The sequence below is a fragment of the Grus americana genome, chromosome 3 (assembly GCF_028858705.1).
Source record: "Grus americana isolate bGruAme1 chromosome 3, bGruAme1.mat, whole genome shotgun sequence".
Lineage (NCBI taxonomy): Eukaryota > Metazoa > Chordata > Aves > Gruiformes > Gruidae > Grus > Grus americana.
This window is the reverse complement of record NC_072854.1, coordinates 61,783,958-62,027,750: the sequence shown is the minus strand read 5'-3', so window position 1 is coordinate 62,027,750 and position 243,793 is coordinate 61,783,958. Positions and strand designations below refer to the sequence as shown.

General features: G+C 41.1%; 3 protein-coding genes across 8 annotated transcripts; all 3 read left to right on the top strand.

Annotated features, from left to right (window-relative positions):
* The first annotated feature begins 212 nt into the window (after positions 1-212).
* Positions 213-5,432, top strand: LOC129204104 (trace amine-associated receptor 5-like). Its single transcript, XM_054819421.1, has 2 exons — positions 213-296; positions 4,311-5,432. Exons 1-2 carry the CDS (start codon positions 213-215, stop codon positions 5,430-5,432), a joined length of 1,206 nt encoding a protein of 401 aa, XP_054675396.1.
* A 6,624-nt stretch (positions 5,433-12,056) lies between these two features.
* Positions 12,057-48,144, top strand: STX7 (syntaxin 7). Of its 5 annotated transcripts, none has more exons than XM_054820002.1 (10): positions 12,057-12,178; positions 19,380-19,533; positions 35,232-35,301; positions 37,177-37,267; positions 38,888-39,025; positions 39,757-39,809; positions 41,596-41,686; positions 42,949-43,021; positions 43,979-44,061; positions 46,716-48,144. In XM_054820002.1, exons 2-10 carry the CDS (start codon positions 19,452-19,454, stop codon positions 46,806-46,808), a joined length of 774 nt encoding a protein of 257 aa, XP_054675977.1. In that variant the 5' UTR covers positions 12,057-12,178; positions 19,380-19,451; the 3' UTR covers positions 46,809-48,144. The 5 variants fall into 5 exon arrangements, with proteins under 5 accessions (XP_054675977.1, XP_054675974.1, XP_054675975.1 ...); XM_054819999.1 differs by having other exon boundaries at positions 12,074-12,193; XM_054820000.1 differs by lacking the exon at positions 12,057-12,178 and adding an exon at positions 12,556-12,701.
* A 22,024-nt stretch (positions 48,145-70,168) lies between these two features.
* On the top strand, positions 70,169-122,585 carry MOXD1 (monooxygenase DBH like 1). 2 transcript variants are annotated; one of them, XM_054821196.1, is made up of 12 exons: positions 70,171-70,912; positions 82,742-82,888; positions 84,324-84,491; positions 84,610-84,693; positions 102,377-102,556; positions 104,819-104,921; positions 107,978-108,144; positions 109,568-109,759; positions 112,548-112,607; positions 115,017-115,159; positions 118,582-118,750; positions 122,092-122,585. In XM_054821196.1, exons 1-12 carry the CDS (start codon positions 70,637-70,639, stop codon positions 122,254-122,256), a joined length of 1,854 nt encoding a protein of 617 aa, XP_054677171.1. In that variant the 5' UTR covers positions 70,171-70,636; the 3' UTR covers positions 122,257-122,585. The 2 variants fall into 2 exon arrangements, with proteins under 2 accessions (XP_054677172.1, XP_054677171.1); XM_054821197.1 differs by lacking the exon at positions 102,377-102,556 and having other exon boundaries at positions 70,169-70,912.
* The last annotated feature ends 121,208 nt before the right edge of the window (positions 122,586-243,793 follow it).

Below are 243,793 nucleotides of genomic sequence, written 5' to 3'. Positions count from 1 at the left end.
GAATCGGGAGCTCTGGGGAAGGTCTGTAACAGTTGTACCTGCAGCCCTCTTTTGCAGTCTTGGGATTACATTTAACACCTGTTATTAATGAATTCTTCTGCAGAGAACTCTTGAACCAGAGTATGTCACGTTCAACTTTCTTCTGTGTGTAATTTGACTTTTTCTGTCATATCTTCTGCACTTCCTCTGCCGCGTCACTTAATATTGAGTTCATGAAAAACAGCACCTTAGGGTCACATTCAGAAAAACGTTTGGACAGAAAAAATGATGACAGCGAAAGTTTTGAAGATGATGAAGTATTGGAATTTTTCACTTGATGATGATATTTTTAATTTCAAATTTAACATAAATGGAAAAGAAAGAGTGACAATAAAAGGATAACAAGATTAATAACCTGAAAGAAAAACATTTTATTTTGGGTTAAGACAATCCTAGACTAAAAGAAATATATGAGTATTTAATTTCAAAGAAAGCAGATACAATATTTCATTTCATTAATTCACTTTGCTTCTTAACTTCCTGAACTAAAATACCCATTTTTTGCTCATTCTCTAATCCAAAATCTCCTTGGTTTTAATTCTTTAGTTCACTAATTTGGACAAAGATGCTACAGATGGGGACTATGCCAGTGAGTTCTTCTCTCTCCCCCCTCACTTCCACTTTTAACATGGTTTAAGCTGCCACAGTTAACTTACAAAGGTACTGCTTCTAAAACTGCTCATAGAGGTGTGTCCTATATAAGCATTTGAATGGGCAGAACACAGATAAGTGTAACCAAGAGCAGGAAAACGTGAAAGCAAAAGTTACATAAAACCAGGATGCAGCAGGTAGAACAATTTCATGTGAGTGCCATGGACAAAAATTTTCCATCATTACAAAACTGAAGGACAAATGCTGCTATTTGTGTAAGAAAAATGAAGAAAAAATACATACCGCACCCGGTGGAGACCCCAGTCTGCACGGAGGTGGGGTGCCCTATGCCGCGTGAGTATTTACTCTACAAACATTTCTGTCACTCTGCAGTAATGATAAAATACCATATGGGATACGCTGTCTTCTTCAGAGATGATCACTGCTCACTACTACGAGGGAGAGCAAAAGGCTGCGTTATAGGCTGTACAGCTGTAGTACACGTGACGGAAGATTTGGGTTTTAGGTTCGCTAGCTCAATGTAGGTCACCTTAGTAAGCCCACGGCCTTCTTCTACTGTTATATTCTATTTAGGGATCCCACAATGACTCTTTTGGAAGCTGTGAGGAAAAATTTCATGGCAAAGGGGCATTGATGATGACCCTCTTAGAAAGTCCATAATCCTTTGAAACTGTTTTGTTCTATTTTAAGGAACTCAGACTCCAAGGTTACTTAGAGGAATTTAGATCTTAGAGGTATGCGCAGCAGTTTCAGTAGAAAAACGGTATTGGCTATGCATGTCTTCACTGCAGGGGATCAAATCATAGCAGATATTACGCTTTTCCTTCTATATTTTTTGAGTTTTCCTGCTGTATACTAGGTCGCATAGTACATTCAACAAAAATTCAGTTGGAGATTATATCCAGGAATTTTGGCTGAAGAAGGAAGGGTAAAGACAAGGAATATCTTGAGAATTGGCATTTTTCATATTATGATAGCATTCTTACTTTTGAAGTTGATACACTTTAAAAAGCTCTTCTTGTTCCAAAGTATAAAGATCTACATTGTCACTATTTGAGCCTTCTCTTAATCGTGAACCGGTCTCTCTTCCCATGACCAGATGAGGAAAGGGGAAAAAATGCAAAGCGATTCCAACAAGTAATGTGTACAGGAAGGGCGAGCTGAGATTGTTTGGTTACATGTTGTTCCCTTGAGGGGTGGTGATAATCACTTCAGAAGCATCATGATAGCTAGCTAGTTAGACACAGTAAGTATTTTGACAAGGACATGATTTTACTTGGAATTTGAATGACACAGTACTTGGATGACAATGATACTTTATTGCATATAAAGTATAGGAAGAATGAAAACAAATGAAAATGTCAGAGCACTGAGGACAAAATCCCTGTTAATATCAAGAGATATCCAAAAGCCTCTGACAATCTTAATATAAATGATCACTTATTAATATGTGGCAATAGGAAAAGAAGAAACAAATCTCTTCTAAGTTTTACAGTACGTCTCCAGCTAAGCATGTTTCAGAGAACTATGCCCAATTTATACCTTGTTGCACCGGGATTTTTAATAGTGTGAAAATTTCACCTTAAATTGTTGTTGAAGCAAAACTGAAAAAATAAAACTATCTTGCTTTTGTAGGAGTTTTTAAACCCATATAGTAATAGCTGCTACTTGTGTCCTGACATAAAACAGAATGGTATGGAAACTGAGGCTGACTTTAGCTCTTTCTCATATTAAAAATTCAGTCTAAAAAATTGCCTCAGCCTTATTCTAACAGTCTCTCTGCTGGGTGTCAGCAGCCTCTGGCACACGGTGCCTCAAAAACATCACGAGGGAGGGGAGGGGAGCTGGGCAGCAGGCAACTTCTTAACCGAAAAAACTGAAAGTAGGGAAGACAAAGGACAGCAGTCATATTGGAGAGCTTGTAAAAAACTAATGGCAGTGCAGGGGAGAAGAAGACAAGCTCTCAGAGATGTACCATCAGGTCCCTTAAGGAGCTGGTATGAGCTTGCCCCGATGGAGCAGGAGACAGGAGTGGAGGATCTGAGCACCGGGAAAATGTTCACTGAGAACTGAGAAGCTTGTTTTAAAAACGTGTATCACCTTCCTGAGTGCTATTTGTCTCTGTAATGTCCATGTTAAAACACACTGTTCCACTGCATCAAAGAAATATCACAAAGTAAGTCATCCAGGAATGAAGGCTGCTGTACCCACCTCTTCTGCCAGCTTATACCGTGGGCTAGAAATGGGGACTGCTATGGGGGAAGCAAGGAAAATCCAGAGGTACCTGATGTAACTCCTTCTGGAGTGAAAGATTTGTTTTTGGGAAGACTGAGGCTCAGGAGCAGGCAAAGAAGGCCTCCATGGGATGGAGGCCCATCCTGATGTCCTAGGATGAGCTGGCATTAGCTGCATCTTCTTGCAGGAACACCCGAAGAAAGAAAATTCACAGTAAACTCTGATATAAATCTTCAGAGATTCAACAGCAGCTGAGCACGTGTGCATTTTAACTTCTTCTTAGAAAATGGCAATTTTTGCCAAATACACAACAATGCCTCTGTGCCCCTAAGGTATATTAGTCACCTATAGGGACTTTCTCTCCATCTGGTTTATAACACATCTCACACTTTCCACTCAGGCAGTAGACATGTACTTAGGAAAGGACTTCAGTGCACTGTGGTACAGCTTCCATTCTATGAAAAGAGATATTTTACTGTAAGTATTCCTAATTTAAAAGTTTATGGAAATGCAATTAAGAGAGATTTGCTATTATGTTTTCTTGCTGCTGGGAAGGATAGGAAAGGTGGGAATAATTTCCATCTATTATACCAGTCATTTCAAGAACAAAAATACATATAGAAAAATGTCACATATGTAACTGTAGTTGTCTTACTGTTAAAAATCATACCATTCAGCTATCGGATTTAAAAAGACTACTGGAATGATCCATTATAATCCATTAATATTGTATATTACTTACAGTTCAAATTAAAAATTAAATAACTTAAAACTTAAATAGCAATTTCATAAGTAAAAAGCAGGGGCAATCTTTAGGGCACATTACAATATTTCTGTTTGCCTTGCTGAATATTTATGTCATCAACACCACGGATATCCACATACATCCCCATAGCCAGAACACTATACAATGAGCAATTTGCCCTGAGGGGTTTTCCTTTGCAATCATGTACTGCTTGTTTTAGAATAATCACTTCACAGCTTCGACTTAATAAAAAGAATAATAACTAAATTGGAACTTCATTTCCAGGGAAATTCAGAAGAACCAGTGTGCCATTATACTAGAGTCAGCTTTCAAATCCCTTAAGGAGCTTTGGCTTGCAATGCCTGTTACTCAGCACTGGTTCTCCTTCTAAGCAGACCTTCTCTTTATTGACTGCTTGCCCACACACCTTTGGATTCGCTGCATTTCCTGCACTACTTGTGGTATTGGCTGAAAGAAAACCAAAATACAGTATAAAAAATGATGCCAAAAGAATGGAACAGACTGATCTCAAGCTGCTTTACTTCAACAGAGATATAAAACCAATAAATCAGGCTCATTTTTGCGCTTGAAATATGGAAACTGTCCGATGGCTTTAATAAAACTATTTGATTAAAAGATGTCTCTCCTTCTAACCTGCTTTTTTGTTACTTTTTTCCAGGTTAGTCATTTGGCACCGCTGCTGGAAGGTGAATCCTTTTCCGGGCTTGTGGCAGAGCAGGGGGAGGCAGTGGGACCTGGGCAGGCTGGCATGAGCTCAGCCCCGGGCCCCGGTGCTGAGGAGGGGATGCTCGTCACCTTGTGCTACGAGGTGAATGGCTCCTGCTACAAGACCTTACACCCCTTTGGGGTCCAGCTGGCCAGTTATCTGGCCTGTGCCTTGGGCACGCTGATCACGGTGATGGGGAACCTGCTTGTTGTCATTGTCATTTCCCATTTCAAAGCCCTGCACACCCCCACCAACCTCCTGCTCCTCTCCCTCGCCCTTGCCGACCTACTCCTGGGGCTGACCGTGCTGCCCTTCAGCACCATCCGGTCTGTAGAGAGCTGCTGGTATTTTGGAGATGACTTCTGTAGGCTGCACACCTTTCTGGACACACTCTTTTGCTTGACCTCCATATTTCATCTGTGTTTCATTTCCATCGATCGGCATTGTGCCATCTGTGACCCTTTGCTCTACCCCACCAAGTTCACCATAAGAGTGGCCTGCATTTACATTGGGGTGGGGTGGGCAGTGCCTATGGCTTATACCAGTGTCTTCCTCTACATTAAAGCAATTGCAGAAGGAATGGGCCATTTTCTGCGAGACATGCCCTGTATTGGTAGCTGTCAGCTGCTGTTCAACAAGCTCTGGGGGTGGTTGAACTTCCCAGTATTCTTCTTCCCTTGCCTCGTAATGATAGTTCTGTATGTAAAAATATTTACTGTGGCTAACAAGCAAGCCAGGCTGATAAACAACATGAATAGGAGTCTCAGGTCTCAGCTACACGTAGGAGCATCTAAGAGGGAAAGGAAAGCAGCAAAGACTCTGGGGGTAGCTGTAGGAGTCTACCTCCTGTGCTGGTTGCCCTTCACTATTGACACCATGGTAGACAGTCTTCTGGATTTCATTACTCCCCCAGTTATGTTTGACATGCTAATTTGGTTCGCTTACTTCAATTCTGCGTGCAATCCCTTGATCTATGTACTCTCCTACCGCTGGTTCAGGAAAGCTGTGAAACTAGTCTTAACTCATGGGATCTTTCGTTCCAGGACAACTACAGTAGACTTGTACCAGGAATGACAAGAGCCTTCACATGCACTGTAGAAAATATTATAGGCTATATCGTAACATTTCTCATTAATATTCTTCACCACCCACTTAGCTAGTATTTCTCTTTTTTCTATTTTCTTTTAACAGCTGGCTTGGGCAGATCCCAGGTTTAAATAGAGGCGCCATTCTGTGACTCACCTCCTACAATATTTATCCCAGCACACAGGCTTTATTAACGTCTTGTATTTGTTACGTGATGCTGACAAGCATTTGAAAATGGCTGTAATCAGGTACAAAAGAGGACCCTGACCGTACTGTCCTGAAATAGTTGCTGCCTGTTTCTGAAGAGACTTTCTTCACAGACAATTGTCTTATTTTTACACAAAGCAAGTGGTGCTGATTTTCATAGAGTGTACGTCAGTTTTTAAATACAAAAAGACATAAGGATACAACTACAAGTAAGATCAAATGTCTGCCTAAGCTGGTGGCCAACAGCAGATGAGAGAGCAAGGTTATACCGATATTTTATACACTATTTTTCCAGCCCACAGGGACATGCCCCTGAGCCAAAGGCTACATATGGGAGATACAATCCTGAATTCCCCAGTGTCCACTGAAACCCGTTGAATCTTTGCCTGTTTGATCCATGTATGCAAGGAGGCTGCTCCATACCTTCGAACATCCTTTTTGCCTTGCTCCCTATTTTTTCTATTCCTACCGCCTGAAGGGAGTTAGAAGAAGGCCGAAGAGGGAGGACAGGAACTGCATTGGGTAATCCAACTCCAGATATCAACAGGTGTTACAATGTTTTATGTTTTGTTCTTTTAATTTCTTTTCCCTGACAGTCCTAAGATTCCGCATGCTCTTTTGTTTGCTTGTTTCCAAAGAAATGCATAGATGTGCTTACAGATATAACATATGCTTGCATACTTGGGCTGTGCAAAATAGGGCACCGTAGGTTCTCAGTTTTCTTCAGCGACGTATATGTGCTTTTGTGAGCCCAATTTTAAAACTGTAGATGCTGGTAAATTGAGATCTCTGTTCAGCAGCAAGCTGCATGGCAAAATTTTGTATTTTTCATAAGGGAGTTATTTTCTACCTCAATGTTATGAACATTTTCTCAGAAAAAAAAAATGCAGTAAGCAGTTGTAACTCTCCTATAAAAAAACCTAACAAGCAGCCAAATAACAACTCCAATAATTTTGTTGTCTTTTTCTGTTAATGGTATGTAAAACTATTATTAGGTTTGAAGGTTGTTCAAATTTTTAGTGCCTTCTAAAACAAGTCATTCCATCCTATAGTCAGCTGCATATTTTCTGAGTGACAAACTAAAAGAACAAACAGCTAAAGAAAGCATGTAACTAATAGTAAGAAACCAGAAGATACCTCATAGCCTACTGAAGAGAGTGGTCATTTTTTCACTAAATGCAGCAGGCAAATGAATTAAGCCCTACGTGTATAAGAATAAAAAAAGGAAATGCACAGCAGATATCAGTGCAATACAGTGATTATTGTAGCAGCTGCATATTTTAATGTATGCAATAAACGAAATGGTAAAACTCTTTTCCCAGTTTTTTATCTTATTGTTATGGCTTTTTTGCATGGCAAGAAGAGTTTCCTCCACTAGTGTAAATAAGCCACAGCTTTGGGATGTTGTAATCTGTTCTGACATCTGTTTATTTCAAACCCTTTTTGGTTTTGTCCATAATCTTAAGACCCCAGCCAGAAAAAAAATATAAGTATTCAAAATAATTAAAGCTAAAGCATATGTCTGGAGGAAAAAGAAGAGAAAGAGGGCCTATGTGTTATTTTCTGGGACATCTTGAATAGAGTGACCACAAAATGTTGGTGTTTTTAAACTGAGACATTTATAAAGCCTTACACCTAGAGTTGGATTGTCATTCAATCTCACTTCATTCTCGCAGTGTCCGATATCCCCTCAGTTTGCTATATTAATCTTCATTGTTTCTTAGGACAAAAGCCAAGGCTGCTTCTACTGTTCCTCTGTCTACTCATGCTGTAGCAGAAGGTAAAAACCTGACCCCTACTGCATACAGCTGTAGACTTTCTACAACAAGGGTACCAAACCCAGGGACCAGGCTACACAGTGAAAGGCAGAATTGGATTCTCAGACAAATACAGGTGCCAAATTACCATAGAAATATATAGGAAAGCTGTGGTACATCTTGAAAATCAAGACTGTGGGATGAGTTTCGAGATGAAGACTTTTAAATTTAATGTGTATGGGTAGGTGTTCATAATTATGGTAAATGTCTAAGCACTGATTATAGCTACAGCCAGAATGGCTCTTTAAGCTTAGGCTGTAGTCAGTGGATATTTAGGATATGAATCATTTGCCTAGTGCCATCTAAGGTGCCATAGGGAACCTGAGATGTCTACAGGGGGCTAGAATCCAGCACCAATGAAGCAGCAGCTGAGAGCCACGTGGGACACATCTGGGCATCTGAAATGGCACTAGATACCCATCTGTGGGGCACTGAGCTTAAGCAAGGCATATAATAGAAGTTTAGACATTTAGCTATATAAAAATCTGCAAGTCTCAAACTGAGTCCTGTCCTAGAGGCATCCTAACAACATCTTTCACTGACACCTTTTGCTATGAACTCACTGCAGCCAAAGCAATAAAGGGAACTTCCGCTGAGTTTCTACTTGTTTTTTTGAGATATTTTCTACCAGTCCTCAACAGAATACAGAGGGTATATGCCATGAATACATCCAGTTAGCCACTGCTTTTTTGAGTCCCACTGCATAATCTGTCTTTATAGTTTTCTTTTCTTCTATGGAAGTGGATGAGCCTTACTCCCTCGATGGGTTACCATTGTCTATGCTGCCATATTAGGACTATGCCATAACATTGGGTGATTGTTGCTAGATCTCCTTTTTGGATAAACAGCAGGCTGGAACGATGGAGAGATGGAAAAGCAGAACCCAGTGTACTGACGTGTACAGTGGTAGTGGCAGAGCAAACAAGTGAGAAGAAAAAGCTGCTAAAACCCTGGGAGTAGCAAGGATCACTCTCCTGATTTTTCTGATACCGCGTTTCACAACTATCATTAAATGATGTTTTCCTCATCTTTATAACTCCCCCTCTGCCCCCTGGCCTTTGACATCTGTTTGGTTTACCTAGCTAAATGCTGTCAGGATCCCCTTGCATGGTTTTTTTTTTTTCCTTCTCCATGGTTTCAAAAAACAATGAAGGTAATTATGAACTGAAAAACGAGGAGGAGGAGAAGGTGCTGTAAAATGATGAAGATCGATTGCTCAACAATGACCTCATTTTCCAAATGAAAATCTATTGGATTCTATCACAGCTAGTTGCTGACCCCAAAGTCCATAGATTTTCTAATTTTTAATATATTTCCTTCTGTAGATTTTTATTTCTTTATCTGAACAAAATACTGCCATTTAATTTTATGCCCTTTATAATTCTTTGTCATTTCAAAATGGTGTGGATGAAGTTAGAAAGATTATGTATTTGTAGGTACTACTTAATTAAAGACTGGGCTTTGAAATACTAATGTCAGCTTATTTCACTACTGAGGATGAAAGTATAATATGGTCTTTGAAAATTAAAAAGAAATGCAAAGAAAGATTTGAAAATAAGTTGCTAGTAAACTTTTTCTTTCTCTTTTTTTTTAGGAAACTATCAATATTGGGAAGAGAATTTTCCTCTGTTTATTTAAAACATATGCTACCACATTAACTACTGCTGCTGGAGAGCAAGTACCAGCCTAAATAACATGCAAATGGTCAATATAGGGGTTTTTTTTAAACAAATAAGTTTTACAGGCCATTCTGCAACATAATTACCCCATAAGCCTGTTCAGGCTGGAAACTGTCATTCATCATAATCTTGTCCAGCATCAAGTGTAATAGGAACCTAATCTCATTTCAGGTTCTGGAGTGGATATTTTAATTAAATTAGCAAATGGAGATGACGACGACAATAACAGGAACTGTTGCCAGTCGTGGAATGCATCAGTACCAAGCACCTTTGCCATCAGTACCAAACACTCGCAGCATTGCTCTTCCTAGCTAAAGTTAGAGGCACGCAAGTGAAATGCGATAGCAGAGAATAAAATTTGCCTATAAGGAAAATTACACACCACTTTTAGGCACTGCTCACGCCATGGAAAGAGGATGCTCATCAGGCGTACAAGGCCAGGGTTGGGCTGCTTCCCCTTCATTTCACAATGCATCGTGCAGCCCTGGGGAGCTGCACGGGAATAAGCGCCTCGTTCCTGGGTCACCGGCGGCACCGAAACTTGTGCCACCCACCCCTCTGGGCACGTGTGCCTGCCGATTCGATGCCAGTGCAGGGGCAGGAGGTGGGAGGCAGAAATAGAGTGTCAGGAAGGTGGGGCAGATTCGGATACCGGGCTAGGAGGAAGGCGTGCCCTTTCAAAATCACGCAACACTGGTTTTGGTTTAATTTCCAATTCTTTCAAACATCAGAAACCATACTGAGTATGGGTCCTCAAATAGCATGTGTTTGAAGTGATATCCCTTTTAGCTCAGTTTTACATACATCAACAGGAACATAATTGCCATGCACTCTGATCTTCAGTCAGTGAATATTCAGAGCATTCTGCATGGTATGTGTGCCTACGAGTCGCAGGGTCTCAGCATTTTCCCCTTTCTTTCCCCAGAGCCTTCCCCATTTCATGTAATCAACTGAAATCTAATCACACTCCAAAAGCAACAGGAAAGGTAGGTGAATCCATGATTCTGAACTCAATGCCCAGTAATGCTGGTGTGGGAGCTCTAGAAAGAAGCCAATTAATATAGTTTAGAGACAGAATTGTGTAAGAGCAGTCTGTTGCAGCATCGACGGCTTCTTTACAACTCCCATCCATGCACCATTGAAAACATTCTTATTTGCAAGCATAGGAAAGCCTGCAGAGAATGAAGGAACCCTCCTTTTTTATCTAGAAGGGTGAAACAGAGCATATTTTCCCAGTCAATAGCTTTTCTTCAGCACTTACAAATCTTTTAAGGACACACTGTGCTCTTAGCAGTATTTGATCAATAAATAGAACTTTCTGGCTGGTCTCTGAGATGTATTTTCATAATTAGTTTATATGATTATATTAAAGAGACTATTTAAATATTTTCATAGTATGGACAACATTTTAATGAAAAATTTGGTTTATAATCCAGCTTGTCCTCCCAGGCAGTAACATCTTCACTGCAGCCAGTTACTTTAACAAATAGTATCACAAACATCTTTAGTTATTGAACAATAAACAGTGGGTGCTGATGACAAGTAAGCTAACAGCAGTTAAGCATGAGCATTTTGTCCTAGCACCGCTAGGAAAGTATTTGGACACCTCTATTCCATAGCATGAGACTGAACATTGATCAGTGATGATCTGCATATTCCCTCCAAGCTACAGAAAGAAGTACCCAAGCAGTGATCTGCAGAGGAAGTGTTTTCAATGATAAAGGGTCACTTCTTTTAATTGGAAGCACATCCTTGAAATCAGATAGCAAAAGATGGATTGTTTTCCGGAGAAAAACTGACAGTGAGCTCAGCTGAGGCTCTGTAACACAAGAATGACCGGGCTTAATCAACGGAGTTTATATGACAAACACTTGGAGATAAAAATCAAGGTGAGACCTTAATTCAGAAGGGACGTGCATTATACTCTCATTAGCGCACCGTCTGATGAGGTCATCTTGGATCAGCTTCAGTATGTCAACAGCATAGGGGCAAGCACCTGCGCATGTAGCAGCACTAAAATCAGAATAGCCTAGTAAAACTAGAATGAAGAGGTATACAGCATTCCTGCAGCAAATAGGCATATCAGAATGCTTTTTCCTTAGTAACATCCTGCAGATGAAGCAGCCCAGCCCCAGGGCTCTGGGAAGCATCTGGCCCTGTAATTTTCCCTTTGAAGAACCAGGGAGGATGCAGAAGCACCCCAGCTGCTATGCAGGCAGCTCGAGGCTCACCTGCCGCTTCTTCTCGGGTAGCTGGCTCAGGAGGAGACCAGGTTCCCCCATGTCCCTGTTCCGTCCATCGCTCCCCAGTGCCACGGCTCCGGCTGCCCTGGCAGCCACGCATGGCCTCGCTCCTCCGACACACCCGGCCCAGCAAGGAGGCAGCCGGGTGAACACATCCCTCATTTTCCATTGATCCTGGCATTGCCTGCCCCCTCTCTCAGGTAAATACTGCAAATCTCTTCCTTTAAAGGCATCTTTAAATATATCTGTAATTTCCCACTCGGTTTCTTCTCAGTGTCCATTCCCATTTAGAGACTAAGAGACCAAAACTGAAGGCAGTACTTCAAAGCAGGCTATGAATGTACTAACATCGTATTTTTCACTGTAATATTATTTCCTTATTCATGTTTTCCCCTTAATTCCTACAGCATCTTTTCTTTAAATTACACTCCCCCTCCATTTTTTCCACCCGCGGAGGGCTGCGCCCCCGGAGCAGCCGAAGAGGGACCGGGGCAGCCCCGTTCCCCTTGGGAGCAGAGCGCCCGGGGCCTGTCGGCCGTGAGCTGCAGCCCACACTCCCGAGAACAGGAGGCCCTCAGGCCGCTCCCGGAACTCCAGGCGGCTCGGCCACCACTCCACCTGCTCCGCCCCCCGGGCGGGACACTGGCGCGGCCCCGCCTCCCCACGCCCCTGCCGTCACGGCGGCCCGGGCTGGGGCGGGGCCTGCCCGCCCCTCCCCGCCCCTCCCCGCCCCTCCCCGCCCTGCTGCCGCCGCCGCTGTCGGTGCCAGCCGCGCCCGGTGGGAGCAGGTTCGCTGGGGCCGGGTAGGAGCAGCGGGAGTTCTGGTGGGGTGCAGCGGGTGGTTGTGGTCCACTCGGAGGAAGGGGTGGTCCAGGGCGGTGTCCGGCCAGCCGGGAAGGCGCTGCCAGGCGGGGGGAGCCTGTCAGGGCAGTGGGAAGGGCCGCAGCGGGCCGCGGGCTCTCGCTGGGGTCGGGGCCGATCCCTCGGCGCGGCGTTGCCGCCTGGCCTGGGGCGAGCAGAGCGGCTGTGGGCGGGAGCGGGGTGACCGGGCCGTGGGGCGGGCGGGGCCGGGGCTGCCGGGGAGACGCGGTTTTGGAGTGCGGTTGGTTGTGTCACTACCACTCCCTTTCCCCCACACCCCTCCCCGTGACATCCCCCTGATATCATGGCTTTGGGCTTGACGCTGACCGCGATGCTCCAAGGAGAGACTCGGGGCCTACAGCTGGTGTTTTACAGCAGCTTACGTCGACTGTAGGTAGGATGGTCACCTTCGCCGTCGTGAAATGCTGTCTGTGCTATTCCAGATCCGAGGTGAGCAAAGCGTGTCAGCAGGAGCAAGGGAGATTATAAAAACTGCCTATGTAAATAGTGAGCCTGGGCCTGGCAAGTCAGGCCCCTGGCCCGATGTATCACTATGCTGGTGAACCACTCGCTGCTGGGCACTTCTTGAAACTGTAGAAGGAAGTGGAAGGTTTCACTCTGCTTTGCATGAAATGCAAGGCACTGCATCTTAATGGAAGCTCAGTGATAAAATCCCAGGATATTTACTGCCAGAAGCGATGTGCTTGTGTGTTGTGACCCCCTCTCTGCAAAGGCAGAGACAAGCCAGCACAGCGAGCAGAGCCCTCCTGACTGATCATCATCCAGGCGTGTGCTTTGGTGGCAGTGCAGCCCTTCTACTTGGAGGCTGGGGTTTTGTGCAAGTGGTGTTAATAGAAAAGAAGGACAAGAGGAGGGAAAAAAGTTAAAATATGTTAAAATTAGAAGAAAGTGATGTGAAATGGTGGCATTGTTATAAACTGTATTTGTGTTCCCTTCATGAAGATATCTCTTGTAGTCTTGTATCAGAATATTAAGTAGCGCTCCTTGGTGGCTTACATTGAATTGAAACTATTGAGGGTGGGGAGGGGAAGAGACCATGAGCTATATGTAGTCATTAGCATCCTGGTAGCTGCAGAGGAACCCAGCATCCACTGCAATCAGATTTTGTGCAAAGATAACTTTTCCCTTGGTGTATTTGATCTGAGCATTTGGTTCAAAGTGGACAAGCTGCCATTAGAGAGGTTTGAGTGAGAACATGTAGTGCACTAGATGTCCTGTGGTTCTGGTCCATCTTCATTTTCCCAGGAGACGTCGTTTGTCTACCAGCAGCACAAGAAACTTGGCATGTTGAAATGGTCATCTCGGGTCCATTTTCACCTGTCCCATTCCCTGCCCAATGGTTACAGTACTCAATGTTCATTTTCCTATTCCTGCTTCATCGTCAGGCTTCTAAATGCTTTGTGTACTCCTAGGAAACATAATTCCCTTACTTAAGGCGTTTCCCCGAGAATGAATATGTTCTTTTAGGCTTATGAAAGCTACGTGCTTCCTTCACCTAGTTCATTATAAATATTGGTGTGGATGAATTAGACAATGATAAGCATGTTCTTTTTTTAGCCATATATGCTGAGTGTTGGTGATGCATTAGGCCTAATAGTATCTCAGGCTTCTGTAATTTAGTTTTCCACACTGGCCTGTTCTAAATGCCACCACTTTAAATTACATCTTTGTTGGACAGAATGGTTTCTAGGGAAAATGACTAAAACACTGACCAGTGGCACAATCTAATAATATTTCTTTCTGGAAAACAAAATAATATAGTTCTTGCCGTTACAAGATGTAAGCTTGGTTTTGGTATGTTTCAGCATGACTAATGTGGCAAGGCTGAGGGAATTGGGCAGAGTGAAAATTACCTTTGACATCTTCTATGTTAGTGTTGCTGCATTAGAGCAAAGCAAGTTTTAAATGAACTTTGCCTGCTTTTCCCTACCCTATATGGATTTAAGTTTGTTCTACCTGAAACTAGATGATAAAAGTTAAAAAAGCAGGAAGGAATTAATTTTACTGCTATTTTGTTTGCATGTTTATTATGCTCCATAGTTGGTTTTGTGTTATGGAAGTCCCCAGCCTCCCTTTGTGGACCAGGATTCCAGCACATTAGGAGCTGTAAAAGCACAAAGAAGAAAATACGATCTCTGTCTCTAAGTATTTTAGCCTAAGTATAAGGCGAAAAAACAGATAAACTCAGAAAAAAACTTAACCTCCCTCATTCCCACTAGAGAAAATAGTGACAGATTTAATGCTCACGTGTATATTACTAGGTCAGTTGCTATGAGTCCATTAGAATCCCTCAGGTGCTGTAGCAGGGAGTACTTATCTTACAGTATATGGTCTGCTTCCTTTTCCTTTTCCTTTTCCTTTTCCTTTTCCTTTTCCTTTTCCTTTTCCTTTTCCTTTTCCTTTTCCTTTTCCTTTTCCTTTTCCTTTTCCTTTTCCTTTTCCTTTTCCTTTTCCTTTTCCTTTTCCTTTTCCTTTTCCTTAATTTTACCTGCTGAAAAGTTGCTGATAAAGTCAGCAGCAGATGCTGTCCAAAGATGGTAATGCGGTTTTGGTTGCCTTAGGCAGGTGCCAGTCACTCCGTAGATGCAACTTGTCTCATCTCAGTATTTGAGTGGTAAAACCTACTGAGGTAAAATAGATTGAGCAATGTTATATTGCAGAAATCTTACTAATCATGGCTGTTACTGTGATACAGTAGCTAACATTGTGACTGGCTGCAATTCTTTTTGCTGAAGTGTTTCAGCAGTTCGTCATTTTTGCCTGTGTTTTCACCCTGCTTGAAGGATTTGGCAGTAGTTTACAAAGGAAGTCACATTTAGGAGCTGTTTGGGAGAAGCTTTGTTTTTCTGTGACCTTTATATATATAAAAAAATAATCACATACAAGAAAGCCCCATGACTTGTCTCTGGATATTTAAAGGCATAAAATCCTAATTCATATCAGATTTAAATTTTCAAACATTTTTATGGAACACAGCATGTACATTTTGCTTTCTGAAAGTTAAAGATCCGTGTAAACATTTCTAGGTCCTGATGCTAAAACATTACTTAAACAGTAAAATTATTGCTTAAGCATTCTTATCCGAATGTATATGAGCTAGATTTATAGGAGATGGAAAACTCTTAGAATATCTAAATGAGAAAATACAAAATAGATTAGGTACTTATTAATTGCAGCCAACTGGAGTCTGCAAGATACTTAGGTGACTGCTGCTGAGATCTAACATGTGCTGCACTTGTCATGTCACATTGTTTTGTCCTGACAGAGCTTTCAGGAATGGCACTGGGGAGCTGCTTGGTTGCGGAGGTCCCACTTTCTTGTCTCTGCATTTGGCAGTGATCTGACTGGAAGTCGCCAAGGAAAAAAGTGGATTTTTTCCATGCCTGACAAACACCTTTCAAGAAAACATGATACTAAGGTTCATTTTTCACTTGGGTATGGACTGACAGTGTGATGCAGACACTGCACACAGTTAATGCAGACATTAGGAAAAATACATAGCAATCCTTTGAATTCTTTAAACTTCATGTATGTTCAGAGAGGTCTTGCTTCAGTGGGTGTTGATGAAGTGTTCTGATTCTTTATTTCATTTATACCGGTAGACTCAGTTCTTCAGACTTTCTTCAGTAGCTTGACAAGCCAAGTTGCCACTCGGTATACTCCCACTCAAAGACAGAGATGTTGAGCGGAAGATAAAAGGTACAATCAAAAGCTCACACCTGACCGAAACTTTTAGAGGAACTGAAGACTACCACAGATGCAGCTCGGTTCCAGTTTGAATGCGAAGCGTACTTCTCTCAACTGCAGCTGATTATTAACTTTCCCATCTTAAAAGTTATGCAGGCAGAAATACCAACATACGTCATGACAGAGTACTTAAATGCTGTGGAAATGAAAAAGGGGTTAATTTCTATGGAAATTCGGAGTCTCAATGAATGCTCCTATCACCTTGATATGGAAGGAAATGCTTGGTGCATGTGTCTGTTTTGTTTCCTGGTGGTTGAAACCCTGACCTTGTCAAAGCCATTAGCAAAACTCCCGTTGACTTCCCAAGGGCTCAGCTATCTGTGTTTTCAGAGGAGTTTGAGTAACTCAGCGCTAACAAGCGAAAGATGTGTGAGTGGAAGTAGCATGTTCATTTGGTTCAGATGCCTGTGTTGCTCTGAGAACTAGAATGAGGAAGAAGTTCACATTTTCTGTTTAAAAAAATAATAATAAACAGATACAAAATTTTCCTTCTCTTAGGGCTGTTCAATTTGCTTTTTCTTGACTTTTGGGGAGTTTGTGGTGAAGATTGGGAAGTAATGAGAGCTGATGGCTGACCCCTCACCTCTCTTTCTGTCTGTTCCCCAGACCAGTAGCTTATCCTGTTTCCAACCTGTGTTATTAACATGCTCAGAAATAACAGTGCTGGTGGGAGAATTTGTATGGACTAAAACAGCTGTCAATTTAAACTATATCCTGTGGACTTTGCAATCTATCATCTGAACATCCTCTCATTATGTGTTGTGTTTGGTTGCCCAATTATGTAGCTAGAAAGTTGCAAAGCTCAAAGTCTTTTGTATTGTACAATCTGTACATTTGTCAGTACAGTGTGGTGTAACTTATTTAAAGATACTTACAGTTAGCTGTAGAAATGTTCAAGGGAAAAAAAAAAAAGTCAGTCACTGCTTTGTCCAGACTTGGATGAAATATTCTGTGTATGTCTCTTGATTGTAATGCTGTTGCTGAGAACAGTGTTACAGGCAGCTGTCTGGTGAATATAAATATGAAGGGAGAACAAAGAATTGTGAAGGACTGTACAGTTAGTTCTGTAGCCTTTCTACACAAGGTAATTTGGTCTCTTGCTCTTTCTTCTCCCAAGCAGCTGCATTTTAGTGTTTAACTTTTAACATTAAATATAATATTTAACTAAAAAGTATTTTTAGCCAGTGCTAGCATTGTAGTTAGCATGCTACTAATGTATCTAGAAATAGTCATAACTTTTAAAAGAAACAAACAATGTTAACAGTTCTGAGAAATCTTCTGTGTCAGACTAACAACTTTTAGGTAGTTTCTTTGGATTTTATACTGACAATTGTATTTTCCAATAAATTGATAGAACTTCCTTACTTAGTACACCAAGGCATAGAGTCATTTATTCGCTATAAAGCTTGTATGGGTTTGGTCTTACAATACAAATTCAATGCAATATTGCCTAGAGTTTCCAAAAAGATCAAGGATTGGACCAAATAAGCGGGATATAGGCCGGCTGGCTGACTGACTTCAGACTTTAGTCTGTGACCCAAAATATCTTGAATCTGCATGTGGTACAGACAAAGACAGGAAACAATACTGCAGAGAGCTAGCATGACTCACGGACGGTTGTGCAGCAAGTATGTAGAAGAGTGCAAATACACTCCCTGTCTCCTCATCTGCAATCAGGTTGTTCATTACTAGGGCCTGAAGACTCCAAGCAGGATTTGGGACCCTGGTGCAACAGCCATTTCAAAATCATGCAGGGCTTGTCTTCACGGTGGCAGCAGCTTGTTCATCCAGCATAGGTAATGTAACCTGCAGGGCAGCAGGTATGAGCCTGACCTCTCTAGTTATATTCCTGGTGAAGTTCTGGTGGGATGTGTCTGACCACTAACATGTCTTGGCAGCTCCGCTAGAGATCATTTCGTATCATAGAGATATGAAAACAGTCATGTTTTAAAACAACCAGGGTGTTGCTGTGCTGTATTAATACAGGCATTTCCAAAGGTGAAAGAAAATATTTGGCAACAAGGAGGGTTAATTGTTTTTTGAAAAAAGTTCATAAGGACTTGAGTTTACAAACTGTACACAGCTGGTATCACACTTGACAAATCAGTTGGCCTTTTAATTTCCTTCTTTTCCATTTAAACATTGAAATGTGCTTTCTCTCTCTCCCTGAAACCGAGTTTTAGCAGTGTCCGTTAACCAGAAGCTCACAGGCCAGGAGAAGAGGACTTTGCTTGGGAGACACATGGTTTGGGTTGAACAGTGGAAGTGCGGGGAGCTGGTGAAGTTAAAATGTTGAAGCCATGAAGGTGATGTGCAGGAGAGTGGAAAGGATAAAGTTAAGACTAAGCGCAGCCTGGATGAAATTGTGGGATTGTGTTGGATGCATGTATGTTTGATTAGTCTGTGTTCTTATGGCTGAACAGATAAATTGACAGTTTTGATTTGCACCTGTAGCCTAAGCTATGTCTTGTTAATTTGGATTTAGAGTATCTTTGAGCTTGTGCTGTAATTTGGTCTATATAGGTGAAAAGCAGGCTGAGACATCTCTAGTATTGTATATGTGTCCTTTTAGGGCAAGTGTATTTGTGAGTATTTGTGTTGTCAGATTTTGACCTTTTTAGATAAGATATGGTAGTTCTGGGTGCAAAAAAACACCACTAAAAATGCATTTGTATACCCAAGTTGTTGAAAAATGAGTTCATATTGAGAAACACAGCAGTTGAAACAGGATAGTGGCAATATATGGAATTCATATGAAACTGGATTACAACTAAAACTGAAATTGATGCAAATGATTGGTGTTTAGAGGGAATGAGGTGCCTCCTTCATTCTGATATCTTATGTGATATCTGCTGTTTTTTTTTCCAGTGGCTTATATATGCTAGGTTGTATTGGTGGGATGGGTGATAACCATCTAATTGGTTTGGGACATAATTTATCAGAGGATTTGTCATTGACAGGTTAAACGTACAGCTTTTGTCTGGAATGGCAACAAGTGAAAATGCATACTTTTTCTTTGCTTGCAGTGAGGAAAATACATAAGAGTTTTGACAAAGGATGTAGTTTCTGTGATGTAGCTGCTGTTGAGTAATTGCAGATCTTAAGCTCTGTGGATTACTAAGGATCTTAACAGTAAGAGTTATTGTAGAAAATTCAAAAAGGATGTCATATACTTATTTAATACTTTTTTAAGAAAGCATTCCCTTAAATTCCATCTTTGAAGTACTGTTTTTGTAAAGGGTAAACATTAGTATATGGAGTTTTCTTTAATCTTTTCCTGCGTATTCTTCTTTAAGATGATGAAGACCTTTGTAAACCAATGACCAAGACATAACTCTGTTTTCTGGGGACGGGGTTTAGGTGTCTTTAATAGGTGAAGACTTTCTGACTAGCTTACATCGTGGATGATCTTGAAAGCAAATCTACTCAGCCATGTCGTATGGTGCGGGTTTTGGGGATCCCAATCAACTAGCCCAACGCATAACTTCTAACATCCAGAAGATCACACAATGCTGTAAGTTGCATTTATGCATGTTTTATATAAAACTAATAATGGTGGTGCCCCCCATTCAAGGTTAGTTTCTCACATTCGTTCATGGGAATTCACTCTTTGACTTTACCTGCTCATTTCACAGGTTTGTGGCACCTCACACAGCAGATCCAGTCCTTCGTATGTATGGTTAAGTGTGATCTGTCTTGGGGAAGTATAGTATCACTCTGTATTCACCAAATGAATAAATAATTAGTAAGATGGCTGCTGGTAATAAGCCAGTTTTCTTCTGGTCAGTTATGTGGCACCTTAAGATGGTGGGTTGAGATGTTTGCTGAGCAAGGATTGCATCAAATATTTGCTGGAGCTTGAATTGTTTAGCGGAGACAGAAGCCGTGGCCTTGCAGCTTGCCCTTGGAAGTACGTATTAGATATGTAAATAAGATTGTGCAAGTGTGCATAGATTTGTGCCACCTAATTATTTTAGCTGCCTCACTGGGGTGTTCAAGTTAGAGGTAAGTTAGGCTGCTGGCATTTTTAGTCCTTTTCCCTTTCCCTCCATCTGCCATTATGTTTTTAGTGTGTGTGTGTATAAAGCAAATACAACTTCATCTCACAAATTATGCAAAGTATACTGTCAATCAGAAGGGAGCTAGCCATGAACAGCATATAGCTAGGTTTTGGCATGCATGTTTTTATCCAGCATGTGCAGGATATAGTTTACATGCAGAAATGGGTATTTTATTATTAAAATTTCAAATGAATTCTGATTAGTTAAGTATGTTGTTTTTTATTAAAACTTTGATCTTTGTTTTGCAAAAGTTTTAGGAGTTGGTATTTGTAGCACAGATTAATGGCACAGATTGGGCTTTTGCCTATTTTTTTCAGCTACATTTTGTATTTTCTTCCAGAAAGAATTTCTTTAAATCTCAACAGACAGGAAGAAAAATTGCAATTTTGCTTCATTGAAAAGTTTCTGTACATCAGGGTTGTACTTCCTCAACCTAAAATTAACAAACTGGCTCTCTAAAAGCCGTTACGCTTTAGTTCCTAAAATTTGCTTAGTTAATTCACTCAGTCTCATGGCTTCTAACTTGGTCTTCCAGAGACACCTGCCAACCTGTGACAGACACCGAGGCTCCAAGATGTAAAAAAGAAGTCTCGGTTGTCAGGTGAAAATGTAAAGTGAAATCAGTGATTGAAACTGGAGTGTTGTGAACACAGTCGCTGAACATAATTAGCCATCTTGTGCTGGACTCAGCGAGTCCTTACTCTCATCCTGCCTCACCCATCTCCTCTCTTGCTACTGCTGTCTCTTCCCTCTCCCTGTGACAAACAAGGCATACTAAAAGCAAGCTGCCCAGGCTTAGACAGAAGGAGACACGCCACAGGGGTTACCTGCAATCCTGCTCTCTTCTCCTTTTTGAAATTTAGATGGCTAAAGTCTGAGCAATAGATAGGTGCCTCTGCCATTCCAAGACCCAAGTCCAAATCTCTTTTAGCCCTACTGTTGCACGGCTTCAAAACCAGGAGCTTTGCCTTCAAAAGCTCCAGCCAAGCACTTTTCTAGGACTGGTAGGTACTCAGCTGGATTCCATCCCTCTCTCTTCTGTAGATCTGACTGAACTGTAACCACTGAGTTATTCTTGCAATCCATTCTTCTTTGGCAGATTTTGTGAGGATCTGGATCCTATGGGCATGCTGAACATGTTTCCTGGATTGAGCTCTCTAAAGGCTTATGTACACTTTTCTAGCTATCTTGTTCCCAGCTTTCTGTTGGAAGGTGTGAGCCGCAGGAAGTTCCAGGTCAAATGGGGAGAAACCTGCAAGCTTAGGGACCTGTAGAGCTAGTCATCTGCTGAGCAGGTGTCTCTTAGACTGCAATTTATGATCTTGGTTAGGGAGGGAGGAAGGGGGAGAGAAACAGGAATCTTGACCCTAAATCCACGTTTTTCCTTCTAAGCAGTTGACTTGGTTTTGCACTTCCGTCCAGAAATACTTATTATTTGTGAGATGTGACAACACATTTGAAATCTTCTTGGTTAACCTGGACTTGTGTAGATGTTCTGGTTTTCAGAGTGAGATTAATAGACTGAGAGAGCTTTGTTTCAGATTACCAAACCATTTCAGGAGGTCCCTCAAAACTAGTTCACACTTCTGCTAACATACAAGCAAACTGTGAATACTACTACAGAGATATAGATGAGATACAGGTTAGTTGAAAGAAAACTGGCTCTTCCAGCTAGAAGCTGGCCCTTTAACTTGCAGGAGAAATACAGAACTTCCTGAATTAGACAACACTGTGCTGCCGAGATTTCATAATACACCACAGGTTTATAGGAAGTAGCGTTCGTCGGAACAACAATCCTTACTGTAACATTTCTTCAAGGTTGAATTATTACACATAACCCTTCCAAATAGCAAATTTGATCTGTTTCTTGATCAACTGTTTTTAATGCTATACATATACAAGATGAAATACATATATTAAATATGTCACATTTCATAATGCATCTACATGACGCTGCTGTTGTATTAATACTTGTGATCCTTACCTCCCTTCTTTCTCAGTTCGTGTAGCCTACTGTTACTGATTGACAAGTAAAGCTCATTTCTGTACTGGTTTGGCACACCAATAATTAAATCAGTTGCAAGACAGTATTCTTTTTCGTTTGGGTTGTTCTGTGGTAATGGAGAGGACCTACATTTGTATCAGGTAACAGCTGGGTTAGCTTAGCACCCTTTTCACTTTAAAGAACAGATTTTATTGATCTGTTGATCCAATAATTTGATTGATTGTTATGTTGAAGATGTGTTAAGAGTTGTAAATTGCTTCTGCCTTGCCTGAACCGCTGGTGAAGTACTACAGTAAATGCTACCTGTAGTGGACTGTTTGAGTTTCTTTGGAGGAGAGGGTGTTGGTGGCTCATTTTTAGGACCTTGAAGATGTAATTGAGCTAGCTAATGGGAAGCAGCATACACTGCTGTCTGCACTCTGAGCTCTCTTGGAAACCAAAGCCAGGAGGGCACCTATATGTGTTTGGGATCCCAAATACCAGAGCGTTCAGTGAAAAGAAGGTTGTTTCAGCTGTTCTTCAAACAAGGATCTGTGCTCTGATTTGCATTTCCAGCATTTCTGCAGAAATAAGTGATTATAACATCACTTAGCAACATCTAGGGAATGGAGTCTACTTTCCTTAGCCTGAAACTCATGTTTTATCAGCAACATCTCCAAGCTGAGATTTAGGGAACTAGTCTGCGGAAGGTTTCTCCGTGCCTTTTGTTAAAAATGTTCCACTGAGCAGCTGGAATTGCAAAACTTAAGGCTCTTGACATCCAATGTAGAGTGGCAGGCCTCGGGCAGGAGAGGGATAGTTAGACTCTCAGACCTACTCCTAGTGTTTTTAGAGACTCCATGTGATCTCTTTGAGCAGTGCTATAAAACCTGGGGAGCCTGAATCATATGTGCTTGAATGAGCTGCAGTGTTGTGTGCCGAACCTTGGTGAGGCAGCAATGCTTGCAAGCCATGTCTCGCTGGTTGGTTTCGAGTCTGTGTTAACAGCGATGAGAAACAGATCTGCAAACAGCTAGGGAAACTTCAGATTTAAATCACAAAAGCAGAGAAGTTTATAATGAGCTTTGGCACCTCTTAAGCTTAGGCAGCTGCTAAATTTCTGTGTTACTAGGGCACAACTTATGATTAAGGTTCGAAAGTCTATCTGTCTGGAATCTAGTCCCAAGTAACTGTAATTCTCATTCCAGGCCTATCTTATATCTGATCATAAAATCTAGATGACACATTGTGTTGAACTTTTGAAATATGAATTTAAAGGTGGTTGAAGTTTGTCCCTAACTTTCTAAATATGGAGAACAGAATATAAGGGATGATGCAGGGTGTAGAGCTCCAACCTGTCTGGGCTTTGCAGATGGAGAACTTATTACCAAGGTGTTTTAATCAGTGTTTACTGCAGGAGCAGTCACTTCAGAACTGGGTTTCATAGGTTATACTCTCACTTATATGGCAGCTTAGTGGCAGCTGCTATTAACTTGAGAGAAATCTCAACGCCTTCCTTCAATATTTCCTTGAAGTATTTTCCTGTTGGTCACTCATTCACAGTAACTGGATAGACAAGGAACGAGTGTGATACACAGAATCAAGATGAGCTAGCAAAAAATATTTCTTTGTGACAAAAGAAGTCCTGCCTGCTTACAAATCTGTATTTCTATCAAGCAGGTTAATTTCATAGAATCATGGAATGGTTTGGGTTGGAAGGAACCTTAAAGACCATCTAGTTCCAACCCTCCTGCCGTGGGTAGGGACATCCTCCACTAGACCACGTTGCCCAAAGCCCCATCCAACCTGGCCTTGAACACTTCCAGGGAGGGGGCATCCACAACTTCTCTGGGCAACCTGTTCCAGTGCCTCACCACTCTCACAGTGAAGAATTTCTTCCTCATATCTAATTTAAATGTCCCCTCCTTCAGCTTAAACCCATTGCCCCTTGTCCTATCACTACATACCCTTGTAAACAGTCCCTCTCCAGCTTTCCTGTAGGTCCCCTTCAGGTACTGGAAGGCTGCTATAAGGTCTCCCCAGAGCCTTCTCTTCTCCAGGCTGAACAACCCCAACTCTCTCAGCCTGTCCTCACAGGAGAGGTGCTCCAGCCCTCTGATCAGCTTCGTGGCCCTCCTCTGGATTCACTCCAACAGATCCATGTCCTTCTTATTTTGGGGCCCCAGAGCTGAACACATTACTCATACGCATTTATCATACTAGGGACATGCCTAGTAGGATGAGACCATTGAGTCCATATTTTGATTTTGGTTGGGTTTTTTTTCCTCCTCTTCTTGAAGAGCATGTAGCAAATTGTACAAGAGGAAATTGTTCTTTGAACAAATGGAAAGATGAAAGTAGCATAAGTAAAACAAACAAAAAGTGTAATTTAAAAGCTTTAAAATACGTTAATTTCAGACTTCTTACACCTGTGAAGATGAGGGGGAGCAGTTCTTTGAAATCTGACAGCTTCCTTATTTTAAAGAATTGATTCTCTGCGCGTAGCAAAAAGAGGGAAAACATTTTGTTTAAAAAATGTTCCCAAGAGGGAGCGAAATGGGAGTTGCATTCATCTACAGGGACAACTACAGTTGTAAGAGTAGGAAAAATATGGTTAGAGGAGTTAGGGGCCTCTTCTGCTTAGTTGGAAACATTTGACTCGTGTCTCTGACAGGAACTGTGCAAGAAGAAGTAACCAGACATGGTTTTTCCTCCCCCACGTACTTCTTCTCAAGTCTCACTCCCATGTGTGGGTCATTGAGGAAGCAGACTTGTATGCTTTTGTTTTGCTTTGCTCCTAATATTTTCTTTGTAGCTACCAAATATGTCACTCAGTGCAATCCCCGAAGAAAAGCAATAACGACACAGGCTAGATAGATAATTCTTATGTCTCCACTGGCATCTTAAGTTGGACTTTGGGAGCTGTTGGTTTAGAAGCATTTTAGAATGCTGTCATTTACTTGGGAACACAGAACAAAGCCTGACATTGATAAAGTACACACAGTCTTTGAGTTTGGGGGAATGTCTTGCTTGCCAACTGTAATCAGTTACAGAACCTATGCTCACTGAAGTGAGGCATTTATATTCCTTCCCTACCTCTCCCTTCCCAACTCCTCCAGTCTATAAAGGTCATGGCAGGATTTTGTGCAGTGGTAGTAGCAAAGTCAGTGAGAATGGCATAATCTACCCTTGCTCAGTATTGACAAGGTCGGTGATAAAGTATTTGACTTGTTCATGCACACTGAAAATGAGCCCAGCTGGAGAAACACACGCTCTGCATACAGCAAGATAATAAAAATAAAATTCAGTAGCCACAATCCACGTATGGCTAGAGGGGGTCTGCCTGGCTTTGAGAGATTCTTTCTCATAAGGACTCTTGCTTTCTGCTGACTTTCTTTTCTGTTCATTAAGATAGCCCAAACATCAATTCATATAGAGCACATTCGCAGAAGGTCAACTTGAACCAGCAGAGATCCATCTGTCATGTGATAGCTCTCCTGTGACAGCGAGTTTGTCCAATTTCTGTTGCATCCCAAGTTTTCTGTAAGCCAGTATTTTCACTGAATGTTGTTAAAATGGGAGTTGAGTTACAGCAATCATATGACTTTCCCTTTCACTTTATGTAACTGTAGAAAAGCATAAAGGTCAACGAAGCTGATCAGAGGGCTGGAGCACCTCTCCTATGAGGACAGGCTGAGAGAGTTGGGGTTGTTCAGCCTGGAGAAAAGGCGGCTCCGGGGAGATCTAATTGCGGCCTTCCAGTACCTGAAGGGGCCTACAGGAAAGCTGGAGAGGGACTGTTTGTCAGGGAGTGTAGTGACAGGACAAGGGGTAATGGGTTTAAGCTGAAGGAGGGGACATTTAAATTAGATATGAGGAAGAAATTCTTCACTGTGAGAGTGGTGAGGCACTGGAACAGGTTGCCCAGAGAGGTTGTGGCTGCCCCCTCCCTGGAAGTGTTCAAGGCCAGGTTGGATGGGGCTTTGGGCAACGTGGTCTAGTGGAGGGTGTCCCTGCCCATGGCAGGGGGGTTGGAACTAGATGATCTTTGAGGTCCCTTCCAACCCAAACCATTCTATGATTCTATAAACACACATCAAACCCTGAAGAGTATTAGAGTTCTGATATATGCCTTTTTTTTGTGGTTTAAACTTGGTAAGTAGCTAAAAAGTTCATCTAAAACAGGCTGAAACATTCATGAAAAAATACATCTGCCACTATATTTGTAACACCAACAGATCTGCATGATTATTCTTTGGCTATGGAAGGATACAGATGGGCAAGTGAAAAATAAATGAAATCACTGAGGTGTTGAAATCAGAGCCTGTGTGAAAACAGAATTCTGTTTTGTCTATATTTAAAGTGCGGTTTTGTGCAGGTGTGGTTTTAAAGCAAATAGGCTTAAAGTAGAGCTCGTTGAGACTTTTCATGATGATATTGTCAGAAATTTCCAATTAGCTGCAGTTAACCAGAATTTAACTTTGTGGGAACATGCTAGTTGGAACAAATCTCTTTTTTTATTATTGTTGCTGTTATCAGGAAGGTGTCTTGTATTTAGGATGAACGTTCAGTAAAACCTGGAAAAGGATGGTTATTTAGTGGGTTTAAGCATCCATTATGGTCCAACACATTCCATTTTGTGGAAGGCTGAGGAATCAAGCTTGAATCTGCTATATCCAAGTCATAACCTGAATATGGAGGATAATAGGAGGAGGACTTCAGATAGTTCGGGTCTTTCTAAATGCCTGTCTTTCTGCAATGAGGTGAAGTCATGAAGCCAACAGTTCTTTTAGAAATAAACTATTTCTGAAAACTTAAAGCCTGAATTATTTGCATGCTGTTCCTAAAGTCTTTCTTCTATGTAAAGCAGCATATATATTTAGGGTAGTATGCCTCACAGATTTGTTTATGAATTTGAAGAGTTTTGTTAATAGTTTTCTGTGTTTTCTCTTGTTTGTTAACAATATTTTGGTTCTATGGAAAATGGCATATGAAGCAGTGTCTTACGTGGATGACATTGCACAAGAGGGACAGGGATTTATTTGTGCTAGCAGCAGAACAGAGTGAGAAATGGGTTTTCCATGTACACCCCAGAGTGCTATTTGTGTCAGTATGTGCAGAAAAGGCAGAATTTTTCCTTGTCCTACACTGTTCTGCGTTACCTTAGTTATCTAGTGTGAGTGAGGTGGGGACAAAAGAGCTCTTTAAATTAAACCACCTTAGTTTGGAAGTGGTTTAAATAGCAGTTGTAAAGGCACCGTGCAATTCACAAATGTTGCAAGACATTTTTGTCTGCAACTGTTGCTTTTGCTGATGGAGCAAATATAAGTGGACTCACCTAGACAAGGTAACTTTTTCAAAACAGTCTGCATTTGCAGCAGAGAGGGGAAGGGATGTGACCAGGGTCCTCATGCTCCTTCCTATCTCTAGAGTTAAATTTCAGAGTCTTTCTAAGGTACTTAAAATACCTATTCCAGTTCAATTTGGTTGGATTTTCCTACTTATGGGCAGAAAAAGAGGAGAGTTGCATGGGAGTGTGATTATCTGGAGAGCCCTCAGACCAAATCTACTACAGAACTGCTGTGCTGGAGGCTGCACTCCCGTTACGGAATAAACCCAGGATGACTGCAAGTGACCCCCCGAGTGACAGCTACGTGCTTGTGTCGACCAGTCTGTGATATGTTGAATATCTTTGCTTCCATATTAGTTCCTGAGTTAGCTTCCTGTGCTAACAACCTGACCTCTTAAAAAAAACCCAAGTTTTCTTCATGTAGGTGACTTGGGTTCATGGTGTTTGTGCAGCTACTGTTTACTGCAGAATCGTGCATCATTTTCATAGCTTAATAAGCTACTGGTATTCTTTAGAGAGCTGTTCAAATTTTGGGGTTTCAGGGAGTTACCAGGGACATTTTAGGATATGAATATAAAGTGATTATAACTTGATTTAATGACTTCCCCTTGGCTGATCTGTAATAATTGATCACATGATCAGTTATTGTGCACTTAAACAAAGTGTATTTAGTGTGCTGTACACCCACAGTAGAAGAACAGGCACTACTTCAATCCAGCTTCACAGTGTCCTTGAAAGACCATTGTAAGCGGTAGTACACTAGCATGAAATAATGACAGCAGTACTGAAAAAACAGAAGGCAGATCCTGAACTCCAGACATTGTTGCTCATGTTTCTGGTCACTTGGGGGCATGATTCTATTTAGAAATGCTAGAAGCTCTAATAAAATCGAACAGGAAAGGGTACAAGACTTGATGTTTTCCCACTCTTCCATGCTTAAAAGTCTTTAGTCCTTAGAGCTCTGAAGACAATCTTCATTCCCATCCTCATTTTATTTTCTCCTTCCCATGCATACTTCAGTTACTGTTTCTCTGTGCCAATGTATTATCCTGTTTTAGAATAATCAGTGTTATATGTTGAGTTAAGATAGACTTAAAACCCAATTACTGACATTTTTAGATACTTGATTCCAATTAGGTGAGCTCTTGGACGTGGGAGTGCTTTTTACTAAACCGCAGTCTTTTGGCTGGTGTCTTGGATTTGATTCCTCTAGCAAACTGACCCTCTTGGTTAAAGTAGGGTTACCAAGGCGTACAACACTTTGACATTGTGATTTATTTAAAATTTTAGCGAGAGTGAACTACGCTGGTAGCTTTAAAAAGGTACTTATGCTTGTACAGAAAACTTCAATCTGCTGAATTTATTGCAAGTACATTAGGTTGCTATGTGTAACAGCTTTTATAAAAGATTGATCCAGGAATGTTTTCTGCAGTGTCTGTTCATCTTTAGTCAAGTACCCTCAGTCGACAGGCAGAAGGAAAACACATTAAATTCGATTTGAATAAATTGAGGAAGTCCGTTGTCCCTAGGCAGAAGCAGTTTGAACTGGGGTAATTTTTACAAATAATTCTTCTATTCCAATAACCTCCTCTGAAGTGACCCTGAAGTTTATTAAAGTCCGCACAACTTAATCTGTAACTGGATGTGCTGTTTGTTGACTCACTTGTTCAGCTGGAAACAAGTAGGAGATTCCTTCATAGTTACCCAACTAGTGGCAGCGCATGTGAGGTCTTTGACAAAGCATTTCTGAATGGTGACTCTACTGGTGATGTATACACTGCTTATTTGCAGTATGAAGCCATAGCTAAGCCTGAGCCTCATGTGGAGCAGACTTTCCTTTTGGTGCATACAAAGGAACGCTTTGCTGATTCTGTTTATTCTGCTTGGGCTCAGGAGCTAGGAAGATGACTGAAGATGAATGGCTTTAAATCCCCATTGTTAGTTTTAGTCCTGTGAACCTTAGGCAGTGACTAAAACCCTCTCTGTCCCTTTTTAAGTAAGAGACAGTGGCATGGAGGGGACGAACCTTCACCATTACAGTTAATATTTAGGAGCACCTGTAGCTGCTGGTTGGAACAGTGCTCTGCTCCTTTTTCCTCTGACAGGTTCCCAGCCTGGCTGTTCTGTAAGGCAGGTTTCATTGTACTTGCCCTGCCTGCTTGTCTGGTTCTTGTCCTCTGCAGTACAATGCCTCCGTGTTTGTTGCTCCTGCTGCTGCCAATGTTTTTTCCAAGCACACCCAATGGGTGCCACATTTCCTGTGGAAGCATTAGACTGTAGCTTTATGAAACTGGGCAATGCGGTGGGTCTCACTTGGACTGTGGCACTGAAGGAAACTGCAGTCTTGTGTGATCCACGTAAGAAGTGAGGTTCCAGGCTGCAAAGTGGTAATAACACTCGTTAAACACCTTTTTTCCCCCAATTTCATGCTTCTATGTTGTGGCCTCCTTTTCAGGACTCTCTGGGTTATGTGTTGATTCACCTCACTCTCCAGCTGTAAAGCTGCAACAAGCTTGGTCATGGCCACTTGAGGGTTTAAAGTTTGGTTTTCCAAATGTTATATAGACTGGAGGTTGAGATGGGAGGACAGCTGATTGTAGGTAGCCTAGGAAAGCTTCTCTCCTGTAGCTGGAGTTACTATTAAGTCTTCCAAAATAAGACCATTCTCAGTTTCCCTTGTCTCATGCTAGGGATGAGTGTGGTGCTTGGATGCTTCTCAGCCTTGCCAGAGAAGGTGGGTGACTTACAGTCTGCTCTTATTTCCTTCCTCTTAGTTCTTTGCCTTTCAAACATTAGGATTTTACTCAAGAGTTTAGGGGTCAAGGGTTTTTTTACCTTCTGCAACAATACTATGGTGTTACAGCCTGTACAGTGATTACTAATTCTCAGTTGGGGGTAACTTTGTTGCTCCTGTGTTCTTAGAGGCAAGAAGTTGTTTACATTTTGCTCTTCATTGTATTAATGTCTTTATTTATATCTCTATTTTAATTTGAAACTTCCTGTGTGATCTTAAACACTTTCATGTTCAAGGAGCAGAACCAGCGGTTATGTCAACATGGATTTACTTGTGGTAATGGAGCAGCTTTGCAGAGGTGGCTGAAAAACAAGGGAAGATGAGGATAGAGGAGATGAAACTTTCTTCTTTCCCAGCCAACTAAAAGCCAGCTGTTAAGCAAGGATAGTATAGTATGTGAAATACTATTTTTTTTCATAGATAAAAACATATCTATTGCAGATCTGGCAAGAACATGTTTCTCAAATACTCCTACCTGTTAAAAAAAATGTTAATATTTCCACTGTAAATCTCACTACTCCTGTAACTCATGTAGAGAAAAGGAGGCCTTTTGTATGAGACAGTATTAATATTTTTTTCCTGTGCTCTTTTTTTTGTTCTCTTTAACTAGAGGGAGAGCCTCCACTGACTAGAAATGGAACCACTGTTTGGCTTAGTAAAAGTAAACATGAGCTGACTCTTAAATAATTTTCTCTGTAGAAATTCAGGTTAGGTCTTAAGTGTTTCTCTGGCTCATCATTAACCGTGTCTGACCTGTTCCTGAGCATGTGACCAGTCTGAGAGTAGCTGAGTAGCTTTCATCAGCTAATAGTTATGTATTATGAAATCCAGATCAGGAATGCCACAAAGACAAGTGAAAAGTCTTCTTACTAATATGATATTGCTTCTTTGTCATACAAGATTCATTTTCAGGTGGAAACAGTGAGATTTTTTTTCTTCTGCATTTGAGACAGCGGTTGCTTGGAGAAAATGCATTTTTTGCTTGTGTGGTGTCATGCACCCTGCTTCCCACGCTGCGCAGTTCCCAAGGGGGACTTGCCTTGTGCAGTGGCTCATTGCCAGCCCATAGCTGGCAAGGTGCTGCTCCTGCAGGGTTGCCATATGAGCCTTGAAAGAGCTGTTGATCTCCATTATATGCAAACATCTACCCTGATCTTCAGTGTAGAAGTGGCTGCAGGAGTTAGCACGCCTGGATGGGGACTGTTGCCATATCCTGGTGACTTTGGTGAAGAATGCCTGTGTACACACAGTGTGTGCCATTTTGCAGCTTCAGAGCAAAGTTCAGCAGCTAGCTGTACGTACCCAAGGAACCTGAGCTAAAGTGTCAGACTTTGCACTATAATGGATTAAAATCATGCACAAGATCCAGTCAGGCTCTGTTACAGGATTGGTAATGCCCAGAAGGACGGGGCGACCTCTGGTAGTCATATTACTCCTGTCTTTCAGAGCTGCTTGGGAAGTTGGAAGAATCGGGAAGTGGAGAAAGTAAAACCGTAAAGGGTGAGGTAACCTAGGAACCTGTGAAAACTGTGCTCTGATCTTTGGTCCCTGGCCATTACCAGTATGTTTACAGAGCAGTGCTAGGACTTTGTGAGTTGGGCCTAAGCTCTCCGGGACACTTGAGCATTACTGATAGATTGAGAGGCACCAAAGCAGCTGCCAGATGCCTTGATGTGCCAGCCTGAAGTCCCTGCACAGAGGTAAAAGCTGATTAAGTGAAGGAGGCAGTACCATTATAAATATCACCATCAGCAGCAAAGCTGAGAACTTAAGGGCCTCTGTTTTATGAAAAGTAATCCCAGGTGTCCAGCAGTTTTGCTCTCCATTTTCAGTGCTAAGACCTTCTCCCTGCTTGTTTTCCAAATAGGGCAGAGAAAGGAGCCAGCAGAGATGTTTCTACAGTCTAACCTTCAGGAGGAGAGGCTAAGGCTACCCTGCTTTTCCCTTGAGGAAAGGAAGGGATAGTGACTTTTATCTAAGAAATTTCAAAGCCAATTTGTGCTTTGAATCAAATTCTGTAAGATCTCTGTGTGTACATGTGAGGGAACAAGACATTTCACCTCTGTGATCCAGGTGGTAATGTCCTAAAGCTTATTTTAAAGTTTGTTTTATCAGTAAAGCTGTACGAGTTCATGAGTCTAGACAAATGTGTGGTGTTTGGGTGGTTTTGTGATTATTTGTGTAATACCATATCAAATGTTTGAATTAGTAGTAACTACAGTAAGAAATCTATAAGAAAACCCCAAGACAACCCCAAAGAATTATAAGACTACGTAAGAAATATATTTTTTAGCCTGTATACACTCTAGCATGTTTATATTAACATGGACTACAAAGGATGGATTTCTTTAACTCATCAACATGCAGGTATGTACTGTAAATTAAGATTTTGGGAAGGCCAGCTTCTCTGCTTCCTGTGTTATACTGGTCCTACGAACTTGCTTTTGGCTTTTTCATGAAGTGAATTTTTCATTCTTCAGGAGTGCTGTTGGAGAATATTGGCCACAATTTACTTTTACTGCTCCACCTTTTTTCTGTTTGCTTACTTGAATTCAATGCAGCATACTTCATATGAACAAAAAATTGAAAAGAGAAATGCTGTGGGGTTTTTTCTGAATAATACCCTTATTGTGAAAGGTTAAGGTGGAAAATGCTAAATTACAGGAAGCCCAGACTAATTAGTGTCAGTTCAGTTCTTTGGTTTTTTAGTATATCTTATTTTTTTTCCCCTTGAGGTTTGAAAGCCTGTTAGCACTTTGCTATTTTGATGAATACTTACCGACTTCTTGGTAAAAGGTGTTTTAATTTTGTGCTGAATTCTTGAATCACAAGATCTGAACTGGAATGAACTTCCCTCTGCCTGGAATTGTATAGCTGACCAGCTACGCAGTGCTGCCTTTTAATTTCCTCTCAATTATCTACTTGTATTCAGTTTAGAAGTAGGAAAGATATCTAACTAACTGGGAATGCAAATATTTTAAGTAGAGGCTTTGTTCCAGAGCATTTTTCAAGTGAGACCCTTTATTTAAAACACTAACCTCGATTTTCTTTATTTGCAGTTAAATAATGCATCTCTAGGTGGCGGTAGGACACACCAATATTTTTTCTGTCTGCAGAACAGCTGTTAACAAGAGTGCTTGCAGTTTGTTTTGGGTTTGGTTTTTTATTTGTTCTCCCTGTAAAAGAACATACAGAATACCTGAGCACCTCGGCTCATGAATCAGATGGGAGAGTGCCTTGGAACAAATAAAGGATCGTTTGTGTTCAGTTTTATAGATGTTAAAACTTCACACTGTTGAAGAGAACACAGGCCAGTTACCTATTTGTTTGTTTGTTTTAAAACAATGCGTTACACTGAAGATAAAAAAAAGAGGCTTAATTGCCCCCAGTCAGTATTTACCGGTAGGTGTGACCAGCTCCAGCTGCCAAGGAGCAGCAGGGAGGGAGGACCCCCCATCCCATCCCATCCCATCCCATCCCATCCCGCAGGTAGGAGGCCCCCACTGGGCTCGACGGCAGGTGGCGACTGTAGAAAAAATTCTACAGTTTTCACTTATGTTTTGCTGCTTTTCAGCTCAATTAAAATAAAAGCTGTGTGAAACTCATCTTACAGTGCTGTTCCCCCTCAGTAATTTTTTAGTAGCTCATGCCCACTCAATTCCCCCAAGGACTTCTGCCTTGAGGTATTTCATTTTCACCTCATGCAAACCTTGGGGACTAACTTTCCCCTTTTTTTGATATCTTCATTACCTGGGTGTGCACAGAGAGAAATGGCTACAGCAGTCATTGACATGTTACGTAAAGCAGTGTAGAAAATCCAATATAATTTAATTTACTGGAGACTTGTTATGGAGCAAAGATTAGAATTAATATTATTACTAACAATGTTCTAAGGAATTCCAGTTTTATCTAACTGCTTAACGTAAGTCACAGGTAACTTTCTGCTTGTAACTGAAGTTGTGTCTGTTACAGATCTCTTCCATGGTAGAGGGAAAAATACTTTTTTTAATGGTTTTCTTCATTACTTAGAGATGTCTTTTACTGCAATTTTAACTGTATTTAGGGAAAAAAATAGCGTGCTAGTCAAGTGAGGATTCCATGTACTATCATACCGTCATGTTTTCTGCTGACTGTGTGATAGACCAATCTGTCTTGGGAGGGCCACAGAAACACAGAGAAAACAAGTCTACTCCTAGCTGAGATCAAGCAAAAATAAGTTACTTTTCTTATGTATTCTTTCATTTTAGAAGATGTGAGGGTGTTAAGCTGAGATAAAGCACGTTGAGGATATTAGTTTTGTAGTGTGATAAACTGCATATCCTTGAAGTGTCTGTCCATTTTTCTCCTTGCTTTTTCATGTGACAGCGAAATATATTATGCTGAAAATAAGGCTCAGATGATGTATCACTTTTTGTCATTCAAAACTAATATAGTTTATGAAATACACTTAAAAATTACTGGTGGTTTGCATGCCACATTTTAAAATGTAAAGATCTCAAAATTACAATTTAAACCTAGACACCTGATGACTTTTTTTTTTTTTGGTGTACTGTAAGCCCATGAATGCTTTGTTGTTGTCTCTTATCAATGTACTGGTTCTGCAATATTTGTGTATGATAATGTCATGGCAGTTGTTCATATGGCTTTCCAAAATGACATGCATAAAATATGATTAAGCTAGAAAAGAACTGTGCTGCTTATTTTAAAAATTAATATTAAAAGGCCTGATGTATACTTATTATAGTGAAACTATTAACTGATTTTTAAATTGCGCGTTTCTACCTAGACACTTTAATACCTTCTCATGCTTTATAAGAAACCTTGGACTTTGTCTTTGAGTTGGCAAAAACCATCACTAGTTGTTCTGGGACTTCTTAAGCAGAGTCTTTGTAGTGGGTTGAAAAAGTCTTGAGTATCAGTTTATGTCAACTTTTATGGCTTTAGAATTGTCAAGCAAAAATGCGTAAAGTTAAGTGGGAATTGTCTGTGCCCCATTAAAATTTCTCTTCATCTTCACAAACAGCTGCCGAAATACAAAGAATACTACATCAGCTTGGAACACCACAAGATACGCCTGAGTTGAGGCAACAGCTGTGAGTACTTCACATGAAAATGTTTCGTTTCATTTCACTGCATTGTAAACAGTCTCCTGGTAGATGATGAGGTGGTTTTTTGTTAGGCAGAGTGCTTGATCTCATCGAGAAAGGTGAGTATAGAGAAATGCTTGAAATTTAAATGCTGCGATGCCCTTTTTAAAATTAATCTTGGATAGTCTTTGCAAAGTAGAGCCAGCTGGTTTGCCTGTTTACATTGCCTGCAGCATCCGTACGTCTATAAAACCTATCCTGTATGCTAGCAAAGGGAAAGGGGCCGGAACAAAAAGCAATGTCACATTTTTAAAAACAAACACTCACACCCTTCTGCGCCAGTCAGCTCTTCACATCTATCTGTATAAGTTTCACAGGGTAATGAATATATTGGGTTTTGTGAGATTTGATACTGGGGCAGACAGAGGAATGTCATCTTAGCAATGAAAGCAACAGTAAGGGATGACATTATAGAATAAACATGTACCAGAAATACTAGAATAGCAGCAGTGAATAAGGCTCCAAGGCAGATGTGCTGTGGTTCAGTCACCTGAAGGTGGACTTCCATTAATATGCCACTAGCAGAGACAGTCAACTGCTCTCCACTTCTCTGCGCAGTCTAATGAACCAGTATGTTTTTTTCCGTTAAACTCCTTTACCACATTAATCTCGGCATCATAAATGCATGCAGGCAACGTGTTGCGCTAACCCTGTGGGTGAGAGAGTTGGCAGCCTTCAGTGTCGTTAATGCCACGCTGTGGCTGTTGAACAGGAGGGGGAGGAGGTGTGTGTTGGACCAAAGGCATCACATTCATTTCGTATTGCTTTATAATAGCCCGAGTTCAGGGCTCATAACGTTAGCCAGGTACAATGCACAGTGGGTGTCCTACTGAACACTGTGAATAGGTGAAGATCAACATACACAGTTTATGCAATAACCAGACAGGATCTAGGCATAAATTCACAACTAAACTGGGTAGAAACTGCTGTGAACTGATGTTCCACTCCCTTTCTGGAGGTAATATATATGGTAAGCTTCCTTGAGTTTTCATCTGTCTTTTTCACTTGTCTGAACATTTGGCCCTTCCTGTCGTGTTGGTATGTATCTGAAGAGTTATTTGATTATTTTAAATATTGATGTTGATTGTTTGCTAATAGCTTTCCAGATAAAACCTTTTTATATACACTGGGGAGAGGATACAAAAGTAGGCAAAGAGTTTTAGTTGCTCCAGGAAAAAAGTATGAAAATTGGTAAAGGAGTATGTGATAATATCAGAAGCAAAGAGACAAAAAACTAAAAATAGCAATGCTGTTGAAGAAGAGGCTTTTTTTTAAGCACTATTAAAGCTATTAGTAAATAATGATGTTTTCAGCTAACTTTGCAGCTATTGTATCATAGGAGAATATAGATCTCTTTGGATAAGTGTCCCCGTAACTATCAGGAATTGACCTTTCATGAACTGTGGTATTGGAATTATATTCAAGCCATAGTATGTTCTTCCACAGAGAAAAGACTTGGTCTTTTCTACAGTTATTCTGAACTCAGAAATGACCGGATGTTTCTAACTATTGATAGCCTCAAAAGGACTTTGAAAAGCATGTTTAGATATTCATAATAACTAGAAACCTATTGCTGTGCATTAGGAAAATAGAAGGGAAAAAAAGGTGAGTAATGAGATGCTGTCGCACTGAGGAACACACACACCTTCAGCATCTGTCCTGCCTGGAATCCATGGTGTCACGCCTTTACAATGAGGAACAGAATAAAGATGGCTTCGTGCACTTCAGAGAAGCATTTAGTACTGCTGCTTTTCTGAGAATCAGTGAAATTCAAACAAAGTAAGCCAATGGTCTCTACTAAAACTTTGCTTTTGGTTTCAGGCAACAGAAGCAGCAATACACCAACCAGCTCGCCAAAGAAACTGACAAATACATTAAAGAGTTTGGATCTTTGCCGGCAACAAGTGAACAGGTATAAAACCAAAGAGCATGTCTTGTTTGACTATCATGTTGGCTCATGTAGAGTACTTCAGTACTTGAGTGACTTCAGTTCTGCGTGCCTATTTTTGTACTCCTCACTAGGCTTTCAAAGCGCTGTTTAGTTAAGACATTTGCACAACAGGGACACTTACTACATGAGAATATTTTGTTGCAGTCCAGACTTGTTCCAAAGTTGTTTTTATGTATCAGGAATGAGGTAGTTTGACTGAAATGGTAGGAATCAAGACAGTGGGCTGTGCCTGTGATTTCAGGTAGCTGGGCACTTTGTAATCCGTTGCAGTGATGATACGTCTGACTCCACAGGCACTCTCACTGCTTCCAGGGTCAAGGAGTTGTGTGCCAAAACTGCTTGCAGGTCAGGTGGCCAGACCTGTTCATCCACTCCAAGTAATTTGATTATGCACAGTAGGTCTGTTCTACATCACTCAGATCAGCATATATGTTATGTCCTGTGCACAGGCTTTTTCCTTTCTTAAGAGGAGTGGGTACAGGACCTGTTACTAAAACAACCTGTGCAGTCTTTAAACTGCTTCTTTCCCAGGTTTGTGTAAAATCTCAGCAGGAGGTAACATGTGAAGTGCCTGTTGACATTAGCACACTCCTGTCTGCTATCCTATGGTTTCTTATCCTAGTGAAATCTGTCACTTAAATAAAGGAAGAGCAACAGGATCCCTGAAAATGTGGATTCAGGTTATTGTCACTCAAACAACTTGCCTGATCTGTGGTTGGTCACCAGGGAGCCTTTAGGAAAATGAATTGTCCGGAAACACTGAATTCAAATGGCAGGCCATGATCCACATGTGCTCATCCAGTCGAGTTGTAAACTTCTAATGGAGGTGTTAAAACTTGGTCTTGGCAGCAAGGTGTTTTACTGTTTAATTTTATGCCTTTTATCATGAGCATCCTCATCAAAGCTACCTCCCAATGAGGCATAAATAACAGATTGATGAATGGCAAATTATAGCCTCTCAGAAATTTGGAAGGAAAGGTTGATGTAATGTATACATTTAGGGAAATATGGTGGAGGCTTTCCTGAGTGCCCAGTATTCCTCTTCCCTCCCCTATATCGTAAAAAAAAAAAGCCAGAAAGGTTAGAACAGGTTTTTTGAACCAGTTCTTTAGCACTTAAGAAAGGATGTGAACCCACTTCTGGATGCAGCTCAATATGTATTTCCAGCATTTATATAAAATACATGTGAAGTGCCCTGTTCTTTCTTCTCTGTATCCTTCCCTCCCCATATAGTCAACTCTGCATATTTTAGCATTCACGGTATCAAAATACTTAAACATTAGGTTTTATAATCAACAGATAATAAGGATGGCAGAGGCTTTCTTGTCCCTGCCCATTTCTCATTTCCAGCTGTTAAATTAAAATAAATACGTTGGTTTCCTCCTTAAATTGTGCAGAGTTACGTGATCCCAGAGGGAAGGAAGATTTTTCCATGCAGTTGCAAATGGTTTTGTAGACAGCCTTCCCTTACACCTATTTAGAAAAAAAATGAGTATATGCCTTAGCATTGAGCAGCCTGAAAATGGCAGAGCCTTAAAAAGCCAGAGCTTATTTGACTTGGTAAAACTTTTTCTCCGATAGCGTCAAAGAAAAATACAGAAAGACCGTCTTGTGGGGGAGTTCACCACAGCACTAACAAATTTCCAAAGACTCCAAAGGCAAGCTGCAGAGAAAGAAAAAGACTTTGTAGCCAGAGTAAGAGCCAGCTCAAGGGTATCTGTAAGTATCGGAAAATGTGCCATTATGCCCGGTTCACAGTGGTGTTGGTGGTGTTCGATGTCAAACTTGCCTCTACAGTGTTATTTACAAAAGCTCATCTCTGACTCCAAATACTGCAGAATGCGTGCTATGTGATTATAAGTATATAATTATAACCTTTATTCACTTTTATGCATAGCTGAATTACACAGTTCATTTTATAGTAAAGGCTGAATTAAGTTGTAATAACACCCCGCAAGAACTGTTACTTCTTCCTTGCCTTTGTCACACAAAGGCATGAGCTGCCCCTAGGTTCATGCTGTAATCTTGCAAAAGCAATTTTTAGTAGATTTTGAAGTGCTTTTGCTGGACCTTTAGGTATCAACAAATTATTCCTACAGGGAAGAATCACTTGCCAGATTTCTATGCAGTATTAAAGTGGAAAAGTGCTGAGGAGCTTGAGATGTTGAGCTTTTCTTTGTCAGCATATCAATTTTGCCTTTTCACTCTGCCAAATATGCATTGCTGTACTTGTAAATTTTAGCAGGTAGTTACTGAGCCGAATGTTTTTGCTTGTGTTTCAGCTTTATGCATGCATAAAGCAAAATCAAAATGAGAACGTGTTAAATCATGTTTCAGTTTGAAGTTGACTTACTATAAACCTTGTAATATTGACTCATTATAGAAATGCTGACAGTGCTCCTTTCAGGGCCATAATGTTTTATTTATATTTTTAAACACTGATCATGTAGGGTGGTGCTCCTGAAGATAGCTACAAAGAAGGAACACTTGTCTCTTGGGACAGGTAGGTTGAATTTGTTAATAAGTCTTAATCTAGTTCAGAATAATAAATGTCCTGCAGAGAAGCCAGCTGCCAATTTTTTTTTGTTTTTTTCTGAGCAACTGCCTTTTTCTGGAGGGAGTTGGGATAGGTGGTTCAGTTAGGCTTTCTTCCATAAGGCAAGTTTAGAGAAGAGGCTTTTGTGGGATAGGTGGGAAGAAAAAGGAGCACTTTGCATCATGTCCCCCTTTTTTTCCCCATGCTTCAGCTTTAGTCATCTCCTTAAGCTGCCCTAAGTCTGTATTTGGGCTTTCCGAGACCCAGACTCAGGTAAGCAGAGTCCAGTCTGTGAACAGAGTAAAACTTAAGTTGTGATAAGGGTCCAGTGTTTACTGGGATCTCCCATTGCTTTCATACTCTCCAAGAACTGCTTCTCAGTCTTGGATTCTGTTTTGTTGGCTAGCTTGCTTTTGCCTCAGATGGATATAAGCTTTGCAGTTTATAATTCGGAAGAAACTTTGCCCTTCTATTCATACTTGGAATTTCCAATCAGCTAGCTCAATGCTATGTGCAACTTTGCTGCAGCAGCAGCTTCCTAGACCAGAGGTGTGACCTTTCCTGTTAGCTAGACAGCCACAGGCAAAAACCTGCATTTTATTAACTGATAATGTAAAGTATGTGCTATGTATTTGTGTTGGGTTTGTGTGGCAAGGTTTTGGTAGCGGGGGGGCTACAGGGGTGGCTTCTGTGAGAAGCTGCTAGAAGCTCCCCCTGTGTCTGATAGAGCCAATGCCAGCCGGCTCTAAGACGGGCCCGCCGCTGGCCAAGGCCAAGCCAATCAGCGCCTCTGTGATAACATATTTAAGAAGAAGAAAAACACTTAGAGAGAGAGAGCTTTTGCAGCCGGAGAGAGGAGTGAGAAGATGTAAGAAACTCTGCAGACACCAAGGTCAGTGCAGAAGGAAGGGGAGGAGGTGCTCCAGGCGCCGGAGCAGGGATCCCCCTGCAGCCCATGGTGAAGCAGGCTGTCCCCCTGCAGCCCATGGAGGAAGGATGAGGGGGTGTAGAGATTCCACCTGCAGCCCGTGGAGGACCCCACGCCAGAGCAGGTGGAGGCACCTGAAGGAGGCTGCGGCCCGTGGGAAGCCCACGCTGGAGCAAGTTCCAGGCCAGACGGGTGGACCCGTGAAGAGGGGAGCCCACGCCAGGGCAGGTTTGCTGGCAGGACTTGTGACCCCGTGGGGGACCCACGCTGGAGCAGTCTGCTCCTGAAGGTCTGCACCCCGTGAGAGGGACTCCATGCTGGAGCAGGGGAACGATGAGAGGAGTCCTCCCCCTGAGGATGAAGAGGCGGCAGAAACACCGTGTGATGAACTGACCGTAACCCCCATTCCCCATCCCCCTGTGCCGCTGAGGGGGGGAAGGTTGAAGCCGGGAGTGAAGTTGAGCCCGGGAAGATGGGAGGGGTGGGGGGAGGTGTTTTAAGAGTTGATTTTATTTTCTCATTCCTCTACTGTGTTTTGCTTAGTAATAAATTAGATGAATTCCCTCTCTAAGTTTGGTCTGTTTTGCTCGTGACGATAATTAGTGAGTGATCTCTCCCTGTCCTTATCTCGACCTACAAGCATTTCGTTATGCCTTTTCTCCCCTGTTTAGTGAATGAGGGGAGTGAGAGAGCGGCTCTGGTGGGCACCTGGCCTTCAGCCAGGGTCAACCCACCACAGTATTTAACTGTTGTTTTATTCTTCTGAGTTATTTCTCATCATGCCTGTTCAATTCTGGGTGGCTTTTTTTTTTGTTTGTTTGATAGTCAACCGCAAGCACAAGTGCAAGATGACGAAATTACAGAAGATGACCTCCGTCTTATTGAGGAGAGAGAATCTTCCATTAGGCAGCTTGAGGTAAGTACAAGTGGTTTTAAAGCCCAATGTGCCTTTAATTTTTCCAAAGAAAAACATTGTATAGTGGCATGAGAATTAATTGCAGACGTTAATCTTGAAGGGTTAGGGTTTGTTTGTGGGTCTGGTTTTTTCCTTCAAAACTACAAATATTGCCATGAGCTGTGAAATGTGCATTAGAAATCTTCTGTGTGAAAGCCATCTTCTGATACTGTGTTTAAGTTCAGTAGTTCAGTTATGGAATAAGAGAGTGCTCATGTGATTGCAAGAAAAAAATACATATCGTTTTTTTCCAACATAGTCATCATATTATATCACCTTTTTTAATAGTGACTATAAATGAAGCAAAATTATATCTTTCTTCCCACGTACTCCTAACATATTGTTCAACATCTTCATTTTGGAAGCATTCATTTTGAACACTTCTGAAAATACAGATATACTCTGTTTCCTTCAAATTTTTGTAATTAAGGGCTTGTCAAAAGTTAAAACATTTTAAAACAAGATGTAAACTACACAGATTGTCATGTGTGATGAAATACTGACATCAATAGACTTCTGTGAAGACAAAATTAATTTTTCCAGCCAGTCTGGAATCCATATCTCTGCCATCAACAAGAAAGATGCTGGAACTGGAGTTTGTCAGGAAGTCTTGCTGATGCATGTGGCAAAATCCATTCTATGTATAAATTTTTCAATAACCTCTCTCTTGCCACCCATATATTAACATGCAGTGAACTAAACACGTGTCAGTCATTAGTTAAGAAGAGACCATATACACAGTGGTAATCTGGCATCTATCACTTCATCATAACCAGACGGTAATAGGGTAATGTAATATAGGTGCAATAGCCTGGTCATATTATAGAGGTAATTTCTGTAAACTGTGCTGCTTATTAAATTTGGGTGTGTTTAATTTAATAGGTGTGCTAAAACTAATGCAAAATACTTTCTGTACATGCTTTTATTAATTTGGCTTAAACGGATAGCTTTTAAGCAAAGTTGGCATGAGCCTTTCCCTTCAGTTAAACTGATACAAATGTGTAGACAAAACCTCAGCAATGAGAGATCCTGTTTGTGATATGAAGTGTACTTTGTGCACAAACTCATCTTCAGTTAGTTTTATTATAACAAACTCTGTCTTGTAGTACCAAAAAAGCCTTCCAAATAAACGTATTAAGGTTTTTTTATCCTGTAATGTAAAGGATTATGTACAGAGGTGATAGAATGTTATGTCAATTAATGTGATGATTGTTTTCTTGCAGGCAGATATTATGGACATCAATGAAATTTTTAAAGATCTAGGAATGATGATTCATGAACAAGGTGATGTGATAGGTAAGTCCAATTTGAATATTCTGTGAACATTTTTTATTCCATGTCTCTGCAGATCAGCAATGTAGAACTTCCTTTTGCTGGAAAAATTCCTGTAATGAGAATATCAATGCTAAAGCAAATCATGTGCAACCTAATAATGGGTAGTTGGCTGAGGAGACTGGGAATATATTAAGAAAATGTGTTTAAAATGTAGTTTAAAATGTTATATAGTTTTAAGTGTGTACAAAATGTCTTTAAAAGTGGTTTTTTGAATTGTTTGTACATAAAATTGGAGTTCATGTGGGGAGTTTTACTGTATTGACCAGTGATATAAGTGTGCAGATTCAGCAAAGGTTCCTGCTTTACCCTCCATGCAAACAGATTTATTCTTTTAATGAAATGTGATTGGAAAATACATTTTCTGAGACTGCTGCTGAGCCATGCTGTCCAGCATACATTTGCAGGGCTTTTTCTAGCGCCTTAGCCCATAACATGTTCTTGTTTTTCCAGGAAGAAGAAAATAAATCTGTGTCAGTATGATAGAATATTCGACTGGTCATGCCTCTTGGGGTGTTTTGTGTGTCTGTTCCCTCTGATTTCATAGGCCTTAAGACTTTTTTAATCTGAGCAGAGAGTAGTCAGTAGCAAGTTGGAGAATAAGTAAAGGTTAAAAAAAAAAAATACTGAAACTTTCTACCCTGGTTGGTATCTAAGGTTCAGCCCTGCTTCTAAAGCAGGGAAACTGTTACTGGCATGAATTCAGGCACTCGTTGCCTGGGCGGTTCAGAAATTAACTCAGACTTAAATATAGGGTGGGTCAAATTTCCATAATGCAAGGTATAAAACTTTGGGTATTGATGAAAACACCAGCGGTTGGGGGGCAGCTATTACATATGCTCTCAAGTGTATTTCAGTATTCTAAACCTTTGGCTGGGTTATGACTAACCAAAATTTGAAATATTTCCTTTTAAAATAAAGACAGCATAGAAGCCAATGTGGAAAATGCAGATGTACATGTGCAGCAAGCAAACCAACAGCTGTCAAGAGCAGCAAACTACCAGGTAACGTCAATGCCAACTGCCAGTTGTGCATAACAGGCCTTACTCACTAGTCCTGACTTCTACTTTCTTACACAGTTCAGATTTTGCTTATGAGTTTCCTCAAGGCTTGGAGACTTATTTAAACGTTTATGTTAGACTGCAATGGTATTTCTAGACCACAATACAACAAAAGTCAGTAGCCTCTGAAAACTTTGCGTTTTCTGTAAAATTAGCCAGGCTGTTTCAGAGCACCTGGAGTTACACCTTTATTTAAAAAACAAAACAAAACACAAAAAAAAACCCCGAACAAAGAAACCCCTGCTTTTACAGCTCAAGAAGTAAAAAGTTCCTGTGTATGGAGAGCTAGCCTCTAAAGATCACTGGAGGAGTAGGGAAGATATACAGGGAAGTTTTCTGAAGATGCTGCCAGTTGGCACCAATTTTTGCTGTCTAAAATCTTCTTAAAGCTGTATATATCCAGCTTCTGTTAATTGCTACCCTGATGTTAAAAATATTTCAAACTCTCAATTTTTTTTAAGAGCCTTTTAAATACCTTTAAATGCCACTTCTTTATAACATTTTTGGAACTTATTAGAAATAATCCTATTAGTAATAAATCTTCCCTCTTAAGGCAGAGTCAGTCCTTAGACTTTTTTTTTTTTTTAATCCTCTTATGTGTGTTAGTAGTAGCCAGGACAGTAAATCAATGACAAAATGTCTGAAGGATTGCCTGCTGATTTCAGAAGTGGGAGAGGGAAAAGGGTGGATGCATCCTTGAACTGTATTCTAGGTGGCACGTTAAGTAGGGTTGATGGCTCCTATTTTGATACTGACAAAGTTCAGGAAAAAAAAAGTAGTAGCAGCCAAAATTTTCAATGGAAGGTGTTAGTTTTCTGGTTGAAATTTAAAATGAAAAACTTTGCACTTTATCTTGAGGAGGAAAGGATGAATGTGAATAGCCTTCCTTTGAGATCAGAAGAGACTTTTGACAAGCTTCTGTTGAGTGGGTCTTGCAGCAGAGACCAAACACTTGGCAGAGTTGGCCTGTGTTTGAGAGGATTGTGCAGTTTGCTTCAGATTTGAACTTTCCTTTGCTTGAGAACTCATCCTTGTTCCAAGACACTGAAAAATCATTTCCACTTTCAGCAGACTTATTTTAATTTTGGCAGCTGTTATATCTGTATGCCCTGACCCCCCCACATGCTGGCCGGACGAGGCTGCACATGGTTGGTACCCTCACAAGTCCTGTCTGTAGTTAGATGAGGTTTGCACCACTCATCTACCCTGTGGAGTGCATTCGCACAGCAGAGCTGTTTGGGCAAAGCCAGGCTCCTCTCCCTTCTTTCCCCCTTTACCACTGCTGCTTCAGCACTTGTAGAAATGATGGTCAAGAGTTATGAGGAAATAAGATCTCCGTGTCTTCAGTCCACTACCTTGCTTAAGTACTGTTACAGGGAAAATGTTTGACTTCAATGCAGTGTTGGCAAGAGGTGGTCTCCAGGGTGAAAACGGAAGAGACTGGGAGTATAAGGAGAGAATTGGCCACAGATTTTTAAAAGAAGGAAGGTACTCTAGCAAATGGATTGAGTTCTAGCAAGTAACATGATGAAATGAAGAAATCTTAGTCTGATGACGGGAGAAGTGCCAGTGAGATAGTAAAAACTAGAAGAGAATATTTAAGAAACCTGGTAGTCTGGGTGGTACTGTGCAGAGAACTGGCAGCTCCAGTGAAGAACTGACACAGATGTAGTTCTGCAGGGGAGAAAAAACAAAAACACCCAGGCAGAAGAACCTCTGCCAAATAGAGCAAAGCCTGGCTTTTCTTCTGGAGCTGTGGCCTAGAATCCCAAGATTTGAGTGTTATTATCCCTTGGCTATCAGCAAAAGCCTGTGAAACCCACTGGTAATTTCCTTTCCTGCTGTGAAGGAAACCTTCAGATTCCATATCCTTCAGATAAAGGATGACAGATGGCTGCTAGTCTTGGGTGTTCTGGTATCTCAAGTTACAGACCTGTATGGGAGATGTGAAAGTTCTGGACATGCTCATAAATTACACATGCTTTATTCTAGGGACATCTATAGAACTGGGTCTCTAGTCAGGTCTCTTTTTTTTTCTTTTTTTCTTTATTTTTTTTGTTTAAGAGCAAGTTGTACCTAAGAAACTTATCAAAACCAACTTTAAAATAACTCTGTGAATAGATGCAAAGTAAATCTTCCAGAAGTCTAAAATTGCAGTCCTTTGTCACCTTCTCTATATACATTAATACTCTTTAAATATTTTTTTCCAGCAGACCATTTCTGCCTCCTCTACTGTGCAGATTGATTGTCCATTTTCCTTTGTACATGTTCACTTGCTCTTTCACATTTTCTTTCCCCTAGTGTTCTACATTCATTACATTACTGTATTCTCTTTCATTAGTTTGTTATGTATGCCAGAAAATACCACTGAAATAATTCTGTTGAATAATACAACCATAAAAGTAAGTCATGGATAAATTAGCTCTTTTTTTTTTTTTTTTTTTTGCTTTGAACAACTTTATATAACTTGCTGTTAGCAAGGACACAATTACTTAGATTGCACAAGCAGTAGGACCATAAAAGCATTTGATTTGAGTAGTCTTCTGATGTGGTGGTGCAGTTTCCAATCAACTTGGGTTTTTTTCCTCTATTGGCAGCAAAAGTCCCGAAAGAAGATGTGCATCCTCGTTATTGTACTTGCTGTTGGTGTATTGCTTCTTGGAATCATCATATGGTTATCTGTAAAATAAGCCTCTGGAGAAAACGTTGCAATTGGTATTTAAATTATGAAAGGAAATTCCTAGTCCTGGTTTGCTTATTGTGAAGCTGAGTAAAATAATGGTTCTGTACTTCATCACACTTATTTTTTTATAAGACTTTTTGTTTTAACCTGGGAAGTAACATTCTCAGTACTACCGTAAGTATAACTGCCTGCCCTCTTGGATGTGACCACTGTCTTACCAGAAAAAAAACCAGTCAGCATCATAAACTGTTCCGTTAACTTAAACATAAAAACCTGTTAAGGTTTAGGGGGGGCTAATCAAAATCCTGATAATTTGTTTTGAAGGAGTGGATAATTATCTTTTGAGATATTGCTAAATGTTGCTGCCAGAACAAACTCCTGAATTGTTGCTTGTGGCAACAAATTCACATCTCAGAATTTATTTTTAAGTTAGAAATGTGTTTCTGTCTCTTTCCCTTCCATCCCACTCACCTGCCCATTTGATATGGGTGGTTCAGAAATAAAATGTAGGTTGCTGAAGTTGGTGTGATCTCTCTTTTATAACTGAAGCCTTTGAATTAAGCCTTCAGTTTGCCTGAAATCTTTTAGATGCTTCATATATCTCTGTATCTGGGGTTGAGTATGGTTATGCCTGGAAGCCTCCTGAAAAGGTGGGTAGGGTGGATGATGTAATGATGTGGATTTTTTGTTTCAGTTCTTGCATTAAGAAATATGGTGTTTTATGTGCACACGTTTGGTATCTCTGCATCCGAAGTGTGCATCAATGAGCTTAGCTAGATGAAATTAAGCTCTAGTCTGTGAGTTCTTAGATTTGCTGGGAAGAATAGAAATTCCCAACTTCTTAACTGCACTTGAATATCACTGTTCTGAAACTGCTGTGATTCGGTTTCCATGAACAGCTCCAAAGTTGTACGTGAGGTCTTTCTTACAGCTGAAGAAAAGCAGATTACAAGTTCAATTCCAAGTTCAACAGTGGTATTTGAAATTAAGTTGAAATCGGTTGAACTGATTCAAACTGTTTAAGATGTTTGATGCTTACAGCCTTTAAAATGACCTTTTTCCTTTTGTGCCATTTTGTACTAATGTATTAAAAATGTAACAACACTTTTTTGCCAATTAATCTATTTGCCTTTTTAATTGATCTTGATGAACTAATCTGAAAAGTGTACAGATGAAAAAGTCGATAATCTGTATTTTATAAAGTTCTTGTGGACTAGACTGATAGAGAATGCACTGTTTACATGGTGAGCTAAGAAATGTTATTTGGGAACAATCTAACTGTAAGCATACATGGACTTAAGAATTGTAACCGTGCAACCAAAATAAAGGTCTTTTAAAGAGTATGATTAGTAGTTACTTTTTTTTTTTTCAGAATCTGTCTTTACAAGTGCAGCTGTTGTCTTTGCCTTTATGTACGTGATTGAAACTTTTCTGAACAACTCCAGAGAACTTCAGCTCTGCTGGCTAATCAGCCCAGAGGGCCTGTGTTCCTGTGCTGCACTTCTCATCATTAATGAAAATGCTCCTGGATTTGGCATTCCCACCCGTGTGAGCCTAGTCCCAGGAGGAAAGGCTGCTTTGCTCTGCGTGACTGCTGACAGTGGGTGCTGAGGGTGGGCTGTTACTTGCTTTGCTTCAGCATAGCATGAAGATTTTAAGGGATGGGAATCCACGGTGCAGGTAAGGAGGCTTGTGTTGCCGTGTTTGGATTCTCAAAAGCAATGGAGGGAAAAGTCCTGTGAAACTGCGTGATTACGTTCTATGTAACGTGGAAAATATTTCTGAGATTGAAAGCGGAATTTAATTTTCATGTAAGTTGCAGTATTGACTCTCATGTTGCGATCCCAGCTACTGTGCTCCCGTGGCTGCCTTTGTGCTGTGAGTGAGGTGGGGACTCCGTTACCCTTACTTGTTAAATAACCATCGGACGTGCTTTCGGCCCTTACCAGCCATGGTAGGGCTGGCACTAGTAATGCCAATGCCTTTTTTTGTTTCCAGACTACACTAGTCTAAACTAGAGCAGCAGTCAGCATTTTGGCTGAGTTGCTTTCTCACCAGTGAACTGTCTAAAAATGACTTCGGAAGTTTCCTGATCTTAATGGTTAACAAACTCTTTACACTATTGCAAACAGGCACAGAGAAATGGCCTGATCCTACTTGCCCAGGAGATCATTTTCTTTATTGCAATACCTCATACCTACTTCTGTCAGTGACTGAGTGATTCCACTGATGTGCTGGGGAAGGAAAAGCAGCACTTCAGCAGCAGATCTTCAGGTCTGACTCCTGGCAGATCAGAAATTCGGTCTATGCGTAATACTTGTCACATTTCGTATACATTGCAATTTGTCTGCTTTTCTGCTAGGAGGGTTCTCTGCTAAAAGGCTTATCAAGTTTCATCTTGGGATGAAATCGTATATTTACTGATTGCCTTATGAAGGAATGACTACTTTCATTATTGAGGTTATCCAGCAGCGACTGTAAGGCAGAATAGCCAGTATATAAAGGTTCATCTACCAGGAGCTGGTGAGAATCAAGCTGGGGCAACAATTTCAAGTGACTTAGAAATTCTGTGAGTTGCACAGCATCGCATTTCCCAAACCTGTGCTGCTACTTGCTACCTCTGTTCTTGTTCTTGCATGTCTTTATTTCCCACATGCAGTCGGCTCTTTGTTTTTACTCGTGCACCTTATCTGTTGAACTGCTCCCAGGTGGTAGTGGTTCAGGCACTGTCAGGGAGGAGCGCTGCTGAGTGCCACGCTGCATGCGTTGCTTGCTTTCATCCGTGATCTCCTACTCATAAAAACTGCTTATGGGGTGGGGATCCCTCCCCAATGTCCTCTCAGATGCAAGATTTCTTCCTTTGTTGAATCCCGGGGAGGGGGGACACCGGAGCCCTTTACCTCTGGGAGAGAGAAGGGCCAGCTGTCAGAAGCCATGGGGATGTCTCTGCTGGGGGCTGGCTGGTTCCAGCGGGCTGGGCAGCTGCGGCTGCTGACCCAGCCGTGGGGCAGGGGGTGGTGGGGAAATCGGCACTGGAGTGTTTACACACCGACTCCTGTGTCTGTTGGAGAGAGCAGCCTGCAAGGCCCTAATTGCTCATTAAGAATCTTGGTGCTATTAATTTTCAAACTTGATTAGGCAGAAACAAAGTGTTGGGCTTTTTTCTATTTAGAGTGTCCATGTTGGGGGGCATAAATCCTCCTTTTTAAGCTGCTCTTAATGGAGCTCCTCTCCTGTATTTTCTCTCCTCTGCATACATGCACACTTTGCTGTATAAAATGCAATTTCCGAGTATTTAAAGAAAGAGTTGATATCTATTAAGAACCCAGTAAAACATCTGGATGTAACGTGTATGAGTGAATGTTTTTAGAACAAAGATTTTGGCTGTTCCAAATTATCCATCAATATCTGTCAGATTAGCAAGGCCAAAAAATGCAATCAAAGCACCCTTCATTTTACTGAAGGAACCTGGGAAGAATAGTTCCTTTGTAGTTATCTTTGCCACACACCAGGGGTGCTTTTCTGTTCTCTCTTGCTTTTTTAAAGAGCTGAAAATCACAGGGTCAGACAGATTTTTAAAGGCTTTTTTTTTTTTTATTTCCCTCCCTGCACCTCCCCCCTTGGAAATTGTTCTTGATAATAAGCAGGGTATACAATATTGCCAAACTAACTTCATACCTAAGAGCCTTCTTAAGTTACCCACACACACAGTGCGTTTAGTCGGCAGAATGCACACAGTGCATTAATGTCAGAGGTATGAGCTAGATTTTGGGCATCAAAAGTAGTTTGAAACCGTGAAAAAAATTTTAATCTTGGGAACAAGGGATCAAAAGGTGGGAGGAGGGAGGTAATGACATAATCTGTTAGGATAGTTTGAAAGATCAAATCCTCTTGTAGTTGATCACTGTTTTGGGATGTTTCAAGGACCATTTGTGCTGCTGGGTATCATATTTGAAGAGATGATTTGCTTTGCTTCTGTTCAGTTCTGGTTGAACCTATTTTATGCTTTCAGGAGCAGAAGGTCAGTGAGAGAGGAAAGAGCAGGGATCTCCTTGCTGCTCTACATCAACATTTGATGGCTTGCTGTTTCTTATGATACCTACCGTGCAAAGTGGTGCTTAAGTGCATAGCATGCAGCTTTCCTTTTCAGTTTGCAATTAAGTCCAAATCTCTCACCCAAAGCTGTTGTGGAGTGAGGAGTGATTATTCTCTGATGAGGTGCCCACCTGCAGAGCCATTCTAGATGCTACTGCAACATGCTGTTGAAAGAATAACTATCTGAAAGCAATCAGCTTTCAGACATCTTTGTTCTTTACGTGTGTCCGATGGTGCCTTTGAAGCTGCAGAAGCTTCTGTAGCTTAAAAATGCAGATAACAAGGCATTCATTTAATTCTTTGTGTGTCCTGAATGTATTCAATGATAAAGGAAGGAAGCCAAGTGTTTGCACAACAGCGAGGAACTCTACAAAACCCAGAAATAATCAGAAAAAGTAACAAAATGTTCATTTTCGAAAGGCATGCCGCATTCCCTCAAGTAGAACATCATGAGAGAACCAAACGATGTTGTAATTTGCTATTTATACAACTGATTCCCTGCTTTTCCCGTTGGCTATTTTGAATGTCTAGGCTTGAACACAGCTGCAGTGATTCTTTTTGCTCCTATTCCAAATACAAGAAAGGTACTCGGCTAAGGGAATGCATCACATTTGTTGATATTTGCAAGAATATTCTGAAGAAGAAAAACTGTAAGTGTCTGCTCATTAACAGCCATGCCTCAGTCCACAACACAGCACTTTTCTGCTACTGCTGATAAAATAGATTTTTCTGATTTATCAAAAAAAAACCCAAAACCTAGATTACAAGGCTTGTTTGTGTAGCAAAAAAGACAGGCCTGTAACAAAGGCCTACATATATGTGATAAGAAACTATTCATTGTTACTTTAGGTAGAAGGCTAACGATTCTTAGAATGAGCACCTGTTACACATCATGATAAAAAGGAGGAGCTACAAGACACCTCAAGGCCCTTACATACGTACTTTTCAGAAAGGGAGGACACTAATTGCCTCCAGCAGCATCCTTATCTTCCTGAGGCGTATAGCGAACAATTACCAACACCAAAGTATTGAGAAACTAGGGGAAAGGTAATTTGGGCCAGCGTCTCCATGACCACCCACCCATAAGCCCCCTACCCAAATTATACCACCTACTCCAAAGACAGAGGCGGAGAAAGGAACTGAGCATGCATTCTAGTTTGCATACTAGGCGAAGAAATATGAACCAACTATTGTAACGGGGAGTGCACCACTTTGTAATCTTTGTCACATTTGTGTATAAATATGACAGAGAACCAGCGTTAGGTGTGCCTGATTAGAGGAACTATCCTCCTGACACCCAGCGCTGCAATAAAAGGAAATGCCTGCTTCTTCATGCTAAATTGGTGTTAAGGAGTTTTCTTTTATTACCGAATTTCGGTGACATTTGCACAAGAAAATTAAACAGATTGCGGCTTTGTTTTTATTAATGTCACATGTTGTAAAATATGTCTTGCAAAAAGTGAGTAAAAAACCTAAAAATTAAAAATAAAGAAACTGGAGGTTGCTAACAGCATTGTTCATGCCTACCCCACCCCCGACCAAGTTTTTCAAGATTTATCATGATCCAAATTATGATCAAGTTTTTCCTTTATTTAAGCAGAAAATGTTTGGTCTTTGGCAGTGCAAAGTGAAGTCTGAAGTGGTAATAATGGTGGGAAGGAGCAGGTGAACTGCATAGTGCAGGCAGTATAAGTGACAATGTACCTTCCCACCTTTACTTGAAAGAGGAGAGGCTGCCGTAGCGATTGCTGCAACTGCCGCGCTTGCAGCTTAGGAGGCAGGACTCACTGCGTTCCCGACCAACAGCAAGTTCCTCAGCGACAGCTTCAGCTGCTCCCGAGCCTTGCCCACTGCATGGACCTTCACCTAAAGGAGGTAAGCAGGGGCAAGGAGAGGATCTTTCCTGCTCTAAGGGAGAACATCAGCCAGAAACTTGCGGGTAGATAAATATATTCCCTACCATCTGCGCCGTGTTTGCTCCCTCCCACCCACCCTTGCATACGTCTGGATGTGCTGTCTGCAGAGGGAACTGAACCCCCCCCCCAAAAAAAAAAAAAAAATTGGGTTTCCCAGAGCCCAGCACAAGGGAAGAATTAGACCTTCATATCTCATGCTCTTCAAGAACTTCTCTGCCGCAGAGCATCACTGAAATAATGAGAATCCTCATTGTCTGATATGCCATTCCCTGAGACAGCTCTTCTTCAACCAGATAAAGAATAAATATAATTTTGGAGACTAGCCACTGTGTTGTCAGGGAGAATTAGGCTGAAGAAGCTTGGGGGATTAGAAATGCTTATTAAAAAGTAGATTTAAACTGTCTTTCTAAGATGACAAAACAAGTCAAAGCTTTCTTATCCTATGTCAGCCTTGGTTTTGATGTCTTCAGCAAATCATTATTTAAAATAATGAATGAAGAAGGAATCTAGAGCATGTGTCACTGATCTGCATTGTTTCTGTTAGTTTATAAACAAGTCTGTAAATTCCCAAGCAGGGAATTGCAATCCTTGAAGCTCTGTGGGGAGAGGGGGTGTCTCTGCAGCAATGAGCCGCTACCATACTTCCACTGCGGACCCACAGTGGTGTCCCTGGAAGAGGGCAGTCTGGCACCCGAGCAGCCAGACAAAAGCACAGGGCATCATCAATTTTTAAGTCTTAAGGCAAAAGCAGGTTTTTCATTTAAAGGATGAAATACTCTTAAAATACCATCTGTTGGAAGAGAAAAAGATGTGTGCCTCTCTCTCCCTCCCTCTCATACCCAAGTTTCAGAGGTGGGGAAAAGTCTCTTCTGCAGCCTGGTCAGCCACCACATGCCAGGGCAGGATGTGGTGGTTATTTAAGCTCGTCTGGTTACAAAGAGGAGTAGAGTCAGGTGTTTGAACACCTGAAGAATCTGAAATTAGAGTGAGAAAATGCAGCTGGATTATTGGAGACACTTGGGTATCTCTTAATAGTTGCTTTGCAGATAGGTGTTGAACTGGCTCCTGTGAAACGCTGCGGTGCCTTGAGATGAGTGAAGAATTTCTGTGTTATGCCTTTTGTTGAAGTTTCTTTCACAATTTTGGTATCTGGATGAAGGGTAGAAATCACATTCTCCTAATCTGTTTTAAGGAGTATGGCTTTTGTTAAAAATATTTGGAGTCTAAAATACATTTTAAAATATACAATTTTGCTTTCAGTGCTGTATAAACCACGGGTAGTGGATTATATGCTATTTGGGTTTTATTCAGGAAAAATATCAGTATGATTCTGTAAGATGTGTAAGATATTTTCTTGGTTGCTCATTACGCTAAACTAAATGAGCAGCTACCTGGAAAGATGGGCTGTTTCAATAGGGTTTGCAGAACCTTTGTCTGGGGCAGAAGTGACTGGCGGTAAGGCCTGAGTCCCTCTCAGCTGCTGCTGGGTCGTTCTGCTTAACCACGCAGCATCCTCGTCCCTTTGAAACCGTCTCTGCGAAGCACCGCTTACGCTTTCTCCGTGCAGAAGCTTAACAGGAGAAGCCAACGCTGTTTCTCGCGAGGGGGGTTGTATCTGATTCAGAAGCAGAGCGTGGGAGGTGCACGCACCAGCACAGAGAAGGCAAGCAGTGCTACAATCTACCTCTCGGGCTTTGCCGCCCTTGGAGCAAACGGAGATCCCTCTCCAGGACTCGGACTCGCCTCCTTCAGCATCTTCCCTATGCTCCCCACGCCAGCTCACCCAGACAGGAGGCAATGTTTTTAAAAGCAACACTTTGCACAATTTATCCTGGTCTTGCCTTTCCTACTGGCAGCTTTTCCCCTGCTCCAGCCTCCGCCTGGCAGCCCATGCGGGCAGAACCAGCTCTGCTTTAAGGTTCTGCCTACCCCCTTGTGCCGACTTTCTTTCTGCAAATAAGGTCATTTAGGTTGGCTACATGATTGCTATGCAAGCCAGTAGTTCTAGGCTGGGAACAAACATTTTATTCACTCCATGTCAAAGGCATTCAGTGATGGAGCAATTTGACATCATCAGTTCAGCAACTTCCATGAACTTCTCAACCAGTTGTAGCCTTGATCTCAGTGTAGCTCTTCCCAGTGGAGAGGAAAATTCAGTTTGTTTCTTCTGGCAGACACTGGAGTGAGATTTTTTTTTTTTTTTAAATCCCTACAGTTCTAATTTTATGATGGAACTGCACTTGAAAACAGGCAAGTGCCCAGTGATCCAAGCGTTTCCTTGCAAGTCAACCCTCCTGTCATCTCGTCTGCGCGCACACCCCCTCCCCCTCAGATTTGTTTCTGAACATTGTCAGGACAGTGGAAGTTTGACCTCAAGTTTCTCTTTTCCTCCAGACATAGGATATCCATAAACTCTCTAGCTAAACTGCAACTCCTCTGGATTTTCAGTAGAAATTATTAAAAAAAAAAAAAAGTATGAGGTTTGTGAATCATCCTTTTGCAAACACAGCTCTGCATAAAAAGGCTAAAGGGATATTTTGTAAACCATGCACATAGACTAGAAGAGCTCTGAAAACCCAGAAATATTACATAAAGACCACAAGACTAAATGAAAGTAAGAAAAATATTTGAGGGGAGAGGATGAGGTAGGGGAGACAGAAAAGGATCTTTCTATAGCTTGTGCTATAGAGAAGGGCAGAAACAAACAGAACAACTGTAGGTCTGAGAAACTGGACATGACTGTGGAGGGTTGTACTGAATAACACTATGCAACATTGTCCTGGGCAATAAATGGTGCCTGACTGACACCCAGTACAGATGACTCAAATTTTGGAAATTGCTCTTCTATGAATAGCCTTCTAAAGCTGGCCTACTCTACAGCCAGAAAAACCATCTTTGCTGCTGTTGTTTGACAGCTTTGGGAGGGAAAAAACCAGGAGCTTTTCTGCATGTTATGTTTCATTTCTGTCCTGAGGATTCAGTAGTCCGGTGGAGTCATTTTTGTTATGAGTATAGGGAAGAGCTCAGATCCCTGAATTTTTCTTGACTTCCCAGTTATGTTCTTGTTTTCTGGGAGGGGTGAGTGCAGAGAAAAAAAAACAACATAAGGAGGACTTGAGCAGAGGAAGGCTTGTAAAAGGATTAAGAAGACCAACGTAATGCCATCAGTAATATCAAGAAATTGAGCTCAACAGGCATAATTCAGCTTAGCTACACATGAGTTGTTATAAGACAAAATATATACCAGTCTCAAAAACTTAGACACTGAGCAAGTCAGATATTTTATTAAATCATATTCAAAATTTCAGGAAGACAGAAATATATTTGCTTTGACAGCATCCTTAAGGTTGCACAGGGTCCAAGAGTGTTGGTATTTTAATTACTTTTGGTTCTTAATTACTTTTGTGCCTCCTCATCTCTGCTGTTCTATCGGGAAGGTGCTGGTGAATGAAATGAGCTATTCCCAATGCATGTTTGTTCATTTGTGCTTTTCACTGCGATTCCTCTGCACCAAAATTATATCTGCAATACTCCTTTGATTTTCTGTTGGGATGTTTCTAGCAAGAACCCTGAAGCTGTGCTGTCCGCTTGGATGCAGGAACTCTGATCCCCAAAGGAACACAAGGCCAAGACTGATCAAGACTGATTTTTTTTGAAAGGTGTGTTCAAAATACCATGGCAGGTACTGAAGATGTAGTAAAATCTTATGCTTATCTGACATGCTGCTCTTTGATGCCAAGGACACCTTGAATATTTTCATCTGGCAACTAAACCTTTTTTTTTTTTTTGGAGCCCCAAATTTGGGCTCGCCTTCAGTAGTCGTTCCTAAAGGGAGAAGGGAGGAGTTTCCTCAGCTTGGTCCTCAGTCTTTCCTGGGTAGGCTTTGCCACGCAGATACACAGAGGATCTTTTTATGAGGCCCTTAACAAAATCAACCCACAAGCATTTAAGGAAAGCAAAAAGTAGAACATTATCAAATGCTTTATCAGGAAACCCTTTGTCTGATCAAAAATTCCTGAGTGCTAAAGAACAAAACATATGGGGTTTGTAAATCGAAATGAGAAAGGACAATGCAAATTTAACATGGTTTAACCCAGCCTCCAACTCGACCTCTTTTTAGAAGCTGTTTGTTGTTTTGTTTTTTCTGCTTACCCAGGGTTGTAAAATTTTCCATGGATATGCATTACAGAATACTTCCCACTGTGCTGAGTAGTGCTTAATGACTGTTAGTCATTACAGTGCTAATAGTACTGATTTGCTTTTAAAGGGTGCCAAAATACCTTGAGTGTTTACTTTCTAAAGATGCTGTGGGCAAGGGGATGAAGTAGACTTAACAGGAAGGCACAAGACTGGGGCTAGTCTGGGCTGGTGCGTGGGTGTCATCTCAGACACCAAGAAGTAGGTGACAACTGCACCTCAGAACCATGCTGCTTCCGAGGTAGTGATGGGGAAATCATTTATTTAAAAAAAAAAGCAAACCCAACAAACCAAACCAACAAACCCCAACTGGATGCTTGAAACTCAGGCAGCAGCCCAGTGGTAGAGCCTGAAGCCTGAGATGCTGTGGCATTCCTACCTAGGCTGCCTTTTCCTTCAAAGAGGGTCAGAGCAATCTGGACAACCTGCACGCCAGTCACCCTATTAATAACATTTTTCCACCAGCTGTAAGAATGCAGTTTGGTGATACAGAGGAGAAAAAAGGTCCAGGATCTGCAGCCCAAGATCTGCAGATGCCGTCTGGAAAACCCTTGAGGGTGTTTTGAGATCATTAGTCCAGATGAAGATTTGCTAGAAGAATAAACAGGTGACTGTGGATGTCTCTTGAACTAGCAGAGAGGTACTTCACAGAGAAATCTCTGACAAGAGGCTGCGAGCACGTAAACTAGCAATTTGCAGGGAAGTTTAGGTTTGGACTGTAACCTCTTATCTTACCAGGGATAACAAGAGTATGGTGTTAAAATAACAGAGAAGCTCCTGAAAAATGCTGAGGAGTCAGACTCTGGTCTATACTTAGCAGTGTGAAATGATAGTACAGCACCAACAAACCAAAGTTCATTACTCGTAGACCATCTATTTAATGGAAAACTGAGAGTTTGGCTGTTGCAATGTCAGGCTTGTAGGAATAGAGAGAGATGAATGAAGCTAAACAAAAAAGACATTATGATTTAAAGTCCATGAAATGCCACTACTTACTGAAAATGACACATTGTGCAACTAGGTTGGAAAGAAGTGGTCGACAACAGCATTAGTATCACATGAGTCTTCTGAGGTCGTGACCACAGATGGTTTTGTGCTGTGACCACCGTCTCCAGCTTCCACCGAGAGTTTGGGGGAGAACACTGAATTCCTGCTTCCTCGAGGAGCTCTGCTTCAAAAGCAGAACTATACGGGCCCAGATACGTGAGCTCCAGAGTGTTATGCTGCCAGAACAATTCATTGTCTGCTGGCAATAGCAGTATTGGTATTTTAAAGCAGATCTGTAAAACACTAACAGGGCAAGGGGCCATCAGAAAGCAAACGCTGTTGGTAAGTATTGCTGAGAAGTGCTAGTAGTGCGTTGGCCAGGAAAGGAAGACGCAGCGTTGGGAATTTGTGTCTTTAAAGGGCTTAGCTTCAGAGATGGGAAGTCTGCGAAGCAGCGGTGGAAGTGCGAGGTCCCTGGGCAGAGCCACTGGGACTGGTGCCTGAAGAAGCAGAGCTTCTCTGTGCCCAGAGCAACTTCCCAACACTGCTGTCTCAGTGGCCTGTCTTAATTTATCTTACATCCCTTCCCAAAGGAGAAATGGAGATCCTCTCTAATGGAATTGCCCCTCCCAGCAGGGATTGTAACTCCCTGTAGTTTTCCCTGCTGAGCAATTTCTGTATCCAGTTGATCTCAGTAGGGAGGTTTTTCTCTTATTGGAAGAAGGAAAAGTGAAAAAAAAAAAACCCTTCTTTTCCTGCTCAGCTAGAGTAGTGTATGAAAACATCACTTGTCTTCAAACTGCAATATGATAAAGAAATCATGGACTGTGGAGGAACATTCTGTTTGCAAGGTGCTTCACAAGCCACATCATCACACAGCATCACTCAAGTCAGCTGCTTGAAATCTCTGCACCAGAGTGGGGCATTTAAGGCAAAAAACAATCCTTTGAAAAGATGCAGTTTGGGGATGCCTCTAACCTCCGTTGGGAGGGAGGATTGAGACGATTGTTTTGTACACACATATTCCCATATCGAGATTGCACAAAAGCCACTGCTCTTACATTTCCACTGTTAATAGTTTGCTTGTGCAATTGCTGCGGAAGTTTGTCTTGCCCGACCCCCAGTGCACCCCCGGAGCCGCTGGCTTTGCAAAAGGAGCACTCCTGTTGGTTTACAGCTCGTAGACTGGCCAGCTCTAACCCCCGAGCCTGCAGGAATGGAGCTCAGAGCTGTTTTCCTGTCTTTATGCTTTTTTCTCATAGAAACCTTTTCTCTTTGGGAGTGGGGAAAGGACAGCCCCTGCTTTGGCGCTTCTGTAGGAGAGTAAGAGTTGGGCGGGGGGGGGAGCTCACTGTCTTCTTGTGCAACCTCTTCCCTGCTTTCCTCCACCCCAACCATGACGTGACCACCCGACTTGGCCTGAAGTAAATCCAGGAATCAATCTTGATCCTCGTATTTAAAAGTAAATGTTTTTTCTAAAATAAAATAAATATTTAAGATTTTTTTTTTTTTAATTTGTCAGCTTCTCATATTAAAGAACTGCAGCTCCTGGAAGTTCAAAGCAAGCTCGGTAATGGGAAGAGGTAGTTTCTTTTTCCCGCAGCTCAGCAATGTTTTGTCAAAATGGGATTATCTGTGTATTTTGCTAATATCATGACTTGTGACTAATACAAAAGGAATTAAAGCCTCACTTAAAACAAAAGCCAGCAAATAGGCAGTTGCTTCTGCACGATCATTGTTCTCCCCTCCCACCCACGCAGCTTAGCATGCCTGGAGTCAGCTGAGGGATCATAAAGCAAACAAGGGCCCAAATTCGTATCACCAGCAGAAAGCGTTAAATACAGCTCCACCCAGGAGTCCCTGCAAATAGTCCGTGGCGATTGAGCTCAGCTGGTACAGTCACATGTAGAAAGGTTGCTTATATAAGTATGGGTTTCGGGCTTCAGTCTCGTGGGTATATTAACAAACCTGCCATCGCCAAAAATTGAAATAACATGCATTCATGCTTTGGATTGGCATTGTGTGCTCCAAGCAATGATTTGTTTAGTTTTGTTTGGAAGACTCCAGCTTTGGTGAAGCGAACCCTAATTTGAAAATGTTTGTGCCTATGACTGTTACGCAGCTGCAAATCTCTACAGTAGTGCTCATATGGGAACAGCTGGCAGCTGCTCTCTCCTGATGTTTCGAAGAAATGTCTGCGATCTGCTGTGGTCTGGACTTAAACTTTCTCAAAAAGTCTAGAAATCTCTCCATCGTACTTATTGTTTCTTCTGGAACACTTGCATAATGTCTTTGAAAAAACGTCAGTGATTCATAAAATAATACGTACTGATGACATTGTATCCTTAACATAGCTGTATTATAAAAGAGTAACAATACAAAGTTATAAATTATTCTATTAAAGTAACTCTTAAATGACCTACCTGAGCATGGGAGAATATTTTACCAGATATGACATTCTCATATGGTCATAAACCATCCGTGCGGAGCCCTCCCTACACAACCAGCTGCCAAGAAGGTAAATGGTGGTGTTGCAAAGAGATTGCAAGACTTCTTCATCATACAAATATGGGGCAAGGCTCTATAACAAACCTGAAAATAAAAGCAATTTCTTGCCAAAACTATGAGCTAGGCTAGTTTAAAAGCTTTAAAAGCAGGATTTTTGGTCCACTCATTTGGAAAGCCCTGGGTTAGGGAGTGGTTAGGGCAGTAAATGGAGGAGCAGCAGCAGCGCAGGGAAGGAAGGGAGAGATGGCAGAAAAGTGGTAATTCCCGACTAGGAGAGCGAGGGTGAGTATCTGGGGCTTGGCTGGGGCAGCAATCATTTTACCCAGCTCAGATGCAGTAAGAACAGGACATGTGCAGCAGCCCAAACACACTTCAGGTTTTATTACACCAATTAAAATCTCTTACAATGACAACTTGTCATTAAGCATCGGAATTTAGCTTTCCCATGAAGATTTCTTATTTAAAGTCCATGCCCTGCTATCCCCTGCCAATGTAAAGGCCAGAACGGCTACTGTGACTCTGATGCCTGATCACCACGGAGTATTGCCCAGAAATTTCTGCACCTGATTCACAGCTCTGGGTTGAGCTGGCGCATACCTGCATATAGGACCATGGGTCCTGCCTCAAAGCCTGCAGAGCCTGAGCACCCACCACACCTTCTGGGAAGCTGGTCAAGCATTTATGGTTACTGTTTAACTTTTCCATACAATTGTCCTTCTTGGTTTGAATTTGAACAGCTTTTGCTTTTGGTGATGCAGCTGGGCAATATCTTTATTTACAGATTATATTTTTAACTGTAATTTTATCTGTTGGTACTTACAAGGCATGATCGCTTACCTTTGGCTCAGAGCTAAGAAACGGAAGCAGGTTTTCGAGGCCGTCAGTGAGTCTTTCAGTCATTTTCTGTATGGTTTCAGTTTCCTAACTATCTTTCCAGTGTGTGGACCCTGTCCATAGGGGTCCTGGAGGCACAGCCAGCTCTCCTCTCTCTCATCGTTTCACACTGGGGGTTCCTGTTCAGTAGATGAATTAGCCAGATGCCTCGCTCTCTTTCAGCATCACTGCTTCCAGGGTACTTTTTCTGTCACATACCTGTGACTTTATTTTTTTCTATGCTTGATGTTATGGTCTTGTACTTTTGTGTTCCTTCTCCACATCTGCTTTGTTTCCCCTGAAGTTAGTGATCCATTGCTGACATCACTAATGTCAAGAGATGATGTCATTTGTTAATTTTAAGGATTTTAATTTCATTGCTTTTTGTCATATTCCTTTCATTTGTGTAGTAACAGTGCTTGTCATTACAGGTCCAAAACTTGACAAAAACATCTATGACCATGACAAGCAATTCAACAAATCCAGGAGAAAAATCCAGACATTTTAATGATGACCATGTTGAACAACATCTTTTGGAAATCTTACAGTAAACTTACCTTCAAATCAGCAGGCAAGAATCTCATCCCTCACCCTGTGTACACTTTATATGCACACACTTTACATATAAACTCCACGTTTCAACCAATTGCTTAAATACAAGCCATCTTGTGTGTGCATAAGCGTTTGGGGGGGTGTACCATATATATACAGGAGCAAAATGTATTGCGTCAGTTCTGAGTAAAAAATCTCAGCTCAGCAGAGCGCGTCAAAGTTTGAGAGAAGGTTGTTGTGGTTTTCTTCTACCAAGGACTGTTTTCCTTCTCAAAAGCAAGGTTATTTCTCCTGTTTGTGTTGGGAATTTATCACTGACTTCAATGGAAACAGGATGGGGTTCAATAGTTTGCTGTGTTGAAAAATTCTGTAAACTTTTGTGATGGTGTAATTAAAGCTAATCTTCAGAATTTGTTGGGAAAACAGATGCTACCATTGTCGTCCAAAGGATGCAGTACATTTGGCACCCTCTTTCTGTTACATTTTTTGTTTCTTCTGTATATTTATAGCTTTGACTGGCTATGGAGGCTGTTTGCACAGAGGGTAGGGCACGGGGATGTTCTCCGCTTCTGCAGAAGAACACATTCCCCCAAAGGTACCAAGTCCCACCTCCTGCTCTCCTGTTCTGCATTTGTTCTCTAATTTTCACATTATAAATAAGAGATGGAAATTAAACCCAGAGGTAAGTTATGCAATCCAAATCCATTTAATCCATCTGTCCAATTAGGAAAAAAGTAGAGACTGTTCATTTAGATACAGAAAAGGCTGCGCAGGACGGATGGTCTTCAGCTTCCTACAAAAGTCATACCGGTTGAAAACCTATATCCACCAGCTGGTTTCTGAACTATTCCAAGACAGTGAGGGGTAGGGACCAGGAAGCGCCTTCCTCCCCTCCAAGAGCAGCTCTGTTGGCTTCCACACAAATAAATAGCTGAGGCGCAGAACAGCAGTTAAGGGCTGAAATTGCCGCTTCAGAGATTGGCCACCTAACAGCTTTCTAATGACAAGAATGGTGATGGATCAGAGTCAGTGTGTCCAAAGGATAGAGAGAGGAGAGGAGAAAAAAAATCCACATTGATGGACATGCTGAAGGAGAGGTTGGACAGACACCTCCTGGGTCTGACAGGTAAAGCTGATCCTGCCTCGGAGCCAGGCCTTGGCTTAGACGGTCTCATGAAGTTAATCCTAACCTGGGAATTGCATTACTCTGATAAAGACTGTCATTTTGATTTTAGCCAGTCTGTCTTAAGGAAAAAATAAAGTAAAAATCCACAGGTCTGTTCTCAATCTGACAATTATTTGACAACCTGTTTTTTCTCTCTTTTTTTTTTTTTTTGGCCAAAGAGATGTTAATATTAAATCATTATTAACCTATTGGCATATACTCAGAAATACTCTCAGAAATTTAGTATTATGTGGAGATAGCAGCAGACAATATTTAATTAACCAGTAAAATCTATTATAATCTGTCTACGATCTTGGTATAACCAATAAAAAATTGAGTCAAATAACCTTGGCTTTCCAGATATTTACTCATGTTTGAAATTACAAAGACAGAGCAGAGAGATGTAGTTTAACTCCATTTCTTTCAGTGGTGTCATCGTGGTGAACCCAACATGTTCTTCCCGGGGCTGGCTGGCTTCCTGCACTCTGCCTCTACTCCAAATAAATAGAATTATCTGGTCGTATGAGAGGAAGAATATAGGAGGTGCTTTTTAGATGAAGAAAGCTTAGAAAAGAGAAACTATTTTATAGTGCTTAATCCAGCCAGATGTTTTGTGTAATCACCAAAATCTTTGAAATATTTCTCAAAAATATGGATGCAATTTTTAATGGGACTATGAGAAACCAATTTAGAGGTGTCAGAATTGCAGACATTTTGGAGTACCATAAACCACCCCAAAGCAGAAGTCTCAGACTCCTTGTTTGTTTTGAAAAAATAATATATGCAATTCTATATTTTGTTTTTTTTTTTTTTTTTAATTTTTCAGCTATAGTTGGTGCACATTTAAAGTTATAGAGAATTCCCTCAAAAATATATACTGTTTTCATACTCATTATATATAGTGATTTGCTCACTAATTCAGGCCTACACGTTACAACTGTTAACACCTGTACGTAAACTAAATGCGGCAGGTTTTATTGCCGTGTGGAATACCCGGGTTTAGCAGATGGTAAGGAGTTCAGGTAAAGAGGAGAAGCATTTTGCCTCCCGGTGCCACCCTACTGAGGATGCTCCTGGGTGTTGATAGGAGCCGGGGAGCAAAGGGCAAAGAGATGACGCCTCTCTATTGTTCCTTAATGAGCCAATTAATTACGAAGATTTAGCCTGATTAAGGGTAGTGACCTAACACGTAATTTACCCGTGCCTGGTGTGTTGTGGCATGGAGGCATTCCCGGCGGAGAGCAGCCCAGCGCTGCTGTCTGGTCTATTTGCAGACTAACAGGATATCCCGGAGACATACGAATTCGGTTTCAGCCTGTTTCTAATGTATCCTGTGCTCTGCGGCATACTTTAGGGTAGACGCCTGCTGGCTGTTCTCTTATGCAATTCAGCTTACGTGCAGGAAAGCCATGAATATTGAATATTGGTTATACATTGCTAATTAATGCAAAGGCTTTTATAAATGTTTTAGATACTACCTAGCCAATAGCAACACCATCTTGCTGACAGGGCAACAAGAAGTCTGTTCTCACCTGTGAAGATGAAATGAAGCACCTTTTATTTGCCCTTTTAATATGATTTATGTCCCACATCAGAATGACCTACATAAATCCAGATTTTCATATCGATGTGATCCAAGAGGTTTAGAGACGTAGCTTGCAAATCCAGCTGGAAGTTTATTACAGTGGGACAATACCTATGCAGAATAAACCCAGTATCACTGACTCTAGGGTACACAATCCTGTTGGCATTCAGTGGGGGGCGGGGGGGGGGGGCGAGAATGGGAAGGTTTGTGGGTTGAACTTGATGTTGTCTCTGAAATGCTGAGCCAGCAGGATGGGCTCGCAGGAACATTGCTACCAGCACAAGAGGAGCTGGAAAACTCTCCTGTCTTGATTCAAGGCCAAGATTGCTTCAAGAAGAGGAAGGTGGAAATGTTCCACCTGTGCCTCCGCCAGCGCCAAACATTTCTTTGGGCACATGCGATGATCTGGCTGGTCTTAAATGTTTATTCAAAGTATTTAACTTAGAGGGAAAAAAAACTTCAAGGTGGGAACCACTGTTGTGTCTTAACCTACTTGATTAAGGTGGGAGAAAAGAGCATTGTGCTTATTTTAATGATGTTTATTGAAGCTGTAGTTAGAACAGCAACATGGGCATGTAAATACCCCAGAAGCTGTGTATCTACCTTTCCTGTGCACTGCTGTGTTTTTCTGAAAAGATATCAAAGGCATTGACTAACTTTGAGAGGGGAAACATATGGCCCCATTGTGTCTTCCGAAAATGGAAGCCCTCTGAAAGTGAGACATCAGTCAAAGTGGGGATACAACTTCTCCAGCAGTTCAGTATATATTTTGTCCAGAATTTGCTTTATTACTTAATCTTTTAGTCTTTAAAAGTGGTTTTTTTCCTTGTCCTTTTTCCACCCCATTTCCCAAATACTTGAAAATTATTTTTACATTCTAAAGTGGAAAATGCCTACAATTTAATTGATCACTGTAAACAGAGTAACTGCATGAAGGCTTTTATCAGTCTCTTTTATTCTCTTTCTATGCATTTCATATACTTGTTTTGTAGTTTTCTTTTGCTGGGTGTTCAGGTTGGCATACTGAGGAGCTACAAACTCTTCTTAGGAAGTAATACACATTAATCACTGGAGCTGGAAGCAATGTTTAGCACCAGTGGGTACAGAGGTGGAGCATTTCTACCTTTCTGTTCTTGAAGCAGCTTAACCTTGGCTCAGGTCAGGATAGTTTTGGAGCTCTCCTGTGCTACCTACAACCTATGTTTTCAATGCTCTGTTAATCTCAAACTAGTATAAATAAAGACTAGTACGATTTCAGCTATTCTTATGATGAGTTTGGACTCATGTCAGTTGATGTTTTAAATGACTTGCACGAGGACAGAAAAATAAAATCAGTATTATAAAAAAATTATTTTCCTGATTCTGTGCTTGGGGCACTAGCAGAATGATTTAGCTTTCTTTTCCACACTGGCAGGCTGGTTTCCTGAGACGTTGCCAAATTTCCAAATACCTTGACTCAAGTTCATAAAAACTTCTTACTTCTCTTGGGAGAGAAAATTGGAGGGCAAGAGTTTTATTAGACCAGTTGGAAAAGCCGACAGGCTTTACAGCAAAGAGTCTCTCATTTCTCTCGGTTGTGGTTGTTGTCTTTTCCCTTCTTTTACGAGTACCTCTGCGAGAGGAGGCACTTAGCTGCCGTCAGTCGTGCAGTGTGATGCTGGGAGCTGACTCACAGCAAGTGCCACAAGGAGATACCTCAGCAATGGCATTTCTACACAGCCGTTATCTCCTCAGGTGTGGGGAAGAATTCATTCCCTTTCATTCAAATTTAACCCAATCTCAATTTTATTTATTTATTTTTTAAATCTTTCACTGAGTGTATCTGTTCTGGCACTGATGTTCCCTATAGTGGAATACCTTTTAACATATGTACCTTTCAGTGCAAGTACCATTTTAAAATGCTTTCTTATGTTTCATATGTATCTTTACTAACTTAATACAGATGTAATTACAATTCTACCTGCCTGTCCATCTATCTGTCACACAGGGCATACACACAGTTTACATGCTTTTTGTATAGGTTTAATAGCAGATTTGTTTTACAGTAATTGCTACGTTCTGTTCTTCACAGCATTACTCACAGGTACGTGGTGCCATCCTGGTATGTAATGCATTTCCATGCATTTCTTGCAGGAGCCAAGAAGGTCCTTATGCAGATGGTTTCAAATGTTTCTATACTAATTAGATGAGGGGTGTCTGGCGCAGGAGTGTTTTTAGGTAAGCGGTGTGTTCCAGGGAGACATTCATGTTGTTGCTCCGGATGAAATCCAGTGTCACTGTCGGTTCCAAGTGATTTTTAAGATTTTTCTTACACAGCTTAATTAGCTCGCTGGCTGAGGGCCAGCTTTCTTCTGCGTAGTCACAGGTTGTTGTTTCAGCTGTGACATGTTCTTTCTTTCCTTGCAGTCTTGGGGGTTGGTGGGTGGAGTGTCTCCTATAGCAAAGTGCACTGGTTTGTATCAAAAGATGTCTACGTTTTTAGGAAGTTTTTAATGCTTTATAGATGTTGTGCTTTTTTTTTTCTCTCAAATATTTGTGATATGAACAAGGTGCCATTTTTACATAGTATTTTAGTATATGAACCATGCTGTGTAATGGTATGAGGGAGCAATTGGCAAGATCATCTTCAGTAACAGTGTAAGAGATTTTTAAAAAGAAAACCACTTTCTGAACCTCTCTGTGCTTGGTTAGGTGACCACCCTCCTCTAGAACAGAAGCGGTGGGATTGAGTTCAGCCAGGAGAAGGTGGTAACCTGACGTCGCCCTGTGCTCCTGTCAGCAGCACTACTTCTAGGCCAAGGCTCAGATCTAGGCTCTATTTTCTTCATGTGAGTTTGGTCTCTTAATGATGCAAAAAATTTTCAGTGAAGTCACCAAAGTCTCTTAATGTGAGTTTTGGGAATTGTACTGCTCTGCCCACAAAGTGCCTCTTCTAACTCTACTAGGAAAGTTTTATTACATGAGTATTGTTCTTAGGATTATAAATAGCAGCAAGTTTAAAAAGGTTGGTTTTGTCACAGTGTTTGTAGATCAAGTGCACAGCTCTGCAAAACCATTGGGATGGTTTGTCCTAATGGAAAAATATCTGCTGGAGATCTGAAAGCAACAGGGCTGCTATTCCTGCACTCCTGCTAGTCTAAACGTGGCCAGTGTGATGGGGTGAGCAGGGATGCCGCATGCAGTTCCGTTGCTGGAAGACAGGTTACCAGCACCCCCAGGTTTTGGTAAAGGGTCACAAGGGCTTTGGGAATAAAGGCTGCAGAGCTGCTGAGCAGCAGCAGACTGACCCTCGAGCTGTGCGGAGAGATCATTCAGTCCCAGGGGGATTTCAAGAACTCAAGTATTGTTTCCATTCCAGCTCTCAGCCCCCGAAATGTCTTTTTTCTCCACAAAAGAAAATAAAGCCCAGGAGCAATCTGGGGTTAGCTCCAGATGCATGAAAAGGGACGCTCTGGCCGCAGGCTCTGCCAGCACAGGACACTTGCGTGGCGGGCTGGGCGGGCGCTCTCCACCCTCCAAGGCCCCTGCAGCTCACCAGAAACATCAGGCTGTTTCCCGTGAGTCTTACCACTTTTACCTGACCCACTATAACGAACTCCGGCTTGTCTTGTCTGAGATACACTGCAGTTTGTCCAACTCACTAGATGATCCTGCTGCCTCGGCTTTTGGCTGAATTACTGCAATGATCTCAGCTGACCCCAAGTTTGGGTTCATTGGAGCCTGTTTTTCAGTTTTCTGCCTGTGCCTGTTTGCTGTAAGAGGCGCAGGGAGTCGGACGGAGGTGCGGGAGGCGGAGGCCAGGCTTTCATACGGGGAGGTGCCCAGCTCTTACTGACAACAGCCCCTATGGTGCACACCTTCCTCCAGCTCTGCTTCCCTCGTGGCACTCGCGCCCAGGCTGGCTGGGGAACCCTATTTCTGCTTGCTGTGCTGTGCAGCATACTGCGTTGTGTGGGATATTCGGTCATCCTTCCCTATATAACAATACTCTGTCTTCTGTACAGGTTTCTAAAATGTTCTCAATACCATCCTTACCAAACTGAAACGCCATGAAGTACTTCAAAGTGAGTATTTTCTATTATTTTGTACGCTTACAGAACGCATACTACAGGAAGCACTAGTTGGACTTCAGTGCCCGCTGTTGTGGTTGAAAAGGCAGCAATTCTCCTAGCAGACGTGTAATTCAATCATTCTTTCCGAGAGTGAAGTTGCTGTAAGAGCTTGTCATGTCCACAACTGAAACTTTATCTCAGGGTTTCTGTTATATAAGAACATAATATACAATCTCATAAGAAAATTGAGAAAAAAGCTAATTTTAAGAAACACCCTTCATTCCTTCCTTGTCCCTGCCCCCAGAAAACATACTGTCCTAAGGATCCCTTCTTTAACACACAGTTTTACAATGGGTGCATCCCCCTGTTGAGTGCTGAGGTCACACCCGTGGCCTTGAGACGTATCGCGCATTTGCAATCTCTCCTTAAATTAATCCACATCCGCTTGTAGGTGTTAGTAATTCTTTAGAAGAGTATCCAAACACTCAGCATCTCACCATTTTCTATTTTGTCGGTCATCTGAGTTTATACCTTTGAAGTTACTGCTATAATTGGAAGAAAGGTCACACCAATTCTATTCCTTTAAAAATTATTTTCATTCACCAGCATCTATTGTTTTTCTCTCATTTCTCATGGTGTTTTAGTTAAAAGTAAATTTTGTTGCCTATCATTTTTAAAGCATTTTATTTTCTATAAATTGTTTTGTAGTTTGATGCATTCCTCACATCATAGTAGGTGGTGATATTCTGGAAGCCTCAGCGATATTTGTGAAATATTTTCATGCAAAAGCCTAAAAAGGAAGCATTACTAATTTCCCTTATGTGCTAGTTGGATTGGTTTTCATAGAAATAATGTTTAATTTCTGTTGAGTGCCAGGCTCTTTCTCTTTCGTTTAAACATTAACAAAATGCAATTCAAACAGCATAACTTCATCTTAAAACTGATTTCGTATTGCTTGGAGCTTTCAACGGCCAATACGACTTCTTGTGGGCCATGATCTTCTCCTTTTTGGCTGCTATGCTATTTTTTTCTTTCCATCCAGATTTGCAGGGGGCTGGGGCACATTCCTCCAAAAAACATCTTTCTGGTCTTTACTTTCCTACCGAAACGGCGGTGGAGTTGGCGGTGTGCGGAGGGGAAGTGGATGTGGCCTCTGTTAGGGGTGTACCGGGCACCGCATGGCCACGCTGGCCGAGTGGTGGTGGCACCGGGGACGGGTGCGGGGGTGTCAGTGGGCACGGGTGGGGTTTTGAGCTGTGCTTTTCGAGCCGTCTCGGTGCAAATCACCCTGGGGAGGTCTTCGTTTTCCACTTACGGAGCAAAAATAACTCTCCCGACGGGGGATCTCCCGCTTCGCCATCCGTCCGCGGCACAGCGCACTCTCGCTAAGTGAAGAAGCGGCTGAGAGCCGGGAAGCGCTCCTTTGCCTCCGGGCTTCCTCCCGCGGACTTCTTCCACTGGAGTTAAAGCTCCCGTGGGGCCGGGGGGGTCCCCAGCGAGCAGCGGGGGGAGCCCTGTCCGCCGCCTCCTCTCCGCTTCCCCCGTCAGGAGGAGGATTTTCGCTCGTTTACGCGCACTCCGAGCGCTTCCCCGGGAAGCCCCCGCGGGAGCCCGGCGGCCGCGGCGAGCGCACGGCAGGTGCTGCCGGCGCGGCGGGGGCTCGGCCCGGCCCCGACGGGCGGTGGAGGGGGAACCGGGGGCGGCCGCCAGCGCCGGGCCGGGGCGGGGAGCGAACAAAGCGGCTGCCGAGGACGCGCTGCCCCGACGGGGCCGGCCGGCACGGTGCCGCCCGCAGTGGGGGCGGGGTGACCGGGGCACCCGGCCCCCCTTCTCCGCGCACACACACGCACACGCGCGCCCGGGCACACGCAGAGACACAGGCGGCCGCCGGTGCGCGGCGGGAGGATGCGGCGGCTGCGCCCCTGGGCGCTGGTGCTGGGCGGGCTGCTGTGTGCCGCCGCCGCCGCCGCCGGGCCGCCGCCGCGGAGCTACCCGCACAGCGCGGTGCTGGACGGCGCGGCCGCCTACCGCCTGCGCTGGGGCCGCCGCGGCAGCGCCCTCGCCTTCCGCCTGGAGGTGCGCACCCGCGGCTACGTGGGCTTCGGGCTCTCGGCCAGCGGCGGCATGGCCTCGGCCGACATCGTGGTGGGGGGCGTGGAGAGGGGCCAGCCCTACCTGCAGGTAAGGCCCGGCTCTTTCCCCTCGCCCGCAAGCCGCCGGCGCCTGCTGGGGCAGAGCGCTCCCGGCACCCCGTTCCCGCCGCGCGTCCCGGGTCCCCTTTGTCCGCCCACCTTCCCCCTGCTATTTCTTTCTCGGGACGTCCCTCTTTCCCTGCCTCTCTTTCTTGTGCAGCCTCCTCGTCCCTCACCTCCGTACCTCTTTTTGGTTATCCCTATTGTTCTGCGTTCCTCTCCCCCGGAGGAGCTATTCCTTTTTGGTCCGCTCCCTGCCAGCTTTCCCTCTAAACTTCTGCACGGGTTTCGTCAAAGGTGTCGGGTTTCCTTCCTCTTCATCCAGAAAATGCAACGGCTCTTTTCTCTCTCCCTGGGCGCTCTCTCCCTGCCGGCCCCCTGAGCCCAGACCCGAGGAGAAGAGGGGAGGGATGGCAGAGTTTCCCAGCGATGCGCGGCATCTCTCCCCTCACCCTGCCCTAGCTCATCGGTGCAACCAACAAGTGACGGAGCTTGGTCGTCCTGGTTGCCACCTGAGCTTCCTCTTTGTAATCCCACTGACGGGAGGGCACGATCCCACTAGCTTCCCAGCCTGCTGATGTACTTGTCTGCTGGGGCGCAGCCGGTTCTGCTCCTGTCCTTGGTGTTCCTCCTGTCCTCAGCTGGAGGTGTTTTGACTCAGTTATTGAAAAGAACTTACAGGGTAACCACTGGGGCTCCTGGTACTTGTGCTTGATCTGGTAAAGCAACCTCAGAGGAGCCCAGCTGTATTGCCATAATTCTCTAGGCATGTTCCTCTAGTTGTCTAGACATTGCCAGAGCTACAGCTGGGAACAGAAGTGCAGGACATGGGCTCCACTGGTGCTTCCAGCGAAGCATCATCTTCAAGAGACACCAGTGGCTGGTGAGGTAGAAACCATGAGGGGGAAGGGACCCACACCTTCAGTCCCCTCTCAGCAGTCTGAGGTCCAGCCTGGGGGAGTTGCTCTGGGGCCAGGGGAACAGGGACAGCTTGTCCCACGGGTGAGTGAAAGGGGAATGGGGTCTGTCATGACAACTTGTCACCCCTGGTTGCCTGATTAATAACTTTTAGAGAGGCAATTCAAGAGCAGTGTAACACCCAGTTGTTAAGAGTACGGTCTAGGAGAAGTCATCTATCTTCTCTTCATCGTGTTAGAGCTAGTTGATCTTTGAAGCTGCTGCTTAAGTTTTGCGAGATTTTGCTGTAAGAATATGGATTTTTTACTAACATTTCATCAGAAGAAAACTAAATACTTAATATACTTCCCCTACTATTTGTCAAGATTTTATAAAATCAAACCTTTTCCAGAAAAAGGGAGTTTTTAGCATAAAATTTTCCTTTTTTTCCCTATTCACTTTGTGAAGTTTAGGGAAATATTTGTTTTATCTAATTTCAGACAGATAATTTTCAGAATATTTTTTTCTCCATATTTCAAAATGAGGATAATTTTTCCAAAAACCTCAGTCTAAATAAATTAATAATAATAATAATTGAAAACTCCTGGTTATCAAGCCACGAGCTCTTAGCTCACAGACTGTAAGGCTTGCTAAAGCCTTACATTTCAGAAGATACGCCATTAAAAGAAACACAGACTTTGTATTTGGTTCGTTCATAGATCCTGTGGGTAAAGCAAGCCTTTTAGAAAGGCATCCAAACCTATTGTAAAGACATCCAGTGATGGAGGATCCATCACTTCTCTTGCTGGTTTGTGGCAATGGCGAGTCTTTGCTATTCCTGATTTCCATTATTAGTTTGTCTGGGTTCAGATTCCAGCTATGTATTTTCTCTACTATATTAAAAAGTCGACTCCAACCCTCATCCTGCCTCCATAAAGTTATTTATATGCTGTAATCAAGTCACCTCTCAATTTTCTTTTGCATAACATAAATAAATCTAGCTCTTTAAGCATCCCACTGCAGGACATTTCCCCCAGCACTCAAAGTACTTTTGTAGCTCTTTTCAGCACCTCTCACAGGTTTTCAGCGTCCTTTAAAAACGGCTCCAAACAAATTCCATTCTTCTTCCAAAGATTTTATTCACTGACATCCCGTGACAAATACAACTGAGATAGATAGAAAAGGGAAGGACTGTAGCAAGCACCTCCTGTTACAGAGCACCTGATGTTTTTCCTGAAACACTAATTTAGCACATGAACATCTGCTACGCTAAGTGCCATGAGTTATTTTGTTGTACTTTGAGTAGGTAAGGCACAGAAGAAACACTTAAATCTTTTAAGTTTGCCTGCAACCTGAGGTTTTCTCCATCCCCATTTCTTCTTCAGTTCCAGGCAGCAAGGTTTCTTTTTCAACTGGACTGAGGTCTTTTTAAAAGTTGCTCGATTAAAATATTTCCATACTTGCACCAAAAAGGAAAGGCCAGAAACAAAGACGATGAAGAAACAAAATTTTTCCAAAGGCTTTTTCTGGCCAGTCAGCAGGGATTGCTATAAAATGAGTAACTTGTTCTAGAATGCTATTTCAATAATATCTAATTCTTCCCTTTACTGGACACACAAATACGGTTCATATTTTAAAAACACATTCTGTGTTAAGTGTATATCATCATAATTTACATTATTTACTACTAAAAAGGATTTTTTCACAGATAGTACCCTTGAAAGTATGTGGTTTTATGCCTAGCTGCACTCTATAAAATATGTACACCCTATAATGAAAGAACTTACTTTTCTTTTCGGTTTTAGAAATATGTTTTTATTCCATGATCATCAGTTGGAAAATGTGCATCGTGGTCTAAACTCTTAGAAGGGTCATTTTTTGGTTTCTTTGAAAGTTTTGAGATGCTTGTTAGTGGCCTGATTTTCAGGAGATGTTCTGAAACACCTTTATACCCTTTCAAGTGGGCACTGAAATTGCTAGTCTCTTGGGAGAATTTAGCCTCTTTCCTCCCCCTTAAATTCTCTCTCCTCCTTTAAAAATAGAAAGTGTTCTCGGAGGGAAGACTCCTCTTCTGGGAGCAAACGTGTAAATGTAGTTATAAAGGTAAAAGCAGAAAGGGGATACTCCATAGTCTGTGGAAGATTGGTGTATCGTGATAGAGGAAAACTTCCAGATAGTTTTCAGAGAAGAGAGAAAACATTTCCTCTGGATTTTATTCTTCATCCTCTTAGAGCAAGTAGATGCTGTTCCCACTGCCAGCAGGCAGGGCTTTCCCTGAAAAAATCTAGTGACTCAGTGTTCTATCTGAGATTGGGTTTTACTTTCTCAGTTTTTAGGTGTTTCCTGAACTTTGGTGTAATGAGTTACTTGGTTTGGCTTGCTTTTCTGTGTTTGAGCTTTATTGAAGCTAAAAGAGTGCCTGGCATAAGCAAAGGCTAAAATGATTTGAAAGTCTGAGGTTTAGTTCTCTTTAAATATATGAAGGTGAAAAGCATTACGATGTCATGAGACAAGAACAAACCTTCATGGTTCTGGTAGGTTTTTGGAGAGTGTTTGAATGGTCGGAGAATTATACATTTACTGTCCTAATGTTTCAGAAGTTTGGTATTTGAAATGGGAATGTAGACATATTTTGGGAGGATGTAGAGGACATAGCATGAATACATACATACAGGCATAGCTTTACTATATTGTCATGAGCGACACAGCTCTACCACGCAGAGGGAGAGCAAGAGAGATCAGTGATTCTCGCATGTTACCGAGAGCCCTGGGGTGACAGAGCAGCAGATTACGTGGGGTTTGGGTGAGCGTGTCTGAGAACAGGTAGAAGATACCAATGGAGGCTGGTGTTGGAAAGCTGGGAGCTGCCTTTGTCTCTGTAGGGAGGGGGTGGACTTGGAGGGAGAGTTCGTACTTAGCAAAATGTTACCTTGCAATATCGCCACGGTCACTTGTAGCGTGCGTTACTGTTCATAACAATTCTCGCAGCAGCCTTAGCTTCTGCATCTAGTTTTTTCCCCTCCTTTCCCTCTCTCTTTTTTTAAATGCATCTCTTTTGTGCTTATGAATTGACACAGCATGCATTTTCATGCTAGACCCATGCCTTTTCCTTGGTCTCCACCCCTGTCTGGAATTGTGCATCCCCACCCACGGCACGTAGCTGCTGAGAGCCCCATTTTGGGGAGAGTAATCCTCCTTGATGAATGCCTATTTTGTGCAAGTTATACAAGAGGGTTGCATTGTTAGAATCTTCTGTTGAACTTGTACAAAAATAGTCCCTACTCAGGGTGAATAGGGACTGTGTGTCACTAAAAAGTACTTTATTATTCATTACAGCCTTGCTTGTTAACTGTCACCCAAACTAAAGAATATCTGTTATCAAATGTATCCCATAGAGTTAGCTTAATTGCTCATAGGGAAGTACTTGGAAGAGATTTTAAAGGACAGAAAACAGTGAGCATTCTCTGTATTTAACGATATGCTGCTTTTAAGTGCACTCATGCCAACAGCAACAAAAGAAGTGTTTAGAAAACAACTTGAAAGGCACCAAGAGAGAGATGCAAAGTGAGTGCCACAGTGACATATCTCAGTCGGTGCTTTGTTGGAGGTATTTCATGCCTTTGGGCATTGGGGCAAAATCTCCAGATGACTAATGAGTCCCTCTTGGCTTGGATGTGGGGCATAAAGAGACACTCCAGTGTACATCTCCACTGGCTGGGAGCTTTGTAGTTCCCTTTCAGAGGTACAATAGTTAGGACAAGGAAGCAACAGTTGGTGAACAAAAGATGAGAAGAATTCTGTAGCTCGTGAATTTTGCAGGCTTTTGGGAGCTGTTCTGCAAAGTTTTTGCTTCTCTACAGTATTTTTTCTTGTCCTTTGGATTTTGGAAACACCAAGAAAATGAAATTTTCTTACAGCTCCCCAAAAATAGGTGCTGGGGGCAGGATGGAAATGTAGCCACTGCGAGTGATGCAAAGGCTTAAAATAACGGGGGAATGATTTCATTCTCAATACCAACGAGTATCTCAGAAGTAGGAGAGGGAAGAGGGGAGCTTTTCTAAGGCACATGCAGAGATTTTGGGAACAAGTATCATTAATAGTTGTGCCTGAAAATCCCTTAAGTGTTTTTAAAACTTCCTCATAGTTGAAGTAATTAAAGTAATTAAAACAAGAAAACGTGTACTGGTTAAATGTGGCTCCTGCGTCAGGAATGTTCCGTGTGATAAAGTACACTTGTGAGATTGAATCACACAGTATCTCCTACTTACGGGTTTTCTTTCCCGTAAAACACTTTGCTACATGTTTTGTCTAGTCTGTTTGCATTAGGACAGCCTTTAATCTAGCTTTATAGCTTCTGATATAACTGGAATATAACCTCTTAAATCAACATTTATTCTTGATGTAAAGACTCGGATAGGTCCTTGGGACTCTGCTGCAAAGTCAAATTATCCATGCCGATAAGCAGAGTTGCATTTCAACTTCTAACTGCTCATGCTTCTTACACCTTTGAGTGGTAAGTTAGAAGGCTCTCCACATTTCGGTGTTTTTCATTTGTGCGTGGAGAAAGCAATATTTTTATATCTCCCAGGAATGCCACAGAAACCAAGGGGTGTCACTGCTGGCTGTAGGCTACCGGGAAGCTGCCCCGGGCAGCATTTAACTAGATATAAGAAATACACTGAAATAAATTCAAATGACTTACAGTTTGAATGAGGAAAGACATGTCTCTAAGTAAATAGTTGTGTTTCATGTATAAAAAATACACACCCTTTTTTTGCAAAGAAAATATATGTACATGTACACACACAAACATGCATTATCTGTTCCTGTAAATACCCGAGTGGAACATGTATGTCTTTGTGTATATGTGTATGTCTGCATTTAAAATACAGACGCACCCACAGTTATTTGTTACAGATAAAAATTTCCGTCCTTGTCAAAGTTAGTAGTACACCTGAAGTAAATAATCCATATTTACTCCAGTGCAATTCAGCCAGATTCATTGGAATTGTACCAGGAATTGTGTGCAGCTTCTCAGAACCGCCCGCATGACCGAGATCCAGGCTTCCTAGCAAGGACAGAATCACTTCATGCTGATCTTCTGTGTAGGTAAAAAAAATAGATCAATCAGTAAATTAATTACAAACAGACTGCTCATTGGGCAGCAGCTGAATTTACCAATCCCGGTTACTTTAGGAACTTCTTGCAACTGCTTGATTGCTGTTGCTGTACCCTTCCTGTGGATATTTTTTCTTTCGGAGCCAATCCCAAGATCGGATCAGTCAACTGGAATGCTCTCAAGGTGTTCTTACACGGAGCAGTGATGCTTTCAGACTCCTGCTTCGTGTTAGTTTTCTGTGGGTGGGCTCTGCTTTTCCCTAACATAAGAGCATAGTAAGATCTTTGCTGAAATTTGTTTGAGGTTGCAAAAAAGTTTGGTTTGCTTATTTGTAAACTCATGCTCTGTTTGCTTCTTGCCAAATACAATGTAAAACCAGCTTATTTTTGGTGGTAACATCCAGTGTGTGCTGGAAGCATGAGCAGCAGGATTCCATCTAAATTAAATGCAACAATAAAAAAGAGAAATGTTAACCACAGTTATTTTTTTTGGAAACCCAGAAAGGCATAGCTTGGTGCTTATTTCAAACAAATGTTTTGGTCAGTTCTTTTGCATACTGTAGCAATTTATCCATCCTATTTATACTAAGATAGATCCTCTCCTGCGCCAACTTTCATCTTGGTTACAGCTTCCCAATTCCTTTTGCCAAACTTGTCTTCAGCGCCGGTCTTGGATGTCAGTTTGGTAGTTTGGGGATGTTCAAAACTCCATGGGTTGGCTACAGACCATAGGTGAGGACTAGTTGCAACACAGCTTGTTTTGCCCTCATTTCCCATTCCTGGCTTGTCCCTTTACTCGCTCCTAAGCGTTAAATCGCTGCTGAAGTGGCAGCGATCTCCTGCTTAGAGAAGGGCAGCACGTAGAAATCCCGGCGGCAGAGCTGCTCGCGAGCCGGGACCACGAGGCGATCGCCGGATGGGGCCACAGTTTGAGAGTTATTTTATGCTCCTTGAGGTTGAAAGGTGCTGTCTGTAATTTAGGATGGGAAATGGATATCATAAACAAAACAATATCTTGTACATTGTAAAGATGTGGGGAAGGAGTCCCATAAACACCTGTTCACGTCTGCGATGACAGCTGGTGGTGCTTTCGGGGTCAGGCTTTCCTCTGCAGCTGTGCTTGCATGCTCGAAGGGTAAAACAGCTTCTTTTCACATCCTTAAGAAATTGTTCTCCATGACTGTTGGGAGAGCAGCAATCAGGAACCATATATGCCACAAAGTTTTTTTTTTAAGAAAGAGAGAGGTGAATGGGATCTGAAAACCAGTATAACATGATCGGCTTCACATCTGGAAAAGAATGTAAACTAACTTGTACTGTCAGGAGGATTTTTCATTTTCCATATGTTGTTTCAACTTCTAGGTAAAGTGAGGAAGGAGATACCTAATTATTTGACTGATTGCACAACTTAGTCTAGAGCTTAAAATGCTAGTTTATACAATATTACCAAAGTTGTGCAGAAACTTTAAATGTTTTGAATAAGCAGATTTTGACATAAAAATAACATCTTTGTTATTATGTTATGATATCATTATGTGGCATGACCAATAACACTTCCAAAACTTTTAAACACTTACTATTTAAATAAGATGTTCTTACTAGAAAAATATAGTAATTTCACCCTTATTTTCTCTTTCTGTAACTGCTTACACTTCTGTAAAGTTGATGTGAAACTTGGCAACTTTATCTTCATTTAACATATGATATATACTTTTGTGTGTATAAGAAACCAAAGAATCTGCATGCAAGTGCCAAATCAGTACCTAAATCCATGTTTTCACGTTTCTGCTGTGAGTGTTTAAAAAATTCGGTTTTAAGGGCTTGATAATTATTGCAGATCTCTGCTGGGACTCCATGAAATTCAGGAGGACTTGTGTCAGTGTAATCTATCCTACAAAAGGCACAGGTTTTCTAGCTAACTGTATGGGATGGCAAACGCAAATCTGTGTAAAAGAGGTTGCCACATTAGAGCCTCATCCTACCTGGTATGGAGGGTAAGCTAGTCTTATATGAGGCTCGTCTCAGACCATCTGTGATAGATATCGAAGGACTGTAATTCTGCTGATGAAAATGTTCTCTATGGAATTAAATGAGTGAAACTTGTGGATCTAGATGAGTTCTGTGTTACGGTAGTCTGGCCCTGAGAGAGTTTTGAGCTGTATTTAGATATCCTGAGCTCAGCTGAAGCCCAGATGTCTAATGTCCCCTCTCTGGCCACTGGTGGATCCATCCTCTGTGTTGTCCTTTGGCCTTATAAGTCACTTTTCAAAGGCCTCCAGAGGTACCCAGCTTTCTCCTTTGACTAGACGCAAGGACTTAAAGGCAGTGTAGGCTGTCCAAATGTGATGGTTTTGATTGCATTTGTACCATAGGAGCAGGACTTTCATTTATTCTTATTTTTCTACTCTGAAAGGAAGCATAGGAGATGTATAAAGATAGAATCATAGAATAGAATCATAGAATCATTAAGATTGGGAAAGACCTCTAAGAACATCAAGTCCAATGTCAACCCGATGCCACCATGCCTACTAAACCATGTCCTGAAGTGCCACGTCTACCTGGTTTTTGAACACCTCCAGGGATGGTGACTCCACCACCTCTCTGGGCAGCCTGTTCCAATGCTTGACCACTCTTTTGGTGAAGAAATTTTTCCTAATATCCAATCTAAATACAGACATATATCTATAAAGATATATCAACAACTAACTTTTTCTTACTTTTCCAAGATGCTGCTGAAGAGGAAGTGGCATCACAGTTTGTCAGTGTGTCTTCATTTTTTATAACCTCCTTTTGTTCATTACATTGTGTACACTAACACATGTCTCAAAGGCTTTTGAGCTCTGATTAGTAAGTTGAGCAGAGTCTGCATAGTTTGACTTAAATCTTTGTGAGCACAAAGAGATCAGTATGATTTTTTGGCAATGTGGCCTTATTTTGTTTTCAAACTGGTAAACAAGCAATTTTCATGGGAGACATTTAGCAATCAAATTCTGAATTGTTCAGAAATTTTTTTGTTGTATTATTTGATTTTATTTTTGTGATGAACATCTGGATAATTTTCAACAAAGGAAATAAAAATAGTAATAGAGGCAGTTCATTAACTCCTAAATAGCCCCCGGCAAGTGTAGTCACACTTGATTCCTCTAGGGCAGCACCGCTGCACTCGGTGGAGGATTTGGGGAATAAATGGACATCTCTGTCTTCCTGGGCATTACATAAATTTGCTTCCCAGGTACTCTCAGCACCCTGATATTCAAGGACTGTTTCAAGGTGGCATGTATCAGGCAGAGCGAGTTAGAGACAAGGAATTCATTACTTCACAGAAATTTTCACATGGGAAAGATTAACGTTAGTTGGTCAGATTAGCATCTACCCACAAAATAATTTAAGGTGAGTCACGGAGCGAGGTGCTGTTCAGCGTCGATGGCAGGGGTAGGCAGCGAGCGCCCGGGCAGGCAGCGCTGCCAGCCCCCAGGGCGGCTCTCCCAACCCAGCCCCTCTCCCACAGGGTGCAGCGGGGCACCCTCCTGGGGCCGAGCTTTGGGACCACCCTCCCCAAAGCGTTTGCTGGCAGCCACAAAACGAGCCCCTTGCAGTGAGCCAGAGCTGGGACCTGTCTTTGACTGTCATCCAGGCGAGTGAAATAATTACACTGACAATCACGTTATCAAGGCACATCTGAGCTAATAATAATTACATGACTTCTTCAAGTTATTTTTGTATTCTCCCTGTAGGCTCATGGAAGCCAGGGCTGTATCACAAGAGGTTTTTTTGGTTACAGCTGTGTCCTCTAGACTTGTTAAGAGATGGTGAAGTTCACCGGCAAAATATTTGAGTGCACACAGCAAACCTTGCTTCACATTTCTGAGCTTTCCTTCACAGCGGTTTCAGGCAAAGACTTTCAACCTGTTCACATGAGGAAAAGCTATTCTTGAATTTATATTCCTCAATAAATCAATATGTGGGTGCTTTTTCTAATACGAGGGTGCCTTCCTCCAATTTAGTTTAACATTTCAGCAAAGATACCACACTTTGATAGAAGCTGATGTTTACAAGGTTACATTTCTCGTACAGACAAGCCCTTACTATTTTTAAGATGAAAGCAGAGATTCCATAGAGGAGTGTTTTCAGAGCAGGGATGGTATTGTGTATAGACATACATTACCTCTTTCCAAGCAGCGATGCAGGGTTAAAGCAGAACATTTTGATCCCATAAAGTACCCATCTTCAAGTACCATCCCAGAACAGGCTGATTATTTCCACCTGGAAAAGCAAATCCAAAATTTTTTCTCTGAACAAGCATAACTCATCAGTTCCCCTTCTTTCAGCACACACCTTCAGGTCTTAGGCCCCTCTTTTGCTCTTTTTGGTGACTATTTTTCCATGCGTGTTTTCTTTCACATATGTATTCATTCATTTGTAGTCGTGAAAAGTACTGACAGGAAAAGAAGGACTCTTCTCAGTACCTTTCAAAAATTTTGAGATTTAGATTTTTTCTGGAACTGAAAACATCCAAACTGTTTCAGTAGTTTTGGCAAGACAGAATTAAATCCGAGTATTTTCATACCGATAAAAGTGATCAGCTTTTTACCCTTTTCTACCTTAAAGATGCATCATCACTGGGATAATTTTATACAAAATAATATACCTTAATGAACTGTTTGGGCATGCAGTTATTCATACATCTGTAAACGGCAGACCAGCTTGTGAACTCTGACTGGTGTGCATGTGGGCTCTTGCACGCACACAGATTTCTAGGGTGGGATTAAGTTTAAGATTACAGCTCCCAAATGATCCTTTAGTGAATTAATAAGGTATCAGATACTTTTACCGGTATCAAAATACTTGGAGCTAACATTTTACAATTTTTCAGCTCGGTTACCTCCGCTTTAACAAAAGGGGAAAGCTAGAAGTCTCTCTAGAAGTGAATGGAGGTCCAAATAGCTACAGAAGTAAATGCCTTCCAGGAACAGCTGGCACTGCGTAACTCTGCAAGGATGCTGCGTGATTAATGGTGCCTGCCTGTAGCCTGTTTGGCATGAGAAATACATCTGTCAGTTAAAAGCACAGTCCCAAACCGGACAGAAACAGCCTAAAACTCGAAGGAGGGCAACCGGAGGAGGTGCCTATGAGGCGGTGGCCAGCCCTTTCCAGGTGGCCGGGGCGGGAGGAGAGGGAGGGCCGGGTCCCAGCTGCGCGGGGCCGCAGGAATTCGGGGTGAGGAGGTTAATGACTCGGCATCACTGCGGCCGCTCCTCCATTGTACCGTGCCTCTGCTGAACCCCAGACGGGGAGCGTCTTTCTTACAAACAGCTTCCCCCCCACCTCAACCCGACCCCAACCCAGCACCTTTTGTATGAGCGGAGCACTCTCCGTGCTTGTTAAGCCATAGGGTTTCTGGTTCTGGTCGATGGTCATTCAAGAGGTTCCCTTTCTGTGGGGAAGGAAGAGAAAGAAAAAGTTGTGTTGTTGTGAATATTAAGTGAAATTAGTTCTCTCTGTGATTTCCCTTGAAGTTCACGACACCCCAGTCATGATAAATTAGGCTTCTGGGCAGCATGTTGTTAAAGTTGCTCAAGACATTCTTTAAGCTGCTTATCAAGGAAACTTGCTTTCCTGAAGATTTTTAATTAAAAAAAAAAAAAAAGTTCAGTGCCACCACAAATTTATCATTTGATACAAAACTATGATACTTCAACGTTTTACATAAAGATGTGCTTTAAGAAGCTTCAGTATTGGACATGGAGTTTGATTTTTAATTTAATATTAGATTTTAATAATGGCCACCTTTTATTTTTGACAGGATTATTTTACAGATGAAAACAGAGTACTTAAAAAGGACCCTCAACAGGATTACCATCTGGAGTATGCGATGGAAAACAGCACACATACAATATTGGCTTTTAGCAGAGAACTGCACACTTGTGATACAAATGACAAAAGCATAACGGTAAGAGGCTCTGCCTGTATGTAGAGGGATAAAGGCATTAATACGGGCCAAATGCATATGTGGTTATGAAGCTGGTTATTAAAATTTCATCTTAGTAAAAGGACAGAATTAAAGAAATTCACTTTCCAAAGCAACTGTTTGGTTAACTTAACCATGTAAAATATTTGTGCTAGTTTTATTAAGATCTTACATTTTAATTTCAGCTTTCTTTGTCCTACTTTAATGGATTATGTTCTCTAATTTCTAATGCACCAAGTGAATACAGGATTGAAACAGGTTCCTCTGGGCCATCAAGTCCCATATCCCACAGTTACAGCTATTCAAGAGATGCCAACTTGAGAAACAGTTTTTAGCTCTTTAACTTGTAATTGATCTTAAAGATAGACTTTTTAAAAAGCTTGGAGCATATATATTTATGGTATATTTTTGGTTTTATTTCTTTATTCAAAATTAAGAAGTTGAAGACTTTTATGATAAAACTCTTTCCATGGTAAAATGCTTTTCATGGTAAATTCTCCTATTGCCCTAGGGACTGCTGTTCTTTTTCCTAAGCATAATGTTAAATTATATGAAGTTGATGACTTTTGTATTGGAAATGACAGACAGGTTAGAGAGATTTTCAAGGCTTTCTGTGCTTTGGCTTGTTTGCTACTCATTTTGGAATCATTGCTATACTATTTCAACACTATTACCTATGTTTTCACAATATACGCAGTAATAAGAACATGAGGAGCTGAAAGATGCAGGAAGCAAACCACAGCTGTATAAACCACCAGATTGCCAGGCAGTCAATGGATCTATGGTTTTCGCACCTGCTCCAAACTGTCTCAGTATAGTATAACATTCTGGGACACTTCAGGATTTATTAGACTCTTTTGTCTTAAGGGTGATTATTGCAATCCAAGAATAGTTTACAGAGAATTGATCTGCGCTGTGGCTGTAGATTGATTTTTAAGATGTAAATCTGTTCTGTAATTGAATGTCTATCTTCCCTAGCATGTAAGGACAGCAGTTCACAGAAGGTATTCAACTCTTTACAGAGTTGAGCCTGGGAACTGTTTGGGGAGGAAACCTTCTGATTGTTGGCCAAATGAGTGGCGTCTGTAGAAAAAATTGTTTGATGCGTTTAGTTGGTTACCTCTTTATGAATCTGTTCTGCTATTTGCAGATGTGATTTAAATTTGCAGCATTAATGAAGGAATCTGTCAGAGACAGATTAAACTTCTGCAGATATACAATGAACTCTATGTATATAAAACATTATTAATTTTAAAGGCAAAATTGAGTCAGTAGGTGACTGCTCCTCTGATGTACGTTGTCATTGTCCTGATACACCAACACCTACATCATACCGATCTTAGGAATTACGTGAACTATGCGAGGAAGGTCTTGTTCCTGTTCCTTATGGTTTTTTTGATTGTTTTCTTTATTTCAGGAAAGCACAGTGCGGGTAATATGGGCCTACCACCACAAAGACATGGGAGAAGCAGGTCAAAATTACCATGGGTCTAATCGTGGTACAAAGAGTCTACGTTTACTGAATCCTGAGAAAGAAGAAGTCTTGTCTGCCTCCTTGCCATACTTTGACTTGACAAACAAAGACGTAAGTCATGTGGGTTTATGTGGAGATGGGGATAAGGTGGCAGCTAAAGCTTTGGGCTTATGCGACTGGGTAATGTGACTTTTATAATATTGTGTTCTTGCCCTTTTTATTAAGACAGGTGCCTGTCCCAGACAAGGATACAACATATTGGTGCCAAATGTTTAAGATTCCCGTACAACATGAAAAGCATCACGTGACGAAGGTGAGTGATTCAGACTGAGCAAATTTAGAGGAGCTCAGATAACGATTGCTCTTCAAATCAATTCTTGCACTGTCAAAATTTGTTTCACTGCTTACTGGAGTGCAAACACGACCTCTTCTCTGTCTTCACAAACCTGGGCCGAGTGTACATGTATGTGCGCCCTGACAACCGGCACGCACAGTGACAGAGCCCCTTTCTTTCTCTCCTCCTACGGCCTCTCTCCCTCTTAAGGAAATGAAGTTGAAAATTATTTCTGTCCATAAACATTTTTGGCAAAGACTGAGTAAAATTGTCTAAAAGCATGTTCCATCAAGTTTCTGCTTTTATCTAAAAATGTCATGAATTTCTTTTAATGGAGAGTAATTTTCGATTAAAAAATAATTAAATAGTGAAGTTTGTTAAAATAAATGGCCAGGTTCTTAGTTCATTCCAATCACCTCTCTTGCGATGACCACAGTGAAGTTATGGCACGTTACATCATGCGAGCACAGGCTCCGTTATCTTCAGCTGTGTAAAAGCCAAATATTATGAAAAAAAGAGATGGATGTTGTAATTAAAATTAACGAAAATGTGTAAACATCTACACAAGGTTCAGCAGGATCCAAGGTGATTTCAAAACCCACATGCATAAACATGTTTTTCTATAATACATTTTCTAACTTTCTCTCAGTTTGGAACTGAAAGCTTAAGAGTGCTGGGAGAAAGATGGTTGTCACATTCCTTCCCGGAAGCAAAATGCTGAAGACCTCCTAAAAGAACAACTTGTTATTATTGTTCTAGACTGCTTAATAATCTTTCTTTGAACTCATTGATGCTTTTAAGTATACAATTCTATTCCATTTTTTGAATTATTGTCAGTCATATTTCTCCCAATGCATTCAGTAAGACTGAAATTTTAAATTAACTCAGAGAACTTAACATGTGATCTCCAGTGTATGTCTGAGAAATACAGGTAGTTATTACCCTTATTTTACCAGAATGAGTAATTGCAAAGTCCAAATTTCTGCCTTCAGGTACTTCATCTTTAATCACATTTGAAATTTGTGACAGCTGCTTTCACAGATCTGTACGAAAAGCAGATTTTGTTTGTAATACAGTATATATGCCAGGATTCCTAGCGCTCTGCTTTCAGGTGAGACAGCTTCACAATGGTAGTATCAGCATCATGCATTCCGTGTTAAGTTTGACGGAAGTTGTAGATATATGCTGTTCTGCTAAAAAGTTCTCTGGAACTATTTATTATTTATATTTTCTGAATTTATTTTTTTAATGTTTTGCCTGACTGCACATACGGTTAGTCATTTTTTTAAAAAAATGTGGTTGGTGGAAGCTAAAACATTGACTCATTTTTCAGAATAGTTTTATATTCTTTATTTTTATGATTATGTATAAAGAATACTATAATTTTAGAAATCACATTTTGAAATCAGCAATTTATTTGGTTTTTATAAAGTTAAAAACTAGAGGCGAATCCTCAGCAATTTTCCACTTTCAGAAAAGCAAACAGATTTCATCTTGCCACTTAAAAATGTTTAGAGAGAGAAAAATTACTGCAGAAAGAGAAGAATTATGTAGGAACATTTCCTTAGCATTTATTTTCAGGGGCACAGCTTATATTTTCCCATGTGTGACTTTCGTAGATGACACATAGAGGGTCATTGTGGAACTGTATCTATGCACTCTTGCAAAGTGATTCAACATTTCCTAAAGCCTACTGATACACAGAGGATGGGGCTTATGGCGACTCAGGAGGATATTAGCTACGCAAACAAAGATTGAATTTTTGCAAAGGGGAGGACAGATGAATTATTTGGCCTGATCAGACTGTTTGTGTTGGTTAAATACTAGATGTAAATACATCCACTAAATAGTAGATGTTGGTTCTGGTTTCCTTCTGTAGCACCAATTTCATACAAATCTGTACATCTCATTTTCACAGACAGAAAAAAAAGTTTAGAAAATGGTACAAATTAATCGCAGGTGTAATTCAGTCCACTTAAGTAGTGTACATTTGAGCTGACTTCGGCCATTTCTGTCCTGTGTGATTTTGTGGAGCACTGAAGTGCAGTTTGGCTCTCGTTGGACAATGCGTGCCACCAACACTGTGGAAGTGTGCACTTAGCTGTGCGTATGTGTAAATCTGCTGGTGGTCTGGAGTCTCACGTAGGTGCAACAGCCACCATAAGAATTTTTTTCATCTTGTTCAGCTGTTCTCTGTCATTCCTTTCTTCTTGAAAACTGCTCTGAGCATGTTGTAATAATGTATTTTTTGAAATAACGGTTTAATCTGGAAAGCACAATATTTTAAAGAAAGAAACTGAGAAAAAATTAGACCTATCATTAGAGTTAGAGGCCAAGACATTTAATCATCTCTGGTTAACGAATGCCAGATTCTGAATCCAGATTCCGAATTAAAAAGGAATTTTTACCTTCCATTGACTGTGCATTGTTTTAAAAAAGACTACCTCTGTGCTGTCAGGCAGAACACATTCAAAGCATTTCAGCACGTTTCAGTAGATTTCGTAAATACAATCCAGTGGTGCAACAGCTGGGTAAGTGATAACACTTGGTCTTAGGATGCATCTATAGTAGTGTTTTAGTTTGGATGAGAAGCACACTTTTGAAGCGAATCTTCAAGTTATTCTTGCTTACTTCAGCGTGGTCACTGCCATGGAGCAGTGGTGGAGCTCGTGAACTGAATCCCTTTGGCAAAACTCAACAGGAGGGTATGCACCAGGAGCACAGCAGAAGTGCCCCACGTGGAAATGGGGGTCATGGGACCAGACCAGCACTTGTACCATTTCTGATGCTGGGTAGCACAGCTGTCAGGACCACATCCTTTTCCTCTTGTGTGCTTTTTTTTTCTCATGGAAAAAAAATATGTCCCCCAAACTGAATGACTCTCTGGAAAATGAGAAGCTATTTTGCAGATGTCTTTGCTTTCTGGGTAGCTCAAGCATGGTCCTCCACCTGATTGCTCACATGACCAAGCTGTTGATTTGAAGTGAATCAAAGGGCTTGTTTGGATAATAATGGGTTTTTCTGTTAGCACAAGGTAAAGAAATAACTAGCATAAGAGATCTGAAATCAGCCGAAGGTAAATTATGTAAGATCTTATGTCTTTTCTTTCTCTTTACATAATATTCATGCTGCTTTCCAAGAACCTCAGGTAATGAGAAACAGCATATTTTTATGGACTGTTCTTGATCAAGCTGCACTACATGACATGTAAATTGTGCAAGAGATAAGATTGTAATCTTACGTTCATCTCATAGGTAGAATAAGGACATGGATAAGTAATTTCTCCTTATGCTGCACTTACCAGTGGAGAACAGAACTCCACTGTGATAACGAGGCACTTTTGGCCAGGGTTAGGACTTCTCTGTTTAATCTTCCTTTGTTTCATACCTCTTGCAGCTTCTTCCCTAGGGAAGAGATTGTTTCTTCCTACATGTCTCTACAATAACTTCTGTTACGAGATCTTCTCTGATGCCTCCGGGAACTCCTGGAGAAATAACTCTAATAAAATTATCTCTGCTAAGAAGTAAAACAAAGTAAGATGATTTCTCAATAGCTGGGCATAACAGTGATAAGAGTTATCCAGATTACAACCAATACCAGGCAGTGAGCTGCTTCTGTGAGTCTGATGGAGTACATTGCTCCTCAGCTTTCAAGCTGCCTACCTGGCTGAACAGTGGCTGCTTGAAAATTTGTTAAACTTCTACAGGTTTTTCCCTCCCATGTGTTTATTGTTAGCAGAACCAGCTACCAGGTTAATAGATCAATTTTGAAAATAACAACAGGTAGAACAGATGAAAGGGATTGCTTGGAGGTAATAGCAGGCAACCATCTTTCTTTAAGTCAGCTGTTTGCAGGATGGCTCCACAGTGGTCCTGGAGCGGTGGACCCTGGCTGCTCTTCATGTGGGAGAGCGCACATTGCAGCCCATCTGCAAACTCCTCCTGCAGCTACGTGTGCATTGGCCTGTTTTGCTGCTTTCAGCTTCAGGCTGTGGTATGTGCCTCAGGCTTACTATCTTACAGGGGTTTTTACTCTTCTCATGTACAGAAGCTAGCCAGGAGCTTTCTCAGAAGTAGCTTTCTTAGAAAAAAAGCATTCCACTTATTAGCCCAGATTTTCCAGAGATGGGTTTAAAGTTATTTGTTGCTAGGATTTTTGCAATTCTCTGTAAATATTGTTATTCCAACTGATCCTGAATGTCCCTCTTAATCACATCCCTAAAGAAAGTTCTCTGGTTTCACCGACTGCACCTGGGGAAGGACCTCCACTCCGACAGGACCTCTCGGAGGGAGGGATGGACCCGCTGGTAGAGCAGACACACAGGCATGCCCATGCCCCGGCCCCTGCACGAAAAGGTCTCTGTCTCCCTGCTGAAGCCACGCTGAGGGCAGCTCCCCGGGTGCGGAGAGCCCTTGCAGGCAGAGTCACTGCCGCGCCGGGGCTGGGAGCGGCGGCTGGCGGAGCGAGGGGTGCTTGCTGAGAGGAGCTCGCGCCGGAAAGGGGAATCCCTGCAGTACCCTCCCTCTTGTAAACGGCCTGTTTTAAAAGTGTTTTTTTTTTCTTATTGCACTTTTGGTTTAAAAAAAGTGTTATATCCAGTGGCAGCACACTGGAGCTTCTGAGATCCTTTAATTCTTGTACCGTCAAGATGTCTGATTTTCAGTGTGAGCGGATACGTGTGTGCTGACATGTGTCTCTCTACTTTGACAGTTTGTATGAATATTTTCTTGTGATTTTTTTTTTTTCTGCCTATTTGCTGAATTTATTCTTTGCTTACCATGAACTGGCTTCATGCATTTGTTTACTAGCGGCATGAAAGTCAAAATGTATTTCACATTCGTAAGAAATGCTTCCACGTATTTCAGTAAATACAGCTCTTGCTGTATTTTCAAAGCTTGTTTTTAGTGCTCTTTCTACTTTTGGTTCTACAGATACAGCATTTTCATTACTGTCTTTAGCTTAGCTTTCAATACTCCATGTCTTCTGTTTATTTCATTTCATTGTATTGCTTATTAATATAACTGCATCTGCTAAAGATTCATTACTTTGGCTTCCCATTAACCGCAGGTCTCCCATGTGCTCCACTGTTTTTTTCCGCCACAATTAAAAACCTTAAAATACAGTATTTCCTCTACTGTCTCTAGCTTTTCTGCGAATTCCTTATACCTGTGGTCTCCCACTACTCCTGAAAATTTGTTTAATGCCATGTGTAAACTTCTGAAAATTTACAGTGTTTGCGGGTGAAGGAATGGTAAGTATATTCTACATGCCAGATGTGCCATAATCAATTTGCATGAAGCTTTTTAGCTTCAGCGTATAACATGTCCATACTAGTTTCAACACGCTGTAAATTTTCCCTCTTTATTTTCTTAATTTCTTTGAAATATACTGTGTTTTCCTCAGGGAAAGTAGTTCCCGGGGCTTCAGTAGTAATAAACCCATAAACAAAACCATGTCAGACACGGAATTTCACTATTAAGAGCAGGAAAAAAAGTTTATGTAAAATAACAAATACAATTGGGTAGTAGGGTCATTTAGCTGTATCTACATGTCTTTTCTCTAAGAATTAGTCATTTTCCTATAGTTCCAAACTGTCTGGGTTTTTTTGAAACTAGTATAGTCAGAGAAATACTGGCAGAAAGGCCGCAATGCGGCTGTGTTCGAGAACATAAAATACTTCAGGTTCTGTAAGAGAACTTTTTTAATGGGACACCCAGTTTTAGAGGGCATTCGGCATCGGAAGGGAGGATAGTAGGTTGCATTTTGTAAGCTCTTAAACATTTGGATGCAGCATAAAGCACTCCTTTTGTGTGCATTATTTGAACCTGCTTATGAGAATGGAGTGAGCAGGTTTTAGTGCTGCTGAAATGGGGAAGAAGCCCCATGCTGGGGATTAATGTGGTCAAAATTCAGCATCTCTTAAGTACACCTCATGCATACTAAATTAAACTCCGGCAACATACTTAAGACAGTAAATTTTCAACCATGAAGATGGGCTTCCTGTCATCTAACTTGACTTATCTACAGGTCTGAGCCAGTGGCAAAGCCAGCTGTTTGTATCATCCCAGAGGATGTCTCTGAGCCACGTGAGCTCAAGCATCCTCAGTATGGTTCAGTCTCTCTCTCTCTCTTGACTGAAGAGAGAACCCAGATAACCAGCCTGTATTCGATCTGTAGCTCTCAGACAGATGAATCGGGGGACACGTGTCCCACCAAAACGGTCAAGGGACAGAAGAGATTGTGATAGGAGCAAAAATTACAAAAGAAAACTTTTTATTTTAAATTTGCCTTTAGGAAAAAGTGGATTTTTCTCAACCATAATGCTGTGTAATTTTTTGGCACTGAACTTTGGATGTGACTAGTGAAAACGGGCCAAGCATATCGCCAGAAAAAATATAATTATTTAGCATTAACTGAGAAGCGATACATTGGGCATATTTTTATATAAGCACCAAAGTTTTCCATTGTTGATCTCCTTAGGAAAGGGAGCTTCTTTTCAATTCAAGAAAGGCTATATTAGAGCACACCAGCAGCTGCTAGTTAATCTTCATGTTCAGTTTCAGAGCAATCTCTGATAAGGAACTAAAAACTCCAGAAAAAAACTTGTTGCCAAGGGTAACTCTGCTTTTTGACAGTGGAATGCTTTAGTGATACCAAAGACCCCAGTGTGAAAATACAAAGGGACTCCAGTTTAAGAGATTGATTGATTGAAAGCCAGAAGGGCAGCCTGTAGCCTTCAGTACTTAAATGAGGGCACTGATTTTTAACTTGAGTGATACCAGACAGTAACTGCTTGTTGTTCTCTGGCTTGAACTTTTACGTTTTGCTAAATGTGATAACTCTAGCAAATTGCATCATGCAGCCTGACGCAAACAAATGTTCTCTATTTTCCTGTATGTTCCCCTGCAAAGCAATTTCAGCCTCGGTAAATTAGATTGGCAACCAAACGAACGCTGCAGAGCTTGCAAGCTATCCGCCCTTTGATCTGGAGGACTGTCTCTTCAGTGCAAGCCTGAATTGGCCCATTAGGCTTTGCAGTGTTAAAGAATCATATAAGTGAAGTGGCTGGAAATGAAAAGTTTCCCAAGCAACTATCTTGGGAAGTAGCAGAAATACTCTCATACTCTCATATTCTGCTAAATTATTTCATATGTAAAATTATTTCATATATTACTTCATTCTGTGATCAAAGATGAAAGTACATGTGACCACAGATTTTAATGTCGCACCAAACTTTATGTTTCATAGTGGAACATAATCTTACTTTGCGGTAGTCTTATTTCATTTCTCTGGTATATATTTACAATAAGAATACTTAAACTATGCAGCTCTTGCTGCATTAGTTTTGCATACCAAGTATGGAATAACTAATCTACTTCATTCCTGTCATCAGCAAACTTGAACATGTAGTTAATTTAATCCAGTTTCTCTGATTTTTCTTTTTTTAATTAAAACAGCATCCATGCATTATGGCAATGTATTGACTATGCCAGCACGTGGTTGGAAAATATGTATTTTATGTGATTTTCTGATTAAATGAAGATCAGAATTTGTGTAAGTTCTAGGTACATACAAGTGTTAGACGAAAGGAGTCTTAACTTAAAATATGACCAACGATAAGCATGGAGAAGGGGAGAGCACAATTTTTGTGAAGTGCTCTGAGTTTCATTTCCCAATTCTGAGGTCTTTGTGGGCTGATCTTCAGGAGACGACTGCTATTGATTGACTCCTTTTTTGTGTTGTACCATGTCTTTGTTTCTTCTTCCTCATCCTTAGCTTTGTGTATGGCTTTAGAGTAAGTAAGTCTGTGATTAGGCAGTGCACTGAAAAAAATAATATCATGTCTAGGAATTGTCTGCAGTTACCCGATCCACATTTCTTATCATAGCAAGCAATAAAATATTTCAGAGTAGAAATGGGCCTTAAATGACTAATTACAAACCATCTTTTGTGCAAATACCAGAACAGCAGGTTCATAGGTAGTAAAATCTGACTTGATGGGACTTGCACAACATGAGGCGAGTGTCTGGATGGATCACAGAGCAGATCTACCTCGGTCCTGCTGACTTCTTGGCATTGCTTCTTAAGACCAACTTTCTAATTCAGACAAGTCAGTTAGTAGCATCTTAAGGAAATTTTCTGTAAGGCCACATTTAATTGCTCCAACGTAACTTATACAGAGAAGAAATTTCATTTCTGATCTGTTTAAAGTGTTTCTCTTCAGTACTGACCTCTCACTCTGCAACCCCAGCATTAGCTACTGGGGTTAGTTTTCAGAGGATAGTGTTATGGTACCCTTTCCATCTATGCTTCCACTTGGAATGCACAGTAGTCACAACTATGTCCAGAGCATTGAATCCCAGGGGTAAAATAGAGAGAAAGAACAGTGGGAAGAGAGACAGACACTAGTTGGACAATACCACTCCACCACGTCCACACATAATATGCATGACATCAAAATCCACACAGATGGCAACTGAAACGCAGGTAGATGGTGAATAGTTTCTCTTTATACCAAGACTGAAGCGAAGTTTTACCTGGTAAGAAATTAATTTACATCTTGGATCTAACTAAAATACAAAAACCAAACAAACGAACAAATGAACAAAAAACCCCACCAAACCCAACACCCCCTAACCCGAGAAAACATAAGTATCTAAGCAAATTATTATAAACTGCAAACTTCAGTCTCCTTTCTTTGTCCTCTCATTTCAGTGACCTTTCTGTTACTACCTCTTAAGTTGCTTGGACCGGAACTGTGCCTTTCTGTTTTATGAAGTGCCAATTACAGTTTTGGTTTCTAGAGAGTTAATATAGTATAATTTTAATAAAGTATTCTCAAGTGACTTCAAAAGAATCATGTAATCTGAAAATGGCCCTTGTTGTGTGACTACATGGGTGCCGTTGAGGGATGTTGGAGTCCTACACAAGGGTACTAGGATCTGGCTCAGGGTGAGAAAATGTGGAAATCATAGTATTAATGTAGGCATTACTTGACTGCACATATTTTGTAAGTCATCTCATGTTTGTATGTTAACCCTGTAAATATAAATTTTTATAGGGTTATGAGCAATAGTTTCCAAGATTTGTTCTGCTGACTCAGGAGGCTGTGTCATGTCAGAGTCATGAGCCTTGTGCTGATTTTATCCCATGCTTTCCCCTCAGCAAACTTCAGGTGCCAGAGCGTCCAGGTTGGTGTCTGCTGTAGAAGTATGCCTGTATCTGAATGCCTAAGGTCTTTCTCGTGTGTGTTCTCTTTTGGTAGTCCATCACAAAAGTCAGCATTTCCCTGTCAGAAAACACGTTTCCTAACAGAATACCCCAGTATGTATAAAACAAGAAACAGACACACTGTAGATTTTCACGTGCTCTGTCTTCAGGCAAAGCTGCGCATGCACTCCCAGGCAGGAGGGTAAAAAGTATAATGTTATTAAGCTACATGATTGAAGGGAATGTTTTGCAGTTGTACAATAGAATTAAAACCTCTTCCATTGCCATCTCAAAGAAATAGATAGACATCACTGTGCATGAATGGTGATTGCATGAAAATAAAAAAAGGAAGTACCTTGGTTGACTTTATTATTTTTACTGTTCAAATTATATGTTCTTGTTGAACATATATAGACTACCCATTTTGGCTTTAGATCTGAAACATATTTGGTTACATATTACTTTATTATTATATTGTTTTCACAAGAAAGTAATGATGTTGCTGATTAATTGCCGATTAATTCTGCTTGGTGTGTCTCAACTACGCTGGGAGTCTACGGCCGTACCGAATACCACAACCACTCCGCCGGTGTGTCTGCTGCTCAGGAGTGCAATGAGCGTATTGCCAGGAAGCGTAACAGAATGAAACAAGTTTTTTCTTGACCTGAGCTCTTTACCAGATTGCTCCTCGGGGTTATACTTTTTAACTGTTAGTAAATGCCTTATCGCAAATCTTCAGACATACCTCAGGCAGAAACAATGTTTTATGAATAGTTCTTTGAGGTATACTTCTTTTGGATTTAGTCTAAATTACTGCATGCCTTTAAAGTCTGAAACTCTTTATGAGTGGCAGAGTTCCAGGCAATTAATTAGGAATAAGAACTTAGAAATGGACTTGATGCCAGAAAGAACAAGAAGCCCTAAACCCATCTCCAGTTCTCATTCTAAAATGTTTGGTTTTATTGGTTATTGTTGTGTTTGATTCCTCTTTCCTAGTTAAAATATTTAAGTTGTTCTGCACACTGACCTATAGCAATTCTGGATGTACGGTGTAATCATTAGCAGTAGTATGTGGGGACAAAAGGATTTGTGTGAATTTAGAGGTACAGCCTCCTCTCCAAGCTAACAGCACAGCAACAGTAATTTACCTGAAAGTAGGTATTCTTTTCCAATAAAAATTCTGCAGCTTAAAATGGAGGTGTGTTAATTACTTCTTAATGTGGTATACTAATAAAACTTTAATAAGAGCCTTCAACAATGCAGTCACTGAGTAAACAACTCCTTTCTTCTTTACACTAAGAACAGGAAATATCTGTACTTTTGAATAAGGTTTTCCATTCATGTGGTAAGGACATTTTCTCCACGGTGATGTTAGAATTTTTGTTCTGCATTTTAAAGTATACAAGTTAAGCTATATTGTTGGCATGTGAGTTTAAATAAATAAATAGACAAGTCAGCACTGTTATTTCAACCTGGTATTATGTCCTGTATTTGAATGTCGCTTTGGGAAAAAACCCTCCACACATATTAAGGACGAATCATGCAAATTTAAATGCCTTAAGTTGTATGGAACCTCTATTTTTGGTCTGGAAAATTTCCATCCTCCAAGGAAACCTTACCTAATCACGTTATGCGGTTGGGGGTGGGGATCGTTGCTGTTGCCTGGACCTTTTTCTCATCTCCATCTCTTTTTGTATTAAAATATGAGAAGCAAGATATGTCACTAACTACACAGGTTATACTTTCGTCCAACTGAAAGATGTGAAAAATGTGTATGAAAATAATTTGGATGAACATTTTTGTGTTTGAAGGACAATTCAAGTTAAGCAGTAATGCTCCCTGTTGTACCTAGATGACTGTCGGTGAACCAGAAGCAGTGGCTTTGCTCAGCCTCCTGCAGTTCGCTCACCAAAATACATACCTTTCTAAATAGGCAGCACAGTATAAAATCAGAAGCACTTGGGACAGAGAGCAATTTAAAGGGCTTTGGTAGTAATGAAGACTGAATTTAGGATCTGGATTGTACAGTGGGAAAACCAGGAATGGGCACTTAGCCGTGTACGTGCCACGGATAGGGCTGATCTCAGGAGAGATTACGGCAGCCAGTCCATGCTCGGCTGCAGCCGGTTGAGCATTGGAGGTATCTCTTTCAGCCCCGACTATCCTGTGGCATTGATTTAATGCTTTCTGACAGACGGGGTGGGGGCGCTGGGAGGGTGGTCCCTGCCTGACCCCAGGATGCCTGAATTCCGGGCTGAAAGTCTGCAGCGGATTAGTGTCCCAGACGTGACTCTGGCCTCGGCAGGCTTTTCTCCTGACGTGAGATAGCTCTTAGGTTGTTAGGGTTAAAATCCTGGTCTGCCCTGGAGTCATGGACTTAAACATCTACCCCAGCTCAGAGGCATATTTCCAGCTCTTGGGTTTTTGCTCAGCACACCTCTGGGTTGTATGCAAGAAGAAATGTTAGGCAGAAAGCAACTAGCATTTTCCTTTCAAAACATTTATGTGAAAATAAAACCATATTATTACTGATTTTTTTTTTCTGGAATACATGGAGTTTTTTGCTGAAAAAGACCCAACTTTATTAAGCCAAATATTCTAAGTATTTGCTTTTCTGAAGAAAAATCTAAAACCTTAGAAGAGATGTTTTAAATAAATATTTGTTCATTCTGCAACTATACTTTTGAAAAGCAAAAGAAAAATCGGAAAAAATCTTGATGAATCCTAATAAGAAGACATCGTCTCTTTGAAGAACTTTTCTAGGTTAGACTTACCTTTTCTAGGTTAACTTAGGTTAGGTTACCCTGCTTTGAGCAGGAGGTTGTACTAGATGATCTCCAGAGGTCCCTTCCAACCTTAGCTATTCTGTGATTCTGTGAAATATTTCAATATGTGTACATGGTACACATTTGTGAAAGAAGTACAAAGATCAGAGTAATCAGTAAGAAGGTAAAATAGTTCTTCCCCAGGATGAGTATAGAAAACAGAGACCCTATAACTTGGTCTTCTGCTACAAAAATTCTCTCAAGTAAACTCAGACAGTTTTACAACCATCAATCACTTTTTGGTCTGAGTTGATCAGGGACATGGGAAACTCATATAAATAAAGTAACCAGCCACGGGCTAGAAGGTCTTTTAGATGCAGCAGTGCCAGGACAGAATCGTGTGTCAAATTTTTCCTATAATTTTGAGACTATAGAATAATGTTTTTTCCCTGTGTAACTGCTGACTACATAGGGAAGATATTGTGTAAGGCTATGGCCTTATTCAGAGTCATTTATATGGCAACACACCATCCCATAGCGTCTTTAAAATGTAAGATTAAGTTGAAGCTACCTTTTGAGCAGGAAAAAATAAAGTCATATTTTTCAGTGACATTTCAGTGGAAGCATCACTGCTACAAGATAAAAAACCTGTTGCCATTTTCATATATAAAAATAAATTCAACATGTTTTCTGAAGTTCAGTGGGCTATATTTTCTAACAGGGACACTATGGGGAGACTATGGATATAGTTTACTAACTTTCATCATTCGCACAAGCAAGCATGAAGAACAAACCACAGCTGTTAACATCAAAGAAAGCAAAACAAATAAAAAGGCAGAAAAACAGGAATAAGCTAGAAAGACTTCCAGGTTTCTGGAGATATTTTTCCCTTGTAGGGAATCTAACTTCTTGGACCACTTGAACTGTTTGCTTTTTCATCCTGTTTAATACATCGTACGTTAGTATCTTAACCCTGCTTATCAGCAGCTTGAGATGCAAGGCTCTATTACGTTACATTTTTGGCTTGGTTTTTTAAGAAACAAAGACATGTGGTGTGTTCCGTTTGTGCAGTGGGCAAAGGAATAATAGGAAATACAGAAGAGAGGAAGAAAAATTAAAGCTGAGCAACCCAGCATTGGCAGATACAAGCATTTTCTTTGTTCATGTGATGTCAGCCTGTTGACTAGAATAGGGCTTCTCTTAAATTAACTGGTGGAAAGCTCAGGTCTTATCTGTATTAACTAACTCAATAATAAATTGAAAATTTGTTTGTTATATTCTTTGAAATTCATTATTTTGAGAAGAGCTAAGAGATACAGTATAATGAAAGGAGCCTCCCAACCTGCCTTGAGTACAGGTCATGCTAATCCAACTGTAATCCATACTTTTAGTTGCAGAAGCCAGTGTCTTCACTTTACATTGGAATGTGGTGTATCTTAAATACTTCCATCTTTGGAAACCCTGATGTGATGTGGTGGTGGATTATAGTACTTCTATTATTTTTTTATCTCTGTTAGTGGGAATCCAGTAGGTTCATGTATGTCAGTGTGCCCAGTTAGAAAGATCTTTCACCCAAGCTTTCAAGAAAGGTAGAGGGGATACAAAATGTAAGTAAGTCATCATGCATAATTAACAGCAGCTTCTTTCTGTGGGTCTCATGAAAAGCAGGGGAGATGTTGTCTTGTTGCACACGCTTATTTTTTGCAGTCCAAAATGCTTTCGGCATTTTGATGTAGGGTGGATATAGAGCTTTTGTTATCTGAGCCTCTGGCAGTTCAGAAATGTCAAGCAGAAAATGCACTTTGCCTGCAGGGGAAGAAGTCACCAAGGTGCCCCGGTGGTGCAGTATCTCTGCAGGCTTATTCACAACATGGCAAAGAGATCAACCCTGACAGCTGGGTCTTCCTTGCATGTCAGCAACAGTGAAAGCACCACAGACGAGCCTCAAAGAATGAGATAAAATGGGGAAGATAGGAAGTTATATGCATATTCCCTTTCAGTTTCCTTTCAGCCTCTTTCTTGACTCCCTTGGCTAACAAGAGGTGAGTAGGGATTTGCAAGGAAAGAGGAAGGAACTATGTTTCAAAGTCACAGGTTTCCTCGTAATTATTGAAAGTGAAAGGCAGTTTGCCATTTTCACTGCAACTCATCTAAATTACTCAAGTTATCGGTGGCTGAAAGTGGCATTTGAGAGTCCCCTTACACTACAAGAACGGAGTCAACAAGGCTATGTAGAAATAAGAATCCAAATAAAAAAAGAATTGTTCACTTAAATCTGCAGAGTTTATTGACTACTATGTACTATGCCTACTTTTATCTCATTTTTTCTGTATTTCACTCCTTTGTCCTAATTTAGCACTGTAAATTGTTATCTTTTCATAAGTATTCTAAAAGTTGCACTATTTCCCAAGACAAATTACCAAGACAGTCATGGTGACTTTTCAGGCTTGGTCCACTATTATTGTGACTGGAGACCTGCAAAAGTAGATCTTAGCTTTCAGTTGTGTGATTTGGGGATTAAAGACTATCAAAGAACCAAAAACTTTATGCTTAAAAAATTCAAATAACTGGAAACGTTGCATGTGTGCGTTAAACAGTCCATGTTTTAAAACTGCATGCCTATAGTTAGGGATCAAGGCTGATAAAGAGCTCTTAAAGCGGGAATAACCTTGTAGGAGATGAGCCTTTTCAAATTGTGTTATCATTCATTAGGGCTGCAAGTACTCTGGAAACCAGGCCACCCTGATCTAGATATTTAATTGTAGATACCTGCTCTAGCAACCAATTTTACACCTGGGACTACTTATGTGCACATTTAAATGTAGTAATGATTTGCTGAATTTGGCCCCATATTTGAAGAACTCGATCATTGTTCATCATTGTTTGTAAGGTTGGCCAGAAGACAAGAATTTCGCTTATTTGGAAAAAAAATGAGGTTTGGGAATTTCTGTTCAGCTTGGAGCAAACTAAGCTGTACAGAGGCTGTTTGTCAAAGGTGAGGGAGGAAGAGGGAGGCAGCCTAAACAACTGACTGACTCTATAGGCTAAAATACCAAATGACTGAGTAACTAGGGCAGCACTCACCTGGGATGTAGAATGGCACGTTCAAATCCCTGCTCCAGATAATCACTATAATAGAGAATTAAATCATATTTGTTAATTTTCTTTTCTGCTGAAGTTATTTTAGTAAATAAGTACACTTCGCTATTCATTGGATCAGAGGAAGAGAACCCAACATGTCTGGGGGTCTGCTTTTCTTCCTTCTCTTGTTTGAGTCAGAAATGATGCTGTGATCCTTAGGGAGCTGGCCATTAAAATATTTCCATGCATTTCTGGGAAAAGAATAATTTGTGATTCATGAGATTTTCCTAGGATTTTTGTTAACAGATTTTTGACCACTCCTAATAGTTTCTTTTTTTTTTTTCCCCCTCTATTTGTTCAAAAGGGGAGAGAGAAAGGTGGCACCTCTTTAACTGAGTTGTAATAAAAATGTGTAAAAAGTGTAACTTTCCTGCTGGTTTTCATTATTTATTTGTGCATTTGAAGAATATAAATTCTCCTACAAGATGCATCGGAAAGATGCTTAAGGGTTAGAGGTTTTTTTCTTTTCTTCAGCAAAGCAAGCTGAACAAACCTACTTTTTGAAGTGCTATTATTGTTTAGGTAACCAATACTAAGAAAGCGATGACAGGATGTGAGTTTCTAATTTTGCGAATGTCCCATTGTTTTGAGGGGAAGTTGATTTTGAAGTAGTGACTGTAAGCACAGCAGGTCCTGGGATCTTGTAGCAGCAGGCAGAACTATCACATGTTGGGACAAAAATACTCTTTTTTTTCTTGGTAGATACAGGGATAATACTCCCATAACCATTTCCCTGACTAACCTATGCATTATGTAGAGCTTCTGAATTCTTGAGATATATACTGCTATTTAATGTATAAGCTGCCAAGATATGAGTGTGTTTTTGTTCTGCAGTATTTGGATACATATGCAGGTATATGACAGAACAAAGGGAAGAAGCAACATCAAGCTGAAATGGATTTCTGAATCTTTGTCAGTCTGATAAATTTGGGAATAAATTCTTATCTGATGGGAAAACTGACTCTTATCTCCTTCAAAAGTACCTTTTACTTCCATAGTACAGTAATTCATGATAATGGTAACGCTAACTGAAATAGGGATTACTCAGAACAGTACAGAAGATCTCTTGTGAAGTATTTCAGTCTTGCCATCAGAACAAAAAAAATTGGCATCCTTCCATTGACTTCTAGTTGCAGTGAAGTGGGTGGTTTGGGGTTGTGCACTTCTTGGACAGACATGCAGGTACTCGGCAGCAGCTGGACTCCCCAAGAGCCCAGCTTCAATGGTATTTTGCAGATTCACATCAATGAGGGTGGTCTTGATATGCACAGGCTCTGGTTGCTTCTTCCTGCCCTTCCCGCTCTGTAATTGGTTTACTGGTTTGAAGAAAGTGGAGAGAGATACCTTCCTGGTAACAATATTGTGCTGACAATATTTTAATAATGTAATAAACTGTACTTGCTTACCCTGTTCTGCTCGTTTGGGAGCTGGGGTTCATGTGCTTGCAAAACAAATGGATGCAAAGCTAGGATGTATATACATTTTTTGCCTGTTTAAAATACCTTCTCTTTCCTAATATTAAAAGGCAATACTGCATGGTACACTACATCGTAAGAGTTGTGTTGCCAAAGCTTTACTTTTCTTGTGAAAACATTAATGTTTATCTTATTCAACTTGAAGGTAGATATGATAGAACAGGATGCAATCTTTGGAAGCAAAAGCAAGGGAAAAACTCCTTTCATTTTAATATTGTTTTCTATATGCTGATATTTTGTGGAATATGATCCTTCTGAAAAGCAAAATAATGTTTTTCAGAAGCATTCATCTTTGCCCCAGGGATGTCATCTCTGACAGAGATGGTTTAACATCATCCATCCAAATAGAGAGTGAACACTGTTATATGGGAATGAAATAATTTCAGCCTACCCTGAAGTTCAGTGGTCAAATTATACTGGGGGCACCCAGGCACCCCTGAGAGCCTTCCAGCTCATCACTGCCATAAACAGGCTGGAGCACCCAACTTCATGTTAATAAAATCTTTACAACTAAGCAGATTGCAAAATAATTCTAATTTCTTGTAGATGTCAAAAAAATTTGACAGTCCATCTTGAGCTGCTGAGGAATGGGAGGTATACCTCCAGGCTCACGCTAGATGTACAGAATCTATGGGCAGCTCCAGTCTGAAATAGCACAAAAGAGGCAGAAGCAAGGATGAAAAGTTCTGAGTAGTTCAGATACCAAGCTGGTTTTAGCTGGTTTATATCCCTTTCATGCTGGACTGTGGCTAAACAAGATTGGGCAGGGAGAAAGACAAATGACAGTGCAAGACTGGAGTGGGAAAAGGGAGAACAAGACAGATGGCAACAGAGGTTTCATCAAGACACAGAATATTCTTCCTTTCCCCCATTGATGCACTTTGGCAATGGCGTTTTTAATGTTTGGGGTTGCAGAGTGCTGAAGTAACATATGAACCTAATACCAAGTCTCCTCTTTTAAAATAAATGCACCATATAATTTTTAGTTCAGTCTGCATACTTGGATTGAACTAGTCACATTTGAGATATACTTTCTTTCTTTCTTTTCCTTTTTCATTTTAACGTTGGCAGGTTGAGCCATTGATCCAGAAAGGCCACGAGAACCTGGTGCACCATATCCTGCTCTACCAGTGCAGCAGCAATTTGAATGACAGCGTGCTGGACTACGGGCATGAGTGCTACCACCCCAACATGCCAGACTCTTTTCTTACATGTGAGACGGTCATTTTTGCTTGGGCCATTGGAGGAGAGGTAGGATGAAAGTCTGTCTAGCATGGTTCATCAATGGGACTTTAGGAGGGTGTGTATCATAATGAAGCTTCTTCCTAGTATATTAGTGATTACTTAATATGTCTGTTTTTTTAAGGGTACACAATCACAATCACTAAATGCCTCACCAGTAAGTTCTTGACTTCTTCTTGGCCTCTTAAGTATGAGATGCAATGAAATCAATATCCTGAGTGACAAGCTGAAAGTAATGAAAATAGTATAGAGAGAGTTGATGCCTTAGGGCAAGAAAGATGACGTGGGAGCATGGAAGTCTGTAGCCATATCAGCTTGGCCCATCTGATATGGGAATACACTGCCTCCAGCAATGACCGATATCTCTTACCTGTGGAGAATGACAGAAAGAAAAGCAAGTCTCTGTAGGTGACTGCATAAAAGACATGGAGGCAACATTTTCCAAATGAAGTTAGACATGGATTTAATTCATTTTGTGCTTCACCAGGACCTGGTTATAGTGTTGCCCCATTCAGGCATATTGTTCTGAAGTTTCCTGCCCAGCCCAAAGAGACATCATTTCAGTGTAGGAGTGATCCTGTGTCAGTGCAGAGACAGCACAAGGACCACTTTGCTCATGGCAATGGGGCATATCTACAGAAAACAGTCTCTGATGCCATGTTGACCCCAGACTGTGTTTTCGGCTTATTTCATATGTTAATTTAGGCTGCGGTTAATGCTTTCAGCTGGTACAAGGCAGCATTACTGCCGAAAGAATCCCACCCTTTCTTTACCCCCTTGATTCACTGTGTGCCCACACAAATGATGGTGTGGCCGCAGAGAAGGACTGGGGTCGGGATAGTTTCTGGAGCCTTCGTTTGCCAGCCTGCAGTCCAAAACCGTCTTTGAGTGCTGCAGTGTGAGGAAGCCACACGAACACATCAAGAGAAGTTTAATCCACTATGAGCATTATCCCTGAGGTATGCTTTGTGCATCTTCGCCATCAGCTATGCTCTGACCTAGTATTTGTACTTTCAACTGTCTTAATCTAAGTGAAATAAAAAACTCACATAAATAAGTTATAATTTGACAAGCACTATGGAGGCTTTTGCAAGGATGATTCCGTTGTTAAAGATCTGTAGAGAAGAATCTGGCAGACCTGGGGTATATTCAGGTTTACTGGAGTACTCACTTCACTCACTTCAGTTTACCCTTATGTAGAATGGAGATGATAATATTTATTACTGTACACTATGATTAATTCATTAATGTCCATCAAACATAAGAAAGTTGGGATCTCAAATTGCACATTTCAGAAAGTTAGAATCTCAAATTGCATATTAAAATATTAGCTATAAACTATAAAATTATGCAGATTAATTCCTATAAAAGGGAATTTGGTAGGTGAGTTCACTTAGAAGATACTGGTATTTCAGGAGTGAGCTTTCGAGGTAAATCTTCTGGTTATCCCCACTTACCGAGCTCAGTTTATCATCACAAGTGGTTTGAGAACTTGTACAGCCCTCTTTGAGATAAAGTTAAACTGAATGTGCAGGGGTGAACCCAGCACCTCCCAGCAATAAATGGGGTTCAGTGCACGGGGTCTGAGCAGAGCTTGTCCAAAGGAGCATTGTTTGGGGACAGTGGGTCCCGCACAGGCTGTTGCACTGTACAGATCTATTTCTTTTGCACTACATGGTTTGCTAATATAAATGTAGCCATGAAGATCATCTTTATTGTAAAATCATTTTACTTAGAATGCAGTGATTTGTGCAGGAAAAACAATCTAATGATGTACAACTTCAGTATTCCCTGGAAATTACTGCTTTTAGATTCACTTTTTCATAAGGGTTTTATTGTCAGGGTTACATTGATGATGCAATGTTTATACATTTAAAATGGAATTTTCTGCTCAAACAATAAGTACAGGATAAATAATCGTAAGATCACAGGATAATGCAGGTTGGAAGGGACTCGGGAAGTCTCTAGTCCAGCCTGCAACTCAAAGCAGGGTCAGAGGTGAGGTTAGAACACTTTGCTCAGGGCTTTATCCTCTAGCAAGCATAGGATCTACTATTTTATATTGATGTAGTTATTTAGTGCATTGAGTATATAATAAATATATTATGTCGCAATGCCATGTTCAGAAAGTTTTAAAAGATGTTACCTATGTAAATTTTATCATTAATATGATTGTATCGTTGGGGGAAAAAATTATGTATTTCTAAAAAGAAATTAACTCTTAACCATGGCAAAAATACCTCAACTTTGTATGTGTGTGTTGACTTCCAGGGCTTCACCTACCCTCCTCACGTTGGCTTATCCATTGGCACAGCAGCTGACCCTCAGTTCGTTCTTATGGAAGTGCATTATGACAACCCATCATACACAGAAGGTTTGTACCCTCACACTCTTTAAAACATGCAAGATTGGAAAATGTACTAGACACAAGTGCTTCCCATTGTATTGCATGGCCAGCAGAGCAATTACAAAGCTGAGGTTTATTTTTCCCTGCTCATTAGTTCCTGGTTCCCAGTGTTTTTCTCACTGCACTCAAAAGTTTAACCTGAAGTCAGTGGGAGATTCAGGTATACAAAGAATTGTGGACCAGGTGAATCCATCTCCTTTTATCACTACATTTTTCATGTTCTCTCTCTCCTTTCCTTTTGCTGGAAAATCCAGTCAGACTGAGAGAGCAGCACAGCACCCAGACTGTGAGACAGTAACACAGGGAACGAGCCTTTTGTTAATTTTTTGGGGCATTTTTTAAAGCCATCTACCTGAACTGTGGGCAGTTTCTGAAGGTCAAGTATAGACTCAGGTTGCTAGACCGTTCATGGGTAAAAGCAGTTTATCTTAAAAGATAGGTTTTTCATTTATAATGGTCTTTTTTTAATCTTCTTTCTAAAATGCATTTATTTAGAAGAAGCGAAAGGAAGAAACCAAGGAGCCCCAGAAAATCTAGGGAACTTTGAAGCTGACTTTTGGAAAGATACTTTTTTCTTAAACAAAAGTTTATTGAGCCACCGTACCTGAGAATATTCTGATGATTGCTATGTATGAACTGAGTAAAATCCAGTGCAGCACAGTGTACTGGCCTTTCTTTAAACCCCCGTGTGTTTAAATAAAATCCTCTGTGTGGGTTATGGTGTTCTGTCTTACTGTTATTCCCCCTCTTTTGGTTGTTCTAGATGAACTATCTCAAACTTGTTTTGTTTAATGATGAGCTCTTCAGCATGCACGTTTCTGTGGGATACACTAAACTTCCTTTGCATCCTTGATGTTGCATACTTTTCCATCAAATATTACCTGAAAGCCTGAGAAGTCACGTGCAGAAAAACTGTTTTCAAATTGGTCATGTCCCCAGATTCACTATTTTATGATATTCTTGTTCAAGTGGCACATGTAAAAACTGGGAATCAATAATGTTTCATTTCCTTTTTAAGCAACAGCGACAATACTGCCTTGGTGGGACAGTCCCAGGTGAACACAGGGTCTCGCCAAAGACCTGGGAAAATTCAGACAGCATAGGGTGTCTGTAATCCAGGTCATGTTTCTCTCCTCCCTGACAAAATAGACGGTATAAGATCGTGCCAGGAGTGGGAGGGAGTAGACCTGGGTGCTCCCACTGCTTTGGGTGGGGGCACACGAGTCCTCCTGACACAGCACCCAACCTGCCACTGGGTCACCTTCATTTTCCCGTTTCGGGATCTGCATTTTCCCAGCTTGGGTCTCGCAGTTAAAGGCTGCATTGTCAGCCTCACCTTGTGACCTGGGCTAATGTTTTCTAAGTAAGTGACTCAGACTGGTAGTCAGCATTGGCTCCCAGTTAGACTCAAAAATGTTTGAACTGCTCCTAACTTGGCTGGTTTTGAATGTTTCTGTTTATGAAATCCTTAACATTCACTTTTAATCGGAAAGGTGGCCTCTTTTGAGATTGTTTATCAAAAACTCTTACATATCGTAAAAAATTCCGGCATTTCGATGTTAGCAACAAGCTTGAAGGGGAAATACCACAAAGGAAAAGTTCAAGTTGATGAAATTGGACAAATAGCTTCAGAAAGGGAATGACTATGGATTTCCAAACACATGAAAATTGGGATGTTGTGGGACGGTATATATCACCTGAAATGTCATGATTTGTATATTGCAGAATGTCTCACAGTTGATTACCACTCTTAATTGGCTATGCATAGTTCATATCCTTTGTTCCTTAATAATTATATACTATTCTCTCTTAGGTATTTTAGTGACTGGGTAACTTAGTCCCTGCTCTGCCTATCTTAAAATAGCCTGCTAATTTCATGTTGATATAAAATTTGGTTTCAGGCACTGCTATGTCTGTTATGTTTTTTTAGAAGATGAATATAGGTCATTAGAAAGTCTCTTACCTTCTCTGAGATACTTGGTAGGTTTTTTGCATTTTTAATTTTCAAACCCAAAATTTGAAAAGGGACAACAAAGAAGAAGGTAAGTGATGAGCTTACAGAATGTAGGGCTTGTGCAACACAAATTAATCTTTGTTTTTAGCTTATACCTTTCCTAATAAAAATGACTAATACAAGAGAAATAATTATGAGCATTTAGATGGTAGAGGCAACATACATTCTGAGTAGATGCACAAGCAAATGCCTATGGCTAAACGTTTGGATGAATGAAACAGGTTCATATAATTTTGACTCTTAAAAACCACAGCATTTTTACGTCAGACTTCGGTTCCTTAAACTACTTTTTGAAATCAAGAGTCACTGAGTGAGGGCAGCATTAAAACCCTATGTAGTTCTTTCATCTGCTTCACTCAAGGTGCTGGTATTATCTTCCAGTCTGGGATTTAGGAAGTCAATTTTCATATGTTTAGTTGATGCTCTCTTAATTGGGGAGATTGCAAAAGGGATGTATTTGGTCATCTGAGGTATGCTGTAACTTGACAAGCAATCAAAAAAAAAAGAAAATACATAATTAATGCTAGAGCTCAAGGTGAAGGAATAAATTCACAGGAACAGAGCTTGAAAATTTTAAAGAAAAAAACCCCACAACAACTTTAAGCTCTGCTTTAAATATTTAATTTGAAAATCATACATGCCACCTTTTGAGGTCTTATTATTTTTTGTATTGTTTGCTCTGCCTGTGATCTGCCTTGTTTTATCTGAGATCCATGTTAGGTAGCTTAGTGGAAGGGACACAGGGGCTATGGGCAGCACAGATTTTTCATTCACATCTGAGAACCACAGATATCGACATACCATGTTTAACAACCCTCCTGTGGGCTGCCCCTATTTATTACTTCCTGCATATGGTTTGACTCATTTCCAGGTTATTGAGGTTGATTCCTCGATTTTCATGTAAAAAAAAATCAGGACAAGCCTTGAAAACTGTGAAGTAATTAGATTTATTTATTTATTTTTTAAATACTGATTTACAGCCATGGCTGACTGAGTTCTTTTGTTGCAGGCTTGATAGATAACTCTGGTCTGAGGCTAATTTATACTCCAGTTATAAGGAAATACGATGCTGGGGTTATTGAAGCTGGTCTTTGGGTCAGCCTCTTCCACAATATCCCACCAGGCATGCCTGAATTTGTGTCAGAGGGTCACTGCACACTGGAATGTCTGGAAGAGGTATGTCTCTGCCTGAATCCATTGGTTTTCATTCTTAGAAATAGTTTTGGACAGCCTCTTTAACTTCTTGGGAAGATTGATAGCTACCAGTTAAAGACATGAGAGCAAAGGCATCTGCTACACGCTGCCCTCCAGAATGTTGAGGCTTTTTGATCTGGGTACTTGGGTTGTTGAGTATTCAGGTGGCTTTACTGATAGGAGTAATACTGGATGGCACAGTGCTTGTGATTATTTAATTGTGTGTTCAATATATAAGCATATATTGCTTTCCATGGCAAAGCTATAAATAGCTAGCCGACAAAAAATGTCGAGAGATACTAATTAAGATCTGTGCACGTGCAAAAGAATCCTAATAGTGAAGTGAAAGCCTGAAGGATATTGTTAGACCAACCACAGAAACTAAAGACCTGAAATGGTTTTGTTGTATGGCCCAAAGTACAAAATTATGCATTCATTAAATGCTGGGCATCATTAGGATAATCTAAATATCTCTACAGATAATGGAAACTTTGTCTAAAATCTGTGATTAATGTATCATGGGAAATTTTCATATACTTTGTCATTTATGGAGGAAGGTTGAATCAATGCTTGTTATGATGTGGTTTGGAGTGAAGGGCAAATTAGATATGGAATTCAGATTTGTTCTTGGTGGTGTTAAATGTAGCATATTGTCATAGCATTTTTCAGCCTAAAAACAGTTGAGTAATCTATTATTGTGAGGTTTCTGACCTTACAGCTGTACTTGAAAGGTATCGAGATAACTGGTTGTTTCTAGTTTGGGCTCTGAATAAGAAACAAAGTTTAACATAGTAAGAGTTCAGATCTGTAGATCTCAGCTAGAATGGGAGTGATGTCAGATTTGTGTCAATTTGGAAAAGTTAATTTTAAAATATTTTTGACCTGGAAAAAAGTTTCAGATGTAAATTTATAGTATTTCACTACCCTTGACTTGACGATGGGAAGTAGAGCAATTATAGTTGCAGCTTCTTAAAGTGCTTCTCTTGGCACAGTATTGATAATAATGTCATTCATAACTGCATAAAAATTCTTTTTCACAGTAAACATCCATATTCAGCAGTATTGGCCAATAGCAGTAAAATAATGTGCAGGTTTTAGTATAATAACCTTGAAAGTCTTAATCTATTGTGAATTATTGGCAGTCCAGTTGATTTTCATAAAAACTGTGTACATTAGGAATCAAAACATGTTTTCATTTAAAAAAAAAACATAGGAAAAGCCCAAGACTTTTTTGTATATAAAACCTTAATTTCACATACAGATTTGTTTTTGCTCCAGACTGCATTTTGCTGTAAACTGAGGGAATGTTAAAATGCATTTATTAATATATTTTCACGCTGTTTGTACATTGCATTACATTACGTTGCATCTGGGCACGCTAATGGTGTTGGTTTCCCCTGGCCAGGCGCTAGGTGCTGAGAGACCTTCTGGGATTCACGTGTTTGCAGTACTTCTTCATGCTCATCTTGCTGGCAGAGCTATCAGGATGCGCCACTTCCACAACGGCGAAGAGCAGAAGCTGCTTGCTTATGACGATGAGTTTGACTTCAACTTCCAGGAGTTTCAGTATCTGAAAGAAGAAAGAACCATCTTGCCAGTACGACAATCTTAATTCTTTCCCTGAAAGCGTTTAAGAGATTGTGTGCCTAGTATTTACTCACATTTAGGATTAATTTTGCTACAGAATTCCTGAATGTTTTGTTCATTTTTCCACTTACCACAGAGTGGCTGATGCATTAAAGTTGCAGTGTCTCAGGAGACACTACAGCACTGGCTTGGTCCATCAATTCAAGCTGTTCTTTGGGTGCGTTTGATGTCCACAACTACATGATTTGAACTTTGCTGTTACAAATGTTTGAACAAAGCAGATTATAAAATCACACGTGTGCCTGCTTGTGCCATCTCTGTGCATCCAGCCAGCTGAAGAAAGGAAATGCCACCACGTGGCTTTATGGAGCTGCGGGAGCCAAGTAGCACATCCTGAGTCTTTGCACACAGCAAGTATCCAGCCTTGCAAACATGTGCCTACAAATCAGCCAAGTCTTCTGTTTGTTTCACATTTTTATTTGCTGTTGGGAGTAAAGCTCTGTGCTCATGTTCCACATGAGGTTTCACCAAGTAAACAAAACCCTTCGGAAGAAGAAATCATGCAATTATATCTGCTGTTCTTGTGAGAATCATGTAATATATCTTTTAGAAAAATCCCACCTGCAATTATATTATAAAGCAGCAGCTATCCATAGGCATTGCATAAAAAGAGTCTATATTTTTTGGTTGAGTCACTCATTTAAAAAGTATTCACTCAACCCTTGTTAGTTCCAGCTGGCATCTATTTTTGAAGCTTTGGGCTGAGGACAGAAAGTTTAGTGCAGCAAAGGCTGGATGCTCCGTATCTGACCAGCAGAGCAGCTGGAGATGTGCCTGTTTGGGTGCATGTGAACAAGCCTGTTACCTGATGGAACTGGTCAGATGCAAAATATCAAACAACTGGATATTTTTTGTTTATGATTGAAGCCAGTAAGGGAAGAGAGCTAGGGAGACCTTTGGAATGACTGAACTTCAGGTATGGTTAGGAGCCCCATGGTTAAAACTTCCAGGCTTCTCTTCAAGTCCCTTCCTCTCTTACGTCTCTTCTCCCACACTGGGATACTTTGATATTTGTCCTTTAAAGGCAAGAAGCTAAAATGCTAACTTTCTAATTTAATTTCTGCAGCAAAACATGGATGTTCAGGTGCAGCATTTACTCTTTGAAGTCCAACTGCTTGTACTCCACAGGGACTTCAAAGACAAACTGGTGTTACCTCCTCCAGGAAAGAAGTGTTGAAGGGTTTAGGAAGAGGGCTGGCAGAAGATGACAGGTTTGCAGAGAAAGCCTGTCATATTTTTAGGACAATCCATGCAGATTATAGAGAAAGGCCTCTTAAAATTCAAGAACAAAAGGGAGTAGACAACAGAAAAACTAAAAGAGATATTTGATGGTATCAGCAACTTAAAAAAGACAGCTCGAATAGAAGCAGCACTTCTTTCTCAGAAGTGAGCCTTTTTCATGCCTGTTATTGTTTTCATTTTATGCAAAAATACCAGTGCAGCTTTCCATACATCATTCTGGTGTAATTCAGACCACAGTCTAATCAATTAATTATTAATATTAAAATTTTTCATAGAGGTTCTTGTTATTCTCTCCTTCTGCCAGCTCTTCCAAGGGTGTATCCCTCTTTCAGCTCGTGGAGGTTATGTGTTTTCTTCACGTACTAGCACTCTCTTCCGAATTTGGAAGCAAAACATCTAATCTCACAGAAGGAACACTTTTAGTGAATGTTATCCAGTCCGTAAGCCATGAGAGCCAGAGACCTCACTGGTGGGAACCAGCATATTCCTGCTGGGAGCAGTGCCAGTTCATGCTGCTTCAGAGATCTCTGTCTCCATTTGGCCAACACGAGGCTGTTGCACCTTCTTCCAGCAGCCTGGAGTGCAGTCAGTGCTAGAATTGATCTGGCAACAAGACAGCCTGCAGGAAGGGAGAAATCCTCAACCTTTGGAGGGTGATCTGATTTTTTTCAGGGAAGATTAATACAGTGGGTGATAAGGGAAGATGCAGATACAAAAAAACCCCCAAACCCCAAAAACCAAAAACCCAAAGCAAATAAACCTCTGGCATCCTTGTGATACAAAGTTGCCCAAAAATACCAGATTTTTGACATCTGGCTATGTTCTTCAGTATTTTAATTTCCACTTGATTATCATGGTGATTTTGAGATTTATAGTTGATTAGGCACAGGGAATAAAGGTACTACCTAACTGTAGATCAGTTTGTCAAGACAGCAAAAAGTTAATTGTATGTACTTGAGAAGGTAGGTATTCAGCCTTTCTCATACATGTCTATCAATGCAGTTAAGTCTTTGCCTGCCACTCCTCTACTCCCAGGCTTGGCAGATAAATAGTTGTTATTGTGATATGGAAAACCTTCTTTTCCTCATTTGGCAAGTATTTCTATTGAAGTTGGCTGGGTAAATTAGCCTAGGAAAAGCTATACAAAGTAGCATTGGATGAGTTTGGGAGCAAGAATCATGTGTATACATTATCTACATATATAATTTTCCTGAAAATAGGATTATAACTGGGCACCACCATTGCTATTTTAAAAAACCAAACCAGACCTTTAATAAGACTTCATTTAAATCCATGGGGGATCTCTGAGGATCTGGGATAATATGAATGCTAAGTGCCAAGGCCTTAGCATACACCAATTACCTAATCCTTTGCTCTATTAAAAAGTCACATCCGCTGCTCTGATCTTTATTTAAGTGTTTGCTGTCATCTGTGGTTACCTGAAGTTGGTGTTGATAAACTTCGGTACCATGAATTTCCTAAATCTTGTGTTTCAGGGGGATAATTTAATCACAGAATGTCACTACAGTACTGTGGACCGAATTCGCATGACATGGGTAAGAAAAGTTCTAATGGATCAAAATAAGTATGCAGATAATAGTGGGGACTAAAATTTTTTTCATAAAATTCTATTAGAAAGTGTGAATTTACTTGCTCATGCCTGTGTGCACATAATTATGTATTGTCTTTCCTTTCATAGATTCTTAGGTTTTAAAGTCATCAGGACTATGATCATAGTTTTATCTCTTGCATAAGGCATTCATATGACTAGTTTATAAAAATAAGCAAGCCAGCTCATAAAAGATCTTTAAAAATCTGACCTTGGTAGTATAAGGAGTGTTTTCTTCATAACATGTCTTAACATGCAAATTCTGCATATTCTAATGAATTATTTTTATTAACTTGTTATTCATTTTCCACCCAAGTTGTTATTGCCAGTTCTTATGTATTGATTTTTACTTGTGCTGTGACCAAGATGAGTCCACTTGCTTTTGTGCCTAGCGTAGAATCCAGGCAGAATGCAGGTCATATCATAGAATCATAGAATCATAGAATGGTTTGGGTTGGAAGGGACCTTAAAGCCCATCTAGTTCCAACCCCCTTGCCATGGGCAGGGACACCCTCCACTAGACCACGTTGCCCAAAGCCCCATCCAACCTGGCCTTGAACACTTCCAGGGAGGGGGCAGCCACAGCTTCTCTGGGCAACCTGTTCCAGTGCCTCACCACCCTCACAGTAACATCTAATCTAAATCGACCCTCCTTCAGCTTAAACCCATTACCCCTTGTCCTGTCACTACACTCCCTGACAAACAGTCCCTCTCCAGCTTTCCTGTAGGCCCCTTCAGGTACTGGAAGGCTGCAATTAGATCTCCCCGGAGCCTTCTGTTCTCCAGGCTGAACAACCCCAACTCTCTCAGCCTGTCCTCATAGGAGAGGTGCCCCAGCCAGGCCCTTCAGGCTGGGAGGAGGAAGCTGGGTGTAGTGAGCCTCTGCATGTTACCTTTCTCACGTGGTGGATTTTCCAGTGGCAGGGACCCTCCAGGACAGCTGCTGCCCCCGGGGAGGCTGAGAGGAGCCTGCGCTGTCCCCTTGTGCCCTTGCACATGAGGCACGAGGAGCGGCTGTGCCACAGCCCTGGGTGCATGTCCACGGCAGCGGACAAGGCAGAGCCATGGCGAGGGAGTGAGCATCCCCTTCGGGGTCGAGGGGGTCTGACTCAGGTTTGGCACAAGGCTGCGCATGATCTCCCAAACACAGCTTTTTAGGTGAGCAGAGGCCAGGCACCAGCCATCATGATGGGGCCACTTGGTTTTGGAGGTGAAGCAAATTTGGTTGCTGGGACATGAGCTGGACTGTGCCAGCTGGCTGCGAAAACAGAGGGCGATGCCAGACCCACTGTGTTCATGGGAGGGACGTAGCTGCCGACAGCCAGCCCTTGCCAGGGGCTCATCCTGCTTCCTCGGGAGGGGCTGGATCCAGACCTCCACATGTGAGACCTGAGGGGTTTCTGTTCAGCAAGGAAGACCTGGTCCTGGCATCCAGAGAGCACAGGGATACCTCTCCCTGAATCATGGCTTGCATGTAGGTACATGCAGTAGGTATATAAAGAAAAAAAAAAAAGAAAAAAAAAGATTGAGAACAAAGGCTTTTGTGGTTTTGTCCTATTTTCCTGTGTGGTGACCACACTAGCTCTTGGCCCTTGGTTCATGTGTTTTGTCTTCTCCATTCCTATTCCTGTGGTTCTGTGAGATTTGTGGAACTGTTCCCACATGGGATTTAGGAACGTACAACTTGTCCATACGTACCAAGATTAATTTTCAATTAGTTGTTTGCCCCATGGCTTTCAGTAGAAGTCTGTTTAAGAGTCTGTTTCTTCTGCTAGCTAAAAATCTTACTCTGATTAATTATTTTATAGTTAGTGCTCATTTGTTCTTGAGTCAGCATTATCTGTTAACTTAAAAACTGTTTTCTTTCTTACTGTATATCTGCATGTATACTTACAAGGAGAGTCCATATAGATACTTATTCCATCCCAGCCTCCATTTTCCTATGCAAAGCTCATTTAATTTCTTATTAAACAGGCTAATTATCCTACTTGATTTTTTCTACATCTGTTCCACTTTGAAGCCCTTTTTCTGAAATATGGTAGCTATAAGTACCTTGGAGACAGCTGAAAATAAACCTGAACTCCGATAGTACTCTTCAGCGTAATAGGAGTCTTATTTTATTGACAGTTGTTCTTTCTGACATCTTTTAAGCCCAGGAGCTGTTGCTTGAACTTGCAGTGTATTTTGTAATTAATTGTGTAATAACTTCTTGCTACTTGATAACCTAATATGCAAAGTAAACCTGTTGAATTGGGCGTCCTGATACACATTTAATTAGCATATAAATGCTAACCAGTGTTTTTATCTGTGGGATTCCAATGCTATCTTGATTCAAAGAAAAAAATCCCATTTTCAGGGTGGTCTGAGCACCAGGAATGAAATGTGCCTGTCGTATCTGCTCTACTACCCGAGAATCAACCTCACCCGATGTGCAAGTATTCCAGATATAATGGAACAACTCCAGTTCATTGGTGTTAAGGAAATCTATAGACCAGTCAGGCAAGTAAAATGTTTATGAGTACGGGTAGCACATCTGTTTCTGTCTGTGGGATTACAGGGTCATTTTTAAATGGCCTTTATTTCTTTCTGGTAGGTTAACTTATGCCAGGGTCACTCATGCCACTTCTCTTTGGTCAATACGCTGTGCTGCTTCTTATTTCTCCTGCCAAATTATTTTGCATCTTTTTTTTTTTTTAAATAAAAAAGCAGTTTCTTCTGTTGAAGAAATAATATTTCTCACAGCAGGTTTTTTTCACTGCAACCATCGTTAAAATGACTATGTGTCAATGTCGTATCAATGTTTCAAATCTATGAATTTATCAAAACATATCAGTGTTTCACATATATAGAGATAATTTTGAAAAAGAGTTTGGGAGCATGGGTATCGAAGAACCCTCGGTAGATTTGTTGTCAGAAATTCTGCTGAAGTCAATTGGCGCAACCAGATCCTAGAACTGTTGCTCACATTCAGAGCTTAACGCTGTCTCAGTGACACTGACAAAAATGGACAAAAGGGGAAGAAGTTGTAAGTTAGAAAGGAAATGGAGGATTGAGAAAATATTAAATTGTCCATAGCAAAGGATAAATGGTAGATAAACATCATGATGGAGAGAAATGAGAAAACTGGAGGCTTTGGAAGAATAAAAAGTCAGAGGATGATATACAACGTAAAGAGAGAGAAAACCATGGAACCAGTGGTAGGAATCTAGCCAAGAGGAAGAAAAGAGCTTTTTAGGTGAACTGTTGGCTGCAGGGGCTTGCAATCCTGTGTAAAGACAGTCTCCCAAGTCTTGGACTCCTACTGTTCAGGGAAGCAGGACACTGCACATTTTTGAGATGTAAATCTGTGTCAGAAAGAAAAACCCCAAGGTCATTCACCAGTTTTTCTTCCTAATAAAAATAACCCACAAGAATCTGAATATTGGCCTGCTGCTCAGCTCAAAAGAGGTAATATCATTTTTTATAAGATCTGTCTACTTCAGTGCTCCACAAGTATTAAACATCCCCTCTGTGAATGGCAAGGGGTGGGGGCTGTTACCATTTAGGCAGCTCAGGAGCTGTAGTTGCACTGTGAAGATCTGTGCAATTCAGCTGGTATCTCCAGTAAGTCAGCAGAAGTCTTGCTGTCCTTCATCATGAGAGTCCTCGGCAAGACCAAAATGCTTCCCATTCTGGATCTGAGTTTTCTGCCCTTTAATGTTAGTGGGATGACCTGCACAAAGATACTGCTCACTAAGAGCGATTTCCAGAGTCTAATGTAACATTTAAATTTTGGTAGGAAATGGGAGGAAGCCCACTATAGACAGGATAAATGTGCATGACTATATAAAAATCACTAGTGTATTTCAGTTTTTAAGTGTCCTTAGAGTGCTTCAAATTAAAGCATCTCAACAGCAGATCAGTAGTAGAAGTGATTGTAAACAGAGTGAGAGTAGTCTAAAGAGGAAAGTTCCCAAATGCATGAAATGCAGAAAAACAATCGAACAATAGAAAGTAGAATGCACTATTAGTGGTGAAAAGTGAATTACATTTGTATTGTTAGTTGCACTAAAATAAGGTAATAGTAAGATTTTAAAATAAAATGGATAGACTAATAGTGTGTCATCACGTTTAAATTTTAAAAGTTGTCTTTCCTTATACAGTTTATCTTAACAAAACCATATAAAACTATTATCACAAAATAATTTGATGTACAGGCTTACTGGTCTTAGTTCTGAAATTTATATCCAAGACAGAAGAGTTTGAAGAAAGTCACAATGCAATCAATGTCTATTTCATTTCCCACACTATTTAAAATCTCTTAATACAGGGAGAACACAGTTTCTAAATTAGTCCTAGCTAAAAGAGTCTTTCTGAGCTTAGAAACAAAATATTCTAACAAATGTATGCTCTCTTGAGTGTTCATTCATGATAACTGTACTTAAGGAAAAAATGCACATTTGGCCTGGGGAAATAAAGATGTTTTGAATAGAGTAAGTATGCAGACTGTCTGCCACAAATGGAATAGTAATTAGAAGAAGAGATTATTAATGCCTCTAGTATTTATGACCTAATCCACAATTCTTGTTTCATTAAGCTCTGTCAGCCTAAGGATATGTGACCTGATACTCATCTCTCTTGTGTCAGTCTTAGACTAGAATTGCTTCACTGACTCCTTTAAAGTCTCTCTTGACTTACACATGAAGGCAAACTGGAAGCAGGATCAAGGCACTGCGGCTCACTTTAAAATGCTTTTTTTTCCCTCAGTCTGGTGGCACTGACAGTGGTATAAATCATGAGGAGCTGAGATGAAAGTGGCTGGGCCACAATAATGTAAAATAGGTGCTTGATTAAAATTATGTCCTCCATGCCTAGGTGTTGAGTAGAGCAGAACTTTGGCATAGGCAGCACTTTACCCAAAGCAAGTGGGAGATAGCCTACTGCAAGATAACATAGATCTGCCCGCAGTGCTTTGAAAAGATAACTCATGCTCCAATCAAAGTATTAATTACATTACTTAGATAAAGTTTTATTTACTGTCATTCTTCCACTAGCTGTGTTGGATTTTCTGTTATTAAAAACTTGACCCGTCCACCATGTTGTTGCCATTCATCCCAGTAGAGTCAAACAAGGACAAAGCAAGAACAATGGAAGAGGTTTTCTTTAGCTGGTTTGTTTGTTTGCTTTAATTTTCCTTCGTTATTATTTTTGAGTTTTCTTTTCTCAATGAAAGACAAGACATCTCATTCTTTCCCTTTCCACATCTTTGGTTGGAGAATGGGATTGACCCCACTCGTTCATGGGGAGGATTCCCACACGTGGGCAAATAGTCAGATCTCTCACAGCAGCACGTAGGGACACACCAAAAGACAATGTCCACAACACCAGTTATTCTCATTTGATCTTTTGGCACTGCTGCCAACCAACGCATGTTAGAGCAGCTCCTGTCCTAGGCTGAGTTTTGACCTATTATCTGAATTATGACCAGAGCTTGGCAGAGCCACCTGAAAGTAGCGTTCTAATGGCAAACGTGTCTTTGCAACACTGTCTGCCAAGCCTAGTAGAGGGTGTGGTGCTTTTTTCTTTTGTTTTTTTTTGAGAAGTTGCAACAGAAGATCTGTTTTGTGTTGCCTGTATATTCAGTTTGTAGATCAGAGAACAGGATTGTAATTATTTTTCTTAACTTAAAAGTCCTTCATTTCTAAAAGCATCTGGCAGCAAGTCCTAAACTGCTGACAAAGTTTTGTAAGTCTGTTAAAATCAATGAAACTGCATCAGTTTTCAGTGGCAGAGAACTTAGCTGAGAATGTGAGTTAGGCATAACATGCATGTTAATAGTAGATTTGTTTTTCTGAGTAGATTCTCCAAAAGCTTTTTCTCATCAGTTCCAACTTGATGTTTTTTATCTATTTTTAAAAATCTATGTATTTATTTTTCTTTAGGACTTGGCCTTTCATTATCAAGAGTCCTAAGCAATATAAAAACTTGTCTTTTATGGATGCGATGAACAAATTCAAATGGTCCAGATCAGAAGGTCTCTCCTATAATGAACTTGTGCTTAAACTACCAGTGAACGTGAGATGTTCAAAAACAGATAATGCAGAATGGTCGGTAAGTCTAAGTGTTGAAGCAACAATGCCATGAAACAAATGTGAGTTACTGTGCTTCATTGGTGTGATTAAGTACCTGGTTATACGTCTTCAGACTGTTTACATGGCTATATTGCATTTACATACAATACAAATGATGGGAATGTTTTATCAGTGCTTTCATCTAACCTGAGTTCTAGAAGTATTTTAAAAAAAAATAGAAAGGTTGAAGCTTTGATCAGCACTTGAGATCAGTAACTGGAGTATGGAGCCTTTCAGTGTGTCTGGGACTGATAGAGAGTAACCATATGTGTCCAGATGAGGTGACCAAGTTAGAAAGCTGTTTTCCCTTGGCTGCTTCCATTGTCAGGGACTTACGATAGAGTCTTGCAACGGATGATTCAAAATCCCTAAATCAAGTTTCTTCTCTGCGTCACTCTGTAGGGGGGAAGCTCATTGACTGCATAAGGAAGCCTCAAGAATCTTACTTCTTAACTCAGGCATTTAGACTACCTAAAGTTATATGAGAACTCTTCAAGTATCTCTTCCTTTTTTTTGTTGGTCTAGTGTCTTTGAGATGTCTATAGTGTTGGCCCAAAAAAAGTACATTTGGATTTTCTGTTTCCTTTGTGCACCTTTGGAAGTTTTTATCTTCTGTAGTTTTCCTTTCCCAATTTTCTTCATGAATAAAACTGTAAGATAAAAAATAATTCCCCAGGAAATTATTATTTATTTTAAATATCTACTGATATTTTAACAGGACTGCTGGGAAAAGCTGTCATCTTTAGTGTTGATGTGTGTTTATAAAGAACTACTAGTGCATGGAGTATCATCTCTGAAGGAGGTGCTGAAAAATATATATTGCTCCTTGAATTCTTTTACAGAGTCCAAATTCAGGACTCACAGATTCACAGATTGGTAGGGGTTGGAAGGGACCTCTGGAGATCGTCTAGTCCAACCGCCCTGCTAGGGCAGGATCACCTAGAGCAGGTTGCACAGGATCGCATCCAGGCAGGTTTTGAATATCTCCAGAGCAGGAGACTCCACAGCCTCTCTGGGCAGCCTGTTCCAGTGCTCAGTCACCCTCACAGTAAAGAAGTTTTTCCTCATGTTCAGGTGGAACTTTCTGTGTTCCGGTTTGTGCCCGTTGCCCCTTGTATTGTCACTGGGCACCACTGAAAAGAATCTGGCCCCTTCCTCTAAACACCCGCCCTTTAGATATTTATAAGAGTTGACGAGATCCCCTCTCGGTCTTCTCTTCTCCAGGCTAAACAGACCCAGGTCTCTCAGCCTTTCCTCATACAAGAGATGCTCCAGTTCCCTCATCATCCTTGTAGCCCTCTGCTGAACTCTCTTCAGGAGTTCCTTGTCTTTCTTGAACTGGGGAGCCCAGAACCGGACACAGAGCTCCAGACATGGCCTCACCAGGGCAGAGTAGAGGAGGATAACCTCCCTTGACCTGCTGGCCACACTCTCCTTAATGTACCCCAGGATACCATTGGCCTTCTTGGCCACAAGGATACACTGCTGGCTCATGGAAAGCTTGAGCAATGGAAAGCTCCATTTTACTTTTTTGGGCTTTTCTGCTTAGAAGGGGAGATTGTCTCATTGTACTGGCTTATCTCCTACCATGATTTTAGGTTGGTCTAATAGAGCTGATACCAGATGCTACTGGTGAAGTACTTCCTAGAAAAAGACCTTTGCCTCATTCTCCTCACTCCACAAAACAGCCCATGCTGCCTTGTAGTGGGTCATGCATTGCTTTCAGGTGGTGGAGAAATTGCCCTTCCTGCAGCAGCATTCTTGGGTCAGACTGTTCTGCCCATGGGATGTCAATGAAATACTGTGTGCTATAAGTAATCAAAGAGGTTCTGGTTTCTCCTAATATTTGTCCCACTGCAGACCTCCTGTGAAAAGTAGTTATTGCCAGTACATGTGACTATTCACCAGTTTTGGTTAAACTACCTGACCTTTGCAACTGCTGGCCAGTAGCAGCTTCGTAGCCACTCTTTCAGTGATTATTTGTCAGAGGACAAGTTAAGATGATGAAAAGCACATCGAAATTTTATCAGGAGGGGATAGGCTGCTTTTTTTTTATGGTATGCTTTCTGGAAAATGCTGTTCCCCTTTATCTTACAGGATGAAGGAACAATACTTACAACATAAAGAATGTAGTCAAAGAGTGAGCTCACTGGAATTAGGAGTCCTTAGTTCTTTCTTTTAATCATGGTTTCCTATTTGAAATGACTAGGGCATATTCATCAAAGCTAAGATTAGGACTCTTTCCTTTCCCTTATTAGTGATACTACATTAAATTGGTCATCCTTATCAAAACCAAGAACAGATTTAACCTGAATGGCCAAACAATCAGTGAGTTGTTACAAGAAGGAAAAAAATGTGAAGCGCAGGAAGTGAGTTGAAAATACCTTCATCCTTCTGTAGGGATGGTCCCTTGATCAGTTTTAGCTTTGTGTTTGCTAAGTTTAAGTCAATTTTAGATTTTTTTTTCTGCAGTGTAGGATAATTGCAACATGGAAAAAACCCAAAGCAAGCACATGCTGTGCAGGTGGGCATTCAGACTTTCAAAAATGTTTGTGTCCAGGGGCTCGCTTTTTTGCATAGCTTCTTTTCCTTAACATGTAGGGAGTATGTTTAGGAAAAGCATAGCCAAGCAGTGTACCCAAATCTCTCCAATTTTATGTCAAAGCCAGGACAGGCAGGTAGTTATGTCTAACTCCATAAAAATTGCACTGATTTCTAAGGGAAGAGTAAAAAATGCTCAATATACAGAAATGTGATGCTGCTGTAGGTGGCTGTGCTTGAACAGGGACATTGGACCAGATGACCTCCAGATGTCATTTACAACTTTAACCACTCTGTGATTCTGTGAAGTAAATGTGTGCACAATTAAGTGCCTTGTACATGCAAGTGTAAGCCTTGTATGTACAAATGAACATGTTCAAATATCATCATATATTCCTATAGTACTGTAACATGGTAAACTGCCATTTTTATCTGCCAGAAAGATGAAAACAAAACCCAAACCAACCAATCAATCCCACAAAGCAAAATAAGGTCATACAAATCAACCAACAAAAGCCTAACCTTGCTTTAATGGAGAGGATGCCAGTGTGTACAGCTGTTCCTGAGCTGAGGGCAATGGGTGTGCACGCTGGCTGATCGTTTGGCGTGCAATATATTAATATTTTTACGCAGCTTGATGTCTCCCCAGTAAGAGTCACAACCCTAGTACAAAACTAACGATAGATTCTCATGCAAGCTGCCAACTAGCTAGAGAGCAAAATACAAATTTCTAATCTTATGTGACAAAGCTCTGATCAATTTTTATTATTTTAATTGCAGATTCAAGGCATGACAGCTTTACCCCCAGAAATAGAGAGACCGTACAAGACAGAACCGGTAATGTGCAGCTCATCTTCCTGTTTATGTTGCAGTTTATTCACCACCCTGTTGTTTGTTGTATATGTCACAGCCAGTACCATAGGAAACATTGGGCCCTTTGTATAATAATTTTTATTCATTTGTGTTCTGTATGCCATGCAAGTTCTGATGTTTGCACTGTTGCTATTGTAGATTTATTTTTTTACATATTAATAAACTAAATTCGCCAGTTCAAAATAAAATGTGTACTTCCTCTGAAAACTGTGGGGTATTTTGGTTTTCAATGTAAAGTATGTATAAAACACAGTAGGAACACTGGCACATTGCATATTGAAATCTTTTTCCGTACCATTTTGTTACACTTTGTCCTGATTCTTTCACATAGTGTTTTCAAAACCGACTATGTATATGGGTAAAATTAATAAACTAAAAGCAACTTAGTTAGCCACATTCAACCTGGTGTGTGCTGTATTATTTTGTCTTGGTTCTTGACATCTGCAGGTTATGAAACTATTTCTGCATGGACAGGTCTTGCAAACATGTATTTGGTCATGTCTGACTGACACCTGCGTGAGAGGACATTTCTGGGAGCAGCACATTGCAGACCATCTCTCCACCTTAAGAGAAGTGAGCGCTATGGGTGTGAAAGGGACCAACCTCAAATCTTCCCTAACAATTGCTGTAAAGTCCTTCAACTTGGCAGGGATTTCTCTCCCCCTTTTCAGTTCTTTATCTCTTCCCGGTCCCTGGCAATTCAGTGTGTTTCTTTTGTCTTAAGGTATTTGCACAGCGAGCAAAGCTTTGTGAGGGGTAGGCAGGCCTTTGCTAGATTTGATCTCGATAGCAGGAGCAGTAAAGATCTATCTCACAGCAAGGCTCTGGCACGCACAGGGAACCTGAGTACGAGCCTGCCGGGAGCTATTGTTAGCACATGCCGAGCATCACGATAGGCCAAACGGTTGATTAAGAGGCTATTTTTGTGTCTCGTATAAAGTTTTTTATTTATTTGGAAATCTGCAACTTTTTTACTCAGATGGCGTTGGGCGGGGAAGATCCTCAAAAGATAGATAATGCATTGCTCCCCAACGAAATTATGCAACACAGTAGAAAAGGACCTTGAACATCCAAAACCCCTCTTATTCTCGTAGCCACACTCCAGTTACAGCCAACTATAATTTTTCCACAGTGCTGGAGAAACTTTACTGGAGTGTGGCTATAAAAATAAGTTGGTTTGGATGTAGAGAATGCTTCCCTGACCACTGCAACACCTGCACCACAACTAACCCCTGTAGGCCTCGTTACATCTGGACTTTGTTACAGACATTTTATGCCATTTATGAGCACTCTTGTGCAGTGTGGTAAGTCCAGAGCAGATCAAGAACCTGACTGAGCTGAGATAAACTGGTTTTCTTAACATTTGTGTTCATTGACTGTTAATGACTGATAGCTGTCCGTGCAGTTGCACCTCTTAACAAGGGCAGGGTCTTCTGATGCAAAGAAATACCACATAAGAAGGAAAATAAGGAGAGGATTTGGGAACTGTCTTCTCTGTATTTGAGAAGTGAGAAGGAGAGCATCACAAAGCTGGTAAGGCTCCTTTGTGGATAGCCACAATGACAGTGTGTGTGATAACTGACACAGAAGAGAGGCACTGAAGCAGCTAATGCCTCACTTAGAGATGAGAGAATTAATCAAGTATAGATTAATCTTCTAGGAGCTATAACAATCTCATTACAAAATGTATGCATAAAGGGAGTTTAAAATGAGCCGTGAAGATAAAGGTTGTCAGGGCCTGCTAAATCCTCCTGACGCTGCAGTCTACACTTGGCCTAAGAGCAACTCCCACCAAATCCTGGGAAATCTCTTCACTGTTGTTGGGCAGTCGCTTGCTCTAAATGTACCTGGACAGTGGTATGTTCTGCTGTCCTTCACACTGGTGCTGGATAAGGTAAGGAAAAGGTGTATGCCAAAGAGCATGTAGATTTTTTGGGGGGGTCAAAACTCTGAAGTTTCAATAAAGAAATGTAACTATTTAGGTATATCCTTCCTGCCAGCAGAAGGACTATGCTTTTCTGTTTCATGTTCCTGAATAGAACTGGCTGAAAAATGAAAAACAAATTAACGGTCATAGTGAATTATAAGCAGAAAAAACTCCCCAGTGATTATCTGTACAGATCGGTTCTGAAGGTGAAAAGCTAGGGCATCCTCCAGCTAAGATATCACAGAGCCCAGGGTGCACCTTATTGTAAAAGCAGTCAGCGGGATCCTTGGACTTTCTCAGAAGTAAACCCATGCCTAAAGTGGGCATGTTTGAACAGCTTTTTGTCAGGGAGCAAAGGGAAAAATAATAGGGAATGAAATGAGAAAAGAACATTTGTGTTGGACAGGGGAGCCCTTTCACATACAATGCGGTCTCTCATTTGCTAGTAGATGTGGGCTACTGGCATCAGTTCTATGTTGACTTGGTTTGCAACAAAGATAAAGCAGATCTAGGGTTATTTTCGATTCATTTGGCTGTTCTCTGATTTGATGCAGTTTCTTATCTACAGGGATTTCCTTTCCATGGGCACCCATCCTAAGAACACGTGAACAGATGGGTGTTTGCTGTTGCCATCCAGCAGGCCATGAGATGGTGTAATGCAAAGCCGGCTCAGAGAGGATGTCTGTGAGAGAGAACTGCCAGTATATCAGGAAGACCTGCTGTATACACTAAAAGTTCATTTTTGTTCAATCTGCAACTGTTTTATGACTTCTGGAGGAATGGAAAGGAAAATTTTGCTTCACAGGTACATAAAAAATGACACTGGTGATACAGTTCTGGGATATTTACAACTAAAAGGATCCAAAACAATGAGCACATTACAGTATGAAAGAAACACATCTAGGCTGGGTGACAGTGTGGACCGACGCAAAGGCAAGAAGCAGAGCCGCAGCCAGAGGGAGTGCAACTGTGCTGGGCTGAAGTCCTCGCACTGGGGAGGTCTGGCTTGGTAACTGGACTGGCTGGTTAAAAGGAGGGACTGTATGGCTGTATTATCGCAGATGCTGAAGGGGCAGAAATTTAATTAATAAAACCTAGCAGAAACACTGGTCTCATTCTCCTTTTCCCTCCCTTCATCCAGAAAGTGACTATTTTTAGGCCAATTATTACTTCTGGAATGTTTAAGAATTTCCACTCCTTCCGCTCTCCGCCTCTTATTTCTGATTTTGGTACATCTCTGTCTTGCTTGAGAGAGACAGACAGCAAACTTATCCTCAACCTTGTAGCAGAGGGGAAGGCTGGGAGAAGAAAATGACAGCTGTGACACAGAGAGCTCTTCTGGGCTGCTTCCTCCATCCCCACGGAGGTTTCCCTGGGCCACGGGTACCCCTGCGAGCAGCGGTGCCCCGGGCGCCAGTGTCCTGCGGGCACACCAAGCCTGGCACAGGCTGAACAGGGGGGTAGGGGCAGCCATGAATTTTCCCTTCTTCAGCCCCTGCAAAGTGCTTGTGGTGCAGGCGCCTGCTCCAGCTACCAAAACCTAAAGAGTGGTGCTCAGTGCACTCACCTAGGACAAAGATATGAACATAATTAACGTTTGTACATCAAAACTAGCAAATTAGAATATTTTCGCCAAATGAATTTTTAGTTTTGTGGTAACTCTAGTTTGCAGGAGAACTGTAAGATATCAGGTGAACATAAGATGATTTAAGATGTCTAAAAACGTGACTTACAGTCTGCTTCTGAGAGCTGGCCATTTTAGGATGAGTTATTGCATCCTGCTCAAAAGAAGACATGCTAAAATTCAGTACCAGCTCTTCCAAACCACCGAACAAGAATCACACCTATCACCACTTGAACGATCCCACATAATCAGATATGGATCTTCCTATTACCCACTTGGTTTGCATTGTATCCGCAGGCTTCAATGTTGAAAAGCATTTTCAACAGGTGCAGTTACACTGAAAATTTTTTACAGGTACAATTGTGTTTCTCTGCTAAATTTGTGATTGCTTCTCCTACTTATGCTGCTCTTCATCAAGGTAGGATAGTATGAGTATTTCCTATATGAGGTAATGCTCATGGAGGACCATTGTCTTCTGCGCAGTGTGTAAGTGCCAACATTAAATGGTGCAAAATGATTTTTAAATGCTGTCATTAATATAATTGTTCTAAAATCTACTTTGCCCTGGTTTGTGTAACTGCAGAAAGCAGAGAAGAACAGTAACTCCTGCTTCCAGCACCTATGCTAAATCTGACCTTCAAGACAACCTGTAAAAACTTTCAAGTCTACAGGTGCCACAGCTGTAAAAATACGCAGAGAACAGGAGACTTTTCCCAGACAGCTGTGGTGAGTGAACCATTGGCTCCAGCAACATTTGCTTGCACCATGTCCTGCCTTTCCACTCTTTGTAGCACTGATGGCGACCTGTCTTTTATGACTTCAGTGGTGACTTCAGCGCTGACTGTGCATGAGATTTCAGAGGCTTTGCTCGTCTTTCCCCCTTGGTCGTGGTGAGGAGGGCTGGAAGTGACTGTGGCCGCTGGCTCTTTCATGGCTGCCCTGCAAATTGCCTTGGCTCTCAATGAAACCGATAAGAAGCAGGTGAAATATGTTTCCTCATTTTTAAAATACACTCATAAAATTGCGTAAAACTGTATTTTAATATGTGATGGGAATTCTGAATTGAAGAAACCGTACAGTTGGATTGTATATATACTACCTGGATTTTAAATATGCATGGCTGCTGAATGTAAAGGTGTAAAGTGGGACTTTTTAACAGTGCAAAGGAGGATATACAGGATATACAGGATAACAGTGCTCTGATATGCAGGGAGAATGTTTAGTACCCTGTGAATACCTGCCTAGAAGCAAAATCTTCATTATGAGTGTCCTGGTTTCAGCTGAGAGGGTTCATTTTCTTCACAGTAGCTAGCATGGGGCTATGTTTTGGATTTGTGCTGGAAACAGTGTTGATAATATAGAGATGTTTTTGGTATATGGACCTGTTGTTGTTGAGCAGTGCTTACACAGAGCCAAGGCCTTTGCTGCTTCTCACACCGCCTTGCCAGTGGAACGGCTGGGGGTGCACAAGGAGTTGAGGGGGGACACAGACAGGATGGGTGACCCAAACCAGCCAAAGGGGGTATTCCATACCACACGATGTCATGCTCAGTATAAAAGGGGGGCTAGTTGGGGAGGGGCAGCAGCAGCTCCAGGACAAGTGGCTCGGGGACGGTCCGATTTCGGGACGGGTCTGAGCATGCGGTCTGAGTTGTACGGTCCTGGGGTGAGAAACTGCATTGTGTATCACCAGTTTTGTATACTCTGTTAAGTACTGTTTTGTTTTGGTTTGGTTTGTCTTCCCCTCTCCCTTTGCTATCCCAGTAAACTGTCCTTACACCAACCAACCAGGTCTTGCCTTTTCCTTCCCATTCTCCTCCCCATTCCACTTGCGGGGGGGGAGTGAGTGAGTGGCTGCGTGGTGCTCAGCTGCCGGCTGGGGCTAAACCACGACAATGAGATATAACCATCCTGCATGGTTAGGAAGGTTGATGAACAGTGTAGAGGTGGCTGATTAAATACTTGTTGGAGTGTCCTTTTAAAATTATTGGTTTAAACTGTATTGCTGAGATTTTTAAGAAAGTCTTTTGTTGAATTAAATATCCACCTTTTTAGTTAAATGCAAACAAACCTAAAAGTGTAAATAAATGACTTCAGAAAGAGGAAGGATGGTATGCTGGGAGTGTGCAAGTGATACTGTTACGGGCTCAGATGGTAGCAACTGCCTTATCACCACTTGCTCAGAATAAAATCATTGTGCAATTCGTTGCTTGCTCCTGTGAGTGGAAGAGTCTAGGACAGACAGAGCATGGCTTGTGTTAGCTAGGTCAGGCAAAAGCTTTCATATCCCAGACTTATGTTAAACTATTTCAATTTAATTTTGGTATGTTTGAGTTAAACTCTTTCTATTATGTTTTTAATTATTAAGATTGTGTCCATATCATACTGCAGGAATCAACTTTTATTATCTCATAGGCAGCATATAGATAACTAACTAACTAGATATATATTGCAGCAGTTCTTAGCTTGCAGAGCACGCTTTTTTGGAGAAGGTTGACCATCTATCTTGAAATACCACAACCTTTTAACCATTGAAAAGATACAGAATATGCAGTAGGACATATTTTTTGTTCAACTTATACCTTTTCCTTGTATTTTAAGCCTCAGATGCGAAAAGCATATGTGGGTTGGTTGTTGGGTTTTTTTGTACTTACTGTACAAAAGGCAGCCCTTTTCCACTAGCTGCCATGCATCCTTACATACTGTTGATTTTACCTGGGATATGCCAGAGCTCCTTAAATGACACCAAGTGTTATTCCCTCCACCCAGCTTCAAGCCAGTTGAGGCCTCTAGTTGGTCTCTGCAGCAGAGGAGGACGGTGCGGAACACGGGTCTTCCTGGAGGGACAGCTCACCCCTGACAGTATTTCATGTGAAGAAACACTGTGCGTGAGATCATACTGACAAAATATTTACTTTAAGCTAATGTCTTTTTACGCTTGCTGCTCTGTATGCCACAGACTCATGTAACAGTGAATCTGGGGCATCACGTCTGACCTAGGACAACATATTGCAATTTCACTGCCAATGACAACTAACGCTGTGGTGTTGAGGTGAGCTCTGAGGGACAGAAAACTCTTACTGTAAAACACAAACAAATTGTATAAATACTCCTGGAGACTCAGAGAGTTATTGACAAAGTAAATTGCCTTTTGTGAGGCTGTTCTCTCCTCTCCTGTGTATGCCTCCCATGGGTTACATATACATCACCTTGTAAATGCTTCCAGCTTCTTCCATCTTAGTGAGCAAGAAACTAGCTGGGAGCTGAATGTGGTTCTCTTACTAATTAACCACCAGGCAGCCTCATTACAGGTGGTTTACAACTCCCTTATGAAATAGTGGTAAAGCAAAAAAAAAAAAAAAAAAAAAATTACTCTGTCTTTTAGTTTTATAGGCCTGAGCAACCATTTCCTCAGCACATTGTCATTATTTAATCATGATTTAACTTCCTTGTTTGCAGTGATTTTTAAGAAAGATAATGGTATTTTTTCACTGGAAATTTCTAATCTCTTGAAAGGAAACCTGGCAAAATCCAAGCTGCTGACTCCTTCCCCTGCTCTAACCTAGGTACCCGGGAATAAAAGGTTCTTATAGCTTGACACAATACTGTGAAGAGCCTTGCTTTACAAAGGAGCACAAATAATTTGAGAATCTCAAATGGCTTTCAGGTTTATTTAAGCATAGATTATCAGTACCATAGAAAATAGATTAAAAATACCTACTTCATCAAGGCAAATAGCATTTCTGTGGGTCACCTGTTGGTTTTGCATAAAATTTCTGCTCTCAGGACTAAAAGAGGATGTTGTGTAGCATATTTTTCTTTTTCACTTGTTGGCTTAAGATTGTATGACTGGCTTGTTGTCAGAGGATGTCTTAAGATATTTAAGGGGATAGGGTTTGAAAACTTCTTCATAACCGTGCACAATCTTGCAAGGCATTTCTGGGGAATACAGTGAACTTCTATAAATATCTATGTCTTTTAGACATCAAGTTACAAGTCTGCAATATGCTGTGAAAGCCATAAAAGCTGCTCAAGTGTTGGCCGTTATTTGTGGCATTGTGTAATAAATCTGGCAGAAGCTATTCCCAGATTGTGCCTCTCTGGGGAGAATGTAATTGAAATACTGAACCTGGGCACATTTTTAGACTTAACAGGTTGGATTCACTGCTGATGCAAGGTGACACAAATCCATTATAGGGCTATACAAGTCTACCTTCAGCAGCAGAGGATTTGGTCCTTCAAGGCTGGCAAGATTTAGAAAAGCAGGTCAGAAAGTTGAGAAAGGCATGACAGGAACCAGACAGCAGGAAAAAAATGTAAAGATAAGTGTGTCTAGCTGAACATACCTCCAGAGGTTAGTGCTTTTTAGCTAGGGTGGGGAAGAACTGGGCTGTAGAGAGAAGAGATCCCTATATATGAAATCTGCGGGTATTTTTGAAAGACATGATGGAAAGAACAACTGGCTTCACACCTAATGCACTGAACGAAGCCCAGGAGTCCCGTGTTCAGCAGCCTACCCATGCCATCACCAGAAATGTGTGTGTGCAGCTAAACTAGTAACAGGGTGATGGCAGATAAATCTGAAAATGTGCATGTGGGAGCTGGATACCACAGAGATAAGAGGACTGCCAGAAACGTACAGGGAGTGTATTGGTACAGAAGAGGAGAAGGAATTCGTAAATGGAAATTGGGACAATAAGGCAAACTAAAATTATGTAAGGCTGGAAAAGACTATTAGCCAGGACTTCCTGATTATGAAATCTGTCCAATTGCTTGTTCATCTCCTATGTGAATGAAGTCCTGGGGCTTTATAGTCTGGGAAAGGTAATCTTAGATTTGACAAAAACTGTCTACTTTATGGAACATTCCTGCATTGGTAGCAGGGAATAGTCTGCTAACCAGATAAGAACCCTCCCTTGTAAATAGAAAGATAAAATATGCCTTTTCCAAGCACCTCTTTTTTTCCTGTAGGTATATTTTTGCAGGCATCATGTTCATAACCAAAACTGTGTTAAAGGACTAGTATGTGTTTTTTGAAAATTGATACTCAGAAATTGTTCTTTTCTGTTTGTTTATTGGTTTTTAATATGGGTTCACAGAGCATATCTTTTTTTTTTTTTTAAAGTGTTTATATCATATTGGGACAGGTTAGAAATTTTGGAAATTGCAAGTTGGGCAAAAGATTTCATATCGGAAAAATATATGTATTAAAATCAGGAGTCAACCTCAACCCCAGGATGGACAGTAAAATAGATCCTTCTATACAGTGTTCTCTCCAAAGTTCAGTTTTCATTGAAAACTCTCAGTTTTCAAATTCTGTACTAACAGGAAAAGTAGGGCTGTTCCCTTTCAATCAGTACTTGCTGGATTAGGGGTTATCTTCATTTATTTGGTTTTAGTCCCCACCTGTTTTACCACTATAATTGTCTTTCTCTGGCTTCCCTCCCTTTATTCCTGTTCTGCAGCCCTGGCTAGAATTTTCCTATTCCTCTGCTACCTCATCACTAGTAACACAAGATCCTTGCTGATCTTGCTTTTATTACTAAAGTTTTCATTTTTATTTTGTCTCCTAAGAAGAAAAGCCACTTACTTTACTCTGGCTGGTATAAAGAAATAGTTATTTCGCTTGTTCAGCCCTGATGACTACCAGAAGGAGGGTGCTGCTCCTGCCTGCAGAGCCGGGTTACAGCAGAGGAGGAATTTTAAAGGGCTGAATTCTGGACTTGGTAGCAGGCAATTGCCACCTTCCCCACGCTATGCTACGGACCTGCCCCCCTATGCCCACCCGTTAGTCTTTAGGCAATGTGCAGCTGAGATACCCAGGCAGGAGAAATGGACTTGCCGAGCACACAGTGAGATGTAAGACTTGTACACCACAAGCTGCTCACGTCTTTTTCTCGGTCCCATACCAGCTGGCAGTTAGTACACCAATTAATTTGCAGAGGACAGAGGGCTCTTTCCTATGAGTAGGAGGAGTCAAGTACTTCTTTTTTTCCCTTTCGTGTTTTCCTCTTTGATTTTGCATTAAAACTTGGAAAAAAAAAAAAAAAAAAAAAAAAAAAGAGAACCAGACTAGAAACTGCTTATTGAACAGCACTCCCTGCTGCCTCCTGAAAGACTTGCATGCACCATCCGCTCTAAGCTTTTCAAGGCTGAAACGGACCCTTCATAGGACGGGAGAAATGCCCTCTTCTGACAAGGAGATAGAGGGGATGGTGTTAAACAGTCTTTGCTGCCAGTCCTAAACCCTGCCGTTTGCCCTCCCGGGCAAGGGGGAGAGCTCAGTATTAATGAAGGAAAGGGGCGGGGGGGGGGCCCTCAGTGTACACACATGCATTAAACCCCATCCTCAGTCCTCACCTGGATAATCTCCTACTGGTGTAGCATCCTGTGCAGGTGTAGGAGGGCAGGAGCTGACATCAGGCAATGCCAGCAGTGGGCTCTGTCATCACGCTTGGGAAAATGCCTTTACAACAGCAAAAGAACCCCAACCCAAACATGTGCCTTCCTCAAATAAAAATCTTTTTATTAAGATCTTGTCCAGGGACAAAAGCTGAGGTGTTTTACATGCAAACTATTACATCTTATACTGGTAATTTATATCAGTACAAAGATATTTGCAGTGGCTGGCCTACTCCTAGAAGGAAAAGGAAATAAATGGTACCAAAAAGGAGTGAAAAAGGTGTGCTTACACCGAGTTATACTGATAAAGTGGCATTATCTTTTAAAGTGTTTAACCTACCCCAGAGCTAAAGCAAAACTGCTATGCAGAAAAAACCTCATCACTAAAAAAGCATCATTTAAACTCCTCGTTTAAGCTTAATAATGTAAATAGCAGTAGCTGAGAGTGTCGGACAGCCCCAAAATGAAACTGAAAAAGGCAGAATAAATAGAATAGAAATACGAAACAGAGATTTAAAATCAAGGCCCTGCCATCTTGTGGTACCAAGGGAGAATAACTCCAGCACTGCAGCAGCGTCCGGCAGCCCCAGCACCCAGCGGTGCAGGGGGAGGTTTCGGCTCCGGCTCTCGAGCAGAGCACTGCTGGGTGCCTCCGTCATCACCTCGCCGGGCTGGAACAGCCCAGCAGACAGGGACGTTTTCCTGGGGCGATGCTCCTGCTGCGGCAAGATCCCCGTCAGCCCTGACTGCTGTGTTTGAAGGTACCAACAACAACTGGTGTTTACAGAAATGACAGGCTGTGGGAGAGGCAGGGGTTTAAATACTGTAGCATTTCAGTACTCACATAATGGAAACTATTAAAAGATTTTTATCAGTTTTATCTGTCTATTTTATTTGTCCAATTCACCTTCATCTTTCCATCGGCATACAAGCTGCTTACTCTACATTTAGAAATATCATACATATTTGGGGTTGCCAAATCTGCCAGCCCAAAAGAGTTGAGGCTGCTGCTGCTGCATGTCCACAGGTCCAGCCAGTAGCAAGTCTGAGTGTGTATTCCCTACAGGCACAAACGCACAAACATGGTGTACACGATACGCCAATATACATATACACATGGCTGGCCCCACAGAGCAACCCCAACAGCGATATGCATGCATGCACGGGCAGTACAACCAGCCTAATCCTGTTCCCTTCTCAGGCAGTTCACAATGAAGGTCCATCAGTGGGAAATACATACATATATATAATGTGAATCCCTCCGGAAGCCGGCCCCTGGACTCGCAAGTCCCCAGGGCCCACTGCTCTGCTCCATTTGCTGGTCCTCAGATACATGCACAGAGGCACACACAGAGACACACACAGAGACACCCCCCCCCCCCCCGCCAAGTCCCAAGCCCCTTGCCCTGCTCACCAGCCAGTCCAGTGTGGTGTTGGCTGATGGTCACACACAGACACACACCCCCTGACCGCTGCAGGTGCCGGCAGGGCACCCAGACACGTGGCCCTGTGACCCATGGCCCTGCTCCAGCTGCTGACACACGCACACGCACACATGCGTGCATGCGCACAGGAAAATAATTAAAAGTGGAGCTGAATGGGAAGCCAGGACGGGCGGCACTGACATGGCGCAGGGCACGGCTAGACAAGCGTACTGACCAGCAGCCTGCTTATCTGCAACCGGCCCCTTCTAACGCCTCAGCCCTGTATTTTTTCACCCTTGTTTTTGCCCAAACCATCTTGATTGCTCCATCCCCCTGCCTTTGGTTCTTCCCCTAAACATCCTATAATAAGTCCCAAAATGCTCTTCCCCTGCATCCCACAATGAGTCCCATACCTCTAGGCATAGCCCCCCTCAGTCTGTGGGGTGCCCTTAACTCTTGTGGTGGGTGTCACCCCCAGTCACTCCCCAAGGGAATGGTCACTCCCCTCGTGATGCACTGGGAGTGTCCTGGCAGTGTCCCGCTTCTCTGATGGGTTATTGGGGTTTCTCACCAGTACCACGCCTCTGTGCTCTCTCTGTGTATAAAGATGAGCTGCATGGCAATGTAGGTTTTCCTACGCTGAATAAGCAGCTGCTGTATTACTTAAAACCTGCCAGCCAGTTCTTAACACTTCACTATTTCCCACCATTTACTCTCCACAACTGATGAGGCAGAGATCTTGCACAAACCCCAGCAGATGATGAAAAGGCACACATGTTGGAGAACCAATCCGTCACTGCCTGACTTTGCAACCTGGGAGATGTTCTTCAAAAACAGGTTTTTTCTACAATTTCATCTTTAAAAATAACAAGAAAAGAAAATCAGAGATATGTCACTAGGTGCTACCCACAGAAATGCCAACTGCTCTTTCCAGATGTCGACGATTCGGCAGTCAAATGCCTACAATTCAGTCCCTCCTGGACAAGGAAAGAGAAGCATCTGCGATTTTTGGCCATGATGGTTTTCACCAGCTGATGAGCGGTCCAGGCAGGCAGCCCAAAGCTCCCTGGTTCGTGCAGACCACTGCAGCCGGGGCTGGAGCAGCAGGTCGGACGCGACACGCAGCACCCTGCAGCGGGGGCAAGTGTGGATTTGTGCTGTGCTCGCACGCTCTGAGATTGCATTTCCAAAACAAGAGCTTGAGAAAGACCGGGTAACTCATTGTGGCTGGAGGCTGGCAGCTCCCGCAGGGATTTGCACGGGAGTGGCGGAGAGCGAAGAGGGGGAAAAAATGCATCACTCAACACCAGCTTTGATGGACATCTATCTGCTGGCAGGATCCCAGTGAGGAGAGGTTATCAGACTTGCCGGTTTACTACATACACATCAGAGTGTGCTCTAAGCCCACTCGTACTGCCTGAGCACTCCTCTCCTCCCTGCCTTTGTGCCCAGCCCAATTTGTACTCCACGTTTCAAATGAGAGGGGTGCTTCAGTGCCTCCAGGGAAAAGCGACCAGAACAGTTCTGCTGTGTGAAAAACAATGTATTTTTAACTAACCTCTTACTTGGAAACCAATGAATCATTTTGGCTGAATTTTTCCACAAATAAAGCAGCCTAAAACAGACACTAGACATGGAAAATTTTGTCCAAATGAAGAGTACAGAAAAATTATACAGGACTGAGAATAGGACCTGCAAAAGGGAAGGGATGCGGAAACCTTAGTAGCAACTGATGCTGTTAAGCAATTTTACAATAATCCTACCAGAAAGCTGAATAATTCAACAAAGATTTTTTTATTCTTTTTTCACCTTTTTTCTTCAATGCTGATTTCTACCTCCCTTCTAACTCATCTCCTATGGAGATATATAGCAGCACCTGAGACAGATTAGTGCACTTCTACATCTCCCTTAATAAGCTAGTAGAAAGTATTAGCTTATTATTTATTATTATAAACTCATTATGATCATCCTTTTCTTCAGCATTTTTATCACATGTGGAAGAATTAGCAAGATTTTTCTGAATTGTGATTATTAGAAGTGAGAATTACTAAGAACTTGAAATTCAATATTTTTCTCTGATATCTTACAGACTTAGCCAGACTTTACCACACATGTTTATTTTTAATTCAGTTGTGAGCTTTATGGTTAATAAGTCTGGTTATGTGTTTTGAAAAAGAAGACTCTAAAATATAAGTCACCCGGAAAATGACGTATCACTAGCAGTTATAGTTTGCTTCCCTTTCTTTTCTGCTCTATTCCCAAGTAATTTTATTATAAAGCAGGGTAAATGCCAATAATAGATTATCAACTTCTTTTTTAAGATAGTAGGTAAGGGGAGAAGTTACTTGGAAAATATTGCATATTGTTTCTACTGTATCATCCTTTCCTTGGAAAAGATTCCTGCTTGCCCAAATAACATCGAAGTAGTGGGAAATGAAGAGTTTCTGAGGTGTGCGCGATACGCCTAAATCAACCTCCCCGCTGCCTGTCCTGGAGAGAGCATCGCCCAGCTCCCCCGCGGGCACGGGGCAAGGGCAGCTGGCTGCTGGCCTCGTTCCACAAACCAGAGGCTGGATCACGAAAACAAAGCCAGCTTGTTATTGCCTCCAGAGCTGAGACAGCAGGTCCGAAGGTAAGAGGGACTATTTTATCCAGTGCTGTAACTTTATTCAGCTCATTCGGACTGGGATCTGGACTGCTTTCTATCCATCTTCCTTTTCTGTTCCCAGCCCCATCCCCGGTGGGTAGGTGACTGGGGACACAGGCTCCCTCATCTCCCTGTGCCCGTTACTGTGCCGCACGCAGCCAGGGAAGAAGTATTAGTGGCCATTGCATCAGTGGTAAAATTGAGCTCATGACATCAGAGGTATGATCATAGGAACAAAATCCCTATTCAGGCTGAAAAAGAGGGTCAATGTGTAGCCTTGACTTCCACACAGAGCCCAGCTGAGAACTATTTTAATCAAATACAATAAAACTAATAAAGATTTGTGCTACAGCTGTCAGTAGTGAAAAGACACCATTCTCCTTGCTCCCACAACAGATCTCTGGTAGTAGAACTGGAGTTCACAGACCAGGACCCGTCAAACTAACTCTCTTCTTCCAGGAAGCAGAGCTTTAATACTCCTGCACAGAGAATCTGGGAAAGCATCTAGCCAGTTGTATCATTTAAAAGAAAAATGCAAACCAGAAAATGCAAGACAGAGTGCTTCAGTGCAGTGACAGACGGTTAAAACAGTAGACAGATCAGGTGACAGCATGTAATCATTTTGCTCACTGTTTTTATTCTCTGATTCTCAATATTTTCTTTTGGTAAATGTGAGCTTAATGTACCTCTGCCCATCCCAAAGCTGCTGTGGATGAGAAGAATCACTGCAGTGGTAAGGGGCTGCCAGGATGCTCTCTTCCCTGCAGCATCTCTCCCAGATACCCATAGCAGTCGCTAGCACTCATCCTTTCCAAAACTGCAGCCTCGATGCAAGAAATCCTTGCGTCTTTAAGCTGAAAGCAGAACTGACAAGTGTGGCAAAAGTTACGTTCAAGGAAATTTGTTATGAACCGGTCTTGGGTGCTCACTAAACATTTATACATCAGGTTTCAGACCATGTAATTCTCAGGCAATTAATCACCCTCCCTGAAGATAATTATGCCCTTTTGGCTGTAATATTTTCCCCTCTTTAAACTCACATTCTTTCCTTTCTTTGGACGGGCCAAGAAGTGCGATTTTCCATTGGAACCAGTGAATTAATTAAGCTCATGTCTGTTAATTCATGCTTTCTTCAGTCAATCTGGAAAAGGTTGTTTCCTAGGAGTTGTAGAGGATCACAGGGCTTGTTTTGGAGCCTTGTGTTTGCGCACTTCTCGCTTATTGACACCGTGTCCTTCTCCAGAGCTCTGTGAAGATAGTCGCCCTTCAAGTCAATAACACAGTTGTGCCCCATGACTAGAGTTTGTCAGGAAAAATAGCTGAGTAAGGTACACTGGCTGCTGCTGATCAGCTGTGTTTATCTAGACTGAGTTAATAAATATGACCGAGTCAAGATGGTGAGTCTACTGTCTGTGGCAGCTGGCCAGGAGCTCCTGGGCAAAGAGAGCAGCTCAGTGACACAGGAAGGCAAAAGGCGAATGTTTGCTGTTGGTACACAACTGCTAAAACAACTTACGCAGATCACAGTGGGCTGAACAATCAGGAAGGTTGATAGGATGACCTAGGAAAAGGCTAGTGTCCTGGTATGATATCTGGAAAATAGAGGGGTTTTTTTCTTCCTGTTTTCTTCAAGCTGCAGTTTGGAAAAAAACTGCAAAAGCCGTCTGATGGGGAAAATATTTTCACTGTGCAGGGGCTGTCCTGTGAATTTTAATCAACAGCAAATCCTATCTTTCCTCTCTGTCTCTCTTTCTCTTTTCTCCTCTCTTCATAACACCCACACTCTGTTTTTCTCCATGTACACACACGCACACACACACGTTGAAGAACCGATAATCATCATTATTCGCAGGATGCTCTTTCTCTCACCACATGTCACAATGCGGTACCGAATGACTGGCTCACTGTAAGCAGGGCAGCAGCACACAGGTAGTGTTGCCAGCTAAGGTCCTGGGCTGGAAGCTAGAGTTTTGCTGAGGGATGGAGAAAAGAGAGAATTGGATATCTGACAGCCTCTGACTAGCAAGCAGTCAGCCTGAATCACTCAGTGCTTCCCTGAAGTTTCTTGGACTTTTCTTGTGCACCTGGATGCAGACTGAGGCAAGATGTTCTGTCTGCGTCTGAGCTTACCCAGACAGTCTGTGATCTTCAAATGGGTTTAAACCAATTTTAAACTAGAGCTTTAGCCACCCTTTTCTGTTTGTCTATATGAGCTTCTCTTTTAATCACAGATTTTGTAGAACGATTTATTTTAAAGCATGTGAAAATGCACTCCATTTAACCTCACTGAAATTAATTTACGACCACATCTGTAGTAAGATGTAGAAGTTTTGCAAAGAACAACCTTAATACAAGAGGCACTTATAGTATCTTATAGCATGTGTCAGGAGTGTATTTAAAAGGTAAATTGTGATCCTCTTCAAGATGAATAATCTGAGGCATCAACAATTACCAACAACAACAAAAAACAACAATTAAAACCAGCACAAAAACATCTCAAGATTTCAGCTTCCTGAATTTTCACATGACAATTTCAGGTGATCTTCCTACTGATGGTCTACTGAAATGAGTAACTGGTCATTTATCCATTCCATTTCCTTGAGGGGAATTTTGATGCCCTGGACTTCTGACAGGCATGCGTTACTTGTCCCAAACTGGGTGCTCAAAAGCACTGGCAAGGAGAAACAGTAATGATTTTTGAAAAACTTCTCATACCTTCATATATATTCAGAAACAACAATTCTGATTCAGTCTCATGAGGACTACTGATACATATGACCTTTAAAAAACAGCCTACAGGATCTAAATATACATTCTTATTCACAGTTATTGCACCATTCATGACTTTCTAAATCTCTATCATTCTCTCACTCCTCCTGTCTAGCCTGTCTACTCACTTACTTCTTATTTGGAAACCCCTGCACATTTCCGATCACCTATGACAGCTTGATAATGCTCAGGTCTTCAGAGAAGTTTCATGTATTTTGAAGGATGTCCTCTCCTGCCATTATATCACATTCACGCACAAGTTTATTAGGTCCATTCTCTACCATAGTTCCTTCCAGTTCATAGCAACTGGACATCTTGGCCTGTACCTCCCTGGCTTTCTCATGGAAACTTTTAAAATTTCTGATTTTTAAAGATTCAGAGAAACCAATTTTAAAACCTTCTTTCCATTCTTCTGGTGGTGAGGCTTTTTTAAATGATACATCATATACTATAGGCAATAATTCAGTGAGTCCACAGCTGAATTCTGTTTAACTAATACCTGGCCCTGACCTTGTAGTGAAGGGAGTAGTAATATCTCTGAAACTTAAAGCAGAGCACAGGCTGCAGAGTGAAGATATTTGGAGCAATCACCAGAAAATGACTTTGTATGTGTTTATCTAGAATGTTAGATGAACGGTACCCTTTCAGTAGTTAGATTTTTAATAAACAAGTTTGCATTTTAAGGACACAAAATCCTCTTGTCTTCTATCCCATTGCCCAGCTGACAGACCTTGCAAAGTGCCTGGGCAGGCCTGCTGGAAATGCTGGCAAGGACTCCACAGCTGTGGTCCTTGTGTGCACCATTCCTATGGCAAAGGGCAGGAGAGAAGTTATGGACCTAAAGGGTTATGCTTTTGAAAGCAAGAACTTATACAGTAGCATCCTTTGAACTGCCTCTTAGGGGGAAAAAAAAGGTGCAAAACAGGAGGCAGGGAGATTACTAGAAGGACAAAGTTTTCCAAATCATCAGGTGTTTGATACAGTCTAAGTATAAAGGAAACCTGTATAGAAAGAACTTCATCCAAACCAAACTGCAGGCCCCAAAAAGCAAGGCTGTAGATGAGCCTTTAAGCTGATGATCATAGGAAAGCCAATAGGTACAGGAGAGCACGTGGTTCAGGACGGTGATTCCCCTGCCATAGACACAAGAATGCTCTGTCCTCAGATGAAGGAGCTGTAAGAGGATGAAACCCATCAAACATGAAGTGGAAAGCACAGTGCTGATAAAACAGTGCTAAAATGGGAACCAGAGGAATGACACTCCTACACAAGTGTAAGAAGACTAAGAAATAGGATGGAGTATTTTTTATGTTTAGCTCTCAATGAAGACATTGTTTTAGTGGGAACTCTGCTGTAGGAAGACAATTGATTAGGCACTGTAATACACACACAGAATACACAGAAAATATAGAACGAAACGTGCTGGTAGTAGAGTGACACTGTTTTTCACAGACAACCTAGAATCAACTCAAAGGAACAAACTAACCCCATCAGTGAATACCAAATAATTAATTTGATCTGTGTGGATTGAAATTCAGGCCCGGTAGGAAGGATATAGTCCTAGGCCTATATTACCGCCCTCCTGACCTGGGAGGTAGTTGGAGCTGAGAGACACACTGAGGGCACAGCACACAATTGTAGTTGGATACTCCAGTTACCATACAGATCAGGCAAATGTTGCCCTGGGACATGAAGCAGGACACACATTTTTAGATAATATTGGTGATTATTTCATGGCAGACTAGAATAGCCGCTCCTGTGAGCCATGGCTCTGTACTTAGCTCCAGCATCTCTACAGGACAAAAAAGATTATAATACCCACAGAGCTGTGCTAACTTTTCACAACATAAGATGTCATTAATGCAGCTCTGCAAGCATCAAAAGCTCAACCTTGTGCTTTTCAGCATATCCAGGAATGCTCTGGAAAGGGGATAGGAAGCAAAGTGTCAAAATTTGTTGATTATACTAAGTTATTTAAGGTGGTAAAGATGAAAGTGGACAGTGAAGAGCTGCAGAAGTCTATCAGATTTCCTTTATAGTCAATAGGAAGAGGATATCCAAAAGTTCTCTCGTATCTCAGACGTGCTGAATGGTCTTCTATCACAGCTCCTGACTCATCCTTGTATTAGTGGGGATTAATCCAAGTTTTAATATTGATGTCTCATAAAAGATCTCATCTCATCATGCTGTTCCTCTCATTAAAGAATGACACTTGGTTCTTTTTATTGTCAATCCACAGGGCCTTACGGGTGTAAGCAAACTCCTGTGAGTTTGATGAATTCCTTTTTTGGGCTTTCAGCACCATGAGGGAAGCAGAGAGCCAGAGTCTGGTCCTCAGTCAAGGCCTCTCATACCTGCCTAAACACCAACAGTCTTCAGTTTTCCCCTAATATTCCCTCTGGGGACTTCCCTCACACATTATAAAGTGCACACAATTGGTCTTTTAGCACCTTACTGTACCTCTCCTGAGATTCATGACATGCAGATGAGAAAGGGTGATTTGTTCTTGGCCAATTCTAGGTAACAGAAAAGTTTAGTATCATGGATGGGAGACTGCCAGTTAGAGCAGCTCATAAATTTGCCCTAATTTGTGCTGTGGGTACCACCAGTGCAGCCAGGAATGAAAATGGCTCACAAATAGGATTGAGCCAGAGATAGTGATCTGGTGAGCTATGGCAGACCATGAAAAAATGCAAAATTTGTACACGGCTGGTTCAGAAGAGGTGAGGGGAACTTGATCTGTGGAAAACAAAATCATAAACAGTTCCTCTGCTATGCTGTATCGTAACACAAAGAGTGATTTGTAGCTATTCCTGTGCAGTAATTTAAGAACAAACATTGCTGATTTTTTTTTGTAGTCAGTTTATGCAATTCATGCCATACATTTTTTAAAGAGTCCAATGCACACTTGGGTTTAAAGTGGGTCTGAATAACAGACCAAGGGGTATTTTGTTTCAGCTTATAAAATAGATGCTTCTTGCAGTCACAGAGCGAATGTTTTTCAGTTACCTGGTACCATGAAGGGATGGTTCAAGGTATTTTGTGGGTGGAGAAGCATTGCCTCTAATTATTGAAAAAAAGAGTAAATTAATTAGGGTTAGTATGGCATTAGATGTGCTGCACTCCTGTGCATCTGAAATTTTTTTAGAGATCACACCTGATGTTCTCCCCCAGTGTGGAAGTATCTCTGGAGACATGCAAGACTACAAATCCCTCCTGCCTGTCAGTTGAGAACCTCCAGCTGGCATCTCAAATATCAGACATTTCAGTGGAGAAACGAGTGTGAGACAGCCAAGATGTCTGTCTTTTCTTCCCTGAAAGACATGTGCCTATAGGTCTTCCTCTGCCGACAGCCTACCACTGACCAGGAGTTACCTCCTCCCAGCAGCAGAAACATGTCCAGTTCTCCTCCCATTCACGAGTACCCACTCGAGTCCTTCCTGTCCCAGCTGTGGAAAAACACCCGCTCCTTGGCCAAGAACACCCAGCTCTCTTGGACCATCCAAACGGAGCCGACTCCAAGGCTGGCTGTGAATGTGAGGAACGGACCGTGAACAGTACAATGCTGATGGGATTGGCCCGCAGTCAGGGTACTCAGAGCTCTCTAGCAGGCTGCTGGGGGATACATCTACACTTACAGCTGGATTATCGTCAAAATACAAAGCCTTATTATTCCTTGCCTACCCTGGATCTCAGTACAAAGTGCACCCTAGGTGATTGATTTCAGAGAAATGTAGCATTGGATCGGTGATAATGAGCTACAGGCAACATACAAAATGTTTATGTTCCACCGCGGGGTCCAAATTTGTGAAATAAATATTTGCTTTCTTGTATGTCTGTGGGATCCTGCCATAGAGAACACTATGTGCTATAATGTGTTTCAGAGCTGCCCATGGCATGTCTTGGACAAACCTTTCACTGCTTGTTTAGCGTGGCATTTTCTTTAGACTCTCTTCCCATTTTCTCTCTTCCTTTGGAAAAAGAACACTTTATAATGTGTTTCTGTTAGTGTGTCATGTATTAGCTAAACTATAAATTGTATATTGTATAAGGTTTAGTGTATTTCTCTTAAAGGTTGGAATCCTATTGTGCTGAAATGTACTCAGACACATCAGACAGGATCGTAGCCCAGAGCAAATAAAATTCAAGCACTATTTAGGAACTGAGGTGATGGAGAGAAGAGACATTGGAGTACAGATAGGAATGTACCACATTGACTGACCACATGCTCATTTAGAAAGTTTTACATCGTTGAGAAAATATATCATTAGTGTCATTTGGTTAGATATGTAATCCTGATTGTTATTAAAAGACATCAGAGAAGTACATGTCCCCAGACTACCTCATATCAAATGATCAGTGTATGTTCACTAATAGCATTTTAAAAGTTAGAGATTGAGTGTTCTTGCAAAAAATCCATTGTGTTCATGTTTAAGCATCACCATATTTTTTACTTTTATGAAATTTAGGCTGCTGAGTGTGAAAATTTACTAGGGAAAGTTATTAACAAGCAATTCAGACTGTGGGAAATGTACAGGGGGGAAGACCATAGCTTTAGGAAATATTGGTCCCAGCTTGAATTTTTTATGTACCTCCTCACTTCAAGATGTCATCCTCCTGTTTGGCCTTCAGATGGCTACACTTTTTCTTTCTGCAGTGTGGGAAATCACCCATCCTCCCAAAAGGTTTCTACCTAGGCTAAACAATTTCTCACACAATTCCTCCGATTACTGACATAAAACTGGAGTTTCATATTAATATTTGTTTAAAATTTACCATTTATGATTTGTAATGATAAGTAATAATGGTAAAAATAATCTTTTATTAAGTGTGAACATTAAATGAGGGTTTGCTGCTCAATTAATATTTCATCCTTTCTATCTTTTTTTTTTTTCATTTTAATATACTGGCTTGTTCTTGAATTCAGTCTATGTATCTGTATCTGTAAAATAATGTAATTGTGGTATGTGGAGGTTTTTGAACAATATTACTCTATAGTGAAAGGCTAGGACAAATCTTCATCCCAGAAGAATTTTAAATAAGGCATCCTTTAGATTTGGCTTATTTCTCTTTCTAGGACTTTGACTTAACACAGAAGAGGCAGGATGAAATGGGACAGTCAATAACATCAACAGACCAAAGACATAAAAAGAGTAAGAAAAGCAGCATCTCGTTCACTACATGCTGAGTGTTCAGCCCAGAGCAATGTACCTGCCAGAGGTACCTGTTATTTATTGATCTGATTTGGGAATGCTGTAGTGCTGTGTCCCCAGAGGCATCATCTTGGATCAGCTCATACAGGATGACAGAACAGAGCAATCAGAAGATAGAGCTGCTCCTTTGCAATGAGGAAATAAATGTTTTAAAGGGACAAGGGGAGAGGAACCATCTCCCAGGCTTGCGTATTACAGTAGGGTAGCCCTTGTTTTGGGTATTGGGGAAAGTCTGAACACTGGCCCAGCTCAAGTGTCTCTTGCCAGGCACGGCTGGCTCGCTGACAGTCCTCGCCAGGGTCCTAAGCCCCTCAAGTTACAGGTGCTAGGGAACAGGGAATGAAGTTTTTAGCCATCATCTGGCAAATAGAAAGCTGCAAAGTTTTCTTCCCCATGTAGTTCAGATAGTCAGACGCCCTCTGCAAAATGACCTGATCTTTCAGTTGTATTGATGCTGCCTTGAGTGTGCTGCTTGCTGCTTGCTGAGGGCTGGGGGAGGAGGAAAACCTCATTTATATTCCATCATGGGCACCAAAATGCCTTTCTTTGGCTCTGTTTGCAGTGCTTTTTCTTTTTTCTCTCTGCTTCTGCATAATTAAATTTTGAGATTTGATGATGTTCAAGTATCTCCTAGATGATGGGTCTTTGCTAGAGATAGCTGGAGTGATGCTTCATTCTCATTGACAGTGACTACAGCCAAGACGTGTAATTCTCAGAGGTGTTTCTGAAAATTTCTTTTGTCAAATTAGATTTCGTGAATAAATTATCCCTCAAATTTTATTCTGTGTCTTACATTATGCATACATACACATATGCCAACCACACCATTTTAATCCCTGAAAAAAATTGCAAACTCTATGTAAGCATAGCCTTCGAATCTATTTGCAAAAACTTCATACATTTGAACACTTAATATTTTATTTTTTTAGGAAGTATTTCACAATTTGAAATGTGTTATTCTTGGTGGTTTATTACATTTATTTACTACCTTACCATGATACTGACTAAACCACAGCAAGACATGAGGATAATAGGGTACCAGTAGTAAGATCAAAATTTATGGCTAGTAATAAGGATGACTTGAAGTCCAATAGCATGGCTGTTGTTACTTCAAACCTCAAACCTTTTCTGTCTTTTAGCATCTCTTGAGTGAACTATGATGGCTTTACTATTTGTGAAAATTCTGGAAAATGCCCATCTTCCTCAGCATGAGTTTCTGACTAAGCTGGTACAAGCAATGAAAATAGCCATTTACATACTTTCCAAATGAAATTCAGATCAGAAAAGCATGGAAATTCTTGTAACTGCTACCGGGAAACAGTGAAACCACAGCAAGACCTGACCTTGACTTGCGCGATCTGTGTTCTCAGCTGAGCTGTGTTCATATTTTCCACGTTTTCAGTAAAGGATACATGCTCTGAGTGAAAGTTTCTGCCCTGGCCCAGCCCTTCTTCACACCCTGAAAGGAAAAGTCCCGTAAGGGACCAGGGCTGCCATGCGAGTACTTTTCCCTGAGAGAAAACAGCTGGGGAGAGGCAAGTCTCCCCTGCCCTCTGGCCATCAGCAGGGCCCTGCTGCCAGCTGTCTCCATCCAGATGCTGGGAGGAGAGAGAAGCCCATCCACTCATGTTAGCGTGGAAGAAACACAATGAGGTCTTCTAAGGCATGATATTAAGTGATATTAATAGAAGCACAGACACTAGAATATGCAATCTCTTAGCCCAGAATTCCTCAGATCCCACGTAGATGCTGCCTCCAGCTGGTCCCCTGACATGGGAAAGAGATAGACACACTGGAGGGAGCTCAGTGGGGGTCCCCAAGGTGGCTGGGCTGGAGCACCCCTCCTGTGTGGGGTGGCTGAGGGATGGAGCTGGTTCAGCCAGGGGAAGCGATTGTGATGGTGGACTAACAGCAGCCCCCCAGTACCTGTGGAGAGGTGGTTGAGAAGATGCATCCAGGCTCTTCACCATGCTGCACGGTGGGAGGCTGAGGGACAATGGGCATGAGGTGAAATGAGAGGTTCAGGCTGGGAGTAAGGAAAAGTTTTTTCATACTGAGGACAGTTGGGCAATAGAGTGGGTTCCTTGAGGGGTTTTCCACTCCTGAGTGGACAAAGCCCTGAGCAACCTGGTCTGACGAGGCAGGTGGCCCTGCTGTGAGCAGGAGGTTGGACTGGAGACCTCCTGAGCTCCTGCTCAGCCTGAATGACACTGGCTCAATCCTGTGATTTTATTATATGTAAATACATGCTTATGTGATAAATGGGAATCATTCTTTAGAAGTGACTGCATGTTCTAATGAGTATTTGACTTTTAAAATTGTCAGTCTCTCCCTCTACTCATCAGACTGGAAACATAAGCAGTGGGTGCTATATCTTTTAATATCTTTCTGCAAAAGAAATTACCAAAGTTTACCATTGGAGGGAGATAGCGATGAAGCTTTTGCTCTCAGACAAACTATAACAGTCCATGCAGAGAGGAAACAGAGAAGAAACAAATGCTTCTAGACCAGGTGGTAAACTTCATATTTAAATTGAAAGTAAGTTGCTGGATGCCATTGCATTCACTATTACTGTAAACTCTAGCAATAGGTATTGCTCTGCAGCCAGATGAAATAGCTGGTCCCTGGAGAGACTGTGACCTAAGACTGCAGGGTTAAACTTTCAAAAAGCACCTAGACTCATCTGAATCAGTGGGAATTAGACTCCTAGAAGACTGATGCTCAGGATGGGATTTTCTGTGTTGTACTGCAGCTTTACTCTTTCAGATGTCTTAATGAGCTCCACTGCCTGAAAGGTAAGAATCCTACTTGCCTTTCACAATATGCAGAGGTATCTAAATCCTTATCATATGGATCCACAAAAGCCAGTGTGGTTATAAATAAACCAGAGGAAATATTATCTGAAATTCCACTTCTTCTCAGTCTCCAAACTGCAGGCAATTGGTGATTTTTTAATTAGAATTCACTACCCTGAGCTCTCTTCCATCTCCAGCTGCCTACGCAGTGCTAAATTCACACAGATTACAGCCATGGTGACCTTTCTGCAGCAATATGGGGTCTAGCAGAAACAGGACCAAAGAAAAGAAGAATGTGAGATATAATTCCTTTCCTTTGCCCGTAAGAACTGGAAGCAGTATTTCTTACCTCCTTGATACACATTAAACTACATGAGTACTAGATGTTCTGAGACAGCCTGTGACAAAAGCAATATTTTACAAGGCAGAGCCTGGAAGAGCTGTGAGCCAAGGAAGAGGGATTCCTCTCCCAGAGGTGAATGTTCCATGTGACATAGTCATGTAGTAAGAACTACAGCAGCTAAGATGCTTCCCCGGCCATGGGAACACTCAACCCAAGCCTCTGTGAAATCATTCATTCTCTCTCTCTCTCTGGCCTAATGAACATGCGGGTATTCGCTGCAGCTTGTTATTCACATCATCCAAGAGGATCTCAGAGTACTCTATTGCCTGGGATTTATGGTGTTCACCTCTAAATGCATTAGACATGCAAAAGCTTTTCAAAAGTTGGAATTGAGCCTGATCCTCTCATATTGCAGATCAGAGCTTTTCTTGCAGTTCAGTTTGAAGAGGAATGCAGGTGAATATGATCTGAGGCAAAAAGGTGGAAGCACTTCTGTGTGGCCATACTTCATTAGTAGTTGTCCAAAAACACCTACCACATCAGACGAAAGAAGCAGACCAGTACTAGATTGAGACATGTTGTGTTAAGGTTAGAAATATGATGGGCAGAAAATGGAAGTGCCTGCAGGGTCTGAAAGCAGCTGAGTAAAGGCCAAGAGGGACCACATTTGGAAATTAGGCGCTTTCAAAGCAATTAGGCTGGTGTTATGTGCTTAAATCCACCTGCGAACCCAGCCTAAGTGCTCACATAGTCAGAAATTGAATGATAATTTTTTAAGAAGATGACAAGAGTCAGCTGAGATATGGTCACTAGCCAGGTAGGCATGCTTATTGCATCGCAAGTATGAAGCAAAATTAGATGTTTTGTCTCACCCTCCAGATATAGCGTCTTTGCAGCACATTAGGTCAGGACACTGACCAATGATTGTGTCTCAGCTGAGGAGGAGATTGCTTACTGAATCAAGGTCCTAGACTTCAGCCTAGCAGGTACTAAAATATGTGTTTAACTCAATTCATGCTAACCCCACTGGTTGCTTGAATCAGACAACTTGTAGTTCAAACATTTGCAGCATACAGTTAAGCCATAGTATATTTTGGTTCAAATTTATCCATAACTGACTTTCCATTCAGGGCCTTAATTGTCTGAATCACTGATGTTGAATTGATTTGAGCCAATTTGTACTGAAAAAGAAAACACTTAAAAGTGGGAAGGCTTTCCATTCCAGCTCCTCTCCCTCCATCTGAACATCATAGATCCAGCACAGCCTGGGTGTTTGCTTTTCAAACACAGTCACTGACAGGTGGAAAGTCAGGCTGCTGTCCTCCTGTTCATGTAACAACACCCACTTTTTTAGCAAGGGAGAACACTACCAGATATATGGTCAGGTTCCTCAGCTAGGAAGAACTCACTTAATGCTGGTCCAAAAGTGTTCACTTTAAACACAGTCTGCATGGACCTGTGCAGTATCCCAGCACAGCGTTAGTGTGCTGAAACACAGGATAACAACCGTGAGTCAAGGTATGAGGGAGAGATGAGGGAGAAGGCTGACAGGAGCATCACGCCGCTCTCATATTTTTCCAGATGCAAGCAGTCCCTGAGATGACACATCCCTGATAAGAGACATCACTTTGGTTGATCTATAATGCCAGTAACTGATTGTTACATTTATATATGTGTGCATGCAGATGTGTATATGTACATACGTGTATACACACAATTCAAGTATATATACATATGTACACATACAAAAAATTTGGGGAGGGCGACCCAACGAAATACAAATTTCAAACAAATGGTTAGGTCTGGGCTGGATAAAAGTATATTGGGTTGAACAGACTTTCAGATGGGGTTTGACTGCCTGATGACATCAGATGGCAAGTGGAGAGAGAACAACAGGTTTGGGCATAGGGCAAACTACATAGTTTGGGCAAAGTCAGGGCACTATTTGTCTGGGCAAGGCACAAAACGTCTTAGTTCCTTCTGTATTTCGGCCAGGACAGCTTTCCCCATGAGGCCTCTGCAGGGAGCATAAATGAGGAAAGGCATGTTACCGCTCCCTCATCTCTCCAGACACTTTGAGACACTGATTGATCTGGGTCTGGGGAAGTGATAAAAGTGATTCACAGCCATCTTTCCCTCCTATTATACTCAGGTGCTTGAGGTATGAACTTTGTGCACAGCACACCTGTTTCTTCACCACTGGCTTCCCTAGCATGGGAAAGAGCTTAGGAAAGGAGGGCAGGAAAATGAGATACTGTAATATCTACAACTTTGCCTGTAAAAACGAGTATGCTATGGTATATTGTACATAGTTTTGATGTAATGGAAAAGACTAAGTGCATGCAGGTACATGCAGAAAGTTTACTTATTTATTTTGTGTATGTTCTACTATTCAAAGCTTCACCCTCCCCATTCCCCGTCTCTCTTCCTCTCTGTTCCTTGCAAAACCAAGAGCCTCCACTACACTGAAGCATGCACTGGTTGCATCATACTCACTGCACTGTGCTCCACAGCATTTTACAGCTGCCACACCACTCGCACACCGAACTTGGAGAAGGTCATCGATATGGCTAAACACAGTTGGGTCTCCATTACCAAGCACATTCAAATCTAGAAACCACCAAGCCATGAGAGTAATTGCTCTGCCTCACTCTCATGAAACTTCTGAGTAAAAAGCACTAAACCACCATAAAGCTTTCCATCCCTGACAGTGGGGCAGTTCCACCTCTAAATACACTGTTAAAGACATGGTAAAATCAATGAAGTGCCAAAATGTCAACGCATTATTCAGAGATTGCTGTTGGTTATTTAAGTAGTTTTTTATATGACTAAACATAAAGGCTGAAAGATCTTCTTACATGTATCTGAAAGATAACAACTGCTGAAGTGATTGACACACTTTTTAGCTTTAGAAATTAGAGACCGATTTGCATTTGACAGGAATAACAGGTTTCTGTTCAGAAGAAAAAATTATGTACCTAGAAAAAATTTAACCATGGCTACACTAGGCTAAGATCTTGCCACAGTCATCCAAAACACTATAATTGTGCTGCTGTAAAATCTAGTCTGAGTATTCTTACAGGGGTTTTTTGTAGCATTTTAAAATAAGTGAGGCAATATTTAAAGTTTGCCTTTCCAAATGGGCTTTATTTCCCTGCATTCAAATGCACAGACTGAAAGATTAACACAAATGTACTTAAAAGTAGGTTCTTTGGCCCTTATGCAAGGATATAAATGGTTTTATTTTCCCAAAATTTGGGTACCTTACAGTTGCCTTTGGAATGACTGAGTCAACAGGAGATGCCTGGATTCCCAGTGCTTATGAAATTCAATCTATTTCTTTAGGTGCATAAGTAAGAACCTAGGGCTCAGACACATGATCTAATTATGTGGTTTAGCAAGTTGACAGTCACCTTATGATGTGTGATAAACTGTCCTTTCATTTAATGCAGTTCAAGTCGTCCTGAGAACTCAGAATTATTTCTGTCACAGACGTAAATGGCAAAGGTCCCACTGTCTTGAGTGGAATAAGTTCACTACAAGCCCAAGATGTTTTGCTTCAAACTGCATGCACACTGACATGCCTATATGGCATTTATTCTGGGTTTCTCATCTCCTCTCTCGCAGCTGGCATTTTGCAAGCCTATGGATGCATATTCTTTTCCAGCTGCAGCTGTGCCAACAAAAAGGTGAGCGCCCCAGCCTCCTCCCCACTCTGCTGCTGGAAGTTATCAACCCCTCTGATCTGCTGGCCAGGCTCCTCGTGTGACTTCCCATAACTTGTTTCAGTCAAAATAAGCTGCCGTAACAGTGGCCCCTTCTTTAAATTCTTAAGATTGACTCATCTCTTTTTAATGGATGTTGGTTAGGGGCCACAGAAAGAAGGCGAGGAGCACGTGGGGATGAGGTGCTGCTTGAGTAACCTGTTTGGCTGCTGCAGCTACAGCCCAAAAGGGTGTGTGTCTACAGCCCAAGTGTAATTGTTAATTGAGTTCCCTGTTGCCAAGAAGCCCTATATTCTGGGAACAAGCTGTCTGAAACAAAACTGTTTATACAGCCTGTCGTGGTTTAGCCCCAGCCAGCAGCTCAGCCCCACGCAGCCGCTCGCTCACTCCCCCTGGCGGGATGGGGGAGAGAATCGGAAGAGTGAAAGAGAGAAAACCCGTGGGTTGAGATAAAAACAGTTTAATAGGACAAACACAAAAAGGAAAATAATAATAACAATAACAATAATAAAAACAAGTGATGAACAGCATAATGTCTTACCACTCAAAGTCAATGCTGTGCCACACCAGGCCCCCAGCTGCTACGCAAGACCCCCAACTGCTGCACTAAGCCCCCAACTGCAAACAGAACATGATGTTGTATGGTATGGAATATCCCTTTGGTCAGTTTGGGTCAGCTGTCCTGGTTGTGCCCCCTCCAGCTTCTTGGGCGCCTCCTGCCTTCGCATTGGCAGGGCAGTACGAGAAGCTGAAAAGTCCTTGACTGCTTGGCAACAACTAAAAACATCAGTGTGCTATCAACATTATTCTCATCCTAAATCCAAAACACAGCACTACACCAGCTGCTAGAAAGAAAATTAACGCTATCCCTGCCGAAACCAGGACACAGCCCAAGGAATTCCTGCAGGCAAAATGAATGATCAGACTGATAAGTATGCTAAGACCAGTCCATTTAGATTTCTAAAAATTCAGTAAAAGAAAGTCATTAAATAAATGGCTTACATTAAATAAAATTAAATAAAAGAAATCCAGGATACCATTTGGGATGGTGAAGCAGAATGGAAGAGGAACATAAAAATAAAGGGTTGCTGTAGAGCAAGAGGTGGCTACTGGACAAACAGATGTGTTTATCTTTGAAGTATTTTTTTAATTCTTGTGTTGTTTCATTTACACTCATACAAAGTCAGCATCATTCATATTTATCTTGGTTTCTGGTGACTATTATTTCAAATTAACTGTGTACTTTGTTGGAAAATACAAAGAGGGCTCAGTACAGACAGCTTCACCAGGCTGATGACTAATTTTACTTCTGGTTCCTTTCTGGATGACTTTTTGTGACTAGTTTCAATGAAAATTCAGTTTATACCTACAGTAGTCAAGAGAATGTTTTTCATTTCACGCGCTGTTTCTTCCTTCACTTCCTGTTAGCCTGTGAGACAGACTTCTTGGAATTGTAAACTTGGTGAAATTCATTGTATCAATAAACCCTAGCACTAGCAAGCAACTCGTGAACTCACAGCAAGGCATAAAGCAGAAAGTCAATAGGCTACTTTGCACACCACAGCTTGGTGAGAATAAGATTGAAGCAAATACGGAAAGTGTCATTCCACATGAAAAATCTTTCCCAGGAAGGAAACACCTGGTTCTGCGTAGGGAGAGCGTGAAGATTTGGTGCCTCATGGGACCAACAGACAGGAGATTGCCCCATCGGTAAAGCTGTTTTCTATCATTCTTTTGTACCTAATAGTAACCATCAACAGGGCGAGAATCCACAACCCTGCAGGGTGGTCAGGTGGAAAAGGGAGGTTACTGTCATAGATCACTGTCACACGTTATTATATTATGGGTATATATTATTATATATGAGTATATTATATTAATTATATTTATGTATTTTTATATATGTACCCTTTCCACACTTTGCAGCCAGGGATAGTCCGAGACTAGAAACAGGATTCCTCTCTAGGTGGTAAATTATGCTCATTAGAGATCAGCTAAGGCACAGAGACCAAAAAGGCAGTGCAGAAGCAGAGGAATGTCAATGAATTTGGCAGTTCTGGTGCAAAGAATGGTGCAAAGAAAACTTGAAATGGGGCAGTCTGTGTTATTGTCCTGGATTATCAAGACTGGTTAACATTACACGGTGGAGCTGACAAATCAAAACACCAAAGACAGTTTTTGTTGTTTTTCAGGCTGAGTCATAATTATGTATGGTACACTTTCCAGTAAGAGGTTATCTTTCAGAGAGTTACACATGGATTGCCATTCATCAAGGAATTTGGGGTTATTGCAAACAAAGATAAACTGAAAGGCAATATACCAAAGTAATTTGTGGCATGGGCTTAGTGGGGAAACAATGACTGACTGCTGAAGCAGTTAGCCCTGATAAATTCAAAGAAATGGATCAAAATGAATATTGGAAGTAATATCTGAGTCAAAGGCTATAAGTCATTCCTGAAACTGATGTAAAAAATATGATCTACTTAGTTGTCATTCACCAGCTGAAGCGAGACTAGCAGTGCTGATTCCCAGCAGTCAACACAGAACCTGGCTCAAGATACCAGCCATTTTTGCTGAAGTCATGCAATTTTCTCAAATCCCATTGCCACAGGAGGACAAAGTCGCAGCTGAGCCACTGTGGCTGAACTCTGCTGTTATGTCAGCAGATGGTCGACATAGTGGGAGAAAAAATTGATGCTGATTCTTTTGGGTTTTGCACATTAATTTTTCTCTAAAAATAGCTGAAAGGGTTGGTTTCTTTGTTTATCCTATATGACTTTTTTACTTTTGTCATGTGCTCATTAAGTTAAATTTTCTTTATCTGGGGAGAGGTTTAAGCTGAAGCTAACTTCAGCTTAAATGAGCCAGACTCCTTGAGCTTGCTAGAGAGCCACTGGGGAGAGACAGGATCCTCCCCAACGTGCTCTGCAGAAGGCGGCATCCTAGGGAGATTAGCTTTTCTAGATTAACATTAACAATTGCATAAAAACATCTGTTGGATTGGGATGCCAGGGGAACATCCCTCCCCATTCCCAACAGTGTCTTTTTTGGGTCTATTTTGCTCTATTTTGTTTAATCCTGTTTTGGCCCTGAAGGTCTGCTCTGACTCCTTGACTGCAGCTCCTGTGGCAGCATGTTTCAGAAGTGCACTGCCTGCTTTGTAAAGTCACTTTTACCTGTTTCTCCCACCATGACAACCATCTGCTGACATAAAGGCAGAGTTCATAACACCTTCTCCCTCACCTTCTCCACTGCCTTCCTCGTTGTACGAACCTTAGCCATACCCCCTCTCTGCTCCCAGCTGAGCTGTCCCAGCCTTCTGCACCTCATAGCCGTCTCATCCCCTAAAACGACCCGCAAATATCCTCAGCCGATCCCTTAGGGGTTTAATGCATGAAGTACAAGATTCTCATGCAGTGTAAAGCAGAGTTTTTGGAGGAAAAGTTGATGCTGCAGTAACAGCCTGGAGACCGATGGGTACCTAAGGCTGCTGTGCCTACTGAGCTGGCTGAAAAGTCACCATGAAAAACCAGTCCGCAGCCTGCCACAGCAGCGCATAAATGCACACCTTGTCACCCACTGGATGTTTTGAGGTATTTTGTTTTGGAAGAATTTAGAACTGGTGGTGAAATCAGGCAGTTCAAGTCCATGATTCTCCATGGTATTACTATGTTTCCCCTTTTTCAGGAGAAAATGGGTGCCCTAAACAGCCAGCTGAAAACAGCCTCCCCCGCACAGCTAAGTAAACCATCATTGTCAGGAATGTGGGCACACTCCGTTTTGTGCCAGGCTGTGTGTGCGCTCCCTGCTGAAGCATTTCCTTCAGCAAAACAAATAAGAGCCATGACGACAAATACTACAACAATCAGTCAATTGATGGACCGAAACGCTCCTTTGCCATCATGCAGTGAATCTCTGCATGAAAAACACAGGGCCTGGAGAATTGCTTTTCCTGCATTTTATATCAGCACTGTATTTTTTCCATGATCCAGACCTGACATGAGTTGCTTCTTAAAGCTCAGAGAACAGAGAGATTATTATGGTAACTCAATATAATACTATGTTTAAATCTGCTCTCACTTACCTTCTTTTGCATGACCTGAATTCAACATACCATTGGTTTGTCCTGGTAGAAGTATGGTCCTATCTGAAGAAGGCAGCAGGGTATGTGCTCTGATAGTCCTTCTAACACTTTATAGAATAGAAGCATCTCAAACAGAGCTGTCAGTCTTGGAATAAAACAAAGATTTCAGGCCATGAACCACTGTCACACAGTTCCCATCACTCACTTTGAATTCACACTGAGTGTCACAAAGCACAGGGATGTTTTGGCTCCCTTAAAAGTAACACAGAGAGCAATAGTACTTTCCCAAAGATAGTGCACAAACACAAGCAAAAGTGCATTTTTCTTTTTTCCCTCTAAACTAGCAGCAGTGAATGTGTGGTCATTTGGTCTTCTTCCATTTAAAAAATACAGTACATTCCTTACTCCCAGCCACCTTGACCACTAGCTGTTGTGTTTCCTACGTCAGAGGAGATGAGATCATTAATACCACCAGTAATGATGTCTGCAGAAGGTCCTCTTTTTGCCAGCTCATAGGACCAGTCTGGATGAACTATAAAAAGGATCTATGATCCATTTAAACTCCTCACTGTTTAAATTGGCTTTTAGAGATATGCCTTCACTGTCATTCCCTTGCTTCCTGATAAAAGATGACTCTGCTGAACTAGCTTCGTTGAGGAAAAGTGCACAAAAGCAGAAATTTGCAAAAAATCATTGAAGAGAGAGGTAAGGAGAGAACTTGTAATATTGCAACAAGAAAGAAAAAGGGGAAAAAATAAAACAGAAATCTGAGGGAAGAGGAAGAAAATGGTAGATCTGCAATCGTAAGGCCAGTGGTACACAATTGTGGTCAGATTATATCTTGTCATGTCTTCATCATCTTCAACAGAGGTGTGACCATGTCCAAATATTGGTGAAATAAAAGAAAGTGATAAGACCATTATGTGATTTAAGTGTTGGAAACTGGTTTTGCCCTAAAGGTATACACCAATAAATCAGATTTGTTCATATTTTACTGACCTTTATCCATAGGAAATAAAGAAACCAGAGAACACAGACAAAACCACCAATTTATAGATAGCACAAGAAACACCTAGCTCATTCTACTGTGCAGTGCAGGAGCTGTTTACTTTAAAATGAGTAATGGCGTGGCTGTCTTTGAAAAGCAGCATTCAAGGCTGATATTTAACTCTTCTCCCCAGGAGCATGTGAAAGAGGCAATTCAGATGGCGCGACAAGAGAACTGGTTGAATCCCAAGGGGATGGCTCCTGGTCATCTTCTTGGAGGTGCTCTACCGGAGTTTGTGGGCATGATTCTTCAGATGACCCATGGTCTCTGAAAAGAGCTGCTGCATCCTTGTGACGTAAAAAATAATATAGGAGACAAAGGATGGATTATCCTTTCACTTGCTGATGCCAGAGAACAGAGTGTCGCAGCCAGCCAGCTTCTACAAAGTCCAGGGCATAATGGGAGAAACGATATTTTAATTATCCCTGACCTCAGCCCTCCAGCTAAAGAAGGATGAGTGTATTTAGGAACAACTGACCAGACTTTTGCTGCTGAGCGGGTCTGTCAGGAAGCTGCCTGGCAGAGTGAGGACCTGTTGCTGCCCGTGCCCAGCAGGCCTGAAGAGGGTCTGCAAACATTGCAGGACTAGGCATGATGAGAAATCATTTGAAGCAGACTGCAACATGGATTTGATTCGCTTGTTGTTTTCATTAACGTGCTGCTTCATTTGCTGTTCAGTTAACACATGGGTTGTGACATCTCGGAGGAAATACAGTGATGCTCTGGGAGCTGGTACCAGTACTATAGATACAGGGCATGGTGTTTTGGCACAATGCTCCAGAAGGACATAGAAAAAAGTGGGCAACAAAATGGTGTTTCTGAACTCAGCTTTCCCACCTTCGACATTCGCCAACACTCAATAGACTGGGGAAGGCTAGCTGTAATCTAGCCAGGAACCAAGTACTTCAGCAGATTCAGTTGCAAGACTTCATTTAACATCCAAACACATGGGGGATTTGAAACTTTCTTTTCCTTACACACTTTCTATAAAATAAAACCTACTTCAGCAATAGTTAGTCAGATATTCTAACAAGATTTTCATAAAATTGAAATTATTCTTTTTTTGATTCTGCAATGCATTGACTTACGATACTAATGTGATTTTTTTTAAAGAAACATAACACGTACCATCCACACCTCTGAAGTGCTGAGTGTTTTAAGGTCCCATTGGCTGAAATCTCACAAGTGCTACTTATCTGAATGTACAGCTGTGCTTCTGTGGATGTGGCCAGTTGTCTTTAGTTCAGGGTCCAAAATACTACTCAAAATCTTATTCATAATGAACAACTTGTTTTGCTGGTAGCTGGATGGGTTTTAAACGATGTTTATCAGCTAAACTCCTGTCTCTTGTACAGTTTTTAAAACATCAAAATGCATAAAAAATACCACTTGCTCACACTTTTTGTTCTATATTTACCAAGAGCATCTGACTGGGGAGCCTAAGAGCAAAGCACAAGTGATAATGGAGTGATATTGAGGATGATGAACAACAGTAATAAAAAAATCCTGATAGTGCTCAGGTGTCAGCCAATGCACAACTAATAATCTCACATCTGAGCACTAAATTCTCTGTGGACCACTTTGTCGTTTCCCAGTATGGACACAGTGGTTCACAGGGAACTATACACCACTAAATTAGTCATTAATTTCAAAAGTACATGAATGCAAGCAAAATTTGCTCCGAAATGTATATAATAACAAACCAAGGCTTCTTCTAGGAAATTTACTCCAGTAATTGCTTTTTGAACTGGAGAGGTTATTGGGGGTTTTCTTGGTGAGATACCTATAAAAGCAAGAGAGTGTGCTGGCTTCACGAAAAGCTGTAAATCCCAACGGATTACCAAATGGAAGTGGTTCACACCCAGTGCCGCTGGGTTGATGGTGACAAACAGGACTGCATTTAATGGTTAAAGTCTGTTACTACCCAAAGCTTGGTCAAAATAATTCCTTGACAGAAAATTGCTCTTCAGACAACGGGAAACTGTATTTGATGTAACCAGCAGCAAAGCACATTGCCCTCTTTCTGGTAATCATCAAATGCTTTGGTTTCTTAACTTGGAAATAAACAACCCTCGAGGAATTTGAGGCTTTATACATCTCACATACTGTTTTGCTTTTGTTTTTGTGGTTGGTTTTTTTTTTTCAAACCTAGATAAATTTGCAAATATTTTAAAACTTGTGAAGTAACTTTCCACTCTGTTAAAGAAGAATGAAAAGAAAATTCCTATTTTTCATAAACTTTAAACAGCTCTCCATTAAATACTTGGGTGCAAACAGTTGCCACTGCTGCTTTGGAGGAGCAAAGCACTTTTCAAAAACATTTTGTTGCCTTCAGAAGGCAACTGGCCTGAAATGCAGTTCCAATGGGATTCAATGATAATGCAGGCAGGCTGTCTATATATGAGATTATCCATGTGCTAGAGGAGTATTTTAGAATTACAGGGCTCTAAAATCCAGTTCCATGAAGCCAACTGCATGAGACTGATGGTGTGGTGAGAAGTATGCTGAAACCTAGAGGAATATGCCTGGAAATGTCCTAGTGATTTAGGTGATGTCTCTCAACATCTCCACTGAGGATATGAAACCAAGATGCAGTGATACACCACAGCTCAATTTTAAGTGTGGTTCTTCCCCTTTGCAGTGATTTTCTGAAGCTTTTTGGTGGAGGACTGTGGGTGGATTTTGCAGTGGAACTTCTTCAAATGCTAGGAAATTCCATTGACAAACTCGATTGAAATGTTAAGATGACAATACTTGTATCTATCATCTCCATCATTAGAAAATAAGAAAATTAATCTCAGCCTGCCAACCCTGGGGACATACTGCAAGGGTAGTCTGGGGAGCTTTGATATAAAGGTTGGGACTGAGATGCATGAGCTGTTATGGGAGAGTACAGGGTGATCCTGTTTTCACCAATAGCTAAGAAAGAGAGTGAGAGAGCTAGCTACTTTTTTTGATAAAGATTGTTTACAAGTTTACAGTTCTGCAGTGTACTCTGACTATATTGACAACCACAGATAATAACTTACACCTTTGAAATCCCATCTGGCTTCTCAATCGGCTACTACCTAAGCTGGAAGATGTATACCCTAATATCAAGTCAGTTTATAAAACCCTGTGTGGTTTGGGTCCCAAAAACCATCAGAACCCATCATTCTCATTATGTGCCACCTTATTTCCTGAACCACTTTTGCTAACAGAGTTCAGTGTTAAGTTCTGGAAGGAAGGGGTTAGGTTTTTTCCAGCAGGGACATTTCAGTTTGGTCATCTGTTTCATCATTTAAATGAATCCCAAGTCTGTTGACTTAAAAAATACACTGAAAAGGCTTCACATCTCCAGGAACTTTTCTTGGGCATGTTGAGTGTCACACAGCACGGTGACCTTTGTACTGAGAAATGCAAAACATTTTGGCGTTGACTTCTACTACCTTTGAAGTATATAGTTCTGTGTATTGATTGTAGATGGTCCCTAGAGACTAAAAAAGTCACATCGTCTAATAATCTATGACAGGAATGTTTAACCACAGGTATGAGCTAAACTGATGGATTACTGATGGATTTTTTAAGAGGTATGCGAAATTATTGTTCATCTCCTTTAAAAAATCTGATTCTAACTGTGTTAGCAATGATAACTGCTTGGTAATAGCTGCGACTTTAAATACGAATTACCTGAATGAAACTTATTTCTTCTCCTCAGAGTGGTTTGTGCTTTCTACACTTCTCTGAAACATGTTGGTAGAGGATATATATAAACATAATCCAGCAAAGTGTGCTGATACACTCAATACAGCTGTATGAATTGCCTGATGAATACATTGATCTTCCCAATAATGGGTAGATTTTGAAATTACTGGTAGACAAAGGATAGTTTTGTTTTTAAGGCACAGGTCTTAAGTCTATTAAGTAAGAGTCAACTTTAGGCTTGAATAAATGTGCTTTCAGATTCTAGTGGGAATTGTGCACATTTGTATTATGGTCTGGTTTGTTTCCACTTCTGGCTTTACCTTTGACTTCCTCTGTGACGCTCGGACAAGTTACTTTACATATATGTGCCCTGGTTTCCACACTGTAAATTGGGGACTGTGCAGAAAAGTAGCCCACAAAGAGTTCAGATCCCAACTTAATTAAAGGTTGCAGAGGTAATTTTGTTCCTCAGAGAAGAGACTGGTTGTTATTACAAACTATTATTGTGGTAATTATAATTTATTGTAGCTACTAGGGTCCATTTGCTTCCCCTAGTTTTATGCCAGTGTAAATCACATAACATCCATGAAGCCTTCCTTCATTTAAAGCAAGGATGTTGGATACACATCAGCTGTTAAGCATCCCAGACAAGCTGTCACTCAGGCACTTCTCAGCTTTTGAGTGGTATTGTGAGTCTCCAGAACTAGTTTTATTTCTGCTCAGTTTGCACAAGCTCCTCATGTCCATTTAGAGAGGCCTGTGAGTAGTCTTGATAGCAATCGAGAGGCAATACGGTCCTCTTGACGAGCACTTATGGGAAACACAGGACTCGTAACTGGGAAACATGAGATATTTCACTGCGCGGGAGTGCGAGTAACGGCGGAGAAAGAGCCTCTGTGTTTTACCTTCCTCCTGGGGCTAAACAACATGTCCCCTCAGTAAAAGATATCAAAGGCAACTGAAGGATATCTTATTAGAGCTCAATTGCCAAGGAAGGTGGGCAGGAGTGACCAGAGAAAGCTGTGGGTTTGGATTCCTGCAGAATAACAAACTCCCGACTTCCTGTGTTGCTCTTTCTCTTGGGGATGTTTTGGTAACCTGCCAGCCCCAGCCTAGTGGCAGCTTAAAGGAGGGTGGCCAAGTGAATAACCCTGGTGATATGAATAATGATTGAAAGGTTAAAGAAACTCCATGTGACTACCTGGAGTCACGGGAGCTTGAGTAGACCTGGTACTCTAATAAACAAACAGCGGCACATTTGCTTCAGTAATTGAATATATACACCATCTATAGGCATTTTCTCTATTTACTGCTTCAGCGTGCTTATCCCTAAGTGCTGAGACATTCTTTCATCAACATAAGTAAAACGTTATTTGCTTGAACTGGGTGAAATAAAATAAAACCCGATCCCAGACTAGGAAGTTTTTCTCCAGATTCTTTCCACCTTCCTTGGCACCTTTGATGTGTGACCCTTGCCACCCACCACCCTCCCTTCCAGCCGGCCCTCCCTGGAATAGCCTCCGAATGAAACGATGGTCCCCAGGACCAAAGAGGAGGCTGTGGTTTCCACAGATGACTGCCCGCTGCAGGCACTGCTTACTTGTGGTGTTTATTTCAGTCCCTCCTAGCTACGGTGCCTGGAGTTGGAAGGGTCAATCCACAGTTTGAATTGGCATATTTTTAAGGTCTTTTCTATTATGAAATATTTATGAGAGGAAACAAGGTTGGACATTCCTGCAGCCAGTCCGGTGTAGGAACGCTATGTGCCTTCCTCCCCCAAACATGTAAATGCAGTCAGTTATTTAATGGAAGACTCACATACCTTGTTCCTTTACATTTCAAGTGAGCTGTCAGAGGAATGTAAACATTTATTTGGAGCAAGCCCTCAGGTGAAGGATTACCATATGCCGCAGAAGGAAATTCCAGCATGCCCACCAAAATTTATGCTGTGGAGAGAGCTATGAATAGAAAGTTTGTACACTGTTATGAATATGGATAAAATACATCACTCATGGCTGGGCTATGGCATGCAAAATTGAAAAACACATATTTTGGATCACACAATATTTTCAAAAATATATTTAAAAGAAAATAAACACGGGATCTTGTGTGTTCGTTTACTGTTTGAAGTACCTTCGGGGAAGAGAGACATCAACAAATTTCTTCCAGACTACTCACTTCTCTTGATAACAGGGGGTTCTTTGGGAGAAAGGCAACGGTCTCATTCCTGGGATCTCTTTGTTTCCTTAGCCAGTGCCCATTTATTGGGAGTTTATGTTGTGTTCAGAGCTAGCAAAAGCAAACGCGTTCAGAGGGCTACGTTCAGTCTTAAAGGTCAGAATTCCTCATTCTCGGCCACCTCACAGGGTGACCTTTTCATGGGTGTTACATGACCCTTGTTCACCTTGCAAATGAGTGTAATTAGCATTTTTATTATTATTATTCTACAGCCAGCCAGTCATCACTGATGTTTTGGTGTGGTCAGCATCAGTTTCTTTTGAAGTGAAAGGACTTCTGCTACATGTGTTAAAAAGAGATGTTAAAACTTATGTCTGCTAGAAGGACAGCCCCACCGTGCAAACCTCTGGACACCTCAGTAACTCCAGGCTGAGCAATGCAATGGTCCTGTCTGTGCCCTAGAACTTGCTACTATGACCCGAGGCCATGTAGAGCTTCTGCACTGCAAACCTCTACATCAGCCCTCTCTAACTCTATTTACAGTAGTGCTGCACAAGTTCCTTTAGGTGGCAGGGACTCATGATGGGTGGTCTGCCCTTCCTCTGGGTGAATGCATTTGGGTCAACTCATTAATTTGTTCTCAGGACCCACCCGCTGCCTTTTCCTTTCTGCTTTCCCCTTCCCCACAGTGTCTTCTTCCATTGCAGAGTTTCTTTTTGCATACATGTGGAAGTGACACTTTGGAGCAGGTCCAAAGAAGAGCAAAGAAGATGGTGAAGGGTCTAGAGCACAAGTCTTACGAGCAGCTGAGGGAACTGGGCTTGTTTAATCTGGAGAAAAGGAGGCTGAGGGGAGACCTTATTGCTCTCTGCAACTACCTGAAAGGAGGTTGTAGCCAGGTGGGTGTCGGTCTCTTCTCCCAGGTAACAAGCGATAGGATGAGAGGAAATGGCTTCAAGTTGTGCCAGGGGAGGGTTAGATTGGATATTATGAAAAATTTCTTCACCAAAAGGGCTGTCAAGCACTGGAACAGGCTGCCCAGGGAAGTCGTTGAGTCACCATCCCTGGAGGTATTTAAAAGATGTGTAGATGTGGTGCTTAGGGACATGGTTTAGTGGTGGACTTGGCAGTGTTAGGTTTACAGTTGGCCTTGATAATCTTAAAGGTCTTTTCCAACCCAAACAATTCTATGATTCTATGACAGGAGAACAATACTATACTTAAAAGAGATCAGGTAAAACTTCCTAGTGAAAGAGGAGTGTGAGGCAGTGAAAGAAAACAGTATTTGGCAGTCAGAACACTGAGTGTGGCATCAGGCCCAAGCTGTCCAGAGCATGTTGATGCAGAGGAAGGGAGGAGTTTGATGTGGGATAGCGAGCTGCTTCGATTATCTTCCACTGTTACCCCACAGCTAGGGGTTTTTTTAACTGAAAATTGCAGCTGACAATTAAATGAGAAATTTACTGAAAGAAAAAGTTACCAATTTAAAGTCTTAAGATTCCTCCTACCTAAGCAATGAAAGCCCAAAACTTGCTTAGGGGTAGCTGTGGCACCCATGTTCAAGCTGAATATCAATGAGCTCTCCCGGAACACACACACCCACACACCCCCAGACTCTTCTCTCCAGGCTGTTCATACTCAGGACAATTTGAGGCACAAGTTTCCTATACTCATGTGTCCCTGTTTTTCTCCAGCCTCCCATCCAGCACAGTGCCCAATACTGATTGCAGGGGTATGGTACAGCACTCCCCACCATGGGAGGCTCTGAGCACAAAGTGGTACCTAAAGTTATTGTCAGTGAGAGGCAAAGAGGAGGCATGTTTAGTGATGAAACAAGGTACAGCTAAAGATGTATAACTGCTCTCCCTACACATTAAGAAAAAAATGGTAGCTTAATTAATTTAGAATCAATTAACACTTGCAAATTCTGATAATTAGAGAAACAAGCATTGAGTAAGAGCTTTACTGCAATGTAGGTGAGTTTCCAGCTGAGGCTGAAAGGAACAATCAGTTGCAGTCTTTTTGCCTTGAATCCTGAAGCTGATCAGAGGGCTGGAGCACCTCTCCTATGAGGACAGGCTGAGAGAGTTGAGGTTGTTCAGCCTGGAGAAGGCTCCAGGGAGACCTTATAGCAGTGTTCCAGTACCTAAAGGAGGGGGCTTACAGGAAAGGTGGAGAGGGACTGTTTACAAGGGCATGTAGTGATGGGACAAGGGGTAATGGTCTTAAGCTGAAGGAGGGTCGATTTAGATTACATATTAGGAAGAAATTCTTTACTGTGAGGGTGGTGAGGCACTGGAACAGGTTGCCCAGAGAGGTTGTGGATGCCCCCTCCCTGGAAGTTCAAGGCCAGGTTGGATGGGGCTTTGGGCAATGTGGTCTAGTGGAGGGTGTCCCTGCCCATGGCAGGGGGGTTGGAACTAGATGATCTTTAAATTCCCTTCCAGCCCAAACCATTCCATGATTCTGTGATCATTCTATGATGGCTTTTAGAACAGGAATATAAATTCTGAAATTATCATAAAATCATAGAATTATGGTGATGGAATGATTCTTTAAATATTTGGAAGTTGGAGAGTGAAGACATGGCCTTTGTGATTTTTGCATTAGTAGACTGATTCCTTTGAGTATCAAAGGCCTTAGTTGTTAATTCTTAATCTGATGTAGCAGCTGTGCACTGTCAGACCTTACTGTAAAGGAAAAACAATGTACCACTCCAGGCTACTAACACAGATTAAAAAAATCTGGTGCTTGGGTGAGGATTGGTTCTTAAGGCAGCAAAGGGTGATGTTGGAATGAAATGTAGCACCATAACAAGCTAATGGCTTCAGACTACTCAGAGTCATAATACTGTGCACGTCACGTTTGATACAGTGAATGATCAAGGTATTGTTGCCATTTTCCAGCTAAGGAAACTCAGACAAGGTTTCAATGGTGGTAGCATAGGAAGAAATGAAACTCTAATGTGTCACTTGTAGGCATCTTCTTGAGGTGCAGATCATTTGAAACCACTTTGAACTTTACACACCCAATGAATTTTTAAACATGAGGCCCTACATGAAATATCTCAGTCTGGCAAACAGGCTACCCAGTTTGATCCTAAAGCGTATCAATTACATCATTGTAGGTGCTGAAAAGTGCCATCAGAATCCAGCACCCACATTTGAAAGCTGAGTGTGGGAGTAGGGGAGGGAAGGGAACAAAGAGACTTTCTGTCCTTGTGCCCACTTGCACAAACATCGCAGCGGGTCTGAGACTCCGCACTCTTACTGTGTGCCTCTGTGTGTGTGTAAATCACATCAAAGAGATTCTTGGAAACACTGCCCCGAGGAAGGCTGCAACCTGCCTGTGGTTCCTGGGTGGTGGGCCCCTGGGCAAGGCAGAGCCCTTCTAATTATGTCCTGTTAGGATCCTCAGGGTGGACCCAAAGTTAAATACCACAATTTGCATGGAAAACACACTAAGATGTAACTGAACCGGCACACTCGCTCTGTGGACTGAGGGTTGTAATTTGATAGGAGACTTGGTTCGTGGTGTGACAACCCACAAACACCCATGTCCCGCTGCAGGCAACCTGCTCAGCAAGGGAGAAAGAGAACAGACTGTCCTGAAGGGCTCCTGACCTCTGACCAAATGATGACCAGCAGAGCAATGTTGTTGAATATGAATTTGGGCCCAGGTTCTCTGAAAGTTGTTTCTAGAAGAAAGATGTGTCAGACAGTAGTTTACTGGCAAGCCTAATTCCCCTGGACCATGGTTTTTTCACCTACAGGAATGTGTATTGGGCACAGTCTGAACTTGGTGCCCACCGTTGATTTTGACAAAATGTTCTGGTGTCCTTGAAGGTGGCTAAGAGTAACACGTACCCATGAGTTTGCCTATGTTCATCTGCCTCACAGTGAGCTGCTGTGTTTGTACATGGCGTCAAGTTACTGACACAGAAGTGACAACACTAAGAGATAAGCAGCACTGAGAAATAACCATGTTTTTAAAGACTAATCATGTTCAGATTATATCATTTGCTGTGGGATGCTTGTAGAGACGATGCACATGTATCCGGTTCATTGCTCTCTGGCTGTACATTTACATGAACAGTTTACCGTAAAAATTAAAGCCCTCAGGGAGGATTTTGCATCAGTACTATCCAACTTGTTTCATGAGAACAACCTGAGCTCTTTTGAGGTCCATTAGAACAACTGCTGTAACAAGAAAACGTGTTTGATTAGCGACAAATACCTGGCCATTCTGATTTGCAAGGTGGGGACTGGAAGCAGACCTGCTTCCCTGGGGGGCAGGCAAAGGCACGTGGCTGGGCAGGGAGTATGCTGCGGGGGAGCTGCCACACTAGCGGGCATCTTACAGCGGGTATAAAACTCAGACAAAGAACCTAAAACTCTCCCAATGCAACACTTAAACTCCCTAAGGACTTATTTTTTTTAAAGAAAACATCTAGATCCTTTAATCAATTTTGTGACTTGGTGGCAGAAATGCAGTTTTCACTCATTATTTGTTAATGTTTACAATATCATACTTACTGTTATTTTGTGGATTTGTTTTAATCCCCTCACTTGACAGTTCTCAATGGCAAATTCCAGGTACACCTGTAAATCACATGGAGTTGTTTCTTCTTATTTGCATAAACATAGCTGTTCTTTCAAACCAAAAGAGGAGCTCAGAAGCAACTTACAAAATAAACATATGTACAAAATCTTATATGTGGGAATGTCAGATATTTCCAAGATCACAGAAACAGATGCCAGCTAAGAAAATAATAAGTAAATCAGGAGATTTACTTGCCCTGTGGTTCTCATTCATTGCTTTTAATTTTTATTTGACTGTAGTTATGAGTGACAAACACATTGATTAAAGGCAGGTTAGTTTAACATTAGCACATGGTTCAGAGAGTGAGCAGTGAGCGAAAGATATCTTGCAGTAATTTTTAAGATAACACAATCTGTTTCTTTTATGGGAATATTGGTTCTTGTGGTATTTCCAGCTCAGTTTTGTAAATACATCAAGTTCAGATGGTTTTGTTACAGAGATAGGATAAGCATCCAGATTTTACAGTTTTTCATAACATTTGACATCTTTAAAGCTTCATGTTATTACTGTGAATGTCCATATTTATTATCCCTGGATGTGTAAGAGACAGATTTGGACATACAGCTCTTGCAATACTGAATTGAAGGCTTGACATTAATGAGAATAATAGAATAATGAGAACATAGATGCCATATGCTTCTGTCAAAAAATTGAATTGCTTCCAAGTAACATTTTTATTGTGAATATGCTGCAATTATCTGTAGCATTATTATGACTGCCACTTGTCTGGGTTGCGAGTATGTTCAAATGTAAAATGCTCTTTGTCACTATTGGTAACATGCGTTTGTTGTGGTTTTCTTTTTTTTCCTCACAAGTGAAGGAACATTTTTCTTACTTTTGCTAGTAATAGTGGCTGTACTGATTTCAAGGAATTCAGTGTAACTGTATTTGGGTTCCTATAATTATATACATAATTTATATACACACAAGTCAGTTAATTGCAAAGAAAAAAATTAAAAATACAAAAAAGCTTTTGTTTGTATATGCTGCCGTGCTGATAACACACACATGTTGTGGTGGAATTCTTCTGCCAGGCCTGGCACGTGACCCTGGTGTGCTGTAAACAGAAAGCTGGCCTTTCCCTGTTGTTTGCAGTCACGGCGTTTTGAACGGGGAGGTGAATAATAGACACAAGATGAGGTACAGATAGACAGTGTATTCCTCCACAGGCATTTTGCTCTTCTCTGAACTTGGTTGTCTTCAAAAGGAGCTAAACATCTCGGGTACCTTTGCACCCTCCAAGTTATAGTCTCCTTGCTGGGGACTGGTCTTGGTGTGCCAGGGAGGGATTTGTTTGCTGACTTACCGCCTCGGTTCATCGGTGTTGCCTGCTCTCCCTGCCCCGCACGCAGCGCAGACGGACGGCGGCACGGTTGCCCACAACGTACCAGTTAAAAGCAGTGCTACTAATCTCATGAGTATGGTTTCATAAAAGAGCAGACGGTTCACAGGAAACCTGACAATCTGCTCGTTTTGCTACAGGGGATAAAGCCCTGATTGTTACTTAACTCAGCATTTTCTCAGTTTCAGTTAATGAAACAAGCAAGTTAATTGTTTGTGCATGTGTTGTTCTTTTTTGATTTCCAGACTCTTCTGATTTTAACCACTGAAGTAGACTGCTGCAAACATGAAAAGATTTATTTCCTATAAGGCGCATCATAAATTTCCTGGCAGAGCTGGTCTAGAGTTGCTCACAGTGTTTGTGGAATACAAGTACAGTCACAGGCTCCGGCAGAAGTGTTTTACAGAGGGTGGAGGTATCAGGAGGGGCCCGGAATAAGCTCCCTGGATCATCACAGATCATTTACCACCTGAAACACTGAGCACAAAATATCATCAACCAGCAGATGCCCCTGAGGAGAATTCATCTCTTCTCCTGAAGTCATTGAGGAGATGCCAGATTTGAGTAGAAGAGCTGAAAAGTATTCCTGATTTCTGTAGATGTTCTATACTTACTCAGTGGCTCAGTATATTGTTCATTAGCAAGGGAATTCTGACAAAGGTAAAGTTTACTGTTTTTTCCAGATAGATTTCTACATTCACTTTTAATTCAGTAGTAGTTATCTGGAAATAAAGAAGAAAATTCTTAAATTTAGCTTCATAGGTCTGCATCACCTCAAAGAAAGGAACCAGTGACTGAACTCTATTTGCTCCTTTGCCATACAATGTGATGTTGCTGGCCTCCTAAAAAAACCCTCTATGTAAGAGTGAACGACACACTTAAAACAAAATAGCGTTCTGCAGGAAATCTTGTATGATCTTATTCCCAGACTAAGAAATCAGATAATCTTTGGACAGGTTGTGGGGTGTGATTTTTCTGTTGTTGTTAGTATTGCTGGCTTTTAGTCTAACGTAGTCATCACTGATGTCACTTCTCCCTGAAGTGTAGCAAAACTTCTAGTATATGGGAATGTGTCATAGGCCAGAAAATCATCCATAATTAAAAAAGCCTTGATAAAATGTTGTGATAAAAAGCAGACTGAATTTTGCACAGATTTGCATAACTAGTAGCTTTATCACACAGAAAAAAATACTGTTGTCTAGATGAGAACTTTGCTTCCACTTTGATACTGAGATTGCATAGAGCTTTTCTGTTTGAAAATACATTATTCTATTAAAAAATGTCATTGACTTAAGAGAATTACAGAAGGAGAAGACAAATACGAAGTTTTCCAACTTGTTTTAGTTTTTATGAAAACGCATGTTAAGCAGACATCTGGGTCATCTTGTGACCTCTCTGTGGGGATTATGTGAGGAGCATGGTTACCTTGCAGTGAATGAAGACAGATGGGTTTATTCAGAACATGGCTCCTGGGTGGCCTGAATCACTTTCTAGAGCCACGTCCTTTCATGGTCTATAGATGTAAACAGTGGCAACCATGCTCCATGCTCCTAGCCAAGGAGTCCCAGCCAGGTGCTGGAAGCCAGAGGGATGGAACTGAGACACAGGCCTGGCTGGTTGGCTGGCTGGCTGGACAGATGGAGGTTTACAATGACTTGACAAAACAGTCAGATTAAGCTGGAAAACATTTGCAGAAGGAAGTGAGGTACCACAAAGTTTAATACTTGCAAGTCCTGTACAAGTGGGAGTCCCTCTACAACACTATAATGTCCTTTACAGCAATATATGTTGTCATGAAGTAAATGTCACCTGTTTAAATGGAACAAGGAGAGCTGTGACTCCCTTGCAGACAGCTCTGAGGAAGGCATGATGGACTACAGAGCCCAGAACTGAAACTGAGTCTGCCTTCAACATTTTAAGAATCCTGTTTACCTTGATTATCTTGGTCGAGGAGTATTGAGTTTGAGATCATTTAGGCAAACTCAACATCCACAAATCCATAGGCCCTGATGGGATGCACCCATGAGTGCTCAGGGAACTTGCAGATGTCATTGCTAGGCCGTTCTCAATCATCTTTGAAAGGTCATGGAGATCAGGAGAGGTGCCTGAGGACTGGAGGAAAGCCAATGTCACTCCAGTCTTCAAAAAGGGCAAGAAGGAGGACCCGGGAAACTACAGGCCAGTCAGCCTTACCTCCATCCCTGGAAAGGTGATGGAACAGCTCATTCTGGGGATCATCTCTAAGCATGTGGAAGAAAAGGTTATTGGGTGTGGTCAACATGGATTCACCTAGGAGAAATCATCCTTGACCAATCTGATAGCCTTCTATGATGGCATGACTGGCTGGGTAGATGTTGTCTACCTCAAATTCAGTAAGGCTTTTGACACTGTCTCCTATAACATCCTCATAGATAAGCTTAGGAAGTGTGGGTTAGATGAGCAGACAGTGAGGTGGATTGAGAACTGGCTGAATGGCAGGGCTCAGAGGGTTGTGATAAGCGGTGCAGAGTCTAGTTGGAGGCCTGCAGCTAGCAGTGTGCCCAGGGGTCAGTACTGGGTCTGGTCTTATTCAACATATTCATCAGAGACCTGGATGAGGGTACAGAGTGTACCCTCAGCCAGTTTGCTGATAATACAAAACTGGGAGGAGCAGCTGATACACCTTTCTGCCATCCAGCAAGACCTGGACAGACGAGAGAGTTGGTGGAGAGGAACCTAATGAAATTCAGCAAAGGCACATGTAGGGTCCTGCACCTAGGAAGGACTAACCCCATGCACCAGTCCAGGTTGAGGGTTGACCTGCTGGGAGGCAGCTCTGCAGATAAGGACCTGGAAGTCCTTGTGGACAACAAGTTGAGCATGAGATAGCAATGTGCCCTCATGGCCAAGAAGGCCAATGGTATCCTGGGGTGCATTAGGAAGAGCATGGCCAACAGATTGAGGGAGGTTATCCTCCCCCTCTACTCTGCCCTGGTGAGGCCACATCTGGAGTTCTGTGTCCAGTTCTGGGCTCCCCAGTTCAAGACAAGGAACTCCTGAAGAGAGCCCAGCGGAGGGCTACGAGGATGATGAGGGAACTGGAGCATCTTTCTTATCAGGAAAGGCTGAGACAGCTGGGTCTGTTTAGCCTGGAGAAGAGAAGACTGAGAGGGGATCTTGTCAATGCTTATAAATATCTAAAGGGCGGGTGTTTAGAGGAAGGGGCCAGACTCTTTTCAGTGGTGCCCAGTGACAGGACAAGGGGCAATGGGCACAAACTGGAACACAGGAAGTTCCACCTGAACATGAGGAAAAACTTCTTTACTTTGAGGGTGACAGAGCACTGGAACAGGCTGCCCAGAGAGGCTGTGGAGTCTCCTGCTCTGGAGAGATTCAAAACCCGCCTGGATGCATTCCTGTGCAACCTGCTCTAGGTGATCCTGCCCTAGCAGGGCGGTTGGACTAGACAATCTCCAGAGGTCCCTTCCAACCCCTACCATTCTCTGATTCTGTGATGCTGTGATTCAGTCTACTGCTCATCCTTTATGTAGCTTCCAGAGATAAACTATAACTTTTGTAACTTCCAGATGACGAACTTTTGTTACTTGGTCTATATTTACATATATTTGCTCTCACTTTGCTTATTAGCACTGGAATGATATTCTCCTTTTTTGGTCAAATCCCATGCTCCTACTTCCTGTAAAAAACATTCCTCAGCTCTGTTTGAAATTTCTCCTTGGTGGATCCACTTTTACAAGGTTCAGACTAGAAGGGTACCAGCAAAGCAAATGTGAGCAGGGCAGCAGATAGAGATAAGCAGTGTGAAAAGGTTTTTTGACATAGCCACAGACTTTCTACTATGGTTATGTTTTGAATTTTGTAAGTCTATTGCTCCCAAATTCTTAAACTGTCATTCACTGAAGCATTGTGGCACACCAAAATTGTTTGTTACATAGAATAATGTGTTAGCTTGTGCCTTCTGCAGGACTGGAATTTGTTCCATTTAGTCCAAGTTAAATTATAACTTTGCCCATACTTTCTACACATTTGCAAAGCATGTTTGCATGTACATTCCTATCGCTTTATAAATAATTATGTTCAGTGTGTGATAGAAAATTTCCAGGGAAAGCACCAGGATTATTATTGAAAAAAACTTGGAAAGGATTAAGAATAAATTAATTGGGTCTGATTTACAAATATTTGCTTGTATTTTTATAAGCTCTGTGGAGGCATAGGGAGTATGCTAGGTATGTCTAGTACTGCAAATACAGAGTGCTTTCACTGTATTATTTTTGCCACTGAGTGGTGAGAGGCAACATTAAAATGATTTAGTAAAATTTAGAAACTTGCAGAATCTCAGTTAATGAGATCTCTGTTCATTATTCTTGGCCCTGGCTCAGTTTACTATATGATGTGCCTTGTATCATGAGACTATGATCTAATTATTGAAGTCACCGGGCATCAATTTCAATTTGGCCTGATCTCTTGTTTTTTCAGGAAGATGGGCTCTGAATTAATAGGTCTTTGCTTAATCAGTTTGGTATCCTAAACTCCACACCTATAGCAGAAGACGTGCTGTATCTAACCTAATATTCTAGTGAGCATTTCCTCTGCAATAGACCCCAGTCTTTTTTTATGCTTTTGTACTTGCAAATATAGTTATTAATTAATCTTATTAGTGACTGATTTTATTAACAGATCCTGCAATAAGCCTTACAAAAGCTCTATCAGCCTTTTCCTTTTCCCCTTGAAGTCATGCCACAACTTCAAAGAGAGAAGAAAACAGGATTTTATGCATTTGTAATAGCTGATACCACAGCATTGGATCAGCACAGAAGCTAGTGAACATATCTGAAAAATACAGAGGGAGCTTCTTTCTATGAATATGCATTAGATCACTGATCTCCTAGCTGTTCATTTTTACTTCTATCAACTGTATTACCTCTATATTTGTAGGCCTCAACTGCAAGAAGTGGGAAAGGATGAAAACAGCCAACTTGGGTATTAACCCAACATGGGTATTAACCATGATGCTCTACTTCAAAGATGTCAAGATGGTTCTGTAAATTGCAAAACTTGTAGGACCAGCTGCTTTATGAAAAACCAGATCCTCCCAAATATTATTAATTCTGTAATATTTTCACAACACTGTTTAATTTATTACTAAAGGAAGGAATGTGATATTTTACTAGCATTTACTTAAAGCAGCATGATTTTTTTTATGGCAACAGCTGGAATATAGTAAGTAACAGCCTTCTATCATGCTTTTCAACAGCCCAGTGCTAGCTTTGCACGAAAGAGAACTTTGAATATAAACTGTGTATATCATACTTACATGTCTATCTTTGGCTCTTCTTGCTATGTTATGCTGTGCAGGTTCAAGAGGATGTGGGTAATGGAAGCTGACACTGAGATCAAAGAAAGGTGAGCCAGATTCGATGTATAAAATTGATCAGTGTCTGTGGTTAATTTATATACATTTTCTAAGAGGCACAATGGACCTCTCGGTTTTACCCAACCTCAGAGATGCTTTTGGGCACAATGCCTGTCCTGGGGAGTGGAAGGAGCTAGTAAAGTATAGTATAGTATAGTATATGGTATGGTACTGTATTGTACAATAGAGTAGTCCTGCCATCCTCTAAGGTTTAAATCAACCATAGTAAATCTTCTACAGGTTAAATCTTGTTTTCTGGATACTTGTAACAAACATAGCCAGAGCTGAGTATTGAAGATAAATAAATAGCATCAATGTGCTTCAGTGAAAATCTGCTCAACTGAGCATAATGTAAGAGTAGTTTTACTTTAAACCAGGTCCAACAATCTGCAGTGGTTACACTGAGCAGATGAAAAGTCTCTAATGAGGCAGCTAAAAGACACTGCAGGAATATTCTCCAGTACCCAATAAAAACATGTAGGAAACATAGGAATGTGATTCCCCCCCCCCCCCCCTTGCTCTAAAGAATTAGAAGATGATGTAACAGAGGTTTTGATCCATCCCCCTTCCCCCCCCTCCCCCCAACCAAGAATTCTTAAAATGGGAAATCAGCAATCAGTTTACCAAAGAGTTATAAAATGGGCTCCTCTGAATTTTTTTTGTTTGTTTGTTTGTTTTGTTTATGCTTCCCATGAGAGGAAGATGGTGGTGCACCTGGCAAATTACTAAGTAAGTCTACCCTATGGCGAGTCAGTACCATACAGATCTGTATTGCATTGAGTTGCATGTATCACTGTGCTTGTGCATAGCTCTAGAGCTCTTCTGAAAAAGCAGCAGCCATTCAGATAATATAATCTAAACACCACATGCTTTTTTCAAGTCATTCTCCAAAGATAGCATATTTTCAAAATTTGGATTTGTTCTTTTTGCTCTTCTCGGTATCCCAGGAAATCATGAGCTGTTCCCAGCAATGATGAATATATAGCCATGCAGCTGACAGGAACTCAAAACAGGTCCCTCCCTGAAAAAAAAACACAAAAACTAACCAAATGAACACACTCATATAAATCTCAGGCAAACAGTATCAGTGATACAAGAAAACACATCAAGAGCTCATTAATACCTTGTGAACACCAGAAAAGCCACATCAAGCATATGTACATAGCATGAGAGATGTCAGACAAGGGGCAGGGAGGTTTTGAGCCATGGTTATATGGTGTCAATGTAGACATCCAGAGCTCGGTAGTGAAACAGTGAGGTTTAGTCATGCTAAGTATATACTTATGAATTCCTTTAAGGCAATGTTTTGAAACTCCCTTCGGCATATTTATTTATCTTAATATTTGGAAATGCTTTTACTGACTACTGATAAGAAAAATATGGATTTCCAAGGAAAACACAACAGAAATAGTGATTTTTAAACATATTTACTACTGGGAGATAATTCAGGAAAGAACTTAAATGGATTACCCACATACATGCTTGTTATCTGTAAGATAATGTTATCTATGCTTCAGCTGCTGCGGGATGTCACAGTAAATTAACACCATTAAATCTATGAAATGCTTGAGACTCGAGTCTAAAGCTCTTTAGTAAAGAGGAGTATTAATGCAGCATTAGGTATGATTCCCACTTTAGGGAACTGTACCTAACAACAGTGCTTTCGGTGTTTATAACACAAATACTAATACCCATCCTTTTCCTACTGGAACCTGATAGGGTGCCTGCAGTCCTAATACATGCTATCCAGCAGGATTTGCCTTGGGATTTCTGCCATGATATTCAGGGAAAAGTGTAATAAGGGTGTGTTGAAACCTCTGCCTCAAATATTGGCTTCTTGTTTCCTCTTGTGCTATTGTCTGTCCATCTCCTTAGAAGATAAACAGAAGCAGGGACACTCTTTACTCTCTGTTTGCATTGCACGTACCACAGGGACACAACACTCTGGGCAGGTAAACGTTCTTTTATTTTTATTCTGTTTTTATTCTTTTTCATTTTTCTTGTTGTTACTTATTAAAACAACTATTATAAAGTAGACAACTAAAACAACCATTATAAAGTACATATGGCTGCATTTGGATTTGTTTCTATACAGAAAAGACTGGAAGACAAATCTCCCATCTGTTCCACTGACAGAGCCCATATGTAGCTGCCATGATAGTCCATTATCAATTAAAAAAATGCCAGCTCTATTTGTTAAAATACAAAGAGCTCCTCTAATGCAGAACTTTGCAGTTTGACTGGTGGCCTAGCACCCCTTTTAGTTTTTCCTTTTAATTGTTTATTCATGTACGTTTAGAGATGGCTTTTGCTACATATGTGTGACTACATTTGCTATCCTCCTCCTCCCATTTAACAAAAATAGAAGCATTATAAATGTCATATTAAATACAAACATTGTTCTACTTCATGAGGAGTTGACCATCAATGTGAGAACACATAATCATGCAACAGAGTCAGCTTGGTAGGCCTAAAGGTCATTTGAGACCCCAGGAAACTGCTGTGCCTGAGTTTGTGAGGTGAGGAGCCTGGAGACTGCTTGCCTGACAAAATAAGACACCTTAGGGATGGAATAGGGCTATTTCTGTGCTCCTCAGCACCTGGACATTACTTTGACACAGTACCATGGGATCATATGGGCATTTTGTCAGTGCTGGGTAGGAACAATGGGAAGGTGAGAGGGCAACTGAAGAGCAGGTCACCTACTTTGTGGTGGGCAAGTGAAGATGGAATCCAGGGCAAAGGCAGCTGGAGCAAGAAAAGAAGGTGTGGGTAAGGAAGAGAATTGTTCCTTTTCGCTGGGCTTAAAATTCCAGCTTGGTTTTAGCAACCACAGGGATTTACTGCCCTTTCAGTTGGTGGGATGAAACCCAGTTGGTGTCCTCTGGTGACCCACTTTTGGGTCATGCCCCAATGCTTGTAAGCTGTTGGTCTGACAGATCTCAGCAATAGGAAGTTTATTCTGATGTGGTTCTTGAATGGTTTAGATGTTTTGGAGGGAGTTTTGATGTAGGTCATGGAGCACTGATGTGGTCTGTCTGTGTTTTTCCATCTGTTTTTGTTCAGGGAGGGACCTAATTTGAGTTCCTTTCACCACATGGCAAGCTCCTCATTGCACAGATTTTTGCATGATCCCCCTGCATTTTAGGAATGTCTAAAAGCCCGACTTGACAAAGAGTAGGAAGTGTCTGATCCTGAAGAGCTGCTGGAAAAGTCTCGCCCAAGATTGCATGCCACCACCACCAGCATTGGCACACCAGCAGCTAGACTTCAGAAGGTGTTGTGTAGCCAAACTTTTCCTTGGGTTTTCAGAAATACTTAAGCATTTGACCTGTTTCAGTATGTTTGAAATTTCTATTGGTTGCTTTTCGGGCACCACAGAAGTGAAAGTCAGTGCATCAAAGCCGGGACCCTGCTCCATTAGCTTGGAGCAGGCATAACCGGGGAGCTGGATGCCAGGTGATCAGAAGTATCTACCATTTTCTTTTGGAAGAGGTAGACACCCTCTGGAAGCAGATTGACTTCCTGAACAGGGAATGGGGAGGGGAGCACTGAAAGGAGGCTGTGTGGGTCTAAATACCTGCAAATGCATCTGTCTCTTTCCAGCAACTGAATAAAGACAATGAGCATCTCTACTCAATCTCCCCAGACCCTTTTGAAAATCTGATCTTAGTTCACTAAAGGACAACTGAACTTTCTATCTATTTCCTTCAGTATAAGATTCGTTAATCTCTGCAGAAGAAACATTTTTAAAGGATTTCTTTTTCTTTTTTTTTTTTTTTTCTACTGTTCCCTCTTCTATTTGTTCCTGAATGAAAAAACACAGTGCATCCTAACTTAGAAAATTTCACATTAGTGCAAAATACAGCACAAAAGCCACTTCTGGTATACTGTCAGGAAACCCATTTGTCAGGTTCACTGTAAAGATGAAGTCTACAAAATGTTGTATCCTGTAATAACAAACAGGAGACAAAAATAAAGTTACAAAGTACAGACAGTAAGCCTTTTGTAACTTTTTGGACAGCAGCTGCTGTCCTCATAGTGGGGCTGTGAAACTGGGAGAGGAGGTAGATAGGGTAGTATGTGGTAGCAGAAGGGATGAAGTAACTAAGATAATTATGATATCCCATTTCCTTGGTGAGTGACTCAAGAACTCATGACTCGTGCTTTCCGTGATGAACCTAACAGCATGTACTGACTTTTCCTAAACTTATGTGTAGGCACACATAGCGAACATAGGGATTCTTGTGGTTGTTTTTTATTTCCATGTGTACCTGTGTATACAATCACATTGCCTCGTTTTTTCCATAGACCACATAATTGACCTATGGCTAACACCAGCTGTGGTAGATCTCTTATAGATTGGCTGGTAGCAGAGTAAAGAGCTGGAGAGGAAAGACAAAAGATCTAATGACAGCTTGCCAACCATATCAATAGTTCACATTGTAATTCAGGCTCTTTCTTGTGGCATAACAGTGACATTTCAGTGGCAAAGAAAAATGGTTGTACCAAGAAAAATATTAGGAGATAGGCAGGGACTTTCTTTTCCAAGGTCTGGAGATATTAAAATTGAGTTAGAGTTTCGATATAGTTTCGTGTGTTTGGTGATGGAGGGCTGAGCAGGTAACTGAGAAGTTCTTTGATCTATATAGATAAAAAGCATCATATGTTGTGGCAGTGACAACATATAGCTTAGCGTAGATGGTTATGTTGGGTTTGCATGGCAAGGTTTTGGTAGCGGGAAGGGCTACAGGGGTGGCTTCTGTGAGAAGCTGCTAGAAGCTTCCCCTGTGTCTGACAGAGCCAATGCCAGCCGGCTCCAAGATGGACCCGCCACTGGCCAAGGCCAAGCCAATCAGCGCCTCTGTGATAACATATTTAAGAAGGGAAAAAACAAGTTAGAGAGAGCTTTTGCAGCCGGAGAGAGGAGTGAGAAGATGTAAGAAACTCTGCAGACACCAAGGTCAGTGCAGAAGGAGGGGGAGGAGGTGCTCCAGGCGCCGGAGCAGAGATCCCCCTGCAGCCCATGGTGAAGGCCATGGTGAGGCAGGCTGTCCCCCTGCAGCCCATGGAGGAAGGATGAGGGGGTGTAGAGATTCCACCTGCAGCCCACGGAGGACCCCACGCCAGAGCAGGTGGAGGCACCTGAAGGAGGCTGTGACCCCGTGAGAACCCCACGCTGGAGCAAGTTCCAGGCCGGACTGGTGGACCCGTGAAGAGGGGAGCCCACGCCAGGGCAGGTTTGCTGGCAAGACTTGTGACCCCATGGGGGACCCCACGCTGGAGCAGTCTGCTCCTGAAGGTCTGCACCCCATGGAAGAGACCCACGCTGGAGCAGTTCATGAAGGACTGTCTCCCATGGGAGGGACTCCATGCTGGAGCAGGGGAACGATGAGAGGAGTCCTCCCCCAAGGATGAAGAAGCAGCAGAAACACCGTGAGATGAACTGACCATAACCCCCATTCCCCGTCCCCCTGTGCTGCTGAGGGGGGAGGAGGTTGAAGCCGGGAGTGAAGTTGAGCCCGGGAAGATGGGAGAGGTGGGGGGAGGTGTTTAAAGATTTGATTTTATTTCTCATTCCTCTACTCTGTTTTGCTTGGTAATAAATCAGATTAATTTCCTCTCTAAGTTCGGTCTGTTTTGCTTGTGACGATAATTAGTGAGTGATCTCTCCCTGTCCTTATCTCGACCCATAAGCTTTTCGTTGTACTTTTTCTCCCGTCTAGTGAACGAGGGGAGTGAGAGAGCGGCTCTGGTGGGCACCTGGCCCCCAGGCAGGGTCAACCCACCACAATGGTGTAAATTTAAGACTATCATTACTATTTCTCTACTGGGCATTGCCATTTCTCTACTAAAAATTACTAGGTTCATGCAGCACAATAAATAAATAAATCCCTAAATACTGAAATAATCCAAGAAAATCTTGAGCATTCTGGCATGTTTGCACAGCAGGCTTTTGGCCCATTTGTGGTGTCACCAGTCTTAAAGACCTTGTAGACTTGCAACACAAAAGGAAAAGATTTAACATGAGAGCCTTGAGGTTTTGCAGGTAACTGGTGTTGTAAACCACCAAAGGGACAACAGTTGCTTGCTGAGCCAGAATGAACTGTGCTAAGCTATACGTAGCTGGATGTTGTTGTTGTACACTGGCACAGTAACAGTAAACAGAAAGCAGTACTCGGAAGCCATTTACCTGACCGCAGAATCAGTACAATGTGTGACAGGAAAGAATGGCTTGGCAACCAGACTTGAACCATTTGTCAAGAGCAGAACTGAGACCAACCATGCTTCCAAATGACAACAGTATAGAGGCTTTTTTTGAAAACAAAGGATATGTATTACAAATAATTTTCTGCTGACCCTTCTTCTTTTATGCAAGATTATGTTTAAAGTTGAATCTAAAAGGAAAAAAAAAAAAAAGGCATGTTCACAAAAACAAGGTGAAAATAAAGTGGTTTTGATTTTGTTAACCACTGCTTAGAATGGTCCTTGTCATGACACACAGTGTAACTGCTGCTATAGGTAGTAGTACTGAGGTCTTAATTTCACAAACTACTTTTGAAAGGGGTAGAGAACTAGATGTAACAAAAATTTTCCCTTCCTAACTCAGATGTCTGGGAGAAAAACCCATCAAGGATGATATCAATACAAATACAGCATTTTTGATTCAAGAGGTGCCTGACCACAAACTGTCATAGGGTGGCAGATTTTTATAGGAAAATATGTCTGTTTTCTTCCTCTGCTTTTATACTTTTCTCTGTTTATCTGCATTGACCGCTGTTGGAGAAGAACAGTGGCTATATGGACCTTTGGTCTGACTCATACGTGTCTCCTTAAGTTCTGTCCTCATTCTGATACAGGAAGTGCAGTAGTAAGAGGCATGATGCAAAACATCGCTGCTTTAGTTTTCACAAACTGAAATACTGATAGTACTTATATCTTTTCAAGCATATAGAAAAAAATTAACCTTTCCTAACCTCAGAGAAATACATAATGTGTATTACAGCTGTGGAAACAGGGCCAAAATACTGTCGACAGGCTGGAAGAAATGGTGAAGTGATACCTCCTTAACAATAGAAGATGTTCACATCTGACCATAGCAGTGGGTCTTTCCTTTTGTAAAGCTGATCAAAATAAGAGACTGTTATTAGTTACCCAGTAATCTTATGAAGCAGGTGACATTTCTTATGAGCATCTGACAATAGAGGGGGCATGCATGGTGGCCATGTTGTTTGGATTTGGGCTAAAACATGGGAAAGCAGCATGTAGAAACTAAGTTTAGCATTCTGTACTGTGCCAGTTTCATCTTTGTTGTCATATAATCTTCATCTAGTTTATGAGCATTTTTAACCCATGAGGAAAAGGTTTTGGTAGTGAACTTTCTTCCTTAAAGGAACCCCTGCTACTGTTATGTTTCCCTACGTGGCTAGTAAGTTCACATACACCTAGGAGGTTCACATATAATTGGTGAAGGTACTTTTTTGAGGCTACATGTTGTCTTGTCATTATTCATACCCTACTTCTGCTCCAGCAGGATGCAGAGGTGTCAGTCATGTGCACCGGTCCAAAGCCCACCTGTGGAGGAGAAGCACAAACACTGAAACTGCCCTTCCCTGAAAAACTATGGCCATTTTTAGTGGGATTCTCTTGAACAGAAGGAGGGACAAATGCTAATTTAAAACCAGGTACAACAATTGTATATGGTGAGCCGCTATGATCATGAACTTAGAATGTGTTAAAGTGTGTAAGCCTCAAATATTGAAAAATGTGCATTTGCAATGATTGCAACTCCCCTGCCTACACTACCTTTTCAAAAAGTTTTTTGCCAATTTTTCTTCCTTCTTAAAAGAAATAGCTATTGTTTTTTCCCCTCTGTATTATTTCATAATTCCTGGGCAAGTAGCATTGATAGAACATTGCAGAAAATGTAGAAAATGGAGAAGGAGCAAGAAGTGGAGTATAGGACAAAATGGGGAAAGAAGTGTTGTGAACTGAGATAAGGAGAGTAAGTAATATCTGAGAATTTCAGCAAAAATATTTCCTAGCCACAGTGGGAGGTCTCAGAGAGGGTTGAGAGCCTTGCATGTTTGATGGAGGTTGCAGGAAAGACATATTTTCACTCCAAAAAAGAGATGTCAAATCCTGTAGGTTGAAACAATGCTGAACTGCACATGCTAGCAGACTACCTAAATCTCAGGGCGGTGGAAAAGCCAAGAGAAACATCTGTGAGTCTGTACCTTTTTAGGGAAAAGCTTTTAGAATTTAATGAAGTACTACAAGAATGATGTAGGGATTTCCATAATTCACAATTAAATCCTGGAAGGATATTTTGAATATCTGGTAGAGATGGTATTGTTTTCAGTTACGTTCTGAAGTCTTTAAGCTCAGGTGCAGGGAGGAGCAGGCAAACTCTCCATGAGAGACAATGCAGCAAGAAATTCAACTCTATGGACATTTCTAAGCTGACGCTGTGTGTGCTCTACTGCTATATATTTCCATCCATTTCATTAGGCTGCTCACAGCAAACACACAATATCTTGAACAAGTTTCTGCTTCCTCCATCAGCACTTCATGGGTAAATCAAATTTAGGCTAGTAAGAATGCAATTAACAACATCTGAGGTACTACTCCAGCTAGGATTTGATTATGACTGATTATGTTGCACACGTCAAGATCACTGCTAATCTTTGGCATGAGGAACTGATTAAAAGGGATTTCTTTTTTACATCAATTATATTTTTCTTTAAAAACTTCCCACAAGAAATCTGTTGGCATAGCAACATGTTTTCTAATCATTGATGGAAGTTGGGCTGAAGGAAATGTTTTGAGTGAAAAGATGCCAGAAGTTTTCCTAAGTATGATGACATTCAGCTAATTATATGCAATCTTCTTTTCCAGTCTGTAAGAAGGATAGGTAATGCCCTGTCAAAACACTCACCCATATGCTCTTTGCACTTTTCTGGAAAGATGATCATACTCATACTTGCTCTCACAGTCCCAAAGATGCTGAATTTATTTCAAAGACAAAAAACTTAAGAGGAAAATTGGCAACTCTTCTGCTGCTTGTTTTCCAAGTGGATTGTCATAAGGCAGAGCCAGATTTGTTACAAGGCAACCTTGCTTTTCCCTGTTCCTTGGTCACAGATAGACCCTAGCCCAAGAGTCAGGGATAGTTTTGCAAGCCACCATGCCACTCACCGTGTGTAGATTTAACACTGCTGGTTGGAAGCTCTCAGCCTTCAGGGATAGGCTTTTGTACTACTTTTGCATAATGGAGAAGAGAGCATCTATGGTCTGAACCTCATGGTGAGAAAGGGAATGAATTAGAGCAGTGGCATCTTGTTGTTGCTGTAGGAACACAGAGGTGTCCCAAGGGCTCAGGCACAGCTCCAGATAGGTCCCATCATTTTTTGGTGGATTCTTGTCCTAAAAAGGAATTATTCTGAAGTGAAAAATCTAAGTCAAATTTCTTGGTTTTGCTCCTATCTTTGAGGGTTTTGACCACCTTTATAGGCTTCCTCCCTCCTCTTTGTCTAAGCCACCTGCTGCAGCCTGAATAAACCATTGACAAGTCTATGTCTCAGACTTGCTTGGGAGACTCCCTGCCACAGCATGTGGTGAGTCCAATGTTCCTTTCATGGCAAATGTTTTTTTCACAGAATCAAATGATCATCACTGAGCTACAGGGTTCACCTGAATATTTGTGTGAACATTGTCATACATATGCATGTTCATTTCTAATTTCATTTTTTAGGGACAGCCATTTTACAAGTTTCTCCAGCTCCAATATGCTAGAGTTGATTGAACTTCTGTTCTTTGAAAAAAATGCTAATTTGATGCCACAGCTCAGTTTTGCACAGTTATCTTTCTTTTGCCAATTTATTCTTGCTAGGGAAGAAAAAAAATCTTCCTAAAAAGTTTATTCAAAAAATTAATTTCATTAAGAAACTAAAGAAGTCTTAAAAGTACTCAAATGCTTAAACATGGAGTAGTTTTTATTTCAAAACATTCGAAATATTGTATTTGACTTAACATGAACTTCATTTACCTTTTTTATTTGTCAAATGTTTCACATTGATTTTTTTCATTTTGGTTTTACTAAAAAAATATTTTTGTTTGTATTTAATTCCAAGGGACTTACAAATCAATTATGCATGATGTATTGGAAATAATAAATCAGACAATCTGTTTAGTGCCTTCACCGCTAAAATAAACACAGCTAATTAGATACAGGTGATAACAGCAACTCTTCTAAAGCTAAATACTAATCCATTGAAAAGGATGGTTTTGTGATATCACCACTTTGTCAGGGATTGTGAAATCTGAGTTCGATTCCCAGTTTTGCTAGGCACATAATCTCATTTAAGTTATTTCATCCCACTTAAGCTCATCACCCTGGCACAAATAGACACCCCCAAAGCTGAGTCATCTTTCTTGTGCCAGATGCCTGTCTAGGATAAGACCCCAGGGGGTGGCTATTTCTCTGTACTGACTACAAAACTACTGAGATGAATCCCTCTTTTTCTGGCTCAGGCAAGTCTTTTATACTCGAGAGAAGGGAGTCTTTGGACAAAGATCTATTTTTCTTCATTACCTTCCAAAGGTGGCTAAGGTAGTCTGCTCCCTGTCCAAAACTATACCAGAGTTTGCAAAGGGCAGTGGTGTGGGTTAGTGCCAAAGGGTATCAGTGTCATTATGATGGAATGGCCTATCTGTCTAGAGAATGAAGATATAAGTCTCTCAAAAAAATTGTCTAGCAAAGCTGAAAAAACTTGCTGTTCCCCCTTCTATGCTTAAAATAATGTGGCTGCTGTGGACAGAACCATGCCTGCCTCGACTATAGGACTTCACTTACCCATTTTATTCAGATGCCTTGGTTAAATCATTGTATGGCCCAGGCAGTTAGCACGAGCAATTGTAATTGATAGGAAGATCTGCACTTAAGGTATGGAAGAAGACATGGGTCTTTGGGAGCTATATGCACAGTGACAATGAAATTGCACCAAATCATATGCAGTTAACTACAGTGCCAATGATGGGACTTCAGCACTGATAAGCACTGATATTTTGGGGGGGTTCATCCCATGGGGATATTGTGCAGGTGACTAAAGACCTGTGGTCTCTCATGAGAAGGAGCGAGGCAACATCTCACAGGACTGGAAGAGATCACAGCCTCATTTTACTAGACACAGCCTGCCTGTTTACCAGCTCATCTCCTCAGCCCATCCCAGGGGCAAGGGCCAAATATCAGCAAGAAGCAAGTCTATACTTTTGGATTGTAACCTTCAGGGCCACAGCATGTAAGAGCAATTATTCTTCCATCAACCAAAGCCAAAGGATTTAACACAGACAGAAATAAAACTGCAGTCTGTGCACAGGTTCTGGAGTGAATACTCAGTATCCTCTCCTGGGAGGTGGAAAAGGAGAACTTTAGTCAGGATACTTAAAAGATAAGTATCCTGTCTAACCTAGTTGTCTAGGTGCTATTGAGTGGAGAATGATTGACACCTACAAGGATAACGCATCATATCCTAAAATAGGTGTCACCAAGAAGTCTTTCGTACAGGCTAAATATAGACTTGCCTCTCTCCATTGATGACAGAGGAAACATAAATGACCAATTTAGACTAAATCTGTTCCTTGAAGATGGCTGAAGTTAGGTGAGATGCATCCTACTTCCAACAGTCTCAACCCACTTTATTCTCCACAGTTACAAAATGCAGTTTCAAGACATTTTTCTAAAATGTCCTCCCTCAAAAATGCTCTTGGTTTCAACATTTCAAGCTGTTGCTGCCCAGGGGTCATTAGTCTGGGAAAAGAGATCCTAGCACTTCTCATAGATCTGGGCAGAATTCCCACAGATCATTGTTCTTTCCAGTCATTATTTCATGAGCTGCTCTTGAGTCAGAGTCTGCCTTCATAGATCACACATAAGCTAATTCAGAGTATCATGCCTGCATTACAGGGCAGAAAAGTTACCATGAAAGTAGTAAAAGCAGCATGTGACATACTTAAGTACTAAACAGATTACTGATTTTTGGCATCATTACTGATTAAGAGAAATTTTGGATTTGGGGAGAAGTTTGCAATTTGGCATTTCCCTACTTAAATCCTAAGCTAACCCATGGTGGTTATATGGTACCCTTGCTACTCAAGCAATTGGAACTTCATTTTATTCAAAATGGCAGCTGTCTGAACATGGCCTGCATAAATTGGCACAATGACAAATTAGTACACTGAATGTAGGTGCAATTGAAGGAAGAGACATTCTGAGATTCCCAGTACCCAAACTGCTCAAAACTAACTGCTATCATTGTTAGCATTTTTTGCTATTGTCATTGTTCGCATCCAAAACCGCATCAGGCATCTCTTCCTCTAGAACAACTTTCTTGGCAGCTTCAGCAAAGGAGCCGAAAGTTGAATTGCCACAGAAACTGGACTGTCTTCTCATAGCTAAGGATGTTTCCACAAGAACAGATGGGAGGTATGTTGGTAGTATGAGAAAGCATTGCTACTGCAAGTGCTTTTACTATTCTGGGAATTTATAAAGGACTTAATGCCTACCACTTCAGTCTTATTCCTGAACACAACATTCACTTTAAATTATGCGTATACCCACAAGTATGTATTTGCCTACTCAACAGAACTATTGTTATTGCTTAGAAAGGGGTAATGTACTTCAGGAAAAATAAAAATTGCTCCAGAGGTCAAACATTTTGAAGTTTGGAACATGTATATAAATAAACATGTAACTAATACCAGTTGTAGTAGCAATAATAATGATGATGATGATGATGATAAAATATATCATATGTTGCATCCATCTGTCTGTTGTCAACCAGTTACATGAATATTCAAACACTCCAGTAACTCTTTTTGTATCATTTCTGAGCTGGCTGAGACAGAAGATCCCTGGAACATGTTCAGGAAATCCAGATCTGATGAAAATGTCTGCCTATTTCGAAACCAGGGAGGCTTGTTAAATGCATCTAAGCTTTTGGATGCTTAACCAAAACAGAACTTCTTTTGCAGTATGCCCGTTAATGATTGATACCATCTGAAACTGTCATTGTGAAATTCAGAAGTATGAAAAACTCATCTGGTTTTACTATAAAGTTTAAACTCAAGCCTTTTACATTGAAAAACTTATGTTCACATTCTTGTTTACCCCTAACACTTAGGGGAAATTATACCTCCTGACACATGTAACACCAACTAGGAGAGTTCCTCATCAAGGTGAAAGTGTTCCAGCAAAGTCTGATTCAAAATCTAAACACAAAGTCTTTTTTAAGTTTTTGTTTTTGTTTTTTTTTTTTCCAGAGGAGTGGCAAGGTAGACAGATGGGAGCAGTGAAATATGAAAATAAGATTTACATGAAATGCTGAATGCCGAACATTGCTATCCCAGTGCCTCTCTTCTTTCTACAGACAGCTTTAACCTATTTTCACTTACTGACATTTTCAACATCAGCAACGCTTGCAATATTTGCATGAGTTAGATCATGGGTGGTCTTTGTCTTGTTCTCATTAACTGGAGGTCAACAAGAACTCAGTGGTGGAGATTATAATTGAGATGGGTCCTCAGAATAAGGGAGAAGCTGTTGAGCATTAGAGAAGAGAGTATGAACAAAAGAGAGCAAGTTCTCAAATAAAACAAGGAATGTGAAACAGTGTTGTTTCCTGGAGTCTCGCATTGGTGCTGCTTCTGAGCTGGAGTTGGATTCCTTGCACTCCCACATCTCTTCCAGGACCATCCTGTGCATCACTTCCCCATATCCTGGCACTTCAGGAACACCCTGAAGGTCTTGTAGGTTCCCAAAGATCAGACAATCTGTTTATCTTATATTCCTTCTTCCTGCTGAGGTCCTCTCTGCTTCCTTCTTCTCTGGTCCCTGCCATGAGAGGCAGCCTGGGTCTCTCACACATTTACACCCCTCAGCATCCTCTGCATGTCAGTGGGTTGTGTTTTGGGAAGACAGTCAGATGTGAGATGGGAAAACTGAAATGCATGAAGATGTTAACAGATGCTGTAAATGGGTTTTGCTAGAGACAACACTAAGCTACATTGGAAGCTGGTACCAGTACTAACTGCATGACTTCCTTGCTTGCCTCTCTTGGCTTTCACCAAAACCATTTGACTTCATCCCACTGACATTCAGATTATTTTCTGAGCTTTTGGAATTGATTCCACTTACTGAAATATAGAAGTGTTAAGAAATGGAGATTAGGGCTTAATTGCCTTCAGCCAGTGATTATTTCAGAATTTATAGGACTAACGGAGACCTCACAAGGACTGAGCAAGACCATGGCTCCCACAAAGGCTCTTAGTATACCCCGCTGTATATCGAGCTTGCAGGATCTTCCTTCTACCTCTTATCTTAAAACTAAAAATTTATATTTATATCCATTCTGGGTTTCTCAGGACTTTGTGACTAATAGCTCGGCTTAGCCTCAGCAGTACCTCTTCAGTAGTGGCTCCAGGCTGGGTTCCATTCCAACTGGGAAGGCCAGCCTGAAGGTCCCTCTAGGGCCCTAAAAATGTTTTGAAGGGACTCATTCTCTTCCCAAAAGTGCCTATGTGGCCTACCACCCCCTTCGAGTTCTGCTTCTACCAGTGCAAAATGGTTATCCTGTGTTTTGTACACAGGTTTCTCGTCTAATAAATGATCAGGCAAGATGCACAGCAAGAAGCTGGGCCTCTGGAGCAGAGGGTTACCTTGGTGGTAGTCTGTCCCTGGTTTCACTTCAAATGCCCTAAATCACCCAGAAGGTTTTGGAGGAAAATTATCTTGGTTTCACAATCCACAGAGGGTGTGACATCTCTCTTCTTCACAGTCACATTGTGAGGCGAGTTGAGCAACTCTTATCCAGTACTTTGGGAGTTACAGTGGAAAGTATTCCTATAAATGTTTCCACAATATTTTTCCTTAATTAAACATTTCACTTCTCATACTAAGAAATTCCCTCGGCATTAAACAATAGAAAGAACCTGAATGTAACTTTGGTCATGGGCAGAAAAATACTGTAAAAAAGACAAGATTTTCTAACCTTTTTTTTTTTTTTTGTCACTTCCCACTCTTTAAGCACAAGATGGAAGTGAGAGTGCTGAATACCCCAGCAGCTCACCAGCAGGTTTATATGTTAGCTGCTACCTTCAACTGCGGCAAACACGTCATTCTGACATCTCGTGGGTGAGAAGGATGACGTTTCGGTGACCAAGTGTTTCCCTTGCTTTCCCTTCTCGGTTTGTGATTTCCTTGGTGGGGCAGCCGAGTACAAACGCAGACAGATGAACACTAGATGGAGACAGATGCTCCTGCCATTGGGTGTAGAAGATTTCCTGTGGCGAGCTGACATTTCCTATCAAACAAAGAGCTAAGGCTAATGAGGTGCTGACTGTTCTGAAGCAGCAGGAGGATTTAAGCATTAGAGAGGTTTTACTCCCCCCACGTCATCTCAGACCTCAGCAAGCAGCTTTTTAAGGGCTAAATTTGAGCTTTGCTGTCATGTGAATGTCGTATTAGTTCATAGCAGAGAGGCAGGGTATATGGGATGTTGCATAAATCATGTGGTTTCAAAGGGGTGAATCCAAGGAAAGGGTAACTTTCATTAATCTCTTTCTATTTTGTCTATGCCTGCCATCAGAGGTCTTTGCTAAAACCAGAATTGTATCTGTCTTTTGTGACCTACCTTCACTTTTTCATTATATATCCTGAAGATACATACTCACTGCAGCACTGGAAACAAATCATATGAAAGAAGAGGTGGGTGAAAGTTTTGGAGTTGGGAAGAGATCGACATCTTGAAGCTTAGAGCTTTTTCAGAATGTATCAAACTGTCCACCTCCCTGAAACTTTCAGCCATCTTGTGGTAAAAACCCCATGTGTAAGCAAGGCATGACAAATGGACATATGTTAATAATTCTGGGTTAGAGATATCTTGTTTTCCAGATGAGCATCCATGAACTTTTTGTTTTGAAATTCAGATCTGGTTTTGAATACAATAGTTAGTACTTGATTAAAAAAAAAAAAAATTAGTTATTACTAGAAACTAACAACCAAGCACTTCTAATATCAAGGGGATGTCCAGTTTCCAGAAGAGTCCCGAAAACTACGCTTGTTTGTTTGGGGTTTTTTTTTAAACTCATCTCTGATTGTGATCATTGACAAAAAAAAGAGAAAATGGTCTCACCTGGAATTGCACAAGGGCTGGTCTGTGGGATGCAACAGAGCCTGGTAGGGGAAAACAGGGATGGTGCAGGACAGGAGCCCCCAACTGAGTGGGTGTGAGTGACACGCCACTGCAGCTCCAGCAGCAGTCTTTCACCCTGAGGTCACTGGGAAGTAGCTAACGCCTACATGAAAAAAAGGCAGATATATTGCCGGGCAAGGATGTAAAGTGAATAGATGTCCTCTGCCAGCTGACACCCTCTGTCACCCAACAAGGTCTGTGTGCCCATACCTGAGACTCAGCTCTGAGCTCTGCTCTGGCCCTGACCAACAATGTGACTTTGAGGAAATCTTTTCATCAAGGTGAGCCTTCACTTGCCCAGAACTAGAAAAGCATAGTAAAAAAAAAGTCAGTTCTGCCTGAATAAAAATGAAATAAAAACAGTATAAGGATTTCTCCTGAGGAAAATGAAACCTCATGAAATGTGGTAGACAATGATGTACCTCATGATGACAGATAAGAGAAGGGCATACAACAGAGGGGAAGAATTCACAAAGTTGAATCTTTCTTTTGCAAATTATTTGTTTTTCCAGACTCCTCCCCTTCCCTTCCCTTCCCTTCCCTTCCCTTCCCTTCCCTTCCCTTTCCCTTGTCCTGTCCTGTCCTGTCCGGAGGAAGGTAATGGCATGAGTATGCATTTCTGTAAGCATGCCTGAGCCACAAGATTTTGGAAGTCTGTCTTTTCACAAACAAGTATAGTTACAATAATCACAAGCTAAGAAGAAAATGATGCAGCTGATATCAGAACTGGTCACATCATTGAAACCAGCACGTTTCATGGAAACAAGACCAATGAAGAAAAACGGCCTGGTGGTAAACACATTATCCGGATATGCTGGGGTTGAAGTCCATTCTCAGCCTGACTTGAAAACATTTGGGATGAAAGACTAAACGGAGGTTTGATTCAAACAAAATCAAAGACTGGAACAACTCTGTTTTGTCAGAAATATGGGGAAAATTTTGCTATCTTTCCACTGCAGAATAAAAACCAGTTTCTGCTATATAATTAGACATGATATCTTCTGAACAGCTCTGCATGTTTTTGACTCACTTACCCCTTACCTCCCCCATTCCTTGGCCTTACAAGCAAAGAAAGCATGGGGAAGCTGTCAAGAAAACACATTTATTCTTTGGAAGGAGCACTCCAGTCCACGCAAACACCTGCAGCTCAGCTCTGAATTTCATTCATGCACTCAGTAAACAACTTCTCCAGCACTTGTGTAGTGAGGTAGGTTGCTCTGACAAAGCAGCAAAGTAAGGGAACTGCACTGAACGTAGAAGTAAATGTAGAATCAGAGGCTCTGAGGTAAAATCCTTCACAGTTGATTAGTACCAGCAGGAGAAAACAAAATGGAGCACTGGCTTTCTCAAAAAGCTGTCATGTTTGCCCCTCTTTGGCTTTTTAGGCACTGAGAAAGATGTGATTTCTCCTAAGAAAAGGCTCCAAGAGAAAGTAGAAGGAAAGCATTATTTTTGCCTGTGTTGTATAATTTTAGATAAAGTGCAGTGAGAGTTGGGGCCTGCACTTCTGATTTCGGAAAGGACAGGTTCATGTACGGGCAGTCACGTGCAACTCGAATACTTAACCCCATAGAATATAATGTTTGTTATGACCATATCTTCAAAAGCAGGGACTTATTCTATTAAATAAGGCATCCTATCTTTTTTTTTTAAATGTATTGATAAACCTTTTTTTTTCCTTTTTTTTTTTGTATTCATAATAATTCTCTTCCTTGGCAAATTGCATAAACCCAGATGCATTGGCTTTAGTTCAAGGGATTAATTAGTTCCAATAGAGGCAGTTGAAAGTTTTCTGAAGTTTGTCTTAGATAAGTATTCAAATGACTGATGCTTATTCAAAAGTTGTCCAAACTATGTGAACCTGTTTGGCACAGAAATACTAAAAGATTAAACCTGAGAGCTTTTCACAACATCCTGGAATGACTGCCCTTCTTGTAGTGAGAGATGCCTGATTGCTGCAAACACAGAGTTGGAGAATATTTGTTCACATTCCAGCATACAATTTGTCTGTAATTCTCTCCCTTGACCATAGGCACACAGAAAATCTTTTTTTTTTTTTTTTTCATGTCACTGTTTGAGAAATGTCAGTTCTTCACTTGTATCTATAACTGGAAAAGGGTGCTTAAGCACAGATAATTAATTTGCTTAGAAACTTTCAGCAGTCTGGTCAGAGACCCAAATGTAGAGAACAGATCCCACCCCCTGAATAATGAATGCTGAACAGGCAAAAACAGTATTCCTGAAAATCCAAATAATACTAGCAAGACTATCAGCATTTGGACTGCAATTGCTAAATACATATGCTGCAACAGATTTTTGGCCAAAAAGTTTAAATATGCCAGATAATTTTTTTTTTTTAATGTTTTTTGCCATCTTTGGTAATGCAGACCTACTTTAGCTCTTCTCTGAACATGAGAGTGTCAAGAGTTACTGATGATGGAGGTTTATGTTGTTGTTAGTGATGTTGACTATCACTAAACAAAAGTATAGTTTCTCTAGCTTTTAGATCGCACTGCAGAACACCATTCTTTGCTCTCATGCTTTATTATGGGTTTTCAAAGTAAATTCATATTTTGAAAACTGATTATCTCTGCCAGTTTTGCTGAGTCAGGAAGGGCCTTCTCTGACCTTACCATATCAAATCCTTAGAGAAACACCAGGGAAAAGTCTTGAGCCACAGCTCGTCAGCTTTAATTGCAACAGCATAGAAAGACAGGTACCAAATATAAACTTTCTTTACAGCACCTCAAAAGCAAAATAATCTATGGTGAAAATACTCAAATTTCCACAAATTCAACTTATATCAGAAATTTGGACCACTTAATGGGCCAGTTGTTGGAGTTTTGAGGAAACCTTGCATGATGTTGCTGGTTTTTGGGAAAGAAGGTAGTGTTAGGGAAATAACAGTTCGCAAAACACCACCCCTCCATGGGCCAGGTGTACTCTGTACTCAGGATACAGTGCTACCTGCTTAAGGACAGGGCCACCACAACACTCTTCTTGTTCATAGAAGGACTAAGGAAACCACTGTCTCCCTGAATCCCAGTGCCTTTTAGGACCAGTCCTGGGGTGATGCACACAGTCCTCTGCCCAGGACAGTGGCTAAACACATAAAGTGCAAGTAGGACAGACAGAAGACAAACACACGAGTTGTGTAAGCAACAATCAGCACTTATTCATAAGTAAGTTTGTTTTTTCTTACAGATTTCCCCCTCTTTAATGTGCAATTAGACACTCAAGTTATTTGGCAGAGAAGAAGGGGGAGCATGGTTTGTAAATCAGAGAACCTGCTTCCTCTGTCAAGCCATGCGTCATTGCCTTGGGGGACTGTTACCATAACCAAGCTCCGAGCGAGTCAGTCCTGTTGTCTAGCCACAAAAGCTTTTTAATACAAACACTGCTGAACCCTGCTCCTGGGCACGGCAGATGTCTGCAATCAGCTATTGACTGACTACTGTGTTTGTCTCGTGGGCTGGCCAGTACTTTTGGTTAACTGTAGATATCTAGGCTATGAAGTAATGCTGCTGAGAAGCAGCATATAGACATGGAGATTGGTACTGTCTCACAGGAGTTTATTAATTCTTTGTAGCACAGTCAGAGACAGCAGACATGAAATCAGCAGTAGGAGCAAGCTCTGGAAGATTTGGTTATGATTAATCTTTCATGGGGGATGAGCGTCTTCCTGTAGCTCCGTTGCTTCTGTGTAGTTTTGATAAAAACTTCATAGACATGTTATAGTGTTCCCCAACAACCTGATAGGCTATTTCCAGCTCTTGTAGCTTTAAGCAAAATACCAGGCACCTTATCCAGTTTCCACTTAAACTTCCTTTGGAGCCAAGAGAAGTTTGTCTGAATGAGAACAAAGAATCTGAGTATCTCGCTCTCCTCATCCGGGGGCTGTCACCACTGGCACCTGTGAGCGACCGTAATGTCACTGATAGCAGACAGCTTAAGTTCAAAACCCCTCTCCCTTTCCAACTCAACTGCTTTTCCCATTAGCTCCCCCCTCTCTCTAGCATGCTGAGCTTTGTATTGCAAGGACATTGTGCAAACAGTGGCAGAGCAAACACAGGTTGCTCTGGTGGCAGGTGCGGGGATTTTGCAGCACCCCACTTACATCAGCAGCCCTCGGGCAGATGTCACTTGGTGCTTGTTTCAGCGTTGCTCAGTAGTACCAAGCCAGATTCCTCTGTGTCCTCTGTGTCTTACGTGTATTTCGGTAGCTCCTGAAGGTCCCAGTTAGGGTCCAGGCCCTGCTGTGTTGCAGCAAGGCACGCAGCCACAGTCTTTATACTGCAGAGATTACTCTAATTTGTGGTTACTATCCATGTTTCCGCTCACCGTATTTTTCTCAGCTGACTGACTGAGTAGCTTAGTGCCTTTGTTTTGTAGTGGAGCAGTTCAAGCGATATAAACCTTTGCCTGATGGAAACTATCACCACTTCACAAAAGGTACACTTCTGTAACTTTTTATAGGCAATGAAAGCCTTGTAACTAAGGTACGGCTATATTTCCATGCAATGGCTTGTGTTCCATCTTGTGAAGAAATTAAAGCTGTCTGACTTACTCCAGTTTCATCTAGTTTCTAAAACTAAGTTATTCATTGCAGCAACTGAAGTAATATCACAGGATTTAGCTAACCAAGAGGCAATTTATTAATAGCAAATGCTGAAAGCAATGTATTTCCAAGGAATATATTATGTAACCTATGAATTCATCTTGTAGCTTAAATAATAGGCTTGCTGATGAAATGGAAGCCTCCCTTAGGCAACTTGTAAGCAGACAATAGTGTTGGATCAGATAGATCAATAATTTGCCCAGCCACTGCAGAAAATTATTAGAGACACAGGAAAGGGACAATATTATGTTTTCAGCTGGTTACGTTTCCATTAGTTGTTACACAATTATACTACTGTTATACATTTTTATATTACTATTATACAATTATACCACTATACCACTATTATACTTTGAGAAGAACAGAGTGTGCTCTTCTGGCCCCAGCTGCCTTCTGAGGCAACTGTAATCCCGAGTGCTTTGTGCAACCAGCAGACCATGGAAGCAGAGGCAGCGCAGACCCTCTTGCTCCAAATACAGGCTGTTCCTTTAATATGCTTACTGATGCAAATCAACAGGTCACAGCTGACTACCTTATATGCAGCCCGTGTATACGTATCCCACAAAAATAGTGAAAGTGTTGACAGTAAGCTGTAAGGCTATTGATACAACTGCACCTATGAAGATCTTGTAGCTCTGCGTTATGACACAGTTTGTTTAAAAAAAAATTGATGAAATGTGGAATTATTAATTGGAATTACTAATGTTGATATTAGGAATAAAAAGCAGAGGATACTTGTTTGACCTAGCTTTTCCCAATTACCACTTTGCTTCCCTACCACCAATCTCACCTCCCTAAAATCTACTCCTTTTTATGTTTTAGTTGTCATATTTTGATTAGCGTAGAAGTGCACAGCTATCACCACAGTGCTGTACAGACATCTTGTTTGATGTATTGAGTACATAGGAGCAAAAAGCCTCTTTCTGCCAGAAGTACCAGAGAAAAAAATGAAATAAGTGAATTGCCTCATAGGTTAAACGCCGTGCAATATATATCCAGTAGCTCCTTCTGGGTCTTTCCACTTGCACAGCATGTTGTGCAGGAAATAGTAAAAGGGAGGAAGAAAACAATAAAGGTGGTCAAATGTATGTAAAGCGAAATATCAAAATTAGGGCTAACATGAAGAAGGCGGAAAATTGAGAAGAGAGGGAAAGGAAAGGCAAAATTTTTTCAGGCAAAATGCTTTTAGGAAAGAATCTTTTGAACAGTGAGCAAATGCTGTTTTATCCTGCTTTGCCCATCTCCATAATCAAATTTTCTTTCTGCTGGGATCCATCCGCAAGTTAGGAGGAACTTCTGAGTTGTTAGACTAACTTTTCAAGTCAAGAGAGGTAACAGTATGTTCTCAGCATGCTGCATCCTTTTCTGCCTTTTGCCTCATTAGCAACCAAATCTGTTAGAGCACACTGCCTGGGAGACCTCTTAACTTCTTAATGTATCCATTGCCTTTTGTGCAGTATTTCCCATGCCGAAAACATGCCAGAGAGATTTCTGAGAAATCTCCATCTGTCGTTTGACATGCCGAGCGCCACGAGGTAGCTAAATCCCTTATCCAGTCTGACTTGCCAGTGAGATGACTCTGCAGACAAGATGTGAAACTGTGTAGGCTGGATTTCTCCTGCAGGCACATTTCCGCTGACAGGAAGTTGCTTTTAGCTGAACATGGGTCCCTGGGATGGCAGAGAGACAGCTCCTCCTTGAATCCTTGTCTTTGCACTGTCCATGACCTGGGTTCGCACCGGGCAGTCTGGTAGCAGACGGCTTTTTCCTCTCGGGGAAAAGTTTTACAAGATGAACTGGAAGAGTTAAAAATTCCAGATTTCCCTGGATAGGAACAACTATTTTTCTTCAGGAGAAAACTGCCTCTCAATACTTAATACTTGCTTGCCCATCAGCTGGTAGAAGAGGACTCTGAGCCAAATCAAGGACTTTGGAGTGCTACTACTAGTAATCAGTAGTCACATAATCTCCCAATTATAAAAACAGTGAGACACAGCTGTCCTGTGTCTTTGAAAGGTGGGTGAGATGTTATCTTTGAAAGGTGGTACCAAGCAGATGTTAACAGGGATCTATCAGATGATTTGTTTTCGGAAAAATCACAGCACTGACACAACTTAAACCAGATTTTTGCTTGCCTAACTACAGGTAGACAGGTTTGAAAATGTTGGCCTGGATACCGTCAAGTTCTGCATATTAAAGACTATGATGTGAGATACAAAAGCCACTCAAGATCTGCTGCTATCATGCAGATGACTTCCAGAAAACCCAAGTGAAAATATAGCCTTGTATCTCACATTTTAGTATGTCTTATTCTTTCCTTCTCCAGCTGAGTGGCTGTCTCACACAAATGCCAAGAAATGAAGTACAGTACGTACTGTACCTGTAGTTTATACATCTATTATTTGTGCAGATTTTTTCCAGGAGTAGATCATTTTGGCCAGGAATTGGTTGCCAACTAGGAAAGGAGAGAAAGAAAAACAAAATAATGTCCCTTAGGGTGGGTGGTACTGGTAAGCAGAACATTATTGGTCTTTGCAGGCAGCAGGATCTTGGTTTGGTGGTGTCACTAACATCTTCTCTGAGCATGGCAATAGAGGAGAACTATTATGGGAGCCACAAGTCCAGCATGCAATTAGGGTTAGGTAAAGGGATTGAGTAATCCTGCAATGGTTGCTGTTATATAACTTGTAAGACTGTGCCCAGGGAACAGAGATGTAACTTAATACTACAGCAGCAATTCTTAACACTGTGGCTGCCAAGGGTCAATTGCTATTGCTATTCCCATTAAAAACCTTGTTTTGCAGCTAATTTAGAACCCAGACACTTTAATTCACAGCAGGCTAAAGCTTGGCATACACACTTTTTTTTTTTCCCCCACTTTGAAATCTTAAATTAATTAGATGACAATAAAAATAGAATATAATTATAACTATTGTTACCATTAATTTAGACCCAGACCATTCAAAACAGTGAAAGGAACTTGATGGTTTTAGGCTTGTATTTTCTTCACTTAATACAGGTTCAATTTATATCTCAAAGCTTACATTAAGTCAGTCACTGTACTGGAAGGCTTTTCATTTGCAGTCTGTCTACTGTTCTGCTTAATATACATTAAATTTACATCCCATTAATTTATATTTAATCTGATACATTAGTTCTGGTTCTCAGTTCCTCATAGTGGAACACATGAAAGAAGCACTAATTTTGCTTTATAAGCCTTATTTATTCTTTCTTGTTCTACAGACTATTTTCCATTCAAGTTATTTTGTTAGCAGTGTTAACCATTACTTTGCAGCAAGATCTTTCATTTTTTAATTGTCATCTACCTAGAGATTTTGACTACAGTGCCACTCAATTGCAAAAATTCTAAAAGTACATGGAAAGACTTAATTTGAGCCCCAACTTAATTTATGCTTCTTATAAATTACTTCATTACTTTATCATTTACCTCTGTGGCATCTAGCCAACAGTAAAAATAGGAACTTTCCTGAACTTGGCTATCTTGGGTAAAGCAAAAAAATCGCCAACACACAACAGAAGGTTTGTTTGATTAAGATGACAGAGCTGGATACATTAGATAATGACTTAATTCAGACAGATTACACACAGCCTATGGTCCTGAGCAAAGCTGCACAGTCTCGGGGGAAGTCTACAGGGTGGTGTTCTCCACAGCTCATCCCCAAAGGAAGGCTGTAATATTCTGTGGGTGTACAATACATACCTTGTGATAACAGATCATCTACCAGAGTATAACACCATGGGAGCTGGAAGCCAAAGTTTTAACCTGTCTCTACCCCCACTGCATCGTTTGGGAAGATCAGGTATGGTGAAGGCATAGGCTAAGGGATGTTTTGTGCTACTCTTCTCAAAATAGCCACGAACCTGGACACAGAAAATAAAGACCAAGGACATGGCTCATTAATCCTATTTTATTGCTAAACTATGGAACTGCAAGGAAAACACTTGAAAAACATGGAAATGCAAAAATTCATCAGTCTACCACAAAGAAGTACACTTTTCTGCTCTTTCTCAGATAGCCTCATTAGGCTCAGCTGCACTTTTTTCAGAAAACATATGGAGTAGGACCATAGTCTCTCTATGGCAACGGTTCCAAGATGGGCTTGTAAATTAGAGGTCATAATCGTACATACAATGTTTCAACTGAGTTCAGGTGGGTAATTTTATTCTCAGTGTTAGCTCTTGTCCTTGAGAATTGTTAAAAAATAAATGAGCTTTGTAAACATGACCGTTGAACATCACAGAATGCAGGGGGTGATTATGTGATGCTAGAGGGTTATCCCAAATCAGATTATGGAGTTTTCATGTTTATAGAATTTACATAAATTTATAACCATCATCTTCAGAAAACAAAAAAACCAACATGTAAAGGATTATTTATAACGTCATTTTGCTTTCACATGTACTTCTGTAACAGTGTTGTATTATATCCTTCCGTGCCTTTGCAAAATGTTTTACTAATCAGATCTTTCTTTAACTGCTGTGCATGTTTACACTTAATATTCTGTGAATTTACAGAAAAAGGAAAACCAGGCACTCAAAACCTAAGAATTGGGCTTTGAGTGCTAGGTGGCAAATAGCAAGGGGAGAAGTAAAATGAAGAAAGTTAGTCAAAACCTGTTGTAATCATTTGGCCCCAGGAGACATTTAATTTGTTTTTTTGTTCCTATTCCAATGTATTATAACATTATTGGAGTTGACTTCATAGGTCAAGTGTCACTAAGACACTGCGTATTTTATTTAGCATTATGGGTTTCAAACCTGCCAGAGAGTCAATATTTATCAGGGACACTCCGTTTAATATTTTTGTTTTCTACATAGCCCAGTCCACACTCTAAAACTGAGAACTTAGGCAGTGGTCTGCTCGGTCTACCTCTATCTGTAACTGCTGGCTGCCAAAAGCAAGACAGAACTAGAGTCTTATTAACTTACTATTAAATGTTGTGATTTTTGCAGTTATTGGACTATCCATGACCAAATTCAAGTTTTGGTGGTGGTTCCAGTGCTATTTTGGGACTGTCAGGCCAGGAAATGAAGAATTTACATGTGTTTTTTAATATGCAGTATTTAGAAAAAAAAATTGAAACTATTCCATCTGTTTCATGTCTATAATCAGGTGAATTCTATTTATTTGCTCAGTCACAGAAATATCAATAGCATTTCCTTTTAAATCTACCACAATTTTGAAATTATTTATTTTTTAGCGGTAGCAAAATGTTTTTAGAAAGAACAAGAGTCTAAATTCAGCACCATTCTGATTTGCCTTCATCTTGGTTTTCATTAGCTGCTCCATTTCTTGGTTTTAGTTGCATTAAAAATGCCAGAAAAGGCCAAGATAGAACCTAGTTCTGAGATTTCCAAGTGACCAGATGGAAGAACTAGAAATCTCACCAAAATGCCTGTCCCTTGCCCAACTAATTTTGCAGACTATCTCTTGCCAATACTTACCCAAACTCAGCTGAAATTCCACCTGAAGTCTTTGAAGTCCTTCTGGAAAAGTAATTAAAAAGAGTGACTTGTTAATCACTCATTAACTCACAAGTAACTACTTGAAACCTTATACTGTCACTTGGTTGAATGGTCAATAGGGCTGTTTCCATTTTCCTTGACGTTAGTGTTTTGACATTTGGGATTCTCAGAACCCAACATCAAGATCTAAATTTAAATAACTGCTTTTGGGTTTTTTTTCCTCCTGGTGAAACAGTCATGTATTTTGACTTCACGATGTTCAGACTTAAAAAACATTCAGAGTTCAGCAACTGCATGTCAGAGCTATCTTTGATTGTGCAATGGCAGAACAGCAAGGGCTTTTAGGAAATGGACACAGCACAGGAGCAGGGGAAGCAAAGCCAGTATGGAATTGCCCTGGTCCAACCCTTTCGCTGATGGTTTCTTTCAGTGACAAGCTGCCCAAAGAAGAGAGAGAGAGAGTCATTGTTATGAAGAGCCATAAGCTTCAAGAGCCCTTTTTTTTTTTTCTTTTGGCTTTGTTTTTAATAGATGTTATCTGATACCACTCAAATATAAGAGGTGAGGGCAGGCAGGAAAAGAGGGTATAAGGATGAGTCATCAGGCAAACATGCCAGCCTTCCTGCCGATCAGAAGAATTCCTCTGAGGTCAGCCACAGAAACCCTCCATCTGTATCAACAGCCCAAGAGAGAGCCAAGAGTACATGAAAAGGGCACAGGAAGGACCTGCAAATTGCAAATGGTTCCTTTTGAGACCTGTCAATACCTTCTCACACAAAACACCATGCGGAAAGGAATCCACAACTGGTGACAGCAGTTGTTAGAGGCAGCATCTTCCATACGCAGCATTAAGGACAGCAAGAATGCTAAGCAGATGTGATGGTGGTTTTCAAAATATGGGAAGTTATAGAAAAAGCATGTGGGCTCTCATATTTAGCCTTTTTCATAATACAAGAAAGATGGTGTGCTGATGAAATCGAAAGGCAGCAGATGTGAAAAAAATGGACATATTTTCAGAGTTCCTGATTAACTTGAGGAACTCACTGTCACCACACATCACTGAGGTTAACAGCTTAAACCCAGGCAAATTAGAAAAAAAGTGAAAACCCTGGTAGTTACTCTCATGTCTAGCTGCAGGGACTCCCCATTCTGCAGAATGCATCTGCTCCACTTAGTGTTTGAACAGCAAATTAGTTAAGGTGTTCCTCATAATGTAAGTAAGCAAGGTCATGCTTGCAGAATGGGATCCTCAAGTAGGATTAAAAACTCACTTTGAAAATTGTTATAAAAATGGCAAAGTTATCTGTGAAGACTGTTTTCAGCACTTTGCTATCAAACATTCATTGGACATTGCTGTTGGAAACTTTATTCTGATTTCCTAGGGCAGCCCTTGCCTTCCTATGCTGTTGGATTTCAGGTAGAGGAGGAGTGCTTCTGCTGCTCCTTGCGTGAGTCTAGATTAACAGGCTGGCTAACTGCACAGACATTTACTAAAATCTTAAGAAAAACAAGAGCTGAAATCTATGTTTAATGTTCCAGCTGTCTGCAGATTGAAGAATAAAGTAAAAATTTAAATGAGCTCACCAAAAATAATGAAGTCTGGCTGAAAACCAGCTGGGCAAGAACAGTTTAAAATCTGGAGTTACTCTGAGTACTGAATCTGATTCCAGTAAAGCTTTAGTATGATTCCAGCAAAAATCCAATTTCCCTGCTGTTGTTTTCTCTGGGAACTACTTTTTAAAACCGATTGTACCCATGCCATCCCTTCCAGAAAATGGTTTGAAGTGGATATAAATAAGGATAAGATTTTTACTACCATTTTGCCTTTTGAATGTCCTGATAATTGGTGCAAGCTTTATGAACACAAGAAAGAGTTGATCCCCCCACCCCCGCAATTGTTTTTATTTATCCAAAAACTCATATAAAAAGAAATGAAAACAATTACTGGTGTCTATAAACCAATCTAAATATCACACTCCTCTGCAAAACAGAACAGGGGGTTGTGTTTCAGTCAAATTTGGGCCTCCAGATCACAGTAAGTAGGCACTGCCCTAAGATTAGGCACGTTTCTTTGAGATGCTGTTTACTGCTGAAACTTCCCATTGGAGGCTCTCGCTCCATCAGAAGGACCTTTACTGGTTGCAAAAGGAGCTGATCGCAGAGATCCATCCAAAGCAGGTAACACTGAACAATACTAGAACCGACGCATTTCTTACCTGAAATGTTTGGCATCGGTTTGAAATGAAGGGTATATACAAACAGGTGAGTTGTATGCAGTTAATCTGGATTTATGCACCAGAATAACTTGACTAGGACAAAGCTGAATGTCAAATCCACAGTGTACTAAAAATACTCAGATACATCAGGGGTACTTAAAAACATACTGCATAAAAAGCCCCAGATTTACCTATGCAGAAGAGAAAGTTCTTTGTAAAGTGAGTTGATGCAATAGGTACTTCTGTCAAGTGGATCCCTGAGCTAGGATTGAGCAACAGATTGGTCTCAAGAAAGTCCCATTAACATGACAAAGAACTCATTTTTTATGTCCACAGTACATGAAACTGCAAGGAAATACCCCCCAATAACTTCAAATCAGTATATTGTTCAGTAGTGATTACAGGGTGATATGAAGCATTCCAATAAATTGTGAAAATGTTGGCAGACATAAAAGTGTATTAAACAGAAAAGCGAAAAAAGAAGAAGGGAAAAGTCGTCTTTTTAATGTTGTGATCTCAGAGCCAAAGCAGCAGTGCAATAAAACTTTCAGTAATAACAACCAATGAAACGTTTGTGAAAAACTATTTGACATGTTGTAGGTCAAATGACAAAGCCAACACAGAGCACAGGAAAAGAAATGCCCGACCTGTGACATTAGAAGAATGTTGTTACAGTTTGTAAAGCAAGAACAAATAAGGGGTGGAATAAATTAGCCACACTGGAAAGGAAGAAAATCCTATACAGCAAATGGCTTTGAAATATGGAATTATTGTGACTGTCGCCAAGTCAAAGAAAAGGTGACACGGAGTTATTGCATAGCCGGTGCAGAAGTGGGAGTTCTCCTGAAAGCACACTCAGATATGAGCTGACTAGAGAATTCATTTTATTCCAAACTAAATGAATGCCTAGTACAACATAAAAGACTACGAAAATGAAGCCCTTTTGATAAATCACCAGTGCATGTTGTTGGTAGATTAGACCATATGCTCACATGAAGGAAAAACATTGCCCAGAACTATTTAAATTGCTACCATTACATCAGCCCCAAATTATAAAAATAGCAGAGAACTCTTTATAGATAAAGTCATTCTTAATTCAGCATAAGGAAAATGGATTGCACAAAAAAATTATTGCAACAGAAAACAGGCTTTTATTGCCCCCCCAAGGTCTCGGGATATTAGCAGGGGCTTAGTGAATGCAATCATGGAACAAAAATGCAAGCAATATATTTGCCAGGAAGCATCCCATTGACATTGCTACCAAATTTGGAGATGGCCTTGGAGCAAGAGCTGGAAAATTGAAAATAAATAAAAAGGAAACGTCATTCTTAAAAAGAAAATGTCTGAAAATACGCAACTGATTAGAGCCATTGAAAAAACTCCGAACATCACAAAATGGTCACAAAACATGAGAAAGCAAAGGTTAGTTTCGATACTTCAACATTTTAGAGAAAGAGATGCTCTTTTACACGAAGAGGCAGTGACAATACAAAAATCAAATGATGCTACATTCGAATACAATAGAGATAGTGATTTTAGTCACATTTTCCACAGAGAAGTGAAACAGAGTTGGAATGAAAACAGTCCAAAAATGGGCCATTTTCAAAAAAATAGTTTTTGCATCCATTTTATATTTATTTTTTCATAAAATAGCCAATGACATTTTAAACATTATTTACATTTTTCTTTTAAAAATTTTAATAACTTTTAGAATATTAAATTATTTATTGAAAGGGTAGTTTTCATCTTGGAAAAAAATAATTTTTGGCTGGACAAAATGTTAAAGAATTTTGGAGATAATTTCAGGAGCCATGTAGACAAATATTTCTTACAATGCTATGGGGAAATAAAATGGGTCATTTAAGCAGTAGGAAATTGGGAACAACTTTATCACTGTTCTTTTCCATGAAATATTCAAGGAACTCTAGCAGACAAACAAGAGGTGCATTCTGTTCTCAAAATACTACTCTGTTCCCAAAGTTTCAGTAAGTCAAATCATCACTCTGTGATTACTTCTTCTCCCACCTCTTGTCTGTGTTCTTGGTATGGATCATATGCTCTGAGACAGGATTTGATCCTTATGAAATTATACGATGTCTGTCACAGAAACCCTCCAACATTAAGTGCAAACTAAAAAAATCACAGCAAAAGAGAGTGATAAAAACACCTTATTCCATATGCTAAATGCCAGGTGTGCAATGACAAACATGAGAATTTCCATTGGCTAGCATTGTACTGCAGTTGCCTTCATGACAAATTTCTGAAAACCCTGTAAAATATGCAGAAAATAGCCAATGCCTTAGTAAATAACTCAGTGTAAAAACTTTCATTTGTGAAAAGCAGATGTGTTTCTCACAACTGGCATCATGGAAGAATAACATCAGACACCTAGCCACGAAGTAGAATTTCTTCAGGGTTTATCAAGGCAATTGGAAAGAAGCAGCTTTTAGAGTAGGACATCGGAGTGGGCAGCAAGATGAGATCACAGGAGAAAACAGGTATTTCACTGCATTTTCTGCAGGGCACGTGTGCAGAAAACAATTTGAGGAGTATGAGCCTCAGGACAGTAAGAGGCAAGAGGCCGGGTACTGCTCTCTTCATTGCCAGCGAGGGAACAGAAAATAACCAAAAGTAATTGAAAATACTTATGTTAATACACAGCAAACCCTGAGAGCTTTTTGCAGTCTAGTATTTATCAAAAGAATAACCCCACGTGCTTTGCCATTTTGGCTTCTCTGCCAAGTTTAGCTGAAGCTAGTCCAGAAAAGCTAGGGAAGCTCCTATCTAGTACTTCTAGCTGTCTTTCTTGACTATGAAAGAGCAAAAAAAGAGCAACGTTCTGTCATCAAGAAAAGGTTTTTTATTTATAGACTTGTTTGTTTGTTCCACAGGTGCTACTTGTGTAGCCATGTCTCATCATCAGAAAAAAATATGAGAAAGGAAAAAAGGACTCCTACTGACAGAAATAATATTTTTTCCCTCGCAGTAGCTGATTTTCTCTGAGGTCAGCCAGGTATGCGGGACTTTTTGTTTTTCCCACAGTACTGTGATTTGCTTCCCGTTGACAGGAAATGTTAACTTTTGTAGTAGAAATAAAATTTTGCTTTGGAAATTGTAATATAACTAGTGCCCTGAATCAGATTTTGTTTGAATTGGTGTAAATCTGGAATAGTCCCAGAAATAAAAGGCTGAAAAAAAATTACAGAGAAAAACATATTTGCTACAATTTGGAAGTCTCACCTCATAATTTGTTAATTATGTGTGGTAGTTATGCCATGTGCAGTAACCTGAGATATAAGTCAAGAGCAAATAGTACTTTTTCAAGAGCAAATAGTGCTTTTAAAACCATGCATAGGGACTTGGTTTAGTAATCTTGATGGTAGAGAGGCTCTAAAATATTCACCACCTCCATAAACTAAATGCATATTTAACAAACAGGTTCTACAAATATCAGTAAGTAATCATGTTCAAATGAAGGGAACAAAATAGATTAGATTTATCAGGATTTAATAAAGAATGCGTAGTGTAGAAAGCTGATGCTTTTCCAGAGCCAGCCCACTACCATGTACCCTTGATGTCTGTCTAACTAGTGCCATTTATTAAAAAAGCTACAGTCTCATCTTCAAGAATTTAGTGGGAATGTGTCAAGAAAATTTCTCAGGTGTTCCAGCCACGCAATGCTCTGAAAAGATCTTTCCTGGCAGTCTGGAAACACAAACAGGAAGGTATTTATGAGAGAATGGGATAGCTGCTGGTTTGTTTCTTTTAAAACTCTCTTTACTGCACATGTTCAGTTTCCAATTTGTGAAGCCAGCAGCAGACAATAGAGGAGCCACTCTACTCTACAGAAACAGAAAGGAAAGATCCCAGGTGCTAAAATGGGCATAATGGAAACCAGAAACATTCACGTTCCCAGATATGGTAATTTCTCTAGCAGAGGTGGCATCTCTATCAGAGCAAACAGATTGATTGTAAAAACAAGGCCTCTCTTTAAGTTGCTGCACCTGGTGGTCATATATTTTCTTCCACACATTATGCTGGTCAGTACTTCCATTCCACACAGTCATTATTTTCATCACACACTGCAGTTTTTTTCCAGGGTGGCTAGGCAAGGTGTTAGTTGGGACACATTATTGTACATTTTAGACTAATACATGTTTCACCTATTTTTCATTAGTCATTGGAAGAGATCAGTAAAGATTAGTAATTTGGAAGGCATGTTTTTACTGTGAAAATAAAAGAAGATACCCCATGCACAGGAAAAGCACGTTCAAACCTTTGCCTTGGACTTCCCCACACTACCTTGAAGCCCCCTCTTCTCAGATGCTTCTACCCCTCATTGAGCCTCCTTGGCGGCCCCTCTTCTCCCTTTGTCCTCCTGTAAGCAAGGTAGCTTTTCTCTGCAAGTTCCCGGCAGCTGACCTATTTTTTTGGCACAATTCCTACTACTGATTTCACTCAACAGCTATTCTGCGCTCTTGTTGCAGACACAATGGGCATGTCTCAAGTGAATTTAAACTTGTAATGGTTCCTGAAGCACCTGGGGCTTAATTGGTTCCCTATTTGAAACCCTCAAGAGGACAGAGCACATTATGAATCACCTCAAGATGTCCATTGCTCTGATCCTCAGCCTAGGGCTGGACAAATCCTCTGTGTGAAGCTCTCCTGAAATAGAAAGACAGTTTTCTGTGCAAGGCAAGCCCACACAAAACCCAAGGAACATATCACCACAGTCACTGATTTCTTTGGCATACTAGAAGAACTTTTCTCCTGTATCTGTACAGTTCTCAACATCCTGGTAGCTTTATGAGACTTTTTTGCTTTTTGTGGGAGACTGTAGTCTACAGAGAGAATTTAATATAATGCTGTCAGGTTTTTACTAACGAAAACAAAATACTGAAGCAGCCCTTCCTCCATTCTTCGTCACTCAAAGTTTTTTTTATACTTAAATGCGAAGGTGAACGTGTCCGAGATTAGGTTATTTTGTTGTTGTCATTAGTTGACTATCACTTCATTTTGTCTATAACCCCTATCCAATTTGCTTCTGTCCCAACCGTACTTCACCAGTCAGATGCTCGCTGTTAGTGAAGACTTCTCAGCCAACACAAGCAGAGTCTGCAGGGTCATGTTTAATATGCTTGCCCTGGTCTGCTTCTCATTACCCAGGAAAAGTAGTTCAGGATAACTGCTCTGTGATGCATCCCAACAGGAATTGACTACATATTTGTGCTTCAGCTCACGATCTTAACTTCACCATGTTAAATATATTGTGCTAATATTCATTCCCTGAGGACGTGTTAAGTTGCCCTCCAAAGTTTCAAACTACTGCTATATTAGATTGTTCAAAATTACATAAAGTTCCTATTTCAGATACTTTGGGGGTTTTTTATATATTTAATGTAATTAGCACAAAGAAAAAGAGTGACAATACACCTCTGGAGAGTTTAAAGCTGTTACACCAGAGATGAATTTAGGCCCAATTTCTCCAGGGAAAACTGGTGATGAGCAGACAAAGAATGTGTTCCTTGTACAAATTCTTTGACGTTTCACTGCACAGTCAGCTATATGGTTCAGAATGCAATTCCTATTTAAAAACTAACACCAAATCCTATTCTGTCCTGTAGAAAGGTGAGGTTTTTTGCAAAATTTTCCTGAAATGTAGAGATATTAGTGGAAAACGAGCCATTTAAGCATTTGTGTAGCAGTCATGCATATGCCATACGTATGCAGAAAATACCATGCATATATTCTGAGAGAGACAAATTGTGTTTTCTGCTTTAAAATAATCTCTCCAACATTTTTGACATGCCAGGATGTTAAAAAGTGTTGCTATTTTCTGATGAGCAAGGGAAAGTACTAAATGGATGCAATGCCCTTCTCCTAACTGTTGATCCCATTTATTTTGTGCACAAGGTAGAAAGAAACCTGTTTTCAGAAAATGATAACAGCTTTGGAATGGAGTTCAGCCGCTAGTCATGCTTACCAGCTGAAAAGAGTTTTCAGCCCATTTGGTACAACAATAATAGTCAAAGTTAGGGAACCATTTTTCTCTCTCCTAAATATGTCCTAGCACCAGCATGATTTTAACAAGACAGCTCTTCGTTTTTATTTCTTTCACTCATTCCTTGGGTTTGTTGCCAAGAGCAACACAAAGAATGCACCAGGGTGTCATAATAATCCTCCATTAAATCCCTAGTATTTAAATTTTAATGCTATAATTCAACAGCTGACAAAAGCCCATTGAGCAGGTCTAAGGAGAGGAAAAGAGCTGGTCCCATTTTCTCAGGGGGTGATGCTATAGCAACATGGAATGAATTTGGGGTCAGGGAACAAGCTGTCTCCAAGCTTTGTTTGCATTTCCTGGCTAAAAGTAGAATCTGGTGTTATAAATTTTACCAAAATAAGTGGTTATTTGGAGCTGCATGAAGATCGTTCACTCTGTAAAAACCTTTGCCTTGCAAAAAAAGAGCGGAGACAACAAAACCAGCAGCCAGAAGGACAACAAACTAACAGACTATTTTAGAAAGTGCCAGCCTAAGAATTATTTCACAGTCCCTCTTCCTTCTCCGGTTTCCCTACCTTCCAGTGCAAACCCTGCACCAGAACTTGAAATGATGCAACACACTAAGTCCATTTTAAAGGAATAACACAAAGACAGCAAAGTCAATAACGGCGGAACAGAGACCTCTTATAATCATCAAAGACCTCGGGAAAGTCTGGTATGTCATTTGTTATGCTTAGCTGTCCCCACACTGAAGGCTTTTGTGCTCTGGGGAATGTTGTTTGGTGGAGACAAATGAATACACCTGGAAGACAATTGTCCATTGTGTGAAAGGCTGCTCCTCGGCACCCCGCCGCTCTCCCCTCCCAACAGCCTCTTCTTTGCTCAGGGCCCAAATCGCCCTGAGCGGCAGTTTTCAAAGTTGGTTTTAGTGGGGATTAGAGCTCAGGGTGTCTGTAGGTAATACTGTATGTTGGCAATTTCTGTAGTTTTCACTGTACTGTGAGGTAGATTTTAAAAAAGAGGGCTGATGCATTCTTCTTCTCATTTAAAATAATCAGAGATTCATTAAATAATAGTGATATAATGAGACATAAAAGATTAGAAATAACGAGACATGCAATTCTCTGTGTGGCGATACAGATTTTGTCACTGAAGAAAACTATCAGTGTTTTATTGTATTTGAGATCATTGACCTTCTTTCTCTGTTTTTTCCGCTTTGAAATCCAATGCTGATCACCTGTACCCAGCCAAGTCCCTGGCTGCTCCGCTGCTGGAGCCTGCTGCAAGGACCTCTCAGCTCTGGCACTTGTTCAGGCTGCGAGATAAAGGACACGTCAGCACGGGGAGTACGGATGTTAACAGCCTGATGTAAGGTGGGTGGAGTGTGTTTGGTAGGTGAAGTGATGTGATGCAGCCGGGGTGGATGAAGGAGGAACTGCTGTGACAGTAGGGTGGAGAAGTGAGATAGATGGTTTTGAGGCCTTTGAGAGGCATGTCTATAGGAAAGAGCAGGATGAGTAGGAACTGGCGGAGCTGCAGCCCTGCTTGCAGCTGGTGTGTCTGATAGCTGCTTGGTCCCGCAGGTGTTGGTGGTGGAGTACAAGACACCTGGAGTAGGGGGGAGGCTGCCTTGAACCGCAGTGCCTGCACATCTTACTGATGGGGTGGCATTTTCTATCTTTCATGCAGATCCCTCTGACGAGGGTTTCGTGCACAGTGAGAGGGTTAGGAAGCCTTTCTCCTTGCACCCTCCCCCTCCAGAGCTCAGTAGCAAAGGCTTTCTACAAGAAAAACAGGGCTATGTAACATCTTCCTCTGTGATTCCCAACCTTTCCTCCTGCCTGCTTCCAGATGGGGGAAGCCACTGGGGAGTCAGTGAACCACTCCTCTCTTCAGCGTACCTCTGTGACAAAACAGTATCTCCCTTATTTTGTTTGTCAACAAATTCATTACATCAAATTATTGTTTCTCCAAGGCTGCATTTCAGACTTATATAGGCCAAACTTGCATTACAGGTGCTACATGCAATGCACATGTCGCTAGGCTGTCTGTAAGTGGTATATCCATTTCTGATCTGCACAGTGTACACATTCATTTTTTGTCCACTGTTTTACCAATATTATTAAGCTGCTCACTCACAGTCATTTAAAAACAGAGCACCTTGTGCCTGCATTTTCTTTCCCATGTCTGTGAATTGCTTTCTAGTTTGGTTTTGCTGTATCTAAGATGAACAGATTTTATGAAAATTCCATTCTTTCAGCCTATAAAGAACTGTGTTTCAATAGAAAAGCTGTGAGCACTGGAGCCCCACTCCAAAAGAGTTCAGCTCACTTGACTTCGGGGTCTTTAGAGCAGGAATGATTCGTGTCAGCCTGCTGGATCTAAAAGGGAAGCAGTTCATGTGCAAACAGCTTTCCATCATTATCCTGGGAAGAATCCCACTGGGAGAATAAAGAGTAGCCATAGGAGAAAATTTTTGCAGTAATGGCATGTCATTCCCTTGACTCTCTGCTGAAGTGTTCACTTCTGTTATAGCTCAGGCAAGAAATATGATATCTTATTGTCTGAGATTTCCAGGCAAGCATTCCTGAATGGAGTGCAGTTCTCATTGGGTAATAATCTATGGGACTATCCAAGAGAAAACAAAAAATTCCACTGTCATAACTTTAAAGCCTGGCAAACTATAAACCGTGAAGATCTTTTGTTATATATTTTTTATTTAATGTCCTTTGTGTGACCGAACTGATCTACATACAGACCTTATTGGATTTATATATTAGCCTCACTGATTCCGGTAATTCCAAGCAATGAAGAGAGGCAGAGTTTTGGAAGGTTCACCAAGGCTTTGGAGCACCATTTCTGTCCTGGAATTGTGGATTCTGTGGATAAAATGAAAGTCTCTCAGTCTCAATCAGGGAGCTCCTGATCTTTTGCAGCAATCACCTGTTGCTCTGAAATAACCCCATCGCAGTATAAATGCTGCCACAATGTGACTAAACCTGGGATTCACTCCGGGGCAATTCTTCACTGAACAGCATTTCACTGTTTAAGTGCAGATGCTGGTCTGCTAGTCTTGGTGCAGAGCAAGGTGCTTGGAGAGGCGGCGTGCTCAGGCCTCCGGCATGCCAAACACACATATGAAACACTTACTGAAAATGCCAGCAATCAACCCTTAGAAAAATGCTGCTTGAAGACTTCCTTATTCTACAGCACTGCTGTTGGCAATAGCTGGTAGTATCAGCAAATACAAATGGCTTCAGTATAAACCAGATATACATGTGCTGGAGAAGGAGAGTTGAAACTGAAACAGAATGGACCAAGATGAATCAACACCGAAAACAGGGCTCACTGCATTTATGACACTGGCTATGTCTATTAACGGCTTTAAACTAAAAGAGAGTAGATTTAGATTAGATATAAGGGAAAAATTCTTCACTGTGAGGGTGGTGAGGCACTGGAACAGGCTGCCCAGAGAGGTTGTGGATGCCCCCTCCCTGGAAGTGTTCAAGGCCAGGTTGGATGGGGCTTTGGGCAACGTGGTCTAGTGGAGGGTGTCCCTGCCCATGGCAGGGGGGGTGGAACTAGATGGGCTTTGAGATTCCTTCTGACCCAAACCATTCCATGATTCTGTGATTCTATGCTCATTTTACACACCAGGATTTGTTATGGCGAGACATGCATCAGCCTCAGTCTAAAGGCACCTAATTTTGGCAGTACAATATTAGACTCGTGCTGAGCTGTAGCTGCAGAGCTGAGCTCTGAAACTGCAGTGGCTGTATTTCAATTACCTCCACTTCCAGTTTGTGTAGGGTACAAATATCCTTTCATGCTAAAGACAAGTCTGCTCCTCACTCTCTGTGGAAGTCCCTTTCCCATCCCATGCGTATTAATTTTAGTTCTGTTTAAGATCTCCTTTACACTTTTCTAAAGGTATCAAGATTTGGCTAGGGAAACGAAGTGGCCATAGCTGTAAAATTTTTTTCTGTGGCTTTACCCAGGAAATTTTATCAAGTAATTCACTGTGAGGATTTAAAAGAGAAGTAAAAAGATCTGTTAGAAGTAATCAAAAATACATAGGAGCTCCTCTTCCTCAATAGTATTAATAATTTCAGTGTAAAAGAACAGTAAGCTCAGTGTCACAGATCAGTCTCTCTTGTGTAGGCACATAAGCATTAATAAGAACATACTAAAAATGGAGAAGTAGAAGACGTAAGACAGTTCCCGGTGTAATGCTCTGTCATATAGAAGGCTGGCATTAGGGCTCAGGGTTACTGTGACTGCAACACTGTTGATTTCTGCAAATGACAAAGTCCAAGTGCTAAGAAGTCTAGAACTGTTGTACTAGAACCCAAAGGAAAAAAATCTTATTATTCTTTGAACATTTTCTTCAGTGCTTGCATACAGCTTCAGAAGAAAATCATGCATTTCTGAAGCATTTCCAAAACTCCTGTCATGGATCCATGATACTGACCCATTCTTTGGCTGCCCCTATGAGGTGTTAGCTCTGGGTCTAATTATTCCCAAAGGTGTTCCCATCAAAATAACTGATTTCTCTTTTTGAAAGACCCAATCTCTTCAAGAGAAAACAAGTCATAAGGAAGACAATGGATAGTATACATGTAAAGAAAACGATGCCCAGAATGAGGGGGGCTTGGAGTTTACAGTCAAGGGTTCTCAGAATCTACCTAAGTGGCTTCCTTCAAGTTTTCCATGGTCCACTACATATGGTTATCAGAGAAAGGAATCCTCTTGCTAACAAATGCCAACTAGAATCAAATCTGTAATCACAAATATATCCTTGTGCTTTCTGTTCTTTATTTCCAATTTTCATGACAAGCTGACTTACTTCTTTGGGCAAACAAGTGTGAAAATCTAGCTGGGAGGCAGAAAGAGACCTCCTTCACTCTGAAAGTGCTGCTGAAGCACGTGGATGTTCCCAATGACTACTCTCCTTGTAAGTTCATGTGAGAGTGGCTCTGTGCTCTGACCGTCCCCAGATTCCCATGAAGAAAACTGACCGAGTCTAACTAATAGAGATCAGAAGGTATCAATAATATCTTTCTAAATTAGCGAAAGCAAGGAGGCTGGTGAGATTAGAGGCAGGACATTTACCTGGTGGCATATAATCAATAAACATGTGGTGCTACTTTGCTCAGGAAGTCTGACCTGCTCTTTAACATGTGGACCAGCTGAGAAAAATCCATAGTAAGAGTGATTTGGGGTCTTCTAAAAATGCCAAAGGTGAGAAGTCTGGAAATTCATAGTCACATAGCTTGCAGAAGAGAAGATTGAGACGAGATATGATAAAAATCTTCAAACAAATCTCAAGTTATTGTAGAGAGGAAGGGGATATTCAGTTCTCCATGCCATTGCTAGGCTGAAAAAAAATCTGTGACTTCAAATGCAGCAAGGGAGTCCATATTGGAGATACACTGAATATTCTTACAGTAAGGCTAATGAGGGACTAAACCAGATTATCTGGGAAGTTTTGGGAATCTCCATTAGTGGAGGTCTTAGAAAACATAATACTCAGACATTTGCCAGGTGGGACATAGGCATACCTGATCCTGCCTTGAGGCTGGACCAGGTGATTTCTCTTCCTATGATGCTATGCTGTTGTGGGTTTTTTTAACCTCAGTGTTGAATGGGTGTTTAAATGGTCTGCATTGTTTAATGGCAGGCTTGTAGCTTAGAGTACCTCATGCCTTTATTCAAACAGCAGAGCCTTTCTCTAATCATTTTCTTACTATTCTTCTGTTTTAACTCAGTTCCTCCTGGTTAAGGCTGGAAACAACATTACTGTACTTTCACCATCATGGTGGTTACATAAATTTTTACATTTCAGGAATGAATCTGGGACCTTCCCGTAGCCTGTGGATGTGAAATACATAATCCTGATCCACTTCCTAAGCCATCAGAGACCATTTTTCAGGGGAAATATGTACAAATTTTTCCCAACTAGAGATGAATGATGGCAAAGGAATAGAGTATAAAATATCTCAAAGAGAACAAGAAGCATATTACCCCCTTTTTTTCAGTTTGTTTGGAATTTGTTGGTGGTAACTGTGGCCAGTTAAACAGCAATCTCCTGATGTTACTTTTCTGTCAAAGGAAAAGAAAGTTATTTCCCATTATGAAATCAACAGATGCAAGTTGCACCCTGGAAACTGAACCTCAGGTCAAACAAGTACTTCTTGAGAGTAAGCAGTACAAAAATTAAATAAAAAATAACTTAAATTACATTTCTGCTTCAACAAAGCTGTGATTTTTTTTACCCTTTTCTCAGAGCCAATGCATTTGTTAGCTGACAGTAAGTTTCTGTGAGGAAGCTATGAAGTTTTTGCAGTATTGCAGGCATGTAATATTTTGCTATGTTAGGATGAGCAAATGCAGCCCTGTTAATGAAAGCTGATTTGGCTCCCTGTCTGTGTACTGAGAAGAGCAATCACGGACTCAAATCACTCCTAACAATGACTACTTCGGTGTGGCTACAGAAAGTGCTCCCATATTTCCATCTGGGAAATCCTGGACTGGAATATATGCATGCATACACTGCGCAGATGGCTAACAAATGCAGTCAGAAAGGGGTTTGGCTTCATCAGACTAGATGCAAAGATTGACTCCTGAGAGTATGTGCAGTGACCCCAGGGTGTCTGTAGAGTCAACTCACACCAGTGCTCCGGCCACTGGTCCAAGAGCTCTGGACGCACAGCAACCTACCAAGAGCTACTGCTGTTGTCTGGTCTGGTGGCCAGACACTCCCTAGACCCTCTGGACAAATGACCACATCCCTTTTCCCCAATCAAATTACATTTTGGGCTGTGTTAAAAGAGGGCACATGTCAGACAAAGCAGGGATAGCTAGTTGCCCTAGACAAAGGGGTGGAAAAAATGTCTGAATTCCTGCTTAACTGTATGTGTCTCAGCCTACACAGTAATTAACTGTCACAGGGCCAAAAAAAAATTCCTATTTTCACATCATTGCACAAATGTCCACATAAATCATGTATTACTTGGTTTTCTTTGGAGTATCCTTTTAGAGATCAATTAACTGTTTTTAAAGAGAACTGATCAGAATAACCATTCCCACCTTAAATGGTGAGCGTGTCTTCATAACAAGACCTGAAACTAGTAAGGAATAATATAACATTGCCAGCTGAAAATGACAGTCTTTAACTTATTTTCTAACAGTAGCTCCCATTCTCCCCATCTTGTCTAGAGGCAGAAAAAGAACTGGGGTCTTGCCCTCCCTTTAACTCATCTCCATTTGTAGAAGTACTGCAGGAGCATAATAAACATCCTACTTAAGTTCAGTAGGAAAACTAGTTTTCTGTGCTTTATATTGAAAAAGTCATTGTGACAGTGTGAACAAGCAAATGAACCCGCCAGAAACCTAAGAGAGTCTGTTGCTGTGATGTTGCAACCTTTAAAGCCAAGTGATATATTTTTCTTCAGCGTGGTCAGTCCAATTATCAGATTTTAGGAAGTCTTCAGATTTTAGTTTTTCAGCTGCTGTCCAAGCTTTGCATGTTTATCCTTACATAGAGACAGTTGAACCAATCATCTTCTGAAATGAAATTATGAAAGGAATAGTCATGCCAAGTCAGATTCCAAGGCTTTCTGGTTTGTTGGTTGGTTTTTTTTTTTATAAATTATTTTCACACACAAGAAAAGATGAGCCGCACACAAGAGCTGTACTCTGCAGCTGGATCTGCTTCCAAGTCTGAATCTGAAGGTGGGATATGGACTCTGGATATTTTTAGCCACAAAATATGCGAACCACAAAAGTATGTAAACTACACACATATATTTGCCTGTTCTTTTCAAAGGAATTCTCTTCATTGCAGTAAAAAAATATTGCCCACAGAAAATTGGCAGAGCAACAGCCCGTGTCCCAGCAGATGCCTATGGAATGTTCCTGACTGTTTTGCATGCTAAAATGTGTGGCTTTATAAACAGTGTTAAAATATTCAACTCTAGTTAAAAAAAAAACAAAAAAACCACAAACCAAACATGAATATATTCCTCCAAAGCACGTGTAGTATGGACAATAAACAATGTGCTAATAACTTGGCCATTCCCTAAATGCTTTGCTCATCTGCTGCTTTAAAAATGCAACCAGAATGGGCCCAGTTAGGTCAAACAGGACTATTTGCTAATTAAAGTAATACTGGGGGAGAGTGTGGTTGACGCAATATGGTGCTTACTCATCAGCAGCTTCATATCTAATTATGAGCATAGGTCTAGATTCAGGAAAGCACTTAGATGAACACATAGGCCAGTTTCTCTTCAAGACAGCATATAAATACATGCTGTATTTTAGCTAAGTATCGGTGCCTGGTTTTTCCTATTAGCTAATTCTAATTACTACTTTGCTTAAGGTGTAGTTTAAGCCCTTTGAATGATTCTTTAAAGCATGTTTAGTCCTCCTAGACATGGAGACTTAAGGAGAATTCAGGCTGTTTGAGTATAGTTCAGAATGATCAACTTTAAGCAGGTACTTCAATCAAATGAAATTTTAAGATATGCTTAAAGTAAATCATGTTGTTAATTATCTTTCTGAAGAGATAATTATTTTTTATTAAAATAATTACACATACAACTCATAGAGCTTTCATTACTTTGGTATCTTTCATCTGATAATCTAAAAATATTTTTTAAAGGTGTGTGAATTAAGCTACTAAATATTGCTCTGAAATGAATAACTGATAACCCTGAATTCTTAATATTCTTAACAAGGAGTACATTAGATTCCCCTTATCTTTGAGGAATAGTAATGATTGAATCTGCATTTTCTGAAATTAGCTATTTGAAAGTATTCTACATTTGCTCTGAACTGGGTTAATCTTCATCATACTATTTGATAGTCTAGGTCCTAAATTCAACTACTTCCTAAATAAAATGGTTTGCTGCAGTCATATGGTATTTCTGTACCTCAATGCAATGCCTGCCCGTCATATGCAATTGTCAGTTGTGAATGGTCATCCTCTTTCCAAGATTTTTGTTACTCACCACTTCTTGCCCCCCCATTCACCATTTGTATGTTACCATTTGTACAGATTTACCTATTAACTCTGAGCTGACAAGTCTGCTTCAGAAAATGTCTCCCTTTTTCCTTCTCCAGCTTATTTCAGTTTGGAATTTCTTTTTTTTTTTTTTTTTTTTTTCAGACTTTGCATCCTGAATGGCTCAAGGTCAACTCAGGCATAGTCTAGCTAAACCCAACCCTTTTTATCTTACCTCCAAAACCCTTTCCACTCCCATTTTCTATGGCTGCCAAGAACACCATTCTCCTTGTCATCCAAACACACAATCTTTGTTTCTTCTTTTGACTTTGCTCCTCAGGCTCTGACTATAAGTAAAAAGTCAGCCACACATAAATTATATAGTCCAACGTTGCACAGGGTACAAATATCTTTTCCTGAAATTCAAAATTTTACATAGCTCTGTCCTGCTTATATTTTTAAAGCATCTCCTTTACTTTTTTTTAATTTAATAGCTCACTTTTAAGTAAAATTCCTCATAAAATTATCTTTTTATGTCACCTTTAAGAAGACTTTACTACAACAGCAATTGTAATAATGATGGCAATAATAATGGAATCAATATATAGCAATTCCAAGCCCATCTTCATAATTCCTTTTCTTCCTCCCACATTTCCCTTTATTATTATTATCTTTCACATAATAAAAATACAGATTGTTGAAGGTTCAGGTCAGGTACATTGTCTTTCTTTTCATTCAGCAAAGTTCTGGTAATATGTGTGCATGTGAAAATACAAACAATATAAGAAACTCTTTGGCAGCTAGGTTTCAGTGGTTAGCATCTGTCTTTGGAGCTGACTCTATGCCAAGGGAATCTGTCCTTGATGTGGAAACAGTTTTGTTGACTTCATAATGCTTCTTTGTTTTGGAGGGAAAAAAACCCTTTGAACTGGCTTTAAAAAATGTGTTGCAAAGATTCGTGAAAGAAATAGGGTTTTTTTATTGTCGATTGAACAGGTCAGAAGGTGAAAGTGCAACAATTTCAGGCTCTGATTGATAGACTTTGCTGTAGAGTATCTGCCCACGTGATTCCCCAGGGCTGCTCAGCTGAGAAAGTGCTGTGTGATCAAACCTGCTCTCAGTGGCAGGGGTAACAACAAGGGGTGTCAGGGGATGGATGGTAGCTCAGCGCACTTTTATTTGTAATAATTCTTTGGGTTTGTTTCAGGTTTTTTTCTTAAATCCCCATTTCCTGAGAGGAAAAAGCCACAACTCAACTTGGACCTAAGCTTTCTTGAAATTAAATGCAAACTAAGTTTCATGATACTTTTCAAGTATACCTTTTCTATCCAAGGATATCAAAACAAAGTCAGAAGAAGATATTACTGCTTCTCCTATAATGGAAGTAATTCTGGAGACTTAATACGTGATTCACGTTATTAAAGCTTCAGCGTTCACTCTTCTGCAGTCTTAGTCTCACACAGAAAAGAAACCTTGACAGAGGAGTGAGGTTTCTGATACGAAACCAGGTACAAATCTTGCTGACACTTCTGCCAGAAGCAGGGCTTTGACCAGATCTCCCTTTTGTGTGGCTTACTTGGTATTTAGCTCACTGCAGCCTCACTCCGATGAGCACTCCTGTCTCTTCTACCTCTATATCATATCCCTTTTCAGGTCTGCTGAGCTTGGTTGAAATTGGCTGATGGGTTCAAATGTCGTTGGACTGAAATGTCTGACAGAGATACACACAACACAAGCTCCAAATCCTTAGTGCCTCAGGCAAGAAACCAGACTAAAAGATTTTGAAATAAAATATCCACCCCACCCTGCCCCCAAAATTAAGGCATAAACGTAACAATCTTCTGCAAGAATTTTTTTCTCTGAACAAGAAGAAAGCTCTGGCAAGTCCCAGATGCCAAGTATGGGTTCTGATACTGCTCGTGATTTGCTGTGAATGTCCCTCCTATCAACTGTGATAGCTATCAGTACAGAATTGTACCATAATGCCAGGCAGATAAAACACAGTCTTCAACAAATTACTCAAGTCAATCACCAAATAAACTTATAGAACATGATTGTCGCATGTATATTTGCTCCACTACCTGCTGTTGATGTCAAATATCAACATAAATCAGCATAAACAGTTATATAAATATCAGCATCACTGTTTAGGCAGCAGTAGCTGTTATCTACCTCTTCCACTTTGCATCTTAAAAACCACATAAAGGGATTTCATTTACTATTTAAAAATGCTCAGGCAGTTTAAATTCTAAGCAATACTTAAACACTGAAAAATCGTTAAGTGCTATAAGCTGTATTTATCTTTGAGTTGTTGCACTGCCTCCATGCTCATCCTCATTAGACTTGTGTCTGTTGTACAGAAATGAAAAAGCGCTATGCGGTTTAACCATATGACTCTTGAAAAACAAGATTGTAGGGCATTAATTTTGTTTCCCTCTCAAAGGTTCTCCTGTTTTTCTGCATTACATAAATACTGAAGAAAAAAATGAAAGTTTAAAAACACAGGCCCTGTCATAAAAGTTTAACCAGCCAGGTGAGAACTTGTTCTAAAAGCAGGTCTCCTCAAAGAGATTTCAGATTTAGTTTGTCCAGGTTGTATAAACTATAGAAAAGTAAAACTGCCTTTCCATAGTTTACTGGGTTGTAAGTATATTTTCGTGCTGTAATTTAGCAATTAAATATGTAAATTCACAAGGCCAAAGTTGAACATGAAGCTTTGGCCTTTTGATGACTCGATTAATTGGCATGTTACCAGTTCTGCTTTAGCACCATCATTTCCCTGATCTGTGAGCTGGCACTAATTGCTTATTGCAAATATAGCAACTGTATTTGCTTTATGTGTTGCCAGTGCATTATGAGCTGCTCACTGATTCTTGAATTTCACTGTCCCAAAAGACAGAAGAAGAAAAAAGCATGCCAGACCTTCAGTTCATTCTACTTGATACTCTATAAGCTGGATTTTGCCATTGCTCTGCTTCATATTATCCCATGCAGATGACTACTGTACAGGGGTTTCAAGCCATGTATGTATCTATATTAACACATATTGCAGACCAACAGAGGAGAATTTGTAGAGCTAAATAATTGGTGCTGAGGACCTGACATCCAAAATTAAATTATATACATTTCAGGGTTTTCCAGACTTCAGACTAACCCTTGCCTGGCGCCAGGAACTAAAGGTCTGGCTTGAGCTGGAGGGTGTCAGCTGTGGTCCTATTGTCCGACTATGGGAGTAATCAAGGTCATTAATCCTAAACCAGCTCCATGATGCAAATGAAGGCACAGGAAGCAAGTAGGACTGTGACATTCACTTCAGAAGTACAGTCCTGGTTCAGTCAAACTCTAAACCAGACACACGTCATCTCAGAACAAAGACCTGGCAAGACCAATATCCTCTCCAGTAGTTTAGGGGAAGGCTGCAAGAAGCAGGGCAAGTACATGGTGATCGTTCCCTTTCCTTCCAAAATCCAGTTTTTAATGACCCTCTGATTAGAATTGGATGCAATTGTACATGAACATTAACGTGATATATAGGATAGTCATGTTAATCTCATAACTGACATGATGAAGAGCAACACTACACTCCATGAAAAGTTTATGTGGGTATGTATAGTCAGGAAGAGGAACAGGTACAAGTCCAGCTGCTGTTGGTTAAACACAGCTTATGTGTTTGCATGAAGGGCTGATTTATCTCTTTCAGTGGTTCTTACTTTCCCCTCTGCTAAGTACTCCTATTGAAAAGGTTAAATATGTTGCGTTTCTGTGATAAAACATGTCATCTCATCACCATAGCTTGATTCTGAACTTGCACATGATGAAACATTTGTAGACATGATGTGTACCTGTTCATACACAAAATGGAAAAGAAGGATGCAATAAGTGTGGAAAACGATTAAACTTCTTCCAAAATACACGTTAGCTCTGTGCAGAACTAAAGCTCAAACTAGTTCTTCTGTGATATGTCCCTTTCCATCGTTGTATTAAAACACTTTTTAAAAGCAGATCTTCCCTTGACCCCTTCAAGGACTAATATGTGATCTTCTTCCTGCCTTTTCCACTTTGGCTTTACCTAAGGAGCAATTAATGCTTATGTGTGTAGATAGCTGTGAGAAGGACAGCTTTGGTGTACAAAGGGAAAACAGCTGTCATCATGTAAGAAAGAAGCAAATATGCAAAGGGGAAAAAAAAAAAATCACACTGAACTTGACAACTGAGGGTGGCAATGATGCTTATGTACATCACTAGGCCCTGAGTTAATGCAATAAAACTCCTGTACAAATGTTATAATTTTCCATGCCATTTCTCTCCCTTTATTCAAGAATAGCATTTGTCCATGTAGACGGATCTTAGATGCAAACCAATCTAAAAATACAGACTTGGAATTTCAGTGGGATCTTAGCATTTCCACTGAAATCAGGTCTACACTGTGCTGGGCATTACATGCATAGTAAGGATCTCTGTCTTCAGGAACACAGGGATAATGTACATAAAACCTGGGCACTGTTCCCACTCTGCCAGAGCGGGAAATGGAGGCACAGGGCTAACTACAGAGGATCGTCCAAGGTGATGCAGGAATTCTGTGCCAGAAGTGAAGTCTGCTGCAATTAAACCCGTATATTTTAAGATACCTATTTTTGTGCCTCACTTTGCAACAATTCTGTTTGCCTAAAATGCAATGATATGGTTTGGGCTTTTTTTTTTTTTCCTTTAAAAAACCCTTCTTTCTCAGAGCGAGAAAAACTTGTTTTCTCAGGCTTAAATGGTTATACTGGGCTAATGGTAAGGAAGCCAGGCCTCCTGGATTGAAAAGCAGAGCAGTCTAATGCAGATATGAATGTTAGATTTTAGGACAGCGCAGCACAGCATAGTTACAACTTGTTCTTACAGAATATTGGCGTCCATAGAAAACACAGATTCACTGAAATAGTAGATCCTGAGTCAAAATTTATGGAGAGGCCTCTCTGTGAGGGTTCACAGGTCCCAAGACTGATTTTCCACAATTTTTCTTGTAATAGTTATTAAATTCAGCCTAATGGCAGCTCTGATGATATATAAACACATCCAAATGTGCCCGTTTGTGGAGATTTAGAGCTTTCACTTTCACTTTTTTCTCTCATATCGGTGTTTTCAGACATTTCCACACAATGATGTGGGCAATGTATCTTGTGTGGGATCTCTAGAAGGAAGCAGACCAAGGATCTACCACCTTCAGTGTCATATAGCTCTACTGTGCCAACAGAACAATATTTGGACCAGGATGCGCTGGAGTGATGAATGTGGCCTCCAAGTCAGGCATGCCTCATCTTTTCCAAATAACATTCTTGTACAGATTAGAGGATAATCTGACAGGCAGGCCCAGCCCATTAAAACAGTAACTGAATTAGCTGAGAGTGTTTTATTTGGCAGCAACTGATCATTCTGCTTTGTTTTTAATGAACAAACAAGCAGAGTCAATCATAGTAGCTTGATTAATTTAAGAAGTCATTCTTCTGCTAAGATAATTTCCTATCTTGTGTTTCTAAAAACAAAAACAGAAGAAACAGACAGAAAGAAATGATTCCTTTCGACCTTTGGTGGGACACTATAAACATGAGTCAATGAATAAAATCCTGAAATGATGGTGAAACCACAAAAAGCAAAACAGTTCCCCTTTTGACTAGAGGTAGGCAAAGGTATTCCAGATGCAGGGAAGGGGGAAACCTCAGGAAGCCCACACTCATTAAAGGATTGAGGTTCATTTTTCTGAGTCTCAGAAACATTTAGGAAAACAACATTAAACAAAAAGCAAACTAAAACTTCCCCTGCAACTTCTATAACCTTATTGAGGCTCTTGCAGAGAGCTAGGATTTTCTTTCATTCCACCCGCTTTTGACCAACCCTGTATTATAAAGAAAAAATAAGAAAAAAGAACCTAGTCCAAAAGCAAAATTTCAGTTAGGAAGGTAAATGTAAGGCATATTTCAAACAAGCAGCACACATCACTAATTGACAGTTGCTTAGTGATTTACAGTAGACAGCTTGTTAGCTTTGGTACAGTGCCAAATGGTACCCACATCACTGAAAGCATCTCAGCTGGCATTTGGGCATGGATATCTCAGACTCTCCTTCCTACTGTCCCCAGTTTAGGAAAGCATCGCTATTCATCAAAGTACTTAGGCCACATGCCTAATTTTAAGCATGCACTTTCCTCAAAAGGGGTACATTTAAACATGTGCTAGGGATTTAAACATGTGCTGGAGTTATTTATGGAATTGCTCCTTCCAGGAATGGCATACATCTGAAGGCAATATGGGAAGTATTGACTGCCAAGACGAAGACTGTGTCTTTTTTGTGGGTGAGTTGCGGATTTGAGTCCTCAGACCAGCTAATTTGGCACCTTGCAGAAGGAATTTAAAGTTGTCAACTGTTTCCTGAATATAACATGCGTAAGAAGACATTGTGTTCAGTCAAAGGCTGGAAAGATGCATTCAGTAATTTTGACAAAGAATACAAACACTGATCCATGTGATGGAGTCTGAAGTGAGGGTGGCTGTGGGAACCACAGTGTATGTTGGATTCAGCAGTGAAGTACCTTCAAACATTTTCATCTTTGTTAAGCATGTGTTAGGTTTTCCAGTATGATGTGAAGGCAGAGGTAAGTTGGGCTAGTCAGGGATGTCACTCCCAAATAGTGGAAATGCCATCCCATACCTTACATTATATTGAAGATATACATTAAAGACTGTCTTCTGGGAACTTATCTTTCAGCATTGTGAAAACCCATGCAGACTTTGTCCATTGCTCCTGTTTGTGATTTCCTGATAGCAAGAATGAAAAAGGTATTGAAGAGCAAGTAGCAAAACTCCTTTTCCTTCACAGTCCCATTGTTATAAAGGATTTTTTTCAATTTAGCTGTAAGAAGAATTAATCACAGTAGTACTGAAAATATACTCATGCACCATTTTCCAGTTTTGTCAGTGAGCTGGAGTGGCTGGTCTGGGCCATGTTACATGCAATGAAATGAGGCCACATGTCTGGCCAGCTATGAACCCTCCCCTCCTCTTCCTTGCTAGTAGACCATGCCCTTACCTGGCTTTTGGGCAATAGCACAGCTGCACCAGCTGCCTACTCCATAGGGACACTGTATTCAACATAGATGCCTCCCCCAGATAAGAATTTTGTTCAAATAAGGTCCAGGATTCTGGTGTGCTCCACTGTAGAATAATTTGAGGAGATATGCTATCAATATACTATTGCTTCCTTCTGCTTTTCAAGTCCTAGAAGGACAGGATTCACAGAAGAGGTTTCATATAAGATGCTGTCGACTAGATCAGAAAACTCCAGCTTTATGAATTGCCCTAGATACATGCGTGTAGCCATCCTCCTCAGTTCTTCTCTCCTAAGGACCATATATGCCACCTCCAACCTCTCTGAACAACAGCAGGCTATCCCCTACAGCACGTCTGCAGGGCCTGATAGGAAACAAAACTGACAAATTGCTTCACTACTTCCCTTGGCCTTAGAATAAATCTATCATCTATCTCATTTGTCTTCCCTCACAGCAGACAGGACAGTCAGGTTGTTGAGTCCTGGCACACATATTTTAGTCTCAGCAAAACCAGAAAATGTCTCATGGCAGCATTTGCCAAACTCCACATTAAAGGTTGCACAGTGGCAGCTCATCTGCACTGCTTAGGGCAGTGATGTGGTGTTCTGTGCTGCTTAGGTTTACTGTGAAGTCTGCATGGGACTCAACTATTTTTAGTTGTTCCTCATAACTGCACTGGCTAATTCAATATAATACAAAGCCCGATATCTAAAGTACACTTTGAATTCAAGTTTCAGCATCTGAAGCTGCCGCCACTGGTTCTCATAGTCAGTCCTTGCTGCAGCCTGGCTTTATCAGCCTGTTGGCCATCCAGACTTAAAACAACGTCTGAGATGAAAAATTCTGAGAAGAAACACTACTAAAGCACTTGGAAAAGGTAGCACGTTAATTATTCTGTAGACAACAAAAACGTGATGTAGGTCATTGGCAAGTGTTTGGGCAAATAGATCTTGTTTCCAGGAAATCTCATCTGTTGCTTCCTTGGCTTTTTTGCTTGCAGAAGCTGCCACCCCTGCCATTTCTGCATCACTTGCTGAGTCAAGAGTTCTCACAGCTGGAATGCTCTGAGGCCCTGTAGCCATCTGCTATGGGATTTTCCCTCCACACCTGTCTCCTTCTGCCCCTTTGCATCGGCTTATTCCAAAGCCTTTTGCTATCTTTTCAAGATGACCAAAGGTCAAAAGTTCAAACACTGACAAGTTGTAGTGTAGAAAGGCTGTAAGTAGGAGTGTAAGCAACTGTCTTGGCGCCTTCATTTCCATCTGGTTTCCATGTGTAGTAACTGCAGCCAAGTTTATTAACATTCTAATCGCTACTCAAAGGCCACAATTCCATGCTCTGACTGAATTAATGCTGAGGTATTGGATCTGAGAACCATATTCTATTTATATAAACAGCAAGGATACAACTTTGTGCAATCATTTTGCTGATATCTTATTAGGATACTTAAACTCTCTTCCCATGCTCAGGATGGCTTAATAGGATTATCTCATTGTGAAAGAAACATTTATCCACAAGTTCAAGAGGTGTGTATTAAAGACTCGTGTACTACACCACAGAATGACCTTTACTTCAGGATGTGTGTGGCCTGTGTCACATATAATTTGTACTGAAAATATCATCAGATTTGCCTCCACTTGATAAAACTGGCTTTTCTGGAGACATCAGAACAACAGCTTTCTCAGCTAGCTGCGCTTGTTAGCTTACACTTGAGAGAGTTGTACCATGTTTGACATTTTTCTAGTAATACAGTAAATACATTTTATAATGCAATAAAGTAGAAGTCATTTTAATCTTTTAAATTGAAGTTATTGCATACCATAGCATTTGAATCTGGCAGGTGGAAACGAAACCGCATCAATAAATTGTACTATGAAAGAATACTTTGTGGTTTTATAACGTCTTTCATCTGAGGATCCCAACACGCTTTATAAACTTACATTACCTTTCATAGCATGTTTGTGGGTATCTGAAGCCTTTTTAATTCACGTAAAAAATGAGACATACATAGGTAGATGAACCAGCCTGGCCAAGGATATACATATTTTACAATCTGTGAATATGAGAAAAATCCAAAGAAGTGTGATCCCTATTTGCCTGCTCTAAACATAATTTTAGGTATTGTTTTCCTTATTGAATGATCAAATGGACTGATTGAATTTAGATTATATCTGAAAGGAAAAAACAAGTTCTGCATTTTACCACCATGATCATGTGCTCTTGCAATATTTTAAAACTATGCAGACAACTTAATTTCTAACAATACTCTCCAGCATGTGGTAGCACCATTCTGTGTCAAAAATTTTTAAACCAAACATTTGTGATAGGTTTCCAGTCTCTGAAGTAAGAATTGCATGCATAGAGAGATTTTCTGCTGGTTCAAAAAATCTTATTGTGGAGTGTAACCGTTGAGCAAGCGTAACAAAATGGGCCTGGGAGCTCAAATTCTTCAAGCTGCCTCTGCTGTCTGTAAACTACTTCTGTACATATAATGATGCTGCTACTAAATATTCCCCCCATGTGTTTCTTGCAGATAATAATCAGACAGCAAACCAATTAAAAAGTCTTTTCAGCCTACTGTGTTCCCTGTTGCCCAATACCCTTCTTAAGGCTAGTAGTTAATTAACCATGAACTGATGCTGCAGTATTTGGCTAGTTGGTAACATCTGATAAGATCTGAATAGCCTTCCCAGCAACTTAAACTTTTGCTGACAGGACAGTGAGTGAGCGCTAAAAACTCCAAACATCATTGTATGTTAAAGTTATACAAACACAGAAGGGCACTTCATTAGGTTTGATAAAAATTTCATGAAAACTAGTCATATATTTTTATGCAGTCGATTTGGCCGCTGAGCAAGTTATGACCATCCTAGTGACTACTGGATGCTACAGAATTAGAAACAATGCCCAGCTACTTCCAAGTATACTGCTCATCACTTTAACCAGGGAGCTAACAATGTCTCTTCATTGCTGTGTATATTTGAATTTGTAATACATATTTGCAGAAATGTGACACTGTGTCTAGTAGAAGACAGACTATGTACACCCCTGCTGAAATGCCACACACTCTCCTTTAGCAGACAATACACCAGGGATACATGAGGTTCCTACGTGGTATTACTGACAATTACGATGGCAGATTATGAGCCTAGCTTCAATTTCACAGCTACATGCAATGATGGAGTTCAGATAGGAAGAAGGCCCACCTTCAGGAAGCCAAAGCATCAGATCAAGGTCTGCAACAAGTTCTGTGGCTTTTCCCAAATTTACTTAATGGAAGTTTGCAAAGAGCATGATTCACAGTTAGACTGCATCCTTGAGACTGCTGCCTGCACAGCTTGCTTTCACAGAAAGGCTGTCTTCCATGTAATTACAGCCTACAGGAGAAATGTCAGTCTCGGATTTACTTGCTTTATGTGTGTGTGTGGTATTGCCCGTCTTCTTAAGTCATCATGTCCCATCATGAAGAGACCATCTGTGTTTAGTTAAACAGCGTATTTCACGGGAGCTATTTCTGCCATCCTGCACAAGGAAGATGCCATGGCTCTGGTTCCCAGAGTCCATCTGTCTCTCCCAGGAGCAAGCAGTAACTTCACCAGTAACTCGCATTTTAAAAACAGGTGCAGAGTGGTAAAGGAAACAAACTGAAGGAAGGAAAAAAAATTGAAGGAAAAAAAGAAGAGAAGCAGTCCTGTATTTCTCTAGGGAGTGGGAGCCAGAGGCGAGGAGACAGCGGGGAAGGCACAGAGGTTCTCTTTGTCAGATAAAAGTCGGAAAGGTCAGTTCATTCCAGTTTTTGTGCCCACTCCTGCCAAACTGTGGAATAAATGTATAAAGCTTTCAAAACTTTCTCATTCAAGTAAACAAATACCCAATGAGAGAATCTCTTGTATTTGGTTTTCAGAAACTGTCTGGTGTCCCCAAACTATCTTAACTATCTGGAGACTATCTACACTCTTCAAGCAGAACCCCAGACTCGTGTTACTGTCATACACAGGTTTAGCATGAGACAGATGTTTTGACCCAAGTGGATTACTTTTAAGAATATTTGTCACTACAAGTATTTTTTAAACACAGAGCACTCATCATTCAGTGATTTAACCTCTTTTCTGGTGACTTGGAAAGTCCACATTAGGATGCATCATTTGATGGCAAGCTCTGCTTATGTCTATGTGCACTACAAATAAAACTAGGTATATATATGTATAATTGGACTGATGGGAAGGTTTACTCTAGAGCTCCCCACCATCCTGCTTCCCCATCAACTGGATTTGGGGCCTGGCCCGTGACTCTAATCTGGACTGTGAGACTCAATTTCCTCCCTATAGGGAGCATGGGGCTTACAGTAGGGGACAATATGCTTCCCATCCTCATCCTAGCATGGAAGGATGAATAGAGCACTCACCTGGGTACAGATACTGCTCTCGTTTCCAGGACCCACAGTTTCTGATACAGTCTCAGGGAATGTATGTGGGGCAAGGCCTTTGAAAAGTTGTGCCTTAATAATGCTTGTAAATATTAATCAGTTTGATGGATGCAGTCCTGTAGATTGCTCCACTGTGGTACCCACAGATTGCTGCTCAAGAAACTCCATACCTCACATTCACTAATATTTTAAGAAATTCCTGAATTCTTGGTGATCCTTAGATCTAGAGGACAAGCACTGAACTTTTTGCTCATCTAGCTGTCATTGCATTTCCTCTGCATTTCCTTCAAAGATATCTGTTCTTCTTCAGGAAACCCCTGAACTACAACTCTCTCAATTTGTACACTATAGAAGTATCACTGTACGTCTAAAATTTCATAGGTTCCTGGGTAAGACATTTCAAGACTGAAATTCACTGGAAGCAGATTTGTAGAAGTAAATTAGACATTCATGCTTTTTAAGAGATATATGATCTGATGAGTCTTCTGAAGTTCACTAAATGAATGCAGTGCACAGCAGAACATGGGCATGCTGTGTGAAGAGCTGTATCCCTGCCCCTTCGTGGGAGCAGTCCCAAGGGGCTGCGCTAGCCCCTCCACCCTGCAGGCTGCTGTGGAGCTCCCACAGCTGTGGCAGGCATGGCCCTACTGTACACCTGGACCCTCTCCTCAATTTGCCCAGGAAAGGCTGAGGGTGAGGCAAGGAGTACACAAGCTGGGACCCATCTTCTATCACTCGACAATATGCATCATACCAATAACACACTCTCCCACCATAAGTATCAAACACCTTTAATGCTGTTTAGGAAGAAAAGACGTTTGCTCCTTTCACTCAGACAGAACGTGGGCAAACTTTAAACCCTTTCAGTCTGCCTTTACAGAGCAACACTCACAGACCCTGAAGTTATCTCGAATTCAGCCAACACGATCTTCTCACCCAACTGGGAAGGCTCTGGAAGGCTGGCACAAAGACTCAGTCCTCTCACATACCACGGATATCTCCAGATCTCCTGAACTCAACTGACTCTAGACTGAAAGGCCCCAAAGTCTTCTGAGAGCCCAAGATATGTCTCCAGACATCACCATTTCCCATTCCCAAAAGGTATTTAATTGAATCAATACTCTTCATACTATCATATCCCATGTGTGTTGCAAATTTGACTATTTGTTTCAACCTGTGCCTGCTGCCTCTATGTTCCTCCAGGGAGACTCTGCCTCCATCTTCTCTCCAACCACACTTTAAGCAGTGGCAGACACCAGTTAGACATTCCCCTTCCTCTTTTAGGCTGAGCGAATGCATCTCCCTCAGCCTCTCTTTCCACGTCATGTGGTCCAGGCCCCTGACAAGCTTGGTGAACCTACACTGGACTCTCTCCAGTATGTTCATGTCTTTCATGTACTGGGGAGCCCAAAAGTGGACTCAGCACTCCAGGTGCAGCCTCCCAAGTGCCGTGTAGATGGGAATAATCACTTCTCTCAACTTGTTGTTTTAAACCCAAACTGCCACCAAAAGACCAGGTCCTACCTGTCCCTCACCCTTTCTTTTCACATGACCTCCTCCTGTTCTGGTGTTATTATGTGGATATATGTGAGCCAGATCACATCCTATACACACTGAAGTTTACTTTCTGTACACACCACTAATATATGTTGAGTATTTTTTCACCCCTGTAAATGCTGCCTGATGCCCCTGCCTTCAGTGGGTTGGATTGTCTGAAAAACACATTATGAAGTGTGAGAGCGCCTGGGATGCAAAGAGTGAGAGAACAGAAGTGTAACACAATGATTCATGAAGCAACAACATGAGAGGCATCAACATTTATTCCCATTAAGCTGGTTCCCTTTTATAAAAGTATCATTGTTTTGGGAACATTTAGCTGAGAAGAAGAATCGGGCCTAGTCCAGACTTCTTACCTCAGAAAGAAAGGAGAATTTTGTCTCTGACTTCAACAGCAGTAAGTCCACAGACCCTTTGCCAAACCATGCAGTGAATACAGAGGAGGATGTGTCACAGCCACTGCTGTGTAATGCATAGCTGCCGTGAGCATCCCCTACTGTAATAGTCATAGATAGCCTTCTCCATGGATTAAAGTCCTTTTGCAACTTAGGCCAGAAGAAGAAGAAAATACTATATTGTATTTGCCTATCCTATAAGGCAAAATGAATAAGGGTAACAAATAAGGTAGGATTTAAGCCCAACCATAAACTGCCAGTTTTTTGGAACAACCTAAGAGTTTCAGCTGCTTCCCAAACTCTGGAATCTGTGTTGGAGAACGGAATTTGCAGAGCCAGAAAGAAGAGGCAATGCCACACTGCCTGTCCTTAGCAAGGAGGGCTGGAGGGGGTCTGCAAAATATTTCTTATGTCAGGGAATAATTATTTTGTAGTGAGACAGAAATTATCTCATTTAAATAACATTTTTCCTACAGTACTTTCTCAAAGCCCAAGGGCTGCTCTTCCAAAAAATGAGATTTTTTGGCAGCCCCAGAGCTTTTCTCGTATTTCTGTCTGTCCTACTCATACTATAAACAGTATTCTTACAAAATAATTTCTAGACTACAATTTCTTCATCAGCCCACTGGAGGAGGAAGGAAAAAAACTATGTTTTATGTAACTTAGCAGCTGCAGACAGTTACTCAGTTGTGCTGTAAAAGTCTACGATTCGTTAGTCAAACAATCCAATTCTAAGGCCGGGATTATATGGATGTTTGAATAGCCATTTTTGGCATTAAAAGCTATGAAAACAACTATTATTTCAGTATCATAAACAACATTATTAAATACAAATGCAAAGTGTCTGCATGCTAACAACCCCTTAAAGTTTTTATGTTGTATTGGAATCACTCATCAGACTGAATGTAGTTTATGATTTGGGGACAAATTCAAGCTTCCTAGAGGCTGGAAAAGACTGTGAATGATAACTAACACATACTAATAATAACCCATCAGCAACAAAACTAGATTTGAGGGAACTGTGGGAAAAAAACCTTGTGATTCTGTATTCAACTTCAAAAGCAAATATCAGTTTCTGTTCACTATTATATTAAATTTGCATCTCACAGGCAATCAATCTAGCCTTGAAGAAAAAAAATAAGGGAAAGAATTATATTCAAATATTCACTGACAGACCATTTCAGAGTGTTAAATCCACTTTGGAATGAGAAATTAAAGTTGATTACTTTCATAAATCATGCAAGGACCATCTGAATTGTGATAGGTAATACTGAAAAAATATTGGTTAGATTGAGAGTATTCCCTTTACTTTTATTCCTGTACATTTGTGAATAGCTGAAGTATAATCCTTGTCCTGCTAAAACTAGTCAGGGATTTTGGTTGAATTTGTGAGTTGTTTTAGTACCTAAAACCAATTTTTTTTGATTAATTTACCACTTTTGAACATTTTTGCCCTGCATAATTCTCCAAGGCTGTCTTGGATGTGTACTGAATAGAGGGAATGTAAATTGCCCCTCCTTCTGGCCAGGGATGGTGCCTGTCTATTTAGCAGTCCTGTGATGCTCTAAAACATCTTGGGGAGAAGTAATTCCCCAGGAAACCTTGAAACTGCTCACAGTCACTCCACCTTCTGCCCTGAGCACAGCTCTGGCAGAACCGTGAATCACAGGCATTCACCCAATGCCCTAAGCTCCATAGCACCCCCTCAGTCAATTCTTGTTAAAATAAAATAGAAAGAGATCCGCCAAGCACTTTTGGACTTTCTGGAGAGGAAAAAAAAAAAAAAAAACCCAGAATTGTGCAAGCAACTAGCTGAAGCAATTAGGGGAGCTGTGAAAGGCTCCACCAAACAGACGGTTGGATGAACAGACTGTTTCCCCGTAGGTATTTTAAAGAGTATTTTTGTATTTTATATGTTCTATAAACAATTTTAAATGCAGTGGAGTTACTGAGGATGAAGGGAAATGTAAGAAGTGAGCAGGGTGGGAGTGCAGGATGAGGGAGGATATGAAAGACGAGCTGTCTGAAATATGAAGATCTTAAGTACTGGCGTGTCTGGTTATTTCAGTGTCCCTAGCAGTCAAATAATGAGCCTTCTTCATGTTTTGCCTTTCTGGACTTGGCTCACTTAGACAAATTTGTAGGCATTAGGGTCTGTCTGGAGTTAGTTCCAAGATCCTTTTTTTTTTTTCCTTAACATTTTGCAGCTGAGGCAGCCTTGTGAAAAAGATGCTTTGAAGAGAAACATTACCAAATATGTCTTTTCTCCTGCCCATATCTTCTATTTCCACAGGAAAGGGACGCAGGCACAGGCAAACCAATGGAAACACAGGAGCAGCCACCGTCACTGGAGGAGAAAGACAAGCCCTGCCTGCAGCCCCACTCGCAGAGAGGAAGCTGCTGAAGGTAAACGTCTTTGTCGGCAAAGGGGACGCTGCCACCTTGACATTTCTGCCATTTTTGCAAAGGTTTTACTCAGCACTTCCTCCCTTTCCAGCCGCCCTTGGCCACTCCTGGCCGACCACCTCCGAAGATTGTTTTGCTTCCCTCAGCTGCTCTTTGCGAACTGCAGACAGCAGGGTCTGTCTATTTTTGTCAGGGGACACCACTCACACAAGCAGAATAACTGAGCCCTGTGCCATTAATGCTTCCTGCCAGAACCTCAGCTGCAAATACAGCTACATAACCTGCTCCCTCCCCTGTGTTTCCAAAGATTTCAGGTAACCATAGCATGAGAGTGGGGCAAGAGCTACTTGTTCCCTTCTACTGTTACTACTTTTCGGATACAAAATGTTGTCACTAATAACAGCTGCATGTAAAAGCCCTGAGTAAGGAGGGTCCGCACCGTGCTAGGATGCATAAAATAAAAACAGTTCTCAACCCCAAATGGTTTGCAATCCTGTTCAGTGCTGCTCACTCCTACGATTTTTTTAATTATTTTTTTCCCCTTGAAAGTCCTAGCCTCTGGAATCACAATCACTTAAGAGTCCTGATGTAGATGTACTGCAGCTCCTCTCCCTTTTCCCCAAAATGTTACTGTGATCTTTAACACAAATTAAACCAAACTTTCTTAGTAATCGTCTCCTTCATCCCTTCACCACTCTTCCCTGCTACTCTCCACTCACCCTTTTCTATATCCTATGATATCCATGCCAGACTTGAGACAGTATGGAATACGGTTCATCCAGAAACACATAAAAGGTGGTTTCTTGGCTGGTCCCTCTTCTGACCAAACGGGCAGCTGATGCCAGGTAAAACCTCCTAAGGCCTCTGCCTCCCTCTCCTTCTGGAAGGAACTCATCCAGCTTCCTTGCTTCTAACCAGCTTTCACAGAACTTGAAAATGTAAACTTTGTGACAGGTTGAAATTAGTGAATGCATTCAAAAGATACCAGAGGTGTTCAAATAGATAGGCCAGGTAAATAACATGGTAAGCCATTTTCCTTAGGAAAACATACAAAAATAATTCTAGACCTTTCTTGTAGAGAGGGGGAAAATCTTGAAATTGTGGCTATTCCATTTCAGACTAGGAACAAATTGGTATTATTAGGATAGCAACGTTCCCCTAAGTGCCCTGCCTGCAAATTCCAGTTTGAATAGAGATTTTTTTCTGCTTTCTGTACTGCCTTTTTTGTGCCATTGTATTGAAATATAGTTCAAATCGAGCAAGACTTGTGAAATCTTGATCTCCACAAAGAGCTGGAGGGACATTACATTCTGACAGCCCAAGAAGCTGTATTGAGACAGAGTTTGGACTCAGCTGGTAGGCAACTTTTTGTTGGAGTTAACAGATGAAGCTGCAGATAGGATTGGGACAAATAAAGAGCAAGGAGTTAGGAATAAAGTTATGCCTAACAATAACCTTGGGCTGGGGTTTGCAGACAGTAGGTAGCCTCTGTGTAGAGTTTCAGGCAGAATCAGTATGTGGCTGAGTGGTAGGTTTATGGTTTATTGGTCTCGTTTGGTGATCGCAGGCTAGCAAAGAGATAAACCATAGGTGACCCACTGGTAAGCCATTTGAAGCTTAGGTTATGACCAGTATGAAACCTAAGATTAGATGTAAGGCAATTTGAAACCATTAGGCGGACATCACATGATAGTTTTGGTTAGTTTTAGTAAATACCTACAGCCCATGACTATGTTAGATTAGATAAGAACTAGAAGGAAGCAGAGAGCTGAGGGTAGGTTTGAAGCTAGTGAAGTAGCTGGGCCAGGTCCTAAGCTGTGCCAGACTGGGTTTAGGATTTGAACTGGTGGATGTCTTTGGGATGGGACTGAGGATGATTCCAACACACAGCAGGCAGTCAGGGTTTGGTGAACCAGGCAGCATTGTGCTGCGGGAGCGGCTGAGACAAATCAGTGTCGTGGGTGGGACAGGGAAGTAACCAGGCTCCAGCATGAGAGCAGAAACTACTAGGAAGTCTTGCACTAATAAGTTTTGATTTTTCTTAAATCTAGCTGGCAGGGCTGAAAGTGAGGCCTCTGACTGAACCCAGTCACACATTAGGTCTCAGGCCAATGGGTGACTTCAGGTTAGCAAAAGTTGAGTGAGATTATAGTGCTACAGGTACGGGCTAACATGCAGGACATGAGGCAAGGCCATGGCTGGGGCCGGCAGGCAGTCCCCTCAGAGGGCAGCTTCGGGGCTGGGGGAGCTGCAGGTCAGCAGGTGGCTTTGTGCCAGGGCCACCATCGATGGTTGCTTGTGGTGCAGACCAGGGAGAGCCCAGAGGGGCAGAGGTCTTGGGGTCTGGTTAGGACCTGGCACAGTGGGCACCTCAGTGGGCAGGCCACAGTAAATGATCTGAGGTTCAGGCCTGGGGGGGTGGTTTTGGTTAAACTGCAGACACTGGGTAGATTAGGATTATATCTACATGTGATTTTTTGGCTAAAATAGGGTTAGAGGCAGTAGGTGGCTGTGAGCGAGGGGTAGGTTAGGAGTCAGTCAACGTCTTGGGGGTAGTGCTCAGGCCCAGGGCACATAGTGGCTTGGAGCTAGGATTAAGGCTAAATCCAGCAGATTAATCTGGGACCTGCACCCCTCAAAAGGCCCAGCTTTATCTCTAGGTTGCCGTCTACCAGTCCTCGATTCAAACTCAAGCTACATTTATACCAGTACCTGAGACTGCTTACCTTCCTGAACTCTAACTCATTCAAATTTATTTAGAGGAAATAATCATAATCAGATTTAGTGTTACCTATTGGCTTCAATCCTAATCCAACTCACAAGTGCCTGCCTACATCAAGAGCTACCAGAAGGTACCGTCCTGTTTACGTCTGTCCTAGTTGGGATCTGAAGCTCAGTACCAGCCCAGTATGTTGTTAAGGTCTTCACGGGTAAGTTTCACCCCAGACAGCTTGACCAATATAATTAAAATAAAGGTGGAAGCTATATTTCTCCACTGAACACCTGCAATTATTTTATTAAATTTCGGTGGCTGCATGTTATTCTTTGGTAGAACAGAAGAAAGCACAGGGACTCACAGTCTTGCACCAGCCCATGCGAGGTGCAGAGCTTCCTTGCAGAGATTTTCAAGCATTGCCCTGAAGAGAGAGATCATGTCTGCACCTCAGGAAATGCTGAGGTTGCCGCATTGCTTCTCCTGAACAACACCTCATGAAATGCCATGAGCTTCTGCAGACATCTGTGATGTTTTACTTTACAGTAATAAATGAAACTACTAAAATAGCAGAAAATAAAATGGATTATGAGAAGGAAAGCTATGTTCCTTTTTAACAAAAAAATGTATAGACAACAAAAATGGAGGCCTTTGCATTTTCAGGTAATATATTCCCCCTGGCCCTTCAGCTGAAGCATATGGGAGAAATGACTTGTTGGCTTTCTACTAACTGCAATCAGCAAATAATTGTTAATCATCTCTAACCAATATTCTTTCCCTTTGGAACAGCAGTCAAATAATGCATGATACTCACTGTTTACTTCCTGAGGAGACGTGTAACAACTGCCTCCTGTTATGACTGTGCACAGATCCAACCCCTCCCGCAAGTCCCTTGTGTCTCTCATCCCCCTCTTCCCACAAAGCCCTTGTGCCTACATGGGTAATTACAACCATTCTGAATTTTTGATCTCTTGGATTTTGGGGTTTTTTGCTTCTTTCCTGCTCCCATTCCTCTCTCCAGCCTTGTAATACTCTGCAGACTCTGAACAATGGATTAGCTGTTCCCTCCAGTCAAGGTTTCCAGAAATAGTCTTTAGAGTTTTGCCATATGTTTATCTTTCTTAATACTCCAGTGAGCAGCCCCCTCATGACTCACGGACAAACAAAGGTCTTGAATGGCTTGTTTATTCTTCTGAGCTAGATGGCACTGCCTGGGGCTCACCATGAGAGCAGCAGAGGAGCTCAGAGGAGGTGCATACTGTTGCACACATTTAATTACAAAAAACATAATATTTACCCTAACCCAAACTGAATGAAAGTCAGAAAATCTAGCCACCTTCAGGTAGCCCCACTCTGACATTGTTCCTGGAAAGGGTTGGTCCCATGTGCCAGCGTGTTCCTACACGTACACCCATCCCCATGTGGAGCTGCTGCTGGGAGAAGCAGAGGAGGAGTGGGGAGGAAATCACCCTAAATAACTCAGCCTCTGACCTTCTCCCACTAAGCTCTCTCCCACTCCTGACATAGTCTCTGAATGACTCTTGTCCGTCAGCGGTAGGGTATATTTTGGCTCACAAAGAACAAAAGCGACCAGCCTAAGAATTCAGTATTAAATAAATAAACAACTTTACCATGCATGACAAAAACCCCAACAGCCTGTCACAGAATGACATTCCCAGCAAAAATAAAGGTACCCAGAAGACCTGAGCTGTGCAGCTAAGCAACGTTCTTCAGAGTACTGAATAGAAGACTATCTCTCATGGCCAGAACTCGTTGTGCAAAGCCATGCAAACCATTCGGGTATAAAACCTTAAATCACCTCAAGGGCTGGAGAAGAAAAGATGCAGGTTAGTCAGTTATCCATCCCCTCAAGAGAAGGGATCAAGGTGAAAGAAGTCAGACGTGAGCCAAGCAGGTGCCCAAGCAACTGGTTTTCTTGCACTTTTAAACACTCTGTGGTCTACTAAGGGGACTGCGCTGGGCTGGCAGCTCTGACTGGGAACATCTGGGAGCCTCAGCTTTTCCAGAGAAGGTGCTGGAGGCTGGGCACGGGATGCAATTTACAGGTCTTCTTTCAGGGCTTAGAAACCACTGCCAAGACCTATCCATTTAGTAATGTATAAATATAGTCGGGGGTACACCATGACATTGATTAAGGCTGTTGGTTAAGACAGAAAAGCAACAGGCATTGTGTGATATTTTGACAATCTCCTCATGAGTTCTGGGAAGGTATGCTGTGTGAGACAGATACAGCTGCTATTTTACATATGAACATGTAAAACAAAACAGTTAAAAGGAAAATATCTAAAGTCTAGGCCTACGCAGCAGAGTTCCCAAAGTGTTCATGGTCCTCATTTAGGGAAGGCTTGACAGGAAACCTTGGAACTCAGCACAAGGGTAAGCAAATGGCTTGAGATCTCAGGAGCATGTTCCACGGGAAAAAACCCTACCAGATCACCAAAGGAGAAAGATGAATTGAAACAATTGCATGCTGAAAAGGAGGAAAAAAAAAAAAAAGAAAAAGACTGAGACTCGGGTATTTGGCCATCAGTGTCTAAAATGGCAGAAGGGTACCCAGGTGTCCTACCTGGTATCCAGCTCTTGTTTGAGAATAACACGTGCATCCCATGGATATGAGCAGTGCTATGTCTCAGGTATCACAGGACACCTAAAATGGGACAGGCAACATGTTCAGGCATCTGGATGGGTCCCAAACTGCCTGCCACCTGTGTGAGAGCTTAAAAGTCAAACTAGGTGAATAAGAATGTCTGACCCTTCTGGAATACAGAGAGATGATGAAAATTCAGTACATACAGGATGATGCACTCTGTAGCCAAAGTCGCAAACCTTCTCCAAATGCTTGCTCACTGAGGTGGGCTACCCCTGGAAGATTGGCATATTAAAGGTTTGGGGGCCCAGGAAACTGGTGAGCTCCAGCAGGCTGCTGTGGTGAGCACCTTTCCCTACAGACAAGCACCTTCTCTTCAAAAGACTCTGCTGATCCCAGCTGTGCAAATAGGGTAAGAAGGAAAGCTTAGGGAGGATTTATGTCTTTCATAGGTCAAGCTCCATCTGAAATCCAGGGATAGACCAGGGGAGGCAGTGAAGCATGAATATAATATATACACTTCAGGATAGTACTTATGAGATCTTTGTTAAAGATTAAGAAGGGATTGCTGATATCTTCCAACATACCTTGGAAATACTGCCAGATTTCCATGTTTTCATCAACAGTAGATGAAAGATGAACTCCTTTTCTTAAGGGCAGAAAAGGGAGGTGAAGGAAGAAGGCTATAATGTTGGCAAGTATTTTGTTGCTTTCTCCGAGCCACTCTAATCATCACAAGTCAAAATATTTTGCAACAGGAAGGAAAGGATAACTTGTACGCTGAGGTCCTTTATAAGAAAGGAAGTTCAGTCAAAGTGTGTATTTCCTAAGCATCAGAGAAACAAATATTTCCAGTATCAAAAAATAGAAAAACAGAACAAGTTTTTCAGGCACAGCTCACCTCTTCTCACAAGGCAGGTAGAAGCCCTACAGAAAGAGGATGAGACACAAGTTGAGATGCTGGAGAGCTAACACAGTTTCATTCTGTACTGAATGATGTTGAATTCTACCAATATTCTGAAACTAAGGCATAAGGTCTGAAGCTTTCTGTTGTCAAGCCTTCAGGCATGTATTTCTGTCTTTTTATTTAAATATTTATTTTCTACAATATACTACCATCACATACTGCATTGTTTCATCTTATATGAATTGGCATTGGCTGTACTATCTTAGCAGCACACTACCAGGTGCACTGAAAAGAGAACAGGTCCCTGCCTAGGTATTTGTGGAGCACTGCGAAGGCCACAGTTTACTGCAGGAGCGATGGGTTTGCAAAGAAAGAAGCGTAATTCTTTTCCTGTTTTGGAGATGTACAGATAAAAATATTTTTTTGCACACAAGTATATGACAGAATTTTAAGGCTGCAAAGACAAGTGCTCTGTTTGAGTCTTCTACAATATGTGTAGTATGTGTGATATACATTGTATTTTCAAGACAAAGAATCTGCTGCAGTGTGACTCCTCTGGCTTTTTTTTCCAGCACTGCTACATAAAAGGGAGTAAAAATATTACTTTCTAGAAACCATCTTGTATAATATTTGAGAAGTCTATAAAATCTTATCCATATCACTGCAAATTAAGGTGCATGAGATGCTTTTTGCTTCATCGGGTCTTGGGCCTTTGGTGTAGGTCCTTAGGATCAGAGAGGATCCTGTGCTGTATTTAGTAAAGACATACCAGGCTGCTGATTTGTGGAACTGTTCACTGTTTCTGCTGATTTTTTTTGTCCAGGCCTGTTCCTGTAAACCTCATTGCATGTGATATTTTAAGTATGTATCACAAACAGACTTAATGGCTTCAGCTGCATAGCAGAAAGCATAGAATAACTCGGGCTTATGTTCATATATTTCCTGATATTTTCAGGCAGGATGGTTCAACAGAGAAACACTCCTTAACCATTTAGAAAGTTTGCTGGAGTTTGCTGATGAAAGTACTTTAACTTCAGAAGTGAATTATTTGCAAACTATAAAAGATTAATTATTCTTTTAGTGTCTGGTTCTGTTTCTGTCGAAACAGATGATACCTCTGACCACTTCCCATGAGCTTCTTTACCCTTTATGTAAATCAGTTTACTTTTCTTTACATGAGACAAATTAATAACTGTAGGACCAATAAATCATCAGCGTAGCTCTCTGCCATGTGCATCAGAAATACTGAGAGGCATTGCATGGGAGAAATGTAACTTCAACTCCTTACACACCCTGTTCTTGTCCTCTTTGCTGAATGCCAATTTTGATTTGCTGTCTTGCTTTCACATCTGGATGTTTAGACACTTTGACTAGCTTGAGAGGACCAGCCTGCTCCACTGCACAGCTGTCAGTTGCTCATTACTTTTAGTATTTGCTCCTCGAAGCGTTGCTCACATCTGTCATGATGTCAGAACAGCATCGTGATCACCTGCATTCATTTCCTAACATCAGGTTATGAAGTGTCACACAGAGATTTCTCCACCAGGCTCCTAACCTCCTTCAAAAGGTTGAGATTCTCCAAAATTGCTTTCAAAAAATAGATCCTGCCTTACTCAAAGGCTACTGCAGTGCTCACCACCACATTATACATATATAATGTATATTAATCATATTATATTCATATTGTGTCATACTATAACAATATATGTCATAGTATTATATGTTACACATTAAATATTATGTGTGTTATTTGTTGCATTTTATAATTAATTATATATAATATATTCATATCCTAATACTATGTTAATATAATTTTTGCTATATTAATTATAGACATTAGTATATTATTATAGATAGCATATATGTATTTTATATATAATATACACACCTCACCTGTGTATACACGCACACATAGAGAGAGAGAGAGAGACTGTAGAAGTGATTAATTTTCCACTGTAAAATTACACTTCTTTTTCCAGCTGGACTTTATCCAGTCTTAGTTATAATCACTGATTCGTATCACACTTTTTTTCTGCTGGATTAAAGTGCAAAATGCTAACATGAGTCTTTCCTCTAGATAGATGGTTGCAGCCTAAAATAAAAGCACCAGTAAACTGTCCTTAGGGATACATATACTGATCTTAAGTGTTTTAATAGCTAGTACAATAGGCTTGATCGCAGCTATCATCATTAATTCCTTTTAATCTGCATTTGTTAGGTATGTTAGTTACCATGCAACACGTGATAGCCTCTTATTGTTTTGAATAATTATTCCCCATGGCACCAGTACAAGATGTGACACGTCTTAGAGTCTGCTGGAGGTTAAACCTCCCCGCAGCAGCAGCAGCAGCAGCAGCTCCCTGCTGGACTGCCGGTCAATGCCAAGGGCCACGAGCAGTCTCGCAAGGTGGGCGGAGGGTAGGCGATGGTGAAGCAGGAGAGGGAAGGAGGTTGGTGAGTGTGCTGGCACCTTCCCCTCATGTTAGACTGACGATTCGCAGGTGCCAGCATCTGGGAGCCTGTAGTTCAGCCCTGGTATTTCGAGGGACAGGCTGCTTGCCCACCCCAGGGCTCTGGGGGTCAGCGCATCACTTCCCCATAGCTGTGGGACTTTTCTCCCTTGCCAAAGCCCTCTGCAAGATCTTGTCCTTCTCCTACTCTCTCTGGGACTTTGGCCTCATTCAAGACCCTAGGGCATCGTTTTTATTTCCTCATATTTTTTTGCATGGATGGAAATGTGACATGTTTTCAGTCAGCAAGGCTACAGCCATGTCATAATGGCAGCAGACTGCATTCCTGTCTGGATTTGGTCTCATATGCCAGCTAAATAATAAATGTTTTCCGCTTGCTGTCTCTCAAGCTGCCTCCTGAAGGTGGCTGGCTGATTAGCATCTGAACCCCAGTATTGAGACTTTTTCCCTATCACCACAGGATCTGTGTCTCCCTTTCTTAGTCTTCCATCCTACAAGGAGATAAATTTTGAATTGTCCTTTCCCTTGAATTTTATCTGACATATTCCTACTCAGCAGTAAACATTCTTAGGATCCCAAATATCAGAGAGATACTTACCTGCAGTGTGAATGGAATATCGTTTAAAAGCTACCTCAAGTTCCTCACTCACTGAAGATTTGTATAGTGTGGAAAACCCTGCCATCTCTCACTTTCCTGCAAAAAACCCCTCTACATAAACTGTGAAGGAAAAAGATATCTAAGAAAGTGAAGGACATCATTATTTTCCACAGGAAAAAGACTCTTTAAATATTTTTCAGCGTGTTTCTTAATAAGTACAAGTAGTCAGGTGTCTATTATGCAATGAATTAGGCCTCCAGTAACATTTTTTTAAGGCAGCTGTACGGCTTCACAGTATCATAAAAGTCACGGACAGATTAAATGATCTAAGATGATATACTCATTTTTCCATTCCTCTCCTGGTAAATGATTGTTCTCTGAGCAATGTTTTTCCAGTGCTTTTTCTCAGTTCTGTTTAAAGGAATCAGACAGTAGGGGCTCCCATTGTTTTCTCAGGAGGTTATTCCAGAGCCAAAAAATTCTCCCTAGATGTAATCAGTTATTTTTGCATAATATTATTGTATTTTCATGTAGCTCATGTTGCTAATTTCACTCATGCTCAAATCATATCTTTGTGGTGTTTACACTCTCAAAATCCTTACAGGTAGTTGCTGTAATGCATGTGTGTAAGTTCCCCCAGTTATGTGTTGGTCTTAAATGAGATTTATATTAGTGGGTTCCTATGCCTGCCTAGCATTATCTTAGATTTAATAAATTGGTTCCAAAATAGTGATCTACTAATACAGATGCCTCAGAAATCAATTTTTCCTTGCTTTAATTTAATTTTTTTACTGGTCTTCTTTTAATTCCTTCCAATTTGCTGATTTTTTTCCTGCATTTTCTATAAATTTAATGTGATATTGCAGGTTTAAAATATGGGGGTTTTTTTGTTTGGGAACAGAGGTTAATATACCAGTTCCTTCCAATGAGATGGAGGTTCTCAGGTGTTTTGAGCTAAGAATACACAGAAAGAAACTTTCTTATCTCACAGATAAGCACCATACTTTTCAAAGTGCTTCAGCACAGAGTCATTCACATTTTTAACTTGTACAAAGTCACAGGCAAAATATAGAAAACTTACTCATATTCATGCCAAAACTGAGACAACTTCTGCCTTTCATCAACAGGTGTAGCGTTTACTAAGACCAACAAGCTACAGAAGTCTTGCAGCTGATGTGATTTGGTTTGCAATACAAAACAAATGCCTTTCTACTTGTTTAATTTGACTGTGAGAAAGCTATCCTGTGAAAGCACATTCTTACAGAGCTAAAATATGGCTATAAAAAGTATTCCTCTGTTCTTAAATCCAAGTGCCTCAGTAGTATTTCACTCCCCTGCAAATGTGATGAATGTCTAAAAAACCCCAAGTTAATTTCTGCTGAAACTTCACTGAGTCAAAATGCACTACAGCTTCTTTCAGAGCACTGTGCAAAAGAGTTGTCAGACTACAGCACTTAGAAATGCTGGATGTTACAAGTACCTAAGGAGTACGGTATGCTAAAAGCACCTCGGTTCCATTACACTTGAGAGAGTACTTGAAGTAATTTCCATCTGGCTGGCTCTAAAGGATTTGCTGTTGTCCCTTTCTGAACTACAGCTAAACAAAAAATAAGAAAGACTCTTTTCCACATTGCATTCCACA

What these genes read in the sequence shown, in the direction of transcription:
- LOC129204104 (XM_054819421.1), top strand. Translation starts at nt 213, where the DNA reads ATGAAAAACAGCACCTTAGGGTCACATTCAGAAAAACGTTTGGACAGA. An exon ending in AAAGTTTTGAAGATGATGAA is followed by an intron (nt 297 to 4,310) that starts GTATTGGAATTT and finishes ACTTTTTTCCAG; the next exon opens with GTTAGTCATTTGGCACCGCT.
- STX7 (XM_054820002.1), top strand. Translation starts at nt 19,452, where the DNA reads ATGTCGTATGGTGCGGGTTTTGGGGATCCCAATCAACTAGCCCAACGC. An exon ending in CCTGAGTTGAGGCAACAGCT is followed by an intron (nt 35,302 to 37,176) that starts GTGAGTACTTCA and finishes TTTTGGTTTCAG; the next exon opens with GCAACAGAAGCAGCAATACA. An exon ending in CAAGAGCAGCAAACTACCAG is followed by an intron (nt 44,062 to 46,715) that starts GTAACGTCAATG and finishes CTCTATTGGCAG; the next exon opens with CAAAAGTCCCGAAAGAAGAT.
- MOXD1 (XM_054821196.1), top strand. Translation starts at nt 70,637, where the DNA reads ATGCGGCGGCTGCGCCCCTGGGCGCTGGTGCTGGGCGGGCTGCTGTGT. An exon ending in TTGACTTGACAAACAAAGAC is followed by an intron (nt 84,492 to 84,609) that starts GTAAGTCATGTG and finishes TTATTAAGACAG; the next exon opens with GTGCCTGTCCCAGACAAGGA. An exon ending in CTTGGGCCATTGGAGGAGAG is followed by an intron (nt 102,557 to 104,818) that starts GTAGGATGAAAG and finishes GTTGACTTCCAG; the next exon opens with GGCTTCACCTACCCTCCTCA.